The sequence below is a fragment of the Podarcis liolepis genome (assembly GCF_965112155.1).
Source record: "Podarcis liolepis genome assembly, chromosome: 16".
In the NCBI taxonomy this organism is placed as follows: Eukaryota; Metazoa; Chordata; class Lepidosauria; order Squamata; family Lacertidae; genus Podarcis; species Podarcis liolepis.
Genome location: NC_139567.1, coordinates 23,224,005 through 23,500,782, shown reverse-complemented (window position 1 = coordinate 23,500,782; position 276,778 = coordinate 23,224,005). Strand labels below are relative to the sequence as shown.

General features: G+C 45.5%; 4 protein-coding genes across 10 annotated transcripts; 1 reads left to right on the top strand and 3 right to left on the bottom strand.

Moving 5' to 3' along the window:
• Positions 1-46,602: 46,602 nt before the first annotated feature.
• On the top strand, positions 46,603-52,782 carry BSX (brain specific homeobox; the record flags this gene model as incomplete). Its single annotated transcript, XM_083479128.1, has 3 exons — positions 46,603-46,920; positions 50,532-50,728; positions 52,498-52,782. The coding sequence occupies exons 1-3, from the start codon at positions 46,653-46,655 to the stop codon at positions 52,780-52,782; spliced, it is 750 nt and encodes a 249-aa protein (XP_083335254.1). The 5' UTR covers positions 46,603-46,652.
• A 14,377-nt stretch (positions 52,783-67,159) lies between these two features.
• JHY (junctional cadherin complex regulator) lies at positions 67,160-104,106 on the bottom strand. Of its 3 annotated transcripts, none has more exons than XM_083480975.1 (8): positions 103,988-104,106; positions 101,303-101,713; positions 95,608-96,112; positions 79,331-80,001; positions 76,815-77,103; positions 71,636-71,716; positions 68,527-68,652; positions 67,160-67,611 (listed from the first exon to the last, which is right to left on the bottom strand). In XM_083480975.1, the coding sequence occupies exons 2-8, from the start codon at positions 101,650-101,652 to the stop codon at positions 67,408-67,410; spliced, it is 2,226 nt and encodes a 741-aa protein (XP_083337101.1). In that variant the 5' UTR covers positions 101,653-101,713; positions 103,988-104,106; the 3' UTR covers positions 67,160-67,407. The 3 variants fall into 3 exon arrangements, with proteins under 3 accessions (XP_083337101.1, XP_083337100.1, XP_083337099.1); XM_083480974.1 differs by lacking the exon at positions 103,988-104,106 and adding an exon at positions 103,797-103,913; XM_083480973.1 differs by lacking the exon at positions 103,988-104,106 and adding an exon at positions 103,606-103,912.
• Positions 104,107-105,105: 999 nt separating this feature from the next.
• On the bottom strand, positions 105,106-120,472 carry CRTAM (cytotoxic and regulatory T cell molecule). Of its 4 annotated transcripts, none has more exons than XM_083481095.1 (12): positions 120,072-120,472; positions 115,524-115,676; positions 114,604-114,756; positions 113,567-113,710; positions 112,025-112,180; positions 110,957-111,031; positions 108,770-108,868; positions 108,034-108,132; positions 107,759-107,857; positions 107,182-107,325; positions 106,495-106,578; positions 105,106-105,457 (listed from the first exon to the last, which is right to left on the bottom strand). In XM_083481095.1, the coding sequence occupies exons 1-12, from the start codon at positions 120,124-120,126 to the stop codon at positions 105,324-105,326; spliced, it is 1,395 nt and encodes a 464-aa protein (XP_083337221.1). In that variant the 5' UTR covers positions 120,127-120,472; the 3' UTR covers positions 105,106-105,323. The 4 variants fall into 4 exon arrangements, with proteins under 4 accessions (XP_083337221.1, XP_083337222.1, XP_083337219.1 ...); XM_083481096.1 differs by having other exon boundaries at positions 115,524-115,673; positions 120,072-120,471; XM_083481093.1 differs by having other exon boundaries at positions 107,759-107,860; positions 120,072-120,470.
• A 2,201-nt stretch (positions 120,473-122,673) lies between these two features.
• Positions 122,674-196,665, bottom strand: UBASH3B (ubiquitin associated and SH3 domain containing B). Of its 2 annotated transcripts, XR_014520377.1 has the most exons (15): positions 195,983-196,665; positions 147,828-147,881; positions 145,384-145,570; positions 144,211-144,409; positions 141,572-141,741; positions 140,853-141,061; positions 139,987-140,122; positions 139,750-139,870; positions 138,762-138,884; positions 133,350-133,442; positions 132,622-132,766; positions 131,029-131,135; positions 129,074-129,183; positions 125,634-128,285; positions 122,674-125,508 (listed from the first exon to the last, which is right to left on the bottom strand). XR_014520377.1 is itself a non-coding variant. In XM_083481021.1 (14 exons), exons 1-14 carry the CDS (start codon positions 196,144-196,146, stop codon positions 128,148-128,150), a joined length of 1,956 nt encoding a protein of 651 aa, XP_083337147.1. In that variant the 5' UTR covers positions 196,147-196,665; the 3' UTR covers positions 122,674-128,147. The 2 variants fall into 2 exon arrangements, 1 of the variants encoding a protein (XP_083337147.1); XM_083481021.1 differs by having other exon boundaries at positions 122,674-128,285.
• Positions 196,666-276,778: the final 80,113 nt, after the last annotated feature.

Below are 276,778 nucleotides of genomic sequence, written 5' to 3'. Positions count from 1 at the left end.
CAGCTTCAGTTCCTGCCTGATTAAAAGAAGGCAGGAAGCTAATTCCTTGCTTATTGGAGGGTCGAGAAGCTATCTCATCACATCTGACTGGAAAGTCTCATAGATTTTAACTCCTGTCTCTGCCATCTCTGCATTGGTTCCCCTTTCAGGAGGATAATTCCCAGCCAGGCGCCTCAAGGACCGAGCCGCCTGTTTGATCTGAAGCTATTTAGGCCCCTTTAGTTGCGTCATAATCTTCACGAAACTTGGAACAATGCGCAAACTGAGCCTGGCTCCTTCCCTTTTGTGTTTTGCAACCACTTTGGAGCAGCCGCTAGATCTCTCTCTCTCCACCCCCCTTCCTCCCATCCCTATATTAGGATTATGGCCATTAATTTTAGATTACGGGCGCAACAGCATCCAACTGGAGAGGACAAAAGGCAAGAGGAAAATAACATCTTAGATTGGGCTGACTGGTGACTAATTAATGTGCATGGGCAGTCATCACATATGCTAAAAGCAACCTCCTTCGCCATTGCTGATCCTTCTGCAGTCAAAACACCACCAACCATACAAACTTTGGGGGGCGGGGAATTTGCAGAAGTGCAAAAGAACTTTTGAGGGGGAAACCCTCAGTTGAGGGAAACGCCCAATAAACTGAGAAGGTTGCATTGATGGAATTGCAGAATTGCAAGGTACCCAAACAGTCATCTAGACCAAACCCCTATAATGCAGGAATTTGTTGAGCAGAGGGTGAAATATAAAATCCCAGAGAAGGACATGGCTGGATGAAACCTTAAACAGAGCAATCTGAACTGCAGTTTTATTGCAGGTTGCCTTGTACAGGCAAGAAGACCCAGCAATGTAAGGAGAGCACATCTGGATCTGGCCAAAGGCCCATCTAGTCTTGCATCCAGTCCTCACAATTGTGGGGAGTCCACAAGCAAGATTTGAGGGCAACAGCGCTCTCCCCACTTGTGATTCTCTGCAACACGTATTCAGAGATATATGGCTTCCACAACAGAGGCACAACATCGCCATTGCGGCTTCTAGCCATTGATAGCCCTGTCTCCCCCATCCATTTGTCTAATCCTCTTTCAAAGTCATCCAAGTTGGTAGTCATCTTGCAGCAGTGAATTCCATAGGTTAACTCTGCACTATGTAAATAAATCCTAGGGACGCAGGTGGCGCTGCGGTCTAAACCGCAGCCTAGGGCTTGCCGATCAGAAGGTCGGCGGTTCGAATCCCCATGACGGGGTGAGTCCCGTTACTCGGTCCCTGCTCCTGCCCTCCTGGCAGTTCGAAAGCACATCAAAGTGCAAGTAGACAAATAGGTACCGCTCCGGCGGGAAGGTAAACGGTGTTTCCATGTGCTGCTCTGGTTCGCCAGAAGCGGCTTAGTCATGCTGGCCACATGACCCAGAAGCTGTCTGTGGACAAATGCCGGCTCCCTCGGCCTATAGAGCGAGATGAGCGCGCTACCCCAAAGTCGTCTGCAACTGGACCTAATGGTCAGGGGTACCTTTACCTTTACCTGTGTAAATAAATACTTTTTAAAATAACTTTTTTTGTCCTGTCTCTTCTAACATTCAGCTTCATTAGCTGTCCCCGAATTTTAGGAGGAAAACTTTTTCTATCCACTTCCTCCAACCCATGTATACTTTTATACACCTCTGTTAGGTCACCTCTTAGTCACCTTTTCTCTAACCTAAAAGGCCACAAAAGTTGCAACTTTTCCTCAGAGCTGAGTTGCTCCGTCCCCTGGGTATCTCAGTTGTGCCAATACAGTGACCTTGCTTCCCTTCCCTTCCCTCCTCTGCTATGTTGCCAGGTGTCAGTTAACAGAGGGAAGAGCCTGGCTTCCCAGCTGGGTAGGTGATGGTTTTGTGTTGCTTCTCTTCCACCCTGTTTTGCAGCCCTGGTGTAATGGCTGCTAGCGGGAGACATTTGGGAGGATATAAATGACACGGCGAATAATCATGTACCCTGCCTTGAGCTCCTTAGAAGAAAGATGAATTAAATAAAATGGACTGTCCATGATGCCTAGGGACAAATGCAAAATATGTCCCTTGGGAGCTTTCTCGTACAATTTCTAATTACAGCCCCTACCCTTCCGCTGCTCATTTATCGGGGAATGAATTAGATGCTTAATGCAGTCAATACCTAGCCTGTTGCCCCATCAGATCAGAAGAAAAATCCTTGCTATGTATTGCTTTTTTCCCTTTTACTGATATGAGATGAGCAGGGTAGGCAGCACAGGTAAATATTTTTTCTACTGTGATTCCTAAACTCTGGAACTCCCTGCCCTTGGAGATCCACCAAGCTATTTCTCGATTGCCTTCACCGGCAGGGAAAACATCCTAACCAATGGGCTATTGCCATTGCTGCATTTCTCCACCAGCATCTCAAAGGACTTCCCCATTTCACTTCAATGGAAGGAAGAGCTGTTATTTGTTCCTGCGTCATGAGATGCAACTAGTCTGCTGAAGTGCACTAGTCTTGAGCGCACTCGAGTACACTTTGAGTTCTGAAAGGTAGTGTGTGCGCGCACAAATTTGAACTCAGACATCTCCAACATTCTGACCACCATGACCCCACACTTCCTCTGGCTTCTGGTCCCGATTGTTAATGCACCTTTGTCCTGATAACCACGACATCACATGGGCTTTGTTCAGATGAAGTGTGTGTGTTTCTACAAAGAAGAAAATGCAGCATACAAACCAGAAAATTAAAAGAATATGTAAGTACTCCTTAAGGAGGGCCTGTTGAGGGAAAAGTTATGACGAGCCACTCGCTGTGAGTGGAAGTCAGACAACGCAAAACACAACACACACATATACACATATTCAGTAAGGTTGACTCTGCTTTGCTGGTTCCCAAAATACAGGTCTCTGTGAAATGGTGCAAGAACCACAAGGCCTGCTGGGATCATTTCCCATGCACAGTGAAATTCTTTCCTTTCCCTTTTTTCTCCATCCAGTATAAATGAGGTCCTCTGGGATGTGGACTGCCTTGCTGGAAAGGGAGAAGGTTTACCTGTGGAAGAATGGATGCTTCAGAGCTCCCCATCCATGGCCAAGAGGCAACCTATTTCTTGAAAGCAAAACAGCCGATGGGAGAATGCATATAAACGTACTGTATATAAAGTAATTGATTCTAAAATGAAACTGAACACCTGTAAGAAAAACCCTGAGATACCCAGGCAAATTGCTCGCTAGCTGTTCGCGTTGAGATGTTTGTACTAACTGTATTTCCCTCCTTGCTTTAAAGGGTGGAAAAAAGACCCTGACAGATCAACTTTTCCCTACTCTTGAGAGAGGGAAGAGGTTGCTTTCGAATTTCTGCTGCTTAAGTATGATTTATTAATAATAAGCCCTTTAATTAGCAGACAAATGGGTTCTAAGAAGGCAAAGGGGGGCGGAATATGTTCCTCGCTTTCCTTGTCCGCGCTTTTTCCTGATTGATTTCCCAACAATACCTAATTCTATTATTCAAAGTGATTTCCCCGCGGGCGGCAGTTTATTTCTGTCATCAAATATCTGATGAAATCTTTAGGCATGAAATATTACGCCTAGTAGCAACAAATCGCATATCGTGCTAACAAGTCACAAGCTACCCGGAGTTGGCGTTAGAGTGTAATTTGAAAGCGAGTGAAGTGATAATGCCATGTGCACTGCTTTTGTGAGCATGCATTAATGTGTCTTTGACTCGGCTGCCCATTGACAGCAAATTGACTTCTGCTAATAGAGTGCAGGAGGGGACAAGGCACTTGGAGGGGGGGGGGGAGCTGGAGCTGGGGTGGATTGATGCAGCAAATAAAGAATATTGACCGGCAAACCGCAGTGCCTTGGTAGCCTTTAATCTACGATTGCCCTTGATGGGAATGTTTTAATGCAACTTTAGCATCAATTGCATTTGCAGGCCGATGGCCTGCCTGCTGGGTAGCGCTGGGCAAACGGCAGAGCTCAGAGTGTGTGGCCGCTTCAGAGCTCATGGCTATCGATCGCTCGGGGCTCAGGAGCCTGAGTTATAATTATTTCATTAAGCTGCTTAATGGTTATCAAATATGAACCCTTCCATAGCTCTGCTGAGGAAACGTAGGGAGTTGAGGCTTCCTCACTAATTCAGGGGGATCTCGTTTTAGGAAACTGTCAGATGCTTGCATTTTATTTTGTTTATAAATATTTATTAAAGTTTTCACAGTATTACATAATGAAAAAGAAAAAAATACAAAATAAAAAACAGTTAAAAATAATTCCATCTTTTCGTCACTTATCTTTCATTTACTTGTTTCCCGGACCTCCTCATACCTCCCTTTTTTGTATTCCAGTTCAATTTATTACTTCAGCAATTCCTTTCCCTCCTTATTTTATCCTAATATTTAATCTTAATATATTATAGCATTAAATCTTTACCTATTAAAAATCCAATTTTTCCATATTCTTTTATACCATTACAGCTAGAAACCACTTAACTTCAATCGAACATCATTCTAACATTCATTAATTTTGCAATATTTCTGTAAATAGTCTTTAAATTTCTTCCAATCTTCTTCCACCGACTCTTCTCCCTGGTCTCGGATTCTGCCAGTCATTTCCGCCAACTCCATGTAGTCCATGATTTTCATCTGCCATTCTTCCATAGTGGGTAAGTCTTGTGTCTTCCAATACTTTGCAATAAGTATTCTTGCTGCTGTTGTAGCATACATAAAGAAAGTTCTGTCCTTCTTTAACACCGATTGGCCGACTATGCCCAGGAGAAAGGCCTCTGGTTTCTTCAAGAAGGTATATTTAAATACCCTTTTCAATTCATTATATATCATCTCCCAGAAAGCCTTAATCCTTGGGCACGTCCACCAATGGTGAAAGAATGTACCTTCAGTTTCTTTACATTTCCAACATTTGTTATCGGGCAAATGGTAGATTTTTGCTAGCTTGACTGGGGTTATGTACCACCTGTATATCATTTTCATAATATTCTCTCTTAAGGCATTGCATGCCGTAAACTTCATACCTGTGGTCCATAACTGTTCCCAGTCAGCCATCATTATGTTATGTCCAACGTCTTGTGCCCATTTAATCATCGCAGATTTCACCGTTTCATCCTGAGTATTCCATTTCAACAGCAAGTTATACATCTTTGACAAAGTCTTGGTTTTGGGTTCTAACAATTCTGTTTCTAGTTTTGATTTTTCCACCTGGAAGCCAATTTTCTTATCCCCAATTGTATGCCTCCATTATCTGATAATAATGAAGCCAATCACGCACTGTCAGATGCTTGCAGAGCATCTTGTTCCCTCCTAAAAAAGTAGGAAAAAAAATAATATTTTGCAGGGATCAGCCCAAAGCAAAACCAAAAGTGCTGTATTCTCTTCCCATCACACCCAATAACATGCTGGAATCATCATGCCAGTCTGTTTCCCCATCATCAGTGTATCAGTGTAAAATTCTGGCCTATAAAAAGTACAACCAATAGAGAGTCAGTGGGAGCCTTCTGCACGCTCCCTGTGGAACAGCCCTCCCTTCAGATGTCAAGGAGATAAAGAACTACAGTACATAACTTTTAGAAGACGTCTGAAGGCAGCCCTGTATCAGGAACTTTTTAATGTTTGATGTTTTACTATGTTTTTATATATGCTGTAAGCCGGTCAGAGTGGCGGGGCCAGATGGATGGGGTATAAATATAATAATAATAATAATAATAATAATAATAATAATATGCTTGCGGAAAACTTTTCTATAATGGTTAATTGATGCCTGTTCTTAATTTTTAAATGGTTTATATTGTATGCTTTTATTGCGACCAATCAGCCTTCTGCCCATACCCAGCAAACTATATGCCAAACATCTTTATATTAAGTTAACCAGCTGGCTGGAAACTGAAGCAATTTTAGCGGAAGAGCAGGCGGGTTTCAGGCAAGGCAGATCCACCATAGACCATTGCTTCACCCTAGCCTACCTAATTGACAAATATGCCAAAAAATCCCGTGGGGTGCTATACGCAGCCTTTATCGATCTAAAGGCTGCCTTCGATTCAATTCCACGTGCAAGACTCTGGGACAAATTGAGCGCATCAAGTATAGACAAAAGACTATTATTTTTGATCAGCTGTTTATATAAAGACACGGTGTTGTATGTAAGAACTTCGTTAAATGGCCATCTTATAGGACCAGTTCCTGTCAGCAAGGGGGTCAAGCAAGGTTGCATCCTGGCCCCAGTTCTATTCAACTTTTACATCAATGATATGGTTAACTGCTTGTCATCTCCGGACTTCCATGCCCCCAAACTGGCTGACAAACCAATATCCATGCTTTTGTATGCTGATGATGCGATACTCCTATCTCGAACAAGAATAGGCTTAAATAGGCTCATAGGTGAATTTTCAGCATACTGTAGGAGAGAGCAACTGGTAATAAACTATCAGAAGACCAAAATCATGGTTTTTGGAAGGAAATGCAGACAGTATAGCTGGAGGATGGATAACCAGACAATCGAACAGGTTAAAGCCTTTAAATATCTGGGTATCGTCTTCCAGTCGACCGGGTCCTGGGATGTCCATCAAAAATATGCCAAAGAAAAAGCAGCTCAAAGTATTAAGATGCTGTCGCGCTTCTTTTACACGAAGGGGGGCAGATATATTCCAGCAGCCTTTGAAGTCTTTCAGGCAAAACCTCTGGCGCAGTTACTGTATGGGGCACAAATCTGGACGGGGAACCACTGCTCAAGTCTTGAAACTGTTCAGTCTAAATTCCTAAGGCAGATATTCGGTGTCCCCTCCTGTGTCCCAAACGCAGCTTTACGACTCGAGGCCTGCCTCCCATCTGTAGAAACTCAAACCTGGCAAAGAACACTCAACTATTGGCTTCGCCTTAATCTAAATCCACCCGGTCTACTGCCTCTAGTAATGCAAGACCCTCATAAAAGCATGTGGTTCAAAACTGTGCATCAAAAACTCCTTACATGCGGTCTGCATTCGCAATCCCTACTATCAATGGGCCTTATTAAAGCAAAGAGCCTAATAGGCCAGCGCCTGAAAGACATTGAACGGCAAAACAACCTGACTATTTTAAAGAAAATGTGTCCATGGTATACTTACTTTCCCCCTGCCCACTTTGACTTCCCAGCTTCATATTTGTCTAAATTAACCATCCCAAAATACAGACGCGCCTTTACATTGGCTAGATGGGATGTTCTTCCCTCCGCCGTACTCGAAGGTCGTTACCAAAAGACTCCATTTGAAAAACGACTCTGCCCATGTAGAGATGGTAACACGGAAACAGTGTCCCACGTCCTCCTATCCTGCCCCCTTTATAAAGACCTAAGGAATGAGATTATTACTCCACTCATTCTCCCCAACCCCGGCCGTCCACAAGACATTATACTGTTCTTTCTCTTATCTGATACGGACAGTCAGACAACAGAGAAGGTCGCAAGGTACATCGAGAGAGCTGTGAAATTGAGGGCCACCATCTGAGTCACAGATGTGTTCATCTGACGGACCTCCTTTTGTTTGTTTTTATCCCCTTTTTATGTTTATTTTATTTTATTTTTAATTCTTGTATAGCTGTGGCCTGTTGGCTTTGCTAATAAAGTTCTGATTGATGCTGATGCTTTTATTGCTGAAAACCACCTTGAGATATATATATTAGGACACAGCAGTATACAAATATTTTTATAAATAAAATATTCATTTAGGACTCAGTTGAGCCAAGGGTTTTTTCTCCCACTATCAGGTGTTAAAATTGCAGCTGCAATGCCAGAAAGAGATCTGTTTATTACCATTTTTGAGAATCGCCACAGTGCTTCTCTCGTTTATGTTCTGAGTTTCCCGCTGAAGTGCTACATACTGTACCTTTTGTATCTTATGGCTTTTGGGTCCCATTGTTTACTTTCATTTATGTCTATGTGTCTGTATTGCACGTGAACCCACTGAGACTAGCACTGCACGCATTCGATGAAATGGTTCTAGTCCGGTGGTTCCCAAACCTTTTCTCCCACAGACCCCTCAAAAACTACTGACAGTATTGGTGGTCCACCTAACAATTTCTCTGCCCGTTGTGCTGATTGCAATGCACTGTGCTAGATGTTGTGTGATTTTTAATTGTATTTATGCAGGCACATTGTGAACCACCACCTGAACAAAGCTCATGGACCACAGTTTGGGAATCCTTTGTTATTTAGTCGTTTAGTCGTGTCCGACTCTTCATGACCCCATGGACCAGAGCACACCAGGCACTTCTGTCTTCCACTGCCTCCCGCGGTTTGGTCAAACTCATGCTGGTAGCTTCGAGAACACTGTCCAACCATCTTGTCCTCCGTTGTCCCCTTCTCCTTGTGCCCTCAATCTTTCCCAGCATCAGGGTCTTTTCCAGGGAGTCTTGTCTTCTCATGGGCATCCTTACTTTACTCCAATTATCTTTGACCTTTTCACACCTAGGACCTACTTTTAACCCAAACATGCATCGGGGGGACCCAAGATCTCTTAATCCTCTACCATACATCTGCATGGCAGTAGTGCTCCTATTGCAACCCAGTTTGGATCAGGCCATGACATTATCATCATCATCAGCCTTCCATCTGACTGCGTGCCCCACTCATTCTTGGCGGCTCCCAACAAAATATTAAAAGCACAGTAAGGCATCAAACATCAAAAACTTCCCTGGACAGGGCTGCCTTCAGATGTCTTCTAAAAGTCAAGGAGTTGCTTATCTGTTTGACATCTGATAGGAGGGTGTTCCAAAGGGCGGGTGCCACTACCAAGAAGGCCCTCTGCCTGGTTCCCTGTAGCTTCACATCTCATAGTGAGGGAACCGCCAGAAGGCCCTCGGCGCTGGACCTCAGTGCCCAGGCTGAACGATGGGGGTGGTGATGCTCCTTCATGTCCTGACCCACCAGCTGAAGACCAGCACATCTACTCCATGGAAACCTATGCACAGAAATGTTGTTGCACCAGCCCAACACAGTTGTCTCTCTGGAAGGTCTGGCTTCCAAAGCTCTCCTGCCTGACCATTCACTTTTTGCCACCACACACCTGCCCCTTGGACCTGCTTCCAAACACAGCCTCATTCCTTTCCTGTTCTTTTTGTTGTTGTTGTTGTGGGCCACAGCCTGTCTCATGTTACCTCCCATGTCACCCACCTTATCCTCACGTCCCTGTGTCTCTCAGCTCTCTGCCTGCTTTGTCCCTTCTCTTTCTCCTCAGGTTCTCTGCCTGCAGTCTGAGAGCCCCTTAAGATGTACAACAGGGAAATCAACTCCCTTTCAAAACAAACAAGCAAACACACACCTGCCAGGACTTTAGTACAAACTACCTGCCGAGTCCTAGAAGCTGTTTGTCATGAAACCAGTCAGGGCCAGTCCAAGACATTATTCCGCCTGAGGCAAAGGACAAAATGGTGTCTTTCCATTCCATGCACTGAAGCAGACCAGGTCTTCCTTTAGGGCTGAAGATGGTATTGCATCTTCCACCACTCCTAAGGGCAGCAAGCTGGGTTAGAAGGATATAGGGGGCACACCCAGTGTTGCCCTTCAACGCTTCACTGCCATTCCCCACTTCCTACATATACTGCTCAAGGCAATTGCCTCATTCTGCCTAATAGCAGGGCCAGCCCTGCAGCCTGTAAATGTAGTCAGCCTTATTTATATTAATTTCCCAGTCAAAACAGAGCTTCATGGCTTCCTTATCACAAACAGCAGATGAGGGGACAAACATGTCCCTGGGCTCTATGCAGTGAAGGCTGTTTTCATTGGGGCAAGAGGGGCACTGCCCTGCTAACCTCTCTCTGCCTTCAGCTAGCTCCCACCTACATGCCTGTCTTCTTACAACCAGGGGGATAATCCTGCCTCTCAGTTTCTTCCTCCTCAGTCTCAGATTTGCCCTTGCAGAACTCTGCAGGGAGGCAGGTGGGGACAAAACAATGCTTTATTTATTTTCTGCATCACTTACAGTTGGCCTCTACCTATTCATCATCATCATCATCATCATCATCATTATTATTATTATTATTATTATTAATTTACCTGTCCTTTACCTTTATGTCCCAGGCCAGGTTACAACAGCAACAGGGTGGGTTACAAGAACCTACCACTTTTGATTACGGGGTGGCTCTCAAATTTAGTTTTATTTGCATATAGGATCTGGAGAGCTACTAGGCCTTAGGAAATAGCTTGGTTTGTTTCCAAGGCAGCCCTTGGATGGAGCCAAAGAAGCAATCCGTATACACAATAATGATGTATGATGAACACGTTTACATCCTGGACTAAGTCTTCATTCCCCCTCCCCCAAGTGAATCCAGAAAACTTTCCATGTCCACAAACACCCAGGTTATATCACATCAACACTGCACAGCATCCCATGTTCAGATGGCGCGGGCGGCATTTGTATTCAAGCTTTGTTTGGAAGCCAATGTATTCATTTTCACCTTTATGTTTTTAAAACCCCGGACACTTCAGGAAGGCTCAGCCCCTAATTTTAACAACCTGATTCCTAGTTTTTTCCCCTGGCTAGGTAATGCAGCTCAGTAGACTCCTTTATCAGTATTCTCAACTGCCTTCCAACAGATGCTCAATTTCTGTTGCCTCAACCCACGCTGACCTCATTTTCTGTCGCAGAGCAGCCAAGGAGATGGTCAAAATTAGTTATATTAGTGGCTCCTGATACACTCCGTTTATTTGTGAGGCGACAAATATTTCAGCCATTAGGATCTTTCCGTCTCTTATCAGCTTAAATGCACTCACTTATATTCCAAATCACTTCCTAATTTAAAAGCCTATTTGTCGAGATTGTCAAAGGCGTAGGAAAAGGAGGGGGGAGGGGGGGGGAAGGAATAAATAAATAAATAAATAAAACCCCGCAGAAACCCGCCAAGCACTTACACTCTGATAGGGCTGTACTCTTACGCGCAAAGTCCTAATCACTTAGTGTGCAGCAGAAGCATGTCACAATCCCAGAGATGGAAATGTGATCCCCTTGCTGAATATGCAGCCTCAGAGGTCCTGGTTTTGGGAGGGGAGGGGGGAGGCGGCTTGCTGTGCCTCCCATCTGAGCAACGAGGGTAAAGGCCAAAGTCTGCACATGCTCCTGTTTTGATGCTTTAGCATTAATCCCAAAGTGTGGAAAGTCTACCTTTCTGGAGGGGGGAGGGACTGTGGCTCAGTGGGAAAGCACATACACAATGCAGTTGTTACAGAGTCTTCTCGGGTTTTCTCAGTTTCCTCTTGAATCCCCTCACCTCATCAAACCCCCCCCCCCCCTTTTCAGATGGTTGCCGCTAAGGTCACATTCACAACATACATTTAAAGCACTGCGGTGCCACTTTAAACAGTCATAGATTCCCCCAAAGAATGCGGGGAGCTGGAGTTTATTAAGGGTCCTTTGAGTTGTGAGGAGGCCCCCATTCCCTTCACTGTGCTACAAGAAGAAGAAGAAGAAGAAGAAGAAGAAGAAGAAGAAGAAGAAGAAGAAGAAGAAGAAGAGGAGGAGGAGTAGTAGTAGTAGTAGTAGTAGTTTGGATTTGATATCCCGCTTTATCACTACCCGAAGGAGTCTCAAAGCGGCTAAGAATCTCCTTTTCCTTCCTCTCCCACAACAAACACCCTGTAAGGTGAGTGGGGCTGAGAGACTTCAAAGAAGTGTGACTAGCCCAAGGTCACCCAGCAGCTGCATGTGGAGGAGTGGAGACGTGAACCCGGTTCACCAGATTATGAGTCTACCGTTGTTAACCACTACACCACACTGGCTCTCCCAGAGTTCCCTGGGAAGAGGGATTGATTGTTAAACCACTCTGAGAATTGTAGCTCTGGGGAATGAGGGATGGGGGTTTCCTCAGAACTCTCATCACCATTCACAAACTACCCTACCAGGCAGCAGCGGATGAAGCTGCTCAGGCACCTGGGGTGGGGTGAGCCACCTATAGGGGTGGGGCGAGGGCGGGGCGAGTCGCCCATGGGGCAGGGTGCACCGCAGGGCCTCTGGAGTCTGCCTGCCTCCTCCCACTCAGCTGCCCTACAGCTGGGAGGGGGGGAGCAGCGGGTGGACCGTTTGGCAGCATAGACCCTACATGCACCCAAACCACCGTGTCTCTCCCAGGAGAGACGTGTGGCTCGGGCGCACTGCAGGCCCCGTGGTGAGTGCCGCCCCTGCTCCCAGGATTATTTGGGTGAAGCCATGAATGTCTAATGTGGCATCATAGTGCTTTAAATGCATGTTGTGAATGTGCACTGCGTCTGTTTACACACTCTCTCTCTCTCTCTCTCTCTCTCTCTCTCTCTCTCTCTCTCTCTCTCTCTCTCTTAGTGTATATAAATGTGCAGCTTATAAAGTCATAGAATGGTAGAATTGGAAGGGACCCTGAGGATCATTTAGTCCAACCCTCTGCAATGAGGATCGAACCTGCAACCTTGGCATTATCAGCACCATGCTCTAACCAACTGAGCTGCAAGCTTTAACCCAGCGGGAGGCATCTGCAAACCATAGCTTAGACACTGGGGGGGTGTGCTCTGCCCTCCTCCACTCCCTTCTCCCACATAACTTCTGTCTCCATGCCCACTTCCCTGTGATACCACCAGGGCTGCCCCTGAGTCTCAGGCTTGCACCCTGAAATATCAGAGTCCGGGATGCTCTTGACCTGGCAACTTTGGTTTCGCAACCTGTTTTTAAGGTGCATCAGACTAAAATGTGACGCAGGCTCTTAACTTAGACCTGCAGTTTTAAGCAAGTAAGAGATGTGATTTGTAAGAGACAAAAGGCAAGAGAAGCTTTTGTTTAAACAAAAATCAAATTCTGTCTCCTTCTTTTTGTATGTGTGTGCTGTATTTTGTTTTCTTGTGTCACCATTTTTAAAAATTTTAGGTAAAGGTAAAGGTACCCCTGCCCGTACGGGCCAGTCTTGACAGACTCTAGGGTTGTGCGCTCATCTCACTCTAGAGCAGTGTTTCCCAACCACTGTTCCGCGGCACACTAGTGTGCCGCGAAATGTTGCCTGGTGTGCCGCGGGAAAAATTAAAAAATTCGAAAGATAGCTTCATATCCGGAGAGGCGGCCTTCAGGCGAGTTTTAATTTTAATTTTCCTTCTCCCACTTAATGCCCCACGCTCGCCCGAGCAGCTTGCAGTCCTCGGTAACCACGGCGACCCGAGGGAGGGGAGGGAACAGGGAAGTCGAGGGCGGCGGCGAGCCGCGATGACGTCAGTGGGCCGCGCCGCCTCGCCCTGGCATGGTGTGAGAGCCCCGGCTAGTGGCGCGAGCTTCGGAATAAGTGGGATCCGCGTGCGTGAGACCGAGATCGCGGGTAAGGAGCTCAGCCCTGGGCAGGAGGAAGCGGGGCCGCGCGTGCGGGCCACATCCCCACAGAGAGCAAGCCTCCCCCGGCCCACCACTCCGGGCAGGTCCACTCGCATGAGGGGGCGGCGATGGTGACGGCCGGCAGCTTGCCTGCAATGCCATCCCTCGAGCAGGCGAGGAGCCCGGAGGCTACCAGATGCGAGTCCTCTTTCCCACCCTGCTCGGGAGTCCAGAGCACTTGGTCGCATTAAGGATCTAGAGTGGGGAAGCGGGGCTTGTGTCTGGGCTGGACACATTGGGCTGCCTGTGCCGCTCGACCTGCGGGGAGAAATCAGGGTGGGAGTCACGACCGTGAGGCAGGGCTGCCAAGTGTGGCAGAAGAGGACATGGCCGTCGCACCTGTCCTTAGGTAGGAGCTTCTTCCGTGTCAACCTGCTGCCCTAAAGTCTTGGCTTTTTGGCGGTTGGCACAGAAGGAAGGCAAGGGGGAGGGGAAAAAATTGAAACTTACACTTTCGTGCGTCCCTCCCGGCGTGACGCTGCACGCTGACGTCACGGGGCTGTAATGGTGGTGTGCCTCGAGATTTTTTTCATGAAACAAGTGTGCCTTTGCCCAAAAAAGGTTGGGAAACACTGCTCTAGAGGCCGGGAGCCAGCGCTGTCCACAGACACTTCCGGGTCATGTGGCCAGCGTGACGAAGCTACTCTGGCGAGCCAGAGCCGCACACGGAAACGCCGTTTACCTTCCCGCTGGTAAGCGGTCCCTATTTATCTACTTGCATCCGGGGGTGCTTTCGAACTGTTAGGTTGGCAGCCGCTGGGACTGAGCAGCGGGAGCGCACCCCACCGCGGGGATTCGAACCGCCGACCATGCGATCGGCAAGTCCTAGGCGCTGAGGTTTTACCCACAGCGCCACCTGCGTCCCTTTTGGCTAGGGACCTCTAATTTTGGGACCTCTAATTTTGGCTAGGGACCTCTAAAGTTGGAACTAGCCTGGGCCTGTCTTGACCTCTGAGAGGGCCTGTGGGAACTCAAGAAAATGTTAATATTTGATGCGACATAAAGACAGATGACCAGAGATCGAATTTACTGGGGATTTATTGAGAGGGAGCTGTGCTGAATGAACCAGATGAATGCTACAATCCTCATCTCAAGGTACGTGTCATTTTAAAGCCCTCAGCGGAGCCTAACAGGGTTCCCCCTCCCTGAGCAGTCTTGAGGCCTGGGAACATGCTCTTAAAAAGAAAAAGATTAGGACCTCAAGATTCTGCACAAGTGTTGGGATTCAGTGATGATACCAGCATAGGTTCCCAGACCCTTTGTTCATGTTGCTTAAATGAAGTGATAACGAATAAATGCTCGAGGCTGATCAATCCTGTTAAACAACTGGGCAAGTGGCTCTATGCATAAAATCAATAAGAGGGCAGTTCCCCTCCAGTGTTATCACTATCGACCAAAGGCAAGGCCCACCTAGACATTTAGCCAGTTACTGGAGACCAGCACAGAGGTCAAGATCATAATTTGGTAGCTATGGAATTACTGAAGGCTTATTTTTATGACTGACGTTATAAGAAGTGCACTGAAGGCTCCCATGATGTGGCAAAATGACTCGCTCTCGAGGCTCTCATATAACTTCCAGATAACAAGGACCGATGCTGCTGAGGAGGTCAGAGGCCATCCTGGTTGTGAGTCCTGGAAGACCTCCTTCCTGCCTTGCTGGCCTTTTCCCACCTGGCCTGACTGACTTCAGCTACAAAAGTTGAGGCAGCTGAACCTACTCTTGGTATGGGATGTAAGATATGCCAGGGATTGAGAGAGGGAAGAGAGGAGATGGATTGAGCAAGGAGGGATTTGCTGTGGGGGTGGGATGCGTCCGGGGAGATAGGGGCATTTGGCAGCCCCCAGCTGGCTCCGGCCACCGGCCGGCAGCTGGGCGAACTTCGGTTCCCGGAACAGCATCAATCAGCGACACGAGCCTCTGAAACGTTCAGAAGCTGTGCACACTCTTATCAGCAGAGTGAATAAATCCTCACAACAGAAGGGGCGGACAGAATCATGTGTAAGCATTATTTACAGGCGTTTATTCAGCATAGTTCAGGAACAAAGGAAAAACATGTCTGCTTCCCTTCGTGTCCAGCAAAACAGCAATATTTCAAAAGCAATATACAAACGGAAGTTCCCAGCAAGCCTGTGCTGGAAGTAAACAGGCATGTGACATACAACAGTCATGCCTGTTCCTTTTAAGGTGGAACTGAGCTATATCCTAAGAGCAGGCAGGGAAAGGGGCACATGGCACAGGCCATTAGTGACTGTGTCATGTGCCAGGCCCTCCTCCAACTGGGGGGATTGCAGCTGTCCTATCAGCCAGCCCCCAGGTCTGTGGCTGCTGTTGCTAAATGCCAGGTTGGCTCTGAGTAACACCTTCCTCATCCATGATCTGTTTATGGATGAGGAGGCTGATTGGGTTTGCATTACTGAGTCTTGAGTGGGGAAGCATGACAGAGTTGGTCTCTAGCTGTGCCCATCTGGGTACTCAGTAAAGCATCAGGGCAGACGAGGGTCCAGGTGTCAGGCAGCAGAGGATCCAACCCCCACGGCAGGGAACCAGGAATGGATATGACAAGGAAAAGTTCTTACCAACTGTTCTTTATTCAATATTCATAGAGAGAGGCTTGGAAATGGTTGCCTTTGGAATTAGGGCGAGTGAGTCTCATGTATAACAGCTACAGGCGCTGAAAAGTGCCTTTGAGCGCTTTGCTCTCCTACTTTCAATGCTTGCCGGGTTCTGGGAGAGGGGGTCTGGAATGCTTTCTAAAGACACTGTGTCTGTCAACTGTTTTTCCCCTAGTGCTTCTTCTTCTTCTTTCTCCTCCTTCTCCTCACCTATTATTTCCCATTATTTTCCCCTCATCTGCCTCTGAGCTGTGATCTCCCTCAAACCCCTGTTGTAATTCTGAACTGTCTCTTTCTTCTCTGGAAGGGTCAGGCTGGGAAGGCATTTTCCACCATTCCTCCTCTGCCCAGTCCCTGACACTGGGAGAAGAAGTTGCTGTGGTCTATAGAAGAAGAAAAAAATTCCCTCCCTTCCTCCCCTCTCTATCCCAGGCCAGTTGAGTGAGTGTGTATTCCTGGCATTGGGCAATCGGGACAAATCAGGGATTCTGCTGGCTTACTGCCTACCTCACTGCCCAGCCGTTTCATTGCCTGAGCTGACAGAGCTGGTCTTGGAGGCTGTGTTGAGGACTCCCAGACTGCAAGCTTTGGGAGACTTCAACATCCATATCCTCCCACACTTCTCCGATGAAAATAGGGACATCCCATTCTATAATGCTAATTTTACTATTTATACCCCACACATCTTACTGGGTTGCCCAGCCACTCTGGGCGGCTACCAATATTTATAAAAAACATAATAAAACCTTAAGCATGAAAAAAAACCTTCCCTATACGGGATTGCCTTCAAATGGCCCGGGGGTCAGATAACTCCATACCCTCCAACATTTCTCCAATGAAAAAAGGGACGTCCTAAGGAAAAGTGGGCCATTCTGGGATCAAATCAGAAACTGGGATGGCTTCTCTAAATCAGGGACACCTCTGGAAAATAGGGGCACTTGGAGGGTCTGCAACATCCATGCCAAGGCTGTGGTGTGGTTCAGGACTTCATGGCTGCCATGATGACTATAGGGCTGCCCAGTATGTTATCCACCCAATGCACGTTGCACACTAGCTGCCAGTTAGTTTCTGGGCCCAATTCTAAGTGCTGGTTTTGACCTATAAAGCCTTAAGCAACTCAGGGCTGCAGTACCTCAAGGCCCGCCTCTCCACATATGAACCGATGCGGACCCTGCAATCATCACCTGAAGCCCTTATTTGTGTGCCACCTCCATGAGAGTTTCAGTGGGAGGCAACACAAGAATGGCTCTCCATTTGTGGCATGGCTGTCCCTAGAGAAGCTTGCCTAGTGCCTGCATTGCATTGCCTGCATTTAGGGCCATCTTATCCATAGGCACTAGGGGTGCAGGGAACCTGGGCGCTGGACTCTCAGGGGTGCAAGGCCAAGAGTCCGGGGCCCAAAAGTTGAGTCTGGGGAAGAGCCCGACTATCGGTTGGAGTGCTGCGGCAGGCTCTTCTGCTGAGGGTGGCTCTGTGCCATGAGTTTGGGGGTGACCGAGCCAGCGAGACGCTGAGGCTGCCAGCCGGCTCCGCCCTCCTACGTGCCTGGGACTGGGCAACCTGGGGGGGGGCGCGCCAGGTGGAACTTTGCACCCCAGCACCACATATACTTAAGACAGCCCTGCCTGCATTGCATATCTTTAGGTGCCAGGTGAAAACATTTCTCTATAACCAGGCCTTTTAAATGTGCTTGTGGGAGAGGAAGTTATTGGTTTGTTTTTGTTTCATATGTATTTTTTGTTCTCATTTTGTGTTTTTATGTTGTGAACTGCCCTGTCATCTTCAGATGAAGGGCGGCATGCAAGTTTACAACAACAACAACAACAATTTGCTAGCTGAAGGTGATTGCTTAATGGCATCCAGTGGCTGGTGGCTACTAGCCATCTAATTAGTTTGGTGATTTGAATGTAGGCAGTGAAGCAGGTAGAAGCCTCAGTTTTGCTGCTGCCTTGGGAAAAAGAACTTTGGGCTTTTTGGAGCCACTGATGACTAACAAAGACCCCAGTCAAAAGTCCACTAGTCTTCAAAGTCAGTCTATCTCTCTTTCTCTCTGTCTCTGTCTCTGAAACTTGCTCAGTATTCAAACTGCTTAAGGGACCTTTCTGGGATCTACCATTCTCGCATCAATTATATTTAATGACTTACCATGTCACCCAAAAAATTAAACATAAAATGGAGCACGCTTCATAGTATTTGTCAAGTTTCAGCATTTGGCTCGTGAAAACGCTGGGAGTTCAGCTGCTGATGGAAATGTATTGATTTTTGTCCCCATATTGAATGTTTCAGAAAGAAAGGAAGACGAGGGGGGAAAATGCAACTCCCCTGGTTCCAATTAAAATCACCTGTTAACTTTAAAAAGTCCCTTTTAAAAAGGGTTTAAAAGATTTTCATTTAATTGATTCCCATGTAAAATGCCCTTTACAATTACCACCACAAACTAGTTGGTACCTGCTGGGTAAAATCCTATTTGAGATGTTGATCAAGACTTCCACACTTACCACTTTTCATACTGAGTTTTAAATTCCTTATTGATAGCTTGCATCTGTCAGCAACAGATATTTTTAGTGAGTTGCAAAGAAAAAAGAAAAGAAAAAGGAGAAAGAAAAGCTTTTAAAAGATTGGAATGGCTTTATTTTGATTGTGGTTGCAAGTGTTAGCTAAGCTGTGAAAGGCCTGAGACATACAGACCGCTGGGCACACACCTTAAACTACAGGGGTGAAATGGTTTGATTCTCTTGCACCCTCATCCAGCCCCCCCAAGTTCTCCTCTGATGACGTTTCCATCTCAGTGAATGCTACAGTACAATTGTGCACGGTGGAGCCAAACATGTACCACATCCATGATTTCAAAGCATTTCTGCTATTTTGAGCTGTGTGCACATAACTCCCATGTTGGCTAAAGAAAACTTGAATCTGTGGCTGAAAGTCAAGGGTCCTGCATCCTTTTCCAGGACACTCCATTTACCCCTCCCAACTGGTTTCCTATCCATCTCCCAACAGACACTCAGCTTTTTCCAGCATCCTTAGGAAAAACACTGGGCTGTTGGGAGGGAAGCGTTTACCCCTATATTTCCCCTGTTTTCTGCTCTCTCTCTCTCTCTCTCTCTCTCTCTCTCTCTCTCTCTCTGCTTCTGGAAACCTGAGATTGCTGAGATCTGCCTCTTCTTTCTAAATAGCCCCATTTTGACTATGCAAACATCATCACCCAGTACCAGAGTTCAATATTTGTATGTTGAATGTGCTTGCAATCAGGTAACCTTTGAGAGTCTGCTTCAGACCCTGGTCACTTCCAGCCACCTATCGCTAACCTAAATTGTGGAAACTTAGGCTAGGGACCCTTTCAGTGTAGGATCTTTCCCCACCCAACCCAAGAATCGAAGGTGGCGATACAGTTATTATTGCCTGTAGAGTAATGTATATACAGTGGTACCTCAGGTTACATACACTTCAGGTTACATACGCTTCAGGTTACAGACTCTGCTAACCCAGAAATATTACCTCGGGTTAAGAACTTTGCTTCAGGATGAGAACAGAAATTGTGCTCCAGCGGCGCAGCAGCAGCGGGAAGCCCCGTTAGCTAAAGTGGTGCTTCAGGTTAAGAACAGTTTCAGGTTAAGAACAGACCTCCAGAACGAATTAAGTTCTTAACCCGAGGTACGACTGTAGTCAGAATTTTGGGTTGGTTTTTTTTAATCCTTATGCTTCCTATCTGTAGTTAAACAGCTTTCATAGCCCATCATAAACCTGCAAGAGCTGTTTGTGTGGAAGGAAAGTGGAAGGAAATTTCCTGCCCTTTTGATCTCCTTAAAACAAAGCTTAAAAAAACCATATGTTTGTATGTATGTATGTATGTATGTATGTATGTCTTTTTTTACCCACAAGGCACACTGCAGAGCACCATGGCTATGAGATCCCAGTCTCCCTCCAGCTGAATTTGTCCAGAGACATCAATACATATAAATTAGCATATGCAAATGTCATGCTGATTTTCTTCACAGGCCTATGTCCCTGAGTCCTTCAAGTGCCTAGCAACCTCCTGGCTGTGATAAACCCCTCCACATCAGCATTTGTTCCTAGTATTTGCAAAAGAAACGAGAAAAGTTGCTTAATTTGAGTTTAGTGGCAACCAACTGTTGCTGACGTGAAGCAGTCACGTTTCTGGACAATGACATTTTTGAGCTTTCTTTCTTTCTTTCTTTCTTTCTTTCTTTCTTTCTTTCTTTCTTTCTTTCTTTCAAAAAATCCTCACGGATTAGACTGCTCATTTGCTAAGGTTGAAAACATTTGGCCTGCATGGAAACGGCAACAGACAAGACCCTCTGATCCTCTTCTTTCTTGTTCATTTAGGGGTGAAAAATTACCAGCAAGAACTCAATTAACCTCATATTCTGCTTAGCCTGGTTTGAACCACGAGCCACCTAAGCCAATACTTTTGCTCCATTGTTCTGACAATAGTGGCATCTGTTTTATTATGAGTGCCTAATTAATTCAAACATTGGCACTTTTAATAGGTTAACATTGCCTGTTGGGGTGAATTCCATCAAAAAGGGGGAAAGAGGGTGTCTCTCAATACTCTCTTTATTTGGGGCATATTCCCACAGTTTGTCCTCACTCCAATGAGATTCCGTAGTAACAAGCAGACTGCAAATGTGGGGTTTTTAAATAACAAAAAATGACTTTCTCTCAGAAATACAAGTAATACTCCACACACAAAATTATCACATGTCATATCCAATGTCTGTCCTACTCAGAACAAATTTATTGAAATTGATTGGCGTGATTAATTTGGGATATGTTATTTTCAGTGGCTCTACTCTAAATAGAACTCAGTTGGATGCAACCTAAATTATACAAAATACATATTTCAGTGGTTAATAAATAGATTCCTACCATAGGGTTGCCATATTTCAAAAGGTAAAAAACCAGGACACTCCAAAATTGTTGAGCTTTTTTTAAGGAAACCACCACCACCGAAGATTGTTTTTAGACAAACTCAAAAGTTGCTAAACTACTTTTTACAAGAAAGATCCAGGACAAAGCTCTGCTATTCGGAAATTCCCCCCGGAATACATCATGCTTCTATTCTATTCTCCTTTTCTTCTCATATTTAGGGAAGCTTCTAACGTTTAATAGGTTATTGTATTTTAGTGTTTTGTTGGAAGCCGCCCAGAGTGGCTGGGGAAACCCAGCCAGATGGGTGGGGTATAAATAATAAATTATTATTATTATTATTATTATTATTATTATTATTATTATTATTATTATTATTTTGATCCACTAGTCACATATTGACCATTTCTTTTCCTTTATAATGTTTCCATGATCTGTCTGTTTCAGTAAGACGCCCGCATAATTTGGCTCTGTATTTGTTATATAGGAAGATAACACTAGCTAGCTCTGTTCCTCCACATGCAAAAATGGGTAGAGATCACCCCAGATGATGATTTAATAAGCATTGGTTTTAGAAATCTATTATTATTTAAAATAATAATAATAATAATAATAATAATAATAATAATAATAATCCACAGTCTTTCTGACTCCAAATGCAAATATCTTCTGCTATCCAACAAGGAAGAAATAATAAAATATTTTTATTAAGCAATTTCAACATAAGAAATTATCAAATCATATAATCACATACATTATTTCTCCCCCCTTTTCCCCGCCCCCTTCCATCCCTCCCTCCTCCCCCAACCAGGGACTTCCCTCAGCTCCTCTTTCTGATTTCTCTGCACATATTATTCTCTGTGTGTTATAAAATTATACATATCCTTGCATCTATCATGTTATCAACCAATAAATTTGTGTATGTTTATTCAAAACCTGCCAAGGAGTCCAGTTCAATTTGTTGTCTTTTTAGATAATTTGTAAAAAGTTCCCTTTCTTCCTTAAAGTCACAGTTGTCCTTGTCCTCCAGTTTGTATGTCAATTTAGCCAGTTCTGCATAACTCATTAATTTTTCTTGCCACTGTTCTTTCGTTGGGGTTTCCTCATTCTTCCATCCTTGTGCTATCAAGACTCTTGCGGCTGTTGTAGCATACATAAATAAATTCTTTGTTTATCTTGGTAGGTCTTGTCCTACAACCCCTAACAAAAATGCTTCTGGGTTGTTGTTTTTACAAATGTCATTTTAAACATTTTTTCAATTCATTATATATCATTTCCCAGAATTTTTAAACTTCTCTACATTCAGGAAGAAATAAACTTTAAAAACGCAAGAAAGCCCTGAGTTAGAAACTCTCTTCAGAATGAGTTTCAGAATGAAGAAGAAGAAGAGTTTGGATTTGATATCCTGCTTTATCACTACCCGAAGGAGTCTCAAAGCGGCTAACATTCTCCTTTCCCTTCCTCCCCCACAACAAACACTCTGTGAGGTGAGTGGGGCTGAGAGACTTCAAAGAAGTGTGACTGGCCCAAGGTCACCCAGCAGCTGCATGTGAAGAAGGGTGCATTCCCTTCTCCACATGCAGGGTGCATTCCCTTCTAGGTAACCTTCTGAGGACCACTTGCCAGTGGTGGCAGTGGTCAGAGACAAAAGTAGGTAGAACAGCAAATGTGAAATGTATCTTAGTACAGTAGGCTGCCTTCTATGCACACTAGCACACTCCTCTGTATCACCTTCCTAGGCAAGCAGGAGGCATCTTGAGAGTTCAGGGGCACATTCCAAAAACATTTGTGGGATGTATTCCACTGGGAGCAGTCAAGTACAACATTCCTTGTAATGCTAGAGAAGACATGCGAGGGAATGTTTGGTCCAGCCAGTCAAAAGCTCCTGTTCCTCCTGGTTGGAGCATCCTTCCTTTTGCATGTCCAGGTTACAAAAGGACGAGTTACGCAGCACCCCTCTCTCTTTTTTGCTTCCTTCTTTGTTTGACCAGCTTCCAGCTAGGACTGCTCTGCTAGCTCTCAGATAGCAGAAGCACTGGGATTATTCCCCCATATGGGGTAGATCCACATGTACATATCTGTAACGAAGTCTGCCTTCAGTGGTCCAACTGTGAACTGATGTAAGTAAAGTTATTTTATTGACTTTGAATAAGATTGTGGCGTCTTTATTATTTTAAGAGGGATTCAAGGGAACTTACCAGGAATGTACAATTCAATCTGAGACAGACGAATAGTCAGAGGCTCACACGAGCCTGCAATCAATTATCTGCTGTGCATGTAAAAAGGGGAATGTAAACTCTGCTAAGTAAAGAAACTTGCTAGCGCAAGTTAGGAAGGATATTAATAAACAATATATCATCTCCTCCCACCCTGAACATTCCAACATTTTTGAAGCAGAGCCAGTGAGGGGGGTGACCTGGGGAGATAGAAAGGCTTGGACAGCTGCATTTCGTCCCCAGTCCTAAGGTTCTCCATTCCTAACTTAGAGGCATCCTGTCTCTGCAGAGATATTTGTTTTCAGTAATAGACGTTAATATCCTCCATTGACTGTATTTCATACTGTTCAGAAAGCCTTATAAATTGTTGCTGGGTCTTGTGACAGTGAGTTCCGTGAGTCAATTGTGCAAGTTCAGATTAGCTCTTGGATGCACTGAACAGACTGCAGTATTTACATTTCAGTTAAACATATCTCAGGGATTTGAAAAATATTGTTTAATTTGCATGAAGAAGCTGGTCAAAATGTTTTGTAAAAAAAAGGTTGTATAAACTTAGCAAAATATTTGCTTCTAGTTTGAAAAATCATATGTTTTCTTTTTAAAAGAGTGAAAGTGTGACTCAGCATTTCAATTTTCTAGACTGGATGCAGGAATGTTAATAGGGCAATTAAGGAGATGATTTTCTGTATTGCTTAGTTGCCAAATATTTGCATGCCTGGAATATGGATCGATCAATCACCTTGCTTAGTTATTAAGCCATTTTATAATATTGCATTATTTAGAGCTGTATTCTGCATTTCTGACTGGAATTCATTCATTGCAGTGATATATTTTCATTTAGCATTATTTGTGACTCAGAAATAGTGCACTTAATTTTTGTTTTTATGTTTTTAATCAAATCCAAGATAGAGGAGAAAGAAAATAATTCCCTGACTTTGCTGATTACTAATAGAAAGTGAAGCAGTACAATCACCCCTTACTGTGCTTCCATATCTTCACACACACACACACACACACACACACACACACACACACACCCCTATCACTGCACAACCCCCATTGGTGGATCTTCAGTGCCTCCTCACAATCTTGGATTTGCATGGAGTCAGGGTGGGGAAAGGGCACAAAAGAGAAGACGTTTGAATAAAAGAAACTAAGAGGAGGAAAGTGGTCAGGGGCGGGCTTTGGTCTTTCAAAATTCAGCAGTGCCCTGTGAGAGGCCAAAATTTGGCACCCGTCCCATCTCTTGTCTTCTGTTCTGCTCAAGTCTCTATGCCATAGTTGCAATAGTAATAGTAATAATAATAATAATAATAATAATAATAATAATAATAATAATAATAATAATAATATTTATACCCCGCCCATCTGGCTGGGCTTCCCCACCCACTCTGGGTGGCTTCCAACAAAATACTACAGTAATCCATCAAACATTAAAAGCTTCCCTAAACAGGGCTGCCTTCAGATGTCTTCTAAAGGTCTGGTAGTTGTTGTTCTCTTTGACATCTGGTGGGAGGGCGTTCCACAGAGTGGGTGCCACTACCGAGAAGGCCCTCTGTCTGTCTCCCTGTAACCTCACTTCTCGCAGTGAGGGAACCGCCAGAAGGCCTTTGGCACTGGACCTCAGTGTCCGGGCTGAATGATGGGGGTGGAGACGCTCCTTTATATATATATATATATATATATATATATATATATGCTTTCGTAGATTTTCACGGGTACAGGAATGCAGGTTTTGGTGTCTTCGGGTGTCTTCCCGTGTAAGAGTTGGGGTGTCTAGGCGACGTTTCGACGAGGTCTCACTCGTCATCTTCAGGCTGGTGCTTTCGGCTTCTTGTTACTGGCTCTGTTCCAGTAACAAGAAGCCGAAAGCACCAGCCTGAAGATGACGAGTGAGACCTCGTCGAAACGTCGCCTAGACACCCCAACTCTTACACGGGAAGACACCCGAAGACACCAAAACCTGCATATATATATATATATATATTAAAATTTCAAAGAAAAGATTACATAAATAAAAAGAGAAAAAAAGAAAAGAAAGAAAAAAAATTAAAATACAAAATACAGAAAAAAGATAATAAACATTTAAAAAAAACACATCAATCTTTCCGTACCTTACATTTCATTTCCTTACTTCCCTGACCTCCTCACACCTCCCTTTTTTGTATTCTAGTTCTATTAATTAATTCAGCAATTCCTTTCCCTCTTTGTTTTTATCTTAATCCTTTAACTTAATAAATTATGACTTTGGATTTTCATCTGTTAACAATCCATTTTTACATACACCTTAATAACATTGCTGCTAAAACCACTTAACTTCATTCAGACATCATTCTAACATTCATTAATTTTGCAATATTTCTGTAAATAGTCTTTAAATTTCTTCCAATCTTCTTCCACCGACTCTTCTCCCTGGTCTCGGATTCTGCCAGTCATTTCCGCCAATTCCATATAGTCCATCACCTTCATCTGCCATTCTTCCAGAGTGGGTAAATCTTGTGTCTTCCAATACTTTGCAATAAGTATTCTTGCTGCTGTTGTAGCATACATAAAAAAAGTTCTGCCCTTCTTTGGCACCTATTGGCCGACCATGCCCAGGAGAAAGGCCACTGGTTTCTTCAGGAAGGTATATTTATATGTACCTTTTTCATTTCATTATAGATCATCTCCCAGAAAGCCTTAATCCCTGGGCATGTCCACCAAAGGTGAAAGAATGTACCTTCAGTTTCTTTACATTTCCAACATTTATTATCTGGCAAATGATAGATTTTTGCAAGCTTGACTGGTGTCATGTACCACCTGTATATCATTTTCATAATATTCTCTCTTAAGGCATTACATGCCGTAAACTTCATACCTGTGGTCCATAACTGTTCCCAGTCAGCCATCATTATGTTATGTCCAACATCTTGTGCCTGCCCATTTAGTCATAGCAGATTTCACCGTTTCATCCTGAGTAGTCCATTTCAACAGCAAGTTATACATCTTTGACAAAATCTTAGTTTTGGGTTCTAGCAGTTCTGTTTCTAATTTTGATTTTTCCACCTGGAAGCCAATTTTCTTGTCCAAATTGTATGCCTCCATTATCTGATAATAATGAAGCCAGTCTCGCACTTTATTTTTTAGTTTCTCAAAACTCTGCAGTTTCAGTCTATCTCCCTCTTGTTCCAGAATTTCCCAATATTTCGGCCATTTGGCCTCCATATTGAGCTTTTTCTGAGCTTTCACTTCCATCGGTGACAGCCACCTTGGGGTTTTGTTTTCCAATAGATCCTTATATCTTATCCAGACATTAAACAATACTTTCCTGACAATATGATTTTTAAATGCTTTGTGTGCTTTGACCTTATCATACCACAAATATGCATGCCATCCAAATACATTATTAAAACCTTCTAAATCCAAAATGTCTGTGTTTTCAAGAAGCAGCCATTCTTTCAGCCAGCAAAAAGCTGCTGATTCATAATAAAGTTTAAGGTCTGGCAGGGCAAATCCACCTCTTTCCTTTGCGTCAGTTAGTATTTTAAATTTTATTCTAGGCTTCTTGCCCTGCCAGACAAATCTAGAGATATCTCTCTGCCACTTCTTGAAGCAATCCATTTTGTCCAAAATTTGCAATGTTTGAAACAGAAACAACATTCTAGGCAATACATTCATTTTTATCGCAGCAATACGGCCTAGCAGTGAAAGCTTCAAATTTGACCAAATTTCTAAATCTTTTTTCACTTCAGCCCAGCATTTTTCATAATTGTCTTTGAATAGATTCCCTGGAGACGCTCCTTCAGGTATACTGGGAAGATGAAACAAGATAAGACTTGGAAGGACAATATGGTTAAAAGTGCTGTAGAAATGGTGAATAATAATAATAGACTTCAGTGAAACCATAAATATCAACACAATTGATTTGTGGGTTTGGGTTTAAACAGAAAAATGAACTGCCCACCAGGGTGAGGACTACTGGGGAGGGAACAAGGTCCTCTCAGAAGAGCCTTTAAGTCTGATATGTGTGTTGTGGGCGAAGCAGAGTAGATTGAAAAGTGTCAGAAGAAAGTGCCACATGCAACTCTTAATGCTAGAAGGAAACATTTGTGTTCCACAGTCCATTACTGGAAATGCATATTGACGTTTTGTTTTGATGCACTCAAAAGGGTCTTTTCATTCTGCCAGAGGTCAGTTATTTGGAGGTGTTATTAAAAAGTTGTTACCCTGATTGGAATAAATACTTAAATATGAAATAAATAAAAACAGAACGAAGGCTGTGGGCCTTAATGGACAGATGCAAGGAAGGGCTGAACAGCGCGTAAGTAAACTCAGGCGTCCTCTCTTGTCTACTGCATTAGATAGTCACAGCGATCGCCCCCCCCTGCACTTTCCAATCACAACAGCTAAATTAGAAAAGATGGTCGCCCTTAATTCCCCCAAACAATCACTTAATGGGAGCCGCATTATTCCATGAAATAGGCGAATGGCGTACTGATCCATTTTATGGGCCATCAATAAGCGAAACCTTGCCTGCTTTTAAGATTAAGCCAAAAAGAGACATGGGTAAAGTGTGTGTTGCCGGGGGTGGGGATGGGGGGAGGAGATGGAAGGAAAGTGGAAAGCAGGGAGGGGGAAGGGAAGGAGTATTTATCTTTACACAAAATTTGTGCGCCAGCAAAGTGCAGGCAGTGAGAGGAATTTCAATTATTTAATCAGAAGGAAAATGGAAGCGCCTTTAAGTGTTGTGATTGGAGCCAGAGAAATCTAATGTGGGCTGACACTGAATATGAGGGAAATGGGAAAGAAATTAAAGCTGCTCCTACTTAAATCATGGGGCTACAAATGATAAATTAGTTTCTCGATGCTTTCATTTAAGTGTTTAAGTGGAAGGTTTTATTCTTAATGTAGTGTTGTCACACGAAATAAAGCCCTTATCCGCCTCTGGGGCTGGCTGCTTTTCTCTCTCCCTCCTTCTCTCTCTCTCTCTCTCTCTCTCCACACACACACACACACACACACACACACACACTTTCCCCTCTGTGTTTGCTTGATTTGGAAGCCGGTGGGGAGCTGGGGTGGGGGGCGCAGTTGAAGAGCCACAGTAACATTTAGTATTCTTTTGTCGAAGCAACCCCTGCAATATGCTTTCACCACACGCTCATTAAGGTAATAGATGAATAATGACTATTAAAATGCACTAGGCTAAATGAATTTAATGTGCGGGTTGGGAAGGAGGGGGGGGAGTTATTGAGGGGCACATGGGCAAAGCTCATTTGGAGACGATACGATATGCATTTCTAAATCAGAGCTGTGTTTTTGGGAGGTGCGCGTGCAGAAAAATAAAATCCAGGCAAGGTGGGCCTGTATGTTCAACCTGGTAGGGGAAACGTGTTCCAGTGTGTGAATTAAATCCAAGATCAGTTTTGTGTGAAAAATCCTTTGGTACACATGTTTCGCAGGTTCTACTTTTTACACTCGCTCAGCCAATCGATCAATCAATCACCCATCTTTGTTTAGTTACAGGGCTGAACCGACTTACTTGAACAAGTGGCACACCTCTAGCGAAACAGTCTGTGCATTTGACATACAAGCAGTAAAAGGGCTTTTAATTTAGTATTCCAATAGAGTTTTTAGGGGGGGGGGAAACCACATTGAGTTAAATGATCTGACTCATTATAGGGCAACTTCCAATGTCCCGTGAATAACTATGGAAGGACCATAGTTCAGTGGTAGAGCATGTTCCTTGCTTGCAGAAGGCTCGTGATTCAACCCCTGGCATCTTCAGTTAGGACTGGATGAGACCGCAGCCTGACTCCTTAGAGACCCATGCCAGTCAGGGTAGATGACACTGAACTAGGACCAATGACCTGACCAATAAGGCAGCTTTCATCTGGGGGTTGATCTGCTGGTGTCAGAGGAGAACCATTAGTGGTTTTTTTTTGGGGGGGGCACTTTCTCGACCTGACCCTGGCATTAAGTAGAACCTTTGAGAGGATGCCATTTCAATCTGGGGAAATTTTGGAGGGGAAAGTGTTAACTCAAAGACACTTCCCTATTCAAGGTGTGAATTCCCACCTGTGGCTGCTTTAGTGATGCATCTCCTGGGTCAAACATGGGTCACTGCCCCAAATCAAGACAAGCAACAGTTCCCTCCCCCTTTTCTTTTACAACTCTCTTAAAAAAACGCTTCAATCTCATTGTTTGCTGAGACTTGGGCAGAGAGAGTCTCTCAGTTTAACATATGGAGTATGTTGAAGTGATATTGGCTTAGATCAGAGGCCATTTTTTAAAATGTCATGCAAGGTAATATTCCCGCCTTCCTCCCCATCTGGAGTACCTCCTCTTTGGAAATGTACAAAATGGCATTTGCCAAATGTAATCTCCAGTTTAAAAGCAGCATTTGAAGATCCATTTACCTGATGCAGAGGAGAAACCTGCCTTTCCACCCCGAAGACCTGTCATCCACTTCTGGAGTGCTTAAAACTGAGTGCCCAGATATGGAGCAAGTTGAAACAGTCAAGAAGCAATCTGAAACAAAAACAAAAACAAAAAGCCATGTGGGTAATGCAGGTTACTTAGATCTTTCTAAAATACATGCCTCCTGTAGCCTGCCCCCCCCCCCCATTTCATTCTGAAGGTCATGGTACAGAAAAGTCCAGCTAATGGAACCTATATTTTGCTTTGATCCTCAAAATAAAGCTCACTCTTTTTCTTTTTAAAAGTAGCCTTGGTGCAGCCTAGATGGAGAAAACCAGATACCAAAGTGAGCTTTAATTGTTTGTTTGCTGATAAAAGAGCATCCCTTTCCCATTTTGGTGGGGAATAAATTGGTTAAAATTGCATAAAGCCTTGACCAGTTCTTTGTGACTGTGCATTATGATGGATAGATTGCAAAACAGTTTAATGCCCTTGAAAAACCACATAAAGGAGAGGAGAGCCATGATCCAAAGGGTCTGGGCATGCCCAGTAGGAGTTCTGCCTCCTCTGTCTTGAACAGCCAGCCATCATGCCATAGAATAAACTGTTTTTTGAAAGTCTCCTATGTGGGAAAAGATGCTAATGGCACAGTCTTAGTCCACAGTTCAGCCCATGCCAGTTGAGTAGGCAGGATGAAGCAGTTGTTTATGGGTTTTTATTTATGCATTTTCACAGACTTAATATATACACCTTGCAGTTTCTTTTGCTAATCTCGTGTCAAAAGACTTCCACATTCACCCCATCATGGTTCCTTATTTATTTGGGTTTGTTTGCTGCATAGCCTTTTAGTACCATTTAGATAAATAGGTACCACTCTGGTGGGAAGGTAAATAGCATTTCTGTGCGCTGCTCTGGTTCACCAGAAGCAGCTTAGTCATGCTGGCCACATGACCCGGAAGCTGTCTGCTGACAAACGCTGGCTCCCTCAGCCAGTAAAGCGAGATGAGCGCCGCAACCCCAGAGTCGTCCGCGACTGGACCTAATGGTCAGGGGTCCCTTTACCTTTTTGTGGGTTTTTAAAACTGCATTTCTTCCAAGGAGCTCAACATGGCTTATGTGCTTCTCTTCCTCCCCATTTTATCCTCACAACAACCTGTGAGGTAGGTTGGACTGAGAGACTGTGGCTGGCCCAGGGTCACCCAGGGAGATTCATGGCTGTGTGGGGATCTGAACCCTGGTCTCCCAGGTCTTAGTCCAAAACACTAACCATTACACCACCCTGGCTTTCAGATGTTCCATTGGCTTATCTGTTGCATAACTGCAACCCAGGGTAAATGTGACAGAAGGGATAGTCTGTCCCAACTTTGATATAACTGTGCACGGATATCTAATGTGTGCATAGAATTACAGTGGTACCTCAGGTTAAGTACTTAATTCATTCCAGAGGTCCATGCTTAACCTGAAACTGTTCTTAACCTGAAGCACCACTTTAGCTAATGGGGCCTCCTGCTGCCGCCGCGCCGCCAGAGCACGATTTCTGTTCTCATCCTGAAGCAAAGTTCTTAACCTAAGGTACTATTTCTGGGTTAGCAAAGTCTGTAACCTGAAGCATATGTAACCCGAGGTACCACTGTATGGGTAACTGTTTTGTTGTTCCACTCATCAAAATACTTGGAATTTAAGTCATTCAGAGATAACATTCTGAATCCCTTTTTTTAGCAAGAGATGGGATTGTGGATTTTTTCTTATATTTTAAAAGAAACTGGACCTTTTTGGTGTTGTTTGGGCAGTGGATGGAGAAGAGAGAGCATGTCCTCTCTAGTTCTAACATCACACCCAGAAACTTCGGTAATAGAGCAAATACTTGGCTGTTGGTGAACTTGGTCAAACCACTTGAACTCTCTGTGTGCTTTCATTTCTTCCATTATATGAGGGAGGAGGATAATTCAATTTCTTCCTCTCATTTGAAAAGCATTTTGAGATCTTGAGTGCATTGATTTATTACATCACCCTGTTTGTGGACAACGTCTAATGTTTCTTTTACTCAGAGTACAAATTGAGCAGCAGTGACGGGGGAAGATATGTGGAAATGTAAGAAGACCTGAATTATTGTGTTGACACGAAGGTTGAAAGCGATCGCTCTTTCACACATTGCATATTACTAAGCCTGAGTTTGCTTCTGCACACAAACTAGAACCTCATGAGTGCTCTGAGTGCTCATGCGATGCTCATAATGAGTGCCTGAAGAAGTGAATTGGAATGATTAGGAAATGTGTTTTATGTGAGTTACATTTGCACATTACATGTTGTGGATATGGCTGAAATGCCTTGAGAATGTTCCCCCAACCTGCAACATGTGAATGTAAAATGTCGGCTAGATTCACAGAGGCTTATTAATTACTGTATTTTTTGCTCTATAAGACTCACTTTTTCCCTCCTAAAAAGTAAGGGGAAATGTGTGTGCGTCTTATGGAGCGAATGCAGGCTGCGCAGCTATCCCAGAAGCCAGAACAGCAAGAGGGATTGCTGCTTTCACTGCGCAGCGATCCCTCTTGCTGTTCTGGCTTCTGAAATTCAGAATATTTGTTTTCTTGCTTTCCTCCTCCAAAAACTAGGTGCATCTTGTGGTCTGGTGCATCTTATAGAGCGAGAAATACGGTACTTACTGGGTTCCTGAGCCTGAAAGGCATTGCAGTCCCCAGCAGCAACCTATGAAGATAGCCAGGTCCAATATGGCTAATCACTTGAGGGAAGTGCAGAGGAACTTGTTGTGCAAAGTAGATTAAAGATTTGGCAATGCTCTGATACAGAAAAATGTCAGAAAGAAAAGAAAGGATTTTTGTCCCCCACTCTTTGCATTGAGGATTAGAAAGGAATCAATTGGCTTATAATGCACTTCTAGAGCTTCTGATGTCATGTCCTGACCACAAGTGGAACTGGTAAGGGAAGATTTTTAAAGTTTTGTTTTGATTATTATTACATTTCAACCTCACCTTTCTCCAAGGACCTCAGGGTGGTGTGCATGGTTCTCCCCCTCCCTTTCATCCTCACAACAACCCTGTGAGGTCGGTCAGGCTGTAAGACTGTGACTGGCCCAAGCATCGCCCAGCAAACTTCCTGGCAAGTGGGAATTTGGACCTTGGTCTCCCAGGTCCTAGTCCAACTTCTACAGCAGTACTACTTAAACTATCTGATGTGGTGAATTGGCAAGTCTCCCCCCAAACAGTGTGCCATTGTCCAATATCATATTTGGTCTCTGAAGTGTGGGAATGTTGAGGATAGTAGGAGAAAGATATATTGATTAAATATTATCCTTCCTCACTCACGCTAGTGAGGTAGTAGCAGAGCACATTCCCTTGTACATTGTTGGAAGCTAGTGGATGGATTCGTTAGAATCATTTCAATTAAGCAGTCTAGTCTGGCTTGTCCAGATTGGATTGTTCCTGGTAAATCCCCTTTAGTTCCCTCTTGAAAACAATAATGACACAACAGTCTTCTTTTAAAAGGAATGATAAGTTTTACTTACATTCAGTTCACAGTATGCTCCTGAAGGCAGGCTTTAGCTTGTAGTTACAGTTACAGAGAAAAGTGTGGGTTCATCCTCTGTGAGGGATGAGCCCATGTGCTGCTGGCTGAGAGCCAACAGACAGCAAAAGAGAGGAAGATGGCTGCCTAACTAGCCCCTTTATAGGGTCTGCTATAGGGTGTGCCTATCTACCTGGTCACACAAAGTGGGAGGATGCTCCAGACCAGGTGTGACAGGAAGTCCTCCTGGCTGGAGCAACATTCCCCTGTGTGTCCACTCTGGGCAAACAGGAAATGTTGTATTTGACTGTTTCAGTGATGTTACATCCCACATGAAGCATCCCACCCAATCTGGGTTGTGGTGGAGTTGCCGTGGACCAGTCATATAGGACCAAGCAGAGACCCAAAGGCTAACATCTTGCTCCAGCAAGTTCCAAAATCCAGCTGAGCCTATCAGATTCTCCTTCCATCTATCCACCTTTGAGGTGCAGAGAACTTTAAAAAAAGGGAGCAATCTCTCCTGGTCACTTGCACCTTATCACCCTCCTGGTGTTTCCAGATGGGTTCATTGGCATCTTTGATGAGCACAGACAGGAGATCGCAGGACTCTTTGCGGAAGCTGCAGTACTGTAGTTCCTCAGGAGGTTCAGATGTTTGGATTCTAGTTGTTGGGTTGGGGGGAGTCTGTCTACTATGCCCTGGGTCAGTACCATGGCCAGCTCCACTGCAGTCACAGAGGACTGCTAGGTAATGCTGGCTTGAAGGTATATAAAGTATCTTGTGGTTGCATTATTTAACCTTTCGCTCTTTTTTTCTGCTCCTGGTATCTTACTGTTAGATCTCTTTATGATGAACTGTTGAATGAATCACTTAATTTAGTCTCCATTTTATATTGACAACAATCCTGTAAGGGAGGCTAAACTGAGGGATAGTTACTGACTTAGGGTCACCCAGGCAGAGATTAGAAAATGGAGGGTCAATGACTCTGGCACAGACAAAACGTCAGATACTCCTTCCCAAGAAACAGACATCTTATCAAAACCTGGGCTAATGTTCAATTCCTTAAGGACTTGAGGCTCAAGACCACAGCACAAATTTGCATAGCATTTGCATATGCTAATAAATGCATAGTTGGGTCTCTGAGCAAATTAGGACAGTGGGTTTTTAGTGCCTCACAGTTCCTGTGATTTGCAGCTCTGTAAGATAAATAAAACTTGGTTTTAATAATGGGTGAGGAGATCTGGAGCCAGTGCAAAAGACTTCAGGTTCAAACTTCCAAGGTCACCCTCTAATATAGCCTCTATACCCCAAACTCCTCATTTTGGCTCATTTAAAGCACCATGCTATTACTTTAAATAGTCATGGCTTCCCCCAAAGAATTCTGGGAGCTGTAGTTTGTTAAGGGTGCTGAAAGTTGCTAGGAGACCCCAGTTCCCCTTCAAGAGCTCCCATTTTCAGAGTTCCTCATGATGAAGGATTGATTGTTAAACCGCTCTTGGAGGGGAGGAAACAGGGTCTCCTAAAAACTCTCTTTGAAGCGGTGTCATTGTGCTTTAAACATATGGTGTGCATGAGGCCTGGAAGAGCGACATGGGACACTAGGGGGCTATCGAGTGCTGTCAGAGTGTGCAGCTGGAAGGCAGAGAGAAGATCCCTGCAGCTAGCAGCTGTGAATGAGGTTAGAGGTGTTGTTAGTGACCAGGTGTTGTTAGTGACCACAGCAGTCTCTGTGCCACAGGTGCCAATGTGCCCATCTGGTACTTCTCATGGCACCCACAAAAGGTCTCAGAAAACATTCCTTCCAAAGTAGAAACCAAAGAGTCAAAAGAAAACACACCTGTCTAAGATGTAATGGGAGGGAAGATTCGAAAGGGCAGGTGCCACAACACTAAAGACCCAAATCCTATATTGTGTGTAACAGACCTCCTGATAAGGCAGTATCTCCATCTGGTATGCAGGCTGAGACCCTACCTGCCTGCAGACTGTCTCACCAGTGTGGTGCATGCTCTAGTTATCTCCCACTTGGACTACTGAAATGCGCTCTACGTGAGGCTACCTTTGAAGGTGATCTGGAAACTACAACTAATCCAGAATGTGGCAGCCAGACTGGTGACTGGAAGTGGCCGCCAACATCATATTACACCGGTCCTTTAAGACCTACATTGGCTCCCAGTACGTTTCCAAGCACAATTCAAAGTGTTGGTGATGACCTTTAAAGCCCTAAATGGCCTCTGTCCTGTATACCTGAAGGAGTGTCTCCACCCCCATCGTTCTGCCTGGACACTGAGGTCCAGCGCTGAGGGCCTTCTGGCAGTTCCCTCACTGTGAGAAGCAAAGGTACAGGGAACCAGGCAGAGGACCTTCTCGGTGGCGGCACCCACCCTGGGGAACGCCCTCCCATCAGATGTCAAAGAGATAAACAACTACCTGACATTTAGAAGACATCTGAAGACAGCCCTGTCCAGGGAAGTTTTTTAATGTTTGAAGTTTCATTCTGTTTTTAGTTTTCTGTCATCATCATCTGCAGGAGGAACTCACCTGCAGAGCGCAGTGATCAACTGGGTATATTTGGGCTGGGAAAATCTTTCAGGTATTCTGGTCCCAGCTTCCAAGAGACTGTGATCTACTCCCACTATAATTAAACTGGCAGTGATCTACCCATTGGATTGACCGGAGTTGTTGAGCTAGGACACAATCAGCCAAAGTGGGGGGGGGGGCAGAGCATCAGGCTCCCATGATCAGGGCCTTGCAGAGCCAGGCAGAGGCCTGGGCCAGGTAGATAATATGCCCCCCTTTTTTTACCCTGGGGATAACTGAAGTCTTATAAAGTAAATGTGTGTGTGTGTATGCCCCCCCCCCCCCCGTCTGGGCCTGTCCACGATTGATGAGGATCGACCAGGAACATCCATTGATTGACAGGTAGATTGCAACTGACCTGTTGGACACCCCTGTTCTAAAGTATGAATGAGGATCCTGTGGTCCCATCAGTCCCAGACATGTTCAATTGTTAGAGATTGTACTCCAAAACCTTTTGGAGGACCACAGGTTCCCCATCCCTATTCTAAAGAAAGTGCAGGTAGATATCCACTGGTTTAGACCTTTGGAGTTGCAATGAATGACTTTTAAAAATATATATATCTTTCATTGCACCAGCATGTAACCCATCTCAGCACAGATGCAGGGCACAATGCCAAATGAAGGCAGAGAACAAAAGCTGGAGAAAACCTGGAGAAGAGTTGCAATCAGCTACCGAAGTTGTGAACAATGACATGATTCTGTACGTCATTGAATGGAAGCTGGGAGGGTGCAAACAAAAAGCCCCGAGATGTGAATGAAGATGCGGGATGATGGCAAGATGACCTGAATGAAGGAAAATTAACCAAGTTAATGGGCTATGGCAACAATAGAATGGATCTATAAGAGAAGGGGGGATTAACCAGGATCTCAGCGCACACAGATGGGGTTTGGTTTAATAATTACATTGGTCTCCAGGGTACAACTGAGACCCACATGCATACCATGGTTGCTCCTGGATAATTAGTATGTGACCAAGTGAAGAAGAAACTTAATTGAAAAACAGGATTCCAGGGAAACATCTGAGCTTCCCAATTCTGCCTCGACCAGCATCCTGTCTGGGGTGAACAATGGGGCACGTGTGACACAGTGAGTGCAGCCAGGTGATCTTGCCGCAACAGCAAGCATTTGGTATGGACAGTTCCCTTTCTTAGAAAGCCTTGAAAGAGCTCTGCCTTCCTCGCCATCTTTATTTTCCGTGAAGCACCACCAGACAGTATTCCTGATAATGTGGACATTAGCCCCCCTCCCAGGAAAGGTAAAGTATAATTAAGGATTGGCCAAGTGGCATCAATGGCAAAGGACAATTAGTGTAGTTGAGCAGGAAAGGCAAGTGCCACCACTTATTTCACTGATCCTGACTTTTAGTTATTTATTAACTTGTTGATTCCACTTATATCCAATTTTTATTCCAAGAAGCTCAAGGTGGTATCAGTGGTTCTCCACCTCCTCAATATATCTCCACAACAACCCTGTGACGTAAGTTAGGCTGAGAGTAAGAGGTCAGCTCAAAGTGCGCTTCATGACCCAGTGGGGATTTGAACCCTGATCTCTCAGATCCTAGTCCAAGCATAGGCAAACTAGGCAAACTAGGCAAACAGTCCTAGTCTAGGCATAGGCAAACCCTCCAGATGTTTTGAGACTACAGTTCCCATCATCCCTGAAGACCGGTCCTGCTAGCTAGGGATCATGGGAGTTGTAGGCGAAAAACATCTGGAGGGCAGAGTTTGAGGAAGCCTGATTTAGAGCATTTGTACTCCACTTTTCAGCTAAAAAAATCTCCCATGGCATGCAATCAAGTAAAACAAGGCAGTTCCTTCCCAAAGGCTAACAATCTTAAAAAGAAAAAAGGCCATGACACGCAAGGGGAAAGAGACAGGGAGGGAAGAGAGGAAAAACAAACTCAGGCATTGGTTCTTGAACAGCTGTTTTTATAATAACCAGCTGTCGCAGTTCAAAAGCAGGAGGTGGCTGGTGGAGCTGATCTTTTGGCCAAGCTGGTAGAATGAGCTATGCATGAGCGTGAGTGGCAAAAAGTTAAGGAACCACTTCAATTTGAAAAATCCCAGCTTCTTTATTACAGGAGTGGGGAACCTCAGGTTTAAGGCTGGTATGCAGAACCTGATGTATGGAAGTGAGAGCTGGACCATAAAGAAGGCTGATCGCCGAAGAATTGATGCTTTTGAATTATGGTGCTGGAGGAGACTCTTGAGAGTCCCATGGACTGCAAGAAGATCAAACCTCTCCATTCTGAAGGAAATCAGCCCTGAGTGCTCACTGGAAGGACAGATCCTGAAGCTGAGGCTCCAATACTTTGGCCACCTCATGAGAAGAGAAGACTCCCTGGAAAAGACCCTGATGTTGGGAAAGATTGAGGGCACAAGAAGAAGGGGATGACAGAGGGCGAGATGGTTGGACAGTGTTCTCGAAGCTACAAACATGAGTCTGACCAAACTGTGGGAGGCAGTGGAAGACAGGAGTGCTTGGCATGCTCTGGTCCATGGGGTCACGAAGAGTCAGACACGACTAAACGACTAAACAACAACATGCAGAACCTCAAGTCTGGGTGACCTTATTTGGCCCTTAGGATTCTTCCCTGGCTTCCCTTCCCCACACTAGCCACACCCCCTTGGCCCAGGACACGCCCCTTTCCACCCCTGCTTTGCTGAGTGCTTTTGCCTGGGAGAAATGTGTCCTTGAAGTCTCTGATACTTCTTGCTTTCTTGCCTGGGTGGAGGATCTACAGAGCAGTGTGCGAGTGTTTTATAATCTGAAAAAAGAAGTTCTGAGCATCTCCAGACATATTATTGTTGTCTTCTTGAACTAATCTTCACAAGGAGGACCAGAAACATGATTCTTATTTAAAGGGAAAGTGTGATTCTCAGGTGGGAGGGGGATATTGACACAACAGTGCTACAAAGGCTTACTTTAAAAATCAACAGGCCTGTGATACAAGCTCTTTCCTGTTCTCCCAGTGCCTTCTCTTTTCTGCTTCCCAGGCTACAAAAAAGGAAGCTCTTCCTTTCCTTTCCCCCTTTTCTGGACAGGGGATTGATCTTTGAGCACTCTGCCTTGTTCCTTTTAACCTTAGTCCTTCTGCTGTACATGCTTTCTCCTGCCCCACCCCCACCCCTCCCCTCCCCTCCAGCCTCTCTCCCGCAACCCTCTAGGATTTGCTGAAGTCCCATTTCTTTAATCTTCGAATCTTCTTTGAAAAAGAAATATCGCTGATAGCTAAAAGAGGAGCTCCCTCCCTCCCTGAGAAGTAATTGCATTAGATGAAATGGGGAGGCAAGCCGCTTAGCTCTCTCTCCCTACCATGGCTGGCTCCATTAATAAGTTGGGTTTGTAAGCCTGTTCCATCACTATTAATTCATTTGCCTCCCCCGTTTGCTCCTAAGAGAACACTTGTTAGCCTGTTGGCTTTCTAACACATTGAGCCCAAATCCTAAAGTGATGGAGGAGCTAGTTTTTCAAGGAAGGGGCAAAGCATGGAAGAACTCCTCTCCTATTTGTTATGTGAGCACAGATGCCTATAGAATTCCACCCCAAATGAGACCAACTCTCTATGCATGGCTGGGTGGATAAAATACTTAACCATTTGTAATATTCAAAATATTGGTGCCTTCATCCTATTGTACTGCAATGTATTTGCTTTTGGATTTTATGGGCTTAGATACTGTGATGGTACCCAAGTTGTTTGCTGGTGTTTGTTGTTTTCTGAAAAATAAGGGGGGGATTCATACGGGGTCTTTTTTATAGCCATTATCCATTATAGTTTGTGCGTCTGGTTTATCGGTGGCACTTTTCACTGCAGAATTTGCTCAGAAGTAGACCCATAATGTATGGCTGTATCCAACACTCTCTGTCCACTAGTGCAGCGACTCTTTCACTAGTAGGTGAGTGGGTTTTAATGTGCAGTTTGTGGAATCCAGTGCAACAGCGTCTCCACTCCCATTGTTCAGCCAGGACACTGAGGTCCCCCTCTGAGGACCTTCTGGCAGTTCCCTCATTGTGAGAAGTGAGGTTACAGGGAACCAGGCAGAGCGCCTTCTCAGTAGTGGCACCTGCCCTGTGGAAGGCTCTCGCATCAGATGTCAAGGAAATAAACAACTATCTAACTTTTAGAAGACATCTGAAGGCAACTCTGTTTTAATGTTTGATATTTCATTCTGTTTTATCGTGTTTTTAATATTCTTTTGGGAGCTGCCCAGAGTGGCTGGGGAAACCCAGCCAGATGGGCAGGATATAAATTGTTGTTGTGGTTGTTGTTGTTACAGTATGCAGAATCAATTGCACAAGTTACCAGTAACCTGCTTATTCATCGCTTGCATAATAATGTTTGATTGGCACAAAACATTTCACCAGCAGAGAAAGTATGCTGCTAAGTGATGTTAGCTTAGCTCTATACTTGATAGAACCCATAATCTGTCTAGGACACTGTCATCTGCACACTACTAAACCATGTCCCCAGATTTCAGCTACTTACCATTTGTAATTTCCTTTCAGTACACTTAAAGCACCTGTGACCAAAAATCCCTAAGAAATCTATTGATTTTTGCCCCAATCAATGTTAATATATTGGGGTGGGGGGGAAATCCCATGTGGTTTGTCAAACAAGCAAAAAATGAATCGGAGAAGCAAACATATGTGGCCTTATTTGGACACAACACACATGTCATTTGGGACATTTTACTACTCCAAGATGCATTGGATTTGCCTTAGGACAGTAAAATGTACCCCCCCAAAAAAAAAATTCTATGTCAGCTTCTTTGTTCCCAAGAAGGGTTAACTAAATGTAATTGTATCCAATTGCAAGTGTTGTGCTCGATTAAATAATATTAAGTCAAAGTGAGTTCTTATATCTCAGGAGGAGATATCACCCATAGTCATAAAACTCACTGATACATGGAGTCATATAATACCAGAGCAGGAAGGGAACCTTAAGAGTTCATCTCATTCAACCTCTGCTCAGTACAACCACCACACCTGTCAAAGATGGCTGTCCATTGTCTCCTGAAATGCCTCCATTGGAGGTCCTTCATCTCCTGACGTAGTCTGCTCCACTGACAAACAGTGAGGGAGGGTTGGAGCTTCCCCATTGGGTGGAAGAGCATCTGCTTTGCATGCAGAAGGTCCCAGGTAAGGTCCAACCTCATCATCTCCAAGTAGGGCTGGAAGAAAACTCTGCCTGAAATCCTGGACAGCTCCTTCCAGTCCATGCAGAGGACAGTGGACCAATGGTCTGGCTCAGTTTAAGGCAGCTTTCTATGTATGTAAACAGCTGTTACCATTAGGAGGGTCTTCTTATCGTTTAGCCAACATTTGCTTCCTCACAATATCTGCTCATTAGTTCTAGAGAAACAGAGAACAAGTTTGCTCACTTTTCTGTTAGTCAGCCCTTCAGATACTTGAAGGTTGTCATCGTGTCTCCCCTTAAACTTCTCTTTGCCAGGTGAAACATGTACACTCCCCCCCCCATCCTTTTTCATGGGACTTGGTTTCCTGACCCCTCACCAGCCTGGCTGTTCTCTGTACGTGCTCCAGTTTGTAAACACCCTTCTCAAAAGGTGGTCTGAGAACTGGACAGATTGTTCCAGGTCTGTATATGTGTACAGAGGAAGCCATTGCCCCAATAATAAACATGGAAGAGGCAACTACTATTAAAACCAAGGGGAGTATTACAACTAGGTCTGACCAGGGCAGACACCCCTAAACCTGGCCCTCCAGATGTTTTGGGACTACAATTCCCATCACCCCTGACCACTGGTCCTGTTAGCTGCGGATGATGGGAGTTGTAGTCCCAAAGCTGAGTTTGGGGATGCCTTGACTAGGGGAACTGTTCACCCTCCATATGTTACTGAACCAGAAATCCCATCAACCCCAGCAAGCATGGCCAATGGCTGGGGATGATGGGAGCTGTAGTTAAGCAGCATCTGGTGTACCAAAGTTCCCACACACTTGGCCTGGAGACTAGGACCAATATATCTTCTGGAGCTGAAATCCAAAAAGAGCTACTTTAGGTGTCTCCAAAGGGTGTGTTTTGTTGTATTTATTTTACAGATAGATATCAAGTCCTTCCTCCAAAATGACTTGAGCATGCCCAGTGGGGTTTTCTTCACCTGCTGAACAGCAGACAAACCTATATGCAACCCCTTTCAGTGGAGGGTAGTCCATTAGGACAAATGGGGTACTGCCCCACCAACCTCAGCCTGCCCTCAGCCACCCCCCATCTGCCTGTCTTCTGACTTACAACCAGTTCAAGGAGTAGCCAAGCCTAACAGGTTCCTCCTCTTTGGCCTCAAGTGTTTCCTCTTGTGGAACTCAGCAGGGAGCGGGTGGGTGTGTAACAGGAATTTGTCAGCTCTGCTCTGTCTCTCCCTCGTGTTGGGCTCCCTGGTTGTGCTCTACCTGTTCCAGTGGGCACCAACCACCAGTGAACCCATCTACAATGAAAAGATGCACCTAGCCAGTTCGGTGGAGCTGTGATGAGCATCCTAGGAAGGACACACAAAACCAGATGATTTTCTACTGCATCATCTTCCACAAACAGCAGCTCTCACTTGTTGGACCAGGGGAGACTGGCTTCCGCACAAGCTTCTGGGCCCTCTTGTTTTTCTTTAGTTTTCGTTGCAGCAAAAGGAACATTAACAATCCAATAAAGCAGAGTGATGAAGTGATCTCTGGAACACCGAGACATGCTGTGGCCGTTATCTTCCTGAGGCCATTTTCATTATCCAGCAGACAAACATGTGGGAGTTAGGGTAACATTAACTCATGTTCTCTGAGTTGCAGGTTCATTAAACTATCATGATTGCCGTTTCTATTATTTTCGGGGTTTTGCCATTTATTTACCATTTACAAGCTCATCCATATGTATGGCATGGTTTACACTTCCTGGAGAACTGTACTTTTCAGCCTAATTGATTCTGGTAATTAATTTGTTCTACCTGCTAGATCAGATGGAGCTGCTGTCTGTGCGCCCAAGGATTACCACTTGTCTTTCTAACATCCCTCCTAATTATCTAATAGCATGGGTTGCGAGAATTCTGGCTCTATTAAAACATTTTGACTATTAACAGCCCCTGACTGGAATTGTGATGACAACTCGATTTTGACAAATTAGAGCTTAAAATCAGGAGATGAAGGAGGAGTGCCTTCTTTTAATTTCCCCGAATTTAACATCAATAATTAGAGCAATTTTCTGAGATGCGAGCCGAAATTATCTCGGCTATGATGTGGTGTATCACCCTAATTTTAGCAAATTGACTCTGGGGAAATGAATGTTACGGATAAGGAGGGGGTAAAAAAACAACATAACAAGCAGAGGGAGAGGCGAGGAAAAGCAGGGGAAGGTAATAAGGGGTGAGACATAAGATTAGAAGGCAAATGAGCTGGAGGAAAATCCCAACAGGATAATGTCTGGGAGGGGCAGAAGGAAGAAGTCAGAAAGAAAGATGTGATGGGAAAAAAATTGGTGGCCCTGCAATAATTCAACTTTGCGGGGAAGGAGAAGAGGGGAGGGAAGCTTCAGCTACAAGTTCCTTGTTTTGCTCTGAACATTTTTGGCTTAAAAAACACCTATTGCTCACAACCATTGTTAGAACACATCAGGGCAGTAGAACTAATGGAGCACAGCAGAGTAGTCATCAAAGTTTACCTCCCTGCTGCCCCCAAGCAAATTATATTGGTCTTGCCTACCTCACAGAGCTGCTGTGCAAAGAGATTTAAATTATGGTGGTTATCAGAATCACCACTGATTGACTGACTGACTGACTGACTGACTGACTGACTGACTTCTAAATCACAATCTCAGGGTGATTTATACACAAGAGAATTAAAAACAGTTAAAAACAGCAAATAGCGTACTTTTCCATGTATAAGACCAGGTTTTTTTTTTACTCAAAAATAATGTTTAAAAACATGGCTCATCTTATACACAGATAGTGAATGAAGGGGGGGGGATTTGGGAATTTGAGTCCCCCGAAATACACGGGGGCGTCTTATACATGGAAAATTATGGTACATTTAAAACAAGACTAAAATGTGAACATGGGGGTACTCGTGGTAAAGACCCATTTATCCAGCTGGGAAATCCTGTCAGAACAAAAAGAAAACTTCAGTTGTTTCTAGAAAGTGTAGGTAGCTTGTCGGATCTTGACAGAAATGGTTTCCTACAGAACAGGGGCAGCCGTCCTTAAAGCCCTGCTCTGAGTGACTGTAGAGCGGACTTCTGAGATCTTTGGAACTCATAGGAGAAACTATCCCACAGACCACAGTGATCTATTGGGTTTATAAGGGGCAAGGCAGTCTCTCAAGTAAGCATCTCCAAAATATGACCGTCAGGTCTCTGCTTGAAAACCTTCAGCAAGGGAGCATGGGTGTAGCCACAAGGGGGGCAGCTGACCCCACAATCAAGCAAATAAATAAAACATATTTAACTAAAAGTAGAAATAATCAGAATATTTGAAACTGAAATGCTCAAAAGCTATCAATGGACTATGCTTATTGAGTATGCAGGAAAAAAGTGCATCCAGCAAATCCAGGAAAACTTGTTTTAGCTTAGATTTTTTAAAAAAATAAGATGGGAAAAGGTGTGTTTTTTATAATTTTGCAAAAATTGTTCTTTATAATTTTGCAAAATAAACTTGTTAACCACATGAAAGGTACTCCCTGATGCTTTCTAAAAAATTATCTTCCTAGCTTTCAAACAACTGAAGATTTTGACTTTGAGTCAAAAGAAAGTGATTTAAAACAACTGTTCTTGAGACATTTCATTCTGAATCTGGTAGACAGAGCCAGACAGAGGATGATGAGAGGTGGGTGTCCCACCTCCCCAACGTAAATCCTGGCTACGCCCATGCAAGGGAGAGCTCAGCCCCACCCCCCTCCAAGGGAATTGATTCCATTGTCAATTGTCAAATTCTTCTTACCATCAAGAAGATTCTACTAAGGTTCCATCATGGAGGAGATAGGGCTATGTCAGTGGCTTCTAACCTTGATAGCTATGTTCTACCTCCACCGTCACAGGCAAGATGCTTCGGAATACCAGTTAATGGAAACCACAGGAGGGGAGAGTGCTCTCTTGTGCTCATGATGTCCTGCTTGCAGGCTTCCCGCAGAGATCTGTTAGGTCACTGGGAGAACAGGATGCTGAACTTGATGTGCCATTGGCCTGATCCAGCAGGTCCTTCTTATGTTCTTAAAATTTACTGACTTAGAACTTAAGCCCAATAGATTGAGTCCTTCCCACTAGGGCATCAGAGAATCAATCTTTGCCCTCTTCTGTGTGGCAGCCCTTCAGGTGTTCTGAGAGTGCTGTCATGTCCCCACATGATATCATCTTCTCTTTGCTAAACACACCCAGTTCCTTCAACCTTTCCTTCTAGGTTCCCTCCCCACTCACTATCCCCAATATCCCTGAGCATTTTCGATGCTTTCCTTTGACCCATTCTCAGTTTCTCTACATTTTGGAACCTGGAACTGGATACAGTGTTCCAGATGAGCCCTGACTAGTGCAGAATAATGTGGAGAAACAAAGTTAAGACTGAAAGACCTCCTAAATGTGCATGCAGTCAAAGGTTGTTTGAACATCATTAGCTGAAAGCCACTCCTTTAAACTCATTTCCAGTTTCCATCAGATGCCATTTGGACATTTCTGTTGTTAGATACATCACCACTTGTATGACTTCTTGTTTTTTTCTGGGAGATTAAGGTCCAGTTAGGTTACTCCTGTTGAAACCAGTGGAACATAGAACCTGATTCTGGGTAAGTGAAGTCAGAAGTGATCCCCACTGGATTTAGCAAGGTTTGCTCCTGAGGAACTATGCATGGGATCACAGTTTTAGGCCTTAGGAATATTTGACTTTGGCCAAACAGGTCTCTTCTGCTGCTACCAACACTTCTTAAGCATCCTTAGTAGGAAGCAAGTCCTATTGCATTCATGGGCAAATGTGCATAGGATTGGGCTGTTAGTGGCTTGGGACATTGTCCTAACCTAAACCATCATATAATCCCTCTCTGTGCCAATGCAAACATGCAACTGTATCTCAGACAACCTGCACTTCTTTTTCACACATAAGGATTCTCTCAGTTGTGATTTCTGATCATTTCTACCACACTTTATTTGTTTCAAGCATCTATATACTGCTTCGTGCCATACTTTCCAAGGCTCACTTTTAAAATGTACAAAGCATATTGCGGTCCTCAACTTGTTGGTTCTGGCTCTTACAGATGGAGAACTGAGACTGGGAGATTGTAGGGCCACCCCCCTCAGGCTCTGCAGCTGAGCTATCATTCCACCTCCTATTTTCCCAAGCCATCCCTCTAAACCACAGAGCCACGCGGTCGCCCAGGAATGCACAAATAACCACTTTGAATTTGACACTGAAAGTACTTCTGTGTCTGAGAAAAAGAGTATGTGTTGTCTTGCATGATGATCACACATGCCTCGATTGCAGTGCATGTGCTCATGATGTGGCCACAGCAGGGGGCAGCTATGGCCAATTGTGGCTTCTTGTTGCACCCAGGAAGAAAACATTCCTGGCAGTCTAGAAAGTACACCGTGCCTGCATTTTCCATGGGAAGGTGTGGTGGCGCAGGTGGTAGGAGGGGCCTATCCCTCTGTATCCCCTGTCCCAAAGTGGACACCAATCCCTTCCCACGCCATCCCTTGGCGCTCCTGCTCACTGCCCCGAAAGCAGCTTCGCCTGCGCTCTTTTCAGCACCACGGACAGCGTCTCCCTCCGTCGCCTACATTCGCCACTCCTGTGGGTGACATCGGGCAAAGCCGGTTTTTCCCTCCGCCCTGCTAACCCGCGATTGGTTCGCTGGAGATCCCCCTTCGGAGCGGCCCTCAAAGGCGCAAATCCTCTCCCCCACCCCCACCCCCAGCTTCCGAAAGCCCTTGAAGGATCCACCTTGCTCTTCTCTCTTGGCTCCCTCCAAACCGTGAAGGGAGGAGGAGGAAGAAGAAGAAGAAGAGGGCGACTGAGAGAGAATCCTACTCCTGGTTGGCTTCAAAAGCAACAAAAAGACCCGGAGAGACAGAGGACAAGAGCCAGGCAATTCCTTCGGCGCCCCCCAGCCCGGATCCGCGTCTCCAGAAGCGGGGAGATGAACCTCAATTTCACCTCGCACGCGGTGGCCCACTCGGTGTCTTCCCACAGGCCAACTTCCTTCTTCATCGAGGACATCCTGCTCCACAAGCCCAAGCCCCTTCGGGAAGTGGCCCCCGAGCACTTCCACAGCCCCCTGGCCTCTCGGGTCCCTCTGCTGGACTATGGGTACCCCCTGATGCCCCCGCCGACCATCCTGGCGCCTCACCCGCACCACCCGCTCCATAAGCCGGATCACCACCACCCTTATTTCTTGACCACTTCGGGTAAGCGCTCCTTCGCCGTCGCCTCTCTGCCTTTGGCTTGAGGAACCGCGCGAGTCTCTGTCGTGTGCGTTGCCTGGTACCCAAACTATTGCCGGTGTGTGTCCGGTGCCACAGGTTGGCTATTGTTGGTGGGTGGGCTTTTTTCGGGGAGGGGAGGCTTTAAAAAGGAGAGGAAGCTGCCCGCTTTGCTGTCCAAGAAAAGGCAGAGCAAAAGTCCAGTCAAGTCTAGCCGCGCTGCTGATGCGAACGGTTTAGTCGAGAACTCCCCAAATCCGATTTCATCCAGGTGGTTGCCAAACTTTCTTCTTTACGCACAAAACGACAAGACGCGGGTTGAGGCTTTAAAAAAATTCAGAGCAGCGAGGGCATCTTCCGTCCCTGCTCTCTTTGATGAAAGAGAGGAGAGGTTTAATCAAAGAAGCGGGGAAAGGGCGCTGAAAGTTTGGGAATCAGCCCCTTGACGCAGAGATCCTCCGCTTGCGTCGCGGGCACGAAAATCCCTCGGTCTATATGAGTTTCAGTTCGTCCTTAAAATAATCGGAAGCCCTTGGAAGTAAAGTCCTCTTGGTCTCTAACTTCCAAGGTTTCTGACTTCCGATGCTCAAAAATAAATCAAGCCAAACCTTAATAACTTTTCAGCAATGTCACGATTGAATCTGAAATTATAAAATAAAACGCGGTATGGAACTTCTTTCTCACTGAATACAAATAAATAAATGAACTCACGCGGTTGCTGTTTTCCTTCAGGCTTTTAAAGGGGCTTCTCTTGAAGAGGAAGAGAAGACAGATTAATATTTTGTGGAGCGACCAGTGGTTGAAATTATAATTTAACCATGAATCATTCTCAGTTTATAAACGAAAACGAATATTGGATTTATCTTCGAACCGAATTCATCCCACAATTTAGACTCCAGTATTTAGAATCTGTTAAAAACAGGACGCTAATTGATTTAAAATAGAGACGGAACCGTCTTTTTGACAAAAAAAGCATAAACCCGTTACCTTTTAGAATGTATAAGACTTACATATTTACAAAGGGATAGAAAAGGAAAGGGAAGAAAAGGCAAAATGTCAGACGAAAACTTAAAATTTATTTCCTTCAAATTTATTTAATTAGAAATTATAAGTAATATAAGGGAACGTTGCTTGAAATAGCACAGGATTGCAACCCAAAAGACTGGGAAGCTTTTCAAGAGTTGCCAAGCCCACAATAATGTTTCCTTGATATGGTTTTATTCAATCCCGTTTTTCCAGTCATGAAAATGCAAAATCAAACAAATTTTTTTTTTAAGTCGATAAAGGAAAACATCTTAGAAATACGAAAACAGTAGTCGTGAAAGGAAACACACGAACCTTGCAGCTTGCCTATGCAGAATGTAAACGACACTTAACGGTTATACGATTTAAAACGGGGAAGGTAACCCGTATAGAGTATCGCATATAGAAATAAGGAGCCGCAGTGAGCGCGTGTTTTTAAAGGCTGCAATGTAATCAGATGCATAGGTGTCGACTCCCTGCGGCCCTGGGTGCCCGAGCACCCACAAAATTCCCCATGAAGGGGCCGCGCACCAACAAATTTTGGCGCCAGGGCCATGCACGCTGCAGGGCACCGACGACCCCGGGCACCCACGGTCGCGGCCAAGCTGGCATTCCTGATCAGATGTGAAGTCAGGCTGGCGGGTGCAGAAGGTCGCTCTTCCACATTCTGCTCCCACCCGCAGATCCACCTGATAGGTGATCAAATAAAATCCTCCTTAGGACTCAGCAAGATGATAGGGAAATAACCCTGTTTTGCCGGCCACCAGGGTGAACTGACACCCGGTAAAAAGAGTCGTCCGCAATGCATCCACTCTGGGACGTGGAATTACAGTCGCACGCCCAGAGGGTTTCTTTTTAAATGACGAACTTTTGCAGAGTCTCAAAAGCCAGAAAGCAAAGGAGAAAAACGAGGATGGAAGCGGAAAGGGGCAATAGCTGCGGAGTTGGTCACAAATACTTAATGACCCATTTGGAGTCACATTTGCATTTGGGAGATTAGGTGGAGGGTAGATCAACTCTAGGAAACCTTAGCAATGAAAGATGTCAGAGGAAGCGATTGATGCTGCCCTTAATGGCCTCCGGACTTGCAGGCTCCCTTTATTTTTCTAGGAAGGCAGAAATTCAGCAGGAAAAGCTCTCCCCGCCGCTGTGTTGGGGGTGCGGAAAGGTTCACCGTCAGATTTTCTGCCTGTTACGCAGGAAAGTCACAGGAGCTCTGCCATGGCTAAAGAAAAGTCCTCCTGAAATCCTCTCCCCCCACCCCAACTGATGTAGTCGCTGACAGCGAAGAAGTCCTGAGTTCAAATTCTAGCTTGCGGGGTGAGGGTTAGGACTGCTGGCAGGATCCTCGCAGGGACACGCATGCAATTTGCTTCTAACGCAACCTTCTGCTTGTCCACTCAGAAGTCGGTCCTATTGACTTCAATCTACGAAAGCGTGTAAATGTGTGAGATTGTAGTCTTTTAGCTCTGCCTCTGAAGCCACCGCTACACTGAGCTGTTTTGTCGGTAGACTTTTAGCAGAGACTGTTCGTTCCTTTACCCTGGAAGAAAGGGGAGGGGAGCTTTTTGTCTTCCAGGGAACTGGGGGAAGGGGGGGGGCTGGAAGAAGAACGTCCCACTTCTGTCACGATCGACGGGGGAGATTTTGGACCGGGACGCAGGAACTGGCTCAGGTGCTGAGCTAAGAACAAACCACCTCCCAGTTCCTTGAAAAAGCGCCCCGCAGCGTCCGCACTCCAAGCACTCCAGACCACGGAATGAGGTGCTCCGAGGCTCTTCAACCACCGTTTGTGTCTCTTGGAAACCCGCCCCAATTCTGAACTGTGCTCACTCACGTGCGTAAAAGAAGGGTTTGGGAACAGAAAAGCAGACCTCGCGTTTAATCCGTTTTAATTAACCCGGGCCAAACGGCAGAGGATTTTTTTACCCTTTCGGGTGGCTGCCTCATGATCTGAATTCAAAGAAAGTGGAGCGCGGGGGTGGGAGGGAGATGAGGCCCAGGACTGGGTGGGAAATGACACGTATTAAAACGAACTTTAGTGAATAGGGGAAATAATAGGTAAATAGCCCCTGTCCATAGATTAAGCGGGGAATATAGAATTCGGGAGCTCAGTGCTACTCCTAAGGGGCAGTGTGGTGGTGCTAGGTGTTGGGAATGGCAAAACAACAACAACAACAACAACAACAACAACAACAACAACCCTACTCTGGCGGTTGCAATGCTACCTTTGTGGCGGCGGCTTCCCCATCCCCGGCTGCGTTCACATAAAGGAGGCCGCACGGTGGTTTGCAGTCGATTTACTGTTGAGACCTCTCGGCGAATAGGCGCTGCGATGGCTACATGGAGCTTCCGCGGGCAGGGGCAGTCTACCTCTGTTTGGCGGAGACCATGGCGCCTCCACTCCCAGTGCCTGGACCTCTTAGAGGGCATTAGCCTGGGACTCCACGGACCTTTATCTCCCCCCTCCCACCAAGAATCCATATATATCGATCTCTCCTAAAGGTGGGCTGTGGGTTGTCGGTGGGGCGCCTGGCAGGCCCGCCACGGATCCGCTCGTGTCTTCCTTGCAGGGATGCCGGTGCCCGCTCTCTTCCAGCCTCACCCGCACGCCGAGCTGCCGGGCAAGCACTGCCGCCGTCGGAAGGCCCGCACCGTCTTCTCGGACTCGCAGCTCTCCGGCCTGGAGAAGCGCTTCGAGATCCAGCGCTACCTTTCCACTCCTGAGCGCGTCGAACTGGCCACAGCGCTCAGCCTCTCGGAGACCCAGGTAGGGCCGGGCTGGAAGGATGCGGAGGAACGAAGCGCGGTGGGTGGGTGGGTGGGTGATTGGGTGCAGTCAGGCACCCCACAAAAGACCCCGGCCCCCAATGGGGGGGAGGAGAAAGCAGCTGTCTTAAAGGGGAGTGAGCCCCGGAACGTTTTCCTCCCTCCCTCGAGAGCCTTGGGATGCCGGGTGACCGAGGCTGCGGTCCTCCTGCCTACGGCCTTACTCGAGAGTCGGTCCCATGGAGGACACGGGGGGCTTACTTCTCAGGAAACATGCGCAGGATGTTGCTTGCAGCTGTCATAAGTCCTGGCTCAGTGTGTTGAGAGCCTTTCTGTGTGGTGGAGGCGAAAGGAGGAATTCAGGCGGCACAGAACGAATTTAAACAGTAACAGTAAAGCAAAATGGTCGTGTCGAATTACTTTTAATTGATTTGAGTTCTCGTCCTTTGAGTAACAGCCCCGGCCCACGGGGCAGTTTATGATATTTCAGTAAAACCAGAACAGTAAAATAGTAGTAGTGGTGGTAGTAGTAGAAGAAATAATAATAATAATAATAATAATAATAATAATAATAATAATAATAATAAATTGTAGAGTTGGAAGGGATCCAGAGGGTCATCTAGTCCAACCTCCTACAATGCAGGAATAATAATAATAATATGATGCAATTGGGACAGAATTTAAAATCATAAATCAGCCCTCCCATAAGTTCACCAGAGAGATGTCGGTTCTCAAATCTGCCACTCCGAGGAGCAAATGGAGCTTAGTCTGTGGTGAAGTGAAGTGACCCAGAATTAACACAGAAGCTCAAAAGACCTGCCCTGAGGACCCTACAGTTTGCATGCCAATAATGGGAGGGCAACGGTGAAGCTAGTGGGGCATGGAGATGAGCCGATGAAGTTTTGCTACAAAGTCGTGCAATGAAGCTAGCTTGTGCATGTTTACTCGGAAGTAAGCCTTAAGAATCCCAGTAGGGTTTACTAGCAAATTAAGCCTACGTAGGATTGCAGCCTTAGGTTTCCTTTCCCTTGCGCAACTCCATGCACGCTTTACCTGGGAGTAAAACCCCGCTGAATTTATTTGCGAATAAAGAATGAGGCATGTGGCTTGAACCCAATCTGAAACCTACGGTGAGTGGGGAGGGCAGTTTTTCTCTCCCCATTGCGAAATCGCGCGCGCGCCCGCGCGCCCGTGTGTATGTCTCTCTCTGTCTGTGTGTGCAAGGGTAAGAGAAGGATGAGCTGACATTGCGGGGTGTTGAACAAGCCCCCCTTACACAAACTCAGTTTCCCACCTGTCTAAGGCGCCCGCTTCTTCTCGGGAGTTATGGGCAGAACACTTTGCAAGCTTCCGTGAACCTTGGAGCGGCCACATGCTGTGTTTAATGGCAGGTGTGCGCTAGGATCCCCGTGAAACAGTCTAAGAAACCCAAAGAAAACTGGGCTCCTAAATAGTTGTCCAACGTGTTCACAATGCAGATGTGGACACACGGAGGCATTTCAAGTCCTCCCCGGACTTTCCACTTGCCCTAGAAAATGTAAACCGGTTCCGAATCCGGATCATCATTTCCCCGCTTTCCTTTTCTTTCAAACAAGGGAACTTTTGTTTGTCCACTTGGCAAATGTGCCTTTCCCATTCGGTCCCCTCCCTTCCACCCTTTTCCAGTGCCATCCCACCCACTCCGCAGGGATGGCGTTTGGGAGGAAGGAGTTCCGAATATCTCTCCCTTCTGACTTGCGCCCGAGCCAACCTCGCCGCTTCTCCTTGCAGGTGAAAACGTGGTTCCAGAACCGTCGGATGAAGCACAAAAAGCAGCTGAGGAAGAGCCAGGACGACCCCAAGGCCCCCGGCGCGGAGGACAGCGCGGAGCAGGGGGCCAGCAGCGAGCCGGAGCAGGCGCAGCCAGACCAAACGGCGCCCGGCGCTTCTTCGGCCTCCTCCTCGGCCGAGCCCCGCAAGGGCGGCCACCCGCCGCCCTTCCTGCTAGAGGAGACCGAGGACGAGGTGGACATAATCGAAGGGGCGGAGCTGTGCGGTCCCCAGCACCTCATCTAGGGCGAGCTCGGACTCCGGGACTCAGCCAAGATGGGTTGGGGTGGGACTGGCCTGACGCGGGGAGGAGTGGGATGGGCGGTCCGCTGCTAAAAGACTCCTGGGTCCACTTGAGGACAGGTGGCCGATGGATCTGACCCCAGACTCTGATCCGAGAAGACCAAACCCCGGACAGATGTGAGAGAACCCCTCTGACCCATTCATCCATCCTCCTCCTCCCTGCTCCTTTTTAGGACTGGGAATCTCCGCCAACATTTTCCCGCCCCGTCGAGTTAGGCAAAGGTTGTGGGAACAGGGCGGAGGAAACTGAGCGAGGCTCAGAATCCGGATCAGATCCATGCAGGTGATCTCAGCTGGAGGAGGGATTTGGACCATGGCATTTTTAAACAGCTGTATTTTTGCGCGCGGGGCTGAGTGGATTCCATCCCCCGCCCCCACCCTCACCCCCAATTCCTACGGTAAATGCAGAAATTAAATTGAAGTCGGGGGAATGAATGGCAGTTTCTCTGAATGCAAATATAAACCATGAACTCTTCGATCTCTGTTACGTGGAAGACGCAAAGAAGGTAACGTCAGTAAGGCCATTTAATAATACGCGTGAAAAAATCATTTCTAGGAAATTTAATTCTCAGAATGCTTGAGATTCTATCCCCAAACAGCCCGATCCTATGGCGCCTGTTTGCTCAGAAGTAAACCTCTCCGCCTTCACTAAGACTTGCTCCCGAGTGAGCGCACACAGGGTTGCAAACTTAGTAAGACCGTTGCAAGTAAAGGCCACGATCCAAGCAAAGTTAGAAGCACTTTGCAGTCCCATTAGTTTCAAAATGGGAGTTAAAGCGCGCGCTTAGATCTTTCTCCTTGGGATAAATGGACTCTTAGGGTGCTTAATTATAAAGGGATTGTGTCTGAAATTTATACCACGCTGTACATAGGATTTTTTTAAAAAGTCATTTTCTCTAGAAAGTTGGGCGTCTGCTCTCAAAAAGATTGCTATAATACAAATATAGCTATGGATTTTTAAAAAAATGTGGACAAATTTAGCACTGGAAATTTTAAGAGACAAAAGTCAGAATTAGGCATTTGCCTTCAAACGCTGTACTGAAAGGCGTGGAGAGGGGGAAAGTTACCTCTACAGAAAGGTAAGGCGTTCTACCCTCTCGCCTTCTGCTGTTGCAAAACAACAGTCTGACGGGTCTTTAAAGACTGCAGTGCTATGCCCACTTCCTTGGGACACTGTTACTTGGGAGGAAGCGCCGTTGAGTTCAACGGGAGGGACTTCTGAGCAAACACGCACAGGACGGCCGGGAGATGCCTGTCCTTAAAAGAGCAGACAGTCGTGGGTATGTCTACTCAGAAGTCCTACTGATTTCAGGCCAGCCTGCACAGAATCGCGCAATTCGGTGCGTGCTCATCGTCCAGAAGTAAGGCCGGTGGCATCCCATGTTACCCACCCAATAAGGGAGCGCAGGACTGAAGCCACAAACCCTGTTGTTCTTTGTAAAGTGCCTGAGAGCCCTCTCAGAAGAATCTCACCTCTTGAAGAAGAAAAAACTCACCCTGTGTAACGCAAAAGCTCTCAAGCGCATGACATTGTTGTTTTCCTGTCCTTATTAAACGCCCCCCCCCCCAATAAACAGCTTTTAGGGTGGTTAGAAAAGAAGCCTGGTTGCAAGGACAGAGCAGAGCGCAGCGCCTTCCAAGAAAACTTTTTTTGGGGGCGCGCGTAATTGACCAATTGGCAATTGGCAAGAGTAAGGAAGTATGTGAGAGAGAGACAGAGAGACACTCCTTCTCTTAATTTCATCTTGCTATCCCCTATAACCGTGTCCAAATTCCAGTTAATTTCCTGCTTATTCTCTTCCACTAAGCTTTCTCCCACCGCCATTTGAGCAAGCCACACATTCCTCATACCATGTTAGAAAAGAAAACCTCCCTAGAATTGAACCCTTAAAAAAGACCCTGGTGATGGATGTCTGCTGCCTGCAAGGAAAGGATTTTCACGTTCAATTACACTGTAGGACTAAAATTCCCTTCGGGTCTAGTTTACTTAGATCTTGCCTAAGCCTTCTGCAGAACGGGAGCATTTCGGGGTGCGTTTGGAAGAGAGACACAGCCCTTGTCTACTTTGCTGTGTGGAAGGACCCCTAAAGCCAAACTTCCCGCCCCTCGGAGCCTGTGGCCAGATTACAGCTTTGATCCTGTGCTTCGCTCGCCACTGTTTCCATGTCCCTTTGGCCTTTCGAGGTCCCGATTTTTCATCCCCACGGTCTGATCCTTTCTCGAGTTTTCCCCAGCCAACATCGGACTTGTTCACTCATGTATACAAAAGTCAAATGCTTGAAATAATGTATGTTTCCCCCGTTTTTGTGGGTTTGGAGAATATTAGCGAAAATATACTACTACTAAAAATATAATTTTTACAAATCGCACGTAGGGAAACAAAATAAACATTCGAAGAATGGGTGATTGTCATCTTGCGACTCTCTTGCGGTAACGAAACCAACTCAGACAAAAGATTCAGCCATGCATATTTACTCCGAAGTAAGACCCTCGTGCTACATTCGAGGAGACAGTCTTACTCCCAAGTAAGTGGTTGCAACAGCCTTAATGGGTTTATGTGTAAGGAAGGATGGGGTTTATTTTCCCTATCCCTCCGTCCTCTTCAGAGTTAGCTCCCCGCCAGGATCTTGCAGAACTGTTCCCGCTACAGCAAAACGGGCCATTTCCTCTTACTTCACCCCATAGAGTGAAATGGGAGCAAATGCACAGGCTCCTTCTGCTCTGAGGCTGCCGTCGAATCATGCAAGACTTGACTGAATGCCCCACTGAAATCACTGGGTCTTGCTTCTGGGCAAAGGATCAGTTTGCAGATGTGGCATTCAGAAAAGAAAGGGTTTTGTTTTTTAATTAAAAGAAAAGTGGGGTAGTGTTTCTCAAATTATAAAATATTTGTATCACGTCAAAAGGAGTGGTGTAACCACTTGCAAGACCTAATAGGCAGCCTGCCTTTGCTGATTCGTGCTGCTGATTCAAATCAGCCTTTTAAAAAACCTATAGTTAGATAGTTCCAGAGAAATAACCCTGCTCTTTTGGAAGGAAGGACAAGAGAAAAGTTGGAAGGAAGGAAGGAAGGAAGGAAGGAAGGAAGGAAGGAAGGAAGGAAGGAAGGAAGGAAGGAAACATCTCAGTCATTTTAACAGCTATGCTAATCTTATGACAAAGTCAGTAATTCAACCGGGCATTCCCCTTTCCTCATTTAAGGACTGCAACCCAATCAATTGATTACAAACATTCACCGTGTAATCCTATATATGTCTACAGTATTCAGAACTAAATCTCACAGAGTTCAAAGGGACCCACTCTCTTGTAAAGGGGCACAGAAGTACAACCTTACTTGACTAAAATGGGGACCTGATATATTGACCAGATTTATTTATTTTTTAAATGTATTTTAATACCAATACATGGGGAAAGAGAGGATAGTCAGCACCGTCTTGGCAGAGGCACCAGCCACTTCTCACACCCATGATGGGAATATTTCCTTTATGGGGGACCTGTGGCTTGCTGTATGTTCTTAGACTACAACCACCATCAACTCTGCCCATTGGCCATGCTGGCTGAGGCTGATGGGAGCTAGAGTCCTATGTGCCTGCAGCAATACAGATGTGTACCATCTGAAAACAAGCAAAGTACAGTGGTGCCTCGGGTTACATACGCTTCAGGTTACAGACTCCGCTAACCCAGAAATAGTGCCTCAGGTTAAGAACTTTGCTTCAGGATGAGAACAGAAATCGTGGTCCGGCGGCGCAGCAGCAGGAGGAGGCCCCATTAGCTAAAGTGGTGCTTCAGGTAAAGTACAGTTTCAGGTTAAGAACGGACCTCCGGAACACATTAAGTACTTAACCCAAGGTACCACTGTATGTTTCTTGATTCAGAACTACTGTGTTTACTCATATGAAAGTGTAAGCAAATGTAATCAGCAGCTTGATCAACTAATCAAATTAAACCCACATGATTACCTATAATCGACGGACATAACTTGAAGTGGCAGCGAGGGAGGGGGCTGCCCTACTTCAGTCAAAGGAACATAGGGATGCATAGATAGATGGATATTTGTGGAGGTAGAGGGATTAAAATCACACACTCTGAATGAATCAGAGTGGAATGTCCCCAAAGCACTATGTATTTATTTATTTTCCAAAATTTATATGCCGCTGACTCTAGAACAGCAGTCTAAAATAGTCATTAAAATTCCAATAAAAAGGCAAAACATTAGAAACAAGTTACGTAAGCATTTGAAAACATGAGATGAAATCAGTACGACAATTTTAAAACACTTACACTTCTTAAAACCATGTTGACAAAATTACGTGCCAAAATTCTGTGGCTAGAACGAAGTGTTTTGCAGAGACCAAAACCAATACACTGAAGGCACCTGGTTAAGGCAAATCTTAAAAAATGTAGTATAAACACCAACAATTGGGAAACACTGGCCTGCGAGCACTCCAAGTGGAGAACAGCCTAAATCAAAGGTGTCATGGGCTTTGAAGACACTTGAATTCAGGACGCTAGGGAGAAATGTGCTAAGAGGAAGGCACTCTTGGCAAACCCTCACCATGATCAGCTCCTGCCCAGAAAACTTTGTCCCCACTGTGGAAGGATGTGTGGATCCAGAATTGGCCTCCACAGTCACTTACGGACTCACTGTTATGACCATGTTTGTGGAAGACAATCTTACTCAGCTACGAGTGATCGCCCAAGAAGATGTTAAACATACAACATCTTAGGGATTTCTAAAATGACCCTGTAAGGTAGGCCAGTACGTTTGTCCCCATATTACAGGTGGTGTATGTTTGTGTGCACTTATTTTGCAAGTATTGCGTAAACAGCAGGGCTGGGCTTTGCGTCAGAGACTTCTGCTTAATAGTGCTGTGCCACTGACAGCTCCTTTTAGTGGGTCCACTTGTGGGAATGTTCAGTGTCACAGGAGAGGATATATTGTTTATTAATATCCTTCCTAACTTGCGCTAGCAAGTTTCTTTACTTAGCAGAGTTTACATTCCCCTTTTACATGCACAACAGATAGCTGGTTGCAGGCTCGTGTGAGCTTTTCACTATTATACAATTCAGTCTGTCTCAGATTGAATTGTGTGTTCCTGGTAAGTTCCCTTGAATCCCTCTTAAAAGAATAAAGACACATCAATCTTATTCAAAGTTAATAAAAGAAGTTTACTTACATTAGTTCACAGTTGGAATCCTGAAGGCAGACTTAGTTTCAAATATGTACATGTGGATCTACCCCATATGGAGGAATAATCCCAGTGTTTCTGCTAGCTGAGAGCTAGCAGACCAGTCCTAGCTAGAAGCTGGTCAGACGAAGGAGGAGGTCAAAAAGGGAGGTGTGCTGTGAGACTCGTCCTTTTGTTACCTGGACAGGTTTTGTCACACCCACCTTCTACCACACGCAAAAGGAAGGATGCACCAGCCAAGAGGAACAGGAAGTTTTGACTGGCTGGACCAAACATTCCCTTGCATGTCTTCTCTAGAATTATAAAGAATGTTGTACTTGACTGCCTCTCATGGATCACATCTCATACCACTAAGATGGGTTGAGGGTAGGCCCCACTTCTCCAAATCACTTCACCCCTGAGCACAGTTCTTGATTTGTACCTATTGAAATGGGCTCAAGGCTGACACTGTTAGATGCAACCAAATGCTGAAAGACCGGGGGCTCCGGCTGTGTGGTGAAGTGATCACACATTGGCTACCCCTTTTCTCTCTGAGGAGAAACAACCCACCCCCTCGACAGAAATCCAGTTTTCATTTGAGCCTCATTTCAACTCCCTTGTAAATGGGCTGATGAACTTGCTATAAAGATACAGTAAATGATGGTGGATTTCAAGCTTTCTGTCGTCATGGAACAAACTCAGTTTGCACAGGGACACCCCCCCCCCCGGTCACATGCTGCAGGAACACTGCTGATAGCCTAGTGCACACACTCAGTTCATAAACAGTTCTGGCCAAAACTCTGTTTGAACTGAGGCTACATAGAAATGACCCACAAATTAGAACTGTGGGTTCGTTCCAGTCTTAGTCATCCTTTGGCTCATTTAGATCAATGGAACCCTAACAAGTACAGTATGGCTAGGGCTGTACCCATAACCGTGTCTGCTCAGAAAACAAGCCCTATCTAATTCAATGAGGCTTACTCCCAGGTAAGCAGAGTTAGGATCGCAGCCTAAAGCTTCATATATATAATGCATTTAGGGCACTTGGGTTTGCCTAAAGAATCCTGGGAACTCTAGTTTGCCCTTCACAGGGGTACAATTCCCAGCACCCTTCAACTACAACTCCCAGGATTCTTTGGGGGAAGTCAGGTGGTTTGGATGTATGATGTGCACACAACCAGTGTCTTGATTCAACTCTATGGTTTCCCCCACTTCTGAGTCTGGATCTCCCCCCCCCCCCCACATCTTTGCCCTATATATGACAGATGTACTGGCCAGCCATTTGAATGTAGATCTTGTCCATCTGATCTGCACTTGTCCCTGTGCTTCAGACAAACTGCCTGCCTTTAAAGAAATATTTCCAAGGACTGAATGCATCTGTATCCAATCAAACATGCACGGGTCTCTTAATCCTTAATAAGAGTACAACAATGTTGTCTAAAAGCTGAAAAACTGCTTGTTGGTACAAAAAAAAGTCACACTGATATGAACGTTCAAAAAGGGCTTGCGGTGAGTTCACTGCATCACTGGTTCTAGCCAACTGATGCTGTGTACAGACAGGTTCTGCTGAAAACATGCATAAATGTCTCTCCTCAAGCTTGATCCACAAGAGGACTGGTGATTGTACATTTGAACACACAGCACTGGGTGCATTTCCACATTGACTCCATCCGTCAAGTGCTGTACATAATGTAGAACATGATGTGCATTTCTCTGCAGCTATTCCATTGGTCTGACATGGTCGCTTGTGTGCTGTGATGGATAATTTCACTGAGTTACTCAAGATCTGTTTCTGAGGAACCCCTCAAGGTTCTCTGGAGCACAGTTTGAAAAACAACGTCTGCTGATTAATGCAAGCTTGAAGGTTAAACCATAAAGACTGTGCCTTTTAACCAAGGGAAACTCCTTTTCCTGACTGCACAGAAAGAAAATATTGTTGATCTGGAAGTTTAAAAGGGCAGTCTGACCTGTTCTTTTGGATAACAAGCTAAATTGCGCGCCCTCCACATTTCATTCTAATGATAGGATAGCAAAAAGCTATCATTCCGAAACGGGGGATCATGTTGTCTAGGATATAATATAAACACAGTCATTAAACATGGTTAGGAAGGTAAAATATTTGTATTCCAGAGTAGTCTACCTCTTGACACAAAGACAACACTTTATTTCTAATTTTACAACCCTCTTTAAAAATCAAAATCCTCAAAGTGGTTGACAACCTAAGTAAAAACATATCCCCTTACTTGTTAGCATTTCCATTAAATCACTTCTGCTTGTCCTCTTCTTGCGACCATCTACTTATTAATTTTATTTTTCTCATGCCAGCCTGGCTAATATTCCTGTAAGACAGGGATCAGTGCTGTGACCTTCTACTTATTAATTTTGTTTTTCTCATGCCAGTCTGACTAATATTCCTGTAATACAGGGATCAGTGGGGAACCTTTGGCCCTCCAGATGTTGCCATACTCCAACTCCCATCAGCCCCAGACAGCACAGCCAATGGTCAGTGATGACGTGAGCTGGCATCCAGAAACATCTGGAAGACCACAGACTCCCTACCCTTGCTCTAATGCAGTGTTTCCCAACCGGTGTTCCGCGGCACACTACTGTGCCGTGAGACATTGGCTGGTGTGCCGTGGGAGGGAGGCGGGCGAGTCGGGCGGTGAGAGGCGGCGGCGGCGAGGATCCGCGTCGAGCCGGGGGCGGCTCCGCGGTGGTGGTGCCGAGCGGCGGGGCAGCGCGTGCAAAAGGGAGGAGCGCGAGACAGCGGAGGAGGAGGAGGCCGGCATGTCCGGGCAGCAGCAGCAACAACAGCAGCAGCAACTCCCGGCGACGGCTCCTCAAGCCCCACCGCCGCCCCCTCCTCTGCCCGCTATCGCCGCCACCACCACAACAGCTGCCGCCGCGTCAGTTGCCGCCATCCCTCAGTCCCTCGCTCTGCTGCCTCCTCCCACCCCCAAAGCTTGGAGGTTCCCCGGCAAGGGGGAGGGAAAAAACTTTCACTTTCGTGCGTCCCTCCCGGTGTGACGCTGCACGCTGACGTCACAGGGCGGGGCTTTAATGGTGGTGTGCCACGAGATTTTTTTCAGTAAACAGGTGTGCCGTTGCCCAAAAAAGTTTGGGAAACACTGCTCTAATGCACTGTTTCCCAAACTTGGGTCTCCAGCTGTTGTTGGAACACAACTCCTATCATCCCTAGCTTAGCAGGACCAGTGGTCCGGGATGCTGGGAACTGTAGTCCAAAAACATCTGGAGACCCAAGTTTGAGAAACCCTGGAGGCTTAGAGCCCAAGCATGCTTACTAGAGAGTAAGCCCCATTGATCACCATGGGACTTACATGCACTGGTCATCTTTCTCAAGCTGGGAGCATGGTTACTTCCCAAGAACTCCTGGAATTTCAAAGCAGCCCCATACAAGGAAGACATTACAAAGCAAAGGTATTGCAAGGCCTCCCTGTCTTTTAATCACTGCTGTAAATAAAAAAAAGCAACAGCCTCTAAATGTCTGGCCTCAAAGGATTAAAAAAAGAGAAGTCAGCACTTTCAATGACCCTTTGGTAAGTTTTAGCCACTCAACCTTTAGAGGACATTCACAACAATGAAACTACCACCAAGTCAGACCACCTGGGTCCATACAGCTCAGTAGGTCAACACTGACTGGCAGCAGCTCTCCAGGGTTTCAGACAGCTCTACCTAGAGACACAGACACTATTTGCATAGACTACTCTATGCTCCACCACCCAGCAATGGCTCTCTCCCCTTTTCCAACTATCTCAGCCAACAACAATTGAAATACCACTCTGCAAAGAGAATAAGCTAAATGTCCTAAGACTGAGATGGAGTTCTTCAAGGAATTGAAAATGAAAGTATATCTTCATTGATTGCCCAAGTTCACTGTTAAAAGAAGCGACAGGGCATTGTTAAAAGTTAAAGTGCTGTGCGTGTGTTTAGGGGATTAATGGGTACAATTTAGGGGTTTAATGGGTACAATTTGAATGTCCCTAAAAGCTGAGGTTGTACCTGCCTTTTTCAATGGCGTCCTCATTTCCAGGTGATGTGGAAGATGTAAGGAAGGCACAGACAGTACAGAAGGTGATCAATTAAGACATTAAGCATTTCCTAACACATGGCCTCATTTGCATTTTATCCTAATAACAAGGCCATCAGCTCATTTTCAAGGGAGCACGGGCTACTTCAGCTAAATCCTTGGATCAAAGCAAAAATGCCCGCTTGCATTTTCTAATCGGAAAAGGGAATGCTAATTTAGAGCCCTTAATGTGTGGTGGTAAGAGACTCCTTCAATTAACCAAATTCTATGGGCTCAGGAAAAAATAATAATACTAATAAAAAATAGATACAAAGAGAGTCAGACTGGAAAGGCAGAAATGCTTATTAAATCAAAGAGGTCCAGCATTCATTACCTCCAGCATCTGGGGCCAAACACTAGGCGTGCAGCTCATCAAAGCAGTGTGTGTGTGTAATGGGTTAAATTGAGAATATAATCTAATTAAAATATTAGATGCGAGTAAATAGTTCTTTGATATCCCTCTGAAGCTTTCATTAAAAAATAGGTTCTCAAGCTTTGTATTTAGGGGGATTATCACATCTAATCAGAGAAACAAGTTTTGGGCCCTACTAAGAGATGCTTCAAAGTGTTACCATTTTGGGGTGGGATGATTATTATCTGTAGATAAGCAGTTCTTATGCAGTATGGAAATGTTACTCTGTTGCAGCATTGCAGGCAATATTTTGAAGACCTAAGGCAGGGCCAGCGCTATAATGAGGCTTGCTGAGGCAGCTGCCTCAGTGGCACTCTGGGGGAGAGCTGAACCAGGCAGAGGGCCTTCTCAGTAGTGGCGCCTGCCCTGTGGAACGCCCTCCCACCAGATGTCAAGGAAATAAACAACTATCTGACTTTAGAAGACATCTGAAAGCAGCCCTGTTCAGGGAAGTTTTTTATGTCTGATCTTTTATCGTGTTTTTAATGTTCTGTTGGGAGTGGCTGGGGAAACCCAGCCCGATGGGCGGGGTATAAATAATAAATTATTATTATTATAGCAAATTTGGACATGGGTGCTCATGCATCTCCCTGTCACCTAAGTGAATGTAAAGGAGGGGAGCTGGGAGACAGGGCCTAAACTGGAGTAGACCCAGAAAGAAAGAGAACTCCACCACTGAGTGTGGGCCACTTCAGCATGGTGCAATGCCACATTGTCACAGCAAGTGTGTGACTGCACATGTGGGCAAGGCTGATCACGTGGTTTTTTTTTTTTTTTTCTGGTGAAGGCAATTCTTTGAGAAAGGCCCACCTCACATGCACACCATTGCAATGTGGCTTTGTGCCCTGCAGGGAATATAGGGGAAGAAGATGTACCGTATTTTTCGCTCCATAAGATGCACTTTTTTCCTCCTAAAAAGTAAGGGGAAATGTCTGTGCGTCTTATGGAGTGAATGTGTGGTCGATCGCTGGCTCCCTTTCTGGACCTACCCCCTTGCCCAGGCCTCCATTGTTGAATGTTCTGCAGACAGAGGCTGTTTCCCCAGCGACATGTGACTGGCTGATTAGATTATCTGTTTGGAAACTGTAGAAATGGCTCCCTTTGCTTTCCTAAAGAAGCTGCAGAACTGTGAGTTGAACCCCATAAAAACAGGATTTCCCCCCTTTGCAAAGTAAGCTCAACAACGTTGAGCTGATCCTCAAAAAAAGGGGCTTTTCCCCTTTGCAAAAGAAGGTGCACAACTGTGAGCTGATCCCCTCCCCAAAACGGGGCTTTCCTCCTTTCCTCCTCTAAAAACTAGGTGCATCTTATGGTCAGGTGCGTCTTATGGAGCAAAAAATATGGTAGCTCAGGAGCAGAGTATTTGTTCTGCATGAAGGTCCCAGTTTTAATCCTTGATGGAATCTCCAGGGTGGGACTGGGAGAGAACCGTCTCTGAAATCCTGGAGAGCTTCTGCTAGTTAGTGTATACTGAGGTAGATCGACCAATGATCTAACTCTATACAGTGGTACCTCGGGTTATAGATGCTTCAGGTTACAGACGCTTCAGATTACAGACTCCGCTAACCCAGAAATAGTACCTCAGGTTAAGAACTTTGCTTCAGTATGAGAACAGAAATTGCGCAGCGGCAGCGGGAGGCCCCATTAGCTAAAGTGGTACCTCAGGTTAAGAACAGTTTCAGGTTAAGAACGGACCTCCAGAACGAATTTAGTTCTTAACCAGAGGTACCACTGTATAAGGCAACTTCCTAGGTGTGAAGGGGTCCAGAAACTGAGCCGCTTTCAATATATGGGCCTGCTAAATGCTTTCTAGTTTGGCATTCCAAAGGAGCAGTGGAGCCACATTCTTGGGTCGTGCAAGGTTCCACACTTTGCGCAAGGTATGTAAGATTATTTATTATATTATTTGTTAAAAAAGGCCACTTCTGCATCTCAGCTTCACAAAAAGAAGATCAAAGCTGTTTACAACAATTGCACAGTGAAGACCACATGCAAATTTACAGATCACCCGCTGGCTGTTACAGGAAAAATGTGGTCTGGGTAAGTCTGGCAGCACAGAAAGGTTTTCAGTAAACATTTAAAGGTTAATGTAGAAGATGCCTGCTGGATCTCCTTAGGAAGAGCATTCCACAGGACTGGTCCAATGACACTGTTCACTATGCACCAGACCCCTGGAATTTGCTATGGCTTCTGAGTATTCACTTGAGGTTGTGTCAGACAGCCTTTGCATTGTGCATTCATGATGATTTGTGCTCAGGATGGTATCGGGGTGGTTATATTCATTTCCACTTTCAATTCTATTTGTGCCTGCAAGCATTTTGGGGTGGATATGCTGCTTCATTTCCAAACAGTGCATGTCCTGTAGCTTCCCACTGAAATCCTGTAAATTTTCCTACTGGGATTTCCTCCTTGATTTTTCTTTTGTTGTGCTATCATGCAAGAGTTACCCCACCAGACAGCAATATTGTGGATAAGCTTGGGGAAGTTTATGCTGCAGAGTATTTCTTCCTTCCTTCCATATCTTGGTATACAGTACTGCTTAACTCTAAGGCATTCTGTAAGTCATTTTCAAAATAAAAAGCACAGTATGGATATATATATATATATATATATATATATATATATGAATGAAACTGGAAAAACGTTGATTTGGGAATCATTTCACACTGTGTAGAGTAAGGGCTAGGGAAGCCATATTGCTCACTTTGATTCCTCAATACAATTTGTGGAGTCCTAGAAGGCACAGAAGGGTGACTTTTCCATGCCACTGTTTCTGCAGAATGAACGCCCAAGTAACTGAAACCATGATTTAGTTCAGTACAGACAGCCACCCGTTTACGTGCATTCAATATGTGCACATATGTGTCGTGCTGAACCCGGAAGTGACCTGGAAATGTCATAAAGATGTCACTGAAACCTCAATAAAAGGGTAAAATGGGGTGTTTGCAGGCTTTTTCATGGGTTTCAATTATACGTGATTTCACCAACACGTGAGCAGGGCTGGATTTAGGTTTGATGAGGCCCTAAGCTACTGAAGGTAATGGGGCCCTTTATATGTCCAGCTGTCCTTTGTCAACAACAAATTGTCACTGTTTTTTGTGCTGAATATATGCTATATGGTAATTCATGGACCTCATAGGTATCTAAAGCCACTTGCACATAACAAATAGGAGCCTACACAACACAAAACACTGTTGCTGTATGTAGGTTTTATTTGTTTTTTATCTTATATTTTGGAAATGTACATCCAGTTTTTCCCCTTTAGATTTTTTTGGGGCCCCCTAGAGAGTGGGGCCCTAAGCCAGTGTTTCCCAACCTTTTTTGGGCAAAGGCACACTTGTTTCATGAAAAAAATCTCGAGGCACACCACCTTGCCAGATGGGGAAAGGTCACTTTTTACTTATGTAAAAAAAAATAAAAAAATAGTAACAGCATAGAAGGTAATGGTTAGGCTAGCATCCCTCTTCCAAATATGCTAGGTTTTTATTTGCAGGGACTGTTCTACATGGGAAAGCATTCAGCACTGTCATTCTCCCATCTGCCATCTGAATTGGTACTATTCTGGGTCAACTTACTCTGCTGCATGTGTAGATGAAAATGGCACCAAGTGTGGGGAAGGGAGCAGAACAGGTTTCAGATACAGGATATTAAGCATACACGTACTTCAGATTGAACTGGTTGCTTGCTTTGCAAGTTTTCATTTCCCAAATGACTGCCTTGGCAAGCGCAATACCTACCAGGCTCAACGCCGGTCTCGCGCTGCCGCTTCCCGCGCTCTCAAGGACTCGGGAGGAGGAAGGCGTGAAGGGAATCCCGAAGGCGCGAAAACCTCGCGCATGCGCAGGCCTTCCGCCTGCGACAGCCCAGTAGGCCGGCCGAAGTGAGCGGCGATGGGATGTGGGAGGGAGCTCGCTCGCCGCCCCGCGTGTGCCTATGTGGGGCACGTTACAGCCCCGTGACGTCAGCGCCACGCAGGCAGCCAGGCAGGCAGACGGCGAGAGCCCCGCACTGGGTGGCCTCTCCTCGCCGCCGCCGCCCCGCCTCTCGCCGCCCGACTCGCCCGCCTCCCTCCCACAGCACACCAGGCAACGTCTCGCGGCACACTAGTGTGCCGCGGAACACCGCTTGGGAAACACTGCCCTAAGCTATAGCTTGTTTAGCTTACATGTAAATCCGGCACTGCACGTGAGGTGCCTTGGGATGTAACCCCCACATAAACAGGGCTGGGCTGGGTGGGCTGCCAGTAGTTCACTAAGCTTTTAGTAGTTCAAATTCCCGATCAAGTGTCATCTGTGACCCTTGGGGAAGGCCCCAAAATTACACCTTGGCATAACTGTTGCTTTGCAGTTTTTCTTCAAAACAAACCACCCCAGAGCATTTCCAATGGTATTTCAAGTCAGCTTGAGCATTTGACAGCATTTCAACACTCATCATTAGCATAAAATCATATATTTACTTTAGCTGACATGGCTGACTTCTGCCTGACTGGAAAATAACAGAGTTCATACCACCCACCCACCCCCCAAAACCACAACCCCTCACCAACCTGGAGTGGCCCTAGGTGTAATATGACATTGGCCCAGCGAAGGATTTGGCAAGGAAATAATAAAAGGGAGAAAGATGGTGTAAATAAATTAAGACCATTCTAGACCATTACCTATCCAACTCTTTAATTAGCAACAATAAAATCTGACATAAAAATAAAATAAAAACAAGGGAGGGAGGGTGAATAAGGAGAGAAAAATACTTCACATCTTCAGAGTTCATTTTGAGATAGCAGAAACTCATAATTCAATGCCAGTCCTTGGGCATTCAGGGCGACCATCAAAAGAGCAGAGCAAAACGGTCCAGTTCTCTGCTGCCTCGGAAGGCCTGCAGTCCCTGTGACTTTGGGCTCAGTCTCATACAATATGAAGGGTTTTGAAAGCTGCAACGACTTGCTTTTCCTTTTCGTGCCTGTTCTGCAGGGATTCGAGAGATGAAATGGGAGGAAGATTCTCTCCGTTTAAGGTGCGCGCCAGGTTCTTTTCGTCCTTGGGCTCTTGTTCCGACGGCCTCGACACATATAGCTTGGGCTTGGGGATGGTCTTGGCGTACTCTAGGGCCTGAAGGAAGCAAATGAAAAAATCAATGAACACAGCAGGGGGAACACTGCGCTTTCCAGGAAAGGTCACAGTTACACATCCAGCATCTACTTCACGTCTGGAAGTGCTGGTGGCTGGGTTCAGTTTTCAAGTGGGAAGCCATAGGCTGGAGGAGGGGTGCTTAACCTTCCCCCTGGCTTCTGTTTCCACACAACGACCCCCCACTCACATCCCTTACACACTGTCCCTCCTCCCCAGCTGGGATTCCACATGCAAGTTTGGAGAAAAGTAACTAGGGTTGGGGAAATCTAAAAAATTGAGAAGTGGGTGGTGGACGGGTTAAGGATGCTTTACCATGCCTGCCATCTTCCCAGCCACTGGTCTGCTGAAATCACCTTCATGCTGCTTTAAGGGAGAAGCAGCAGGTGAACAGAGATAACCATTCATTAAGTGGTAATTTACCGCGTGAACTGCATGTTTTACAGCACAGAGAGCCTCTGTGGGCACGTCCAAGTGGCAGTTTATCGACTCGGTGTTCCTCATGCGTAAAAGCTTTGCTTAGTGCCTGCACCACACCGTCTTTTCATCAAAAGGCCACCTCAAACCGTCTCCCCGCTTAATCTGGATTCAAAGTTTCCAGTGGAAAATCCATTATGTAAATAAAATCCTAGAGAAATGGAAAAAGTGGATTGAGCTGAGGTGTGAGGATGAGAAGTAGGATGGCCTTTTGATGAGAATGGTGTTGCATGGATGATGCAAAAAAAAAAAAAAAAAAAAAAACCCCCAAAAAAAGAACAACACTTGCATGTGATGCATGAGCAATAAACTGCCGCATGGAAGCATCCTATGTGCTGTTGACTCAAGGAAAAGGGCTGAGCCATCCAGTGCCTCTTATCCCTCTACTTGCTGAGTTTCTCTTTCTGGGAGCTGACTCACCTTCTGCCTGGACAGGGCCGATTTGTTGTCGTGCCTCGGCTGCGGTTTCCGAGCGCTCGAGATGTTCTTCATGTTGTGTTCCTTAACCTGCTTGGCATATTCCTTCTGTTGCTTCATCTTTTCGGACTGTCAGGAGACAAATGGCAGTAGTGGAAGGACTGTTTAACAAGTCTGGGGCGGATACTGTAAGGATGCGGTGTGATGGTCGGTGATAAATTTAGAGACGAGAGCAGGGACGAGAGCAGGGACTCCCAACTCCCCCGCCAAGCATGGCCAATGGTCTGGGATGATGGGAGCTGTGGTTCAGAAATATCTGGAGGGCACTGTGTCAGCTGCTTCTGGAAGAGGATAGAGTGCTGGACTTCTTAATCCCAGGAGTACAAAGATCAGTGGGTGGTATTTGCCAAAGCATGGTCTCTCGCCCTAGCCTACATCACAGGAATGTTGTGGAGATGAAATGGGGTTTATGCCACCATAAACATCTTGAGGAACACACAGGATACAAACATGACTAATGACTTAAATTATCTTCTATTCTCTTTTGTGTTTCTGATTGCGTGGTCAGCTCACCCAGCTTACTTTGAGGGTGTGGATAGGACACTTAAAGAGAAATCACTGAGAGTTTAGCTCACTTTTGGCTTCATAAATGACATGACATGGATATTCTATCAAGTTGAACAGGACTATCAGCGACCATTCCTGCCCCTCCTCTCATGTTCCAGGCAGGTTGTTCATCTTTTATGTTTTCAAAACAACAGAAACAGTTATACAGTGGTACCTCCGGTTATGAACTTAATCCATTCTGGAGATCCATTTGTAACCCAAAACCACTCATAACATGAGGCGTGCTTTCGCTAATGCTGCCTCTCGCTGCTGCCATGCTGCTGGCGCGCGACTTCCGCTCGCATCCCAGGGAAAAGGTCGCAACTGGGAGCATCTACTTCCGGGTTAGCGGAGCTCATAACCCGCAGCGTTCGCAAGGGGGAAGGTACTTAACACGAGGTTCCACTGTATATCCATCTGCCTTATTTCAACAATGGAGACATGTTCAAACTCAAGTTTATTTATGCATTAAATTTTTATAGCTACCCATCAATAAATAGCCCCTGGGTGGCTTACAAGCAATACAATATTAAAAATTTCAATATTTAACTACTGAAATTTATAGTAAGTGGGTGGGAATTTCCTTAGAAATGATTTTTCGTCTTAGACGCCACTCGTGCCATTCCAGTCATATGTGGCGATGGATTAACCACTGGTCTGGAGAAGCAAGTGCTTAAATCTTTAAATCTTTATTTTATGGTTTAATATTTTTTTTTATTTAAAAAATCATATTGGGGCGGGCATATAACCTTTTCAGTGCTCAGGGCTAATAACAACAACAACAATAACAACAACCACCACAACATAAAATATTAAAAACACATTAAAACATCATTGTGGCCCTAGTCATACCAGAATGGCACGTTATGCTTGACACATAATTTTATGGAGAAACAAAACCTCACGGTTTCACAAAGGCTGTATGTGTAGCTATGGATCTCTGCATTTATTCCCATTTCAGCTGTCCAATCTGCTTCATTTCACACACAAGGCCAAAGGAATCAAAGCAGCTTTTAAAGTACTCTGGACTGGTGCTGTCTGCTGAATTATTTCCCCCACTGCAACACCCCGCGGTGCTCTCCTAGACTGCAAATGCTATATGACTGTTGTCTTATCAGTAGGGTGGAAGGGCAGCCAGGATTATGTTCTCCCATCTATCTGCTCAGAGCATCTTGCAAAATCATCCACGGTAAAGGGGGAGAAAAGAGGCTTCTTTCAGGCCCTTTCTTGGATGATTGGCTCCATCTTCTTCTTTGGTCCAGCAGCACCTGATGTTTCTTAACAGGGCCTAATGTGCATTCAGCTACTCTACGGCTGCATTTGCTCTGCTGTGTTTACTTTCATTTTCCTCCCTTCTGCAATAAAGCCAGGCCATCTGAATTCGCAAGGGCAGCTCAATTGCATTAAAGTAATGCACACTTGAACCAGCCGGAAGAGAATAAACTTGGGTGTACTTATCTGCAATTGGAATTCTCCGCAGGTGAGTATCGACTAATGGATACCTTTGCCAAAGGGCAAAGAAAACGGCAGATTGAAAATATGATCTATTTTGAATGCGCCTGGGTTTGGAGGACGCAGTGTCTGGCCCTGCCCCCACCTCTGTTTCTTTGGGTCAGGAAGAACAAACAGAACCACAGGGATGGATGGGAGCAGATCATCTAGTCTAGATTCCCTCAGGCCGCCCCCACCAAGATGTTTTGGGGACTCCAGTCCGCATCAGCCCCAGACATAATTGCCATTGATGAGGGGTTGACGGGAGTCCAAGTCTCCACACCATTCCCGACTTAAAAAACCTCCACTGCCCCCAATTTCAAATTCATTGTCCCTTAGGGATGCTGCTACATAACACAAAGAATTCATTTGGGGAACAGCCCCACACCACAAATTTGTGTACCATTTGCAGGTGCTAATTTAAAGGTATAGATGCCTCCAGGAAAATGAAGACAGTGGGGGTGGCTGGGGTCTCACAAGGACTGTGCTTCCTTGGGGGGGGGGGAGGGAAAGGGACAGCAGGCTCAGGCACCTTAGGCTACCTCCATCCCAATTTTTCTGATTGTAAGTTGATTTCACTGATTTTAATACTGCGTTTTTACATTGTTGTGACTTGCCCTAGGAGCTAGTGGTGAAGGGCAGGTAACAAATCTAATAAATTAACAAATCAATTAAAAATATAGTAGTAGTATAAGTATCAGTAACAACAACAACCACAGCCTGTATCCAAAGTAGCACTGGTGGAGTTCTGCTGGCCCAGTAGCGTTTGTGTTTCCTTTCGTCCCTCCAGAGCCGATTTTGGAAGCACACCAGAGGCTTCAGGGGAGAGGAGAGGTCCATTCTGATAGTGTACATCACTTGTTCTAGTGGAAGGGGAGCATTGGATACCGCCCAATATTAAATATATTAATATTAACAACAATAATATTGCACCTGTTGTTGTGCCCACTGCAGGGCAGTTGCAAGATGTGCAAACTATTTTTTAATTTCTTTTATTGCCATGCATGCTGCTTACTTTCTCTTTGATGGTTTCATAGTCAGGTCCAAGGCCTCCAAGCTTGAGGTCCATCTTCATGTAGCCTTTTGTCCTGGAACCCTAAGCAGAGAGTTGGGATGTTGGGATGAAGTTTTGCTTTCTGAGCAAAAGACAAAGACCTCCACCATTCATTATTAGAAGACTTATTTAACCAGGACTGCAAGGATCAATAATGACCACAGGAAGAGCAGGAAAAACAACAACAGCAACTGGAGAGGGGCCTTGAAGATATTCCTCATGACATTCAAACTCGTGAAACTGTGGTTGGTTCAAACTCAAGTTAGTGAACAAGTGAGCACCTGAAACTTTGCTTTGATCCTGGTTTGCTTTCACTAACTAGAGCATAAACAAGCCGCAGTTCCTTGAGTTTGGGAACATCAAGAGAAACTGTGATTTGTTCAGGACTGGAATAAAGCTTTTGATTTCCTCTGGCATGCACAAGAGGAGGACAAGGTATGACACATGAGCTCCTTGCGATAACTTGCTCCTGTATGGGAAACAGTGGCTTCCTGTGACAACTCAGCTGAGCCAAAGACAACCCAAGCGTTGACAGGAAGGCTCTGAATTTGCTGCACAGGCCCAATTGCAAACTCAGGAACTGCAATAGGAATGGGGATCTTACTTTTAGGTTTTCCGGCGAGCGTGTCTGAGCTCTCACTTGCCCCACACAGCTTTAACTGCGAGATACAAATTTCTGTTTGCTCTGAAGCATCCAGCAAAATAGCCCCAGCGAATTTGGCTGTGAGAGTCCCACCCACAGGCTGGGGGAAAAGGAAGACTTGGGCCAGAAGCTTGATAAGGAAAACTAGAATTAGAAACTGATATCCCTTTCTGTCAAGGATCATTTTCACAACTTGGTGTTGTTGTGGCTGTCTTTGAGAAAAATGTAAACATTTCCAGCAAGCAAGCAAAGAGAACTTCTCAAAAGTTGGGGGCCAGGTTGTATTATAAATGGCAACCCTCTGTGAAATTCTTCAGAAGCCTGTGTGCCTGTGTGTTAAGACCGTTATCCAAAAAAGGGAACAAAAGATGATAGTCTGGATATGGAGGAAGAGAAAGGGAAGGAAATCTGCCCTGCAGTTATGGTTCTAATCCAGCTAACCCCCTTCTTAGGGGCAGTGAAGCAGCAATCCACAAAGAGCCATCTGAGTCATCACTCATGGACAATTATTTCAGCTTAGCCCGTCTGCTCTGGGGCCAGAAGCCTGCTTCTTAAACATTACAATTTGTCATGGGTGCACGAGGATATTTTTCAAAATCGTCCTGTCCCAGTTTCAGGATGTAATTGTTACTGCATGGAGTCTGGACATGTTGTTGAAAAAAGGAACCACAAAATCAAAGCTGTAGTGAACTGGGACCCTGGTTAAGTTTGTTGTGAGAATATTTGAGCTTCAGGAATCCTGTAGCATCCGGTTCATTTTCCTTGGGAAGTGGGCAGGGTATATTGAGGAGCAAAATGGGCATGGCAAGGGTAATGGTTCCCTCTCGGACTTGCAGCCTGGCTTCCTGCTGATGTATATAAATGGCTGTGTTTGAAACTGTTTTATGGATGCAACAGCTTAAAGGTGAAACAGTGCCCCCTGCATCCTTCCATATGACAGATCTCATAATGCGGCGGCAGGGAAGATGTAGCAAATGGATTGGTTAGCACAGATACTAGGAATTAAATACTAGCAAATGAATTATTATTTATTAAACTCTCCTTTCTCAATAAGCTTTTGATTCTGTTGCTCCTGGTCATGTCGCTCGTGAGTGCTGCTCCTTTTGTTCTTAATACTGCTGCTTTGAGTTTGCTAATTTGTGCTTTAGTGAGGAGATAATTGTTGTTTATTTAAAAATAATTGCTTAACACTCAATATCCCAGCAAGTTTGGAAAACTCAGCAGTGGCCAGAGGATTGGAGAAGATCAGTCTACATCTCAATCCCAAAGAAGGGCAGTGCTAAAGAATGTTCCAACTACTGCACAATTGCACTCATTTCACACGCTAGCAAGGTTATACTTAAAATTCTACAAGGCAAGCTTAAGCAGTATCTGGACCGAGAACTCCCAGAAGTGCAAGCTGGATTTCGAAGGGGCAGAGGAACCAGAGACCAAATTGCAAACATGCGCTGAATTATGGAGAAAGCTAGAGAGTCCCAGAAAAACATCTACTTCTGTTTCATTGACTACACAAAAGCATTTGACTGTGTCGACCACAGCAAACTATGGCAAGTTCTTAAAGAAATGGGAGTGCCTGATCACCTTATCTGTCTCCTGAGAAATCTCTATGTGGGACAAGAAGCTACAGTTAGAACTGGATATGGAACAACTGATTGGTTAAAAATTGGGAAAGGCTGTATATTGTCTCCCTGCTTATCTAACTTATATGCAGAATTCATCATGCGAAAGGCTGGACTGAATGAATCCCAAACCGGAATTAAGATTGCCGGAAGGAATATCAACCACCTCAGATATGCAGATGACACAACCTTGATGGCAGAAAGTGAGGAGGAATTAAAGAACCTTTTAATGAAGGTGAAAGAGGAGAGTGCAAAATATGGTCTGAAGCTCAACATCAAAAAAACCGAAGATCATGGCCACTGGTCCCATCACCTCCTGGCAAATAGAAGGGGAAGAAACGGAGGCAGTGAGAGATTTTACTTTCTTGGGTTCCATGATCACTGCAGATGGTGACAGCAGTCACGAAATTAAAAGATGCCTGCTTCTTGGGAGAAAAGCAATGACAACCCTAGACAGCATCTGAAAAAGCAGAGACATCACCTTGCCAACAAAGGTCCGTATAGTTAAAGCTATGGTTTTCCCAGTAGTGATGTATGGAAGTGAGAGTTGGACCATAAAGAAGGCTGATCGCCGAAGAATTGATGCTTTTGAATTATGGTGCTGGAGGAGACCCTTGAGAGTCCCATGGACTGCAAGAAGATCAAACCTCTCTATTCTGAAGGAAATCAGCCCTGAGTGCTCACTGGAAGGACAGATCCTGAAGCTGAGGCTCCAATACTTTGGCCACCTCATGGGAAGAGAAGACTCCCTGGAAAAGACCCTGATGTTGGGAAAGATGGAGGGCACAAGGAGAAGGGGACGACAGAGGACGAGATGGTTGGACAGTGTTCTCAAAGCTACCAGCATGAGTTTGACCAAACTGCGGGAGGCAGTGGAAGACAGGAGTGCCTGGCATGCTCTGGTCCATGGGGTCACAAAGAGTCGGACACGACTAAACAACAACAACAAATTGCTTTTATACTGGGAAACTGCTTTGAGCAAGTTCTTTGGGGAGTGGGAAAGAGAAGGATAATTTTTTTTGAAAAACAAAATACCCCTCTCTGGCATTTGCAGTTAAATACACCCTTCCGTTGCCATTGTCACCATTTGCTTATGTTATTCATTTGTTATGGGACCTTAATTGCAACACTTTGGTGCTTTCCAAAATTACATTTCTCATTGCGGGGTTGGCGCTTTGTACAATGGATTAATTCCCCAATTAATTTGCTAATGGACAGCCAATTGGGCAGATTTTCTTTCCTTATGAAACTAGTACTTACAAAGAATGTGGGTGGCAAACATAATCTTAAAAGGCACCACTCCATTCCTCACTGGACAACAACTCGCATCACTCCTGACCACTGGCCATGCTTCCTGGGGGGATGGGAGTTGGAACCCATCAACATCTGGAAGGGCCACAAACTCCCCATCCCTGAGTTAGGGTGCTGAGAGTTCCCTGGGAATAAAGGCTGGCTGCTCAACCACACCTTAACAAACTACATCTCCCAGGATTCTTTGGGAGAAGCTGTGAATGTTTAAAGTGTTGTGATACTGCTTTCAATGCACAGGGCAGATGGGGCCTCAAAATGCTAATGAAGTTGAATTGCTCCCCTTTCACGAGTTCCATCACACACACAAAAACACACCTGATTCCCCCCACCCACGCCCCGAAATACCTTCTACATCTCATCAGCCTAAGGTGGGTATTTTTTAAAAACAACAACAACAAAACAACAACAACTAATCAGTATATTAATTTTAGGAAATAAATAAATAAATAAATAATTTGTTACAGTGGTTTCCAAAGTTTGTTTGGCCACTGTCCCTTTGTGTCCATAAACTCCTCCTCAGTGCTTTCCACCAGTGGCGTAGCGTGGGGGGTGCCAGGGGTGCCGGCCGCACCGGGCGCAACATTTTGGGGGGGCGCGTTTGGCCGGCCCTCCTCGAGGAAGCTTCAACTGCGTCCGACAGCCGGCTCGAGGCTCCTTCCGGCCGGGTCTCCCGACGGGGCGCTGCGGGCGGAGGCTCCGGCACCAAGCGCCACGCCGCCCAGGCTCTGGTCGCTGTCTGGACGCGCGCAGCCCGCCAAACGCGCCATCGGCGGCGCTCTAGTGCCTGCGCGCCAAGACTGCCCACCCGCCCCGACGGCCCCCCCCCCACCCGCGCCGGAGGCCGGTCGACGCACTGGCCCCAGAGCCGCCCCCTCCCCGCGCCAGAAAGAAGCCCCCTCCCCGCGCCAGAAAGAAGCCGCGTGGGGACTAGCCGGCCCGGGGTTAGGGGGCGCAAATTACTTGCCTTGCCCCGGGTGAGGGGGCGCAAATTACTTGCCTTGCCCCGGGTGCTGATAACTCACGCTACGCCGCTGCTTTCCACTAAGGAAGATACTAACTCAAAATTCAAAACAGTAATAATTTATTCAAAATCCAATTAAAACTATTTAGCTTTATTAATTAAACAAAGAAACAAACAAACAACTGGTGTACTTGCTCTGGTAAAACCAGCTTCTCAAAGCCTGATAGTCATTTATACATCCTGTGCTCCACTAGGTAACTTCCTGCCCCCACCCCAGGGGTGCTACCACCTACTTAGGGAACCACTGATTAATTTATTTTTGGTAAGATTTTATTAAAGCTTTTTTTTTTTTTTGGTAATGCAATAAGACAAAAGAAAGTAATCTAAATTAAAACAAAAACAGAGAAACAAAGAGAAAAGGAAACACAGAGTCCTCTCTTAAAGGTGGGAACCACTGATTTAGAAGGAGGTGATAGGGATCTTTTTCATTGTTGCTCAAGGAACTGAGAGCCAGATCTATCACAGATCTATCACAAAACACCAGGGGACCACAGGCCTCCTTCCACCCACCCACCCCTGCTCTTCTTGGTGCTCTTCCCAGCTTACCTTCCTGTTCTCCTTCCTCTCCTTCTGTTTTTCCATCTGAATCAAGTAGCCTTCGGAATTGCTGCGGCTCAGAATGGGCTGGCGGGTCTGTTCACAGCTCTCCATGTTGAGTTGCGAGTCGCTCTCTCCCCTCTGTATAATGGGAGGAAACATGGCCGTGAACTGGCTCACAGCGAGGTGATCATCTGCCAGCTGAGAGATTTCTCGGTGATGCCGCTCTGCCGCCTGGATGAGCCGGGTGGCTGGGGAAAGGGCTCTTACAGGGGTGTGAGCAGGTGGTTGGGACGGCCTCAAGGAAGAAGAGCAGGAAAAGGGAAGCAAAAGGAAACAAAGTAAAAAGGAAGACCATGGAAAGGAGCAGCAGCAGCGGGGTGAGAATCATTTTTAGACCTATCTAGGTAGTCATATAGGGACGCGGGTGGCGCTGTGGTCTAAACCACAGAGCCTAGGGCTTGCTGATCAGAAGGTCGGCGGTTCGAATCCCTGCGACGGGGTGAGCTCCCGTTGCTCAGTCCCTGCTCCTGCCAACCTAGCAGTTCAAAAGCACATCAAAGTGCAAGTAGATAAATAGGTACTGCTCTGGCGGGAAGGTAAACGGTGTTTCCGTGCGCTGCTCTGGTTCGCTAGAAGCGGCTTAGTCACATGACCCAGAAGCTGTCTGTGGACAAACGCCAGCTTCCTCGGCCTATAGGGCAAGATGAGCGCCGCAACCCCAGAGTCGTCCGCAACTGGACCTAATGATCAGGGGTACCTTTACCTTTACCTAGGTAGTCATATGAGTTGGGAGTTGGGTAAGGTATAGCAACAGTACCACTCTATTCTGCCTTTGTCAGACTCCACGCAGAGTACCTTGTCTAGTTCTGGGCACCACAGATTAAGAAGGATATTGATTAGATGGAACGTGGGCAGAGGAGGGCAATGAAGATGACCAAGGGTCTGGAAACCAAGCCTTATGAGGAACAGTTGAGGGACTTGGGTATGTTTCACCTGGAAAAGAGGAGACTAAGAGAAGATATGATAGCCATCTTCAACTGTTTAAAGGCCTGTCACATGGAAGATGGAGTAAGTTTGTTTTCTGCTGCTCCAGAGGGTAGAATCTGAACCGATGGCTTCAATTGCAAGAAAAGAGATTCCGATAGAACTTCCTGACAGTAAGAGCTGTTTGACAGTGAAACAGACTTCTTTAGAAGGCGGTGGACTCTCCTTCAATGCAGATTTTAAAACAGAGGTTGGATGGCCACCTGTCATGGATGCTTTAGTTAAGATTCCTGCACTGAAGGAGGTTGGACAAGGTGACCTCTGGGGTCCCTTCCAACTCTAGGATTCTATGATTCCATGATATATATTGCAGTGGAGTGTGGAAATAAGCAGTCTGTTAAGACAACTGCTGGTTGGAAAAACAAACAAACTGCTATGAGTTGGGAGGTCAGTCTGGATGGAATCCCTTTCAGAACCTGCAATCCTGTATTTGGAGGGGTAGAATGTATAAGAGCAAGCTTGCCAAACCAGTTCCTTTGTCAAGGTGACGGCTTTGGCTGGCTAGTTAAGTACCATGAGATAGCATAACCAAATAAGTTTCTCTGTACCCTAAAACAAATGAGTGAGCCTTCCTCGCTACCCCACTCACCTGGCTGCTAAGTGGGATAACAAAGCCTGTGTGTGTGTGTGTGTGTGTGTGAAAGAGAGATGAAGATGCATGATGAATGCTAGAAGCAGCACAACAATTATTATTTTTTAAAAAAAGCTGTTACAGTGGATGAGAGGTATTGCAAGACAATAGTATAGGTAAAAACACGGGCAATACTGCGGAAAAGTTAGTATCTGTTATGTGCTAATTGGGGACCACAGTCCGTATTCATGGCAATTTCAGGCCCAAATCAAGAGAAAACGAGCAAGTACTAGCTATATATCCAGAGCCATCTTTCCCATTGGTGTTAGTGGTTCATTGCACCAGGGCGCCAGCCTCTCAGGGGTGCCCTAGCGAGTGGGGGAGCTGTGCAGCTTTACCGGCAGCCTCCCCTTTCCCTGTATGCCCTCCAGCTGCGCCCTGCCAACTATATGACTGGCGGGCATGCAGCTTCCTTCCCAAGCCTCCGCAGGAGGAGAGCAACCCCTGTAGGCTTAGGATGGAAGCTGTATGCAGCTTCCCTCCCAAGCCTCTGCATCTGCTAAAGACTGCCCTGCTCCCTGTTGTGGTCTTTCTCCTGCTTCCTGGCAAAAGGTGGCACACAGCCTTCCCGGGCTGCCTTCTTGGGTGTCCCAACGCCAGAGAGCATGTCTGCCAGCACATTTTCCTGCTTAATCGCCGCTGCCATGGCAGGGATCGGGGCGGTGGGGGAGGCAGAGGACATTTTCTACCACCCCGTCCCTTGTTTTGGAGTTGCCGGGGGGGGGGGGGCGCCAGAGGGATCTTTTCACCATGGCACCGGATATGCTTAAGACAGCCCTGTATATATCTACAATGCTCCCCTGATTCTCTGACTCTTTTAATAATATTGATTATCCTGCATCCTTACTCTGAGTTACCAGAAACATAGCTGCCGAGGGTCTTCTTTGTATAAATCTGTCTGGGGTTCCAAGACAAAACTTCTCCGTTTACAGGCTGTTGAAGATTAGCATTGTAGGTATCCGAAAAGCTCTTGTGCCCTACGAGGTTCCAACACTTGCCATGTCTGGCGGTAGACCGAGGCTCTGAAACTGTATGCCTATAGGGATACTGGTGGTGGGACCCAGAAGCGTTTTCAGGATCACATCGGTATTTCTTCTTTTCACCAGTACATGGTGAAGGAAAACTTGTGAAGTTTTGGTAGGAGCTTGGCTGAAGAGGATTCCTAGCAAAGGTCAAGTTCATGGAATTTTGCTTGCCATCCTGATGAACAACATAGGCCGAGTCTGGAGAAAACGGGCTGTCCTGACCAGACCTTCTGGCAGCTAAAGGAGCGGCAAATGGCTTTGGATGCAACCTGTGATGCAACGGATGCCTGGCGTCCTGCTCCGAATCAGGTGCTTCTCTATAAGAGCTGGAATCTGCACAAGCGTTCTCAAATTCTAACAGATTGTGACATCTACCATACTGGCTTCTTAGTTCTACTTGGGCTCCCAATGGATGCTGGAGAGAGCTTTCTTTTGGGGGTGCAGCTTGGCTTGGGTCTGTTCTGCCTGTCTTGGGCCATTGGTATGGGTGAGCCTAAAACAAGCAAACAAAGTTATCGTGAAACTCAAGATATCTTGCATTCATGAAGAATCATGTTTTGAAAATGCGGGCAAGCAACACAAGTGACGCTTCTTTAATATGACATCTTTATCCCAGCCTCTCCAAGGGAGGGATTGCGATGTGGGTTAGGCTTAGAGACATGACTGACCCTGTGAAAACGCCACAGCATAGTGGGGATTTGGAACCCAGTGCTAGTCCAACACACTAACTGCTATACCATGCAGGCTACCACACTATATGCAACAGCTGCCCTAAACCTGGATGGTGATGGGTCCTTTTTGTGCATGTACCTATCAAATAAAATTTGGTACCAATGTGTTGTAGTGGAGAGAGTTTTGGAAGTGAGTCAGGGAGACCCGGGTCCAAATCTCTGGTCAGCCGAGAGGCTAGTTGGATGGCTTTAGGACAATCTACCATCTCTCAGGTTGTAGTGATGAAATGGGAGAAGCTCTTGATGAGGATAAGTGAATAAAAAGAAATAGAATACAAATAGACAAACACCTATATAAAATCATGCCTACCCGCTGGGATGGGACGCAGGTGGCACTGTGGGTTAAACCACAGAGCCTAGGACTTGCCGATCAGAAGGTCAGTGGTTCGAATCCCCGCGACGGGGTGAGCTCCCATTGCTCGGTCCCAGCTCCTGCCCTCCTAGCAGTTTGAAAGCACGTTAAAGTGCAAGTAGATAAATAGGTACCACTCCAGCGGGAAGGTAAACAGCGTTTCCGTGCGCTGCTCTGGTTCGCCAGAAGCGGCTTAGTCATGCTGGCCACATGACCCGGAAGCTGTACACCGTCTCCCTCGGCCAATAAAGAGAAATGAGCGGCGCAACCCCAGAGTCAGTCACGACTGGACCTAATGGTCAGGGGTCCCTTTACCTTTACCCGCTGGGATATGGGCAAAGTGGCTGTAGTTGAATCCAAACAGGAATGAGGGGAAGACTCATAGACCTTGTGACTGAGATAAGATAGGGAGAGTGGAACTCTATGACCTTAAACAAAGTTGAGGTGCCCAAGGACTCATTGCTTTGAAACATCAGGTCATGAGCAAGCTTGGCCAACTTTACTACTGCCTGTTAAAATTTGGAATTGTGATAATACTGATGAACCCTCTCACCCTAATATTCCTCTATGCCTCAATCTTCAAAAGAGTTAGCAACATAGCTTGTCAAGAATGCATGCTTTGCTCATGACCTTGGCTGCATTCGATCCAGAGTCAAAATGAAGGCATCCGCCTTCCCTCCCAGTACCATGTAAACAAGCTTTAACCACTGTGTGTACCTCAAGTATTACACAAGTAGTAAGCAATCAATGCATGGCATTTTTGCATCTAATGGTTCTGCACAGGAACATTTGCAAGGTTATCAGCTCATGCGAACTACATATGTTACAAGCAGAAAACGATTACTTCATGAAAAAGAAGCAAATTGGATTTTGTTTGACCAGGACAAATTACAGTAAGTGTATGTGTGGTAAGCGGTCATCTTAAAGGTCAGGGACTGCTCCCTTCCTGCCTGCCTTCCAGCACAGTGCTTGCAGGCTCAGGAAAAAAAATGTGAAATTGGAAAATAATAATAATTCAATTTCAGAAGAGTTTTACATTTTTTCTGCATCAGTCAATTGTGCTCTACTTCATCCTAAAATAAACAAGGCAGCAATGTCTTGGTACAATCTTCCGTAGAAACAAACACCCTCCTCCCTAAGGAGGCCTGACACTAAAATGAAGAAGACTCGGGGATAATTGTAAGTGCAAAAACACCAGTGTTAAAAAAATGAAGTCTTGGGGCACCCTGAAAAGTAACAAATCTATTATGCCAAAATTACCAAACAGCAACATTAGACCAAACAACGTTAGACTAATAAACTATTTTACTTCTTTCAAACTTAATTAATTAATCAGTCAGCAGATTCTTAATCCCCCTTTTTAGTAAATAATAATAATAATAATAATAATAATAATAATAATAATAATAATAATATTTTATTTGTATCCCGCCATCCCCAGCCAAAGCCAGGCTCAGAGCAGCTAACAACAATAAAAATAGCAGAGTTTACATAAAATCACAGTCAATTAATTGAAATACATTCTAAAATCAATTCATTCTAAAATCAATTCAGAATCAAATTAATGGCAACCATTGGGCTAGAGTTCTATGAGGATTACAGAAGAAGGGGGTCAGACTGTGCCTTGGCCAAAGACCTGGTGGAACAGCTCTGTCTTGCAGGCCCTGTGGAAAGATGTTAAGTCCTGCAGGGCCCTAGTCTCTTGTGACAGAGCGTTCCACCAGATCGGGGCCACGGCCGAAAAAGCCCTGGCTCTGGTTGAGGCCAGTCTAATCTCCCTGGAGTCTGGGATCTCCAAGATGTTTTTATTTGAAGACCGCAAGATCCTCTGTGGGACATACCAGGAGAGGCGATCCAGTAGGTATGAGGGTCCTAGGCTGTATAGGGCTTTAAAGGTTAAAACCAGCACCTTAAACCTGATCCTGTACTCCACCGGGAGCCAGTGCAGCTGGTATAGCACCGGATGAATGTGCTTCCATGGCAAGGACCCCATGAAGAGTCTCACTGCGGCATTCTGCACCTGCTGGAGTTTCTGGGTCAGTCTCAAGGGCAGCCCCACGTAGAGTGAGTTACAATAATCAAGCCTGGAGGTGACCGTCGTGTGGATCACAGTGGTTAGGTCAGGGTGACCTAGCAGTTGTAAAACTGACAGATGGTGCCATGTTAAAAGGCAAATCTTTTTTTCTCGGAGATTTTTATTAAAGTTTTTCATCATACAATAAAATAGGAGCTACAAAAAATGCAAATAGAAAAAGTAAAGTACAGACTCCTCTTAGTAATTCTTAGCCCTTACCATCCACAGAGGGATAGCAGCTCCTCCCAGCTCTCAGCTGGGACCTTTCCTTTCCCTTCCCAGCCTCTCACCCTGGAAGATGTACTTTCCCCTGTCTTCTACCCAGGGCCCTCCATTAACCATCTAACACCCCCAGGAGTACGCAATCCCTGGACCTTAATAGAGGCTCCAGATAGAGGACTCCAAAGAAAAAGAAAAAGAGGGAAATTCTTCATATTCATCCATAAAAGAGAACATGCCTCTTTGAAGATGATGCTTACTAAATGACACATATGTGATCATCTAAAAATAAAGAAGGAAGCTGCTTCAGAACTCTTCATTTTGCCCATGTGCAAATTTAATCAGAGGAACATAGGAATCTGCCTTATAGTGAGTGAGACCAGTGGTCCACGCAGCTCAATATTGTTCACACTGACTGGCAGCCTTTCCCTGCCCTACCCTGAGATCCCACTGGTTGAATCTGGGACTTTCTGCATACAAGCGAATACCTTACCACTGAGCTACAACCTGCCCTGGTATAACTGATGAGCCAAAGTTCCTTTAATTCTCCAACAGCCCAACCAAAAAGATGCTGTGTTGTTTAGAAAAGGCAACAAGATGAAGCAAATCGAGGACTGGCCTGAGGCATCGGAAGGAGGGCCTGCTGCTTCTGCCACTGTGCCATGAAAATTAACGTGTGCTCTGTGTCTTCATGCAAACGTCCATATTGGAAGAGTCTGAATCATACCTGCATTGTGCCTCCTCTGTCAAAGGCAGGATGCCTCTGAATATCAGCTGCTGCACTTATGCCCAGTTTTCAGGTTCCCCACAGGCATCTGATTGGCCACCAAGAGGACAGGATGCTGGCCTAGATGGGCCATTGGCCTGATCCCGCAAGCTCACATTGTGTTCCTATCTTAAGCTCACCTTTCCCCCCCTAGGGGTAGAACTGCCTGATTTGGCCTTTTGGAGAATGGGCTTCTGTTCTGTGCCTACATTGCTTTAGGTTCACGGTGATGAGGGCAAAAGATCAATCGGCTGCTTCTAGGGCTTGTCCAAGGTGTTTTACTCCTCCATGCAAAGGAGAGGATGGTACCTTCCCCCGTTTCCATGTACAAAAGCCAACCAGGCTGATTGGCAGATGAAGATGATGGACTTTTCGGAGCTAGCTGACCTGACTGGAAGAATCCGTGACCAGAAAGAAGAGGAGTTCCAAGAGGACTGGAGGAAATTTAAGGACTGTTTGAATAAATATTGTAACATAAAAAATTAGAAATTACTTGAAAGAAAACAAATAGGCCTAGGATTAAATCAAGTTATAATAAAATAAATGGGATTTAGAATGTTAAGAAAAGTGAATAAGATGGACTATAATTGGAAATTGTTTTAGTTTAATAATGATATTGGAAAGCTGTTACTTTTAACTACAAGGAAACTCAGAAGGGAGGGACTTGGGGAAGTCAACTAAGATGCTTAAAAGGTTGGATTTGTGAAGAATTAAGTTTGTTGTTATTGTTTATCTGTTTTTTTTCTGTTTTTGTGTACCACTCTGCTTTGTGGTTTTTGCTATCATTGTGGAAAATCTAATATATATATATATATATATATGAGAGAAGCCAACCAGGCTGGCAGGTGAATCTGACTTTGACAGTGGCAATAAAAGAGGGCCTCATTCAAGGGCAACAGGCAAGCGAAGGTAGACCGCAGGCAGGCTATGTAGCACACAAACAGCTCTCTTCACTCACAGCCCCCTCTGCAACTGCCACCTGAGGCGCCTGACTCACTTTGCCTAATGGCAGCGCTGACCCTGGCTGAGTCAATGTCTGAATAGGAGCTAAGAGGTCTCCCTCGCCATTTTAAAGAACCATCAAACTCAAAATGGATTGCGGGGGGAAAAGTTAAAGCTTCATCAAGTTCCAGTTAAGGCCTCAGGTGCCACTCCTCATGAGGTGAGACGCTGGACTCCCCAGAGGTAACACACAAAGCCCTTCTCAATCCATTTAATCTTTGTCCGCACTGAACTCCTCCATTTCATCCTCCAGCCTCCCCAGGGTTCCTTTGTATCCAACACTTGCATTGGAGACAGAGTGTATGCACTCAGAATAACTGCTTAATGGTAGGTATTAAGTCACATATAGAGCAGAATGTTTTAGTGAAAGCTTTAGCACTAGGGAATCCCAGCTCCCGGTGACAAGACGATAACCTGTTAGCCAGACCTTTTCTCTAGTGATTAGTGTTTATATGCAGAGCCAAATCTTGCTTATAGCCCTACAGTCTCGGCGTGAGACAGAGGCAAGCGGTGAGCTGGCCATCGCTTTCCTGCTTGGGTGCCTTGAGCGGTGTTGTAAAAAGAAAAAAGGGGGGGAAATTAAAAATTCACTTTTCAGCAAAGAAAAACTTGCATCGCTTTACTGTCGCAGCATAACATTCCTCTTTGGCTTGTCTCCTAAAGAGTGGGCAGCTGGAAACTCAAAACAGTATGTTCAAGAGGTTAGACCATAATCTCAAGCACACAATCCAACTAAAAAAAAAGAAAGAGAGAGAAATGGCCTTTCTCAAAGCCATCATATGGGGAGAGTCTTTGCTAGATACAGCTATACGTACAAGGGCTCTTGAAATACCGTTTTAAAAAATGTGGACAGATTAGGGGCAGAGCTCCCCTATACAATACCACTTGCCCCTATTGTATACATCAGAACACTCACAGACCCTCCAAGTGTCCCTATTTTCCAGGGGCAAAACAACAACAACAACAACAACAGCAGCAGCAGCAGCAACAACAAAACAACAACATGTCCCTATTTTCATTGGAGAAATGTTGGAGGGTATGCACTCTGAAGAGACTTTCATGGGTGAAACTGACCCAGCTGAAAAGTACTGATCCAAGAATGTTGATCCAAGAGTCAACAATTGCATGACCGCCTCTTCCCATATGAACCTTCCCGGTCCCTGAGATCATTTTCTGAGGCCCTCCTCCTCGAGAGGTCCAGAGGGTGGCAAAACGAGAATGGGCCCTCCAGTGGCGTAGCGTGGGTTGTCAGCACCCGGGGCAAGGCAAGTAATTTGCGCCCCCTAACCCATGGATTTGCGCCCCCTAACCCGTGGATTTGCGCCCACTAACCCTAACCCCCAGATGTTGCACCCAGTGCGGCCGGCCCCCCTGCACCCCCCACGCTACACCACTGGGGCCTTCCCTGCAGTGGTTCCCCATCTATGGAATGCTCTCCCCAGGGAAGTTCAACTGGCACCTACATTACACACCTTTAGGCGGTGGGCAAAAAAGTTCCTTTTTAACCAGGCCTTTGGTTGATCTTATTGACATCCAATACCTGTTTAAAACGTGGGGTTTTTTTTGGGGGGGTGTTATTGGGTTATTGCTTTTGATTTGATATGTTGTGGTCTTGTTGTGAACTGCCCTGAGACCTCCGGGTATAGGGCGGGATATACTGTGAGTTGAATTAATAATAATAATATCCATAGAATCATAGAGTTGGAAGGAATCCTGAGAACCATCTAGTCCAATTCCTTCCAATTCAGGCATAACAACAACAACAAGAATATTATTTGTACCCCGCCCATCTGGCTGGGTTTCCCCAGCCCCTCTGGGCAGCTTCCAACAAAGACCAAAAATACACAAAAATGTCACATATTAAAAACTTCCCTGAACATCTCAACTAAAGCATCCATGACAGATGACCAATCCTGCTCTCCTTCACACATTCAACATTTGCCCAAATATATGCATTTTTATACACGTTGTTTGGTTGGAGAACAGTGTTACAAAATTCGGTGAAGGGCGAATTGCGGAGGATAGCAGAGTTTCAGTCTGGGTACGGCTTCAGAAAGCGAGAATGATGCGGGTTTACCTCTGAAAGAGAACTGAACTGAATTTCTCCTCCACCTCTGATCTTAACTCCCTGCTTCCAAGGCTCTGTGCTGCATCTGCAAAATGGCCGCTTAACAGTGGTATGGATGGAGTCTGGGGCAGGCAGATGGATCCTGATCCCTGTGCCATCTCCATGCTGGCACAGTGCAGAGATGGATTCAGGGGAGCACGAATGGGGTGGCACCCTGTACGAAGCTAAAATTCAGTGCCCCGCTGCCACTGAATTTTAGCTTCGTACAGGGTGCCACTGAAATTTGAGACCCCCAAGGTCCACCGCTGCATAGTGATCAGGCCCGGTGTAATGGGAATTGTAGTTGCTTGTGTGTAAGTCACTGACTTCTCTGAACTGCTTGTTTGGTTAAACCTTTCCCTAACTGAAGCGCTCTCCTGTGCGTCTGCTTCAGTCGCTGGCAGAATCCGTTAGTGGGTGTTTCCTAATTTTTTTCCAACATAAGAATTCTTTGACAGCCAGTCTCCTCCTAGCCTCTCTGCGCGGAAGCCTTCTGCACAGAGTAGGCGTGCCCAGAGGTGGTCCGGCACTCTCCCCGCTGATCTCACTGGAAGGGTCCCTGAGCCTTCCCTCCAAAGCGCTCTCCTCCTCCCCTTTCTTCTTGGTGTCACTTTGATTTCCTTCCCCCTCGGAACCTCTCTCTCTCTCCTTGCTGGTTCCCTCTCCTGCACTATCGGGGCGACTTCTCTCTCTGCTGGTCTCCGATGTCAGTTCCCTGACACCCGGACTGTGTCTGATGCTGGCCAGTGCCAGTTGCAAGACCAGCTCAGGACCCATCAGATTCTGAGCTGGTGCAGTCCCATGCTAAGAACCCTCCATTTCTGGGCCTTCTGCCAGACTCCGCTGGCAGAGGTACTGCGAGCATGCTTCCTGCCCGTTCAAAAGCCAGCTGAGCTGGCAGAAGCAAGGGAAAGAATACTATAAGGGGAAAGGCTTTAGCTGAGTGGTATAGCATCTGCTTTGCATGTAGAAACTCATAGGCAGAAGTTATACATGCTTCATTTATTTTTCTCTACCGCTGATTTCAATCATATTTTGAAAATTTCCCAAACCGTTTTTTTAAAAAAAGAACTTTTACCAATAATTTTTAATGTTTTCTTTTATATTGTTGCAAACTGCTTAGAGGTTTGTTTGCTTTTTACAATCAGGCAATATATACATTATGTTAAAAATAAAATAAACAGATTCAATCCCTGGCCTCACCGGGTAGGTCTGGGAGAGACTCCTATCTGAAACCCTAGAAAGCAGCTGCCAGCCAGTGTAGACAATACTGAGCTGAAGAGCCAATGGGGTTGGCGCAGTATAAAGGAGCTTCCTATTTTCCTGTGCTGCCTCACAGCCCAGAATAAGGGGGTGGGGTGGATTTCAACCTAAGAAGCAGCATTTGTTTGCCCCCTTCTCCCTCCCAAGTCGCTTTTCCTTTTATGTCATGATTTTTAGGTTGTAAGCCTGAGGGCCGAGACCATTTCGTCAGTGACATCTGTAAGCCTTTTTTTTGGCTGAAGAACAGGATGAAGATGCTTTAAACAAACAAACAACGAATGGGGAACAGACATTTGCCCCTTCTCTCCCCCCCCTTGTGAGGTGGTTTGGGCCACAATCTGTTTATCTACAGCATGAGTTGGCTGCTCCTTTAAACATGCCCCTAATTATTAATCTTGCAAATCCTTACTCCTCTTTCAATTGCAAGCATTACCACTGCATTTCTCTTTTATTTTAAGAGCACGAGACCAAATGAGCCCTTTAAGCCTCGTATTGTTCCAATCCCTTTTTGCATTACACTCTAAGGAGGAGGCTAAATTAATTACAGTCCCCTGCCCCCCCCACCTCTCATTTAGGTCCTGCCTGAACTGTAGCTGTACAGTAATTAACGTGTTTGTGTCTGGATAAATAAGGAAGCAAAATGCCCTTCCATGGTGCTGTCCTGGGAGACGTTCCATCCTCCAGATGTTGTCGGACTACAACTGCTGTTGACCCCTGACCCCTGGCCAGGTTGGCTGGGGGTTGATGGGAGGTGCAGTTTGGCAATATCTGGAGGGTGCCCTGTTGGCTATCCCTGATATAAAGCATGCTCAGTGAGGTCCTGCTATGGGTAGAAATAATGTGCTGAGCATCATAGCATGCAGCTGAGAATGACCCAAAAGGAGCAATGGTGCAGGCATTGGTGGCCTGACCCCATTTGCCTTTGCTGCTCCAGGAAGGCAGACAGCACTTTGCAGCTGGGTAGCCATATCAAACCAAGGGAAATTCAGAACCATAACTTTCAGGGGTCTTCAGCTCATGTAATTAATCCTCTCGCTGAGTCACATTGATCCAAGTACTAATTAATGGCTGAGCCTATCAGCCCTCACAGCACCACAGGGCAGTTTAGAAATATTGAGAAGCCACCCGAGAGCTCAGCTCTTCCAGAACAAACGGAGACAGACAGATTTTTGCTGCTGGGAGAAAAAATGTTTTGGTAGCGCCACAAGCCGCACAGTGCGCCGGGCAGGTAAGAGCATGCGTCTGCATTATCTCTTTGAAAGAAGAACAGGACAGAACTTCGACCCACTCTCCTTCCTTCCTTCTTCTTCTTCTTTTTTTTTTGGAAGCGAACTGTTCTATTAATGCCAATCAAATTGAGAAAATGATCAAATGAAATTGCATTTTGAGCATCATAAGCTGTGTAATGTCTATTCTGTTAAATTGAGGCCCGTAATTGCTTCTCTGCTGAAAAGATACAACAAAGGCAGCAATCATGAGATGTCATTATCCCGGACTAGAAAACCGGCCTTTGCAGGGAGGACTTCAAAGGCTTGTGGTTCTCGAATTGCATTTGGCTGCTATTGTTGGAGCGCAGGCAATCTTGATTAGGTGTTTACACGGAGGTAAGGCACAGTGCACAGAGAGTCTGAGTGCCTTGGTCTAGAGCCATTAAAAAATCGTACATTATGTTCCTCGCTTTGAAGTAAGGGGTTTACAGGGAGGAAAAGAAACTCAGTATGAGCACAGCTCAGCTAGATAGGCCCCGCTACTTCGCTCTCGTGCTCAAAGAAACTCATCATCGGGTTCTTAGGGAATCAGGCAGCACTGCAAAAGAAGTTGATGCTTTAGAAAATACGATCTGAACGAGGGAAACATTCACTTCAGCCCAGATTTGTACAGCCTGGCGCAGATGTATACCCATTTAACAACAACGGGAGTAGCAACAATAATTATAATTAGCATTTATATAGCTTTCCTCGCTAACTGTTCCAAGATAACCTAATCTTAAGGCTGCTTTGCACATTACATTCTTTTAGATGTGCATCTTTCAGGTGGACACTCAAAGTCAAATTACATGTGGTTTAATGTTGTGTATATCTGCCCCCTCCCCGATGTAAATAGCAGCTGATGAAAGCCCAGATTTGGAGCAGAAGGTCCAAAAGCAAGCAAGAAAACAAAAAACCCTGCCCCCGCTCTGCAGCTGCAATTAACAAATTAAATAAGTTCCCATGAGTGTCGCCTTGGAAATAAGCCCCCAAAGGGTAGGATTTAATGTTGCACCATGACAAACATTCCACCTGTGCAAGCATTTTGGTTTGCCAGTTAGGACAATTCCACCTTCTTCTCCCTGTGTGCTGCTCCGGACACTCTCCAGACTCCCCCTAAAGCCAATTTTGGGGGTGCATAGGCAGAGGAAAGCCCGATTGCACAAGCGGAAGTCCTTGCATAGGGCCTCTGCTTGATGGGGCTTGTTAGGAGAATCCTGCCCACCCCACCCCCCCCCCAAAAAAATTGGTTCTAGTCTGCTAAGAGGCTAAATAGCCTGAGTTTTCAGCCTGGATGCAGAGGAGAGGGTGTGCAGGCTATTAACTTCTTAGAAGGCTAGTAAAATAAATTAATGATAGCCTTTTACCAACTTGGCTGAGGAGGGACCAAGCAATTTATATGTTCTCTGCTAGCTATGCTCACTTTTCCATACGGAATTCCAGGAGAGTGGTTAGAAGCAAAGATGTGTTAGTGCTATTGGAAGTCTCCCTCCCAATGCAAATGGTAGGAGCCAAAGGCGGGTGGAGTTGTCTACTATTTACAGTGGTACCTCTGAGTGTGAACGGGATCCATTCTGGAGCCCCGTTCACATCCAGAAGCGAATGCAACCCGCGTCCACGCAGGTCGCGATTCGACGCTTCTGCGCATGACGTCATTTTTACCATCTGCGCATGCACGAGCGGTGAAACCAGGAAGTAACACGCTCCGTTACTTCCGGGTCGCCGCAGCGCACAACCCGAAAATTCTTATCCCGAAGCTACTTCAACCCGAGGTGTGACTGTATTGGGTTCACAAAGGCAAGACCACAGACAACATCCATGGGACCCATAAATACTGAAAGAGGGAGTCAGTGCTGTTAATAGAAAGATCAGTGCAAAATACAGTGGTGCCCCGCAAGACGAACGCCTTGCAAGACGAAAAACTCGCTAGACGAAAGGGTTTTGTGGTTTTTGAGCTGCTTCGCAAGACGAATTTCCCTATGGGCTTGCTTCGCAAGACGAAAATGTCTTGCGTTTTTTGCAAGTTTGTTTCCTTTTTCTTAACACTGTTAATACAGTTGCGACTTGACTTCGAGGAGCAACTCATAGAACGCGGTGTGGTAGCCTTTTTTGAGTTTTTTGGCAATTTTTGAAGCTTTTCCAAAACTTTTCTGACACCGTGCTTCGCAAGATGAAAAATTCGCTAGACGAAAAAACTCGCGGAACGAATTACTTTCGTCTTGCGAGGCACCACTGTATTTCAGCAAAATAGTACATAAAAATGCACCTGAAACTGAGTCGGGAAGAAACATGTGTGAAATAGACCCATATTGTAGCCAGATTACCATGAAAGAGGTTGAAAATACAAAATCCCCTTGTGAAGCTAATCTAAGATTTTATTTTAATTTGTATTTATATTGTTTCATAAGCTAATACTTTTCTTAAAGGACACATAATCTGCCAAACATGAGAAGTCCCTTATTTTTAGTTGGCTTTGACAAACCGGTGAATCAAGATACAATCTGGAGATCTCGTCAACTGCTCTGCAGTAAATTCTTCTTAGATTCAGCTGTTTATGGGCTCCGCTGACTTTGTCTGTGGTTTGAGTACTGCACAGAAACATGCCAAAGGAAAGCTCGTTCTTTTAACTGCTACCTTTAACAAGCAAACAACGAATGTATTTCCTTAGAGTAGGTTTTGCTGAAACTGTGCGCCAATTAAGGTGGTATTACGTTATGCCAAGGTTTAACTTCCAGAGGCTAACAGCATAATAATATAATAATAATAATAATTTATTATTTATACCCCGCCCATCTGGCTGGGTTTCCCCAGCCACTCTGGGCGGCTTCCAAAAGAATATTAAAATACTATGATACATCAAACATTAAAAGCTTCCCTAAACAGGGCTGCCTTCAGATGTCTTCTAAAAGTCTGGTAGTTGTTGTTCTCTTTGACATCTGGTGGGAGGGCGTTCCACAGGGAGGGCGCCACTACCGAGAAGGCCCTCAGCCTGGTTCCCTGTAACTTGGCTTCTCGCAGTGAGGGAACCGCCAGAAGGCCCTCGGTGCTGGACCTCAGTGTCCGGGTAGAACGATGGAGGTGGAGACGCTCCTTCAGGTATACTGGACCGAGGCCGTTTAGGGCTTTAAAGGTCAGCACCAACACTTTGAATTGTGCTCGGAAACGTACTGGGAGCCAATGTAGGTCTTTCAAGACCGGTGTTATATGGTCTCGGCGGCCGTTCCCAGTCACCAGTCTGGCTGCTGCATTCTGGATTAGTTGTAGTTTCCGGGTCACCTTCAAAGGTAGCCCCACGTAGAGCGCATTGCAGTAGTCCAAGCGGGAGATAACCAGAGCATGCACCACTCTGGCGAGGCAGTCCGCGGGCAGATAGGGTCTCAACCTACGTACCAGATGGAGCTGGTACACAGCTGCCCTGGACACGGATTTAACCTGTGCCTCCATGGACAGCTGTGAGTCCAAAATGACTCCCAGGCTGCGCACCTGGTCCTTCAGGGGCACGGTTACCCCATTCAGGACCAGGGAATCCCCCACACCTGCCCGCCTCCTGTCCCCCAGAAACAGTACTTCTGTCTTGTCAGGATTCAACCTCAATCTGTTTGCCGCCATCCATCCTCCAACCGCCTCCAGACACTCACACAGGACCTTCACCGCCTTCACTGGTTCTGATTTAAAGGAGAGGTAGAGCTGGGTGTCATCTGCATACTGATGAACACCCAGTCCAAACCCCCTGATGATCTCTCCCAGCGGCTTCATATAGATATTAAAAAGCATGGGGGAGAGGACAGAACCCTGAGGCACCCCACAAGTGAGGGCCCAAGGGTCTGAACACTCATCCCCCACCACCACTTTCTGAACATGGCCCAGGAGGAAGGAGCGGAACCACTGTATGACAGTGCCCCCAGCTCCCAGCCCCTCAAGACGGTCCAGAAGGATGTTATGGTCGATGGTATCAAACGCCGCTGAGAGATCCAGCAGAACTAGGAAACAGCTCTCACCTTTGTCCCTAGCCCGCCGGAGATCATCAACCAGTGCGACCAAGGCAGTTTCAGTCCCGTGATGAGGCCTGAATCCCGATTGGAAGGGATCCAAAGCATTAATCGCTTTGACATGCCAAGAAACATAGCTCCATTGAGATGATTGCTAAATACGTACAAACCACAAAGAATTCAAGTGAAATCTGTTGGTGGGTAATTTCTCTCTCCCCACACCAATGCTTATCATCATTCCACATTGCCAGTTCTTTACTTCTGGGTGCTTCTCCCTCTGCATTAGATCAATATTAACCCAGAAGAATTCAATCTACTCCTGCGTTTAAACCTCTGGAAGTATTCTAACCAAGAACTATTGAGAACGGATGTAGGATTATTATTATTATTAGTATTATTAATTACAAATAGTTATAACGCAAAAGGAAGTGGGAAAGGAAGAAAGAAACCATAGCAATTTCACACCCTAATTCAATGATGGAGAACCTGTGGCCCTCCAGATAGAGGGACAACAACTCCCTTCAGCCTCAGCCAACAAGGCTAGTGGCCCGGGATCATGGGAGCTGTAGTCCAGAATCACCCACCCTGTCCTAATGCTTCATAAGCATAAAGAAACATTTGCACACTTACTTGGCAGTATGGCTTACTGAATTCTGTGAGACTTACCGTATTTTACGCTCTATAAGACGCACCTTTTCCCCTCCAAAAATTAAGGGGAAATGTGTGTGCGTCTTATGGAGCGAATGCAGGCTCTATGGCTTCAGCGAAAGCAACGCGAAGCCTCCGGAGTGCAGTGGGAGCAGTCCTGCTGAGCTCCGGAGGCTTCGCGTTGCTTTCGCTGAAGCCAGGAGACAAAGAGGGATCGGTGCGCACCAATCCCTCTTGCTCTCCTGGCTTCACTTTGCTGGAGAGGCACTGCGCAGAGAGGGGGAGAATTTTTTTTCTTTCTTGTTCTCCCCCTCTAAAACTAGGTGCGTCTTATGGTCAGATGCGTCCTATAGAGCAAAAAATACGATATTTTCAAGTAAGCATGAATAGGATGGGCCATGAAAGTCCAAATTACAAATGAGGTGGTCCCCGGGTTTGAATCTTGCCTCTGTCGTGAATTCACTAGGTGCCCTCAGGCAAGTCATTTTCTCAGTCTCAGCTTCTCCCATCTGCAAAATGTCAATATTAGTAATGGCCTACTAGGAGGTGCACCAATGAGAGCAAAAATTGTGGTGTTCCAAATGTGGGTCCTTCTTGCTATGGGAGATTATTCAGAAAAAGTGTTTTGTACATTTGAAATTTGCTGTATAATTGCCATAGCTGCAGCCCTAAACAGACTGAACCATATATCATTATAATCACTTTTCACATTTCAGAAATAAAGACCTGCTATACTGGAAACAGTGGCACATTCTTAAAGGAAAGATGGTGCTTAAGGGTAAAATCTACAGGGTGGCATGACTCTAGGCTACACCACACATATTCCCAATTCTGCAGCAGTGGCAAATATAGAAAAATCAACACATCAACACATCCTTTATCTTCCTTCATTCGAAGTGAGCAGTATTTGCCCCAGATGAATTCCATATGCAAAATCTGCATTTCCAAATAATGCTGTCAGGGAAAGAAATTGCCAGGACTCCAACTAACATTAAAGCATTCATTCAGTGCCCCCTAGCGTGTGAAAAAGTTTATGTCAAGTTCTAGAGATTAGGACTGAAGTAATGTAGAGCATCCTTCAAGGAAATGTCTGATTTGGGAGTAGGTAGGGTGGAAGCATCGTCTGTGAAAAGGATTTCATTTTGTCTAGATTGTAGCTTGATTTGTCAAATCCTTTTCACAGTCAATGCATATTTTTTATATCTACGTCATCTGCCGCATAAATCAATACTGTGCCATCCTATACACATCTACTCAAGAGCAAGTCCCAATGAGTTCAACCGGATTTACTCCCAGGTAACCCCCGTCTCAAAAATATGTTCATAACCCTGCACCCCATCTGGTGGAAGTCCTGGTGCTCCCAAGCTGGGACTCCAGGAGGCTTACAACATTCTAAAAACATTGTTTGAAACCCAGCCAGATGGGCAGGGTACAAATAAACTATTATTATTATTATTATTATTATTATTATTATTATTATTATTATTATTATTAAATACAAAGTGATAAAAATAAGCTGCTTAATGGGGCAACTTCATGGAATGCAAACCCTCGTTTTATTGGATGGTTTGCAAATATTGCTTTGCACACAGTACAAATTAAAGAAAATAAAATCTGAGACATGAAGGGTTTTGAACACATTGACATGTAAATAATTGCTAAGTGCTGTCAGAACGTTCTGAGCAGAGGTCATTCACCTACCTCTTCTTCATGGTCTTCCCTTTGCTTTTTACCATGGCGCTGAAGATAAGAATTGTTCTCTTGGATCGCTAGTCCCAAAGTGAGCTTGTTCTTTTCGACAAAGTCCTTCTCAGGCCTTGGTTTAAACTCTTTCATCTGAGTAGAAGAACTGTCGCTGTGTATACTAGAACAGCTGTTATAATGGCAAAGTACTACTACTTCCTGTTCCTTGTTATACAAACCACAAGATCCATTGCTGACCTTTGCAGGCTGATCGCAAGAGTTAAAGAGCTCCCTGTCAAACACAGGTGGTCTGTTTTGTGGTCTTTTCTGGTGCTGCCGATGCCTGTATATGAATCTGAACTGGGAAGGGCTGCCATTTGAATCGATGGAGAGAACAGGCAAGTCTTCGTCTTCCTCTGGGGGACAGCCATCTAATTCGACAAAGCCTACTGCCTTTTTATTATTCTTCCAGTTGGGATTATATCTCAGCTCTGAATACCTGTCCACTGTTTCCTTTTCGTTACTAAAAGGAACAAACGAAAAGGAAGTTTTGATCAAGAAAAGCATTATTTTCAAAGGCTTCTTATTTTACAATCCCAGTCATGGGCCCTAACTATTATAAGAATTTTAAGGTTCAGATGCAAGGAATATACCTGGGTGTTTTAGTGCTTACAATGGCAGGTTATGGTTTTTGTGACAACCAGAAAGCAACTTATCTACAGTCACTTGAAACAATTGTTCCATTTTTGTTAAACAGCAGACGGTGACCACCAGACGCTAAAAATTCACTTGTTAGAAGGCACTGGTGGTCTGCGCGCATCTCTAATCAAGGTCTCCGGCAGCTAGTCTCCAGCACCTTATGTCCTGTACAGCTAGTACTGCTTTGAAGTTTTTAGGAAAGGAGACAGAAACCTAAGAATATAGCATAAGGAAAGCTCTTCTGGATCAAGCCAACCGTTGATGTAGAGCACAACCACCCTGGCTAGCAGCCTTTGATTTCCTTCCAAGTTGGTGACCATCACTACCTCTTGTGGAGAGAATTCCAAAGTTTAATCATGTTTAATCATGTGCATACAGTGGTACCTCGGGTTACAGACGCTTCAGGTTACAGACTCCACTAACCCAGAAATAGTATCTCGGGTTAAGAACTTTGCTTCAGGATGAGAACAGAAATCGTGCAGTGGCGGTGCAGCAGCAGCAGCAGCAGCAGCAGCAGCAGCAGCGGGAGGCCCCATTAGCTAAAGTGGTACCTCAAGTTAAGAACAGTTTCAGGTTAAGAACGGACTTCCAGAACTAATTAAGTTCTCAACCCAAGGTACCACTGTACTTTCTTTTGACTGTTCTGAAACTTAAAATACAAATAAAAAAATCCATATTACTGAGCGAGGGTGAGAAAAGGCTTGTGTGAGGTCGCACAAGTTCATGGCAGAGGTAAAATTTGAACCAGGAGCTTTCAATGTCTGTTACTCAGGGATGTAGCCAGAGTTGGTCATACTCAGAGCAGACTCTCTGACACCAATCAACATGACTAATTTAGGTCTGTTCATTTCTAAGGGCCTACTCTGAGGAGTTGGGTACAACCCTCTGTTTCTCAGCCACTACTGAAGCCTTTTGTTTCCTCACTCACTTTCTCTTGAGGGTAGTTGTTTTCAAGGAATGTATGTGGCACTGGCTTTCCAATCAGGACTATGAAAAATAACAACCTGGGGTGGTGGATGCGAGGCAATTTTCCAAACTGAAATGGGAGCTGGATGTCTTTCAGGAGGGAGTCAAATCAAAGCTACTTTGGCCACTGTCTATACAGGCCAAAAGCTTAACCCTAGGATCAATTGAAATCAGGGCTGGTGCCAAGGATTGGCATGGATGGGCCTCCGTCAAGGGTCCACATCTCAACAGGTGGCCCATGACAGAAGCCTCCCCTGGGTCTGCTCCTCTTTTTCACCATTACAACCTGAACGCCATTCAGGTCATTCGACCTCTTGCTCTGGTGACCACTAGGAGGAGGAGCTGCCACTTCCTGCTTGCTCAGTGGCTCCCCCTTCCTGGGAAGCAAGTAGGTGACAATGGGAGTGAGGAAGTAAACTCACTAAGGGTGGGTGGCCCATGGAGTGTGTCTTGCTTGGCCAGGAGCCCTCGAAAGCCTGGAGACACCAACCATGTACAGTGGTACCTCAGGTTAAGTACTTAATTCATTCCGGAGGTCCGAACTTAACCTGAAACTGTTCTTAACCTGAAGCACCACTTTAGCTAATGGGGCCTCTTGCTGCTGCCGCACCGCTGGAGCCTGATTTCTGTTCTTATCCTGAAGCAAAGTTCTTAACCTGAAGCACTATTTCTAGGTTAGCAGAGTGTGTAACCTGAAGCTTATGTAACCTGAAGCGTATGTAACCCAAGGTACCACCGTAAATTATCCAGTGAACTTCAGCCATAGGAGCCAACTCCATACAATATTTGAGAGGGATGGGCCCCTCCAAAGTTGATGGTGATTGCCATTCAAATTGTGTGTGCACTGTCATGTGATCAATTATTCGGGGCGGGGCTTACCTGCCCCCCCAATATTTTATTCAAGTTGGCACCCCTGACTTCATCTAATGCCTGCAGCTGGCTAGGCTAGGGACCGGAACACATCATTAATGTCCCTGCAGGTTTATCTGGAGGGTGGTCCAAAACCAGCCATGATTATTCATGAATGCAAATGATATGCACGCAGGAGAGCTTTTCTGAAGTGGCACAAGCCCAGAAATATGTCACACTGGGCTTAAAACAATGGAAATGCTTCTAACAACAGAGTGTGATCCTTGCCAAGGCTCATTGTACTGAAATCCAAGAGCATGAGCTCTGCTGCGCTGTGCTGTCTAGGGTCAACCTGGTGAATCCAAACGGAGGTGAATAGATTCATCTTCAAAACAAGACAAAAAGAGGGTCTCTGTCTCTGTCGCTCTCTCTCTGTAATCCTGTGCCCCGCTTTCTCTGCTGAATAAGGGTTATATGGACTCTCTCTGGAACAACAGATGTAGGGGTTCCACTTCAAATTCCGAGCTCAGAATAGAGGCAGACAGGAAGCATCACAGGCACAGGGAATGATATTTGTCTCCATTAATGGACTCCATCTGAGCACGTACTGTGATAATTTGGAAGAACATAACATCAAATTTCCATTGAATGAAGAGCTTTGTGCTCTGTCAGAATCCCCCTCCCCACAAAGGCTGGAGCATGTTTCCTACACAATTAACATCCTTTCCCACTTGCAATAAAATGTTCAATAACTAGCCACTTTGCCCATTGAGGAGGTGCATGAAAGCGCACCGTTAATAATTTAACCCTCTTTCCTTTTTGCCATGTTTGTTTCTAAGCGGAGCATGAAAATGGATTGTGTTTATCGTTTTTTGATTCATGCTTAATTTAATCCTTTTAAACAACAATTATTTTGCATTTAGGCCGCATTAAGCCTTCAGTGCACGCAACAAATCCAATTTCTATTTGCACAGAATGGGGAAGTTAATGCACCTCTCAAAGTAAGCAGGGAAAACAAATAACCACTCCGGAATTTTTTAATTTGGCATTTATGCAGTTATTGAATAAAAAAGGCAACTATTTCATTGGCACATCCTCAAAAGTCCTTTAAAATTTTAGAGCCTTCTAGCATAAGCAGATACATTTAAAAATGTGATTGAAGGACTGTATACACACTTGAAACCAATAGAATTTATGCCCATTTTACAGCTGATAACTTGTCAGTGAGTGCAAGTAGTCTTGTAAGCAGTCTGTTTGCATTGCCCAGCCAAGAGATGTCCAGAATGTTATTTAAAAATATAAAGGAGGGCAGCACCAGTCTTCAGGCCAGAGAAATGAATTAAGAATGTTGCTTGTTGGTCATTGACCATATTAAAGATATTTGATTTGAATTAAGAATGTTGTATGTATTTGCAGAACAAGTTTCCAATACAGCAGGGTCTTTGTCAAGCACAGCTAAAAATCAATTCAGTACATCATGCAAACAAATGTATTACGGGAAAGAAACTCGGGATCCTCCTTGTGTTGTTGAAATTCAACTCAACTCCCATCAGCCCTAGACAGAATGGCTAAGAGTCAGGGATGATGGGAGTTGTAGTCCAACAACATCTGAAGGGCCACAGGTTAGGGACCCCTGTGATAAAGATTGTGACACACTGTGGTGTTTAGGCTACAATCCTCTACATGCTTACCTGGGAGGAAGACTTATCATTGACTTCAATAAACTTAATTCTTATGTCATAGGACTGCACTGTGAAAAGCATTGTTTTGAAGATACCACTGTGATGTTAAAGTTAACAAATATGTAGAACAATATTCTTAAAAAAATATTTAAATCTCACTGTTCTATTAGTATTTACAGTTACTGGATTATGATAAAAGAAATAAGTGTGTCAACTCTGTTTCTATTACAGTTGTACCTTGGATCCTGAACGCCTTGGTACTCGGACGTTTTGGCTCCCGAACACAGCAAACTGTTCCCGTTTGCAAATGTTATTTGAAACTCAAACATCTGACAGGGCTTCCGCAGCTTCTGATTGGTTGCAGGAGCTTTGTGCAGCCAATTGGAAGACGCGCTTTGGTTTCCGCACGTTTTGGAAGTTGAACGGACTTCCGGAATGGATTCTGTTCAACTTGCAAGGTATGACTATATTTGATAACACAAGAGAATGTTCTACTTAGAACATATTGGTCACTAGAAGAAAGTGGAATGCTTTTGCAAAGAAATACAGCAATTTTCTTCAGCACTTTTAATTTACTGGAAGTATTTGTATACCACTGTTCAGGTTCCTAGGCTGATCCCCCTTAAAATAAAATGGGAATAAAATAAACAAAAAATCAAGCTCATATGTAAAACAAAGGACCAGGTAAATGAAAACTGGCAGATTAAAGGTAATCAAAACTTTGAGGTTCATCTCTATGGGTGCTTTTAGACCATCACTATTTTTGTGTGGGATTTAGTCACATGCCAGCAAAATTCAGGTTGTGCAATTAAAGCTGATTTGGAGCTCTTGCGCAACAAATTCTCTTTCCCCTCCCCAAATTGGACCTTTTATGAAGAAGAGAAGTGACAGAAAAATATACTGGAAAGTATAGCATAACATTTGCTTGACTGCATTGCCTAACTTTGATCCTGCAAAGAAATCAAGATCAATGCACAATAAATAGAAGATATAATCTAACTTCCCCGCAAATTTTGAGCAAACAAACCAGGCTAAATGTTCAACGAACAGTAATCAAGAAGCCATCTTTGATTTTTCACTTCTGCATGTAAACAGAATTGCATGCAAGCAGTAGAATGATCTCCACCACTTAGCAAGACAACAACAACCTGCTTACCAAGAAATCACATGTATATCATGATAACTTATTACTTGGTAAATGACCGTCTTGTTATTCACTCTTCTCAGTATATGTGATTAAATCAGGCTGAGACAAATAAAGGAGAATAGGTCTCTGCAGCCACTAGCCATGAAAGCTAAATGGAACGTCCACATAAAAACAGAGTATACCTCAGGAGACAGGAGGGTTGCTACCTTCATGGTCTGCTTGTAGTCAATACCATATACAGGTCTCTGGACTAGACAGATCTTTGCCTGATCCAGTAGGGCACATTTAGGTTTGTCCTTATATTTTTAACATGTCCTGACCGAAAACAGAAGTGCAGGAATGCCTGTATATTAAAATGCAAATGCTTTACCTTGCATGGCTGCAGTTTTCCTTTCCAGAACCGCTTCTGCTTGGAACTTGTGTTTCTTCTCCATCAGAGACTTCTTCTCCTCCTCCACTTAGACATTTTTCCTCCAGGCTGTCTTCATCTAAGCTGTTTTCGTCTAAGCTGTCTTCTTCCAGCTCATCACTAGACTGGCCCACCAGCTCTTCACTTTTGTGTATCCGCTTCTGAAGTTCAAGCTGATACTGAATCTCCTGAGCAAGGCTTTCAGAATCAGAGTCACTCTGTGACAATCCTTCAGATGCCGTTTCCAAAAAGGAGTAATGGACGTGCGGCCGAACTAAACCATTTTGGGATAATGGGCTCTTTGCGTTCATGGTGCAGGGGGGGGGGGAGTTCAGAATGAGCAGAAAAATCCACTTCACGTGTGTGACCCTTCTGTAAAACAAAGTAAGCAATATCCTAATTATTGCTGCCTGCTCTGTTTCTGAGATGGCTTGCAATTATATGCAAAAGAGGTGTGTGTGTGGACCATATGATCCCCAAAGACCATTTCAGCTCTTCAAATTTCCAATGAAAGAAAAGCCAGCATTTAAAGTAAGTTTAGCGTTTTCAATATTTTACTTTGAAAGCTCAGAACCCCCTGGAATCCTCAAAGTTAAAAACACACACTCAAGAATAGCCATTCTTTAATTTTTAAAAATATTTTCAAGCTGAAATTTGGAAGGTCTGAAAATCTGAAAGTTGCTTGAAAAATGATCAAGCCTTCTAATGCAACTTGCAGTAACAATTAAATAATTGTGTATATTCAAGTCATGTAAACACTGCATGTAAAAAATGGCATTACAGTCTTGATCTGTGTTTTATGTTTGAAACAATGGGCCTGTTTTTGTAGGCAAAGACTCCTCAGCAATCCCAATGGCCTTAAGCACAAGTGATCAAATGTTACTATTGCTTTATCTAAGGCTGTGTATAACCTCCTCTGCATCCATTACACGTTCCCTCACTGGTTTTGGAAGCATCATACACGGCAGGGGTGCCATCTCACCCTCAGGATTGTGGGTGCTCACCACCATATGTGCAGGTGTGTGCGAGTGATGTCTCATGTCCACGGTGTTGTAGCGACGGTGGCTTCTCTCCCTCCTCCTCCTCTCTACAGCCACAGAGGCACCCTTTTCTGCGGGGAGGGACTTGGGCTCAGAAAAGGGTGCCTTGCTTGCTGGCCGTAGAGGGCGGAGCTGGACCGCTTCTGTCTCGGAGGCAGCGCCACTGCTGCCTGCCAGCTTTTTCCATTGACTTTGTGGGTGCCTGGCCCCCACAATTATATGATTGTGGGTGCCCAAGCACCCATGGCCCCCTGGAATTGGCTCCTACTGTACACGTCTTAGCCACAATCCATATCAATCCCGCATCTATCCTGTTGTTCCTTGTGAAATTCTGCCTTCTGATGCATCTCCCCTAAAACCAGCTTCAATTTGAATTGAGAAAAGAATGACCTAGCTGCACTTTAAGCTAGTAATGTGCAAACAGCCTAAGGCTGGCACACCTAGGCCTATGTATGTAATCCCCATTCTGCAACATAGGAGTTAGTATTCCTGCATAATGACCACTCTGTACTTTCTGGAGTGTAAACAAAAGGAAAGCAGTATGTGGTTCTGACCACATTCCTCTCTTTTTCGATGAGGGGCGGGGGAGCAATACCATTAGATCAGAAGCAGCCGTGTAAATTGATCATCCTAAGGCAGGAGTAGGCAACCTAAGGCCTGTGGGCTGGATGTGGCCCAATTGCTTTCTCAATCCGGCCCACTGATGGTCCAGGAACCAGCGTGTTTTTACATGAGTAGAATGTGGGCTTTTATTTAAAATGCATCTTTGGGTTATTTATGGGGCATAGGAATTCGTTCATCCTCCCCCCCCCAAAAAAATATAGTCCAACCCACCACATGCTCTGAGAGACGGTGGACCGGATCACGGCTGAAAAAGGTTGCTGACCCCTGTCATAAGGTCTCCTTGCCTGGAAAAAGGATCCTAAAGATATATTTGGTCTCAGGGCACAACATAAATGGAATAAAGAAGACATTACATATGTGGGGTCAGGATGAGAGGGGGTAGTCTATAGCCAAGCCTTTGATTCTTGCAATCATTTAGGCAGCTGGTATCATAAGTTCTAACAACACATTTAAATATACTGATATCTATTTATTACTATTAACTGCGTGCCTTAAGCACACCTGTCTTCCAGGGCAGCTAACTCAACAAGGCAAAACAGCAACAGCCCAATACAAGCCACCACTGCAAAACCATAAGCACAGACAAACTTTTAAACACACACCTTTCTCCCTGCGGATCTGTGATCAACCCTTTGAGTCAAACTGGCCCCTCCAAACTTGGAGGGGTGGATGTCCTCTGAGCCGCTCATCGCCCTCCTCCCACCTCTAGATTCATTTAATAGCTGCATGACTGGCAGAAATTCAACCGGGGAAGCGTTTTCCGCCACTGCATCCAGGAGAAGCTGCTGCACCTGTTGGACTCTCTGCACCTCCAGCAGCTGGCCAAAGGGAGCAGGATTTCGGAAGAGGTGAAGTTCTTGTTTCTCATTGACATCATGCTGGAAAATGCCCACCCCCTTTCCTTCCTGTCTCCTCTCGAGTGATACCTGCCTGCTTCCCCCCACCCCACCCGAACCCTTTTCCCTTTCTGCTCCCCAACTACCTTTCAGCAGCAACGCCGCAGGCTATTCACAGAGCTACTCTCCGCAGCTCCCGCTGCGCCACTAGCGCCACGTCTCCATAGCAACGGTACACAGATACACAGACCTTCGCCGCCCCGCCCTCTCCGCAGCTACCAATCCTCCGTAACGGGGGGGGGGGGTTGAGAGACCAACGCGGTCGGGGCAGAATGGTACCTTCCGCCCAAGATTGCGGAGGACGCTGAGGATGCTCAGCTGACTATTGGGCGACTTTTGTCTCCGCGGATCAAGATAAACTTGTGGCAGCGGAGAATTTTAAACATCTGGCAACTGAAAATTGAAATAAGCAGCCACGATGATGCATTCTATGTTTTAAGTTGCATAGTTTTTAATTTCCGTCTGCTTGTGTTTATATATGTATGCGTTTTGTGCACAAACCCTTATAGTTGGCAGCGGATACAGATATTTGTCTTGCCAGAAATGGAAATGGCAGGAGCAGTTCCCTTTCCTCTCTCACAATAGGGAAAAGCCTCGTTTAAAGCCCGCGTGGTGCAGGGCATACTGGGCTAGTCCAATATATTTTGCTGTCTGAGGCACAACAGCAAACGGCGCTCCTTTTCCAAGTCAAGGGGTGCTCCCACCCAGATTATTTTAGCACCTGAAAACAGAAAACCCTGCAAGTGTCTCTCGATGGGGTTAAAAGGAAAATAGCAATACATTAAATAGCTTAGCAGTTTTTGCCCTTTAATGACACCCAATGTCAGCTACCTTTGTCACCCACCTCATTCTGCCTAACAATAGTGCTGGCCCCAAAGGCAATGAACAGCTTTTGTAGTGGGCTGTGTTCCCACCACAACCCATTGGGCTCGGAGGGGGAGTGACTGGCCCAAGGTCACCCAGGGCTTCCAACAAGTTCAAACCACAGTCAGACACCAGATAAGTCACTTCAGGTCAACTCTCTAGGTAGTTTCAGTCTTCCCATCTGCAATATGGGGATAATTATTCTGACCTGTACTGCATTGTTGGGAGGGTTTACTGGGGAAATGTGTGAACTGCTTTGTATGCTCCAAAGTGCTAAGTATTGTATTTATTGAGATGCTGCCTTCATCATAACATATACAAGTTGCAGATTCTCAACACCTTTTGCAGTATGGTTGTCTTTTTATTTACAACACAATTAGCCCAGCTTGAACCCCGCGTTTATGAATCAGTTGTTTCCGCTGGTTTGAAATCCTGTTGAAAATGTTGGTTCTGAAGTTTTTTTTCACAGAAAGGTGAATATTTAGCCACAGGCTAAATAAAGTGAATGCCGTCCTACGCCATTGTACATAGTCCAATATTATCAGTAGGGAGTGATGCTCACAGGTCAGTTTCCTTAACAGAAGGCAAATGTTTTTCAAAGACTGATGAATCTTGACTCCCCTCTGAATTCTTCATTGTCCTCGTGCACGATCCTCCAATTACATATTTCTTACTGATCTTCCAAGGGATAACTGGATAAAAAATAAAACAAATATATATTGCTCTTGCCCATCATACAGAGCGCTTATTTTGCTGTGTAATATGACATGAAGTTATCTCTGTCAGCCATTACTGAAATCAGAACCCATTCATGTATTTCGAAGCAACCTGGGACCTAAAATTGTATTTATTATTATTTCTTGCAGTTACATCCCACCCTTTTCTCTGAGCAGCTCAAGGTGGTGGACAAGGTTCTCTCCATCCTCATTTAATCCTTGCAACAACAACCCTGTAAGGTAGGTTAGACTGGCCCAAGGTCACCTAGTCAGTTTCATGGCTGTGTTGGGGATTCAAACCCTGGTCTCCCAGGTCCCAGTCCAACACTGTGACCACTACACTGACCTTGCCACATGGGTTGTCAGGTGCCAAGGACCTTTTCACATCAGGAAGATTCCCTCCCTTGAGAATGCCATTTCGTCCCCTCTCTCTTTCTGCCTTCAGATGAACCCTCCCCTTTTTTATTCTTTTAAACTTTTGTTGATTTTACTGATGGCTGTACTGATGCTGTTTTAAAAATACAGTCGTACGTTGGAAGTCAAACAGAATCCTTTCTGGAAGTCCGTTTGACTTCCAAAACTCCTGCAGCCAATCGGAAGCCACAGAAGCAGCACCGGATGTTCGGCTTCTGAAAATCGTTCAAAAACCGGAACATTCACTTCCAGGTTTTGATCGTTTGGGAGCCAATTTGTTTGGGAGCCAAGGCATTCAGGATCCAAGGTATGACTGTATTGGAATTTATTTCATCGTATCATTTATTCCATCTCCCTTTTTAAATTGTAACCCCTTTTTGTACACACTTTCTTTGTGTCCTTTCTGGACATAGGCCTTGAATTGTGGGGTTTGTGGTACAACTTTGTTTTCATGGATCCATTGCTATAAAACTGAGAACAAAAATACGATTAGACTTTAATCCCTAGTTGATCCATCAGCTATTACCTTGGTTGCATTTCTTAATTCAAATCATTCCCTCTGCCCCCATCCACACAAACACAAAAATTTCCATGCATACCATTTCTATTCTTCTCCTGCCCATGGTTGTCTTCATTTGGCCGAGATTTGTTACTTTCAAGCGTCTGATCCGAAACTTCAGTTTCTACATAGGTGACATTGGAAAGGAAAATAATGAGCAGCAGCACCAGCAGCTGTGTGTGTGTGTGTGTGTGTGTGTGTGTGTGTGACATTTCTTCACAAAGAGGCAGGGGTCAATTGCAATCTGAAGCCCCACTGAATTCATTGGGATTTACTCCCAGGTAAGTGTGCATAAAGGGACGCGGGTGGTGCTGTGGGTTAAACCACAGGGCCTAGGGCTTGCCGATCAGAAGGTCAGCGGTTCAAATCCCCGTGACGGGGTGAGCTCCTGTTGCTCAGTCCCTGCTCCTGCCAACCTAGCAGTTTGAAAGCATGAAGTGCAAGTTGATAAATAGGTGTGGCAGGAAGGAAAACGGTGTTTCTGTGTGCTGCTCTGGTTTCGCCAGAAGCAGCTTAGTCTTGCTGTACGCCGGCTCCCTCGGCTAATAAAGCGAGATGAGCGCCACAATCCTAGAGTCGTCTGCGACTGGACCTAATAGTTAGGGGTCCCTTTACTTTTACCTTAAGTGTGCATAATGACAGTCCTACCCCCTGCACTGCTTTTGGGAGGGGAGGGGTTGTCAAAGCATCCAGAATGCACACCCTTCATTTGTCTATCCTCTCTAACCTTTCTTCCATTCTCTGTGTGCCTTCCACAGTTTCACCACAAAAAGCAGGACAATGATGAAGAGAGCAGAAAGTAACACCGTCACAAGGATGGGAAGCAAAAGGCTCGCTCGTTTCACAATTCCTTCGTGTGTAAGATTTGTTCCTGTTAACAAAACAAAACAAAACAAACAAAAACAACAAAAACAAAAAATGTGAGTTTTCATGCTTTTGGTACATTGTCCTCTGAGTGTTGCGGATACATCATATTTCTGTAACAGCCATGGTTCCTTTAGGGGCAATGTCTGGTGGATCCCCACCAGTAAACGAGTTAACAACAGTGCATTGGGTTGGTTGCAAAGTTTCTCTTCAGCAGGTAGAATGAGTTTTTGGTCACTTGCAGATGACCCGTCTATTGAGTGTTTCCAAAAAGTTTAGATGTTTTTATTGAGCATTCATTCCAGATGTTGGACTACAACTCCCATAATTCCTGACCATTGGCCAAGCTGGATTGGGTGATGAGAACCCGAGTCCAAAACATATGTAGGGCACCACACTGGCTACCTGTACATCAGGATGTTAACATTTCACTAACTTACCAATTGTGCTCTGAGAATTCAAAGTTGCTGTGTCAGAACCTGGATACGGTGTTTGTGTACTAGAATTTCCTTCTGTCACATTGGATATTTTATCTGATCCTGCTGAATTGAAAAAAAAGAAGGTTTATTCCTTTCACATCCTGAGAGGAGTGAATATAGCAATGCTGACATTGCAGTGAATAGGTTGAAATAACCTGTATATTTAAGGATTAGCAGCAGAAGTTAATTCCATTTTTCCATTTGGAAACGATTATTTTAATATTATTTCAGCATACCTTTAGTGGCATAAGAATTCAGGATTGTTGCTCCTCCAGTTGGAGACAGAGTTGGTATACTAAGGTTTTCTTCTGTCGCATTTAATATTTTTTCTGAGCCTGAAGAAAATGAAAAGAGAAGTGTTGTTCCTTTAATTCCCAAGCAAAAATTTAAGAACTCATAAAGAATCCTACTAGCTCAGCCTCAGAGCAATGCTCCATCTAGGTCAGCATCCGGCTACCATGATGGCCACTGGATGCCTCTGGAAATAATAGAATTGTAGAGTTGGAAGGGACCACAAGAGTCACCTACTCCACCCCCCTGCAATGCAGGAAACTTTTGCGTAACATGGGGCTCAAACCCACAACCCTGAGATTAAGAGCCTCATGCCCACAAGCAGGTCATAAAGGCAAAGGCCCTCTCCTGCTGTTGCTTTGTGCTGGTATACTGCCTCTGAACTGGGAGGTTCTATTTAACTATCTGAACAAATAGGCACCAATAGCTTCAGCCTCCATGAATTTGCCTAATCCACTTTTCAAGACGTCTAGACTGGCAACTATCACCACATCTAAAAGCAATGAACTACCCAATGTTCTGCATCAAGCAAAAGAGTCATTTCTTTTGGTGACCCGAATGTAAAATGCTGCAATACTGATATTCCAAGAGATGAAGTAAGCTGCATGGGGTTGGGTTGTCATCGGAAATCAACTTCATTTTTTAACGTCAGGAAATAATTGTTAAACTGCTTCATCATACCGTTGGTAGCATTAGAATTCAGAGTTGCTGCTGCAGCACTTGTGTGTGGTGTTTGTGTTCCAGGGCTTCCTTCTGTAATATTTAATGCTTCGCCTGGCCCTGTTGAAATAATAAAAAAGAATTTTTAAAAAGTCTTCTTCCTCCTTTTCTTACCCCAGGACCACGGGGGGCTGGTGCCCATTGGGACTGGTTGGGCAGCAGGCTGGGAGGCTGACAGTAGGGGGAGCCAGAGCTAATGACAGTCACAGCAAACCCATTCTAGCTTTGTCCCAAACCTCCTCCTTACTGAGTTTTATATGGTCAGTAGTGAGACTAAGGGCTTCTCCACACTGCCTCTCGTCCCACTGCTTCCCCCCAGGGAACAGCGCTCTTTAGTGCTCAGTCAGAGCAAACAGCAATTCAGGTTTTCTCTGATTTAGCACTAAGGTGTGGGCTTTTCCTATGAAAGGAGGGAGGCAAGGGAAAAACCACTCAGACCTGTGCTTTCTAGACTTGGGACAAGCAGAAGAGTGGGTGAATCCTAAGGAGGAGGAAGTGGACGTCCAGTGCCACCCTCTAGACTGGTTGAATCATCTGAAGTCCTAATAACATCTCTGAAAGAGTTTTCAAAACAACAATTCACAGTGCGAAAATGACCCAGGGAGCCCTTTGCTGCAACCTGGTTTCATAAGGAATGCAGAGATCTCAAAGCACACATCCGGAATATCTTCCACCCACACCGTAAGGACGAAGCCACCGCCCTACCCCCAGAATATTTCAGGTCCCAAAACTTACTGCAGCACCTTATTTTTTAAAAAGACGGAGATCTGAACATACCAACAAACAATGGGAACAACTCCACTGCGTATGCCATAACCTCAAACAATGAAAGGAGATTCTGGCCCTTATATTCTGGGGCATTTAACACTAATGACTTATCCTCTCCACCTGTTTCGCCTAATGATTGGTACCACTACTTTTCAAGTGTCTTGCAATGAGGATCATTCCAGTGAGACAGCTTGTTATCATTCTATGCAAATCAATGCCCCCAAGTGGCCCCCAGTTTCATCAGATGAAATAAAAATGTTAATAGGCCAGCAAGGGAAAGCCACTGGCCCAGATGGCATGGGTCCCAATGTTCTTAAACTAGACCCTGACTGGTGGGCTCCCTTGCTGGCCAGCCTATTCACAAGGGTAGATAGGACTGGACTTTTTATGCCAGAGGCATGGACAGGCGCAATCATCATTCCAATATACAAAAAGGGAGAGCGCACATTACCATCCAACTATGGACCAATAATCCTCCTCTCCATAGTGGGGAAGCTATGTGCTAAACATCTTCTGGGAAAGCTTACCCAGGGGATGATTGATTGATTGATTTACTGGTTGCAAGGAAGAAGTTAGGTAGTTGGGGGCAGACTGAAGTTGGTGGGGCACCCTAATAGACCAGCCTCCACTGTATAGGATGAATGTCAGAAAAGCCCTGACAGATCAGATCAGAAGTTCCACCTAAGCTAACACCCTATTTTGCACAGTGACGCACTGGACCCTCCATGAGGACCACAGGCAAAGCTTGAAGAAGCAATGGCCTCCCCCTCCTCCTTTTGTTTCCCATTGGCTAATGCAGCCATTGACAGACCTATCCCCTTCAAGTTGCCCGATGCCCTTTGAAAGCCACCAGCTCCCTCTAATAATGAACACAAGTAGTGAGCACCTATGGGATTAGGGCTAAAATGGAGGAGTTGGCTGTATCAACATGCTCTGGAGAACCCTGATATTTGCAGAAGTATAAAAAGCAAAGTTTAAAAACCAACCTCTCGAAATAAAACAGCTCATTGCAGACTGAACAGATCGGATTGTCCATGTACAGTGGTACTTCAGTTCTCGAATGTAATCTGTTCCGGAAGACCGTTTGACTTCCGAAATGTTTGAAAACTGAGGCGCAAAGGGCTGGCTGCAAGTTCAATTGAGAAAATTGAAAAACATGCAGCGGAAGCCGTTCAACTTCAGAAGCTCGTTTGAAAATGGAAGCATTTACTTCTGGGTTTTCAGCGTTCGAAAACCGAAACATTCAGCTTCCAAGATGTTCGAAAACTGAGGTACCACTGTCTTGGATTTGGGGAGAAAGGCAGGAAAATCAGATAGCATTGGATGAGGAGAATGTAGTGAGTATATCACACCCTGCAAAATGGTGGTGGAATATTTTACCTTTATAATGGGGAAGGTTTTCTGGAGTTATCGTACTAACTGCAAGTGTTGTTGGGGTGAAGTCTGTGGTAGGCTCTGGAACACAGAAACATATTTGTTCAGAATTTTCCTCATTTCCTCCATGTATGGTTGTGGTGCATATATTGTCGGATTCCCAACTGCCACCAGCCTCTGCCAGCATGGTTGAGGATTAGAAGTCATGATGGGAGCTGCAGTCCAACAAAGTCTGGAGGGATACAGTTTTCGCATCCCTGATGCAAGGCATTGGAGCATCAACTGTACCCCCAATGGCGAAGGACACAGAACAAGGCCACCCCTCTTCTGCTCTCACATAATATTTGAACTCAGGGTCATTTATAGAACTCACTTTCACAAGAAATGGCAAGGGCAATTATTTTTGGTGGCTTTAAAAGAGGGTTAGCAGAGTTTAGGAATGGCAGAACCTTTGCTAGCTAGTATGCACAACAGCTAAATGGAGACTCCAGTTTCACTGGCAGTCTACCTCCATGCACCTAGGCTAGGAAGCAAAAAATGGAAGAAGGGCTATTTTCTTCACAACTTCCTTGAGGTATCCTGGAGGTTTCTGGTTGGCTACAGAAAGAAATAGAATGCTGGAAAAGTTGGGCCTTTGGTTTGAGATTCAGCTGAGCTATTATTACGCTCTTATGTCCTTCTGTTCTTAGTAAGCAATGAGGTTAGCATGGGGCCTGGCAAAATTCTGCCCTGGTTTTACTAATCTAGATTAATAGAACTGTAGAATTGGAAGGGATCCTGAGCACTGAGCTAGTCCAATAGCAGGAATATGCAGCTGTCCCGTATGGGGATCGAACCTGCAAGTTGGGCATTATCAGCACCCTGCTCTAACCAACTGAGCTAACTTGCTGCCATAATATGGCAGTCCCTCCTTTTTAAAGCAGACTGCCACAATCTGTGCTATTGATTTGCCATTGAATTTATTTTGATGTGAAGAAGACAGAATTTGTGCCTTCTCTCCTCTCGGTATTGCTCTGTCTTGAATGCTGATGGGACAGAGCCACCTCAGCCACACTGTGCACATTTGGCACTTACCATTGTGCCCAAGGTGTAAATTTGCTGTTAAATTTCCTCCTCGGAGAGCTCTGTGACGAATAACACAAGTAACGCCAGACTTCTGGGTGTAGGTGTGGACTGTGAGGGTGCTAGTTGAATTCCATTTCTTCTCTTCCAGCTGGTGTTTAGTATCACCTAAAATGCATTTGGGAATACAAGGAAGGAAATAATTCCTATGGATGGTTTTAAGAAAAGGAATAGCAAGCAATTAAAACTTTTGGAACTTTAGTTGACAGCTAGAGACCTGCCAATTCTCTGTTTTCCTTTCTCCCTCCAACTCCTTCCTGTTGCCTTTTCTCCCCCTCCTTCTTCTCTCAGAAATTTCCTGTCTCCAAGCTTGCTTTATTTGGACCCCTTTATAATTTGATCCCTCCTTTGCTGGGTTCTTCCTGCGTTGCCCTTTCTGAGAATCACCATAACGAAACCAATCACTGCCAGAAAGCCCTTTCAATTGGCCATTTTCTCTGTAACAGGCAGACAGGCAAGCCAGTCACTCTGAGAGTCTCTGGTCCTGATTGGACCGCCACAAAATCCCTTATAGTGCCTTCCCATATTGATCTATTCAGAATGAATGGGGCATTTGAAATTCTAAACCTGTATCAGGCATAGTATCTAGAACAGGGACGGGGAACATTTTTTCGCCCAAGGGTCACACTCCCTTGTGGGTATCCCTTCAGGGGCAGCATCACAGTAGTGTGTAGGGGCAGTGCCAAAAGTGGGGGAACCACCTGGTACACAGTAGGCTACATTCCGGCTGTGCAAAAGGTGGCATTATCCAGAGTTCAAGGACATATTCCATCCAGGCAGAAGCATCAGAAAAAAACAGGAAGAACTGTTTGACAGTGGAATGTTCTCCCTCAGAAGGTTGTGGACTCTCCTTCCTTGGAGGTTTTTAAGCAGAGGTTGGATGGCCAACAGTCATGGATGCTTTAGCTGAGATTTCTGCATTGCAGGGGGTGGGTGGGCAAGGTGATGCTTGAGGTCCCTTCCAACTCTACAATTCCACGATTCTATGATTCACTCAAGAGAGGGGTGGTGTGAAGTGTGCCCAGGGGACAGTGCATGGCCTGAGGGAGAGTGCTGAGGCCCAGACACAGATGCCTACACAACCACATTTGGCTCCAAATCCAGAGGGTCCTTATCCTTGATCTGGAGTGTTAATTTCAAAACAAACTCTACCAGCATTTGCTTCTAAAAAAATTATGAAGACCTGGGAGGAAAGTCTTTAAAAATGTATTTGGAAGAGAAAGGGAAACCAGAAAGGGGGGAAAGATTCCTGCATTGCAGGGGGTTGGATTAGATGACCCTCGTGGTCCCATCCAAATCTACAATTCTATGATTAGTGTATCTGAACGCAGTTATTAAAAGGTGATTTTATGGAATAAAATTTGGTTATTGTGCATGCAAATTTGCTTCAGTGAGACAAGGGCCAACCCATCATTCCTGACCAATGGTTCTAGAATGACTTTTAAAAGACAAAATACACTGCACAAAGAAAGCAAGTAGAAAGCAAGTTCATACCAAAGAGTTCCATCCCATTGTCCAGCAGCCACGTAATTTGAGGAGAGGGTTTAGCACCCCAGGTGGAGCACCTTAACACCATCTTTTCCTCTTGATCGTGAACTCTGACCCTTGTTGCTTCCAGCAGAGGTCTGGAAGGAGCAGCTGTAAGAAGACAGAATCAGATTTGGAGGTGACAGTCTCCCCACCACAACTTCATTACGACAAAGAATGAAGGGTTCGCTCAAAATTTTTCAACATCTGCAGATAAGAGATGTTCACCTAGTGAACAAGCCAAGGATCACAAGTCAACAACAATCCATGATTTCTGGCTGGCTGGCAATCCTGATTATGAGGCTGCAACAAACCATTATCCCCAGCAACAGAAAGCCAAGCTTAATTTCAGCTTCCTGGTTGGTTTCTTAATTGCCATTGTAAGAGAACTAGGGAGGTGTTCTGACACCTCTTTTTCTAGAAAAATAGCACTGCTTAGAGGTTTTCTGAAAACTATGTTATTTAGACAGGCCTTTGAAGTGCGAATTTTCTTTCAACCAAGCCAAATTTATGGGTTTTTATACTGATGTTTTCTTGATGCTTTTCATACCGTTGCAACTTGCATGTGCTGCCACACTGCCTTGTTGCATTTCTTATGAATGTGAGCTGTATAAACATTTAAACAAAGAAACAAATACATTTTAAACTTTTTGCTATTACTTTTAATTTGGCTGTTTTAACCTTTCTTTATCTCTTACTGTTAATTTCAATTAGCTTTTGATGTTTTCAGTTGGTTTTTAACGGATAATATCAATATTCCTTGTAAACTGGTTTCACTACAAACAAGTTAAATAAATGAAATGCTGCTCATGCAAAATGAACTGGGATCAGCCAGCGACTCTGGCATCTTTGGAAGTGCAAATGCAGCCTCTGGTTTTCAGCTCCTGTCTTTGATCCCGGGATAGACAAGGAGTTTGTGGCTCCTGCTCAGCAGCTGTTGGAGGTTCCACTCTGACATCACCCTTCCCATCACTGCGTCATCCACTGAAAGCCTGGAGGCTCACCTAAGACATTGACGTTCACCTGCTTCCTTCCGGTTGGCACCATGTAGTGGAGGCATGTATAGACTCCTTCATCGCGCACCGTGACGTTGGAGAGACGGACAGAGAAGTCAGCTGATGAATGATGGACAAGTGTATACCTTGGATCTCTTATGCCTGCAAGAGAGAGAAACAATGGGGGCAAGTCAGTAAAAGATTGCATAGCAGTGCATTAGGTTGCAGTGCATTTTGAAGGGGAGTAGTGGTCTGTGTTGCAGGGATAAGGGGGCAGAAGGAAGCATGCCTCCACTTTTAATCCAGGAAACCCTGTGCCCCAAGAATCAAAAGTATAGGCAAAACACTCCTGTAAAGTGGCATCTTTAAATACCTACCTATTGATTGATTGATTGATTGATTGATTCCATTTACCGTACAGCCCACCTTTTTCTCCAAGGTGCTCAAGGTGGTAGACATGGTTCTCCCTCTCCTCATTTAATCCTCAAAACAGCCCTGTAAGGTAGGCTAAGCCTGGAGGCAGTGACTGGCCCAAGGTGAGCTTCATGGCCAAGTGGGAATCTGAACCCTGGTCTCCCAGGTCCTAGTTCAGCACTCTAACCACTGCCCCACACTTGTGGCACATGTTAGAGCCCACCTGAACAAACCGATTGTTGGAAAGAGTGGTGGGCTTTCTTTCCGTTCCTTTTTCAAATGTAGGGGCGGCATAATAAACCCATTGGAAGGAATTGCTGTATTCACACATCCTAACCACTGCAAAGGGGGCCTTCATTGCATTGACTTCCTGCAGGAGTGTGGCTGTGAGTGAACCTGTCAAAACTGAGTGGTGTTGGTGTGTGTGACTCATATCGCTGTTCCGTGGGAAATCTTACTTGTTTCCTCTTTCCAGTGGAAATGTTATGGGGTCCCTGCCTTCCCCCAGCACCTACCTCGCTGGGTGTTCCTGAAGAAAATCACAAACCCACGTGGGTTCTTCCACTCCACGGCAGATCCGGTGTCCCCAGCAACAGCGCAGCGTAGATCCAGATTTCCCCCCTCCACTACAGTTACGTTTTCAACGGGAGCTTCTTGAAAAGACCCTGCTAAAGAAAATGGATTCGTGAAGGGTTGCTCCGAGCCGAAAGCTCACCTTGGAACAAGATAGAACAGCCCTCTCCTGTTTTAAAGAGCTGATATTTCACTTCAGTCACACACCTTTAAACATGTGTTTATTTTCCACATCTGTGCACACAGCACAATGGCGAACTCAGGTGGTGAGTGCCACCAGCATTATAGCCAAACTGGGCCAAATGATCGTGCTCAGGGTTAAGTGCAATGAAAAGAAAAAACACACACTCAAGAACCACCACCACAATTACAGTGCAGTAAGGGGAGAGAGCCTGTTCATTTGCCACAGAACAATGAGTTGCAGCTAGAAAACAAAAACCCCGAAATGAGTGGTGAGCCCTATGTTGCAATTCACCATTTCAATCCCTCTGTGACAAAGGTACACAACTTAGGTTGGGTTAGATAAAGGAGCATGCTTTATTTGCACTGAATTAGCCAGGCTGTCTCCTTACCAATGCAACCAGCGAGCATCAGTTCTGCACTGTCTGGGTTAAGTCTGATTCTCAGCCTGATTTATCTCACACGGTTGTGGTAACTACTAAAGGAGGCTGCCTTGAGGGATATGATTTCTGACAGAGAAACAAGTAGGACTGCAACAAAATGTTGCAGCGTTGAATGTTCCTGTTCAGAGTTCTAACCTTCTTTGCTCCTTCCAGAGGATACTCCTCCTGTCCTCTCCCTACCCCAGGCATTCACTGCATTTATGTGCCACCTCCAGGCAATTTTCATAGACAAGAAAATGCAAAATACAATTAAAATGCAAGCCCTTAAGACAATAAATAAACAAACAAACCACACAGCAGTAACTTAGCATGAAACTTAGCAGCTCAAACCATTAGCTAGTGTCCCATGAGCAGAGCAGACCACAAACCTTGTTCAATTCCTCACTGTGTGTGTGTGGGGGGGGGGTTCTTACCATTATTATGTTTTTTTCTTTCTCTAAAGATTGCTTGTGCTTCTGCAAACCTTGGTGCTTTCCCCAAGCCTGATGATACCTCCCCCGCTTTGTGAGGAAGGGACTGTTTTGGATGCATAAGGATTGCCACTCATATGATGAAATTGTTAGGGTACATGAGAACCTTCTGAAGCTCTGACTTTAAAGAAAAACATTGCAAACTTCACTGTATCAAGGCGGAGAAAGCTGTGCTTGTGGTTTTCTATGGGACCTTTCTATAACTTCACTGCTTCCTGCCACTAGCACCAGTGGGGGCAAAAATATCTCAGTTCAAAAGCTTGAAACTAAAAGAGAAAGGAAGCTTATGTGTGAGTGCGCACAGCCCAGATTCATTTGTGCAAAAACCCCCAAAACTTTCCCATGTGAGGCATTAGAAAATCCAGGGTTACGACAGGCAACCCTAAGTGCCGTGTATATGGCCTAGACCATCAGGGCACCATCAGTCTTCAGCTGGTGGGTTTGAAGGAACCTGCAGCTTGGTCGTAGCTTGATCTACAGTAGATCGCAGCAGTACTACCATACCAATGCATGGTAAAAAAACTTGAGAAGTGGGGCTCCCAAGGTTTGTTTGGGTTCAAGGCAGATCCTGGAACTGAAAAATTGAGGACTTCTGGTCTAGATGGTGGTTGCTGTGATGAGAGATGAGAGGTGGTTGCACATTCTCAGTCCAGAGTGCAGGGAATGCATGCTAAACCCACTTGAATGGCACCCAGCTGCACCTCAGCCTTGTACGCAACATCATTAAACACAGGCTAAATGCAGCACACCATCTTCAACAGTTGACTGACTGCCCCTCACAAAGCTTATCTATAAGTTCCAGTTAACACCCATGTACGGTAGTCATGTTTTTGTCTTTGTAGAAACACCAAGAAAAATGACAAACCTAGACAGCATCGTAAAAAGCAGAGACATCACCTTGCCAACAAAGGTCCGTATAGTTAAAGCTATGGTTTTCCCAGTAGTGATGTATGGAAGTGAGAGCTGGACCATAAAGAAGGCTGATTGCCGAAGAATTGATGCTTTTGAATTATGGTGCTGGAGGAGACTCTTGAGAATCCCATGGACTGCAAGAAGATCAAACCTATCCATTCTGAAGGAAATCAGCCCTGAGTGCTCACTGGAAGGACAGATCCTGAAGCTGAGGCTCCAATACTTTGGCCACCTCACGAGAAGAGAAGACTCCCTGGAAAAGACCCTGATGTTGGGAAAGATGGAGGGCACAAGGAGAAGGGGATGACAGAAGGCAAGATGGTTGGACAGTGTTCTCGAAGCTACCAACATGAGTTTGACCAAACTGCGGGAGGCAGTGGAAGACAGGAGTGCCTGGCGTGCTCTGGTCCATGGGGTCACAAAGAGTCAGACACGACTAAATGACTAAACAACAACAACAACAGAAACACCCAGAGCTGCTTCGCAGCCCATTCCCCACCCCAAACAGAGCTAGGTTCTGCATAGGCTTGGGAGAATAAGAGGTGGCTGTTGTCAGTTCGGCTCCCCAATTTGAAGCCTTTTGGTGATGCCTGGATCCTGTCCTCATACATCCAGCCATACCAGACCTACTGAAAAGACAATGCCTTCCCACCCCAGTTCCTGAAAGGAGTGTGGCTTGCCAAGCTTTTCTGCCTGGGGACCTAGTGTTTCCCAGTACAAGCTAATAGGAGGATAAAAAGGTAAAGGGACCCCTGACCATTAGGTCCAGTCGTGACCGACTCTGGAGTTGCGGCGCTCATCTCGCTTTATTGGCTGAGGGAGCTGGCGTACAGCTTCTGGGTCATGTGGCCAGAATGACAAAGCCGCTTCTGGTGAACCAGAGCAGCGCACGGAAATGCCATTTACCTTCCCGCCAGAGCGTTACCTATTTATCTACTTGCACTTTGACGTGCTTTCGAATTGCTAGGTTGGCAGGAGCAGGGACTGAGCAATGGGAGCTCACCCCGTCACGGGGATTCAAACTGCCAACCTTCTAATCGGCAAGTCCTAGGCTCTGTGGTTTAACCCACAGCGCCACCCGTGTCCCTTAACAGGAGGATAAAGCAAGGCTATTATGGGCATGGTAGAGATGGCTTCTAATGAGCAGTCCAGGCCCACAGTGAGGGAGGCAAGCGAGGGGCTATCCCAGCATAGCCTTGCCTGGTGCTCTCCTCTGCAGGTATCAGTGGGATATGCCTGGTAAGGGCCATGTCGGCTGACTGGGCTCCTCCCTGTGCGGGTGGGCAGGTGGTGCAGTGCAATCCTGTTTGGCTCCGATGAGGGCGGGCATGCTCCAGTGGCATCAACGGCTTGCCCGCCCTGGGTACCAGCAACCCACGCTATGCCACTACAGGCAGGTGAGGCCAGGCTGAGATTGGTGGGGCAGTGAGACTACACACGTGAAATGGATTTTATATTTAGAAGATGTAACAGAGGCGCTGTTTGTAAGGATGAAAAAAACAGTCAGCTGGAAGAACGGTTTAACGGCAAGTGAAGGACAACAAGTGGACACTAAATAAGAAATTATGCAGTTATGGGAGGAAATGATCATTGTTTGCAACAGGAGCGGGAAACCTGATTTGAAGAAATTGTATTGAATTGAAGTAATTCAGTTTCATTTGTAATCATTTGGAAAATTAATAAAAATAATAATTTGAGATTGGTGGGGCAGTGCACCATTTGCCCTGATGCACCAGACTCTGCTGCTCAAATTGTCTTTGGGTAAAGGTGGGTATAGGGACGCGGGTGGTGCTGTGGGTTAAACCACAGAGCCCAGGACTTGCCGATCAGAAGGTCGGCGGTTCGAATCCCCGCAACGGGGTGAGCTCCCGTTGCTCAGTCCCTGCTCCTGCCAACCTAGCAGTTCGAAAGCACATCTAAGTGAAGTAGATAAATAGGTACCGCTCTGGCGGGAAGGTAAATGGCATTTCTGTGTGCTGCTCTGGTTCACCAGAAGCGGCTTAGTCATGCTGGCCACATGACCTGGAAGCTGTACGCCGGCTCCCTCAGCCAATAAAGCCCAGAGTCGGCCACGACTGGACCTAATGGTCAGGGGTCCCTTTATCTTTTTTAAAGGTGTGCATAGGTCTGAAAAAGTTGAAGTGTGCCACCCTAGACCATTTCCCAGAATCTTCTGTGTGTCCCAGTGCAGGGATGGCTCTCCTTGAACTTGGCAAGTTTGAACATCACCCAAATGAGCTCAGAGAACCAGCGGTGGTGTAGTGGTTAGAGCACTGGACTAGGACTTGGGAGACCAGGGCTGAATCGCTCCTCAGCCATGAAGCTCACTGGATGACCGTAGGCCAGCCTCTCGCTCTCAGCCTACCTCACAGTGTTCATGTGAGGATAAAATGGGGAGAACTATGCACATCACTTGGAGCTGCCCAGAGGAAAAGTGGGATACAAATGCAGTAAATGATAATAATAAATAACTGTTGGGACCTACCTTGTAGCAGCTGCAGCAGCAATGCCAGCTCAAAGAGTGCCGAGACGAGGGACATGTTGAGATGGTGCCTGCTTCAACGGCAGCCCCCAAGTTGCTACCGAAGAAACTTCCTCTTTGCTTCTGAAGTCAGGGGCCTGCAGCTGGCTCCTCCTTTTCAACAGGCAACCAAGTGCATGTGCCATGACCTCAGCAGTGACAGGATCTGCCCCCTTTCCTTTCTCCCTTCACATCTTTCAGATGGGGGACACTTTCCTCTGCGGCTGAAGTCAAGAAAACTTGTAGCCACTTGTTAGCCTGCTCTAAAATTAACTTTCTATGTGGGCAGTGCTGACATCAGACACCTCTGCTGATTCCTCTCTGAAGCCCAACATGTACTTCATCTTTCCTTGCTGCTTCATATATGGAAAAGGCAAAACTATCTCACACAATTTCCAGTTCAGCTTGTTCATTAAGGTGGCTGTGCACACTTGTGTTTACAGTGGTACTTCAGGTTACACACGCTTCAGGTTACAGACTCCGCTAACCCAGAAATAGTGCTTCAGGTTAAGAACTTTGCTTCAGGACAAGAACAGAAATTGGGCTCCGGCGGTGCAGCAGCAGCAGGAGGCCCCATTAGCTAAAGTGGTGCTTCAGCTTAAGAACAGTTTCAGGTTAAGTACAGACCTCCGGAACGAATTAAGTACTTAACCCGAGGTACCACTGTATTTACCAAGCTGCATTGGCCCGTTGGGATTTCCCCCCCAAACTGCTTTATCAGAGCTCCATATGGTAGGGTATCCCACAGAAAAGGGATGGCGAGAAATTTGGTTTGGATTTTCACAGGAACCTCTCTCGTTTGCACTTCCTGAAATAACATGTGAATCGAAGAAAAAGCACCGTCCTTTGAAACCCACGCTTCTCCAAATTTTGTGGTGCAGTTCCTCAGCCAAAAAGGGTGAGCAAAAATGCATCTAGTAAGAGGAAGCATGCATAAAAATGCACATGTTCATGAAAACAACACACAAACAAAAACATCGTACAAAATGGCTTGTAAAATGTGTAGTAGACAAAAATGTGTACGAGAGGAAATGCATACTATCCCGATTACAAATTTTCATCATTTTTTTAAAAAAATGCATAATGCTGCAGAAATGTGACAAACAAGATGGGAGAAAAATGGAAACCAAGAGGAACGGAAAGGAATAGATGCATTTGGCCATCCCAAGTTATGTAATGGAATACACTGGAGAGACAGTGTGGTGTAGTGGTTAGCGTCAGACTAGGACCTGGCAGAACAGAGTTCCAATCTCCACCCAGCCATGAAACTCTCTTGGTGACTTTGGCCAGTCACCAACTCAGGGTTGTTGTGAGGATAAAAATGGGGAGGAACAGAACCATGGACACCACTTTGAGCTCCTTGGAGGAAAGGTAGGATATGAAACGTCATGTATAAATGACTAATGCCCTGCTTGTCTTGATCCTGCTACCAGTCAACACTATTGGCTGACTCACAGCAAAATCCTGAACATGTTTACACAGAAGTAAAGTCCTACAGAGCTCAAGGGGGCTTTACTTTCACCTTTCAAATTTCAAATCTGTTCTCAAAAATTGAATGTAACTGTTAAAAAACCCACCCTCCCCTCCCCCTTCTATTTTTCATGCTGAAAGCTTTGAAGTGTCCAAATAAAGGTATGGAGAACTGAGAAGGATGCACAATGGACAGAAGACGTACTTTCCCTGCCTCACTTTTCTTCCTCAACACAATTTCACATGTTTTGTTTAAAAAGGAGGGGCAGCAATTGAACATGAGAATGAGGTGTGGGGAACAGAAAAAGGAACCAAAATTGCCTTTAAAAAAGTTAAAACCTTCATTTAAAAATGCCCTAGAACTTTCAGATATGTATAATGTTAGGGTGCCCTCAACAGCTAGCGAAACACAGGTGGGGCAGATAAAAGGGGGCTTTACACTCCCCTATGCGCACTTAAGATTGCAACTCCAAAGTTATCCATAGATATTATGAGAGGGGTTGAAGAATGTGTCTGTGTCCTGCACTTCCATCTTTTCCACAAAAATTTATCAAGCCCCCCTTAGTTTTAAGAACATAAAAGAACGGCCCTCTTAGATCAGGACAAAGATAAATCTAGTCCAGCATCCTGTTCTTACAAGACTCAACCAGACCCCATATGGGAAGCCTGAAAGAAGTGCCTGAATGCAATAACACTCTCCCCACTTGTGATTCCCAGGCAAATGTCATTCCGAGGCACACTGCCTCCGACGTTTAAATTGGAAACCTTCCAATTTAGAGAAGTTTAGGGAAGTTTTTAATATTTAATGCTGTACTGTTTTTAACATTTGATTGGGAGCCGCCCAGAGTGGCTGGGGAAACTCAGCCAGATGGGTGGGGTATAAATAATAATAATAATAATAATAATAATAATAATAATAATAATAATTGCTCCAGTGCTTCTATTTTTCCTTGCAGAGAAGGTTCTGCTCCACCTTTTGTCAACACACTCACCCCCCTTTTCTGCAATCTTCCTGCCACCTGCTCAAAAAAAAAAAAATTGGTGGGAGAACACAACACTTTTGCAGAAGAAACAGCATGATTCAACACTTTCAAGCTTTGTGATTGTGAGAAACTCAGACGGAATACTTTTTATTATTATTGAAATCAAGAATTTTCTAGTGGCAAAAACATGGAAGATGAGCAGTAACACAAAACGTAAGCAGCAATTTTCCCTCTTCTTGTTGTTTTTTTTTAAAAGCATCCTAATGAAATCTTCTGGAGGAGGCAAAAGGTTTTCCCTTGGTATTGTAAAGCGCTTCTATAATTGGAAGTGTGTTGCCTTATTAGCACCAATTCCTCTAATGCAAAATCTTTCTCCACTCTAAAAATACTGGAAGTGCCAGTGGTATGGGTGTTATTTTTTTAGAAACCCAACATCTGAGAAGGAAAAGAAAAATCTTTAACATCCAAAAATATACTTTTGTACTGTACAATAGTCTTCCTCCCTCTTTGTCCATTTTCTGGAACAGAATTGGCTTTTTAAAATACACACTCTTCGGCGTGCTTTCCCCAGAAGTAAATCCTATGATTTTCAGAGGTGCTACTCCCAAGTTAAGTGTGCATAGGACTGCAACCTAAATAGCCAAGAGAGCAAAAATGTGCACTGATCCAATCATTCCACTGGGAATGGGTCTCGTTTGATGTTATCAATAACATTCCGACAAGACCAGGGAACAAAATGTTCCAATCGCGGCAGCATCTTGATGCATTTTTGATCCATTGTATGCTGTTCAAACATACTTTTGTACAGTACATAATTAAGAGTTAACGACTCGCAAGCTATCAGTGCAAAGAACAACAACTATCCCACCCTGGCAAGCTATCCCGCCCCCAGAATGAAATATACACCAGTAACCAACATTTTGGTCATGATTGTCATTCAGTTCATTAAAACTCTTCCTCAGAAAGCAGATCTGAAGAAGCCACAAAGCAATTCATCCTCAAAATGTCTGTACATAGCCAAAAATAGTTTAAATTACATATGCATATATAGATAGATATATATATGTATTCCCAAAAATACCAGCAGCTAATAACAACTGCAAACAACACAGTTTGCTTCACTGCTGTCGTGTAACTTTTATCTCCCCGACTTTTCACTATACATCCCTGGTAAAAAATAATGCATTTGAGAATGTCCTGTGGCATTTTACATGTTAAATGTACACGTTGCGAGTTAAGGAAATATACATATTGCACTCAAACAGCATTCTGCCAACTCTAGTTTCAGTTTAGCGCCTTCTGTTCACTCTTTGAAAAAGCTCCCTATGGGAGCGGATTCTGTCCTGTATGTAAGATCAAATGCGACTTGAATTAATCCCAGCTGAAGCTGGCTGTGTGGCAAAGCTGTTGGCTGATTGGTCTGCCACTCATTCAGATCACCCAATCAGTATACACGGGGGGGGGGTGTAATTTTTTTTAAAAAAGCAAGTATGCATGGGTGTCAAGCTGAGGGAATGAAAGAAAACAAACAGCTTGGTTAAAAAAGATCAGCAAATGTAGGGGGGACCTGTGGCCTTTCAGATGGGAGGTATGACTGACTATAGCTTCCATTGTTCCTGAGCACTGGCCGTGTTGGGCAGAGCTAATGAGAACTGTGGTCCAAGGTGACATCAGGTTGGGAAAGTCTGCTTTAAATTATCATAGGAATGGAGATCTTGGGGCTCAGGGATGAAGCAAGTTGCAGTCTAAAACTACCAGAGCCCTACAGGTTCTCCACCATTGCCTTGAGCCACCTGCATCAAAGAAGGTTTTCAATGACATTAGTGGTTCCTCAAAGAAATAATTTGGTCAACAAATCTCAATGACACATCTGTCACTTCAGGGTAATACTCCAGGTAGCATTTGACAAACAGAGCTTTCATTATCCGAATTTGTTACTCAGTTTTTTTTCCCTATGCACTTGGGGTTGTTTCCCAGGAGAACTTATGGTAATATTACCTCATGTAAACAGCAGGCCTATTTCACAGAGTTTCTGGTTCCCATAATGTTTTGGGTGCTCCTTAGAGATCACTGCATGTGGTAATCACATTGAGGTGTAGCTGCAGGCTTGTCAAGGCTCCAGGTTTGAGGGGATCCTTTAAGGCGCACTCTGGTAGGCCCCCTGCTGGGGTTACCTGGCAATGGCAGCAAATGAGGGCAGTGGCTGTAATGGTCCAATAGCTTTCTGGTAACATCTGGGTGTCTGGAAGCCACCATTTTAATTTCCCATAATGCCTTGGAATGTTTCTACAACGGGAGCATTGTGGAACATAAAAATGGTGGCCTGGAACTGGGCAAAAAAAGGTCTAATAGTTTCCCATGGCAGGTGTCAGTAGTGGGCCTTGTGGGGCACTGGGCCCCAGAAGCTTCCCAGGGGTGCCCAGTGGTGCCACTGGGCTTGACGACATGTACACAACAGCTCCCTCTTCCTCACTTGCCAGGGTACATCTGACGAAACCAATGACTAACTCAGATAAATGTGATTTGCTGACTTGACTAAAGCACCCCAGCGGTCCTTTTGAAGACAGAGCTCACTTGCCAAGAGTGTTTTCTTACACAGCAAGTTTGGGAGTGCAAACTTCACAAAAATATAGGCTACGGTAATGTGAGAGTGTGCCCTGAACAATAACAATAACAACAAACTCTCGGCTAATACTGGTCATTACTTTAAAAACTGGTTGTCTGCTAGGGTGGCCCTTTTTTCCTACTTTATGGAGTGTAGTCTTCTGTTTGAAGGGCTGTCTGGTCCAAATCCAGTTTAATGATAAAGAATGCTAAGAAGGGAGAGCAGCTGAGGGGCCTTGAAGTTCCCCATCTACTGATAGCACCAGGACAGGAGATGGAGGAGGCACCCAGATCCTCTGGTCACAGTCTTCCCCACCATGGTGAGATGTACTTAATTTCTATTTCTCAATGTGTGTCTATACATATAAATAAACAGATGCAAAGATTATGCAAATCAGTGCCCACTTTTGTCCTCTCTCCTTTTTTTGGGGGGGGGGGTGTCATGCATTTCTACTTTTTTTGGCTCTACGAGTCCGAAAGGTGGCTTCTCTGGAATGGCGTGGAATTTGGACTTGGGCCTGTTACAGAAAGGAATCGTCATATTGCAAGTAAAAAATGCAAATGGGTGAGAGGCATGCCCTTAACAGCCCTTGTCCAAGGGACTGGTCATCGTGCAAAAGATAAGGAAACATGGAAATAATATGTAAACATGGGAAGTTGTCAGACCCATTAGGGGGCCTGCCAACAGAGTTCGCACCACCAGCCTTGGCCGGCACTGCTGAGCATATGCATGTTTCTCGCAAGAGACACTTTGCCTGTGTGAGAAAGCCATCCAGGTTCAAACACCAGAGATGAAACTTCCATATGACCTCTAAACACGATGCTCAAAACAGAAGGCCACCTTGTTGAGAGTTACTGGGAGACCAAAGTGATGTGTGAATGAGCCCTTCCTCATAACAATTGTGTCCCCACCAAGATCCCCTGGGCTCATTTCAAAGATCTCTGAAATATTTACAATGCTCCAATGGTGGCAGTAAACTAGCTATGCTATTTTTTTTTATTAAAAAAAACAGATCCTCCGATTGCACAAATTCCCCGTCAGACACCCCATGTTAAAAAAGCGAGCACAACGGATGCTTGGCTCCTTGCGCTCACTCTGTATCAGTGGTGGTTTCTCCACACAGGTTTCTGAATCTATTCTGATATTTTCAGGTCTGCTGAACTCTCAACAGATCTACTGAAATGTATACTGATCTAGAGATTGTCAGAAAAAACACACACCTTCAAACAAGACATGTCTACTGGTGTTTGGGCTTTGAACATGAATTCCACAATGGAGAATCCATAAACCCTGCAGAAGTTGCTCCTTCAAGCCAGGCAACTCAGTGGATTAAAAGCAGAGTCAAATTGGCAGCTGTGTTTAGCAAACGGCAGGATGGTCCACTAGACCCCCTCTGCCAGAATAATTTGTATTGTCTGCAGAATCAAGTTGCTAGCCAACAAAGCTTTTTCCGAGGGTTTCTGGATGGTCCGTTTCAGACTCAGTCCAGTCCTTTGACTGGTCTGGCCAATCTGAAAGACCTGATTAGGAGATGGAGGGGTTTAGTGAGCCGAGCCAAAAGCAATCAATAAGTTAGTAGTTCTCTGGACTGGCTCAGTAAGTGGATCTCCTCAGCTTCTCACACCCATCTGAAGTTCTCTCTCTGTCTCTTGTGTTGGGGGTGGGGTGGGGGAAGGGAAATTATATGTAGCTTTCCTCCAAGAAAGCAAAAAGCAAAACTATTTTCGCCGATTCGATATTGGGCATTAAGTGTGTGGACAGCATGCTCTCCAAGGCTTTGAGGGACAAGGTCAAATTCTCTGCAGGGTCGCCAAATTACAAGAGAGCTGCTCCGATCCTTGCCTGCCAGATCTCATAATGCCAATGTTGAGGGGCTTGTACGTGCAAGTGCAATGCTCAAAAGGAAAAGCAGGGCCTGGCCATCTGTGGAAACAGAAAACTTATACTTACATTCATTATAATAAGCCACCGTTGGCTGAGTGGGACACCAGACTAGCTATTTTGCATTAGGTGCAGAAGAAGGAACATAGGGTGCGAGACAGGCCTAAGGTGCAAAACCAGGAATACCTTAAGGGCATTTACCTGCCTGAAGATGAAGTAGAGGAGCTTCTGGCCCAAATGATGAAAATGTAATGTGGTTTGGGCAGTTTAAGAACAGAAACTGAGCACATTCTACCCTTAAGTAATTTGTGCGCACACACTTTCCTTGACAGCGCCTGTCATTCAAATGCTTAAGAAACACATACACCTAATGTGTCCCGCTTTCACCCCATTTTCCAAGTACACATCATCAGCTTTCCAACTACACATTTTTCATTCAACTGCATGTTTTTTTTAAACACACACAAAAAAACCAAACCCCTGAGGCACAAAATTCTACACTAGTTCTGATTGGGGGAGCCATTCCACTTCCTTCTGTCACATGTTTTGGGGGGAATCTTGTGGAATGTAGATGTGGCACATAGAATAACTTAGCAAAATACGGTGTGGGGTGTACTTTACCCGAAATGGCTCGGAATGAAACGGCAAAGGTCAATCCTGTGAAAAATTAAAAATCTAACAAACAACAAAACAGAGAAGTCCACAATTTAGAACACAGTCCTAATTGTCACTAACGTTATACAGAAGGCAGTGAAAACTGGTTCTCCTCCCTGGAACTTAATTCATTTTTTTTAAAAAAAGTATATATTAAAGCTCAGTAGCTTACGTCACAAAGACATTTCTGCTGGACAGAAGCCTGAAGAGAGAACGAGGGAGTGTTTGAGTACACATATATTGTTCCACAATCCAAGCATACGTCTATATTGAGCTATTTTTCTAGACGCACGAATGCCACTCTGTGGAAGATATGCTAGAGTGTTATTTTTTAAAATCCATCTAAAAGGTTATGAGTAATTTTCTCCATCATCAGTAATTAGAAGGGGGAGAGGGGGAAGAGTTCCAATACATGAGACATTCTCCAGTCTTTTGAAAGGCCAGCTCTTATTCTTGTAGCAAAGTTTCTCTCCAGTTAAAGCCGCCGGTTGGTCCATGAGTGAGAGGGAGGATGGGTGGGTCAGTAAGTTGCCAGAGACCCGTCTCTCCAAGTTCTTCACAGCAACAGAAACCCAAGTATGGAATCTGTGGTTCATAAAAGAGATGGATTAAAAACCAGAAGGAGTGGGAGAGAGGAGAGGGAAACTACAGCAGAATAATTATTATAGTGCAGCATTTCTCAACCTGTGGGTCCCCAGATGTTGTTGAACTACAACTCCCATCACCCCTAGCTAGCAAGGCCAGAGCTCAAGGATGATGGGAGTTGTAGTCCAACAACATCTGGGGACCCACAGGTTGAGAACCACTGTATGCAGCACGGAATTAGCACTCAATTCCATATTATTCGCAAACAGATTCTTTTTCTGGAAGCAAATAACTCAGAAATGAGCATTAAACTTGCAGAAGTGTCTTTTATGCCATGCAAAAAGCTCAAATATACATATATAGCTAGGGGAAAAATCACAAAAATGGAACATAACCATTAATTCTCCAGCCTTCTGGAGCTCAGACAATGGGATGCGATGATCTTTGTACAGTCGGACCTTGGATCTCAAATGCCTTGGCTCCCGAACAGATTGGCTCCCGAATGATCAAAACCTGGAAGTGAGTGTTCCGGTTTTCAAACATTCTTTTGGAAGCCGGAAGTCCGACAGGGATTCCGCAGCTTTTGATTGGCTGCAGGAGCTTCCTTCAGCCAATTGGAAGCTGCACTTTGGTTTCTGAACGCTTTGGAAGTCAAACGAACTTCCGGAACGGATTCCGTTCGACTTCCAGAGTACAACTGAACTTGGAAGATTTTTCACTTGGGGGCAACAGAGGGCCCCCTTGCTATACATCAAAAGATCTTTCCATTAGTGGTGGGTTCCCGTTACCTTTCTGACCATCTGTACAAAGTCCTTGGAATTCTGAGGAGACAGTCCTTGCAGTTGGCAAGTACAAGCTTCCAGGGAGGATGCATGGGCCACTATCAAAATGTTATTCCCTGCAGGGAGAGAACATAAAGAAATTGACACATCACAGCCACCTGTTTGTGATGAAGTTTATAATGCAAAACCAACCGCAGGAGCCTGTGATTTCGAATGGGGAAGTGGCGGGAAGGGTAGAGTGCTTAACCCTCCCCCCTTCCGACTATTTTCACTCCTTGAAATCACCTTCTAAATGGGGTTCCGAATTGGACAAGGAGCTCCCGTGAGCCAAGGGGGCTTCCTGCTTTCAGAGGTTGACCCTCTCACTCGTGGAGAGTTGTAAGTAAAGGGGGGGTCATGTATTTGAGGGCGCACACCTCCTCACATGACCTCCACTCAGTTATGTGCTTCTACAGTGATGTGCCGCCAACTTGGGTGGCCATCGTGTCTAGTAGGCAAATTCATGGAGGAGAAAGCTCTCGATGGCTACTAGGCACAATGGCTATGCTCTGCCTCCACGTTCAGAGTTCTAGTTACAGGTAGCTAGCCATGTTGGTCTGCTGTAGTCGAAACAAAATAAAAAAAATCCTTCCAGTAGCACCTTAGGTAAAGGTAAAGGGACCCCTGACCATTAGGTCCAGTCATGGCCGACTCTGGGGTTGCGGCGCTCATCTCGCTTTATTGGCCGAGGGAGCCAGCTTACAGCTTCCGGGTCATGTGGCCAGCATGACTAAGCCGCTTCTGGCGAACCAGAGCAGTGCACAGAAACACTGTTTACTTTCCCGCTGGAGCGGTACCTATTTATCTACTTGCACTTTGACATGCTTTCGAACTGCTAGGTTGGCAGGAGCAGGGACCGAGCAACGGGAGCTCACCCCATCGCAGGGATTCAAACCGCCAACCTTCTGATTGGCAAGTCCTAGGCTCTGTGGTTTAACCCACAGTGGCATCCGTGTCCCATTTCGTGCATGCACACGAAAGCTCATACCAATAACAAACTTAGTTGGTCTCTAAGGTGCTACTGGAAGGGTTTTTTTTTTAATTTTGTTTCGTCCACATTCAGAGGCAGGAATGCTTCCGAATACCAGTTGCTGGACGACATAGGAGGAGAGGGTGCTCTTGTGCTTGGGTCCTGAGTGTATATGGCAAGCATCCGGTTGGCCATAGTGAGAACTGGACGCGGGACGAGATGAGTCACTGGCCTGATCCAGCACGACTCTTCTGTTCTTAAATGTGTGAAGGGCAAAAAGGCCTTAGCAGGGCTAGCAAAAAGGCCAATTTACACATGCACACTCATCATTAGGTAGCTGCAAAAATGCTCTTGGGATTACTTTTAATACAGACAATTGGGGCCCTCAACAAAATGCTGCTGCGATTCCATTCCATTCCATTCCCTGCCCCTTTTCAATTTCCCCAGTACGCCAGTCAAGGAGCATTCCATACTCACTGAGCATGCTCAGACATTACTGCAAGGAGCATTCCATGCTCACTGAGCATGTTCAGACATTACTGCAAGGAGCATTCCATGCTCACTGAGCATGCTCAGCCATTACTGGGCTGGCTTTTTTTGGGTCCCTTTGAATTTTTCTTAGGATATATATATATATAGGTACTACTACAAATCTTGCAGTTCACCAAAAGCAGCTTATACCTCCCCTGTTGTGCATGAATGCTGCAATTTGGTTCCATGAGCAATGATGCTCTGACCATTGGAATTAGAGAGAATGAATCTCTCACTCCACCTTGGGGACACTCCCTGCTGCTTTCTGTGGTTTAGCTGTATGATCCTTTCAACCTCCCTTAGATGTATACGTGACGCCACAAAGCGACTTCTTGAGGATGCAATTCTGTACACCCCTGGCTTGGGAGTTAGCCCAACTGAACTGAGCAAATCCTGGACTGCAAGGTGGGGTTTTACTTGCCTTTGGCTTTGCATTCACTTAGGATCTCTTTTGTTACTTGGTAGCTTCTGCTGATGTATGTATCGTATGACTCTGAAACGCCTAATTTGCTCACCGGTATATGAGGTCTGTGGACAGAAAAAGATAAGTGTAGAAGAAAAGCAGGAGTGGGAGAGGAGAAGCAGAAGAGGATGAGGTGGCCTGTCCACCTGTAATAATGCCTTGTGGGGTTGGGGGAGGCCAGGATCCAACCTTCCACCTCCGCATGAATTCAAGAAACCCAGCAACAATCCCAGGGATCCTCCCACTCAGCCTCCACTTCTTCAAATGCAAGATGGTTGGGATGAGAAGAAAAAGCTAGAAGGAAGCCGAACTCTTTGCCAGAATAACAATGGCTAGGCTTCTACCATGTGTTCATGGAGCGCAAAAACACCCAAACACCCAAACATACACACACACACACACACACACACACACACAGGAATGGTCTCCCTCAGAAGGTGGTGGACTCTCCTTCCTTGGAGGTTTTTAAGCAGAGGTTGGATGGCCATCTGTCATGGGTGCTTTGGCTGAGATTCCTACATTGCAGGGGGTTGGACTAGATGACCGGGGGTCCCCTTCCACATGTATCTGTGGTCTAAAACATTTTACATAAACATATCTAGCATTCTATAGTTCAACATGGCTACTAGCCACAGCGGCTATGCCCTTCCATCACAGATGGATACCAGTTATCAATGCCAGTTATCAATTAATACCAGTTATCATCTGAAGGCAGCCCTGTTTAGGGAAGTTTTTAATGTTTGATCGCCTTCTTCTTCTTCTTCTTCTTCTTCTTCTTCTTCTTCTTCTTCTTCTTCTTCTTCTTCTTTTCCTTTCCTCCAAATGGCCACAAACTTACAGCTCATAACTCATTTGGCTCCTAACACGAGGAGCTTGCTCTCTGCCTTTTACTTTAGGCATCATGCCTCCCCCCTCCTCTTGTAAAACATCTGTCTGGCTCCCTAACCCATATTCATTCTCCAGATGCAGAGATGCTTACAGAGCATCACCTTCCAGGCTTCAGTTCAGCTCCCTGGCAGTCGCCTCTTTCCTGCCGTAAATCCCATTGGCCTGAGTAGGCTGCTGATTAAATGCACCACGGATGAGCTGGTTGGGCTTTTCAGTGTGCAGAACCATTACCCTCAACCTGTTGCCCTCCTCCAGAAGTTTTGAACTACAGAGGAAACTGCCCTATACTCCGACAAATTATTGGCTGACCATGCCAGCACTATGTCTACCCTGACTGGTAGTGGCTTGTCAGGATTTCAGATGGGAGCTTGTCCATCCCTACTTGGGAGATGGCCAGGATTGAACTGTGGATCTTCTTCATTCAAAGCATGCACTCTACTACCACTGAGCCACGGTCCTTTCCCACCAAAAAGGGGAGAAATTCCACTGATCACCTCTCATCAACCCCCGCCAGAATGGGCCATGGTCTGGGATGATGGGAGTCCAAAACATTTGGAAGGCATTAGTCTGGGTAAGGCTGGGGTAGAGGAACACAAGCTCCCTGTGTTCCAGCTTCACAAGGTCCCAAACAAACAAAAAATGCACCACATTGGCTTCTCTTACCTATAAGTTGTATCCACACTCAAACTGGCTGCCGCTAAGTCCACTGGAGGTATCCAGGCAGGCAGGGAGCTCCCAGCGACCCATTTCGTCCACTCGAATAAGCCCGGCTCTACACGAATCTTCAGATTATTTTCCTGCTGCAAGCCTGGGAGTTGAACAATAAAAAATAGGGCGCTCTGAATAAGAAACACATTACAAGTCCAGGACAGGGACATAAATAAGGCATTTTCTCATTCCTGATTTTGCAAATATTTTGGGAGCCCTTAACTAAAAATCCACTATATTTCATCCCCTTTGGGGGATGGAGCCTCAGAAGCTGCAGGTATGCAAAGTAGCTGTAGGTTTTGTCCAGCTATGGGGTTTTTTTTTTGGGGGGGGATTTTCACTCCAGGGCATCTGTGCCTCCCCTTGCATATAAATTCATTCCCCCCCCCTAGTTATGGCTATCAAAATGAGACATCACCCATTTGCAGAACGAACCACTGGAGTTTCAAAGGAAGGAAGGAAGGAAGGAAGGAAGGAAGGAAGGAAGGAAGGAAGGAAATATGAACAAAGCATGAAGGCAGCCCTGTATCAGGAAGTTTTTAATGTCTGATGTTTTAGTATGCTCTTATATATATGCCCGGAGTGGCTGGGGACACCCAACCGGATGAGTGGGGTATAAATAATAAAAAATAATAAAAATATGATTATTATTTAATCCAGCTACCTTGCTGCCATCTTCTTACCTTTCAAAATATAGTGTGCAGTCTGTACGCAGCGCAGTGACGGGGAACAGTAGATGTGGTGGATGACTGTGTTACTTTCAAGGAGGGCCTCACCTGTTTGAAGACACATGCTCAAAATAAGAGTGCATTCAGACCTGGAGAATATTGCATCAGTTTTCCTGATTATAATGCTACAGATTCTTTCTTTCTAACTATCCCACCTTCTTCCTCCCAAACTCAAGGTGGTGTACATAGTTTTCTTCCTTCCCATTTTACCCTCACAACAACCCTGTGGAGTAGGTTAGGTCGAGAGGTCATGCAGTGAGCTTCATGGCAAGAGTGGGGATTTGAACCTTGTTCTCCCAGCTCCTACTCCAGCTCTCTAACCACTACACCATACTGTCCCGGCTCCTGCTTGCTGGTTTCCTATGGCCATCTGGCTGGCCACTGTGAGAACAGGAGGCTGGATGAGATGGGCCATCAGCTTGACCCAGCAGGCTCGTCTTTTCTTCATCTATTCTTAGCCAGCTATTATTATTATTGCTCTGGGTCAGTTTGCTCCTGATCAATAGTCGTTTCCTGTTTAAAGCAGGGCTTTTGCTGCTGGGGCCACAGCAGTTCCTTCGATATCTGGCAGATAACCATTTCAGTCTTGAAACAAAAACAGCAGTTTGGTGGCGAAGCAAGACTCATTTCCCACCTGCAGGGGGCAGCCGCACTGCACTTTCCAACTCTTAGGATTCTGGTAGAAAAAACTGGCAGATTTCACTGTGACTTCCCATCTGCTTTAAGTAAAGAATCTTGCACTCTGTATGAATACAGGGCAGATATTATTTGAGCATCTCAGTTGATCTGTTCTGCTGTAAGCTGGGAACACTTCTGGCTGCAATTGTCCTCTTCAGGCAGCCCACTGAAACTAACAAAACAATGGGGTGGGCTTCAGGGAGACTATCCGTTCATCATTTTAAGGGATGCTTGTGTTTAGAGAATGCTTAATAAAATAGGAAAATAGTTTGTCCGTATATTGCTGTTGTTGCAATCAGTTATTTCTCTTATAAGAAAGAAAGATTGTAGCTCATCCTTTGCACACAGAAGGTCCAAAGTTGAATTCCCAGCACTGACAGTTAAAAAATATTAGGTAGAGGGTTAGAATAATGGAGCTGGAAGGGTCCCCCGGGACATCTAGTCCAACCCGCTGCAATGTATGAACCTCAGCTAAAACATCCATGACAGATGGCCATCCAACCCCTGCTTAAAAACCTCCAAGGAAGGAGAGCTTCTTTGGAGGCCCTTGAAAACATTTGATGCCCCCTGCAGCCCTTGCCCTGCCTTCCCAAAGCCAGGTAAGGGAGGTGCTGGGCTTTGGGAAGGAGGTGTGAGGGTTCTGACATGGTTCTAGAGTCCTCCTACCTCCTTCCCAAAGCCTAGTTTGCACTTTCCCAGCTTCGGGAAGGAGGTGGGAGGGCTCTAGGACCCTGCCAGAGCCTCACACCTTCATCCCAAAGCCTGGTGCCTCTGCTTAGCTGCCTTTGGGAACATGGGAAGGGGGTGCTAAATCTTGGACTTGCGCCTCATCCTGTGCGACAAGGCAGTGCGTGGCCCTCTTGGTATGAAAAGTAGGACCGTCCTGATCCAAGCCATAAGGATTCCTAACTGGTGCCAAATCTAATGCCTTGATTCCCCCCCCCCCCAAAAAAAACCTTCTGATTGCTAACCCACAGATAAAGGAGAGGTCCTCTAGCAACATGAAGACTCCCTAGCAGGCCAGTTTAGAGGGGCATGGTTGGAGCCTGCCCCTTTCCTACTTTCTCAAGAGACTCCCTCCTGAACACACACCCTCCTATTGCAAATGCAGCACAACTTATATCAACATCATGCCACTTAAATCAAACATTTCTAGACAGGAACATTTATTTCTGCATCTAATTATTGCCCTGACCTTTGACACCTGAGATGCACATTTTCAGGGTATCACCCTCTTCCTGAAACTGTAATCGGTTTTAACTGTTTTATAAGACTGAATTTTAAATGGTCGTAACCTGATGGTGAAAGGCGGAACAATGAATTTAATAATAATGATACCAGAGCAAGAATTCTATTGTGCTCACAATAAGATCCTGAGGCTTCTACACACAGAGATGGGTAACTGGACTGCCCACAGTTTGCTGGGTGAGAAAGCAGGCAACTCTCAGGATTGTGAGTAATAGTCACAGCCAACAATTCCACACGTGCTAAAATAATGCTTTGTCCCCTGCTGTATGACTAGGTGTCGAATGTCTTGCTTCCCCAAGATATTTTGCATGGAAGAAGCAAGGAGCCGGCCTTTTCACGCAGTGCTTGGAGAATCTCAGCATTGGGAAGCTTCCCCAGTGACTCGTTCCGTTTCTCAAACAGGCACTCAAATCGATGTGTCACTACAGCAGCTCATGGATTTGCAGCCAAATGTGTTTTCGCTGCTGAGCTGACAGTTATGTGCAAATAGAGATCACAGCTTAAGTCGTCACCTCCAAAGTCACCCCGACAATGGCTGCTGCTCGTCTCGCACAGGAACTGGCACAAATGGCAGCACAGAAGGGCAGCAGGGCCACCAGGCAAGTCTTGGAAACTGCTGCGCTCATGCAGAATGTAGAAAAATTGCAACAGCTCTCTGTCTAAACCATCCTTCGCCAATCTGGTGCCCTCTAAATATGCTTGACTATGTGCTGGCTGGGACTGATGGGATTCGAAGCCCAAAACCTCTTTAGAGCACCGGGGTTGCAAAGCCTGGCTTAAACCAACCAACCAAAGATACTTACAACAATTCTAGGCTCAAGGTCCATTCAGGGGCGTAGCTAGCTGCTCCGGCACCTGGAGCAGCGGGGGCAGGGTGATCTGCCCACAGGGATGGGGCAATTCACCCATGGGGCTGCAGCAGCGATTCACGCATGGGGGCGCCATGGCGATCCGCCCAGGGGGTGCCGTGGTGAGCTGCCCACAGAATCCGCCTGGCAGATGCAAGCCCCACGCTGCCGTTTTGGGCAGCGTGGGGCCTTGAGCCACCATGTCACTCCCAGGCCCCACAGTAAGTGCCGCCCCCCATGGTGTGCCATTTTGTCACCCCCTCAAGGATGACACCCAGGGCGGGCTGCACACCTCGCACATTCCCTTCCTACGCCCCTGGGTCCAGTCTCCCAATGGCTGCCGCTGCTGAATAAGATTAACCTTTGGCAAGAATAGCCGTGTTTTTCCACCTCTTTCTCTTCTCTCCCCTTCACCACACTTGGAGTATTTGGTTCAGAGCCAATACAAAATTGGTTCCCTGCCAGTTAATGACTTACAACAATAGACAGGGTGCCCAAGTGCAAACGATGTCAGTGTAAAGGAAATAATTTCTCTGAACATAAGAGCATGTGGAGAGCCTCATCTAGTTCTTACAGCGGCCAACCAGACGCCTGTGGAAAACCTGCAAAAAGGACCAAAGCACAAGAGCCCTCTCCCCTCCTGTGGTTTCCACAACCTGCTTTTTCAGAACCATTACTGCCTCTGACAGCAGAGGCAGAGCATAGCCATTGTGGCTCATAGCCATTGATAGCCCTTCTCCTCCATGACTTTGCCCAGTCCTCTTTTAAATCCATCCACATTATTGGCCATCACTGCTTCCTGTGGCAGTGAATTCCACAGTTTAACTATACGTTGTGTAAAGAACTTCAGCTTGTATAGCAAGCTGCATCAGCTGAAATCCCAGCTTCCGCTGCTAGTGTGTCTAGATGCAAAAACAAAGGGCAGGTCACCTGCACGTTTAATAGAAGAGGACATTTCGCCAAATGTAGTTTGTCATCTAAGCTGAAATCATCTTTTTAAAAAAGTCTTATATCTTCTCTTGGTATTTCTTCACCTATTAAACCTAAAAGAAAGACTTTTTATGTATGGAACGGCGCCGGTGCCAAGAATGCAACTAGCCCAAAAATGGAAAGAAGAACCACCAACAACAAAGGAAGACTGGCAGACGAAATTGATGGAATATGCAGAAATGGCAAAACTGATGGGGAAGATCAGAAACCAAGAGGATCAAGTATTTGCTAGAGACTGGAGTAAATTTGTAGTTTATTAAAAAACCCCACTGTAAACAGTTAAAATCATTGGTAGTGTAATGACATTTGTAATGTGAAATTGATTATGATAATCAGAGATATAGAATAGCTGGACAAAGCATAAGATGCAGAAAACTTAACCTTTTAATATAACAACCAATGGGACGCCGGGGAGGAAGTCTGAAGGATCAAAGAACCTTGTAATCTAATGTTTGAATTGGTTAGAGATAAAATGTATAAAAATGTGAAAATCTAATTAAAAAATTATTTTTTTAAAAATGAAATTCTCTTTTTTTTACAAAGCTATTAAAAGTGCAAGAGCACTTGCAGCCTTGCACCCAGGCACACTAGCAGTCAAGCACAGCTAACGGGGTGGCCCTCCAGATCTTCTTGGGTCTCCACTCCCAGTTGGTATGGCCGACAAGCCAGGGATAATGGGAGTCATAGTGCAGCACCACCTGCAAGGTGCCACACTGGCTACCCCAGGAGTAGAGGATCATGGGAAGAGGTGAGCAGGAGGGACACAGCGAGGAATGGGGATTTTCTTTCACTGAGAACGACATCTGAGCCAGAAGAAGAATTGGGAAGTTGTAATTTGAGGTGAGCATGACCAGCCCCTGAGGCTCATATTTCTTAACCTATAAAATCTAGACTCTGAGCCATCTCTGATTTCCAGCTCATAACGGCTTCTTTGCAGTGGGTCTCATGCACTTTAATTCAAGGTGATGGCAAGTAGGAAAAGCCACCCCACAGTTGGTACCTCTCCTCCTCTAATACCCAAGAGCCAGAGTAGTTTTGGATGAGTTGCAAGACAGGGCAAGCAGGCCTGATTTTATTATTATTACTATAGTGGTCAATGTGCTACAACTGCTCATGTTGTGGCTGGATATTTGACAGACAAGGATCCGTTAAGAGAGCAAGAGAGACTAGAACCCAAAACTCTCAAGGAGACAAGTTATGAGTAAAGGTAAAGGACCCCTGACAGTTAAGTCCAGTTGCAGACGACTCTGGGTTTGCAGCGCTCATCTCGCTTTACAAGCTGAGGGAGCCAACGTTTGTCCGCAGACAGTTTTTCCGGGTAATGTGGGCAGCATGACTAAGCCGCTTCTGTCAAAAACAGAGCAGTGCACAGAAACACTGTTTACCTTCCTGCCGGAGTGGTACCTATTTATTTACTTGCACTGGTGTGCTTTCGAACTGCTAGGTTGGCAGGAGCTGGGACTGAGCAACAGGAGCTCACCCTGTCGTGGGGATTCGAACCGCCGACCTTCTGATCGGCAAGCCCAAGAGGCTCAGTGGTTTAGACCACAGCGCCACCTCTAATAGAAAAAGAAAAACACTGTTCCCCAAGTGGGGAGCTTACCCACAAGCCGTGCTTGAGTGCAGCCAAACACGGTGATGGGGGCATCCTTTTCATAATCCCTGAAACCACCACTCCGTTGAGGTAGGCTGTGAGGCATATTCAGGTTTGTCCGCATGTACCTTCCTGTCAGGAGACACAGAGAGCAAGGAGGCAAAAGTTTAGGTGATTCCCCCTAGTGCATGTCCTTCAGGTAGCAGTTCTCAAATTGTAATGTGAGTTCCCCCAGCCACCCAAGAGAGGCAACAAAATATTTGGAAGATTGTGTGATGTTCCAGAGAGGGAGAAGATCCTGCAGAAGGGAGTCCCAAGGTGTTTACTTGAGGGCAGCTAGATCCCCACCCCAATACAGTTCCTCCTGAGAGTGAGAGAATGTCAATATGTCTTGTTGTTCCCAAGCAGAGCTGCTCTCTATGCATTCGAAGTGTGTAGAGGTCAAAAGCCCTATGCATTAGCCACTTGGGTTGGGGGGGGGCAACTGAAAAGCAAACACCCTACTCTACAACTTTAAAAGAAAAAAAATATGGGTGTGGGGAATGGAGGCAGTGTGCATCCCTTGAACTTGTAATGGAATCTACCAGATGGTAGATTCTGAAGACGAAGATTGGTCTGACTGGATCTGTGGAGTCCACTTTGAAATTTCAGTAGTGGAGGAGGAGTTTGGATTTGATATCCTGCTTTATCACTACCCTGAGGAGTTTCAAAGTGGCTAACAATCTCCTTTCCCTTCCTCCCCCACAACAAACACTCTGTGAGGTGAGTGGGGCTGAGAGACTTCAAAGAAGTGTGACTAGCCCAAGGTCACCCAGCAGCTGCATGTGGAGGAGTGGGGAAGCGAACCCAGTTCACCAGATTATGAATCCACCACTCTTAACCACTACACCACGCTGTGCAGATTCCTCCTCTATTCCCAGTTAACTAATGTCTGCTCTGATGGCATTGGATGTCTCCCAATAAAAAAAGTAAAACACTGTGATAGAAACAAACTCACCTTTGGCATCAAAACACTGTGAGAGCCAGTATTTCCCAAACACAACGTCCATCCTTTCGCCATGTCGGCAAACGAAAAGGCACCTCTTCTGTGGCCCAGGTGAGTTGGCAATCCTTAAGGGCTGAGGATGAGGTTAAAAAAGCAACACCTTAGTATGATAAATAACCAGCCTTCCTTTCCCCCCTTCTGGTGTTTCAGCCTGCCTTGGAGGCAGGTAAAGGTGCAGATGAACCTTACCTGCATGCTCTGGCAGAAGATTGTGAGGGGCCCAGTATCCCCTGGTCCTTGGTCTTCCTGCAACCTTCGATCCATCACTCCGTCAGTGAACATCAGGAGGGAGGGGGACGAAGTGGCGTTCAGAATGGAATATGACCTGCCAAAACAGGCACAGGTGGTTTGTGGATGCTGACATGCATTTCATCTATTTAATGATGTACAACCCACTTTCCCCCATAATAAAGTATGTATAAGGCATCTTACAAAAGGACTGGGCAGGCTCTGAGTGAGATGATCAGCCAGGATTTCTGGGTTGCAGTTTACTAATTCTTTTTTTCCTTTTGGAAATAATTTTTATTAAATATTTTCTTGAATTACAAAAGAACGTGCAATGTCTCTTTCTCTCTCTCTTTTTGAGATCATAGAGTCTCTGAGTTATGTTCAACGTTAGACAGTTCTGTATCTAGTACATGATTGAAGGGGAAGAGAGGTGGGAGGAGAGAGTGGCTGGTAAATTCACATATTATTTTTCCTTTTTTCAAAATTGGTTTATGTGTGAGGTTTTTGTGGCAGCGTCACTTGAGCAGGTTCTCTTTCTATTCGTTCGCTGGTTTACATTGGCAATGATAGAAGACCCATTTAAATGAATGAACCATCGTTAGATAGGTGCATGAATGTCAAAGGACTGAATCTGACTAGGGAGATATAAATAAATATAGTAATCATAATCATAGTCAATAATTGATGCCCGAACCGAAAATGACTTGTTTCTCCCTCATCCGTGAGTCAGCTTGAGCTTCCCTACCACCACGCTGTGACCTTCTAGTGGCAGACTCATCCACAATAAAAGCCCTTGCCACCCATGCAAGCAGGATCAGACCTCTTACCCATGGAACACCCATGTGCCGCACTCATCTGCTTTGGTGATGTAATTCTCAGGCAGAAGCCCAGAGCACCCTGTTGCCAGCGAAGTGCCGTAAATCCAGCCTTCGCTGGTGGTGACTTGCTCCACGGGAGACATGAAGATGAAGTCCCCCGGGACCAGCTCCAGCTCATCATCGTTCTGTGGGGTGTATGGGTAGATCACCTGGAGGGTCTGCAAGGGGTGGAGAAGGAGAAAGCCTTAAGCCAACGGTGAATGAGCAGAAGAACATCAGAAACTGCCTTGTTGCAAGTCATTGGTCTATCCAGCTCAGATTGCCCACAATGCCTAGAAGTGGACCTCCAGATTTTCAGAAAGGGGACATCTGCAGCCCGACCTGGAGATGTTCGGGACTGAACTAGGAGACCTTGTTTATGAAGAGCACATGCTAAGCAATGGCTCCTCCCCAACCAACCAACCAAAAATAAATCTCTTTCCCCAGTAGCAACTGCCCTCCCTACCCTAGTGCTCCTACATCTTATGTGGATAGGCACTGGGTTGAGACAGAACAGACCTCGTGATCTGGATTAAACCCTTGGAGCCACAACTTGCCTGTGCCTACTTTATATTAAAGCAGACATGGATTCTCCTGCAAGAACAACTCCCACCCTCGCTGTGTGTTGGGAATCAAACGCAGCAACCGCCTTCATTTCCCCTAAGGGGAACAAGGAGTCCCACGCTTACCTCATGATTGGCAAATCTAATATCCCGGGAGAATATTGCAGCCACCCAGTCGCAGCCCAGCTTGACGTCTATGCTCTGAGCTAACTTCTCGAGCGTCGGCAAGTGGCTGGCTTGGAAGTGATAGGCCAAGGTGACGTGGAGCTGCTTCTTATGGGGTTCCACGTGGACATCTGCAAATTGGAAATCTGTGGTCAGTTGGGAGCCACTGAGACGACTGGATATCAGCCAGGTTAGCCTAGCTCAGATCTGGTGAGTCAGGTGCTTCTGGGATGTTTTTGTTGTCTTTTCAACCCCTATTGAAGACATTCCTTATTTTTTTATATAAAAAATAAGGCTTGTAAGAGATTATTAAGGCCCCATCTGCACTATGCATTTAGCACAATATCATGCCCCCTCAAACAGTCATGGCTACCCCACAAGGAATCCTGGGAAGTGTTATCTGCTGGGAGTTTTCTGGAAACTTCCATTCCCCTGACAGACCTGAGAGGCCAGATTCCTACTCGGCCATGAAGCTCAGGGGGTGACTTTGGGCTAGTGACCACTTCTCAGTCTACCCCCACCTAACAGAGTTGTTGTGGGGATTTGATAGATAAATAAAAATCTCTCTACAAAGGGGACTCTGGGAATGGTAATTCTGTGTGCAATTCACCAGCATTTTAGCACAATCCTCTCCTAATGTACACATTTGCACATCCCACTCCCCCCCCCACAGCATACACATTTTGCAAAGCAATTTTCCCTAATAGTGAATATGAAATACAAAAATGCATTCATATCTATATGCATTTTAATGTATATTTTAGCCTGTGCATTTCTGGATGCATGGCTTGACTGAAGAGCTGCGTTGCAAAATTTCAGAGATGTGCAAGTTCCAAAGCACGGCTGAGTTTCGGTCTGCCTGTTGTTTCCGAAGGTGCAAATGAGAGAACTTTGCCTTTTAATGCAAACTGGACGGCCCTTCTCCCCCATCTCTTGCCCATCAACGAAAAGGTTTTGTTTACAGGCATCTTGAGACACCGAGAGGATGCAGGAAGCACCAGCATTGCAAGCACAGAACAAACACGCATCTGTCAGAAAGGTTAAAGAACTGCCGAAATGTCAGCTTCCTTCTCAGGAGATAATGAATCAGAGGAAGTATAGATTCTGTTTTTCTTTTGAAGCAATGAGAGTGGGAGGGCTGAGGCAGAACACAGTGGGGCACCTCTCTCTTAGCTCAAGAACGAAAGTTCAGATCTCCAGGAGCTCAAAAAAAGAAAAGGAAAAAAGGGTCTGTTCTCTCGGGACTGACTCTTGATATTTTGCATCGCAAAGTGTTGGAAAATAGAAGGAGCCACACAGGACACGTCCAGAGACTGGAAGCCCCATTGTACAATCTGTTTATTTTTTGGATTGTGAATTTTATTTATTTTTGTGTAGCTGAAGCAATTACAGAAATGGAAAAAAACCCGCCAAAAAAATACAGTGCACAAAACAGAAAATATATATATTAAACAGTTAAAATATCTTGTGCTCCTACATAATCTCAGCACATGCAGAATCTTCTCTGCATGTAAACCACCCTAGGCAATCTACAGAGCAAATGAACTGTGAGAAGTGGAGGAAGTGGGGGAGTGGATCTAGCAGAGGGCTCCAGCAAGTGAGCCAAACTGCATATTGAAAACATGGTGAAGGTGGGAATAATGGCAAACTGGTCATATGTCAGGAAGATAAAAAGCCCTTTACTTGTGTTACGAAGGGCATATAATACAGCATGGAGTCTGGAGCCTCTGTAACTAAAAGACTGCCACCCACTACAAGAAGCTGCCCTCCACCAGGTGTCCTTGCACCTTCAGAAAGTTAGGCAAGCACTTCCAAAGACAGGGCCTTTTTTGTGGTGGCATCCTGGTGGTCAGACTTTATTCCAATACCTCACCTGGCACCATGGATCTCTCGGCACCAGCGTTGCTACAGTGTTCTAGGACAGCATGAGGACAGCAGCAAAGTCAGGACAGTGTAGTAGACATACCATTGAGAGCACTGGTATATTGCTGTCAGGAGGCCGGGTCTGCAGTTCTGCCCCTCCCTACCAGCCACTCTTGCAACAAACTGAGTTTAAAGACCTGGATATGTAAAACATTTCAGCCTAGTGCAGAAAGATCATAAGTGTGAGCAACCAGCTTACAGAACTAAGAATGTTCTTTGAGTGGGTGCCAACACAGAAAAGGCCCCACTCTCTGTTCACTAATCATCTGCTCTTAACAGATGGGTGGACCCAGTAGAGACGTCTCACCGACTGATCTTAGAAGCAGGTGGTGGGAAACTTTAGTCTTCCAGATGTTGCTGAACTACAACTCCCATCAGCCCCAGCAAACTATGTTCAATGGCCAGGGGTGATGGGAACTGTAGTTCATCAACTTCTGGAGGGTTAAAAGTGCCCCACACCAGTCTTAAGAGCATGGAGAGGTTCATATGGGAGCAAGCAGTCCTTGAGATACCTTGGCCCCAAACTTTACAGGGGCTTTCCCAACTTTGTAAACTACCCTGGGAGGCTTTTTAAAATCATAAATGCAAAGAAGTCTAAAAGGTGGAACAGAAACATCTTGCATTAAAGAAATAAAATATAAAAGTTAAAGAAGTTGCATCCTGCCCTGAGCACCCACCGGCTTTAGAAGTGGCTTCCATAGCAAAGTCTGCGGCAAATTTCTTTAGGACCTCTGCGCTGTCCTCCTTGACAAAGAGCCCAATGAAGTTGGACGAGGTGTAGAGCTCCAGGGGCAAAGGGACGGGGAACTTGCACCGCCACCGGGTCACAGTAGCATGGAGAGCTTCACAGAGTGCCTCGACTTTGCTGTCTTCGCACTGCCAAGAGACTGTGGTCAGTTTAGAGGCCATGATCCGATGCACCATGAGCACTGGAAACGTGTACCTTTTAAACCCCCAAATCAGTTGGATTGTCCCAAGATTCTGCAGCCCAAGGGTAGCCAACACAGTTTCCTCCAGATGTTGTTGGACTAGGGCTCCTGTTACACTTGCCTTATTTCCCCACATGTCTTTCAGTTAGCAACCCACTCACTGCATCGCCACGGCATGCAAACCAAAATGCAGTGGTCTACCAGGTGAAGTTTCCATAGCTGTTACTTTCATACCGACACCCAGACGTGCATGAGTACAAAATCAAAAAAAAGTATAAAGTTCAGAGAACTTTATCTAGGTTGGGTTTTTCAATATTTCCTGTAGGTGGAAGATAATTAAGAGATGCACAGAGAAGCCAGTCTTACTAGCCCAGCCCATTTCTTATAGAGATGAAAAGTGTCATTTCTTGGTGGAAAGTCAGGGAAACCTATTCAGATGGCAGCTCAGTGTGGACACTCCATGGACTAACCAATTGCTGTCGCAAGCAACTGGAGTCTTCAAAAGCTGAATGTTCCACTTTGGCCAAGATCTTCCAGCTACTTTGTAAACTGGACAGTAACATCGTCTCAGAAAGCCTGCCTTAAGCAGTTTGGTACAACTTATTGTAGCTTTAAGAACATAAAGGAGAGTCTGCTTGATCAGGCCAATGGCCCATGTAGTCCACTTCTCACAGTGGCCAAGCAGATGCCTGCAAGAAACCCTCAAGAAGACGCAGGCACACCCTGCAAAGAAACCAGGAGGAATACTCATTGTTGTATAACCTCCTTGGGAAGATCAAAGGCTCAGTGAAGACCAGGCATGGTCTAACCTCCTCAGAAGCTTTGTGTAAGTCAGTGAGGACGAGTGCTCCACAAACAGGACATCTGGAAGCACTTTGGCCAACAGATCAATGCAGGCTGAAGGGGAAAGGACCAACTCACCATAAAGAACTGGCAGAGCGTGATGTGGGGGAAGATATTGTGAGCTTTGTTCTTCCCGCACAGTTGCTTCGACTGCTGCCAGAAGTCGGAGAGCTTCTGCGCTAAGGGGCCGGTGGGACGCAGGTAGAGGACGTACTCCCGAGGCAGGGGGTCATCGAGAAAGGGGTCGCATACGTGTGAAAACAGCCTGTAAGGGAAAACAGGGGGAAATGAACAGCCGTTGCAAGAGAGGAGAAGGGAAGAAACAAGTTTGGCAAATGAATGCAGTCAGAAAAGATGACCAATACAGAGGCCAGGATGCAAAAAATATCAGTCTGGAGCGAGAAAGAAACAGTCAAGAATCTAAGAGTCTTGCATGCATTCCTGGGAAGAAAGGAGGATGCTTTATGCAAGGTCAGACTAAGGATCCATTTAAAGGGAAAGCTGTCTGCGGACAAACACTGGCTTCCTTGGCCTGAAAAGCGAGAGGAGCACCACAACCCCACAGTCGCCTTTGACTGGACTTCACCGTCCAGGGGTTCCTTACCTTTAAAAAAATAATAATATATGGATCCATTTACTTTAGTTTTGGCCACACTGGCTTGCTGCAATGACTCTCCAGGATGTCAGTCATGTAAGTTAGCAAAAGCTTTATGGGAAATGATGTATAATGAGTTGAAAAAAATGCTGAAGATAACTTTTGTGATAAAACCAAAAGCTTTTCTTCTAGGTATAACCGGTGGAGAGGTACCCAATGAACAGAAAAAAACTGTTTATGTACACTACCACAGCTGTCTGAATGATTTATGCCCAAAGATGGAAAGAACAAACAGTTCCAACGAAAGAGGATTGACAACTAAAATTGATGGAGTACATAGAAATGATAAAGCTTACTGGAAGAATAAGAAATCAAGATGAGAGACTTTTTAAAAGCAGAATGTGGAAAATTTATTGATTATTTGAAGATATATTGTAAACAAATTAAAACGTTAGCAGGGTTGATATAAACACGTGCATTAAGAGATAATTAAAGGGGAAGACTAAGGAAAATTAGTAAATAGGTTTGAATTGGATATGCAGTAATAAAAAGATATAAATTAAATAACCACAGAAAGGAGGGGAGGGAAGTTGTGGGAAATGCAAATTAAATTTGTAAAGGTTCTGTTTTTCTCGTTAAACGCGGTAAAATGTGAAAATGAAAAATAAAATTATTTTTTTGAAAGGATTTCAGGCAGGGAATTAAACCTGGGACCTTCAGCCTGCAAAGGAAATGCTCAACCACTGAGCTCCAGCTCTTCATAGAGCACCAGAGCTCTCCAGATTCTTTGTCCTGAGGACAGCTCTTGCTGATATTTCAGAAGTTCTCCTTGCCAGCTTTCTAGAACAGATTTCAGGGGGTGCAGTGGGAAATGTGGTGGTGGTTCAGGAGCTCTGGGTTGTGGGTGAAAATCTCCCATACCCAGATGGAAGCTCTGCCCACGGCTGTTTGGCTGCAGCTCTTGATGTGGGGGCAGGCTATGCGCCTCCATGTATGGAAACAGCATTCCAATCGCCACAACTGACAGCGCTGCAGTGCAATGGCACCACACCATATGCTCTCCAGTGTCCCTGTTTACAAGGGACAGGACTGCCCACAGCCCCAGTTTCTGGAACATGTCCCTAGGAAAACGCCATCTCCTAGTCTGTTCCTCCTTTTTGCCCTTGTGAAATGCCTTCTGAAAACCTGGTTACAGTGAGATCTAGGCTGCATCAACAGAAGTATACTGTCCAGATCGAGGGAAGTAATGGGACTACTCTATTCTGCCTTGGTCAGGACCCACACCTGGAGGGCTGTGTCCAGTTCTGGGCACCACAAATTAAGAAGGATATTGACAAGCTGGAACGTGTGCAGGGGAGGGTGACCAAGTTTGCACCGGGAGCTCCTGTAGTTCAGCAGCAGAGCATGCAGGCACTCCAGGATCAACCCCCAGCATCGCCAGGCAGGATGAAGCCCACAGTCTGATACAAGGCATCTTAAAGGTAAAGGTAAAGGGACCCCTGACCATTAGGTCCAGTAATGGCTGACTCTGGGGTTGTGGCACTCATCTCGCTTGATCGGCCAAGGGAGCCGGCGTACAGCTTCCGGGTCATGTGGCCAGCATGACTAAGCCGCTTCTGGTGAACCAGAGCAGTGCACGGAAATGCCATTTACCTTCCCGCCAGAGCGGTACCTATTTATCTACTTGCACTTTGACGTGCTTTCGAACTGCTAGGTGGGCAGGAGCAGGGACCGAGCAACGGGAGCTCACCCCTTCGCAGGGATTTGAACCGCCGACCTTCTGATCGGCAAGCCCTAGGCTCTGTGGTTTAACCCACAGCGCCAGCCACGTCCCTTGATGTGCACTCCTATTCCAAGTTCTTTCTCCTGATACAGATATCAAAAATTTGATTTTTCAAGAGTGTAGAAGGTCATAATTCATACCAACCAGTCACAAGCCGCCTGGACGCTTCGGCCTCCTGTAGACGCCAGAGCTTTCTGCCTGCAGAAAAGGAAGGGAGGGAATAAAGAAAGACCCACTGTCAGCACTCTCAGCTAGCACTAGATGGCAATCGCAGGGTGAAGTTGCTGCCGTTCCTTTGAACAAGTTAGCAACAGCTAGGGGCGAAAGTTTGCCACCCTGATCCATTTCTTGCACCAGGATTCTCCCTCGGTTTATTTAAAATTTACCACCTTCAATCTATTTTCATTCCCTGATAAAGCAGAAGGGGGAAAAAAAAACATTTATGCTGCTTTCAACGAAATGTCCCCTCTCCCTTGGAAACTTTCGCTTGCGCTGAGATTCCTGACTGATTACCTGGGGAAGGCGAGTCCAGAAAGACTGAGAAACAGCTCATGCAGAAGTCTGCAGCTGCAGTTTAATGGCAGCACAGAGTTTTCGCTGGCTGCACTATCACAACACCAGTAACTCTTACCGGGGGGGGGGGGGGTAGGGGTCAAGAGGCAGCAGCGGGCGGCATGTGGAGAACTCTGAGACCAATTTCCAGCTTCCCAATTATTTTCCAGCTGCTGACTTTCTCTAAAAACAAAAACGGCCTTTGTTTTTGTTTTTTGTTTTGTTTTTGCAGTCAACACCGCAGGCTGTTTCAGAACTATTTTGCTGGCTGGTAATAGCAGCCACTTACTCTTTTATAGAGTCTCGCCTGAAGCCTGAACTACTGCGGTTGATTTATAAGCCCACCTTTCCTTGAAGGAGCTCAAGGTGGTGTGCATTGTCATATTCCAACCACCGCCCCTGCAATTTGTATCCTTGCAAGAGTGAAACAAATATCTCAAATCTAGGATGTCACATAGAGGAGGGAGAAAGGTTGTTTTCTGCTGCTCCAGAGAAGCGGACACGGAGCAATGGATCCAAACTACAAGAAAGAAGATTCCACCTAAACATTAGGAAGAACTTCCTGACAGTAAGAGCTGTTCGACAGTGGAATTTGCTGCCAAGGAGTGTGGTGGAGTCTCCTACTTTGGAGGTCTTTAAGCAGAGGCTTGACAACCATATGTCAGGAGTGCTCTGATGGTGTTTCCTGCTTGGCAGGGGGTTGGACTCGATGGCCCTTGTGGTCTCTTCCAACTCTATGATTCTATGATTCTATGATTCTTCTATGATTCTATGAAATTCCTGCTCAGCCATAGGTGGCCTTAGGACCAACACTCTCTCAGCCTAAGCTAGATCACATGGTTGTTGTGAAGTTAAAATGAGACAAAGGCAATAACTACACATACTGCCTCAGCACTGAGCTCCTTGGAGGAACAGGAGAATAGAAAAAGTATAACAACAAAGAAGCAAACAGCCCCAAACACTTGCAGCTGTGTGTATGTGTATTTCAGTCAAGAATGAAAACGGAAAGGGATTAATCTTCCTTTGCTCTCTTTATCACAGTCCTGATCTAAATCTAATTCAAACCCCCAGCTTCTATTTAATTTAAGGAAGAAAAAACTGCAGATGATCACGGACTGAATTCAAGTAGGTTCTACTCAGAGTAGGCTCACTGAAATTAATGAACCCACCACACAAGGTACTTCTAGTTGGGTCCTCAGTGACAGCACCGTGGTGCGAACACAAAGGCCACATTCACACCACACATTTAAAGTGCTATGACGCCACTTTAAACAGGTATGGCTTCCCCCAACAAATCCTGAGAAGTGTAGTTTGTTCAGGGTCCTGACAGCTGTTAGGAGATCCCTCCCCATTCCCCCACCCCACCCCACTCCAGAGCTGCAATTCTTCAAGTGGTTTAAGAGTCAAATCCCTCTTCCCAGGGAACTCTGGGAGTTGTAGCTCTGTGATGGTAGCAGGGGTCTCCTAAGAACTTTCAGCACCCTTAACACAACTACAGCTCCCTGGGTGATTTGGGGGAAGCTGTTACTGTTCAAAGTGTTATCATACTGCTTGAAATTTATGGTGAGAAGGTGGGCAATCTCTCTTTCTCTCCAAAGAGAGATGCAGCACACCCCCTCTAAGATTTGCAAGATATAGGCCTCTTCTTAGCCTCCACACTGACATCCTTTGCATTTATTTATTCATAAGATCTTTCCATATCTCCACACACACACCCTTTTTTATAGCTTACACATATGTAAGGCAAACCCCACCCACTCTCTCCAGCAAACAATGTTCCCTCTCTCTCAAGTTATCTGTGGCATCAAGCATCTATTTGCATTAAAAAGTTATTTCCGCCAAAGACCTTCCTGGCTTTAGCATATGCCAGTAATAGCATCACTAGGAGCAAAATAAGGGGAGTCAGGTAGGAGTTGGCTGGTTATTCTTTTTGACAGCCACCAGCCACTAACTGGCTCCCTCCAGTCTCCCAGCACTGAGTGGTACATGACAGAGCAGGAAAGACCTGCCACCTCAACCCACCCACAGTTTTTGCTGACTCACTCCATTGAAAAAGAGAAAATTCCTTAGGGAAACCCTGCCTTGCGCTCCCTGCTTTCCAGAGCAGTGGGAACATGCAATGGGTAGCAGTTTACTAAGCCTGCTTTCTTGCCAGGAAACACTATGGGAGCTAGGTAGCGCCTATTATTATTGTTTATTAAATTTATATTGCACTCTTCCTCCGAGGATCACAGGGCGGTTCACTGTACGAAACCACAAAAATACATAACAATACAAACAAACCAATAATCCCCACCCCTCACGGAAACTACACAAAGTTTAAAAGGCCATAAATTGTTTAAGTAACCAAAGGTCTGGGAGAAGAGGATTTTTTTTCTTTTTGCCTGGCACCTAAAGATATGTAATGATATCTTTTCCAATACCTGCGTCGTTATCAGATACCCAAACTCTTGTTTAGGCTTTTTTTGCCTTCAAAATAGTAGACACACACACAAAAAACAGCAGATACACGAAGATACAGTCATGGTTCCCCTCCCTTCCCCATAATTCTGGGAGCTGTTGTTTTGTTGGGGGGCTGAGAGTTGCTAGGAGACTCTTGCCCCCCCAGAGTGGTTTTGACATTCAATCCTTCTTACAGGGAGCTCTGGAAGGGGAATTGGGGGGGGGGGTCTCCTAAAAGCTCTCAGTGCCCTTAACTACAACTCCCAAACTCTTTGCAGGAAACCATGGCTGTTTAAAGTAACAACATAGTTCTTTAAATGCAGGATGTGAAAGTGGCTGCTCTCTGTTTCTAATTTTCTTCATATTGAATATATCAGACCATTTCATACACCAGGTTTGCTTTTGCCGGTTTGGAATAATTTGTTTTATTTTCACCTTAATCTTTCCCCTCATCACTTCTTTGGTATGTTGGGAGTTAAGGGATACAGGAAACACTGACTCCTTGCTCAACAAAAGCTGTAATGCAGTTCGCATCATTGATATGAGAGAGAGAGAGAGAGAGAGAGAGAGAGAGAGAGAGAGAGAGAAATATGGCTTCACTTGAGGCTTCTTGGCCCTAACCAATACTTGGGTGGGAGGCAACCTGCATAATCTGATCTCCCTGGAGAAAAGGGAAAGGCACACCCACAAACCCTCTGGCATTGGGCACCCCCCATTCCTTGCAAACCCACTTGCTCCTAAGGCAGGTGCCAGACGCTTCCAGCTCTCTGCATAAACCTCCAATGGAAAAAGCACATCCCCCTCGCACTATGTAATGTTCACGGCCACATAAAGGTTTTAGCTTCCCATACAGTCCATTACGGAGAGTAAGCAGTAACCGCAAAGGATGTCCATTCAATACAGAGGTGCATGTCAATAAATGTGAAGGTATAATGGCGACATTTCCATTTACTTGAGAGGAAGCTATTGCAATAGGAAATGAGGCATTAGCTCTTAAGAAAAGCAACCAGATTGAATAGCTTCTCTGAATAAGTGGCATGACTCTTTACTGGAATGGTTATTAGTCTATTAGAATAACATGAATGAATGTGAGTGTGTATACACATAGAGACATGCACACATACATAAGTACGCAAAGTTGTAGAATTTCTCATGTTATTTCCCCTAATGGATGCACACTTTCCCTTTTATATATGCATTATTATATACATATTTTGTTTGGAGAACTGCATTTCCAAATCTGGAGAAGTAGCACATTTTGAAGGATAACTTCTTTTTGGGCTATATATTGCTTGGGTTGCCAGTGGCCATGCTGACTGGGTCTGATAGAAGTTGGAGTCCAAAATATCTGGAAGGCACCAGGTTGGGGAAAGCCAGAGGAGACTAACTTAGTTAATAACCAAAGCAATAAAAACATAAGAAGAGCCCTGCTGGATAAAGCAAATTAAGTAGTTAACTAGATGCCTTTGGAAGCAGTGAGCAAAAGAGCCCTCTTCCCTCCTGTGTTTTCCAGCAACTGGTATTGAGAAGAATTACTCCATCTGCCTCCATCTGTGGTGGAAAAGCATAGCTATTGTGACTGGAGAACCCACTCACGGTTTTTATCTCCATGGATTTGTCTAATCAACTTAAGTTTCAGCAGGTCTAGTCTAAGCACGACTGAATCTGGATCCACCCTGCTATGTGTTTTCAAATATCCATAAAGAAAACAACAACCAACTCTCCCACCCGCCCTGACAGAAGCACTGAGTTTCAGCACATCAATCATTTCAAGTCATTCCATGAAATAAAACTACTGTTCCACAAGTCACCATGTGCCGCTGGAGGCTTATAAGAACATAAGCAGAGCCTGCTGGATCAGGCCAATGGCCCATCTACTTCTGCATCCTGTTCTCACTGTGGCCAAGCGGATGCATTTGGAAAATGCACAAGCACGATTCAAGCACAAGAGCTCTTTCCCCTCCTACAGTTTCCAGCAACTGGTATTAAGAAACATTGCTTCCTCCGACCACGGAGGCAGAGTATAGCCCGCATGACTAGCAGCCACTGATAGCTTTCTCCTCCATGAGTTTGTCTAATCCTCTTTTAAAGCCACCCAGTTTGGTGTTGCTCACTGGTTCCTGCAGGAGTGAATTCCATAGTTTAACTATCTTCTTGTTTCTGTCCTGAATTTGCCGACGTTAAGCTTCATTGGGTGTATTCTATCATGTCACCTTTTACTCACCTCTTTTCTGAAAGAAAAAGTCCCAGATGTGACCAGATTTCCTCATAAGGGAGTCATTCCAGCCCCTTGATCACTTTGGTTGCCCTTTGCTGAACATTTTCAAATTCTATGGTAGCCTATAGTCATGTTCTATTGATGCTACATATAAAATAAAGTTATGCCGAGCTGAATGAGAAGCATTAGATCTCTTGCCCAGTTCTCAGGAACATGCGTCGTCAACTTGTCCCCTGATATTAAATCCCACAGTTGTGAAATACAGACTTCAAATAGATCTGGATGTAAAGTCCTCCAAAGTCTTGCACTGGTAAGCCTTGCCACAGTCATTAGTTAAGCAATAAGATCTTTACGAGAAAGGTCTTGAGCAATAGCTGTGTGGTACAATAAAAGTTTGGGGCCTGAGTGTGCTCTGCAGGCACTCACCCCAGCATATCAAAAACCCTTGTCCATGGTTCTGTAGATGCTGTCAGCCTGCACGAAACTGGCTTGTACATGAGGCACTGTAAACATCACATGCCATGCTGGAGGCAGTAAGGAGGATTGCCCCAAAGGCATTCCTATGCATCTCTGGACCATGTCCAAACATAGCAGCCAGTGTGGTGTAGTGGTTAGAGTGTTGGACTAGGATCCAGGAGACCAGGGTTCAAATCCCTGCTTGGCCATGAAGCTCACTGGGTGACCTTGACAATTCCTTCCAGTAGCACCTTAAGGAAGGAATTTTTTTATTTTGACTATGGCAGACCAACACGGCTACCTATCTGTAACTGGGTGACCTTGAGTCAGTCAATGCCAATCAGCCTAACCTACAACACAGGGTTGTTGTGGGGATAAAACAAGGAGGGGGAGAACCGTATATGCCCCCTTGAGCTCCTTGGAGGAAAAGGTGGGATATAAATACAACAAAGAAATCAATAAACAAACAAGCTGTGAAAGGCTGAATTTTACACACTCTAGAAAAGGCTGAATTTTACACACTCTAGAACAGCGGTTCTCAACCTGTGGGTCCCCAGATGTTGTTGGACTACAACTCCCATCATCCCTGAGCTCTGGCCTTGCTAACTAGGGGTGATGGGAGTTGTAGTTCAACAACATCTGGGGACCCACAGGTTGAGAAAGGCTGCTCTAGAAACTGCATTTAATGGTGTTGTGGTTTGCCTTATGATGGAAGGTACTTGAGTTCCCTACTCAGCCATGAAAGCAATTGGGTGACCTGGGGTAGTTTCCCTCTCTCCCCCTCTCTTTCAGCCTAGCTGAGGATCTACTGAAGGGTAGAAAAACAGCCACATACACTGCCTTGGAGGAAAAGCACAATAAATTAGGCTTTGTTCCCAGGATATGGTCTGAAGACGCACAGGGTGTATTGCACAAGGATTTCTGTTTGCACAATGGGACCATCTCCTCCCCCTGTGCGCAATCTGTATCCTCCCCTACAACTGTTCCAGAGGGTTGGGGGAATTCATGGAACAGATTTAGAGGGCGCATGGAAGGAGGAAGAGGGGGAGAATGTTCCATTGTGCAAGCAGAACTCCTTATGCTGACAGAACAGTCATGTGCCACTACAATGCCTGCAATCCATGATGTCACAACTTTGCTGCAGTTAAGCTGGTCTGGGGTTTAGTAGGTGCCTGGGTGGGAGACCATGTGGTGCTGCTTTGAAGATAGGTGGGACAGACCATGAAAGTGGAACGGGGAAGTGTTTCCTCTTGCAGCTTTCAGAGGCTACTGCCCTCTTTCTATCTTTTTTAAAAAATATTTTTTAAAACAAGATTGGCAAATACAGCAAACAAAAAAAATCACACTAAAATACATAATAAGAATGCCACAGATGCAAGAAGAGTAAAAAATGCAAGATAAAAAAGAAGCTAAAGAAAGAATGAATAGTGTAAGACATATCCCATGGTGGGATACAAAGTTCGTATTTATACAAAATATATCAAGTATTCATAAACACTGCCATGAAAAAAACCCATATTTAATAGGAATGCACCAACCATGAGATTGTAAATCACAAACAGTCCCCAAACAGATGCAAAATCTGAGAGGTCTGCATGGCAGCACGTATATTATGGATCAGTTTTTCAGAGATTCTCAAGAGCCGTGTGCCATGTGGTGTGGGCGTATGCACCTGGTGGGCGATGAATCTGGAAATTCTCCCATCTGCTTTGCACTCACACACAGCTTATGGGATTCTGCCCCACTTTATGGCTGGTTAGTTGGTTTTTACCGTACTTTGTTCCTTTATTTGCAGTGGTCACTTGTGATGATGGACAAAGTGAAAGCCCTAAGAGGATCCAAGATGGCGTCGTTAGTGGTAGCTCTATTTTGTGCTCCGTGTTGATATATAGATTGCAATAAACCACAGAATGCGCCCCTTTCATTCCTGAGCAATCACAAAATGACTGGCGATGAGCAGATATATCATTAATCGTTGACAAATAAGATCAGCATTAGCACCCACCACAAATGGGTAGAAGTCGTAACTTGGGGTCTAACGTGACCTATTTCAAGAGGCATAAACCCACACGCAATACAAGAAAGAGAAACAAACAAACAAACAAACACGGAGCTCTCTTCTTTGCCAAAGATGCTCCAGCAGCAATGCACAAGCTGGAGAAGCAATGGAAAGAGAGAGAGAGAGAGAGAGAGAGAGATGTTGGGGGAGGGCTATAGGATACGTTGATTCTGCTGGGCGCTCAATATTTCAGTTACGTAACCTCTTGCAGGCTGAAGATCGCTGTGTCTGCTGCAGAGGCTCCCTGTCTCCTCCGCACATGTGTGCCAGCCTTTAATCTCCTGCTTGGCTGGCTCCTTAAATCAAAAGCGTGGATGGGAAGCACAGCGGTCTCATTTAAAGGAGGAAAAAATGCAGTGGGAAAGATAACCAGAAAAATGTGCTGTCTTGGTTTGCCCCGCCGCCCGCCCCCCTCTCAAAGGGGTCTGTTGCTGCTGCCTGACATGAGATCATTAACCCACATGGCCTTGAGGAAAAGGCAGGGGACATTCTAAGAATACAGATAATCAGAAGTTTGGATAAAACTAGAAGGCTGCTTTGAGAGCTTCAAGGACATGGAATTACAGGGGCAGGGGAAATGCGCCATCAATTAGCACAGAGATGGATAAACTCACTCCCCTTCCCCCAGCTCAGGTCTCAGAAGTGCCGATTTGCTACAGACCACATGGAATCCATGTGGGTCATGGCACAGGGGCTGTTCCAAGGGGGACAAAAGCCATTCGGGCTCCCTGTGTGAGGCACATGCTGACTTCTTTAAAATGATCTCAGCGTGTTTTTTTAAACCAACATTAATATTGCATATATATATTATATATATATTTGAATTCACAGATTGCATTGTTAGGAGCACACTTCTAAACAGAAGACAGAATATGCTGAGGGGCTCCTCACTTCCATTGCAGGGATGTAAGGCAAAGAAGGGGCAACTGGGAAGGCGCTGTTTTTGTAATTAAAATAAAAAGAAAGGAAAATAAAGAAAGGAGAGAGTGGGAATGCAGTTGGAGGTTTCAAATACACTTGCAAACGCACCATCTGGAGCTGCAGTGATAGCCAGGAAAGGAAATGGCTGTCGTGTTGATTTGAAATAAATAAGTTTCTCTCCCTATGTTGGAAGACAAATAGGATACGCACACGCCCTGCTCCCCTCCTGTTTTCTATGTAAAAGCGGGAGGGAGGCTGGAATCAAACCCCCTCTTTCTGTTCTCTGAAGCCACAAATGGTGGGAAGTTCTCAAAAAAAATTCTCAATAAGGTCTCTTTTGGGTCACATGTAGTGAAGGGGTACTTGCTCACTCCTGAGTAAGACGAACAATGGATCAACCATCCACCATAAGAGGAACCCCGCTGGATGAGGCCAGTGCCCCACCTAGTCCAACCTCCTGTTCTCAAAGTGGCCCACCATATGCCTGTGGGAAACCTGTAAGCAGGATCTGGGCAGAAGAGCACTCTACCCTTCTGTGGCTTCCTGCAGCTGATACTCAGAAGCGACTATGGAGGAGACCATGACAGATCAGGCTCCTCCCAGACCAACTCCTGCCACATTCCCTCTTTAACTGGGTACATAAGAAGAGCCCAGCTGGACAAGACCAAGGGCACACCTTATACAACACCCTGTTTTCACAGTGGCCAATAGGAAGCTCCAAAGCAGGACCGTTTCAGTTCTGTTTCTGATATCTCCAGTCAAGATTGTTATTTCTTTTCTCTTTTAAAAAACTTCTTCAATACAAACACATCACATCAACCCAACAAGGGACACGTTTTGTCCTAAAAATGGGGGTATTAAGATTTTCTCCCCTCTCATGGTTTTAAAAATGGATGTCTGGGGGCTGGTACTGGTTGCCCAACAAGCCAGAGACCTGCTGTTCTGGGGAACTTGGTTGCACGGCTCTCTCTGGGTCATTCCCCCAAATTATAAACAGATATCTTGACACGCTGTATGGCTGCACTAAGCAGCAGCCCTGTGGCTTCAGTGAGGTCTGAACCATCCTGCCCAACACGTTTCTGAGACTCTACTTTCAGTTCATACAAGGAGGAAGAGGCTCCCGTGGCTTAAAGGGGAAGGTGCTGGTGGTGATAAAAAGTGACAGCTCACATTTCATCTACACATCACTTTAAACAGGCCCACCCAACTCCCAAGAGATTACCTATTGTCACTGAGGATTGACCGGAGTTGTTGAGCTTTTTTTGGGGGGGGGGAATTGAGCAAAGTTGTTTAGCTTTTTTTAAGGGGGATGGACATAAAGCACTCACCTAAAACTTCACCACTAACGAACATACACAGTGCTAAAGCCAACCATCATTTTCCCAATCGCCAACATGAAACGCCAAACACCACCCACTTGATAAGGATCCCATGATTGACCAGGATCACCCAGGGATCTACCTGTCAAATGTGGTCAACCGGTTGAACATGTCTGCTTTAAACCTTAGGTAAGGCAAACCATGGTTTAAATGCAGCAGGATGGTGCATGCGGCTGAAACTATGAAGCCTGGCTCCACCCTTGCTATCAGCCACAGTGAACCTCAGAAAACCAGTTGCTGGGAACTGCAGCAGGGCAGCGTGTTGGTTGTGCTCATGTCCTGCTTGGGGTCTCCCCACAGGGATCTGGTTAGCCAATCTGAGAACAGGAAGCTGGACGAGATGGGCCACTGGCCTGATCCTGCAGCCTCTTATTTATTTACGATCTAAGCCATGGTTTGGTTTAGTGCAGGGGTCCCATGGACCCCCGCCGCCTGCTCGGCCAGCTCCCATGGGCCGCGGCTAAACCAGTGCAAAGCAAAGCGGGGACCGCCTTCTGCGACACTGGCCAGCTTCCCATTGGCTGCAGGAGGCTCCTGCAGCCAATGGGAAGCTGCACACGCCTCCTCCGCACCGGAAGGAGTGCCGGAAATAACATTTGCGCATGCGTGCATGTGCACGCACGCACTCCGGCCCACCGCGGCGTCTGCAGGACCGTAAACCAGCCCAAGCCACAAAAACTTTGCTGACCCCTGGTTTAGTGCAATGTCCAAACCTGGGCTTGTAGTTTGTTTCTCTCTCTAAAAAACAAAAAATGAAACATCACAAGCTGTAACCAAGGTTCATTCTTGGTTTCCTGCTCATGGTTGGCATGGAAAAAAACAAACCACGAGCCTAGGTTCAGGTGTAATGCTAAGCTCATCAATGGCTAAGCTCCAGCAGCAGGAGCAGCGGAGGAGCGCAATGCCCACAATTTCAGCTGGGTGCACAACCACGCACCTTTAAACCATTGTTTGGTTTAGTTATTGTTTAAAGTGCCATGCGAACAAGGCCTTTAAATGTCTTGGCACTATGGACTGTGAATGGCAGGTGTGAGTGCTTAAGCAGAGGCCCATTCATTCCAGAACATGCATATCCTGCCTCCCCAACCATTTGATGCCATTTACAAAACACTCTTAACATTCATAAAAGTAAAAGAGGCGCAGTGGAAGCTGGGTGGGAAAAGGCATATTTGAGAGTCGGGTTATAAAGACAGCTCAGATTGCAACAGCTTGCCTAAACAAAGAGCCAAACTGCAAGGGTGCAGAAAGGGGGTGTGGGGAAGAGATCTCTATTTTTTCCTCTTACACCACAAATGTGGGGGTGGAGTGATTTTGAAAGGGAAAATCCCAAGCTTCCGCCATTCCTCTTTGCAGCCTCCAGTGGCTGTTTATTCAGTACGTGCCTTTTTGTATCGCCATCATATTATATTGAGTTGTATCCTGCCTCTTCCCCAGACAAGGTCTCAAGGCAGCTTACACAAATTAAAACAACACAGATGAAAACGCAAGATAGCTAAAAACATAAAAAGACAATAGTTTAAAAGTAATCAAACTATAATAGAATTAAAACAATACAGTGGTGCCTTGGGTTAAGAACTTAATTCATTCCGGAGGTCTGTTCTTGACCTAAAACTGTTCTTAACCTGAAGCACCACTTTAGCTAATGGGGCCTCCCGCTGCCGCTGCGCTGCCGCCGCACGATTTCTGTTCTCATCCTGAAGCAAAGTTTTTAACCTGAGGTCCTATTTCTGGGTTAGCGGAATCTGTAACCTGAAGAGTCTGTAACTGAAGCGTCTTGTAACCCGAGGTACCACCGTATAAGAAACAGATCTATTAATATACAGGTAGTAAAAACAGCACAGCACTATTTAAAAGCCCATTTAAAAGCAAAAACAAACAAACCAGTCCCCAAAGTCCTGTTGGAATAAAATAGGCGTCACCTACCAGAAGAAGGACAATGAGGAGGAAGCCAGTTCAGTTTCTCTACAGAGAGAATTTCAAAGTCTGGGAGCAGCCACCAAGAAGTGAGCCTTTCAATTTATTGTTTAAAGGGGGGGGGGTTTAAGCTGCCACATCTCTTCTGGAATCTGAATCTACAGTCCTGGGGGTGCTATGGAAGAGACCCTGTTTCTTCACACCATCATCCTGATCTTCCTGGATGATGGAGTTCTGAACATCTACCTGATGTCTTCATTAGATACAGTGGGGTGTTCAAGCAAAGAGCAGCAGCATCTAGTCACATCAGCTGGTCATGTAAACTCATGCACACCATACACAGTTGGTGCATATGATTCTCTCACTGCTTAAACTGAGATACGGTTTTTTACCATGTTTATAGCAAAGCATGGAGTTTCAGCTGGAGATATAAAACCGGAGGATTAAAAACAAAGGATCAGTGCACTCTGCCTGGAAGCAGAAGACCAGAGTGGAATTTGGGTGAGAGAAGCCTCTGCTGATGAGCCACTCCCAACAGATGGTAGAGGGAGAAGGACCATGCCCACAGGCCCTGATCCCAACACCTCTGCCCCACTGGATATGCGGTATTGCAGACCGCATGGAAGCCCCCATCCCAGAGGTGCCATCTTTTTAAGGGGATTGAGGGGGCCCATGTGGGCCAAAACTGCCTCAGCCCCTAGGAGATGGTGCACCTGCCCCATCCACAGAGGCTCCCTTCAGCAAACATGCAGATGTGGTACCCAATAGATTAAAGAGACATAAGAAGACCTCATCTACACAGCCCCCAAGAGATTACAGAACTCATCTTAATCAAAAGAATTCCAGTCAAAATCCTTGACACTGATGTGCAGTCAGATTGAGTCTAGGGTGACCACATTTGGTAAAAATGTCCAAGAGGGAAGTTAGAGATCGGCTGCTGAAAAGGCAAAGCTGAGAGACTGGGTGGGTGGGAAAGGGAAGTGTTCACACAGCAAGAAGGAAGTAGAAGATCTGAGGAATGAGGAAGGAAGGTAATTGTACAAATGTTGCTATGTCCAAGGGTAATACATGGTTTGTCCTGGTGGAACCTTTCAGTTTCATGGTGCTTTTGGTTCCCCCAGATCTCCTATTCATGAAGCTGTCATCTGCGCATGCCTGTCCATCTAAGCATGTGCAACGACTGAACAGCACCATTTGAATTGACATGGACTGTGGCTAATGTGGTATTGAACGTGGCTTTGAAAAGTAGAAGTGGGAGAACGCTGGATGCAGAGGAAGCAGTAATGGGAACAAACCCTGACTTAGGACGATCTTGGGTGACCTTGCGGAAGAAGCCACCTTAATGCCAAGGCAGCCCACCTGTTCATATGGTTCAGGAATGGGGAACCTGTGGTCCTCCAGTTGGTGGTGGACTCCAACTCCCATCAGCCCTGGCTAGCATGACCAAGAGTCAGGAACTTGTACAGTGGTACCTCGCAAGACGAATGCCTCGCAAGACAAAAAACGCGCAAGGCGAAAGATTTTTCCATTTTTTGAGTCGTTCCGCAAAACGAATTTCCCTATGGGCTTGCTTTGCAAGACGAAACTTCTTGCGAGTTCTTGTGAGTTTGTTTCCTTTTTCTTAAAGCCGCTAAGCCGTTAATAGCCGCTAAGCCGCTAATAGCCGCTAAGCCGCTAATAGCCATGCTTCGCAAGACGAAAAAACCGCAAGACGAAGAGACTCGCGGAATGGATTAATTTCGTCTTGCGAGGCACCACTGTAGTCCAATGCCACCAGGAGAGCCACAAGTCCTCCATCTCTGATCCAGTTGCTCCTGGAAGCAGGCCTCTGGGGTCTCTGGTAGATGTCCTGTTAGCCAAGACCACTGTAGCTGGAGATGACAAAGAGTGGTCCCATGGTCACACACACCACCACACCAGCACCGCAGACCCTCCCCAGGAGAGACTTTCTCAGACTGTGCAAGCTAACAGCAGGCCAGCCAGGCCGACATATGGAACAGAGCACTTTGAAGCAATGGTGGTGCAGGAAGTGGTCTGGGGATGATTCAGTGTCGAGCCTAATTCTTACCCTGACTCACAGCTGAATCGTTTGCCCCTGTTATAAAGATTCAAGGTGGGGGGCAGAATCAGGAACTATCTTGCTAGGAGGAAGTTCTGTTCTCTGGAAGAGTCACAAAAGCAAGGCCAAAATGATTACACATCATGCTTTTCTGGAACTTATTTAAAGGACTTGGCATCACAGCAGGGATGGGGAGCCTGTGGTCCTCCAGATACTGCTGTGAAATGAGGCACATGGTCACCCTAACAGTCAGCCAGCCAAGATCCAAAGGATGGAGAAGGAGAAGGAGAAGGAGAAGGAGAAGAAGAAGAGGAGGAGGAGGAGGAGGAGTTTGGATTTGATATCCCGCTTTACAGACCCGAAGGAGTCTCAAAGCAGCTAACATTCTCCTTTCCCTTCCTCCCCCACAACAAACACTCTGCGAGGTGAGTGAGGCTGAGAGACTTCAGAGAAGTGTGACTAGCCCAAGGTCACCCAGCAGCTGCATGTGGAGGAGCAGAGATGCAAACCCGGTTCACCAGATTACGAGTCTACCGCTCTTAACCACTACACCACACTGGCTCTCCACACCACACTGGAGGTACAGACTAAGGTCTGCATGGTTGTCGCCCAGCAGATGAGTTGCTCAGGACTGAAGATCCAACACTGAGGGTTGGGTGTTTATATGACTTAAGCTATGTACGAATTCCTGTTTTCATCTGGCGCACTGCCACCACTGGTTTGGGAAACAATGAACACAAAACATTAGCCACAATCCATATTGAACCTACCATTTCTCATGAAATACAGTATCTTGGTGTGTTTTCCTCACCCAAACCAGCTTCGATCTGAATTGGTGTCACCTCTGATCCTGTAATCAGCTGATGGAGTGCTATAGGTCAGATGGGACCAGATGCCTTTTGTACAATCAGCATTTGTGCGGGTGACTTTTCAAAAGGAAATTGCAGGGACGCACTCCCCCTTCCAATCAGGAATGCAGTGGGGAGAAAGTGATGGCACAATCCTAAACCTGGGACTTACTCACAGGTAAGTGTGCACAGGTTAAACAACCTCAATGCAAAGACAGAAGTCTTTTGACAAGAGGGCACTTGCTTGCTAGGCTTAAGCACACATGGGATTGCTTTTTGAAATTAGAAGTGAAAGGGAGCAGAGATGCTCATAAAACTAAATTGTGTTCCCAGTGCCATAGAAACTTTCACAGAGCTACAGCATAGACTCAACCCCACCAGGCACATGGTAGTTAGTGGAACAGCCATGCTTAAGCCATTCAGACCAGACTGAATTCTAAGTGTGTCTTTATCACAAGAAGGGATGTGAGGAGAAGTCACTCATTTTGCATTTTAATGCAAACCATCCTAAATCCACACTTCCCGAATCATTTCACAAATTGAAAGGCAGCTATCCTTCGAAACTTCGCACTCATCTGAATTTTGCAATGCAGTTCCCTAAGCAAAATGAGGGGAAAGACTGCAGAAAATAGAGGCACTGTACATTATTGGAAACAAATAAAAGCAAAAGAATGATGTTAGGGAAAACTGGGGGGGGGTGTATTAAAGGAGAAATGCACACAAAACTATGCAGGAATTGTCATGTATTTTTTTTTTTAAAGATGCAAACTATGCAGAAATGGGGATGAACTGAATTAAACATTGGAAAAATGAGGAACTGAAATTGACCTCCATCCATCTCAAATTGCAAGATGAGTGTGGACACTCAGTCCTTAGCTGTACTAGGCAGATCAACTGGCCAGAGTTGCAAACAGCTCAAACTTGCAGACAATAAGGGAGGGCAGACCTGCACCATATATTTAAATTCAGGTAGGTAGCCGTGTTGGTCTGATGCATATATATTGGCCAGGAGCACTTTAGAGACCAACTAAGTTAGTTCTTGGTATAAGCTTTCGTGTGCATGCACACATCTTCAGATACCATGAACACGAAAGCTTATACCAAGAACAAACTTAGTTGGTCTTTAAGGTGATACTGGACTATATATATATATATATATATATATATATATATATATATATATATATATATTCGACCATATATTTAAAGTACATTCAGTGCATATCTAAAGCACATGATTTCCCCAAAGATTGCTGTGAACTGTAGTTCCCCCCTCACAGAGCCCCAGTTCCTAGCACAGGTAACAAACTACACTTCCCAGAATAAGGACTGAGCTTCTGCACTCATCTGTTATTAACATTCCATATAGTTTTAATTGTATGGTTTTATGTACTGTCATTGTAAACAGCTTTGGGGGGTTCTCCCCCCCCCCACGAAAAGTGGCAGATAGACATTTTTTATAAATAAATAAATAAATAAATAAAAGGAATAAGAATCTTTCAATGAGAGATGGGTGACTGTCAATTTCAGTTCCTCATCCCTCTCCCCCAATCATAAATTGATATGCAGATCAGGCTTCCTGCAGAAAACCAGAGATTTCCCAAACATACTGCATGCCACTTAATTCACAGTTCTGCGGCTGCATTCTATAGTCCTCCTACTTGGGCCCTATTTATACAAGTCCTTTCACAAACACTGTAAAGACACACTTAATATGATTTCACTTCCCACCAATAATGCTGCAAATGAATTATATATTTTAGGAAAGAAAGCTGTGGGGGAATCTAAAAGGAAAGGAAAGAAAGGAGAACAGGAGGTGAACCTTGAAAAACACTGAGATGGAGCAAAGATTGCCATAAGAAAGGTCATTGAGCGATGCATTCTCAGCCAAGTGCTTTTCTGGTCTCATTAAAACCAGGAGGCGAGACTTAAACTGGGAAGGATGTGCTAATTGCTTACTCACGTGTCATCTTGTTGATATGAGAAGGGATGACTCACCCAGTAGTAAGGACTGTTCCAGGAGTCAGCAAAAAGCAGACAAAGTCAAGCTCTGATTCAGAAGTAGGTTCTTCATTCACCAATAGCATGGGTAGGCAAACTAAGGCCCAGGGCCTGGATCCGGCCCAATCACCTTCTAAATCAGGCCCACGGACGGTCCAGGAACCAGTGTGTTTTTACATGAGTAGAATGTGTCCTTTTATTTAAAATGCATCTCTGGGGTATTTGTGGGGCATAGGAATTTGTTCACCCCCCCAAATAGTCCCCCCCCAAGTTCTGAGGGACAGTGGACCGGCCCCCTGTTGAAAACGTTTGCTCACCCCTGACCAAGAGGGCTTGGATGAAATAATGGACAACAGAGCCTCGTCCATATAAATGTGAAGGCTTTAAGGAGGGCAAATCCAGAAGCAACTCACCCTCTGGGTCAGAACCACACTGCTAGCCTCCTGGTGTGCATGCGCCGAACTGATCTCCCCACCACCTTACCCCCCCTTCCCAATAAGCAACAGTGACCCACCTGCTGGGATGCTAGCTAGCAGCTTCACCCCATCCAGAGAGCATCTTCTTGCACCATCCTAACTGCAAGGGGATGCGGGTGGCGCTGTGGTCTAAACCACTGTGCCGCTTGGGCTTGCCAATCGGAAGGTCGGCGGTTCAAATCCCCGCGATGGGGTGAGCTCTCGTTGCTCGGTCCCAGCTCCTGCCAACCTAGCAGTTTGAAAGCACGTCAAAGTGCAAGTAGATAAATAGGTACCGCTCCAGTGGGAAGGTAAACGGCGTTTCCATGCACTGCTCTGGTTTCGCCAGAAGCAGCTTAAGTCAGGCTGGCCACATGACCCGGAAAAACTATCTGCGGACAAACGTCGGCTCCCTTGGCCTGTAAAGTGAGATGAGCGCCGCAAGCCCAGAGTCATTTGTAACTGGACTTAACTGTCAGGGGTCTTTTACCTTTACCTTTTTAACTGCATCCACAGAAGGGGGTGGAGCAGACAAATGGCTGTGCCAGCCTGGAGCTGGCAGAGTGATCAGGCCCAGTGCTGTCACATTGACAGTGGTGGTGCTGATATTGGATGCAATGGATCCAGGGCCAGTCCAGCCCCTCAGCTCGCTGCCCTGTAATGCTCAGTTTTGGAGCATCTGCCACCCACACATTCAGCAGCCAGAAAGGAGAGCTTTATACCAGCAGGGTGATACTGGCATCATTCCACAGGTGTAAAGTAACTCATTATTGTTAACTATACAGCCTCGGTCCTGTATACCTGAAGGAGTGTCTCCACCCCCATCGTTCAGCCCGGACACTGAGATCCAGCGCCAAGGGCCTTCTGGCGGTTCCCTCATTGCGTAAAGTGAGGTTGCAGGGAACCAGACACAGGGCCTTCTCGGTGGTGGCACCCACCCTGTGGAATACCCTCCCTTCAGATGTGAAGGAAATAAGCAGCTATCCTATCTTTAAAAGACATCTGAAGGCAGCCCTGTTCAGGGAAGTTTTTAATATTTAACGCTGTACTGTTTTTAACATTTGATTGGGAGACGTCCAGAGTGGCTGGGGAAACTCTGCCAGATGGGTAGGGTATAAATAATAAATTATTATTATTATAACTAAATGAGACGCCTGAAACAGTTAAAATAAGTTACAGTCCAAAGAACTGAGTGGGTCTTAAAATATTTCTCTCTCTCAGGTGTTTCTCAGCATACCATGCAAGCTACAAAATGAAGGTGCCAGACACAGCTCCGTGGGGTGGAAATTCCACAGCCTGGGGGGCTGTCCTAATAATGCGTTGAAAAGAAGTATTTGATTCCTTCAATTCATTTCCTAATTTCAATAGATTTGTATCCTACTTTGCTATACAAAGCAGCTCATTGAAATTAGAAGTAGTAAAATGCAACACACCCACTCACCCCCATGATATCCAAACACAGAAACAAACACAGCATTGATAGATTATTATTTTAAAAATCCAGCTACAGAGGCCAAATGCTTGCTGTAAAAAGCAGGTCGTAACTGCCTGCCTGCCTGCCTGCCTGCCAGCCAACCATCCATCCCTCCAACCATCCAAGAAGGAACCTGGGAGGCATCTCCACATGCTCTGTGGCCACCACAAAAAAGGCCCTGTCCGTTTGCACCCATCTAACGCAGCTTTTTCCAACCGAGTGCCCTCAGGGTATTTTGGACCACAACTGCCAACAGCCCCATAAAGGGTTCTAATGTGGATCTTAATGCTCAGGCATGTTCAGATAAGACATTTCTTAAGGTCCTTTGCACCTATCCATTTTTAGTAACTTATTTATTGCTTTTTGCAGCTCACTGCAGGATTGAGCTACAAATTTGTATTTGGCAAATAAACCTTGGGCATTACTGGGGGCTATGCAATTGCCACACATCCCCTCTCTTTTTCGGAATAAAATATGTGAATCAACGAAGCAGTGTGCATGCTGCAGGAGCGAAGCAATTAATGCAGACATTTCCACAGAAATAGATTCATTTTTATTTTTTTTTAAGGAAAGAGAGATAAGCCCTCAAACGGCAGGGTATGCAATAATGCATTCTGAATCAGGCATGTTTTTTTAAAAATAAAAAGCAGTACCTTTAGGGATACAGGCAGAGGGAGATGTAATTTGGTTGCCATAGTACACTTCCTTTTTGCTCTGGAACAGAGGATGATGGCAGAAAGGTTTTTCTGTCTAAAATTATTCATGATGCAGACAGCTTTATGGCGCAAATCAGAACTTGTTTGCATGTAGCCTTGAGATGTCACCACCTACAGCTCTCTAAGAAGTGTAATTTCTTCCTTGTGTGGAAATGCAGGCTCTGAGGAAATACACACAAAGAGTCCTGTGCTATGCCTACTCATTTCCTGTACACGCAAACCAAAGTTTCTAATCTATAGGTATTTGGATCAGATAAGTACAGGTATTTTGGCTCAGTTTACACACAGTTCTAAGTCAAACCATGGCTCAGTGTGAAGCAGGAAATAAACCAACCATGGTTTAGTGCAGGCAAGGAAATGTCTGGGCTCCTGAAGAAGAGATCACAGCTGCATTGCTCCTCTCTAGTTATTTTGCTGCAGGGCTGTGCTGAGATAAACCATGCCTAGCTTAGTCTGTCATCTGAACCTTGGCTCATGATTTAGCTCTCTCAAACAAACCAGGAGTTGAGAACCATAGATGAAACCTTGGTTTGTCTGGTTTGTCTGAAGAGAACATGGACTATGAGCCTAGTAGCTTAGTTCAGTGTGACACAGCAGCAGAACGACCAGGGAGGAGAAAAGTGGCCTTGAGAAAACTCCAGCAGAACAAACTTTTGCTTGTGCACACTAAACAATGGTTTGGTTTCATGTGGGTAAGAATCAATTAGAAGGAGAGAGATCATGAATATCTTAGCATAGCCAATCCTCAGGTTATGAGTGCTGTGAGTTGTTAGGAGACTCTTCCAGAGCTACAATTCCCAGCACCCTTAGCAAACTATAGTTCCCGTGACTCTTCAGGGGAAGCCACAACTGTGATGTAAGAGCATTTTACATGTATGGTGTGCATGTGCCCAATATCCTCTGAAACCATCTCAAGGGCCAAAATATTTAAGTCAACGAACAGTAGTAAACACATGCAAACTGAATCAACAAAAAAGTTTCTCCTCCTACCAAATAGGCTTTTAAAAGTTATGATTATTTAAAGTTTGCTTCTTCTTTTTTAAAATGCAAACTAGAGAAGCCAACTCAACAGGGTCAAAAGCTGGAGAAGGAGGAGAAGGAAGCATTTGCATTGTATGCACGGAAACTTGTTGCTTTGGAGAAACTTGTGTGGTGGAGATAAGAATGCTTGCTTGACGCGATAAATCTGGAGGACTGTCTCAAATTTGGCATGAAGCAGCAGGAAGGCAGCGCTGGTGGAGAGGAGAAAACAAGAGCCCCATTCAGGGTGCCACTCAACACCATATCCTTAAACAAGATTCATGCCCTTCCCAAACGTTCTGCCAACAAACGCACCTCTTCTTCCCTGGCGGTAAATCTGTTTGGAGTGCCCAGGTGGCAGACAGTAAGCGCTGGTGATGTTAACCCAACTAATTACTGCCAACATTATTTCATCGGCACTTTGAGCCCAGCCTTGAACATGCAAGTGCATGACATTCAGCAGGGCTGCTGGGCCAGTGGAATTTTGAATTTGCAAGGCGTTATCAGTGAGGATGAACTTTAAGAATGGGGCCATCAGCAGTTCCATATTTAAAGAGGTGGCGGCAGCAGGAATCTAGTCTATTCGAGGATACTTTGGAGTTAACGTCGAAGCGCTGGATCTGAAAGCGGAGTCTGGGAGGTAGATGGCGAAGAAACCTCCCTATAGCCAAGCAGGTTCAAGTCCAGTCAATGCCTGAAGGAGACTCCACCAAGAAATCCTATGCAAGTGAACCTTTGATTCGTGCCAGGAAATCCTAAATACTAACCTTCCCTAACCTGGGGCTCTCTGGATGTTTTAGGGAACAACTCCCGCCACCCCCAAACAGCAGGGCCAATGGTTAAGTGTGATGGGAGATGTCCAAAACATCTGGAAGGATCCAGGTTCGGAAAAGCTATTCTATACCAAGGAAGATTTATTCTCGAAGTACGGATCCTCATGTAGCCCCTTAGAACATTATCCTGGAATGCGAGGAGTGTGTTCAGCCTCATTTGCAGAAATGCAAAATCCCCGCAACCCTAAACATCTCCACGAAGGCTGGGCATGCTTAGCGGGCACAATGAGCATTTGAAATTTGCCAGGCACATTTTGCACTGGGGGTCCTTGGATCTTGACTGTTTTCACAGACCATCAACACATTCTGTAGAATTCTTCCTGTTATATTCTATCTGCACAAGCAGAACGAATTTCAGGAACCAAAAAAACTGTGCCGAAAAATAGGACTTTAGAGCTGTCTGGCCCCCAAACGGCAACAAGGCATTCTGTTTTGGCAACTGAAACCATGGCTCCTTAAACCAGGGTTACAGTTGCCAAAATGGTGTGAAAGCTATATTTTTCAGTACGGCATTTTGGTTCCTGAAATTCATTCCAATTGTGCAGATAGACTACCAAAGGCAGAATTCTACAGGATGTGTTGAAAGCAGTCAAGATCCAAGGATCCCCAGGCAAGCAGCTCCAGATGGTGGAAGCGTCAGGTGCCATCCTGGCTCCTGAGCATCTTCACTTGGTCGCAAGTGACTGATAGACAGGTGCAAAATGTGCCTGGCACCTGGTGAATTTTGAATGCTGCTCCCAGCGGTTCATCCCACACGTGAGCTTTGCAGTCAGGGACACTGCAATGTGGGGCACCTGATCACATGATCCCAAGCTGCCTGCCAATTCAGTTAAACAGTTGAGAAAAGGTTCGGTACAAGACAAGGTTTAGACTGGTGCAAGTCACTTCATGGCTGCATCTTTCTTAGGACTGAGGATCCTGCACTCGCAGTGTGAGATTCCAAAATTTGCACCACTGAAGAAACAATCCATTTCCTCTCATCTAAGTCCACATTCGACATTCAGCAATGGAAATAAACATGTCTCAAGGAAAGGAAGGGGGGGGGCCAAAGGAAAAACAAGCTTCTGTTAAATTTCATCACTTCCGTAATAAACAAAACATTATTCTCTTTCAGTCTTTGCTTGGGCGCCAAGTTCTGCTTTTGCAACACAATAGCTACATTGTTCTTCTAAACCGGCAGCCTGGTATGTATTTTGGTTACGGCAGCTCTTTGTCGTGCCATTCTCCAGTGACAATTATTTTAGTGTATCGTTAACTCATTACGAGAGCTGCTTTGCCCGGGTACAATACCTCTGGATAGGAACATAGGGCTGTATCTGATGTTCTCTGTCTGCTAGCACAAGAGCGGGTGAGTTTGAAAGTAGCACAACAGAGGAGTCCAGTGCAACAGATGTGCTTGTGGAAACTCGCTGCACAACAGATCGTGCAATCTACTGCACAACAGAGTTACCAGCGAACTGCTTATGCATTCTCTCCTGCAACAACGTCCTCTTGGCGCAAAACCATTTTGCCAGTGAAATAAGCATAACCCTAAGTGACTTTCACTCGGTGCTGCATTGGATCTTAATGGAGCTACAACGGATATTGTGTACTTTAATATGCAGTTCAGTTCATAATGCATATTTTCAAGTGCTGAGTTTAGTAATATTTTGAATTCCTTTTAAGCCAATTCGTTTTTAACAACCAAGAGGTTTTTGTTAACCCTCTGCCTTTGTCTCCCTGCTTACTTAGCAGTGGCTGGTGCCTGTTGGGGGGAAAGGCAGGGAGGCCAACAGTAGGTGGCGCCAGAGCTAATGACAGGCAGAAGAGCCAACTAACTCTACTTTTGTCCTCATCCATCCTCATCCACTTCCTCCCTGCTGAGTTCTATAAGGACAACACTGAGACAGATAGGACTCAGATAACAAGTGCTGCATGCTGGACTGGAGGTAAGTAAGAATATGGGCTGGTTGATGGAAGACTGACATTGGTTGGGGCAGGGCCCCATTTACCCTTAATGGACTATCTATAGAAGAAATGTTTCTCTCTCTTTCTGTGTGTGAGAATGTGAGTGAGTGAGAGAGAGACTGAGTGCACGTGTGAGAGATCCCCCCCCCCAACAATAAAAAAGCTGTAACAAAAAACCAAACCAAACAAATGACAAAGCAAAGGCCTCTCTGTAAGCAGCAACTTTGGCTCCCGTCCACCTCCCACACACAGCTGGAAATAACTTAGTTTCAGTAATTTACTCAAATACATGTATATTGCAATTAAGCACTGAACAGACTAAGAAGGGGCAGCGCTCCAAAACCTGGGGCAGCTTGTCAACTGGTTTTCTTTCTTTCTTTTCTTTTTCTTTTAATTCCTCCAGGTTCATAGCAACTGTGAAGGCTTCATCTTTGTTGGCGCCTCTCAATCATCCCACAGACTGGACTGAGTTCAGAAGAGCAAGACGGACACAGCCCAAAGACTGAGTGGTGGGAGAGGCTGCCAGCAGCTACAACTCCCATCATCACTGGCCATCCTTGCTGGGGGATGATGGGAGCAACATCTGAAGGGCCACATGTTCTCCACCTCTACAAACGGGAATTATTGGAAAGTGGTAGATCACACATGTTTTGCATGCAGGACGACACAAGTTCAGTCCTTGATATATCCAGGGTTTATATTATTTAAAGGCTCAGGTAGCAAATATTGCAAAATGATTCTGTCCCAGATCCTGGATAATTGATGCCAGTTCAGGGTAGACAAATTTTGAGCTAGATGGACAATATAAGGCATTTTTTTACGTCCCTTTACACGTTTTAGCTACTTACTTCTAAGGCAGGATACAGCCAAATGTTCTCTAGGGTCCCTTTTGGTGTGGACAATGATGGATGCCGTCAGAATGGCTCAGTGGTAGAGCATCTCCTTCTCCTGGAGAAGATGAAGTGGGAGGATCACAGTTATTGATCCCCAGCCCTCTACCAATTGCAGCTTCCCTGTGATAAGGAAGCGGCCCTAGGAACCTGGAAGAGTGTGTGTTTTGTTTCCATTCTGGATGGCTTTTGGAGCCTATAAAGACCTAGGCAAGCACTGAGGAGTGGGACCCCAAGGGTGATGATGCCAGGTGGACACAGCCAGAGGACCCTGCTACTTGGGCAAGCCTCTTTGGCAAATAGTAAGGCTGTGAGGAAGGGTGGTTTTGCTGACATCGTTCTTCACTGTGACCACTTATGGCAGTGAACCTTCATTTAAATTCAGCACCTATGAATATCAATCCATACTGAACTGGTTTGCATCTCCTAAACCAGGGGTCTGCAACCCGCGGCTCTGGAGCCGCATGTGGCTCTTTTACATCTTTCCTGCGGCTCCGGGGCGGATACTAGCGAGGGGAGGAGGCACACTGTGCGCCCTGACACTCCTCACTGTGGCGGGCGCTGTACTGGCTGTGACGTCGCATGGGGGCGGTGCGTGCGTTAGTCACGCACCGTCCCGACGTCACCTTCCCGCCTGCTGTCAGATCGTGGCTCCGGAGATATATTTGTTTGAAATGTCGCAATGGTTTTGCGGCTTCCAGTTGTTGTTTTTTCTTCGGAAACGGGTCCAAGTGGCTCTTTTTGTCTTAAAGGTTGCAGACCCCTGTCCTAAACCAACAGGTAGGCCTTCCTTTGGAATGTGGACATCTCAGAATTTTGCAATACAGCTAAAAAGATTATCGAAGTGTGTTAAAAAAATATTTTTTAAAGATAACATGCATTTAAGAATCCGTGCACTGAGATAAAAATGCTTACAGTTGTACCTCTGGTTACATACTTAATTCGTTCCGGAGGTCCGTTCTTAACCTGAAACTGTTCTTTACCTGAAGCACCACTTTAGCTAATGGGGCTTCCCAATGCAGCTGTGATTTCTGTTCTCATCCTGAAGCAAAGTTCTTAACCCAAGGTACTATTTCTAGGTTAGCAGAGTCTTGAAGCGTATGTAACCCGAGGTACCACTGTATTTAAATTTGTTTTCTGTGACAAAATACATTATCCACATGTGAATTTTTATTTTTTATTTATTGCATTGATATCCCACCTCTTTCTCCAAAGGAGCTCAAGGTGCCCTACATGGTTCTCCCCCTCATATAATCCTCACAATAACCCTGTGAGGTAGGTTAAGCTGAGAGAGTTCACTCAGTGAGCTTCATGGCTGAGTGAGGATTTGAACCCTGGTCTCCTAGTTCCTAGTCTGATACTCTTAAACGCTACACCCCACTGGCTCACTTGGGGAAAAGAGACAGAATGGATTTAGGACCGAACACGTACAAAATGCATGTGGGCCAGAGACTGACTGATTTGCCCATTCCAAGCATAGGTACAGTCCAGCCTTACCTCTTTCCCAGTTCATACAAACCAGACCCATCACAGAAGGTCCTCAGGGGGAGGTTTGCTAAAGCACGCGCCATCTGCTCCTGCAATTTAGTGAACAACAAAAGCCACCCAATCTTTTAAAGACCATTTTCCCTCTTTGATAAACACACATGCTAATTATAGCCTCCTTCCCTTGAGGCTGACAATTACCAATGACACAAAATAACCCCCAATGACAGGCAACTGCTGCTGCTCATTATCAAGGGGTTCTAAGCCACATTTCCTTTTTTCCTTTGACGGCTTCGCTGGCCAAAAAAAATACACAGGCACTGCCACACTGAATCAATTCATTTCTGGGGCGAACCAATCTTGTTATGGGTGGTATGGAGAAACCATCCCCAACAAATTCTCAAATAGCACTAGAGCTTAAGGTAAAGGTAAAGGTACCCCTGCCCGTATGGGCCAGTCTTGCCAGACTCTAGGGTTGTGCGCTCATCTCACTCTATAGGCCGGGAGCCAGCGCTGTCGGCAGACACTTTCGGGTCACGTGGCCAGCGTGACAAGCTGCATCTGGCGAGCCAGCGCAGCACACGGAACGCCGTTTACCTTCCCGCTGGTAAGCGGTCCCTATTTATCTACTTGCCCCCGGAGGTGCTTTCGAACTGCTAGGTTGGCAGGCGCTGGGACCGAATGACGGGAGCGCACCCCGCTGTGGGGATTCGAACCTCCGACCATGCGATCGGCAAGTCCTAGATGCTGAGGTTTTACCCACAGCGCCACCCGCGTCCCTCTAGAGCTTAGGATCTTCCTATTAAACTGGTTGGCAGGTACGGTGCCTATTCACCCTTCTTTATAGAGGACATTCCTCTGTTTGAATGGTCATCTGGTCTATGTTAAGTCTAATAATAAGATGGAAGAAATGGAGAGGTTTAGAAATTGCCCATTGATGGCCATCACCTGAATAGAGGAATGAGGAGACCTGCAGGTCAACTGTTCCTAGTACTCGCCATTATGGGGAGAATGGACACAAGAACAGCAGTCCTGTTGGGTCAGGTCAATGGCCCATCTAGTCCAGCATCCTGTTCTCACAGTTGCCAACCAGATGCCCCTAACAGGAAACCCTCCAGCAGGATCTGACCACAAGAGAACTCTTCCCTCCAGCGGTCACTAGGAACTGGTTTTCAGAAGCATTCCTGACTCCATTAGTGGAGGCGTAGCAGAACTTTCACGGCTAGCAGCCAATGAGAGCCTTCTTCTCCATGGCAATAGCCTTTTCCTCCAGGTATTAGATCTCTATTTGAATAGCTATTTCTAAAGTTGTATCTATGAGTCCAAATTAACACTGGGAGGAAGGGTCGTCGCGAAGGCTTGGAGCATCTGCTGTGGCTGCACATTCAATCCCTGGCACCTCCAGGTAGGGCTGGGAGAGAAACTTCTCTGAAATCCTGGAGCACCACTGCCAACCAGTGTAGACAGAGCTGAGCTAGATGAACCAACGGTCTGACTTATTTTAAGGCAACATCTTATGTTCAAATGTAAAGGTAAAGGGACCCCTGACCATTAGGTCCAGTCTTGACTGACTCTGGGGTTGTGGCGCTCATCTCGCTTTATTGGCCGAGGGAGTCAGCGTACAGCTTCCGGGTCGTGGCCAGCATGACTAAGCCGCTTCTGGCAAACCAGAGCAGCGCATGGAAACGCCGTTTACCTTCCCGCCGGAGTGGTACCTATTTATCTACTTGCACTTTGATGTGCTTTTGAACTGCTAGGTTGGCAGGAGCAGGGACCAAGCAACGGGAGCTCACCCCGTTGCGGGGATTCGAACTGCCAACCTTCTGAGTGGCAAGCCCTAGGCTCTGTAGTTTAACCCACAGTGCCACCTGCATCCCTTCAATGTTCAAATGTAACTGATGCCAATCTTACACAAATCTGTGTCCCCTTTGTTTGGTGACGTGCAAACGGCCATGAGGACAGCACACAATTTACCTATGCATGTTGCTGCCACGCGATGTGGGCATGGACACTGAGAGCTTTAAAAGATAATTAGGCAAGTTCATGGAGGGGGAAAATTCCCTATAGCTCCTCCTCCCCCCAATGATGTCTGCATGCACTGCTATGGGTTTGGGGGCAGCATGACACTGACTGCTACTTGCTGGAGAGTCAGGGCAGGTGAGGGATCATTATGCCCAGCTTGTGGGCATCCCAGAAACATCTGGTTGGCCACTGTAGGAACAGGATGCTGGACCCGATAGGCCTTTGCTTGGATCCAGCAAGGTCCTTCTTACTAGGGGCATGCAGTCAGTGGACTAGCGGGACTAGGCTATTCCCCTACATGTCCCCAGTAAATCAGAGTATTAAAGTATTAAAGCCTGATGCCTCCTTCCCAAAGCTTGGGAAGCTTCTGCTCGGCTTAGGATGCTCACATGCCCCCCACATTGCCCTCGCAAGCTGGCACCTCTGGCCCTTACTGTTCCCCTATGAAAAATTTCACCGCACGCCACTGACTTCTTATGTTTTTATGTCAACCTCCAAGATGGTTGTATGAATGGAAAGATACTTTTAAATGTAGGTGCTTTTTGAACATTTTAAAATCTACTTGCTTTTAGAACATTGTAACTGTTTTAGAGTGTTTTTGCTTTGTTTTTAAATAGTATCTATGCTTGTCCCCTTGGGCTGCTTAGAGATGAAGGGTAGGATATAAATTCAGTAATTATTATTATTAATAATAATAATAAATGGGTTCACACCTCTGCTGCAAATTGCTGGGAAAGAGCATGGATCAACCATGTCTCTGTAGCAACATCAACCTTTCAGCTCCTTATTTTACTCCCTGCACCACATAAACAACCCTGGGCCTCTACGCAGAAGTGTTTGGCTGCAAGGCAAGCCAGCCAGGATATTAATGCTGATTCTGAATAATCTGCACATTAAATGCAGGGATCTGGGCACACCCCACTGGAAAACACTCGGATGGGTGGGGGAAGGAGCCTAAAGCTCTAATTAGCAAGCCCAGAAAGCTCTAATTAACAACCCCAGATGTAAACCTATCTGGCTAGAAGATAAGGTTGTGTACACTTCCTGCGAATTCAAGGAGCCACAAAGCGCATAACAAATATTTATTGGTGTAATTAATCTTTGAAAAAAATGAGAATGGGGTTATCAAAGACATGGAAATCACTCCCTGCACTGTGTTGGCTTCTTTTGCGCAGCAACCATATTTGCACATGCAGTGATCAAGATTCGGCAAATCTTTTGGATGCAGAAGGTCCCAGGTTCAATCCTCTGCGTCTCTTAGTAGGGATTGGAATAGAGATGGGGGAGGAACCTGCCAAAATCACATTCCGGAATAAGCAGAATCACATGATTTAATCCAGGCAGATTGCTACCCAGATTGAGTCATGGGACCAGTGCAGTACATACAGCCCTGGGGATTCCTTTGGGAGAGGGTCTGAAGACTGCAGCAGCACTGCCTCCATTTCTTGGAAATACATTTTCTTTGAACACACATTTGTTTTCAGGATTTCCCATTAAAAATCCTTGCAGGGATGGGATGGGGCAGATTTAATCCTGCCTCCTTGCAGAACTGGGATGGATTGGACAGATAAAATTAGCTACCCTGTCTTGGTATAGCTCAACTTCCTATGCTGCTATCTGGCCTGCCAAGCAATTCAAACATTACATTATCTGCCTTTTACATGGTAAGGTTTAGATGTGCATATCAGTGAAACCTGAAAAAGGATGCCCTTTGAACACTGAAAAAAAGCCCAAGTAGCTTACAATTAAAATGGAAGGAAAGCTCACCTTAAATATGTTCATTTTGCCTGCCATTATAAAGGCACACCAGAACACCTCCCCTACACAAATGCACCCAAAACTAATTTATATTGCTGCCATGGATTAATCAGCAACATCTTAGTACATTATTCTACCAGTTTAAATGTTTGTGGTCTTCCTGAGCCAGGCTGGGGTTGTGGGTGGATCTCCATCTTTGACTTGCTCAGATGAAGGCAAGAAATCCTTTGCACCAGAATTCTTCCTCCCTCAAATGTCAACTGAAATATGGGCCAGTCGCTTTCAGGAGAACTTCGCTGAAAAGGGCAAAAGAGGAAGCGGGGCAGACAGTCAGCGCTGACTACTGCTCTCCTAACCAGGAAAGAGAGTGTCGCACCAAAAAACAGGTGAGTCGAAACCTACACATGGAGGAGTGGTCTACCTCTGACATGGAAGGCCCTCCCTTGTCTCCATTATCACCCATCTGTGGTCCTCTGAAGGCCATCTATCTGGTAACTCGCGGGCAGGGAAGACTACTGAAGTAGATGGGGTCCTGGCCCAACCCAGGCATCTCCTTGTGCTCTTTTAAGCACCATCTCTGCTCAATTAGGCACAGAAGGGTCCAGAGAACAAGTTCCACCTGTGGAACCAGAGTAGGAGCTGACACAGCCAGACACCAGTGGGAAACCTGCAAGCAAAACCCAAGGACAAGAGCCCTCTTCCTCCTGCAATTTCTAGAAACTGGTAAAGGTAAAGGGACACCTGACAATTAAGTCCAGTCATGAACGACTCTGGGGTTGCGGCGCTCATCTCGCTTTAAAGGCCGAGGGAGCTGGTGTTTGTCCGCTTCCACAGACAGTTTTTCCGGGTCATGTGGCCAGCATGACGAAGCCGCTTCTGGCAAAACTAGAGCAGCACACAGAAACGCTATTTACCTTCCCGCCAGAGCAGTACCTATCTATCTACTTGCACTTTGATGTGCTTTCGAACTGCTAGGTTGGCAGGAGCTGGGACCGAGCAACAGGAGCTCACTCCATTGTGGGGATTTGAACTGCCAACCTTTCGATTGGCAAGCCCAAGCGGCACAGTGGTAATCAAAAACATTACTGCCTCTGACCATGGAGACTGAGCATAGCCCTTGTAGCTAGTAGCGATTTGCAGACTTCTCCACAAATTTGTCCAATCCTCTTTTAAAGTCATCCAAGTTGGTGGCCACCACTGCCTTTTGGGGCGAGCAAGTTTGCAGTGTCAATGAGTACTACTACTACTACTAATAATAATAATAATTTATTATTTATACCCCACCCATCTGGTTGGGTTTCCCCAGCCACTCTGGGTAGCTTTCAACAGAATATTAAAATACAATCGTGTATTAAACATTAAAAGCTTCCCTAAACAGGGCTGCCTTCATATGTCTTCTAAAAGTGTGGTAGTTGTTTTTCTCTTTGACGTCTGTTGGGAGAGCATTCCACAGGGCGGGTGCCACTACCGAGAAGGCCCTCTCCCTGGTTCGCTGTAACTTGGCTTCTCACAGCAAGGGAACCGCCAGAAGGCCCTCAACACTGGACCTCAGTGTCCGGGCAGAACGATGGGGGTGGAGACGTTCCTTCAACTACTTTCTTGTATCTGTCCCAAACCTTTCAACATTTTGCTTCATTGGATGTCCATAGGCTTCCTGTGTTGTGAGAGAGGGAGATAAACTTCTCCAGATCCACTTTCACCATGCCAAGCTTATTTTTTTATATATAAACTTCTTTTGTGTCACCTTTTATTTGCCTTTTCTCTGAACTAAGAAGTCCCAAATGCTGCAACCTTTCCTCATTGGGGAGTCACTCCATTTCTTTGATCGTTTTGGTTTCTCCTCTTTGAACATTAATGCAGATCTAAATTATCTTGGACAGAGTTAGATGCCAAGTAGTTTGTAGGTATTAACCAGTCCTATTGGGACAAAGAGACGGCAATAGCTGCTCCCCTATGAACTTAATTCATTTTAAAGAAAATGTGTATATTCCATCCCACAGTTCCAAAATAAAAATATAATAAATATAATAATAAACAAACAAACCTTAGTAAAGGAGCTGGCAGCTAATGAACTGTTTGTGATGATAATGAAAAATGAATGCTGCACTATCAATTTTCCAAAAGTCACAAGAGTCAGCAATGATGGACCTTAGCAAATGACCTTCAGTAAGAATTTGCTCTTTTCAAATCTATACTGACAAACCAGCCAAGGTCCATCACAGTTTCCGCTGGCCTACTCACATCCATTGTACGAGAGGCTAAATTTGGATCTCTGGTGGATTCAAGACTCGTTTCGTTTCCTCCCCTCATTTCTGCTCGACAAGGGACTGCTTTGGTATGCACCCTGCATCCTGTTCTTTAGAAAAATCTCCCCAATTTCTGTTATTTGTTTGCTGTACTATTTACAGTAGCAATCATCTGCTCAGTAGCAACTCCCTTTTGCTGGGGTGCAGGCAGTGACCCTACAGATATTGTGGAACTCCCAACTTCCATCAGTCCTGGCCAGCAAGGCCCATAGCCAGGGATAATGAGAGGCATCTAGAGGTCTCTCCATCCGAGTTTCTCAGGCCAAGTTGGGGAAGCCAGTGAGTAAAATGGTCTCTCATCACATGGACAAGGAAGCATGCAGCTGGAAGCTGGCAGGTTAAGTTAGGCTCAATAAATTTATGCATTGCTTCTCACAAAAAAGTGATTTATAATGAGAGTAGAGTGCAATTAAAAATACTGTACATAAACTATAAACATAGTTAGAATAAAAGCATGCCCAGAAAACAAATGTCTGGGGCTGCCTGACACCGTAGTGATGACAAAGGCCTCATCCACACTGTATATTAAAGCAGTAACAGCTGTTACCTGCATTAATAAACTCCAGTTCCCAGGATTCTTTGGGGGAAGCCCTGACTGCTTAAAGTGGTAGGATACTGCCAAAGTTGGTGCCCAGTGGGAGAATATTCCTCAGACAAGGAGCTATTACAGAAAGTACTACTTGAAATGTGCAATGCCTTGAGATATTTCTCAAAGCCCTGTAGAGGAGATTCTGCCCACCATTAGTGGATTTCAGACACACTTCCTTTGACGTCACATTCCCCCACTACTCACAAGGCAGGCTGATGGGGGGAAACATGGAATCATGCACTGGAATACATAGAGCTGGGCTGCGTTTGTGCCGGGGGCCCATCACTGGGTGGAGACTAGCTTCCTGGAAGGCAGATCCCTCTTCCTTAGTGGGAGGGAGATGAGGAGGGGTAAGACAGCAGGGAGGTCGATGAAGTTCAAATGCACTGGCAGGAGTGCCAAACTGGCTCCACAACAACCTCCACACCACCTCGTCCTTCCCCAGTGGTGCGTAAGCTTGGGGTTGGAGACCAGTTTTGGCAGCAAGGTGCCTGTCTCCAGCATCCTAGAGTCGCCCAATCAGAAGGAAAGAAGAGCTTTTGAACCACTGCGAAGAAGTATTTTCACCTGTTTCTGCTGACAGCAGCCAATCAGAGTGAAAAGAGGCGAGTCAGCCAACGAGGATCACTCTGGAGAAGGCACTTGGGAAGCATACCAAGTTGTCCTGTATTCTCCAAAGCTAAGTTTTGGGAGACATTGAAAACACAAGGCGCTCCAGTTTCAAGAGAATGGTGCATATGCTTTGTTACATACAACAGCACTGCACAGACAACATAACCTACGACGATACCAGGTCCCTCCAAAACACCCACCCATCTACGTGCACAGAAAACAGCAGGTGAAAGGCAACACATGGAGATCTGCATAGATCATTGCAATACATCCCCAGTTGTGATGATGATGATGATATAATCATACAATGACTGCATTATTAGAATGCGGTATAAACTTAGAAGGGGGCATGGCTGAGAGGGTGTGTGGCTGCGACTGTCATGAAGGGGCCCTGCACTTCTGAATTTGCCGCTACACTACTGTGCCCTCCTGATACACAATGGCGATCCAACTGCCAGGAAGCCAGCACAGTGGCTCCATCCCAGCTGGCAAGCTGCTTCTGGACCAGAGAGCCATGAAAGGGCAGAAGGGACACACCTGGCCCACAGCCAGACAACATTCACTCAGAGGTACAGCATCTAAGATCTAGCACCTCTCTGCCCATGGCTGTACACAGTCGGCATGGTGGAACTGTATTATTTACAACAAATCGTTGCCTAATAAACCTAGTCCTCTAGGCAATGCAACACAGAAATCTAATAATACAATAAAACATCAAAAGTTAACACCTGCACACAAAGGCCTCTGTCAACGCACAAAGAGGGCGACATTAATCCTGCAAGGATAAAAATAAAATGCTTCTTTCAAGCTTCTGAGATTCTGCAAATGAGTTATATAATTTGGGGCAGTTGCCGAGAAACAGAGATAAATGAATAAATCACACTTATTTATTTAGCATTGCTGTCCTGCCTTTCTGCCGCCAGAACACCACTTGAAGCTGTGTGTACAAGCTACAAACAAAATAAAAACATATTTTTTAACGTTTAGAAACACACACACACACACACACACACACACACACACACACACGAGTAAAGCTCAAAATGCAGCGGGGGTGAAGGCGGTGCTAACTGATGGAATCCACAGTCACAGGATGTGGTGATGGCAACTAGTCTCAATGGCTGGGCAAATCAATGGAAGAGGCAGAGATGCTCATCAGCAGCTGTTAGTCACAGCGGCTATGTAGGACCCCTAAATATAAAACGTCAGGAAACAACTTTGAGGCAGGACAATGGTGTCCAAACCTTGCCTCTCAGAAGCATCTGGCTTGGCCACTGGGAAGCGGAATGCTGGATGAGAAGATGGACCCTTTCCATCTAGGTCCAGCAGGGCTTTTCCTATCTTCTTAAAACACCATTTGCACCATATTGCAGTCAATAACTGAGATCATCTGGGGGAGCACTGTTAGTGGTCTGCCATGATTCAGATTAATCAATGAGAAGTTGTGTCTTCAGTGCTTTGGGCCCAACTCTGTGGACCTCCCAGACACCAGAAGTCAGACAGGCACTGTGCCTGCTAAATTTCAGATGCCTGGTTTAAAACTGTTTTATTTCAGAAGGCTTTTGCATCATGAATGCTTCCCCTGTAAATGTTCCAGTGCTCTATGTTTACATTTCTGAGGTTTCATTTAGGTTCTAAATTTTGTATAGCATAGACTTTTGACTGTTGCCAGCTGCTTTGAGACCTATACGGCTAAAAGTGGGATTTACATTTCAATCAATCCATCAGCGTGAAACCAAATCAAGGAACCTTCCGTCAGCACTAAATTCCCTCTTCCTCTGGCTGCTAAAAACCAAAGAGAGATAACTTATGGTAATTTGGGCAGCGTGAGCATCACCACATAGCTACATCCCTATGCATTTAATAGAGGTGATCACTAAAGACAAGGATCCCTGTGGTTGAGCAGAAAGGCAGCAAATGGAGGTCAGGGAGGGAGGGTAATGGAGATGGGAAGGTTTCTCTCTCTTAAGCAGTCTACTTCACCTGTCTTAATGGCTCGCTGCCTCTTCCTTTACTAATGCAATTAAGTGCAACCTAATCAACCAGTTTTACAGGAGGAAAAACCCAACAACAATCACTCAAACATTTTTTAGAAAACCATTTTAAAGGAAATAGATTGCACGAGAAGCACAATATTCAGCACAAGCTCCCAATTTTCATTATCTATTCCAATGTGAATAGCCCATGCAACGCGTCACTCTCCATAGACAAACAAAAAAGCACTGCTACTTCTGGACTTCAGTAAAACTTTGGGTCATTTTTATTTCTTCAAGCTGCAGATGCTTCCTGCAATCTGCAGTTCAGAGCTCAGGGAACAAAATCACTGATCAAGAACCTGTTTTCTCCACCAAGTTGTCACAAAAGCAACAGAGGCTTGCAGAACCTGAAATGCTGAAGGTCACGAGACTCTTTTGTCCACTTTGGTACAACAGACCAGCAGCACAACTTACGATGTTACGAGTTCTTACAAATTCTCAGTTATCACAACGGTAGCCTCTTGCTTGAACAAAGATCTCCAGCTTCACAAAGGACAGCACTTCCATCTCATTGTTTATGAAACAAGGAAATGCTACTGATGTTTTCATTTTAGAGGACACAGGACAAAAGGCAGCGTGCTGTCCAGGACAAAGTGGGTGGATATTTACATCATGGGCCTGGCTACCTGCTTGATTATTGGGATGCCCAGGTACAGAAAAGGAACTTTCAGCAAATGCTAGGGCTGGGCGATACATCTGCCAAAACTGGTTTGAAGTCCATACCATGATATTGGTTTCCTAATTTTTGACCTGGCAAAAATGTGTGCGTGTGACCTGTGACCTGTGTGTGTGCTATGCAAAAATCACAATGTGGGAAAAACCGTGAAGCCAGACAATGCCTCTCTCGATTCCTGCAGCCCCTGATAACTTTGCCTGCTCAGTTCTCGCCTGCCTCATGCAAGGGGCAGCAAATCACAATAGAAGGCACCAGCAAAAATCATGATGAAGGGAAAAACCATGAAGCCAGCCAATGCTTCTACATAGCTCCATTCTTATTTCAGACATTGTGATATATCAGTATATCACAATGTTTAACTGGCGATATATCATGATGTTGAAAACCAGGTATCACCCAGCCCTAGCAAACGCTGTAGTCAGATGCACTAGATGGCATTGTAAGTGGGAATGCAGAAGATGAGATCAGGAGGGTGAGTTTTCAGGAACAACCCAGAGGCAGCAACAGAAAAGGAAGTCATCAGTCAGTTTCAAAACTTGGCATGCTCCTAACTTGTGAAAAGGGCTGGGTGAACCTGTCAATTTCAGTTTCTCTCCATTTCTCATTTCCCCCAGTCTTAAGTTCAGTCGGCCACATTCCATATTAGTTTCCTTTTCTATTTTAAGTCCTCATTAAAGTTCACCAGCACTTTAATGCAAACTTTCCCTGACACACTCTTTTTGGTAGGCAATTTCCCTTAACACGCGTTATCTTTTCTTGCAAAGCATATTTTCCCAATTGTAATGCCTTTGATATTGTTATTTTCACTTGCATGTGCATTTCTATGCAAGCTTTACCCTAACAGATGCATTTTTGTGCGCATTACTTGACTGGAGAACTGCACTGCAAAATTCGGGAGATGTGCAAATTTCAAAAGATGCGTTTCAGGTTACGTATTGTTTCGGAAAGTGTGAATTAGGTAGGTTTGCCTTTAAATGTGAGCCAAACGGAGTTCCTCCCACTTGAATGAAATCCAGAAAGCCTGGATTCTGGTACCCAAAGGGGCTTCTTCGCTGGAAAATAAGGAGTGTATCCAATGCAGCGCTGGGGAGCACATTCCTTTAGCTCAAGGATTTGTGCTTGAGCAATGGAACCTCCCCCTGCATGCCCCTAAAACCTGTTTTGGCAGCTTCTCCAGAACAGATTTGCGAAGGGTGCAAGGCATGCAGAGGGGAAGTTCTGTTGTGCAAACAAAAATCCACACACTATTGTAACTAGTGCATCGAGTACCTTCCTGAAGTTTGGCAAGTCAACCGAAGCAAACCTCCCACTCCATGCTGAGGGTTAAGAAGGCCTGATGCAGTCGGAGAATCGCTGACAAAGGGAGCTAGAGGGGAGGGGTGTGTGCCCCTGGTTGTATCCTGGGCTGCCAAACCCGGAAAAGAGGCTGTGACTAAGACCTGTGAGGTGTAGCAACATCCTCTGCCAACCCTTTTCTCCTACCCTTGCTATGTCACTCTGCATCCCAGAGGTGGCTGTGCTGCGCACGGAGTCTGTAATTTGTAAATCATTCTGGTCTGAAGCACCCTCTAATACACAAGATATTCTTGGAAACACTCCCTTACCCTGTAATCTGTGGTCAGGAGGACACATTAGAGGTCAGCCCAAGCCTGCAATGTTGTAAGACAAATTGGGCTTGTAAAACCAGAACCTTCCCACACATTACTTCAGTTGTATCAATCACTAAATACCACTTAGGGTCACCCTTAATGTACCGTTCCAAAAGAGAAAATGCATCATCATCATTTTAAGAAAAAGAAAAAGAGGATCCAGATTTGTATATGTGAAATTTATATGTAATAGATGCAAATTTAGAAATAATGACTGTAATTTCAAAGGGAAACGCAATGTAACTCACCAAAGGGGTGAAGACAGTCCAACTGTGTCTGCTTGGGAAAATGCGTATTTTAGGTAAAATGACACATAGGAGTGTGTCTGTTAGGAGAGATGAACACTAAACTGCTGACCAATTTAATAAATAAATAAAATGAATTTGAAAATGTGGTGAGTTGAGCTTCAGATTGCAAAAATGAGAAATGAAAACTGACCAAGTCATCGACCTCTGCCCCCTGAACACCCCCCACTCACAAAGCGAAGGGCCCCTTTTGCTGGTAAATAATCACACAGATTGCTATCTCTTGTGCAGCTGACTAGGAATCCTTTAACACTCTCCAGCTCAGAGACATCTGGCCACGTTTCTTGGAGATTCATGCGATGTGACACTCGTTAGAAGGTCAGTGGAAAAAAACTGTCAGACAGGAAGTCAGCCTGTCAGTGTCAGCACACCAGGCGCTGTGTGAGAAGCAATGGGAGCATGCTGCAAGCCCTGGTCTCAAACCACCAGGCATTTGCCAATCAGGACTATGTGATGCCAAAGGACAAAACTCGCAATGCAAAAAACACATGCTCCTGAAATATTCTTCAGCTGGACCTTTTATTGCAGCAGGGGTCTCCTTCCTTGCCAAGAAAAAAACCCACAAGGCTTATCAAACGGGCAAAGAAGGCATCGCTGCCACACAGAAACAGCAGGCAATGCTCAGTCTTGCTGGAGTATGATGTTTTCATTTCATGCATCCGTATCTCTCATCTGTGTGGCTGAGTCTACAGTTCCTGCAGGACATGAGAAAAGCCCTGCTGTATCAGACCAAAAGCCCATCTGGGCAAAGGTCCTGTTTCCCACAGTGGCCATCAGAATCCCTCTGGGGAAACCCACAGCCAGAACATGAGTGCAACAGAACTCTCCCATTGTTGCACTCCAGCAAATGACAGTCAGTGACACATTGGCTCTGAACCTGAAGGTCCCATCTATCTGTCGTCTCATCTATCTAAACCTCTCATGGTCTTCCACCACCATTTTGTCCTAATCTCTCTTAAAGCCATCTCAGCTGGTTTCCATCACCACAGCTTGGGGCAATGAGTCCCACAGATTAAGGTGTTGCATGAAGAATACATCCTTTCGCCTGTCCTGAATCTCTTGCTAGTTGGCTCTACTGGGTGGCCCAGACTCTTTGAATGAGGGACCACTATCTCCACACTGTGCATGGTTTTATAAACTGTAATCATCCCCTCCCCTTCCTTTAATCAGCCAAGCAACAAATTGTTAAGCAAATTCATGGCAGAGAAAGCTATCAGTGGCTACCAGTCACAATGGCCACGTTCTTCCTCCATAGTCAAGAGGCAGGATGCTGCTGAATGCAAGTTGCTGGGAATCACAGATGGGAAGGGATCTGCTCCTGCACTCAGACCTTGCCTTCAGACTTTCTGCAGGCATCTGGTCCACCACTGTGAGAACAGCATCCCTTGGACCAATCTGGTAGGCTCTACTTTACATCCTTGCATAGAGGGCAAGACTAGATTTCATAGGGTAGATCTTGGTTGCACATTAGGACAAACTTTTAAAAGGAACTTTTTGACAATGGAACCAATTGCCGGGGGTGGGGGTGAATTTGCTTTTGCTGAATGGCTTCAGAGAGGAAAGCAGGCAGCTGTCTGCTGAGGTTGTTCCATCTCTGGGTTTGCCATCTCAAGCAGAAGCTTGCTCCAGGTGACCTACAAAGCCCCTTCCCCCATTGCAAGGCTGCCTCCTCTGTCCTTAGAGGGCGCTCAGATGGGGGTCACATGGCAGCTTAGCCAAATGCAGAAAGTGGTCCCTGAAGCATCCGGAAACTCCTATGCAGGCAGAGAGTCGTCTCTAGACTAAAAGAGCAGTTGTAAAAAAATGTCTAGGTTGACATAATGTATGTGACACACAGCGAGCGTGTGTGTTCCATGCCTTCCTATTAAGCACATTTGAAAGACAGCTAATTTCCGGAGGATGGGTCAATTACAGTTCCCTATGTGGAACGACACCTTCTCAGCCCCCGAATGAATGACTCCAAATGGTAACTTCCCTTGCCAGTGTTTTTCCCCCCATACAGCTGCTATTGCAATTGCTGAATCTTTGTTCGATTGCAACATTTGATTCTCCCAGCCCTTCAGCTCTCCCCCTCTTTGGGCTCATTTCCAAACCAGATGCGCAGCACTCCTCAGCCTCTGCCACAGAAGAGGGATAGAGAAAAAGGCTGATCTCAGATCCTGCTCTCCAGGCCAGTACCTACAGCAACCAGACAGGTAATGATGCCAGTCTAGAAGTGATGGGCAAAAGGGAAAAGGCTGCTTTTGCAACAAAACAGACCTGACAGCCTTGCTTAAGGAGTGGGCAGGAAAAGTGGCACAGTGACATTTACAACTCCTTTTGCAATCCGGTCCTAAAAAGAATTTCCTACTGAGTTAACTGGAAAAGTTCTTTCAGGTGTACAAAGTAATATAAAATCACAATAATTATACGTGTTTGTAATGTTCAAAGCACTTGGCTCTTTTGCGTATGCTAGCACTATAAAGGAGGACAGCGTTATTACCCCTATTCTGCAGGTAAGGTATCAAGGCTAAGAAGAACAGCTTGAATAAAGGCCACTTTTAATAATGCCATTAGTCCTTCCTTTGAGGCAAAGGGTGAACAGGATTAAAACTGTGACCCCACCACAGTTCTGATCTGAATCAGAGGGGCCCACACCTTGTGTGACTTTATTTTGGAGTAAGTTGCACTGCAAAGAGTGCACAGGGTTGCAATGACAGCAGTTCAAGTTGTTATTTCAAGTTCACACATTTTTACACATGATTGTTCCTAATTGCAGAACAGAGGAGAGAGTGTGCACGCATGTGGGGAAGATACTTTAAAACAGAAAACCAAGAGAGCTGGCAGAGGGGACAGATTTGTTTTTCTTTTCTTTTGTTTTTAAAGAAACAAGGAGCGCAGTCTCTCAAATATTTATTGCAAGCTACTTAGGAGACCAAATATGACTCACTTGTCTTTGGATAATAAATGGCACAGAGAGTCATTCTAGACCCCCAAGCCCAATTCCTCTTTAATGCTAAGTTTAATTTCGGCCGTCTTGTTTGCAGAAGGCTCCGGAGGCTTTTGCAGAACAACAGGACTTTGTGTTTGTGTCTATTCCTCCCAAGATCACCCCAATCTCCTAGGAGAACACCTGACAAAAGGCATGTTTGGCCTCCCACCCAGCTGCCCGCTTTCTCCTTTCACGCCAGACATTCTCAACATTTTCTTACTGAGGAAGAAAAGGCGCCCTGTTGCCTTCAAGGCTTCTGTCGGTTTGTGGATTTTGCAGAACAAGCAACTGCCGATGTTTGGCACACCAATACCTTGATGGTGACGATGATTCATGAAACTTGAATCCCTCCCTTCCTCCCAAAAGTAGTACAGGGCTGCAGGCACCTCAGGGATAAAACAATACAATTAAAAATAAAAACGTATTTAAACCAATTAGGGGTGTAGTCAATCCTACTTAAGAGTAGACCCGTTGACATTAATGGAGATGACTAACCTAGGTCCATTAATTTAAATAGGCCTGTAGAACAGAACTTAGCTGGGTACAACCCTTAAAAACAATCACAAACTCTCAAAGTTAATAAGTGTCAAGGTCACTGGGGCAGTATTTTGAAGCCATCAAATAATTGGGTGGAATCATAGAATTGCAGAGTTGGAAGAGAACCCCAAGGATCTAGTCCAAGGTTACTTCATCACTGTACTCTCATAGATTCCCAGATATTCTACATTTACTCATCTGCTGAAACAGAGGCAAAAAGGCAAATTGAAGGAACTCAAAATGCAGGATCCAGGTCCAGTAGTAGAGCTAAAAGCCCCTCTCAGCAACATTTTTCTCTGCCAGTACTAGGGCAACACAAGCCCATTCTCTTGCCCATGATATTTCTGGATGGTACATAAGATTCTTTTTAAAAGTTAATGCACATTACTTTTTAAAGAATGAAATAGTTGTATGGTCCTAGTCCTCACGTTGGCAGGAGGAAGTGGAATATGGTCAACATGTATTGAAGACCTAGGAGGAAAATGGAAGAAACCCCTCTGCTCTCTGGCAGCGGTGTGACTTGCCCACAGAAGGGCCACTTGGATTTTGCTGCCTGAGGCAGCTACCTCAGTCTGCCTCATGGACAGGCCGGTCACATAGTCCAATAACATCTAAAGGGTCACAGGTTTCTGATCCCTGCCATAGGGCACTGACCAGTCATCAGATTAGGTCCTCATCTTGCATGAGGTCTTCAGAGATGATTTTGGGCACCGGTGCTAGACTTCAGAGGTGCCACCACTGGGCAATTCCAAGATGGCAGCCAAGTGGTTTTCAGAGGACTAGCCTGTGAGACTTTCTTATCACCACCACAAACAAACTACCCCTTGCTTCCTTTAAAAGAAAAACACACCCAGAAAATCATAAAATGAGTGAAACTTCATAGCTGAGTACAAGCCAGACTCTTGCTGGCATAGAAGTGGGAGATCAATAGAAAGTCTTTTTTCAGAATTACACAGAGGCGGTGAGAGAGTCAAAGCTTAGAGGTGAATGAGGAATTAAAGACAGCTCTGGAGAAGTTCAGAACTTAAAACTGTGGAGGTGGAAGGAAGTTAAAAGCCACTGGATCCAAGCCCAGCTCTGACACAGGACTACTATAAGACTGAGCAGCCGGTTATCATTTAAGGGGAGGCGGGAGATCAGGGCCAAGGAATGGAGTGAAGAACACATCACAGCATACTTAATCCAGGTAGAATAGTGTCCAGGCAAAAAGCCCAAACAGGATGCTTTTTTTTAAACAGCCTTTCTGGTCTAGGTCACTGCTGTCCAGTTATTATATGGAGCAGCAAAAGGAGATCAAATCACTTTTGGACAATGCACCGCCTGCCCATGAGCTACCAGGCCCAATTCAGACAATAGCAGAGGGGTTGGCAACACGGCACCCATGGGTGTAATGTTGCCCTTGAGTATTTCCCTAGCGTCTGTGAACCCCACCCACTGCCACCTACTCACTGCCTTTTGGGCCATGAGTTAGTGAACGTAGCTACCTTTCTCTTTCCTTGAGAAGTTCATATTGCTAAAGGAGGAAGTTATTAGTTATTTAGTTAGTTAGTTAATAGTATTTATAACCCGCCCTTCACCTGAAGGTCCCTGGGCGGGATGACACTCTTTCCCACTTCCTCTGTCAGCTCAGTGTGCTTTTCAAGGATCAAATTAAATTGTACTGGCTCCGATTCCCACCCCATCCCCAATCGCTTGAGAAAGCTGGTATGTGTGTGTGCACACTTCTGTGTCTTGTGGTAAACAGGGACTGATCTGTGGGAGGAGGAAGCCAGAGGGATGTGGAAAGAACAACCCTTGCTCAAAAATCCAAATGTGCCCATAGGCCTACAAAAGGCTGGTGGCCTCCTGAGTTATGGCTTGGGAGTCAAGGGCTAAAAGGAGCACCTCCACCTGTATCTTTCAACCTCTCATCTAGGAGGTCCTGCTGGTAGTCCCATCTGTAGGAATAGTATGAAGAACAGGGACTTCTTGGTGGCAGCACCTTGGTTATGGCATATCCTCCTGAGGGAAATCAAGCAGTCCATCTTTTCACCTACAGCCAGTAAGCACACAATGACTGCAAAATTTATTTATCCAGGCGCTTGGTCAAGAGTTTTAGGACTTCTTACACTTCTGGATTTGACCTTCTGTCTGTAGTATGTTGCAGTGCAGCTGTATATAAAAAGATGATTCATGCAGGTCATTCTAGGCTCCCTTTGGGAGTAAGGGGGAGTTATAAAACATAAATAAATAACAATAAAATAACATAGGAGGCCCCAGTGGCCAGTTTAGGTGGGCAAGGCCAATCCAGTGCTTGCGATTACATCACTGCTCTGTCCTGCAGTACTCTGACTCGCCAGATGGATGGATCTGTACACAAAAGCAAAGGTTCCTGGAAACTCCACATTTCACCCCACAAGTCCCACCACATATCAGCTTACCTAGTCCAGATCATAGTGTGATATAGACAGAGAACATGGTATAGGAGCTCAAAACAACCCAAGCAAGGCAGCCAAACAACAAGCAGGATAGGAAAAAGCATCCTGGGATCACTGAATAGCCTGGAACATTCCTCCCCAGGTTCAAGACTGAGCCAAACCTCTTTAACAGAGGCCCAATTCACACATTGCGTGATTTCTCCACTTTCCACAACCAACAAGTGAGCACCGAGAATGTAAGAGAAGCCCTGCTGTTGGATCAGCCCCAAAACCCATCTAGACCAATACCTGGCTTTCATAGTGGCTACCCAAATGCCCACAACTGCAGTTTCCCCACCTGAAAGCCCCAGAAACTAACATTTACTGAAGATGGAACATAAATCACTGTGGCAAAGCTATTGATACTGGCTCTATTGCAAAGCATTGCCTTTGAGGATGATGAAAGACAATGTGAATATTCTACCTGTTGTGTCTGTGCTAGTGAGAACATTTTGCTCATGCTAGTAGGTTGAAGATATGCCTCAAAACACATGGGAAACATTGGCTGAGATCAGGAGTCAAAAAGGGTAGGCTGAACGAGATTTGCAGAAGTTATAGAAGCACCTTCGTGCCCTTCCCCTCTCCCTCTCACAGCTAGCAAAACCATAATCATGCAAGAAGCATGCTTAAGTTATGCAAGTCACAAAAAACGAGTATCCCGTCCCCCCCACAATAGGCTTTTGGGTTGCCATGGAGCTCAGTGTAGTACACACAGTCTTGGTTCCATCCAAGAGGCACAGAAATGCGATGGGAGTCAACTTTTGATGACGGGTGGGAAAGGAAGAGCTGGGATTCACAACTGTAAGAGATGCTACAATTAAAAAAAAAAAAAGAGTCCTCTATAAAGTCATAGGGCCATACCCCTTTCACAAACACACAACAGCAGCAGCACAACAGACTGAAGCGCAAGACACTTGCACACCTCTGTGACAATGTCTGGAGGGTGCGGGGAGGATTGGGAAACCTTGCTTGGGTACACAGAGGTAATCCTCTCTGAACCCAACAAGCTGAGAAAAAATATTACATCCAATTGTTCTCTCCGTATAGACCAGCTCTAGGAAAAGCATATTGCAGTTTACTTTAATTGTTCATATCTAAATAACATCTGGGTAGGGAAACGAGCCTCCCTTAACCTAGGGGTGTTTGGAGGCCTGCTAAATCTCCTTGGCTGTCCCCTCCTGCAAAAAAGCAACTCACATTTAGCTTCTAATTATAAATGCCTTTGCTTCATTAGTTTTCTGCAGTCTCATCAGCACATTAATTAACTTCTTCCCCAATGTGACCTCATTGGAACACCTTCTATTGTGAAAAGCAGTATTTTAAGGTGAGAGATGGGACACTTATTTGTAGTTGTGACAACCCAATTGGCTTCCGTTTCAGATCTTCAAACACCAAGGCATAGAAGCAGATATAGCTGCGCACTCTCAGTTGAAATTTGAATCCAGATATAGCCAGGGTGTTCAAATATGGATAAGTACCAGCCATGCAAATTGTAATCCCACTTCTCTGCAGTGAGCAGTGGCAGGCCGCTGTATTCCCATCTGAGCCCATAGTCCTTCCTTTCTCAGCCAAAACAATTTGCAAGTGCTGCATTTCAGCAGTAGATCTCAGCATCTATATCTGGCTCTTCATCATTGACATACATAAAGATAAGGAAGTAGGGCAGTGGGTGGGGTGAGGTTGCTGAAACACATCTCACAACCATAGGGATACAAAGGAGGGGGTGTTGCTGGGGCGAGGGGTGTCCATGGGGCACAGACTCTGAACCTTTCCCCCTGGTATCTCTGGATAGGTAATGAATTCAGGAGGTATTGAATTTAGAGAGTGGGTAGGTGCGATTGGGACATTACTTTATGGAAATCAATTACTATAAGATGACCTTATCTAGAGATGATTTGAGGGGATAATGAATGAGGGCGTAATTAAAGAGGAATTGAGCCAAATCATCTGTTGGGAAATTAATTGGGGGTAAAGTGAACTAAAGAGGAACTAGTTTGGAGTGATCTGGGGGTGGGGGGCAATTTGCAAATGCATTGATTTGAGATTATTTGGATGGGAAATCAGCTGGCCTGTGACATTCAAATTCTAAAGCACACCTATGCATATAAAATATAGTATATGAGAACATCACACATTTTCATTTATGTAAGAGGTGCAGAATCATTTAAATACCCAGCAATGCAACACCATTCCCCCTCCCACCGCCCCATCCAAAGGCCATTCAGTAGTGCTGCATAGCCAGGGGCCAGGGAAGAAGAAATTTTGGCTGCGACAAAACTAGCCAAGTACTGAGAGATGCTTGATATTTTGTTATGCCTTCCATAGGGCTGAGTCTGGGGAAAAAAATGATAGCACTTGGGGGGGGGATCCAAGCCTGCACTGAGCCATGGTGTTCCATTGATGATTTAAAAATAGACCCACATTTAATATGCTGGTTAGAAAAAGTGAAGCCTGTGTGTGTGTTAGTTCACGATAGATTGACTATAGAAGGAAAAGCTAAGCAGATCAAAACTGCCATGACCGACCTTGCCCTACACCTTCCTAGTTCATCCTAAATCTAATAATCCCACATATCAGACATACTGTCCAACACATATATGGAGAGAGATAGAGATCGCTTAAGGAAAGCACAAGCTCTAGGATTACAAAGCTTTATGTTTCTGAATAATCTAGTTTGAACGACTTCCGACACACATGACACTCATTGCTTCCCCAGTTATTAAAGTCGCTGGAACAACGGCACATGTGATAATGATTTCAAGGCCATCAAGTTGGTCATTTCTTTAAGAATGCTTTTTGCTGTGCTCCTGTGCTTTCAACAGCAGCCCTAGCATGCAAATAGCAAAGCAAAGCTTTGATTGATACGCAGGCGAGTGTTGCAGAAAGCTTTAACTGCTTGCATTTCTGTGTGTCCGTCTGCTGGTTAAAGGTGCTGGATTATTACATAGTTGTAGCCAACATCCATGTAGGAAGCTGCCACTAGTAGCCACAATGGTTGTGTTTTACCTCGACTGCCAGAGGAAGTATGCTACTGAATACCAATTGCTGGGAATCTCAGAGGGATGTTGCCCTCACATTTGGGCATCTGACTGCCCCCTGTGAGAAGATGCTGGCCTTGATAGACTCTTGGCCTGATCCAGCAGGCTCTCATTACATTCTTATGCCTTGTCAGAGCATTGGTCCACCTAGCTTAGGAAAGAATCACAGAATTCTAGAGTGGGAAGGGTTATCTAGTCCAACATTCTGCAGCGCAGTGATGACAGCATGGTCTACTGGGGTGGCAGACATGGTGCCCTCCATCTGTGTGTTGTTGGACTCCAACTCCCAACAGCCCCAGGCCTCACAGCCAAAGGCAAGGATGATAGGATCTGTGCTCTGACTTGGGTACCAGGCAGCTTCCTTTGTGGACTGTGTCTCTCCCCACCAATGATCATTTTCTGAGTATGGGTGGGGGGCTACATCTGTTAGCCAGGCAGCATCCACCAGAGTCATGGGCCTGCTGTCTCCAAGAACAGCCTGCAGCTCTCAGTGGGAGAGCATCTGCATTGAACACAGAAGGGCCCAGTGCCAATCCTCAGCATCGGAACTGAGAGACACCCTTGTGATGGCCTGAGACTGGTGGCAGTTGCACAAGGTCCTCGGTCCTGAAAGTGGTGAATCAGTGGGTCCGACTGCGTGCATAAAGAAAGCTTCCTATGTTCCTGTTGGGACTCTTTCCTCCATTCCTGAGAAGATGAAGAAGCCAGAGTCTGGAAGATGCCCTATCTGCCTGCTTCCCAGATGCCAAGCTCTGCCAGGTACCCTGGAGAACAATGGCTTTACTACAAGGAGGCCTTGCAAGGAGGAGGCTGGATGCGGCCACCTTCCTGGAACTAGCAGCCTTCGCAAGCTGCTATTTAAAAGCCAAGGGCTCCACCAGAAAAATAAGAGGAAGGCAGGGACTCAAGCCTCCGCTGGGCGATTCCGTTCCTCCTTTAAACCGGGAGAGGAGGGAGGAGGCAGCACTCTCGCCACCGTCTGCATCGCCGCTGAAGGTGCTGGCTAGCGCCTTCGGAAGAAACGTGCCGTCTATCTCTCTGCACCGGCCCCACCAATAAATGCACATGACACTGCAGTGCGTGTGTATGTGTGTATGTATGCGAGGGTGCGCGCGCCAGGCGGATCGGCCTCCCTGCCTACTCGCTGCAGAGCAGGATCGAGGAGCCCGATGCACAAATGCAAACGCGCGAGCGAGAGAGCGCGCAGCACCCGCTTTAACCCCCCCCCCCTGGACGCGCGTCCCACAGGACAGCTCCGGCAAGATGTCAGCGGCGCTCCTGCACGCGCGGTAGCGCGGACACGCCGTCCCGGAGCGGCCTCGCTTCTCCCGCCATCTCATCGGCGCACACGCTGGGGCAACAAACCACACAGGCTGCCAAATCGCTGCCATTCATCCTCCTCCTCTTTTCCTCTGCATTCCTCTCCGGGTGGAAATGCAGATCCGATTTTGGAAACCAATCAATCCATTAATTAATTAATTAGCGTGGCTCCGCCTTCTCGGTTCTCTCGGAGGGAAAGGGATGACTCAACCACTCTTTCCCCCAGACGCACAAAACAACAGATCGGGATTTTTTCTTAAAACATTAAATAATGGGGTGGTACCGTGTGGCGCCCCCTTCCTCCCCTCCAACCCACCCGCCGCTGGGTTTTTATTATTATTCCGGCCTAACTCACGCTCTGGCTTTGGGGAAACCCATGGAGAGGAGGATATCCAGGGAAGAGCCGTGCTTGATGGTCCCCGTGCGCGGCTGCCTGTTCCTCCGGGGGGTGACTTTGCTGTACAGGTCTTCCTTCGCGGCCATGGTGCGCGGCGTGGCGGGCTGGTGCCGAGCGATCATCCGGCCATCGCGAACACACACAGGGCAGGCGGACTGGTGGATTCAGCTGCAATAGCAATAGCAATAGCAGCAGCAGCAGCAGCAGCAGCAGCTCCTCCTCAAAGAGGCTCCACGCGAGGAGTGGCGCGCTTGGCGCTGCGCGTAAAAGAAAAGGCTTCTCGGCTCCCGGGGCGGCGGCGGCGGCGACTTCCTGGGTTGCAGTTGAGCTTTCTTCCCGAAGTCACTCGGCCGCCTCTCGCCGCTCCGGCTGCTTTTGCAAAGGTGCTGCGCGCCGCTGACGCCTCCCGCCCTGCCCACCCCTCCCCTCGGCCGCACGTGCGCCCCAAACGAGAGCCATCCAATCGGCGCGCGGCCTCCGCCGCCTTCCGGAAGAGGCTGGCCCCCTCCCCTTTTGTTTTCCTTTCGCAATCAGGAATTTCTGAATGGATCAAAGAGGAGCACCAAAATAATAATCCGGGCATGGGCAAGCGCGAGCGAGCGCGCGCTCTCCCCGCCGCTCTCTCTCGTCTTCTCCCTCCCCCGCATCTCTTGCCAACAAAGCCCCGCCCCCTCTTTTAAAGAGGCAGCCGCAGCCCCTGTCACAGAAACAGGCGCGTCCAAGAGCATGGGAAGTCTTGCTGAGACTGACCTTCCGCTTTCTGCAAGAGGGGAACTGGACCTCCCGAGATCCGGAACCTCTTGCTGATACTAGTATCCCGCCCGCATCCATAATACGTGGAGGAAAGAGGCACGATTGGCAATATTCATTCATTTGGGAGTCTGGTCCTTCTTATCAGCCCCAGCTCCCCATCTGTCAGAGAGACCAGGGTTCTGGGGGGGGGGGGAACTAGTGCTTTGCCCCATAGTTGGACCCATTAAGAACCAAGGCACCCCCTTTTCGCATAGCCCTGTCCTGAGTGAATGCCTTTAAATGCCCTTGGGTCAGGGTTTTTTAAAACCGATCAGCGTCCACGCCGAGAGAGGAGTTGCTTTTCGAACTTTCCGTGGTTTTTGTGTTATATGTGAGAACAGCTAAAGCCAATTCTGAGGTCGCCCCCGCCCCGTTGTACGTATGTGGTGGTCAGTGGCGTAGCGTGGGTTGTCAGCACACGGGGCAAGGCAAGTAATTTGCGCCCCCTAACTCGTGGATTTGCGCCCCCTAACCCTAACCCCCAGATGTTGCGCCCGGTGCAGCCGGCCCCCCTTGCACCCCCCACGCTACGCCACTGGTGGTGGTGGCTGAACACACCACGCACACATGCATTTAAGCGTCTCCATCCTACGCGGTAGGAAAGTCGAGACACTTTCACAGATGCTGAGCTCCTTCTCTGCGATCTAACGAAAATGACCAGGCTGGAATAAAGCTCAACGCACATGGAGAGCCTTCTCAGTTTCAGCAATGCCGACTCCTACCCACCCCCACCATCAATGAACACGGAGGAGAGCCGTGTGAATTTCAGCAATGCTGACTCTTCATGGTATTTTTCTCCCCAGAGTTTGTCAGGTTCACTGGAGAGCAAAGTGGAAGCTGCGAAGGAAATGGGAGGTTGTTGGCCCTGGAGGTTGCCGGTGGGTTTCACCTCAGGCCAAGAACTTGGGGCAGACACATAGGAAGGAGCAGTTTGCAGGGGGTTTTCTCCCACACTGTTGGGGAAAAGGTAAATTTGGGGTGTAATTGCGATCATGAACATTCACTGAAGTGCCTTTCCGGTACTGAATTAGAATGCTTTCAAAAAGGGGTGGGGAATCTGTGGCCTGCCAGATGTTTGTTTGTCTGTTGATGAATTTCCCATCTGTGCTTTCATGAAAATAAAGCAAGGTAAGAGTACAGTGGTACCTCGGGTTAAGTACTTAATAAGTTCCGGAAGTCCGTACTTAACCTGAAACTGTTCTTAACCTGAAGCACCACTTTATCTAATGGTGCCTCCCGCTGCCGCCGCACCGCCGGAGCACGTTTTCTGTTCTCATCCTGAAGCAAAGTTCTTAACCTGAAGCATTATTTCTGGGTTAGCAGAGTCTGTAACCTGAAGCGTATGTAACCTGAGGCGTATGTAACCCGAGGTACCACTGTACAAGTTTTAAGGATAAAATCAACAAAAGGTCCATGAAAAATCATTAAAAGCATCAGTAAATACCAACCGTTTTTTAAAAAAAGAGAAAGAGAGAAAGAATCATGCTGTAAATGCATGTCTAAATAAATAAAATAAATCAAAAGATGTCAGATAGAATGGAGATATGGTTCCTGATGAACTTCTACTGGCAGGGAGTTCCACAGGGCAGGGCGTGCCACACTAAAGGCTCAGTCTCCAAGGCCAGCTGACCCTCAGGGTGTGAGGAACCACCAGAAGTGCCCCTTCTGAGAATTCCTGCAATTGAGGTGGTGCACCAGGAATCAGGGAGTCCCTGAGGTATTGGAGGCCCAATTTGTTTAGGTCCTTGCTCATTAACTCAACTACCTTTAACCTGGCCCAGTTGATGGAGAACTGCTCCCATCATCCCTGACCATTGGCCAAGCTGGCTGAGGCTGATGGGAGTCCAACAACAGCTGGAGGGCCACTCGTAGCCACCTCTGCTTTAACCAGTGCACCTCTGCTTCAACCAATGCACCTATGATTTCAGTCTTAAGTGTTCAGCTACCTAGCACTGTTTTCCTGCTATGGTGGAGCCTACACAGAATTTTCTTCTCCAGGCCAGAGATGAGGGCTAAAGTGATTATTTGTTCCTGTATCTGGAGTTCCCAGTTCCTTCTTTGGTTTGAAGGTGATGATGCAACCTAAATATGGAATTGGGAGGATGAAGCCCTCAACTTACACAGGGGTTACACAGGCTTCATTGGGAGGATGAAGCCCTCAACTTACACAGGGGTTACACAGGCGTTACGCTCCAGGGATTGCAGAGTCAAAACCCATTGGATTCATTGGCAGGTGGGATTGCGAAAGTCATTTCCCCTGGAATCCGCCCCCTCCCCCATATATTACCACACACCTAAATCTGAATGTGCATAAGTTAAATGCAGGCTTACTGTGTTCTCCACCACCAAACCAGCTTTGTTCATGCACAGTCATGTGTTCAACACCACTAGGAGAGGATCTGGCCCAAGAGGTTGCTTTAGCACATCGTTTTCCAGCAAAGTGGCCCCAGGAATCCCACTGATTTCTTTTTATATATATACATTTCCAATAATAAAGGATTTGAATATGTCTCTGCTGCAAAATAAACTTTGGACGACCACAAGCCATATTTCCATATCACGTCACAACCAGGTCTGTAAGATGCTGTTAAACCACAAGCCCCCAACACTATCTAGCCACGCTTGACTGCTAAATCTTATCTTTACGGCAATTACACTGTGCCCGCCCCAGTAAGGAGGTGGAGAATAACTGTTATCAATGGAAGGAGTGATTCATACATCACCAGATCCACTGATCTGATGAAGTCTGATTAGTTGGATTCCACTTTTGAGATGCCTTGCTTACTCACTTGGTATATACCGTATTTTTCGCTCTATAACACGCACCTGACCATAACACGCACATCATTTTTAGAGGAGGAAAACAAGGGAAAAAACATTCTGAATGAAATAGTGGATGTATCATTTTTGTGCTTCATGCTGTGGCCACAGACATGTGATCTGATGGTGAATTTGCGGTGACCCAATGCAAAAATCCTGAGAATTCCTGTGGATCCATGCTTTGTAACCACGTTTTTGCACCATTGCAGCCCCAGGCAACAGTGGGTGCGTGATTTTTTTGGTGCAGGCTGTAGCCATGGACATGCTATGTGATCTGATGGTGACTATGTGATCTGATGGTGAATTTGGGGTGACCCAATGCAAAGATCCTGAGAATCCCTGTGGATCCATGCTTTGTAACCACATTTTTGCACCATTGCAGCCCCAGGCAACAGTGGGTGCGTGATTTTTTTTGGTGCAGGCTGTAGCCATGGACATGCTATGTGATCTGATGGTGAATTTGGGGTGACCCAATGCAAAGAGTCTGAGGATCCATATGGATCTATGCTTTGTAACCACATTTTAAGTGAGGAGCGAAGGAAAAACAAAGAAGGGACATGAGGGGGTGTGCAGAGAAGCAGGTGGCTAAGAATGCAGGAGAGGGATTTAACGGGAGGGAGGAAAGAAAGGCAAAAGTTTCTCCCCACACAAGCCAGCCATCTCTCTCTCTCTCTCTCTCTCCCTCCCCCTCTCTCTCCCTCCCGCCCCCTGTCTCTCTCCCCCTCCCCCTCTCTCTCTCCCTCTCCCCCAGCAGCACCGGAGCACAGAGAGGAATTAGAAGGAATGACACTCTGCTTTCCCCTCTGCTTGCCTGGAGGGGAGGGGCTTTCCCTGCTCTTTGTTCCGTTTCAGCAAGCACAGCAACGAAACAGAGGAGGGTGGGCAGTAAGACCCTGAGGCAGAATGCAGGAAAGCAGCCGCTTCCTCTTTTCAGGTTTCCCTTCTCCGTGAAGCGCGATTTGATTTTTGCCTGATTTTTCGGCTCCAGGGACCACACATTCACTCAATAACACGCACAGACATTTCCCCTTCCTTTTTAGGAGAAAAAATATGCGTGTTATAGAGGGGGAAATACGGTAATGCCTCGGCTCACTCATCCCCCCACACCGCAAACTTGAGTGGGCTGAAACCATGAGCCCATCCCAATTATTGAGGGAGACCTGTTATGCTGAAACTTCCCTGTGCTGTAGTTTTGATGGGACTTATTTGCTTGGCTAACACAGGAAACCTGCATACAAAACATAAGAAGAGCTTGTTGGATCAGGCCCAAGGCCCATCTAGTCCCATATTGTGTTCTCACAGTTGTCAACTAGATGCCTATGGGAAACCTGCAAGCAGGATTTGAACACAAGGGCACTCACCCCTCCTGCAGGTTCCAGCAGCTGGTATCCAGAAGCATCACTGCCCCTGAGCATGGAAGCAGAGCATAGGCATTGTGGCTAGTAGCTATTGATGGCCTTCCCCTCCATGAATTTGTCCAATCGTCTTTTAAAACCATCCAAGCTGATGACCGTCACTGCCTCCTGTATGCATGAGTTCCATAGATTAACTATGAACTGTGTAAAGGAGCACTCCTTTTTGTTTGTCCTGAATCTTCCAACGTTCTGCTTCATTGAATGCCCATGAGCTGGCTTCACACACACACACATTTTCAGGCTCTGGCTCTGTGCTGAGTCAGTATGTATGGGCTTTGACTTTGCAATTCCAAGTTCTCAGACTGCTCCTGCCTGGAACGCGTTGTCCAAAGCAACACCTGTGTGTTCCACAGTTTAACTGCATGAATAAGCACCGTATTTTTCGCTCTATAATGCGCACCAGACCATAAGACGCACCTAGTTTTTGGAGGAGGAAAACAATAAAATAATATTCTGAATCTCAGAAGCCCTCTTGCTGTTGTGGCTTCTGGGATAGCTGCACAGCCTGTATCCGCTCCATAAGACGCACACACATTTCCCCTTACTTTTGGGGAGGGAAAAAGTGAGTCTTATTGAGCAAAAAATACGGTACTTTATTTTATCTGTCCTGAATTTTCAGATGGGTAGGAGTTGGGGTGTGTGAGAGAGAGGCAGGCACAAGGAAACAAACAGGGTAATGTGCATCAGTCAAAGATATTCCTCTCTGTGGTGTGTACAGGAACCTAAAAATGCAACTTAAAACACAGCAGAGGAAAACAACTTTACTGCCTCGTCTTTTAAGCTACATGTGGGAACTGAACATGCCGTGTGATGACATGCTGTGTGATGCCTGCTCTTAGCTTTTCTGAATATTTGCAAGAGCAAGAGACAGGCTCATGGTAGCTCTCCCCCACCCCAAACTTAATTCTGCTTCCTTTTGCCCCATATGAAGCCTTCTATAGGCTAACAATAGCAATAGCATTGTGAAATAAGAACAAAGAGGAGGAAATGCAAAGGGTTTCCGTGGCTCAGCTCTGGGTTGCTACCCGCAGAAAAGGACTCCAGTGTTTCCAGGAAATGCTCTTGCAAGAGTTTACTTGTTTCAAACCATGTTGCAAAATTGAACAACGGTGGCCAGGATCCAAAAAGCTACTTGAAAGCACTTGCTTTTGCAAGTCTGCTTTCAGAAGTCAGCCTCATTATTCAGGCTGTGATCCTACTTGAACTCTAGAACTCTCTTCTAAGAAGAAATGTCTAGGACTGGGTTGCATGTTAACTTTTTTTATTGTTTCTTATCTCCCTTGCATAAGCACTTATCTCAGCAGAGCAAATCCTGCCACTCAAGCAGGCTATCAAAAGCTGTCCGGCGACATTCCTGGAACTGACATCAACATACCTTTGCTTACTTCTCGGGAACATCTGGGATGTTGCAAAGATACCAGAGTAATATGTGTTGTCATGGCTCATGAAGATAGCTTGCTTTCTCATAATGTGTCCATGTGACCACAGCCGGTCCACCTGTGAGGCAAGTTGAGGCATCTGCTTCAGTCTTCAGGATCCACAGGGGCAGCAGATCCTGATGTAGGTCTTTATTACCTCCTTTGTTACTGATGCAGATCTTCACTCACCCCTTCCTGGGTTGGCCCTGTTTGTGTCAACAAGGACACCAAATGTTTAGAAGGTAAAAGATAAAGGACCACTGGACGGTTAAGTCTCATCTAATTCAAATATGGGGTGTGGCGCTTATCTCCACTTTCAGGCCAAGGGAGCCAGCATTTGTTCACAGACAGCTTTCCGGGTCATGTGGCCAGCATGACTAAACTGCTTTTGATGCAATGGAACACTGTGATGGAAGCCAGAGTGCACGGAAACGCTGTTTATCTTCTCGCCACAGCAGTACCTATTTATCTACTCGCACTGGTATGCTTTTGAACAGCTAGGTTGGCAGGTGCTGGGACAGAGCAACAGGAGCTTACCGCATTGTACGGATTCAAACTGCCGACATTGCGATTGGCAAGCCCAAGAGGCTCGGTGGCTGAGACCGCAGCGCCACCCGCTGTGTTCAGAACGCAATATTGGCTAAGGGTTTTCATGTGGTGCATGGTGAAAATGCACCAATTTATTCTGAAGAGAAAGCAATTTCATGTTCTTAAAAAAATCTGAGGACCACTCCACACACAATACCTTCCCCTCCCCAGATATGTGTACCTGAGATAAGTGTGTACCTAAAAAGGTGAATGTGGGAAGCACGCGTTTCCAATCTCACACAAGGTAAATATATTGGCGACCAGGGTGGGCTGGATGTACAGTGGTGCCCCGCAAGACGAATGCCTCGCAAGACGGAAAACTCGCTAGACGAAAGAGTTTTCCGTTTTGGAGGTGCTTCGCAAAACGAATCTCCTATGGGCTTGCTTTGCAAGACGAAAATGTCTTGCGGGTTCCTGCGGGGTTTTTTCCTCCCCCCCTTTTTCTAAGCCGCTAAGACGCTTATCCGCTTATCTGCTAAGCCGATCAGCCGCTAAAAGCCGCTAAAAGCCGCTAATAGCGCTAATCCGCTAATCCGTCAATGGGCTTGCTTCGCAAGACGAAAAAACCGCTAGACGAAGAAACTCACAGAACAGATTCTTTTCGTCTTGCGAGGCACCACTGTATCATAGAATCATAGCACTGTAGGGTTGTAAAGGACCCAAACCCCCTTCAAGGCAGGGGTCATAACTAAAGAATCCCTGATAGATAGCCACTCCATCTCTGTTTACAAATCTCCAATGAAGGAGAGTCCACCACCTTCTGTCTGGAGGCACCCACAGTACTGCTCTGATTCAAGGTTATAATTTCAGAGTTGCTGTAGGGTTTCTCCACCCCCAGAGATGCATTTGTCATGGGCAAAAGTCTTCTTCTGTGGCCTCCTCTTGCTGCTGCTGCTGCTGTTATACTGAGGTTGTCTTCCTCCCCCTTTCTTTGATCTGCTGGCTTTTGGCGTCTTGAGGAGGGGGAGACTTAACTATGCAGCTGTTTTTGTTTTTACTACTGTTTGCTTTTTATCCTGCGGTTTTGATGGGGACCAGAGCTTACTGCTGCAATATGATTTCATTTTGCTGCTCTAAGCTCCTCTGGTTTCTTCTTTTGAAGAAAAGTAGGCTATTTGCATTTCTTACGATAAACAATTACTCGGAGCTACTAACAACCAAGTCTGCACACATCCAAGGAATTCTGGGACGCTGCAGTCATATCCCCTTTCTGATGCTCACTTAATCGTTCCCAGATCACCAGTGTCTTTATGAGCCGCACCCATGACCTTCAGTGCTGCTGTGTAGTTATCTCATCCCACCTTTCCCCACACTCCCTTGTCTGTGTGAGCCAGAGATCATCATCTTGTGAGCCAGAGGCTGGTAGTGGGAAATCGGGTATTTTTCTGTAATAACTCCCAGATCCATGGAATGTTCTCTCCAGGGAGACCCTCCTGGTGCCAGCTTTGCCATTGTTTCGGTGCCAGGCAAAGCCCTTTTTGTTTTTCTGGGCATTTGGACATTATCAACTGGATGTTTTTAATTTGACTATGTTTTTTTAACATGCATTTTTAGTATTGCACATTTAGTCTAGCTCAGGGGTCAGCAAGGCTTACTGGGCATGGGCTGGATCCTCCCATGGGCCGGACTGGCGCAGCGTGACACCAGAAATCGCATCTGCACATGCCCAGACACCGAAAATTGTGCCTGTGGAGAAGCAATTTTCAGCACCACAGACATGTGCAGAAACAATATCCGGCACCTGGGCATGTGCAGAAACGATTTCTGGAGCTATGGAAGAGAGTTCCCGCGCTGTGCTGCACTGGTTTAGCGCAGTGCCTGGGGACTTGCCTAGTGGGTGGCTTGGCTTGGGGGCAGCTCATGGGCCGGTTAAACAGCCTCCATGGGCTGCTTCTAGCCCCTGGGCCTTAGGTTGCCAACCCCTGCTCCAGCTGTAAATAACTTCAGAATTTCTTCATAGTAAAAATAGTAATACAATAAACTAGGGTGTACTCCTGTAACTCACTAGAAAGCATTTGCTTAGCATGCAGAATGTCCTAGGTTCAGTCCCCAGCATGTGCAGAAAATTTGGAGAGCTGCTGCCAGTCAGTGCAGACACTACTGAGCTAGATGGACCAGTGACCTGACTCAATATAAGGCAGCTTCCTATGTTACCTAACCTATAATAGCCTAACCTAACCTAAGAGCATCTCCATCTCCATCATTTAGCCTAGACACTGAGATTCAACTCTGAGGGTCTTCTGGCTGTTCCCTCACTGTGAGAAGTGAAGTTACATGGAACCAGGCTTAGGTCCTCCTTGGTCAGTTGCTATTTCCCCTTCAATGAATTGCTGTGTGTTGAGGTTATTTTTTCCTGTGTGCATTCTGCTCTTCCTTTAAGCAGCATACAGGAAAGTTCCCAGTGGTCCATCTCAGACATGGAACACAAAACCAGGTTAGCAGCTGCGATGGAGCCACATTGGACCAGCCCAGCCAAATCTCTATGTTTACATTCTTGTTGGTTAGCTAAGTTTGGGCTGGGAAGCTGGCTGTTCTTCAAAATAGTGAGATGATCTTTCAGGTGATTATCAGGAGGAATCTTGAGGCTATCCTAATGTTGCCATATTTCAAAAAACTTCCCTAAGATCCAGGACAAAGCACCACCTTTCAAAATTTCCCCCCGGACATCAATTCTGCCTTTGAAATCCCAGTAATGTCTGGGAAAACCTGGACGTATGGCAGCCCTAGGCTATCAAGGCATAATAACAATATTTCCTCTTCAGGTCCTGGAGTTTGCTCTGGTGTTCAATAAAGACATTACCTGTTTTTAATAATAATAAAATGTCTGAGGATTTGCTATGTACATATAAAGTGACATCTTCCCGCAACCAATTTCCACTCTTATAAGTGAATGAGCTGGGGGGGAAATGTGACTTGTGCAAGGACGCTTGGGATGAGACAATGGATGAACCAAACTTTGAAACTCAGGCAACCAAACACACAACTGAGCATAAAACAGCTCCTAAAACAGTTCCACTGTCTACTTAGCTGTTTCAGAGTGCTGGTTATGACCTACTAAGTCCTGTGCAACTTGGACCCCAGCTATCTGTAGGACTGTTTCTCCTGATATGAGCCTGCCTGGACTTTCAGATCTTTGTGGGAGATCTTCTCTTATTCCTGCCCCCCTTGCAGCATGTTTTTTTGGGGGGGAGGGGACAAGGAAGAGGGCTTTCTCAGTGGCTTCTCCCAAACCCACTTCCTAGTGAAGCTAGACTGGCTTCTTTTTCATTGTCCTTCCACTGTTGCATTCCACCTTCATTTTATAGTAAGCTACTTTGTGTATTTTTAATAGAAAATGTGGGGGTGATATGTTCCAGTATGCTGTAGTGTTAGAGCAGGCATCCTCAAACTCGGCCCTCCAGATGTTTTGAGACTACAGTTCCCATCATCCCTGACCACTGGTCCTGTTAGCAAGGGATGATGGGAGTTGTAGCCCCAAAACATCTGGAGGGCCTACATAAAATGTCTACACACCATACATTTTAAGGCACATCCAATGCATATTTAAAGCAAATAACTTTCCTAAAGAATCATGGGAACTGTTGTTTGAGCAAACTCGTGTGCTTTTGATATGCACTGGACTGTGCTTTAAATGCATGTTGAGATAGAATTTCTCTGCCATCTTGTGGAGAGGAGAGTTGGTGCACTCAGCATCGCTAGAACATGAAGCAAAAGGAAGAATTCTCAGTGATAGGCATTGCTGACATTTGATACAGGGGAGCAGGTTTGTTAGACAGGGGTCAGCAAAGTTTTTCAGCAGGGGGCTGGTCCACTGTCCCTCAAACCTCATGGGGGGCCTGACTATACTTTGGTAAAAAAAATGAACGAATTCCTATGCCCCACAAATAACCCAGAGATGCATGTTTAATAAAAGGACACATTCTACTCATGTAAAAACACGCTGATTCCCAGACCGTCTGTGGGCCAAATTTAGAAGGTAATTGGGCCGGATCCTGCCCCCGGGCCTTAAGTTTGCCTACCCCTGTGCTAGAAAGTACACAGATTATATAAATCAGGAGACTCAAGCTTGATTTCTAAAGCTGGAGAAATAACTGCTGCTGTTTCGGGTTATGTGTTTTTTTAAGGCTTCAGGAAAAATACAAAACTGGTTTAGGATGTCATTGATGCTACATTTATTCCACTTTCATCCCACCCTCCTCTAAGGAGCTCATGATGCCTCTAACCTTTTTAACCTAATGACAGCCTCCTCACATGCCTGTGAGTCTGATCTTGAGGGCAGCAGCATTCCCAGGTGGGACCTTTTTTTCATTTTGCACACTGAGCCAGACTCTCTTAACTTTTCTGCCATTTGCTTAATGACAGTGAACCTGCCAATTGTTTAATTTTCAAAGGCCGGGATCATCAGCAACTAACAAAAGCATCTCCCTGGGGAAGGAGACCCACGTTCTTGGGGCCATTACCAAGAAGACCCTCTTGCAAGCCCTATCCCCCCACCCCAAAGTCAGGAAGAGCTTTGTATCCAAGTAAGAAGCCCTTAAAAATAGATGGATTTACTGCTTTTCTGAGTGACCAATTGCAGAGGCCCCTCATCATATGGTGCAGTCCTAATCCATCTTGGACCTTCTTGCATCTTCCACTTATCTTTTAAAAGAAGCAGCAGCATATTTGCAATTTTCAGGGATGGGTTCACCATCTAGTTTGTCCCAGAAGTTCTCTTTGAAACCAGGCAGGGAGAAATAAGCATAGGAACCCACTTTTTGTGTGAACAGAACAGTAGCAATTTCAAGTTCACATTTTAGGAGTGGCCCTATTGGAGCAGTTGGAAGGCAGGGGAACTCAATGGGATAAAGGAAGGAACATCCAGTGGCGGTGCTGAGCCCCATCAACGGCATTAAGCATTCGTATCCATGGTGCTGGATGAATCTCTAGAGCCTGTGCCTCAGACGATCGACATGGGAAACATAAGGCCAGCCTGATAAAGGGCCTATTGTGAGCTCCAAATTCTTGCGCCCCCAAAGAAAAAAGAAAACAAGATGTTTTAGTCATCCCCTGGGGAGAGCAACCGTCTGACGGGATGAAGGCCATACAGTCACTTCCCCAGGGGGTCCCATGAAAGGCGTTTGTGTTCATACAATGGGGTAACTTCTATTGGTTTGCTAAACCCCCCCACTAAAACTTTACTTGCAGTGGTTTTTATTTTCCTGCACAGAGAGAACTAGATCCTGGAAGGGAAAAGAAGCTCCAACTTTGGGTGCAATGCACCTGCATTTGGGGGGGGGGGCATAAAACATTTCTGTGCTGTTTTCCCAAAATGCTTTACACGGATTGGATGGGGGGAACTGGGGGGAAGCTGCCAAAGTATGAAAAATACCGGTACTTAATTCGTTCCGGAGGTCCGTACTTAACCTGAAACAGTTCTTAACCTGAAGCACCACTTTAGCTAATGGGGCCTCCTGCTGCCAGCGCGCCACTGAGCCTGATTTCTGTTCTTATCCTGAAGCAAAGTTCTTAACCTGAAGCACTATTTCTAGGTTAGCGGAGTGTGTAACCTGAAGCATATTTTCACTGCACAGCGATCCCGCTTGCTGTTCTGGCTTCTGAGATTCAGAATTATTTTTTTCTTGTTTTCCTCCACTAAAAACTAGGTGTGTCTTGTGGTCTGGTGCATCTTATAGAGCGAAAAATACGGTAACCTCCAAATGTTTTGCTGGTTTTCAACAGCTAGAAACACCACCAGCCCACCGAGATGACCCAAATGAGACAGGGAAGGCTTGCAGATCTTAACTAAAAAAGTGGAAAAGAAGAGAATCTTCTAACGCAGGGGTTGGGTGGGTCTATGGCTCTCTCCAGCTGTTGCTGAACTACAACTCCTATCATTGCTGACCATTGGCCATGGGGCTGATGGGAACTGGAGTCCAACCACATTCAAAAGGCACCAGGTTTTCCCTCCCCTGCTTTAGGGCATCAACAGGCCCACCAGCTGAACCAATCTGGCTTCCTCCAAAGAACCTTTGGAATAGGAGTTTGGTGATCATGCCGCGATTTTAGTCTCTTCAATCTCTAGCTTTTCTTACAGATTTGCAGACCTCTTTGGGGCTAATTAGCCCCTTCCCTCAATGCCCTCTTTATTGTGAACTCATGATGATGGGGCAGTTATACATGATCCCTCTTTTAATACCCTTTGCACCCACAAATGTCCTGTTTCCACCTGCTTCATTTCCAATTGGTGCATGTCTCATGACTTCCTTCTGAAATCGTGTAACTTTTCATACCACAAAGGTTCCACGTTGTACTAGAACACAAGAGAGCCCCTCCAGGTGGCAATGATGTGATAGCACTGGAGAAGAATTTCAGAACAATTAATAAAGTTGAATGGTCCTGTATAAACCCACCACTAATGCACTATTATTGTGCTAATGACAGATTGCACTCCAGAAATGTATGTATCCCCAGTTGTATATCCTAATCTGATTTCCTGAGGTCAATGGTCTGAGACGAATGGAAGATACAGTGGTACCTCGGGTTAAGTACTTAATTCGTTCCGGAGGTCTGTTCTTAACCTGAAACTGTTCTTAACCTGAAGCACCACTTTAGCTAATGGGACCTCCCACCACCGCCAAGCGATTTCTGTTCTCATCATGAAGCAAAGTTCTTAACCTGAAGCACTATTTCTGGGTTAGCGGAGTCTGTAACCTGAAGCGTATGTAACCTGAGGTACCACTATATAGGGAAAGTCCAGCAAGGTTACTTGGCCAGAGAAGAGACTGGCAACTCATTTGGGAACTCCAAGAGCCAGGCCAAAATGCAATGGGAGAACATTTGTTTTGTATGCAGAAGGTCCCTGGTGCAGTCTCTGGCATCTCCACGTAGGGCTGGAGAAGACCTTGCCTGAAACCTTGGAAATCTGCTGCCAGTCTATGTAGACAATACTAAGCAAGATGGACCAGTGGTCTATGTACTGAAGCTCTTGTGGTTTGGGAAGAAGAAGAGGCATCAGTGGGGTATAGCTCACCTTACTAACTCACACAGCTGATGTGGGAACCTGTTTATGGTGATGTCCCAGATGGAAAAGTTTGTTGAAGTTAAAAGTTTAACATGCATTAAATGTAATGTTTGCATGCACTGAAGTCAAAACTTACGTAGAAGTTTGCATTTGCAGAGCTGATAGGTTTACATTAAGGGTGGAGCTACACAGATAAAAAAACGTTATAAATAAACTAGGAATTAAATCATGGTAACGAAAGAAAAAAAGCTATGGAAAATAGCAAAGAATTTTTTTTGCTCTCCATCGCCATCTGGTGTTGCATGTTTATAACGCATTCGAAATGCTGTTTTTTGACTAATGTAGCTGAGAGGTTCCACTGTAGGTGAAAGCGGAAGCCTGGTGTTTCTCCTTTTCATAGGGTTTAGGCTACCTGATGACTCACTGCTGGAAACCTGAGCTGCAGATCTTTCGCAGCAGGAAAGGAGAAGTCAGGGGTGGCTAGTTTTAAGTCAGTACATTTTGAAACTAAATATTGGGATGGAAAGCTCATTTATTTCTACCCAAGGTCCAGATGAGAGATTCCACTGAATAACTCTAACAAGGTAGCAAGTTTCCCTCTTGCCATTTTCAGGAGCTTCTGGCTCTGTGCACAGCTCCCCTGGGTGGTGAACCTTTGAACTGAAGGTGGTCCCTTCTCTACGAAGTACAGTGGTGCCTCGCAAGACGAAATTAATCCGTCCCGCGAGTCTCTTCGTCTAGCGTTTTTTTCGTCTTGCGAAGCAACCCTATTAGCGGCTTAGCGGATTAGCGCTATTAGCGGTTTAGCGGCTATTAAAGGCTTAGCGGCTATTAAAGGCTTAGCGGATTAGTGGCTAAAAGGCTATTAGCGGCTTAGCGGCTTAGAAAAAGGGGGGGGGAGCGAAAAAAAATCGGAACACTCGCAAGACGTTTTCGTCTTGCAAAGCAAGCCCATAGGGAAAATCGTCTTGTGAAGCAGCTCAAAAACGGAAAACCCTTTCGTCTAGCGGGTTTTCCGTCTTGCGAGGCATTCGTCTTGTGGGGCACCACTGTACTTCCAAGTTCTGGACTGATTCTGCGCACCCAGGTTGGTCATTGGATCTTCCTGGGCAGTAAGGGGTATTAAAGCCTTCTTGTTTCAGTCGAGTCTTGCTGGAGCAACATAGGTTTGGTGCATTCCTGTATCACAGTCTGCCCTTCAGTCTTGACTCCTGCCTTGATCATAAGAAAACCTCCAAGCAGCTTACAAAAAATATAACATAAAGCAATGGAAGTACAGTGGTACCTCTGGATGCGAACGGGATCTGTTCCGGAGCCCCGTTCGCCTCCAGAAGCAAATGCAACCCGCATCTGCGCGTCTGGGCATGCGCGGGTCACGATTCACCACTTCCGTGCATGCGCATGATATCATTTTGACCACTTGCGCATGCGCGAGCAGCAAAACTCAGAAGTATCATGCTCCATTACTTCCAGGTCGCCGCAGCGCGCAACCCAAAAATACTAATCCTGAAGCTACTTCAACCCAAGGTATGACTGTATAGATTTAAGAAGCAGTTAAATGCAGGCATTTTAAAAATATTGGAAAGATTATTAAAACCAACAGTAGCTAAAAAGAAACAAATGTCTGGATAGGCTTGCCTAAACAACAACAACAAAACCGTGAAAGCAGCTGCCTGGTGTCAATAGTCAGGGAGTTCCAACCTGTAGGTGGGCAAGCACTAAAAAAATGAGTATGAGAATTATATGGCAACTGTAACAAAGCTAGTTCCACCGGTCTATCAGACATATATGGGAAAAAGTGATTCTGCAGGCAAACTGGTTCCAAGCTATTAAGGGTCTTATATACTAATAGCAGAGGGACGCAGGTGGCGCTGTGGGTTAAACCACAAACCTAGGACTTACCAATCAGAAGGTCGGCAGTTCGAATCCCTGCGATGGGGTGAGCTCCCGTTGCTCGGTCCCTGCTCCTGCCAACCTAGCAGTTCGAAAGCACGTCAAAGTGCAAGTAGGTACCGCTCCGGCGGGAAGGTAAACGGTGTTTCCGTGTGCTGCTCTGGTTTGCCAGAAGCAGCTTAGTCATGCTGGCTGCATGACCCGGAAGCTGTACGCTGGCTCCCTTGGCCTGTAAAGTGAGATGAGCGCTGCAACCCCAGAGTCGGTCATGACTGGACCTAATAGTCAGGAGTCCCTTTACCTTTATACTAATAGCAACACCTGGAAACCAGTGTAGATCTGTGAGCAGGCGTGTTATATGCTGACAGGGCTTCACTCCTCTTAGCAACCATGCTGCAGCATTCTGCGCCCCCTGCAGCTTCCGGATCAAGTGCAAGGGATGCCCCACAAACAGTGCATTGCAGTAATCCAGCCTTGACCGAAATGCCCCTCCCTAGCCTTGTGAGCAAGAAAGAAGCAAGACACCTCCCAGCCAGTGTGTCAGTCAAGAGACAGGTGGAGGTGCATGCCTGATCTGTCACAGCACTCTTTCTGCTCCCTCCCTCATCACCTTCTCTTCCTTTTTTCCTGCTTGCAAAGAAACAAACAAAGAGGAAGTGTTTGACATGGTATTTAAAAACAAGGCCTGCCTCCTGGGCGTTGCTGACAGCTGTGGTAGGAATATGGGAGAGAAATTATGATTCCTTAATTATAGTGTGCTGTATTTCTTCATTTCTTAGCTGTCTTTCAGCACACCCCTTTCCCATCACTAATGCCTGTGTTTTGGCGGCTGTGCAATGATGCTTACTTTGGTGGTCTGAGCATCACCGGCATTAAGATTTTAGCCAGTGGTGATGAGATGCAAAGCAGACTTCTCACTGGCCAATCAAATTGGAGGTTTTACATGCCCCTTGATAGACACCCAGGTTTGATGCAGCAACCATCGAGACGCCAAGTGCATTATTATTCTCTGCAACAACTTGCAGTGCAATCCTAACCATGTCTACTCAGAAGTAAATCCTAGCGAATTTAATGGACTTTACTCCCGGCTAAGTGAGGTTAGGATTGCAGCCTAAGAGCTGCTTGCAAATTAAAGGAGAAATTCAGGATGTAGGCTAAGCGGCTCTTACGAAACCCACTGCATTTTCAGTGAATCTACGCATGTGACCTGACACACATGCCCTCAGATCACTGGACTGAACACACATGCCCATAACTCAGTGCCTCCAGCATGAAAGAGCCTTGCAGTCTATCACCTCTGCTTATTCTTCATAGGTCCTTTGGATCTCTTCAACCTTACAATCATTTCAATATCTTCTCTGTTGAGCTCCATAGGCTTGGGGGATTTCCCCACCATCAAGTGGATCATGCTGGGGTCCTGCTTGTGGGTTTCCCACAGGAACATGGCAGGCGGTGCTGGATTTCCAAATAGGCAAAGTAGGCACTGGCCTATGGGTCCCATGCCTTTTAGGGGCTACATGCCTTTTAGGGGCCCTGCAACAAGGGATCAAAATAATATTGATTTGATCTTGAAAGAAAATTCCTGACTTCTGTAGAATGAAAGTACAGTGGACACTTGGGTTGCGAATGTGATTCATGTGGGAGGCACGTTCACAACCTGCAGCATCTGCAACCCACAGTGCCGCGTCTTCACACGCATGGGTTGCAATCTGGTGCTTCTGCGCATTCGCGAGCACTGAAACCTGGAAGTAACCCATTCTGGTACTTCCAGGTTTCGGTGCGTCCATATCCCGAAAACGCACAACCTGAAGCGTCTGTAACCCAAGGTATGACTCTATTAATTTTACTGCATGCAGTGCCCTTAAAGCAAATGTGATGAAAATGATGTATAGGTGGTATTTAACACTAACTAAACTTGCTAAAATGTATAGGACAAGAGCTAAGGAGTGCTGGAAATGTAAAGGAAAAGAAGGGAGTTTTTCTCATATGTGGTGGACTTGTAAAGAGGTAAAAGCTTACTGGGCAATTATATATAATGAGTTTTTAAAAAGTATAAAAATACTTTTGTCAAAAAAAGGAAGCATTTTTACTGGGCATTGTTGGGGAAGAGATACCAAAGGGAGAAAAAACAAAAAAACAAAACAAAAACCCACCTATTTATGTATGCAACAACTGCACTAAGAATTATTTCAGCCCCAAAATGGAAACAACAAGAAATACCAAAGCAAGAAGAGTGGCAGATGAAGATGATGGAGTTTGCAGAACTGGCAAAGCTGATGGAGAAAATCTGAAACTAGTGTGATCAAGCATTCCAAAAAGACTGGAGTAAATTTATACAATATTTGAAGGACCATTGTAAGCAATTAACTAGCAGGGTTGTAAGAAGACTTGTAATGATAACTGTTCTTACCTTTTTACATTTACTTAAAAATGGTGATATTTTGAATGAGCGAAATGTAAACTGGAAAATGTATAAATGCTATGATTAACTCTGGAAACCAAGAGGCAGGAGGGAGGGAAGTCGATAAGCTCATAAGAGCAAAAGAAGTTAAGTGGATAACGAGAATGTGTATAAATAGTGTAAAATGGAAACGCAATAAAAATTATTATAAAAAAAGAAAATTTTACTAGAATGTATTAGGAGATCATTTGCGAGGGCCCCACCCTGAGATTTTGACTGCCTAGGGGCCTCCACAGGCTTTGATCTGGCCCTGCTGAGTGGCCACTGTGAGAACAGGATGCTGGACTACATGGGCCTGATCCGTCAGATCTCTTATGTTCTAATGATGCAGCCGACTCCTTTGCTTTTTCGTTGCCCTTTTCCATTGCAGTCCTTCTTGTTTTTCCCTGACTGACATTCACTTGGCACATTATTTCCCTTCTTTCAGTGTCTCTCCAGAGAGCCAGTCTGGTGCAGTGGTTAAGAGCGGTAGATTCATAATCTGGGGAACCGGGTTCGCGTCTCCGCTCCTCCACATGCAGCTGCTTGGTGACCTTGGGCCAGTCACACTTCTCTGAAGTCTCTCAGCCCCACTCACCTCACAGAGTGTTTGTTGTGGGGGAGGAAGGGAAAGGAGATTCTTAGCCGCTTTGAGACTCCTTCGGGTAGTGATAGAGTGGGATATCAAATCCAAACTCTTCTTCTTCTTCTCCCCCCTTTCATTTTGCTAGACTTGCACGCCTTTTTTGTACAGTGATGGATAAATTAGTGATGGGTGTGGCATAAATAATAGAAGATGAAGGTGGTTTGTGTGTCACAGACAGAACTGTCATATTGTCTCAAAACAACAACAACAACAACAACAACAACAACAACAACAACAACAACAACCCCCTGCTTTCTGCAGTGTCTATTCACATCTTCAGCTGCCTCAGTCCTCTAAAGTATAACATCTACGTAGCAACAATAAGGCACCTTGGGGAAATTTCGTAGATCAATGACAGGCTTTGCATGCAGAAGGTCCCAGGCTCAATCCCTAGCATGTCCAGGTGCAGCTGGGAAGGACTCGCATTCAAAACCCAGGAGAACCTCTGCTAGTCAGTGCAGACAGTACTGGCAGCTGGATGGACCAAGTGCTTTGATGCAATAGAAGCATCTTTGATGCAATAGAAGCATCAATAGAACCTGTGTACCTAAGACCATTTAGTTATAAATAGCAAAGTTGCTGGGGGAACTTTATCACTTCAGATCCCTGGTGTGCAATCCCGGGAACTATAGTTTGCTACAGGTGCTGAGAGCTGCTAGAAGACTCCTACCCCCCCCAACCCCCCCCCCTAAAATCCCTAGAGTTTCCTCAGAGGAGGGATTGCATGTCAAACCACTCTGTAAATTGTAGCTCAGTGTGGGGAACAGTGGCCTGGAAACAATTCTCAGAAGCATTTATAAACTACAGCTCCTAGGATTCTGTGGAGCAACCAAAGCTGTTTTAAGTGGTATGATTCTGGATAGGGAAAACAAAAAGAATCAAAGCTCCAATTTCATCCTCTGGGCTGCTGTCTTAGAACTCTGGCCACTAGGTGCCACTATTGCATTGCACTTGTGGGTTGTGCTGCACGGGATTTCCACACTAGAACATTGCCGAGGCTTCGGAAGGATGTGAAGGGCTCCTAACTCTGCAAACAGGTAAACAAACAAACAAACAAACAAATCTGCAGCTGTTCAGAGTTTTTGGTGGTACTTGTTAGGGGTCTTTCTTTTCTTCATGGCGTGATCCCAGCCAATCAGGGATCACAGACTGAAAGCGATGATGTCATGGCATGATGCAGCCAAGCAAATTTTGGTTTTCTGTTGACATCGCCGAGGGAAAATAAAGCCTTCTGTTGCCCTCATTCTGAATGTGAAGAAGATGGAAGACATTGCAACTGCCAAGGCTATCAGACCAAGGCTTTTTGTCTTGTATACCTGAATGAATGTCTCCACCGCCATCATCCAGCCCGAACACTGAGGTCTGGCGCCGAGGGTCTTCTGGCTGTTCCCTCGCTGCGAGAAATGAGGTTACAGGGAACCAGGCAGAGGGCTTTCTCGGTAGTGGCGCCTGCCCTGTGGAACGCCCTCCCAGCAGATGTCAAGGCAATAAACAACTATTTTACTTTTAAAAGACAAATGATGATGATGATGATGATGATGATTATTGCTGCAATGTGCTAGTGGTGGCTCCCAGCACAATGACCAGCAAAACACCGGCCCTGTAGCAAGTAGGTATGCATGAATAGATGTGGTGGCCCATTTTTGCTCCACCAGTTTCCATGAAATTCACATGCAATCAGGTGCCTTTGCCTACTCTAACTTGCTTGTTCTGCGCAAGCGGATTAGGGCAAGAGAGTGTTGCCCAGTTGTGTTGGCAATGGGACCACATTCCCTCTTTCTCCCCAGCTAGTTGACACCTTGTGAACACTTCCATATCATTTTGTAACAGGACAAGAAACAGGACAATGGGAGTTGCTTCTTGAAGGACTGGCAAGGGACTGTTCATGACAGGCAACCCGTTGCATAGAATCCCTCTTTGGTTCAGGACTTCTTCTCACATTTAATTCACTATTATCCCACTTGGACAAGCATAGCTTCCTCCAAAGGATCAAGAGAACTGTAGTTTGTCGAGGGTGCTGGGAACAGTAGCACTATGAGGAGTCTCCCAGCTACTCCAAGCACTTTTAGCAAGCTACAGTTCCCAGAATTCTTTAAGGGAAAGTAATGACTGTTATATCACAGGGCTTCAGATATGTGGTGTGGATGCTACCAAAATTTTTTTTTTTACCTTGCAGTGAGAACAAGGAGTTGCCCTAATTTTAATACAGGACTATACAGTGATACCTTGGGTTACAGATGCTTCAGGTTACAGACGCTTCAGGTTACAGCCTCCACTAACCCAGAAATAGTACCTCGGGTTAAGCACTGAAGAAACCCCAACTAAAGAATCATGGCAAGAAAAACTGATGGACTATGCAGAACTGGCAAAACTGACATATAAGCTACAGGACAAGGATAACTGTGACTTTAAAGATGAATGGGAACCCTTTACAATATTTGAAGACACAACAAAGTGAACTGGACTCCTTGGCTGGCTTTGAATAAACATTCACAAACTTTTTATTGATAATAATCAGCTAAATAGTTTCAGGATCTATACAACTGTGTAACATGCAGAAAACAGCACTCTCAGAGAAATCAAGACTGGAACGGAGGGAAGCCGGGGGATGGGGTGGGGTTTGTGTGGGAGGGTGGGGGGAGGGAGGGAGGACAAATGGGGGAAAACATAAGGATGATATGTTCCTGGATAATATGTTTTGTTTTAATTTTGAATATTTTTTTTAAAAAAATAACTTTGCTTCAGGATGGGAACAGAAATCATGTGGTGGCAGCGGGAGGCCCCATTAGCTAAAGTGATACCTCAGATTAAAAACAGTTTCAGGTTAAGAACGGAACTCCAGAATGAATTAAGTTCTTAACCGGAGGTACCACTGTATATCCTATTTTCCCGGAGAAAATAGCTCTTGTTCCATTATCATTAGCAGGGCTTTTTTTCCAGCTGGAACTCACCAGAACTCAGTTCTGGTGCCTCCTTTTCTAAAAAAAACAGCACTGATCACTAGGCTTCATGGCTGCACAGCATCCTTCCCCAGATCTGCTCCAGAAGGTTGAAGGAACCCCCAGATCAGATTTAGGGAGGGGAAAGTTCTGTTGTGCAAGCAGAAATCCTTGGAGTAATGGAATGAGTTGTTGTTGTTGTTTAGTCGTTTAGTCGTGTCTGACTCTTCGTGACCCCATGGACCAGAGAACGCCAGGCACTTCTGTCTTCCACTGCCTCCCGCAGTTTGGTCAAACTTATGCTGGTAGCTTCGAGAACACTATCGAACCATGTCGTCAAAATGGAATGAGTTACTTGAGCACAAATCTCTAGTTTTCTTTTTAAAACTTTAAACATTAATATAATAATATGGTGAAATGCAAAGAGAGGAATAGACTCAACGGAGCTCAGTGTCGCCAGAGATGCTAACAGAGAACTTCCTTACTTGTTTCTGAAAGTGAGATTATAGCTATGAGGTGGCATTAAGTCTGAAAATGTGAATACAAACTAGATCTCACCAACAAGCTGGTTAAGAATGCAAGAAGGGCACTGCCTGATCTGAGGGCCCGTCTAGTCCAGCACCTTGCTCCCATTAGCCCCAAACAGATTTCCTACAGGAAGTCCACAAGGAGTACATGAGGGCAGCAGCGACACTCTCCCTACATGTGCTCTCTGGCAACCAGTATTCAGAGACTTACCTTCTCCATCAGTGGCGGTAGAACCTAGCCCCCATGACAAGTAGCTACTGATAACACGATCCTTCATAAAATTGTCTACTCCTCCTCTGAAGCCACCCAAGTTGGTGGCCATCACTGCTTCCTTTGGGAGCAGGGTCCATAGCTTGGTATGTGATGCATGAAGAATTCCTTCCTGTGGTCCTACCTGAATCTTCCTACACTAAGCTTTGTTGTGTGTCCCTGAGTATTATGAGAGAAGGTGAGAAACACCTCTCTTTCCACTTTCTCCACACCATGTATATTTTATACACATCAATCGCGTCTTTTTGTAAAGTTGCCATTTCTCCCCCCCAAAAAAAATATATATGAAAAAGCCCCTAATGTTGTAGCCAGTCCTTGTCGGGGAGTTGCTCCAGCTCCTTGATCATTTGGGCTGCCCTTTGCAGCACCTTTTCGGTATGGTTTCCATACTGGATGTCTTGGGAAGAAATGAGCTCTTCCTCTCAGTTCCGGCTTTGTCTGGTTGTACTTCAGACAGAGTTAATTTGTACCAGCGGGCAGCCCCCGGCATCTGTTTCCAATGCCAGGACCGGGGATTGGAATGTATGACATAAGACTAGCTGAATGCTCCTAAGCAGGTGCAGGGTGGGCTTCCCCTCACCTCTGAGGAACAACAGAAAACCCCCACATATCTGAGTTCATAGGGAAGAGCTCTTTCATTAGAGCATGGCTTCCTCTTCCTCTAGAAACACACCTTCTGTCCCAAGAGCTGTGCATTATTATTATATTTATTATCTCTATCCCACAATTCCTCCAAGGATCTCAAGGTGGTATACATGGTTCTCCCACTCCCCATTTTACCTTCACAACAACCCTGCTAGGTAGGTTAGGCAGAGAGATGATGACTGGCCCAAGGTTGCCCTGTGAGTGCATCTCCTTCTCCCCACCAGACCTGCTCCCTCCTTCTATGCAACCCAGATAACTCCAGGTGGTATAGGAGCCAACTCCTAGGGGCCGAGGTCCCTTCAGGCCCCCCAAAGTTCATAGGCATTGCCATTCAACTGGTGTGTATGCACTGCATCTTGTGATCGATTATGCGGGGTGGGGTTTACCTGTCCTCCCCCCAAATTTCATTCAAGTTGGCACCCTTGCTGAGTGGACCCTGTCCTATCCAGGGTGTTCTGGGGCTGCCTCAGTCCAGTCCAGCCCAATTCCAGGTTCACCCAAGCTGGCCCAGTTTGGTTTGGGCTCTGGCCAGGTCCTGCGCATAGCCCTTCTTTAAGCTGCTTAGAGAATTCTTTGATGAAGCAGTATACAATTTATGATACTTACATCAATAAATAAATGGGCAATGTTACTGCCTTCAGGTGCATCTCAGGCAGCATCTGAAATTCCAAAGGGAATGTGATATTTGATGAAATTCTGAAGCAGGGAGTCTTGACATAAGAATTTAGTGTACTTGGTATACAGTCGTACCTAGGAAGTTGAATGGAATCCATTCCGGAAGTCCGTTTGACTTCCAAAACATTCAGAAACCTAGGTGCGGCTTTTGATTGGCTGCAGGAAGCTCCTGCAGCCAATCAGAAGCTGCGTCGGACGTTCAGGTTCCAAACCCAACGCTCACTTCCAGCGTTCGGGAACCAAAACATTCGACTCGCAAGGCATTTGGGATCCAAGGTACAACTGTACTTGAACCGATTGCAACATGTTAGACAGTCTTCAGACTTGAGGGTGTCTCTGCATTTCTCCTCATTTTATCCCACGGTGAATCGCAGGTGCATTTGCCCTCTAGGTACGTGGACCTCCAGACTTTAGAAAGACCTTTCTTGAAATGGAGGCGCAACTGACATGCTGACCCTTTCCGGATCACCCGGGGCATGTGCCATGATTAGTAAGAGTGTGGGAGTTTAAAAATAACCTGTGGAGGAGGCGCTTTAATGAGCAATTATCATTCCTTTCCATTGACTTCTGTGGCATGGATCTCTGTGTGCCTTGTCTTCCTCAAAAGAGAGAAAGAGAAACCTCGCCAGATGTTAGACTAAGCGACTCGTTAGGTTCCGGAATATTCTTCCTACTGGTGCACTGAACCATTGTCGACTATTAAAATAATTGGGCTCTGAATATTCTGACCTGATAATGTGCGAGAATCTTGGCAGGCTTTGCTGCGGACTGCGATTGTGGAAGAGGAGGAGGGGCTGGGAGCCTTTGCGGGAACAAAGAAACACAACATTCTGTATGCAAAAGCTCACCTCCAACTTAATCCTAAGGGGGGGGGATCATGTGGCCTGAGAAATTGGGCCTCAAAGGAAGGAGAGGAGGGGGAGAGAACCCCTGACTTTTGCATTTCAACATCCTGAACTGTTCCTCTTTAAGGAAGCATTCCCCACCCCCTTCACACACAGGCAATGTTCTTCTCCCAAAAGAAGTAGCATTTTAGAAATCATTGGCAACGAGGCTGAAGGTGACCACCACACCAAGAGATGAGAAGTGTAAGGAGTTCTCTAGCACACATTCTGGAAATGGGGGTGGGGCACTCTCCCCTCCTGCTCAGCCCAGGATGAAGTGGATTGAAGAAGAAAAAACCCCACAAAGCACTACACTGGGAAATTAGGTGGCAAGGATACGCTCCTTGTGGGTGGCTCTCCCCCGTTTTGTCACATTGATCAAACTCAATGAATTGCATCGCCTCTGTTTTCCTTTCGTCTTTTGGTGTCCCTCGGTTGGAGCTCATTAAGCTCCGAGGGGCTGCACTGGGGGACTAGCACGTCTAGGAGTTTTGACTTTGATCTGAAGAAGCCGGAGAAGAAAAGGACGGAAATTGTAGCGGACTGTGTGGAGTGGCTTGATTAGAAGGCCCAAACTGATATGTATATATAATTCCACCTGGTTTGCAGGGAACGGGCTCTTTGGAAGAAGCTCTGTAACAAAACAGCTTTGTAGCTGTGTGTTCCCATTGCCCCTCATTATTGTCTTGCTCTTGGATGGCTAAAATGAACCTTGAACTCCAAGGGTCCTTTGAGGGGGAGATACATGGGCTCCAAGAAGTCAACAAATAATTTCCCAGGCAGTCCATTTCTCTAATACGACCCTTTTAAGCTGATGTGTTTCAGCGTAAGCTTTTGGTGTTTTGCTGCTGGCCGTGGGGGAACATGGAAAAGAATCCACTCAATACGCCTCTGGGGCAACCCTATGGCAAAATCTGTCAGGATCAGCACCTTAGGAGGCAGCAGATCTCCAGCTCAGCTTGCTGATTCCTGGGCTGAACCAAAGATGCCCTGGCATAACTTGCTTATCCTGGCTCAGCTCGAGTGCAGCCAGCTCAACCTAAGCTGGGCTGAGCCAAGGTCAGTGCAAGTCTCTAAAGGGGTATTTTGGGGGTATGGCAGGGCCAAACCAAAGGGGGCGGGGCTGAGACGGGATCCTAAGCCCAGTCAGCTTGTTCATGTGCCTGGCATAGAACACTACAGTGGTACCTCGGGTTACATACGCTTCAGGTTACAGACTCCGCTAACCCAGAAATAGTACCTCGGGTTAAGAACTTTGCTTCAGGATGAGAACAGAAATCGTGCTCCTGCGGTGCGGCGGCAGTGGGAGGCCTCATTAGCTAAAGTGATGCTTCAGGTTAAGAACAGTTTCAGGTTAAGAACGGACCTCTGGAACGAATTAAGTACTTAACCCGAGGTACCACTGTATTTAAAAAACTCGATTTCCCTCTGCCAGGCTTATGCTGTGCAACAAGAGCAACTGAATATGGTTTGGACCTGGGGTAACTTTATACAGTGGTAACTCGGGTTAAGTACTTACTTCGTTCCAGAGGTCCATACTTAACCTGAAACTGTTCTTAACCTGAAGCACCACTTTAGCTAATGGGGCCTCCTGCTGCTGCCACGCTGCCAGAGTACGATTTCTGTTCTAATCCTGAAGCAAAGTTCTTAACCTGAAGCACTATTTCTGGGTTAGCAGAGTCTGTAACCTCAAGCATATGTAATCTGAAGCATATGTAACCCGAGGTACCACTGTACTGACTTAACGCACACCAGCTTATTCAATGCCAGCTTCTTGTGCATAGGATTGCTCGCTAAACCTGACACATCCTAAAACTCTGCAGCTAAAACATGAAAACTTCATTGAACACACCAAGGGAGGGGGGAGGAGAGGCAGGACTTGGTATGAAAACTAAAGCATCCAATAGATTGTAATTAACAGGTTTTTGAAGAACAGGAAGGCATTCACTTGGTGCCCAAAAAATCATGGCGTAAGTGCCAGGTGAGCCTTTTTTCTTTTGGTAAGTCGCTTTGTTTAGGGTTTTAAACACCAATGTAAATGACTAGGTACTGTAGGTGACTGCCTGGGAGTCACGTGTTGCTGCCTTAGGCTTCATGATGGAAGGAAGGCAGGATATAAATATAAGCGAATAAATGAATTAGATGGCTTTAGATAGGCTGAAAAAGAAGGGCACCCCACCCGTACTCTGGCATTTATGAACCACTGTAACAAATTGACTCTCGGTCATTTGTCCCGCCTGTGAGTCTGAACACACAAAAACAATCACAATAGGGTTATTCCCCTTTTCAATGAAGTCACTTCATCAAATTCTTCCAACTCTTCTCATTTCTCTCTCTCTCCCTGTCTCTCTCCTGCACCAATATTCTTTCTCTGGTAAACTCCTTTGCTAGAGTATCACACATTGTTGTTTGTAGTTGCGGGGGTTTCTTGTGATAGGGAGTGATTTTTTTATTTTTATTTTTTGCAATAAGAAACACATGACATGGTCCCAAATCAATGGTGCTGCGCACATTTGCTTTTCAGGAAGTCGCCTGTATTATGTTTTGATGAAGCAGACCCCCTGGAAGGGAGAGGGGAATCTTTGAAAAGGAGTGAATGTGCACAAAGCATATTCACTGTTTGTCAGATGCAGTTGTTAAAACAAGGTTACTTCTGCAACTTGAACAGGAAGGTTGCAATTGGGATTGCACAGGAAATTCCCAGGATTTAGGGGAAGCTATAGGGGAAGATTGTGTATTTTCAAGAGATATAGTTTCATTTTCATTGTGATGTGGTCACTTGTACACTGCTTAGAAGCAATTGTAATTCAGTGGTGTATAAGTTGTTGAAACAAATACTAAATCTACTATCCGTTTTGGAAAGTGGTCTGTTTGTCTGTCTTGTATAGGTTCGGCATCTTGAGATATCATTAGGCAAGAGGGTTCACAAGATGAGTGCAGCAGTTTTCACTGATGTTGGGACACCAGTCGCCATTTTGAATCAAGATGGCGAATGGAAATGCCAGTGGCCCAAAGTCACCCCAGTGGTGGCGTGAGGATTTGAACCCTGGTCTCCCAGGCCTTGGTCCAACACCCTAACTCCTATACCACACTGAGAAATAGGGAGCTGCCTCACAAACTCCAGTGTGCCCTCAGCCAGCCTCCATCTTCCTGCTTTCTCACTTACAACAAGTCCAAGGGGTGGCACTGCATGACAGCTCCTTCCTGCTCCTTACTCTGTTGCCCTTGTAGAGTTCAGCAAGGAGGAGGATGGAGAAGAAGACTAGTATTTGGTCGGCTCCCTCTGTTACTGGCTTGGGCTCCATTCACTGCGGGCCTCCCTGCCTTACATCCTACCAGCCTCAATGGGCACCAGCTGCTCCTGTAGAGTGGGTGTGCATATCCTAGATATCAAGGCAGAGATGAGCTTATTCCAAAAGGAACTGCCAGTTTTTTATTCACTGTGCTATGCCAGCAACAGTTCCTCCTACTCAAAAGCCCCTCTTCTTTTGCTGTTTTTCACTGCCCAGTTTCCCAATTACTAGCTTTTTAATCTACCCCCATCCTCCCCTTTCTTTCACACACACCTGCGTTTCCTTTACTCCTTTGCAATTAGATAAGTTTTAAACTCACTCCCCTCTCTTTTGCACAGATACACTGTACTCTACAGCCATTGCAAAGAAAATGGATGGTCTTGCTGGCTTTTGGAAAATGCTTCGTGATTCCATCACACTCGGACACATGGGCATAGCCAGGATTTTTTTCCGGGTGTGTGTGTGTGTGTGTGAGGTTTTTTGTTGGGGGGCAGGCCTTTCATTGGGAGGGGACAGAAGCTCAGCTAGGTACAGTCATACCTCGTGCTGCGTTAGGTTCATGTTGCGTCCTTTCGGCTTGCGAACGTGGCAAACCCGGAAGTGTATACTTTCGGGTTTCGCTGTGCGTGTGTGCACAGAAGCATTCTGTGCACGTTGCGCATGCACAGAAGCTCTCTATTGTGCACAGAAGCAGCGCTTTAGTTACAGACTTTTCGGAGTGCAAATGGCATCCCAGAATGGATCGAGTCCATAACTAGAGGTACCACTGTATTTATATTTAGGGGGGCAGCTGCCCCTCCTTGCCCCTGGCTCCGCCCATGCCTGGACAATGCTCAGACCCTTCTGAAAAGAGATGCCCAGGTGTACAGCCCTAAAACAGACCTTGCCTTGCCACCACGAGGACAGGGTATGGCGTGCCAATCTCCCTTATCTCCATCACCGTGCTCCAGACCAAAAAGCTTTGTTGAACCAGATTTTGTCCCACTTCTTAAGAAATTGAATGATCCCGGCAGCTATATATAGTGAGGGGGAGGGATCAGGGCATTGTGGAACTGTGAAAGTAGGCCAGTGGGCGTCAGGAAACAAGGACAATAAAAACAGGAGCATGTCATGATGCAGGGGCTCCACAAGGAGGATATCCAAGCCCAGGAATACTCTTCTCGCAGAACAGCAGTGGATTAGAATGAATAGGGTCAGGCATGAGTTCAGTCTTCCCTGTAGAGCAATGCCACACGAAAGGCTGGCTGGTAACATGCTCCCATGGGTTCAGGGTTCTGGGGAAAAGGCTGTAGAGCAGTGGAAGGGCTTCTGCTTTCAGGCAAGGGGGTCTTTCCCAGCCCTACCTGGAGATGCCAGGGATCAAACCTGAGACTTTTTACATGCAAAGCCAATGCTCTTCCATTGAGCCACAGTCCCACTTAATTTAAGAGAGGTGACAAAGCAGAGTGGATGGCAGAGTATTAGACCTGAATCTGAAAACCTGGATTCAAACCCCACTCAGGAAGAAAGCTTGAGTTCCTTTGGCAGGAGGGCGGGGCAGAGGACACTGGCAAAGGAAAGGGGGTGCGGTGGGTGCGGTATACCCCTGGTGTCATCCCTGAGGGTGGTGACATCACCACGTTGCCCCCCTGGATGCTCTATGTGGGCAATGCCCCCCTGGGATGCTCACCCTGCCCAAAGGGCAGCTTGCCCCACCCCTGGGTACACAGGATGTGCATCGCTCTGGGTGCCAAGAGCAGCTAGCTCTGCCTCTGCCAGAGGACAGTAAAGGTAAAGGTAAAGGTAAAGGTAAAGGGACCCCTGACCATTAGGTCCAGTCGTGGCCGACTCTGGGGTTGCGGTGCTCATCTCGCTTTATTGGCCGAGGGAGCTGGCGTACAGCTTCCGGGTCATGTGGCCAGCATGACTAAGCCGCTTCTGGAGAACCAGAACACGGAAACGCCATTTACCTTCCCGCCGGAGTGGTACCTATTTATCTACTTGCACTTTGACGTGCTTTCGAACTGCTAGGTTAGCAGGAGCAGGGACCGAGCAATGGGAGCTCACCCCGTTGTGGGGATTCGAACCACCGACCTTCTGATCATCAAGTCCTAGGCTCTGTGGTTCAACCCACACCGCCACCCGCGTACGTAATTTTATTTGCATGAGGTTTCAAATCAGTTTTCCTTGACAAGACCCATCTGCCCCGCACTTCCCTCTACAGCACACAAAGAAATCACCCTCTTAGCAGTAGGACCAACTATTGGTCTCATCCGCTCAATCTGCCAGAGCCTGTCTTCGAATGCAGGGCATGTTCCTAACTCACCAAGAGTCTGAGACCCATTGGCTACCCTCACCTGCTTTAGCTGGCTGGTCAAACTCTGTTGTCACATGCCGACAGCTTCTAAAAGCCACAGGTGAGAGCTGAGTGCAGCAGAGGGGGATCAATGGTCGATTAACTACCCAGAAGGAACATGATGTGTCCTCTATCAGTGGTATTGCCCCTCCCCTAACACTCCGTAACAAAATTAGTCATAAAAATATGTATAAAACAGTAAAAAATACAGAGCCAAACAGAACAATTCCCACATAAATCACAAGAAGATCTGAAATAATACCAATCATCCTCTTCCTCATCAGCAAAAACTTCCCCTGCTAACAAAACACACCAGCCCCAAAGTCTGATCAGCAGCCTCAGCTTTTGTAGATTAATTCAATCAGGGTTCCCACCCTCTCAGGCCAGGTGCAAAACACTTGCAAAGCAGGGAGTGGTTCTTCCAGGACTCACAGCCAAGATGGTCAATAAGGTAGGAAATAAATTTTTAAAAATAAAAATAGCACAAAGTGGCTTTGGATCAGTTGCCACCTCTCAGGGGTTAACTTTGTGTGTGTGTGTTTAATTCAGCTGTAGCCAAATCCTGTTAAAACCATTGTGTTTATGTGGTGGGAAGGGGGGGGGTATAGTTTTGTAGATCTGTCTTCATGTTTCGTTTGTTCCGCAAGCATAATCTACCTCACAGGGTGGTTGTGAAAATAAAATGAGATATATTCCTGGTACCCCACACATAATAAATAACACCAAGAAACTAACTGGGTTCAGACAATTGTCTACAAGTGCATAAATATTAGAAGACCAAGCCTGCTTAATTACTTAATTTCTATTTTGTTTGGCTGTAAATCTTAATTTTTTATGTGAGTTCACTCTCTCCATTAAACAAGATACTAGGAGCAGAAGGGAAAGTTTAAATAAATTAGTTGTTTTCTTTTTCTTTTTTGATGTTTTCTGTCCCCCCACCCCCTTTGTTGAGCTTTCGGTGCAAGTTACGCAACATGAGAGTTTATGTTGAGTTAACTTTGCTAATAGAATCTTTGAAAAAAAATACTGCATATCCTAACTAGACATTTAATAAAGAGTTTTATAATACCAGGGAAACTCTTGCTATCCCAGCAATGCTAACACCTTGTGAATATATTGCAGATATTATGATCTAGAACAGGGTTGACAAATGGGTGGTTCTGGACTTCAACAGTTACAGGTTCCTCACTTCTGATCTACACCACTCTTTCCCAACCTGATGCTCTCTAATTGGTTAGGACTTCAGTTCCCTTTAGCCCTTTCTGGCATGTGCAATGTTAAGGGATGATGGGAACTGTAGTTCAACAACACCTGGAGGGCACCGGATTGGGGGAAGGCTGATCTGGACTCTGCCAGAGTTAACACATGTTCCATTTAGGCTTGACATAATAACAATAACAATAATGTGTAATTCTTTATCTCCTTGACATCTGAAGGGAGGGCGTTCCACAGGGAGGGCACCACTACCAAGAAGGTCCTCTGCCTGGTTCCCTGTAACTTCGCTTCTCACAGTGAGGGAACCAGCAGAAGACCCTCAGAGGAGGACCTCAGTGTCCGAGCTGAACGATGGGCGTGGAGACGCTCCTTCAAGTATATTGGGCCGAGGCTGTTTAGGACTTTAAAGGCCAGCACCAACACTTGGAATTGTGCTCAGAAATGTACTGGGAGCCAGTGAAGATCCTTTAGGACCAGTGTTATATAGTACCGGTGGCCACTCCCAATCACCAGTCTAGCTGCTGCATTCTGGATTAGTTGCAGTTTCTGAATCATCTTCACAGGTAGTCCCACATAGAACGCATTGCTGTAGTCCATGCAGGAGATAACCAGGGCATGCACCACTCTGTTGAGACAGTCAGCGGGCAGGTAGGGTCTCAGCCTGCATAGCAAATGGAGCTGGTAGACATCTGTGAGTCCAAAATGACTCCCAGGCTGTGCACCTGGTCTTTCAGGGGCACGGTTAACCCGCTCAGGACCAGCGAGTCCCTCACACCCACCTGACCCCTGCCCCCCCCCAAGAACAGTACTGCTGTCTTGTCAGGATTCACCCTTAATCTGTTAGCCACCATCGATCTGCCAACTGTCTTTAGATGCTCAAACAGGACCTTGACTGCCCTCACTGGTTCTGATTTGAAGGAGAGGTAGAGCTGGGCATCATCTGCATACTGGTAGACACCCAGCCCAAACTTCCTGATGATCTCTCCCAGCGGCTTCATGTAGATGTTAAAAAGAATGGGGGAGAGGACGGAGCCATGAGGCACCCCACAAGTGAGAGCCCAACACCACTTTCTGGACATGGCTCAGGAGGAAGGAGCAGATCCACTGCATAATAGTGCCCCCAGCTCCCATGAAAATAACTGTTTCATTCTGTAATGTAAATCAATAACAACAGCAGGTTTTTTAAAAAATCAAGACAGTTGCTCAATGTTGAATTAACAGCCATTCTAAATAAATGTTCTTGGGTTTTTTTATTATAGTTTCACTGACTACAATAGGTTTCCACTAGCTTGCTTTTCTTAACTTTCTTATATCAATATTGGGAATTAGCTAGGTTCCATGACATCATGATTTTGGTGTCTAAAACCAGGCGTAGGCAAACTCCGCCCCTCCAGATGTTTGGGACTACAATTCCCATCATCCCTGACAACTGGTCCTGTTAGCTGGGGATGATGGGAATTATAGAACCAAACATCTGGAGGGCCAGAGTTTGCCCATGCCTGTCTAAAACAGTCTCCCTCTCCTGTGCTTAATGTTGTGCTGCTGTAACCTGCACAATCAGCATCTCACCTGCACTTTTAAATCACAGTTCCTGCAACAAACAAGAGCTCGTCATTCTCCCAAGGGCTCTCATTGGCTATTGGAGCAGCTGAGGGTATGGGAGCAGAAGAGGTTTACAGACAGCTGATTGGCTTACAGAAACCCTGTCTGGAGGGCTGTAGATCTGAAAGAATGGCAAGCAGGTAATTTTAACAAGCCCCTCTCTGCTTAATAATAATAATAATATATTTATACTCCGCCCATCTGGCTGGGTTTCCCAAGCCACTCTGGGCGGCTTCCAACAAAATATTAAAATACAATACACTATTAAACATTAATAGCTTCCCTTAACAGGGCTGCCTTCAGATGTCTTCTAAAAGTCTGGTAGTTGTTTTTCTCTTTGACCTCTAGTGGGAGGGCGTTCCACAGAGTGGGTGCCACTACTGAGAAGGCCCTCTGCGTGTTTCCCTGTAACTTGGCTTCTCACAGCGAGGGAACCGCCAGCAGGCCCTTGGCAGTGGACCGCAGTGTCCGGGCAGAACGATGGGGGTGGAGATGCTCTTTCAGATATACTGGACCGAGGCCGTTTAGGACTTTAAAGGTCAGCACCAACACTTTGAATTGTGCTCAGAAACGTACTGGGAGCCAATGTAGGTCTTTCAAGACCCTTATGTGGTCTCAGCTGCTGCTCCCAGTTACCAGTCTAGCTGCCACATTCTGGATTAGTTGTAGTTTCCAGGTCACCTTCAAAGGTAGCCCCACATAGAGCACATTGCAGTAGTCCAAGTGAGAGATAACTAGAGCATGCACCACTCTGGCGAGACAGTCTGCGGGCAGGTAGGGTCTCAGCCTGCGTACCAGACAAAATAACGCTCTCTCTCTCTGCTGCTAACAAAGAAAACTGAGACTCACTCATAATCTCTTATGAAACAGATTTGAATGGCAACATTAGGTTTGAGCACACGCATAAGGGTCAGACAAAGAGGGGAGACTTTTGCTTCAAGAATCCAAGGCATAACTTTGCTTGCTAGGATAAGTATCCCCCAAATGGTTTAGTATGCAGCCCTTTCTCATAGAATCATGTTTACACATAAGGAAACAAGCACATCTGAAAGCATTCAGAGGCTCAGAAATTGGAAGATTGTATCTAGGGTCCAACTGATATTTTATTTGAGGACTGGGCTGGATATGAAGAAGTGGCTTAGGAAGCTCACTCATTTTGGATGGGTATTGGATTTCTGAATTAATTCACTAACAAAATCCAGGCCCCAAAGAACTGTGCAGCTAGGTCATTGTGGCCTTCCAGATGTTGGAGGGCCTTCAGTTTTCTCGTCCCTGACCTAGGTCCAACATGCCCTCAATGAGGCTTTGTGGCTGACTTTGGGCATATCTAATATAAGGTGAGAGATTTTACTTTCTTGGGCTCCATGATCACTGCAGATGGTGACAGCAGTCACGAAATTAAAAGACGCTTGCTCCTTGGGAGAAAGGCGATGGCAAACCTAGACAGCATCTTGAAAAGCAGAGACATCACCTTGCCAACAAAGATCTGTATAGTTAAAGCCATGGTTTTCCCAGTAGTGATGTATGGAAGTGAGAGCTGGACCATAAAGAAGGCTGATCGCCGAAGAATAGATGCTTTTGAATTATGGTGCTGGAGGAGACTCTTGAGAGTCCCATGGACTGCAAGAAGATCAAACGCATCCATTCTTAAGGAAATCAGCCCTGAGTGGTCACTGGAAGGACAGATCATGAGGCTCCAATACTTTGGCCACCTCATGAGAAGAGAAGACTCCCTGGAAAAGACCCTGATGTTGGGAAAGATTGAGGGCACAAGGAGAAGTGGACAACAGAGGACGAGATGGTTGGACAGTGTTCTCGAAGCCACAAACATGAGTCTGACCAAACTGCGGGAGGCAGTAGAAGATAGGAGTGCCTGGCGTGCTCTGGTTCATGGGGTCACAAAGAGTCGGACACGACTAAACGACTAAACAACAATATAAGGTTACCAGATTTTTTTTCAATGAATCCGGCGACACTTTTCAACTTCCTACAAAATAGATGGATTTCGTCAGGGGAATGATTTGTAAATCCGGGGACTGTCCCCGGAAAACGGGAACATCTGGTAACCTTAATCTAATAGTCCTTCAGATTCTGTTCAACATCTCTACCCCTTCTCAGTTGCAACATTATCCTCTCTCCCATGGAATAATGACAACACTTTGTGGGAGGTTGTCTACACAACTTCAGTTTGGGCAATGGAGGCAGTCCAAAAGTGACTTTCCTACAAGCACTGGAGTGGTTCGCACAGTGTGCTTGAATTATAGAGGGAAAACTGGGTGGGCGGCCTAAAAGAAATATGTGAACTCAGTTCATTCCCCTCAGTGTCAGCCAAATCACACCCACCCACCCACAGCCTTCTAAAGAAGAGCAGCTAAAAGGGCCATCACAAAACACAAGGCAGGTGTGTCTAACCTGCAAGGCCACAGCTTAGCCACTATTTACATAAAATGTTGGGCCCAGTAGCATAGTGGCAAAATACAGAGGGCCTTCATGAAAATTACAGCCACTCCCCTTCTAAGATTATATAATAATCTTATATTTCTTTAATAGTAATAGTAATAATAGTAGTAATAATAATAATGGATGCATTGCAATGATCAGTGCTGATCTCCATGTGTTGACTTTCAGCTAGATCTACTGTTTTCTATGCACATACATAGCCCTATGATTTGGAGTGCTCCAGTCTCTTAAGCTGTGCTTTCCTTGAAGTTTCATTGTATGTAACTTGCACACCATTCTCTTGAAAAGGAAGCACCTTCTGTTTTCAGTGTTCCTCAGTGCTTAGCTCTGGAGCATAAAGAACAGCTCCTCAGTGTTCTACCCATGTTTCTTCTTCAGAGTGACCCTAGGAGCCAGTCCTCAGTGGCTGACTCGCCTCCTTTCATTCTGATTGGCTCTGATCAGCACAATGGATGAGAAGACTTTTCAGTGACTGATCATTTGGCTCTAGGATGCAGGAGACAGGGACCCTGCAGCAGAAATAGGAACGGCTCTTCAACCCTCCCCATGACTCTGGACCATTCTGCCTTTAGTTAGGCCTTCAGCAATTTCCATGCTGGACCCATGACAGGGCAGGGATTTCAATTCATTCCGTGCTTGATATACAATTTCTTGACTGCACAGGGTCCTGGGTTAGTCTGCTTATTGCTAGATTTCTACTCTGCCTTTATAGCCCTAAATGTTCTCTGTGCCCTTTGTATTGGCAGTAAAGGAGGACATTAAAAAGCTAGACACTATCCACTTGTAAAAGGTACATTTAAACACTATCTAGTCTTACTGATCATTAGGACTGGATGAGGAACTTTAGGACCTCCAGATAATGGAGGACTCCAACTCCCATCAGCCCTTGCCAGCATGGCCAATGTTCAAGAAATATGGGAGCTGTAGACCAGCAATATCTGGCAGGCCACAGATAGTCCCCATCCTTGCTTTTTGATGAGTCTAGAACCGAGGATGTAGCAGTTAGTTGCTCCGGAATAACGAGGCATCAATCTTGCATTTGTGTGTCTGTGTGGACACCCTGATGTCCTGCTAGCAGGGGTTCCTTTGCCCGATGAACTTCATCCAACAGTGTTGGGCTCACACACACACCCTGACTGAGGTTCACATTGCAGCAAGCTAGGGGCAGGAAAGGAGAACCTCACAAAGGTCTTTATGCTCCCACAAAGGGCTTCACAATGCAGAAGAGTGAAGGACCTCCCTCAAGGAACCTTCTGCTCCCATTGACAGTTTCATGGCAGCCGTGCCTGCTTTATACTGCCTCGTCTACCAGAATAAGGAGGGGAGGCGGGTGGAAGGAAGGAAAAGCACCAATTGCTTGTCCTACAAAAATGATTTGTTAGAGAAGTACAGCAAGAGCTGAGGGTTGGAGATGAAGCGCGCGCGCGCGTGTGTGTGTGTGTGTGTGTGTGGAGAAGCGAGCCTTGGAATGGATTCAAGAATGACTGATGAGCCTGGCTGGACATTTCACCCGCCTGGAGGAGGAGAGTGGGAGGTTAGCTTCTGCCGTGCCATTTATGCTTTTTTTAAAAAATTCCGTCCTTGAATGCAAAATCGATTGCCAATAGATAACGCGATAAAACGAATGGAGCGTGCATATCTTTCCCTCTGTCTCTCTTTCCTTTCCTCTTTTTTTTTGCACCCCAAACAAAGGATAGTGAGATTTATACAGGAAACAATGAATGGGCTTTACTCCCTCCCCACCCCCCTCTCATGCATTCATCCTTTATTAGAGGACTTAAGAAAGAAAGAAAGAAAAATCTGGGCAAAGGAGATGAATTAAAACGGTGACCTTGAACAGCGATAGCTGCCTCCCTTGAGTTGAGACGGATTCAAGTTCAGGCTCTTAGTCTGTGGGGGGAACGGGGAACAGACAGACAGACAGACAGACACTGGGATCCCAGAATTGTTCCTGCCTCCTTGCAAATAACATTGTGCATAATCCCGGGCGATGTCCTCCCTTCATCTCTTCTTTCTTCACCTTCATCCTTTTCCTTCACTACTTCTCTCCACATGCCCCTCCCATCCTCCTCCTCCTTCTTCTCTGCAGCTCAAGCTCCCTCCCCCCCCCCACATACTTTAGCCTTTCCTTTCATCTCTGGAATGACCTGGAATGACCTTTTGCCTGGCTTTAGACGTGACTCAACTGATAATAGTGAATACTTTGGGGCCCCCAAGTGATGGAAAGTCTGAGCACGTAGTGGAGGGGTGAGGAGGAGGAGACAATCTTCGTTTTCTTTTTTAATGCGCTTCTAAAGTTTTAAAAAAGAAAACACAAACTCAAACGTACACCACTAACCACTGACTGTTTCCTCCAAGGCTGCTATGAATGACACCTCATGGTACCTGGAGAAATGCTTCCGAAAGAATCCTCAGCTATTCGGTTTGTTTAGCTGTAGGAAGATACTTATTTCCAACAAAAGTCTGTGTGCGTTGGGAAGAAAATTCTACATGGCCTGTACATCAGGACTCTGCTCAAGCATTTTATTGTGCAAAACTATCAGATGCACTTTGAACATTGGATTCATTTAAATAAATCTGCATGTCACCCAATCCTTAGTTGAAGGGCCACTCTTCTTTTCCTGGAGATCATTTTTGTTTATAAAATTGGAAGGTGGGGTCTATTTCTGGAAGGAGAGACTGTACCTGATACTGTTCTTCTTCCATCTCCTATTCTGGTACAGTGGTACCTCGGGTTACATACGCTTTAGGTTACATACGCTTCAGGTTACAGACTCTGCAAACCCAGAAATAGTACCTCGGGTTAAGAACTTTGCTTCAGGATGAGAACAGAAATCGTGCTCCGGCAGCACAGCGGCAGCAGGAGGCCCCATTAGGTAATGTGGTGCTTCAGGTTAAGAACAGTTTCAGGTTAAGAACGGACCTCCGGAATGAATTAAGTACTTTACCCGTGGCACCACTGTAATGCCCTGGCAACAAGGATGCCCTAATTTTAAAGCCCTATAAATAATATTTCACCTCTGCTGTTAATAAATGACAGGGTTAGGCTGTGGTACTATACACACTTAGCTGGGGGTAAGTCCCACTGAAATTAACAGGCGACCATTCATTCATTCATATTTCACCTTCATTCATATTACCCCTCCTCATTGAATCCCAACAACAACCCTTCCAGGTAGGTTAGGTTGAGAAGCAGTGACTGGCCTAAGGTCACCCAGTGAGCTTCATGGGTGAGTGGGGATTTGAACCCTGACCTCCCAGCTTCTACTCTGGCACTCTAACCACTACACCACACTGGCTCTCTGAGTAAGACCCATGTAGGACTGATTCAATGTGTTAATTCAGACTATATGTTCAACCTACACTCAGGGTTTGCAACGTCGCCTTAGGTCCCATTCAAATGTCATTGTGATGGGATGATGGCTGCTTAAAAGCTTTCCTACGTGGCTGAGGTTCTAGAGCAGAGCTGTGATGTAACTGGGTGGCAGAGCACTTGCCTGGCATGCACAAGGTGCCAGGTTCAATCCTGGGCATCTCCAGGTAGGGTTGGGAGAAACCCCCTGTCAGAAACCCTGGAAAGAGGCTGCCAGTAAGTAAATGGTGCAGTCACTACTGAGCTAGATGGACTTAATGGTTGGCTCCCGTATAAGCAGTGGCAGATGCTGGGTTCTCAAGTTTCAGTAGCACAATGTGTGATGCTAAAAACATGCGCCCCTTGACTCTCATGCTCCGTTCCACAGCACTGTTTTGCTGTAGCCGCACTAGTCTCACTACCCTAAGACCGCCTCCAGTATAAGACAGCTTCCTGTGTCCTGGAAATGCTTTCCTGCTCAGCTCAGCAGAATCTCCTGAAGTGTCTCCACACACAAAGGTCTCAGGGAGGGAGGAGACCACCATGGGAATATCACATGGAGCGACAAGATTATCCGAAGCTTTTTGGATGGAAAGTAGATAGGGGTGGAAACCACCTCAGCAGCTAATGTAAAATGGTTAGACTGCACCTGCTATTGTGATCTTCATCATATGCAAAGAATCATAGAGCTGGAGAGGGGCTCGGAAGCCACTGAATCAGTGGTGGCTGATGTCCAAACCACAGGAGGGGAGAGTGCTCTTGTATTTGGGTCCTCCTTGAGGGTTTCCTGCAGGTATCTGGGTGGTCACTGTGAGAACAGGATGCTGGACTAGTTGGGCCATTGGCCTGATTCAGCAGGCTCATCTTATGTTTACATACATACATACATACATATATACATACATATAAATACATGATGCCTTTGTAATGTTTATCTTTTCTTCCTTATGATCTTTCAATCAACATGGTTAAATTTTCATTTGCCTTGCCATTTCTGTTGTTAATAATGCAAAAACTGCCACCTAACCCTTTGATGCACGAGCACAGGCTACCATCCTACCATAAATAGTGTGTTATGTCCAGTACCTTGAGAGAGAAACTGCCAGTCAAAGGGGACCAGGCACTGGAAATCTGTGGCCCTCTAAATGTTGCTGAACTAGTACTCCCATCACAAAACTAGGCTTTATTTCACCCAATTTGGCACCTCCCACACACATTTGCGTATACTGTGTGTGTGTGTGTGTGTGTGTGTGTGTGTGTGTGTGTGTGTGTACACACACACACACACACACACACACACACACAGGGTGGGAGCCTAATGGTGCCTCACCTGGGGCAAAACACTCGGCTAGCACACACATACCCAGCCACAGTCCTGTCTCTAACCCTGAAGTACACCAGGGCAGAACGTAAGACATCTTCATATGTTCTAGTGGTTGTCCATGGCCACAACTCAGCTTTTACCCAGTGAATGTTCAACACTGACCATAGGTCACATTCACTGGTCAATCTCCTTTTTTTTTTTTAACATTCTTTGGATGCATGCGGCATTCTCAGTGTTTCCATATTTTGGTTACAGAAGATGACATAACATTTATTAAGGGCATTCAGTAAATAAATGGTGCATTCTGCCATCATTTCTGGAATAACTTAAAATGCTTTCTTCCAAAGCCTTTGCAACACAGAGACATCTTGGATACATTTTTTTTTAAACCTTTTGAATAACAGTGTGCTAATACTCATGGAGCATTTCACCCCTGAAAAGAGGTTCAAGCTCTGCTCTTATTAATTACCTGGGTTTCCATCTCTTCTTTCTAGAAGACACTCACTAAACCGACTCAAGTGGATTAAAATTGCTGCAGTGGGTGAAGGACAAGGCACATCAGGGTTTATTGCCTGAAAGGCTGAAGTGATGATTGTATATTCCCAAGCTCGTTAAATTGTTCGCTGTCTGTATCCCTGCCACTAAATGGAAAGCGCTAGCTGGTGAGTCTTATTGAATATAGGACACCCACATATTTAGGCCTGCATACATGGTGCTGAATGCAGCTCACCATCCTTGCAGTGTGCCTTGCCCACTTCTCAGTGACCTCCCCCCCCCCAGTGCTTCAAGAGCGGCAAATATAAGCATTTTCTCAATCCCTTGATGGGCCACCACATGCCCCTTATTGTGCAGTATTTGGCTGGGAATGTGGCTCTCAGATGTGGCTCCTGTACACCTGATGGTGGACCTGATGGTGGTGGAGAGAGGTGAAGTAGCCTGCAAGAGCATTCTTCCCAGTTGCTCCAACCTTGGAGCAAGCTAGACTCAGGAGCTTGGATATGGGGTCACCTGCCAACTCTGCCCAAAGGAGAAAAGCAGTCACATAAATTGGGAGGCCAGTTTACACAAACCAGAGAACTCACATCATGCTTGGGGTGGAGGGTGGGGTGGGAGAATCCCAGAACAGCACTTCTGCTGATGGAACAATCATATTAGTGCCATGTTGAACCCCACGCCCAAAAAATTATCCAAGCCCTACTGAGAGTAGGCCCATTGAAATTAAAACGTCTAAGTTAGTCATGTCCATTTATTTTCAATGTGCCTGTTCTGACCCATTAGTTAGATACAACCTTAAATTCTGGCTTTTTCTGACAAGGCTTATTCTGATCTATGGCAGACCAGTAGAATTTTCTGGGTCCAGCGAATTGGAGTCTCCATCCCACCTGCAATGTATTGACAAGAACGGCAGATTATGTGCATGGTAAAACTAAGACAAGTCTTTGGCAGTGTCTAACATTAGTTCTCCACCACCTCCACCTCACTACAGAAGGACAAATCTGTCAGTGTTGGTTTCTTTCCATCTCTCATTTGTCCATTCTTAAGTTCACATTTTCATATTGGTGTGTGTGTGTTAAAAAAAATAAAAATCCAATACCTTTTTATTGCTATACATATCTTGGTATTCAACTTTCCCATAGCAAGCAATTTCTCCATATCTAATGCATATTGTACATTATAATATTATATATATTACACACACACACACACACACACACTTGTATGCACACATTTCCCCAATCCACGAGCACATTTTCTTTGTTGGAGAACTGCATTGTGAAATTTGCATCGAGTGAATTTCGAAGGGTAGTTGCGCTGCAGTTCAGTTTTGGTAGGGAAAGTGCAAAATTAGAGAGGTTCACATCGTTCAAATGTGAACAGAACTGAATGTCTCTCCCATCGCTAATCCACATACCACCCTTTCCCTCTCCACCCTGCTATTGCATGTTGCAAATTGCAATGGCTGGACCCTGGGGTCTGACCAGGAAGGTGCACTGCAGTAATCCAAGGCCCCCCATAATCAGAGTTTTAAGAACAATTTAATTTTCAAAAAGTGGGGAGAGGTGGGTGGATGTAAAGACAGACAAATCTGACAATTATGGTTTCTCTTCCCTCAATCTTAAGCTCAGTTCTCTACATTTCCATACCAATTTGTGATTATTATTTTTTAAAAATGTTCCCATGAAAATTCCCCAGCATTTTTGGGCTGAATTTCTTTCCATCCCTAGGCAGATATTATGGGGGCCCAGCATGACAGACCTGGGGCTCGGATCCTCTAGGCACCCCCTAACCAAGCCCTGCAAAAGAGAATTTTTGGGTGCTGCTATGAAACAGCCAGTGGCGTAGCGTGGGGGGTGCAGGGGGGGCCTGCCGCACCGGGCACAACATCTGGGGTTAGGGTTAAGGGGCGCAACATCTGGGGGTTAGGGGGCGCAAATTACTTGCCTTGCCCCGGGTGCTGACAACCCACGCTATGCCACTGGAAACAGCACCTTCCCTTGAAGATTTGCCCAGCTCTGAGCATGAACGGTTGAGGGAAGTGGGTATGTTTAGCCTGGAAAAGAAGAGACCGAGAAGAGATATGATAGCCACCTTCAAATATCTCAAGGGCTGTCTCATGTTTTCTCCTGCTCCAGAGGGTAGGATCCACATCAATAGCTTCAAGTTACAAGAAAGGAGATTCCGACTGAACACCAGGAAGAACTTTCGGACAGTAAGAGCTGTTAGACAATGGAATGGACTCTCTCAGGAGGTGGTGGACTTCCATTCATTGGAGGTTTTTAAGCAGTTGTTAAGTGGCCGTCTGTCGTGTAAGATTCCTGGATTGCAGGGGGTTGGGCTGGATGACCCTCTGGGCTGCTTCCAACTCTACAAGTCTATGCTTCTATAATTCTATGACTTCCCAGACTCACTTGCTTATAAGCAGACATTGGCCATCTGTCGTGTGTGATCTAGTTGAGATTCTGGCATTTCAGTGTGGTCAACTCAGTGACCCTTGGGATCCCTTCCAACTCTACAATTCTATCTTTTCTAGAAGTGTCAAACAATGTTTTCATTTGGGCTGGGATTTTAATGCTGGGGGTAACATGAGTTGGTTTGACTTCAGATTCTGTATTATTGGTTTTAAATAGGCATCTTGTAGTTTGCTTGTTTAATTAAGCCTTTAAAAGTCACCCTCTTGTGATGGGTCAGGTGGTCTATTTCCCCAGTCTCCTGGTGTGGTGAAGGGTCACACTGCGTAAGGAATGCTTCCTCAGACAGAAAACCCCATTCAACATCCTCACTTTTAATAATCTCTGGAGCATTTATTTGTTTGTTTGTTATGTATTTATTAGTTTTCTCGCTTACTTTCCCTCCAAGGAGCTCAAGGTGGCTGCACACATGGTTTCCCCCCTTCCTATTTTATCCTTACAACACTGTGAGGTAGGTTAGGCTAAGGGACAGTGATCGGCTTGAGCTTTATGACTGAGTGTGGATTTCAACTCTGGTGTCTCACGCCTCCTAGACCTTCTAAGTGTCCCTATTTTCTAGGAACAGTGCCAGATTTGCAGAAACCATCCCAGTTTCTGATTTGATCTTGGAATGTTCCGCTTTTCCTTAGGACATCCTTATTTCCATCGGATAAATGTTGAAGGGTATGGCCTCCTAGTCCTACACTCTAACCCAGGCTTCCTCAACCTCGGCCCTCCAGATATTTTTGGCCTACAACTCCCATGATCCCTAGCTAGCAGGACCAGTGGTCAGGGATGATGGGAATTGTAGTCTCAAAACATCTGGAGGGCCGAGGTTGAGGAAGCCTGCTTTAACCCTTATACCACATGGCACATATTACTGTCAGGCTTTGGTGACTCGGCTCCCCCCCCCCCTTGACTGTAGATAAGCAGGACAAAGCGAAAAGAGTCATTTACTATTTAAAGAGTCTTTAATGATCACAGCAAAAGAACAAAGCAGCCATTCTCGAAATGACGGTGTTCCCAATTAAGGTTTCCACCCACTTCCCCCCTAGTCACTTGCGCCTCTTGCAACCTGATCTCGCAACCACTGTGCTTTTTGTGTAGCCACCTTATCTGCTCTACGTGACCCTGGACTGATAGGCTGGACACTTTCTAGCAAGAGAGAGTCTGTTAGCTCTCTCTCTTCCAGTTCTTCTTCACTTTGCTGTTCACCTCCCAGTTCGCCCCAACTTTTGTCTTCAAAACTATGCCCCTCTGTAAACCACTGTTCCAAATCTATACCACTCAACTACTCCTGGGCAGCTTCAGGATCCTGGTCAGGAGCAAGGGGGAAGGAGGCTCCCACCATTCCTCATCAGAGCAGTACTCCTCAGCCTGGTCTCTGACATCTATGTAGGATGTGCACATAAACTGAAGTCAAAAGAATGGTGATGTTTAGCTTCACTTGTAGGAAGGAGAAAAGGTGAAGCATAGTTGCTGCCTGAATCATCACCCTTGCATCCTTGAGGGCTCCCAGATCTGAAACTGCATCATCACAAGGGGGCAGTGGCCTGTTGTGAAAAACAGATAGAATTAGAGTGCCAGTTCTGACTTCCCAGTGCTTTGAGGCCATGTGATGGCACCATATGGCAAGACTGGCATGTTTGATGGTGCCCTGCTGCTTGTCTGCGATGAGCAAAAAACACAAGGAAAACAGGTTTTATCTCGTCTGGGCAAAAACGATCCTGTCAAGGCTTTGGCAAAATCTCTGGGCAAAACAGTTCATTTCTACTGGGATCTGTTTAATTCACAAACTGAGCAAAGGGGTGGGGAGTCTAAGGAAAGGATGTGACGTTTGGGGCTTATCATAGAATCATAGAGTTGGAAGAGACCACAAGGGCCATCGAGTCCAACCCCCTGCCAAGCAGGAAACACCATCAGAGCACTCCTGACATAGTTTAGAGAAAAGGTGAATAAGAGGGGAAGTGATAGAAGCAGATAAAATTATGCATGGCATGAAGAAAATGGATCAAGAAACATTTTCTCCATTTCTCCTAAGACTAGATCTTGTGGCCATCCAATGAAGCTGAACACTGGGAGACAGATAAAAGAAAGTCCTTCACACAGCTCATGGTTAAACTATGGGACTCACTCCCACAGGAGGCAACGACGACGAGTGACTCGGATACCTTTAAAATAAAGACAGACAAATTCATAGAGGAGAAGGCTCTCAGTGGATACCAGTCAGGACGGCTATGCTGTGCATCCATGTTTGGAGACAGGAATGCTTCTGAATGTCCATTTCTGGAAACCACAAGAGAAAAGAGTGTTCTTGTATTTGGATCCTACTTGAGGATTTCCCACAGGCATTTGGGTGGCCACTGTGAGAACAAGATGAAGGACCAGATGGGCCATTGGCCACAGCCATCAGGCTGTTATGAATTGGAGAGACACATGGAAAGCAGAGAGAGTTTAGCATTCCTTCCTCACCACATACCATCACCTTGGTCTTATTAGAAAACTCCTGGCTTTATGTACCATATTTATCCATGTATAAGATGATGCTTTTTGCTAAAAAAAATAATAGACAAAAATTGGGTTTTGTCTTATACACGGATAGTGAATGCAGAGGGGGGACGTGTGATTAATGGCAGCAGCAAGCAGGAGATTGGCAACCACGATTGGGCGGCTGATTAGTGGCACTGGCAAGGCCTGCTGGCTATTGGCTGTGGCAATTGGGCAGGCGATTGGCAGCTGTAGCGAGGTGGGCAGGTGATTGGAGGCTGCGGCAAGTGGGCAGGTGGGCTGTTGGTGGCAGCAAGCGGGCAGACAATTGGTGGCTGCAGTGAGGTGTGTGATGGGCAGTGGCTGTGGAAAGTGATCGGCAGCGGCGGGCAGGCGGGTGAGCAATTGGTGGAAGTGACACCCCCCACCCCCCAAAAGCTAAACAACTTAATTTCTTAATTTTGGGTTTTTAAAAATAGGGGTCGTCTTATACATGGGGGTATCTTATACATGGAAAAATACAGTATGTTGGGGAAAACTGGATTGGATCTATTTCCTTCGGGTCTAGTTTTTCACCTTCAGGCTGTCCACAAGGTAGGCCAATGCGTGAGGCACACAAACTCACTTGCTGCTTTCATCTGGAGACCACATTTCCCATGATTCTCCTGGGTGGTCACGATCTCCCTTGGGCGTGATTTAAAATAACAATGAATCATAGAGCAAAGTTCCCTTTCCCACTCAATATCTTAAAGATATCAAAGTACCTTTTGGCTTGTTATAGCTTATATAGTGAAGCCGTTTTAAAACTTATTATTATTGATTTATTTATCAATGCATTACACAGCTTAGGTCATTTTTAAAAGTGTTTTAATGTGAGAAACGATAACCTGGGTGAAGCTTTTAAAAACGATCCTTCTGAAACAGTTTTGAATGAATTAACATAATTCATGCAAATGTTTTCTATTGCTTTTTGCTTTGCAACTTGCCTCCCCTAATACATAAAAAGCCCTCCCCCCCAAGCTCTTCCTTTCTTAACACGCAGAATAAAAAGTGGCGACACACATCCCAATCCTCTGGCTGTTCACGTAATGTTTATAGAGAAAATAAAAACTGAGGATCCCAAATGCGCTGGCCAGCTTGAACTGTTTCCCTTGTCCCCCACCCCCCTAAACACACACACATTGGAAGGCAGATGTACAATTATATCCGAGAGAAACTTTCCTCCAGATATTGTTAGGGAATGGAGTCGTTCCTTGGAGCACAATACACACTACAATGCTCTCCTGGCAGATGACTGCAAAGCAGAAAGGAAACTTTGCCAAGTGCAGCATGGAAGGGGGAAAGTATATTTAAAAAAAACACCCGTGTCCTTTTTGACAAACGGACTTGGAAGTTGCAATTTGCATTCCTTGACCCGGGAGTGTGTATGTGTGTGTGCATGCCGGGGGGGGCGTGTCTAGCTATTGATGGAGGGTTTTTTCTGGACTTTGGTTTCATCTGCATTCCTGGCTTCTGGAGGAGATGTGGAGGTGTAACTTCCCCTAGGAGTAACCACTGGGAAGGAGGCGATGCTCATTAAGTGTGTGATATGCAACCGGTTCAGAACTCTGCCTGTCCACTGAGAGAGCCTTTCACTGCTGCCTGGCAAGCCCGACATTTGAACTCGCTCAGGGGGGGAAAAAAGAGTGGATTTTACTTTTCAAAGTGGAAAGAATACCTTCGTCGGGGGCAGCTTTCCTTTCCGTAGCATCCAGGAGAAGTTGGGAACTGTACATAGCTAAGACGAAGACAATTTGCTGATTTCTTTTGTGCTGTTCTGATTGAACACAAATGCGTGTCTTTTGGGAGGGAGGGAGAAAAGGAGAAGAGTTTGCTACTGGTGGAATGCATACAGTGCAGGTCAGTATTATTAACACCATTGAACCAGGAGCGTTTTGCAAGTTTTATTTATTGATGTGAAGGACCCAAGCCTTTAACCGCTTCCCTATCAAACTTGATAAGAGACTAGGAGCAAACTCTTTAGCCATTTGCTGACCTAACCAAAACAGCTGCTTGCTTCTCCAGGCTATAATATTTTAAAGTGTGGGGGGGGGGGGACATTGGGAAAATGTTTCTTCTACTCTTTTTTTATGGCATAAAAAGATTTACTCTGCAAATGAGAGGGATTGCTGAGCTGGAAAAATTTCTTGTGGTTTCTGAGGAGTTTGTAAAGAAGGGCATTTATCTTTCGTGTTTTTAAAAAGAATCTTTTCCCCCTTCTCACAGCGAAGTATTGGGGTCTTCATTGATTGATAAACCCTGGAAAAGTTGCTGAACAAATTTAAATCTACTATAGTTTCTTGATAGGAATGCTAATGTTAGTGGACATTGGGGCTTTTCTGCTGTGCTTTTCATATTGCTTATTGTATTAACGGGAAGAAAGAGATTTCTTTATTCTCCCACCCCACACACAAGGATCACTTTAGATGTTATTTTCACTTTGATGTTACCAAAGTGCCTCAACATCCTATGTTCATATTTTAAAGTACATTTTGAAATTGGAAGAAAAGGAGTGTAGAGTTCATGTTGGGGGTGGGGACAGAGACTTTTCTTCTGAAATGGAGTTGTCCAAAAAGAGATTATTTGAGGAGAATGAAAGCCAAGGGGTTTCAGTTTGCAAAGGTCTGTCTAATTGTATTTCATGTCTCCTTTTTAAGAAGGAGAAACTTGGGACAATATATTCCAATGACAAAAATAGCCTTATTTGTAACCAGATTGTGTCTATAGTTCATGTCAAATACTTGTGATGAGAAACAAATGGATTCTGTGTGTGTGTGAGAGAGAGAATGTGTATCTACCTTCAGTTTTAGATAGTGAAGTCATCTAGAGGAATTCTCTATGTTTTGAAGGCCCTCACTGGATTTTTGTTTTTGTTTGTTTTTTTGCATTTGCTCCCCTGTTTGTGAGTCTCTAGAGTAGGGATGAGGTTCCTCCAGATGTGTTTGGACTCAACTCCCAACTTCTCTGACCATTGGCCATATTGGCTGGGGCTGATGGGAGTTGGAGTCCAACAACATCTGGGCATCTCTGAAGCCTAGGGACATCAGACTGGACACTGAGTGAAATGCTGGTTGAGAGATGGGTCCTTGGGTCCTTTTTACAAGGTGCTTTGTAGAAATCCAGTAGATGCAGCTGTTCTTTGCAGTGTGCAGAGTGATCAGGAGAGGCCAGCTGGCGCTGGGCCCTGCATTCTCTGTTGCAGCACTAGGCCTGGTGTATCTCTAGCATGTGCAATTGATTGTATTCCTTCCATTAAGATGGGTCTTATTCTTTTATGTGACTAGTTTGCTGGGAGTGCTTTGCTTGCAGTTTTTTCCCCTGGGGGTACTCAAGGATACGCAGTACTGGCACCCCAAGTGTTAACAACTTCATGGTGAATGTTGGAACCCCCTTTTCTAAAACAAAAAAAGGACCGTTTGCTTGTAACCTTCCTCCCCCAAACCCTGGCATGTAATCAAAAGCTAACACATGAAAGTAGGGATGGCATTCTGACACAAAGGGCATTCGAAAGCAAGCGCCTTCTTCTTCTTCTTTTTCTTCTTCTTCTTCTTCTTCTTCTTCTTCTTCTTCTTCTTCTTCTTCTTCTTTTTCTTCTTCCTCCTCCTCCTCCTCCTCCTCTTCGCCTTCTTCTTTGGCGATCACTCGTAGCCAGGTAAGATTGTCTTCCATAAACATGGTTTTAACAGTGAGTCCGTAAGTGACTGTGGAGGCCAATTCTGGATCCACACGTCCTTCCACAGTGGAGTTGTGGGCGGGAGTTGATCACGGTGTGGATTTGCCAAGCGTGCCTTCCTCTTAGCACGTTTCTCCCTTGTGTCCTGAGTTCCAGTGTCTTCAAAACCCATGACGCCTTTGGTAAAGGACCAAGCGGGGACCTACAACAAAACGTTGCAGCACAAAGCGCTGCAAGTGTGCCAGATTTACAAAGGACACACCTCCTCTGCTTGAAAGGCTTGGGCCACTGCTTCCAATGGTGTCTTCTCTCCATTTCCTCCCAAGTAGACACTAGTGAGCAAGCAGTCTGGCAGTCCGACTGGTGGCCTTCCACCAGGGCCACTGCTGCCTTCACTCCTGAGGACCAGGGAGCACAGGGTGGGGATGCGGGAGAATTGGGAGTGCTCAGGATGGGGTCAGAGGGGTTCTTTGGAGGCCCAGGGAAAACGTCCCTGAGATGAGGCTCATCTTCTGGTCACCCTTGGACATTCTTTCTGGTTGAAGCAGGATTGTCCACAGACTCTCTACAATCTGGGATGGATATAAGCTTTTGTCCCAAGACGTTCCACCTGCAAGGGTGGAGGTCTCCACACTCGTTGCCTGCATTCCTGGATGGCTCTCAAAAGCCTCACTTGTTCACTGCCCCGCCCCTCCTGGACCCTTGGACCACAAGAGCAGAGCTGATGGTGAACCAGGCAGAAGCCTCAGGGCCACAGATGAAGTGCCTGGTCAGCTACGTGGGATGAGGTAGAAAACTCATTGAAGCATCAGTGTGACTCAGCAAGGGGTGGAGCCTCCCTATATCATCTATTTTGCTGACTCACTATTGAATTAGCAGCTCCCAAATTTTCTGGAGCTGGGGGAATGGACAGAAACCCACTAGGAGGAGTGTTGGTAAGGTTAACCCCCCCCTCGGCTCCAATCCAGCCCCCCAAATTTGAAAGAAGGGCAGGCTTTCTCCCTCTTTTGTTCCCAAATCCTCCCTCCAGTTTGGCTGAGAGTTCTCTTTGGAAGAGTGTTTTCTTGCAGCATTACTTGAAAGCTGCTCAACAATAATAAGGTCTAGAAGCTTGGTGGCAGTGGTGATTTTTTTTAAAAAAATAATATTTATTACTTTCCCAACAATTTAAACACTACCAAAAAAAAGAACAATACGATACAATACAAAAACACTACATAACACTAACACATTAAACTAACAAAACAAAACAAAAGCAAACAAAAACAGTTTAAAACACATCAAACAATTTCAATATCTTATCTTTCATTCACTTATTTCAACGACCTCCTCACACCTCCCTTTTTGTATTCCCCTTCTGTTAATCGTTTCAGCAATTCCTTTCCATCTTCCTCTGTTTTCTATCCTATAATTATCTTAACACATTCTAACCTTATTTTTTCTTTTAATATTCTATTAATCTATTTATACTTGATTCCTTATAACATTTCTACTAAAGCCATATAACTTCATTCCAACATTCTTCTAACATTCATAAATTTTACAGTATTTCTGTAAGTAGTCTTTAAACTTTTTCCAGTCTTCTTCCACCGACTCTTCTCAGTGGTGATTTTTTTAAACGAAGGCTGAGATTCTTAGGAAGTTGTATTCTGTGCTCAAGTCTGGTGCTGTGCAGAATCAAAGCATGTGCCCAGCCTTGAAGAGGGTATGGGATTAAAAGCCATGTGCAGGGTTCAATGCTAGTCCTACTCAGAGTAGACCTATTGAAGTTAGCTACTAGTAGAACTTAAACTGAATGCATTTTCATTTGTGACTCATTAGGAAAAGGTGTTGAAGGCAAGGAATCTTTACGTTTGTACTGGAATTTTCTTGGTACTGTACTGTATTATATAATTGGAAGATGAATGTACAGTGATACCTCGGGTTAAGAACTTAATTCATTCTGGAGGTCTGTTCTTAACTTGAAACTGTTCTTAACCTGAAGCACCACTTTAGCTAATGGGGCCTCCCACTGCCACCATGTGATTTCTGTTCTCATCCTGATGCAAAGTTCTTAACCCGAGGTACTATTTCTGGGTTAGTGGAGTCTGTAACCTGAAGCGTCTGTAACCCAAGGTACCACTCTAATCGTCACTGAGCCTTGTCCACAACTAGCAGGAGGTTTATCTCTTTATCCAAACTGATCTTAAACACTCAGGGACATGTGTGTGTAAAAGTTACAGAACAGCAAGTTTCAGATCATGAGTCAATATGGCATGGTGGTTCACATGGTGGTTCAAGACCGCATTTTACCAGCTTCTTTACAAGAATATCATGGGGCACCTTGTCAAATGCCTTGATTTCAGCAAGGCATTTGACAAGGTGCCCCATGATATTCTTGTAAAGAAGCTGGTAAAATGCGGTCTTGACTATGCTACCACTCAGTGGATTTGTAACTGGCTGACTGACCGAACCCAAAGGGTGCTCATCAATGGTTCCTCTTCATCCTGGAGAAGAGTGACTAGTGGGGTGCCACAGGGTTCTGTCTTGGGCCCAGTCTTATTCAACATCTTTATCAACGACTTGGATGATGGACTCAAGGGCATCCTGATCAAATTTGCAGATGACACCAAACTGGGAGGGGTGGCTAACACCCCAGAGGACAGGATCACACTTCAAAACGACCTTGACAGATTAGAGAACTGGGCCAAAACAAACAAGATGAATTTTAACAGGGAGAAATGTAAAGTATTGCACTTGGGCAAAAAAAATGAGAGGCACAAATACAAGATGGGTGACACCTGGCTTGAGAGCAGTACATGTGAAAAGGATCTAGGAGTCTTGGTTGACCACAAACTTGACATGAGCCAACAGTGTGACGCGGCAGCTAAAAAAGCCAATGCAATTCTGGGCTGCATCAATAGGAGTATAGCATCTAGATCAAGGGAAGTAATCGTGCCACTGTATTCTGCTCTGGTCAGACCACACCTGGAGTACTGTGTCCAGTTCTGGGCACCACAATTCAAGAAGGACACTGACAAACTGGAACGTGTCCAGAGGAGGGCAACCAAAATGGTCAAAGGCCTGGAAACGATGCCTTATGAGGAACGGCTAAGGGAGCTGGGCATGTTTAGCCTGGAGAAGAGGAGGTTAAGGGGTGATATGATAGCCATGTTCAAATATATCAAAGGATGTCACATAGAGGAGGGAGAAAGGTTGTTTTCTGCTGCTCCAGAGAAGCGGACACGGAGCAATGGATCCAAACTACAAGAAAGAAGATTCCACCTAAACATTAGGAAGAACTTCCTGACAGTAAGAGCTGTTCGACAGTGGAATTTACTGCCAAGGAGTGTGGTGGAGTCTCCTACTTTGGAGGTCTTTAAGCAGAGGCTTGACAACCATATGTCAGGAGTGCTCTGATGGTGTTTCCTGCTTGGCAGGGGGTTGGACTCGATGGCCCTTGTGGTCTCTTCCAACTCTATGATTCTATGATTCTATGATTCTACATGCCAGACAAGGACCAGTAAGACCCATGTTCAAATCTGCACTTACAAAGCTCAGTGGGTATCCCTAGGTCAGCATAGCCTAACTTGCAGGGTTGTTCAGGAGACCCTTTAGATTTGTTAGCCACCTTGAAAGCATTTGTGCTGAAGGATGGGGTAAGAATTCCTAAAATAATGCAGATGAATGTTTCCCATTGCTGTCAGCCAGGGGCCAGCTTCAAACATCCTCGTTTTGAGACCATGGAAAAGGTGAGGTTCTGAAAGACTGTTGGCCCTTGTTGACTGATAATGATCTATCAGTGTTACAGTGTGCAAATCTCTTTCTCTTACCATTACTGAGCTATTGCTGTGATGCGCAGAGGTGAGGAAGTTGTGCAAGAAAGTGACACCAACTTGATGAGCACTCCAAAGTTTGTGGCTCTTTCAAGCAGCTCTTCAGTAGGAATGGGGGAGAAATTTGATTCAGTTCCCCTTGAAAGGTGAACCTTCCTGATTGGCCCCTCTCAAAAAAGTGCACAAACTGAAATGCAGCCATCCTTCAAAATTCACATTCCTCCGAATTTAGGAAGTAAGGTGTATAAAGATGCACGTGCTATAATAAAAATTCACGTATTAGTGAAACTAACATACAAAAATCCATTGCAAGGATGTGTATATTAGAGGAGATTGCATACAAGAACACACATATATGGAGAAATTTGCTTTAAAATGTTGGAGAATTTTAAAAGGGTTGGCAGTCTATGTCTGGACTGCACCACAGTAGGAAATCAAATCATTGAATGCTCCTCCATCCCTGTCCCTAGATCTCCTCCATAGAAAACTAGCTTGTCAGGGAGTAAGGTTATCCTTCTTGACTTGCTACTTGTCTAGGTGAAGGATTTTTTTAATTTTTAATTTTGTAACGGCATAGAAGAACATGTTTTCATGTGATGTGCGCGCAGCCTCCTACAATATGAAGCAGTAAAGTAGTCCTCCAGGAACAATTCTGCCATGCGACAATCATTTTTATCTCTAGAGTCTGTTATATTATGCCAACAATTATTTTGTCTGGGCTTGCATCAAGTCATCAGGGCAGCCACATTCCTCCTGCTTTCTCCAGGTTTCTGTTTTGACTGTTGGTTCTGCACTGAGAGCTTACTGCCCTCAAAGGTGTGACCTGTAGCTCTGGCTAATTTATTTCTGTCATGGTGGTACGGCTTGCAGCGGATGGTGGCGGTGAAGAAGGGGAGGAGAGGGCAACAAGTTCAAGATGTCGAGAATAATTCTGAGTGCTCAAGTAGAGATGGGGAAGACATTTACTTCAGTTTAAAGCCAAACCTACCCAATTTGCCCTTTTTGAAACAATAAGCAAACACAGCCATCTTTCAAAATTTGCATTTCTCTGAATTTTGCAATGAGCACGTGGTGGGGTAAAGTGTGCATAGAAATGCATATAATAAGTGGGAAATTATTTTATTTACTAAAATATTTATATACTGCTATTCATAAAAAATAGCAAAGCAGTTTACAACAATTACTAAAACCGTAATATAAAAAGTTAATATCAGTGAATTGTTATGGAAAGATGTGTTCTGAATTGCTTGCATAAACCTGACAGAATAGAAAACATTCCAGCAGGCATTTAAAAGATGAATCAGAACACGCCTGCTGGATTTGTATTGGCAGATACTGGGCTGATGATGGGCTCAGTTTTTTGTTGTCAAATGAAGCTTGCCAGCTTGGGAAATGACCAATGGCACTTCTGCAGATGAAATCAGTGACGAAGCAGGAATGTGAGGGTACTGTGGACCTAAGTTATTCAGGGCTTTATAATTTAATACAAGGACCCTGAACCTGGCTTGGAAGCAAGTGGAAGCAGATGTTTTAATGATGGTCTCACATGTTGTCGGCCAAATGCCCCCACCAACAGTCACTGCAGTCTGCGTCAGGTGGGCCTTCCGAACCAGACCCAAGGGATGCCCCACACAGAGCACATTTCAGTAATTTAACAACATACCAAAAGATGCATTATATAAAGGAAGACCACTTTGCAAAAAATTATAGACAAAAATGTGCATATTGGGAGAAATCTGCCCAGAATGCTAGTGAATTTTCATGAGGACATAAAAAAAAACCCTTGCAAATTTAAAATGTAAAGAACAGAAGTTAAGATTGGAATGACCAGGTTTGTCCTCTTTATACCCAAGTTTTACTAGACTTTTCAAAACATTGGTCTCTTTCTCTTTGGGCAAGCACGTGTAACAGTGCTATAAATAATATGCCAATGCAGCTAATTTTGGGGGGCAAATGTTGACTCAAAACGAGTTTGGATTCCAAACACTTTAAAAAAATCCAACCTAATTTGCTGCCTGCAACCAAATGTTTAGTTCTGAACAGCTCAAATTTAACCTCTTATCTAGCAATATTGTCTTGAGTCAGAAGTACAGTAGGCAGAACATAAACCCAGGTAATCTGACATTTTGAAATGATGATGCTTTGGTGGGTGGGCAAGAGGCCCAAATGGGTGGAACAATGGATGCAATTCTTACCTTGATCCTGTGGGCTACAAGTCTTCAGCCAGTGGCTTGGGACAAACAGGTGACTGACTGACAAGGCAACACCAGGTGGGCCTCACCAAAGCTGTTGCCACCATGCTGGATTCCAGCTTGGACTGACCCGGCCCAAGGAGCACTACATGCATGTCTGAACTAGGACACATTATTTTGATGAACTGCTTGTTTCATCAACTTCCAGGAGTGCTGCAATGTGGCAGATGAAAAGCACGAGCCATTTAAAAAACAAAACAACCCAATATGTGTATTCCCAGCTCATCAAATGCTCACGTCTTCCTCCTGCCATGCCGGAGGACAGGTCTTCGTTTAGTAGCAATGCTGAGCTAACACTATGTGTATTGCTCCATGAAGTGCCACTTTGGGTTTAAATCAAAAGGGAAAGTACCGTATTTTTCGCATTATAAGACGCAACAGACCACAAGACGCACATAGTTTTTGGAGGAGGAAAACAAGAAAAAAAATATTCTGAATCTCAGAAGCCAGAACAGCAAGAGGGATCGCTGCGCAGTGAAAGCAGCAATCCCTCTTGCTGTTCTGGCTTCTGGGATAGCTGCACAGAGCGCATTCACCCCATAAGACGCACACACACTTCCCCTTACTTTTTAGGAGGGAAAAAGTGAGTCTTATAGAGCAAAAAATACGGTAGGTCCCATGTTGTCAGAGTAGTGTGGACCAGGTAAAGGTAAAGGGACCCCTGACCATTAGGTCCAGTCATGGGGTTGCGGCGCTCATCTTGCTTTATTGGCCGAGGGAGCTGGCGTACAGCTTCCGGGTCATGTGGCCACCATGACTAAGCCGCTTCTGGCGAACCAGAGCAGCACACGGAAATGCCGTTTACCTTCCCGCCGGAGCGGTACCTATTGTTCTACTTGCCCTTTGATGTGCTTTCAAACTGCTAGGTTGGCAGGAGCAGGGACCGAGCAACGGGAGCTCACCCCATTGCGGGGAGTCAAACCACCGACCTTCTGATCTGCAAGTCCTAGGCTCTGTGGTTTAACCCACAGCGCCACCCACGTCCCTGTAGACCAGGTAGTGTAGACAATACTGAGCTAGATGGACCCAATGGTCTGGCTTGGCATAGGGCAGCTTCCTGTGTCCCCCCACCACCTTCCTTCCAGACAATCAAAGGGCATTATCACAGTCCAAGGTCACATTCCAGCCATTAAAAAGTGCTTGAGGTAGGGATGGGGCAGGACTGGTGAGGGGTGTGGCTTGGAGGGGCATGCATGTGGGGGCTCCAGGGAGTTGGACAGAGAGGTTTGGAGGGCCACCCCGGGCCCCTAGGCCTGAGGTTACTCACTCCTGGCTTATTGCACCATCCAGTCCTACACATGGGGCAGCAGCAATGTAGATGTGATTCTGGGTTCAGCCTCTGGATGGTTTATGAGCTCCACTCTCCAACGTGGCCTTGCTTCTTTTCAAGCGTTCTCTGAGTGGGTATGAATATGCAGTGCCTCCGATCCCGGGAACAATTGCTGTGATAAGTGCTTCGAAAGAGGAAGCCTGGTGATGAAAGGCACTCTTGGAAATGCAAATGCCAATTATTTAATATTTTATAAACCCTGAAATTTTAATTTCAGCAGATTTATTTGTCTAGAGCACTTCGATGGAAGTCTCTCTCTCTCTTTCTCTCTTGCACAGTCCTCAGACTCAGTCTGGGAAATGCTGTGTGACAATATATCTCTTATATGAGAAAATCCCCCTCATATGCTTCACAGATGTATAAATCCCTTCTGCCTGTACTGAAAGGTTGTGTAGGGAAAGCATGGATTTACGACTCGGAGCATTGTGGTGGTGCCGGGGGTGGGGGGTGGGGAATTGCCCCGGCCTCTAAATAGAAATGGGGAGGAGATTGTGGTTGGTGCACTCTTTCTTTGTTAATGCCATAAAGTTAATAATAATAATAAATCTGCAGTTGGTACATAGAATTCAAGGCCTCCTTGGTTCCAGCAGCTGTCACCCAATGCCCATTACTCATGATCTTCTCCATTCCCGAGAGCTGGCAGCAAATCGTCAGCATCTCTCGTTTCCAAAACGTGCTGGGCCAGAATCAGAGAGCCAAAGGTAGGGGTGAGATTTGAGGAAGTGACATCTGTTTGGCATTCAGAAAGTACCATGTTTGATCCCTGATAGCTCCAGAGAGATCTGAGAAAGACTAGACCCTCTTTTCCAGAGACGGTCCTGGATTTACAGAAACCATCCCAGTTTCATTATTTGACCCTGGAGTGTCCTGCTTTTAGTTAGGACGTCCCTGTTTTCATCGGCAAAATATTGGAGGGCATGGAGCCATGCAACCCTCGAGTCAAGGAGATAAGTAACTGTACAACCTTTAGAAGACAACTGAGGGCAGCCATGTATAGGGAAGTTTTTAAAATGTTTAACGTGTCATTATGTTTTAAGCGGGACGCGCTGTGGGTTAAACCACAGAGCCTAGGACTTGCCAATCAGAAGGTAGGCAGTTTGAATCCCCGTGACGGGATGAGCTCCCGTTGCTCGGTCCCTGCTCCTGCCAACCTAGCAGTTCGAAAGCACATTAAAGTGCAAGTAGATAAATAGGTACCAATCCGGCAGGAAGGTAAACGGCATTTCCGTGCGCTGCTCTGGTTTGCTAGAGCTGGCCACATGACCCGGAAGCTGTACGCCGGCTCCCTCGGCCAATAAAGTGAGATGAGCAATGCAACCCCAGAGTCGTCCGTGACTGGACCTAATGGTCAGGGGTCCCTTTACCTTTACCTTTATGTTTTTATATCTGTTGGAAGCTGCCTAAAGTGGTTGAGGCAAGCCAGTCAGATGGGCAGAGTACAAATAATAAAATAGTTGTTATTTTTATTGAATGGGATACCCCTATTTTAATTGTATAATTGTTGGAGGGTATGAAAGACGATGTCCCTGAAGCCCTGGAGAGCCATTGCCAGTTAGTGTAGACACTACCGAGAGAAATGGAGAAGACTCTGACTCAGTAGAAGGCAGCATGAATAACTTGCCTAGGGTCAAGCAAGCATGATTTACAAGACTACTCCTGGGAGTCTCCCACCAAATGCATTGCTTTGATGCCAAACATTTCTTCATTTGCCCTCCATATTTCTTTTAGACACTCAATCAAAGGCTACTAATTTTCCTGGCAGGAAGACCCAGTGAAGTGGAATACTTCACTGGTGAATGCAGTCCAAACACTGAGGGTTGCCAATTACACTGATATTTCAAAGCATCCTGTAAAACTTAACTTTGCTCTCATTCAGAGTAAGAGGGAAGCGGGTGCTGAGAAGGAGCTGGCCAGGCCCTTGCCAACTTCATTTCTGATGGCAAAAGAGCTTTATGCAATGGGCTAGTGCAGTGTGTTGGGTAAACTTAAGTTCTTGGGCCAAGCTAGATGTTGTTGTTTAGTTGTTTAGTCGTGTCCGACTCTTCTTGACCCCATGGACCAGAGCATGCCAGGCACTCCTGTCTTCCACTGCCTCCCGCAGCTTAGTCAAACTCATGCTGGTAGCTTCGAGAACACTATCTAACCATCTCGTCCTCTGTCGTCCCCTTCTCCTTGTGCCCTCCATCTTTCCCAACATCAGGGTCTTTTCCAGGGAGTCTTCTCTTCTCATGAGGTGGCCAAAGTATTGGAGCCTCAGCTTCACGATCTGTCCTTCCAGTGAGCACTCAGGGCTGATTACCTTCAGAATGGATAGGTTTGATCTTCTTGCAGTCCATGGGACTCTCAAGAGTCTCCTCCAGCACCATAATTCAAAAGCATCAATTCTTCCGTGATCAGCCTTCTTTATCGCCCAGCTCTCACGTCCATACATCACTACTGGGAAAACCACAGCTTTGACTATATATACGGACCTTTGTTGGCAAGGTGATGTCTCTGCTTTTTACGATGCTGTCTAGGTTTGTCATTGCTTTTCTCCCAAGAAGCAGCCATCTTTTAATTTCATGACTGCTGTCACAATCTGCAGTGATCATGGAGCCCAAGAAAGTAAAATCTCTCACTGCCTCCATTTCTTCCCCTTCTGTTTGCCAGGAGGTGATGGGACCAGTGGCTTTGATCTTAGTTTTTTTGATGTTGAGCTTCAGACCATATTTTGCACTCTCCTCTTTCACCCTCATTAAAAGGTTCTTTAATTCCTCCTCACTTTCTGCCATCAAGGTGGTGTCATCTGCATATCTGAGGTTGTTGATATTTCTTCCGGCAATCTTAATTCCGGCTAGGGATTCATCCAGCCCAGCCTTTTTCCTGATGAATTCTGCATATAAGTTAAATAAGCAGGGAGACAATATACAGCCTTGTTGTACTCCTTTCCCATTTTTGAACCAATCAGCTTATGCAACAGGCTAGTGCAGTGTGTTGGGTAAACTTCATCTTTCCCTAGAAAGATGTTAAGCTAGATGTTAAGTGTGTTAATACATCTGACGGTGGCTTTTAAATGATAACTACAGTGGGGCCCCTTATAGGACTGGGATTGCAATGAACGGGAGTGGGAGTTTGCTTCTTTCTCCTCATTATGATTCTGAACCCTGCCTGCCCCCCGTATTGGTGCAAATAGGACCTTTCTTTTCAATGCAAACATGGGGAGTAGGGTACTTTTTTTAAAAAAAGTTACATTTTATGAAATTTCAAAAAAACAACAATACACACATATACATTCAAATACATAATAATTTGTTCTTTTGTTTTGTCGACTTTCCACATCATTTTTCATGGTGTTTTGTATTTCTCCCATTTTCTGCAACCTATCTTCTCTCTCTCTCATACCATATCAATAATACAATAACCTCTCATTCCTTCTGCTGCTCGTGGTTCGAATTCTGCTCACAATTTCATCATACTGTAATATTTCTTTAGATAGCCCCCCAAAAGTCTTCCATTCTTCCACAAAACAATCCTCATTAGGTTCTCTTATTTTAGCTGATAGCTTTGCCAATTCCTCAAAGTCAATCACTTTCCTCATCCATTCTTCTTTGGTGGGAAATACTTCTTCCTTTCATTTTTGTGTGTAAAGAATCCTAGCTGCTTTCTTTACATACATAAGTGGGCTATCATTTTTATCAGCAGCATGGGAGAGTGAAGGATTAAATCCCCACCACATAGGTCCTTTTTGCTGCCCCCACCACCAATTTGGCTGCTTACAGTTTTAAAAAGTGCTCATTAAATCTAATAACACCTTTAACATCCTGTCTGCTTTGACCCTCACTGTCCCATACTGTTGATGATGCTTCCGAGATTCCTACACAGCTTTGGGGAATCCCAGCAAAAACACTTCGTTCCTCCTCTGTTCTGACATCTCTACCCATATATGGACCATGGGCCTTTCTGCCCCTCAATTTAATTTTTTATTTTTTTTAAAAAAAGAATGGGGATAGTCACGTGATACACTTTGGGCACATGCCCTACTGCAGAGCTTCATACGTTTGCTTTTAGGCAGAGATTATGGCTCCTTATAATTGAGTCCACATTTTACTGGGAAAAGAAAATGTGGTCAGTAAGGTTCCCATTAGCTTTAAAGGCAGGTTACATGCTGTAGTCGTTACTCCTTTGTTCACTGAATTAACCACACACCATCTGTTTCAGTGGATCAGCCCCATTCTGACTCACAAGTGGATTTTGGCTACTTCTTGCATGCTGCAAAAACAGGCTGCATTGGCACAATCCGGCTGATCACCACTCCACTCCCTCCCCAAAAGAACCTTTCTTTTTATTCATTTACTCTGGAGACTTGGCAACAGTGCAGTCGGTAAGGACTCGTGAACATGGGCCTAGGGCCAACCCAGTTTCATTACCAGCTATCAAAAACTCTTTCGGCTTGCCCTGAAATTTCTCAGTATGTTCTGCCCAAAAAGGAATCTCCAGATTTTGTGGTTATTTATTAAATTTTTATACCACCCTTTCCCCAAAGATCTCAGGGTGGTTTCTTAGTGTTTTCTTTTTCTTTGTGGGAAATCTGTCGTGACATTTAACAGGCCTGAAGTTTGCTGTGAGCATCTTCTGTTATTATTTATCCACCTTACAGGATCTTCTGCGACAATGTACCCTGTGGCAGGCCCTTTTGCCCATCCCAGTGACCCTCCCATTTCTGCCTACCCCTTTGCCCAGATGCAGGCAAACCCTGTGACTGCAAGTGAGTCTGGGAAGTCATAGAATTATAGAAGCATAGACTTGTAAAGTTGGAGGTGTCCCAAAGGGTCATCTAGCTCAAACCCCTAGAATGCAGGAATCTTACACGACAGATGGTCTAACATCTCCTTAAAATATGCTCTTAACATCTCCTTAAAAACCTCCAAGGAAGGACAGTGCACCACTTTTCATGGGAGTCTGTTTCACTGTCAAACAACTCTTGCTGTCAGAAAGTTCTTCCAGATGTTTAGTCAAAATCTCCTTCCTTGTGACTATCAGCCATTGATTTGGATCCTAGTCTCTGGAGCAGGAGAAAACAAGCCTTCATCTTCCATGTGACAGCACTTCAGATGGCTATCGTATCTCCTCTCGATTTCCTCTTTACCAGGCCAAACATACCCAATTCTTTCAACTGTTCCTCATAAGGCTTGGTTTCCAGACCTTTGATCATCTTGGTCACCCCACTTTGCACACATTCCAGCTTGTCAATATCCTTCTTAAATTGTGGTGCTCAGAATTGGACACAGTACTCCAGGTGTGGTCTGGCCAAGGCAGAACAGAGTGGGACTATTATTTCCCTTGATCAAGACATTATGCTTCTGTTGGTGTAGCCTAGAACAGCAATAGCTTTTTTGCTGCTGCATCACATTGTTGACTCACATTGTTAAGCTTGTGGTTTACTAAGAACCCTAGATCCTTTTCACACGTATTGCTGGCAATCCAAGTGTCCCCCATCTTATATTTCTGCAGCTGATTCTTTCTGCCTAAGTGTAAAACCTTATATTTTTTCCTATTGAAATTAATTTCGTTAGTTTTGGCCCAGTTCTCCAATCTGTTAAGGTCACATTGAATTCTGATTTTGTATTTAGTGGCATTGGCTACTCCTCCAAGGTTGGTGTCAAACTGGATGAGAATCCCCTCAGTACCTTCATCCAAATCATTTATAAATATGTTGAACAACAACGGGCCCAGGACAGAACCCTGGACACCTCACTTGTCACTTTTTTCGGGATGATGAGGAACTGTTAGTGAGCGCTCTTTGGGTTCACTCTGTCAACCATTTACAAATCTAGTTATCTTGTCTAGTCCACATTTTCCCAGCTTCTCTGCAAGAAGATCAGGGGGGACTTTGCCAAAAGCCTTAACTGAAACCAAGATACCCTACATCCACAGCATTCCCCTTATCTACCAAACTTGTATCTCTAGCAGAAAAAGAAATGAGATTCGTCTGGCATTACTTATTTTTGAGAAACGATTTTCTAATAATGCCATTGAGTTGACAATATGGCCACATTCAAACCATTCATTTAAAGCACTATGATACCACCTTAAACCGTCATGGCTTCTGCAAAGAATTCTGGGGGCTGTGGATTTGTAAAGGACACTGAGAATAGTTAAGAGGGCTCCATTCCATTCACAGACCTACAGTTCCCAGAGTTCCCCGTGAAGAAGGTTTAAACCACTCTGAGGATCTCTGTGAAGGGAACAGGAGATCTCCTAATGACTCAGCACTCTTAACAAACTACAGCTCCCAGAATGCTTTGGGGTAAGTCACGACCGTTGAAAGCAGTATCATAGTGAATTAAATGCATGGCGTGAATGCTGCCGATATATCTGCCACTCTATGAAGAATCAAAATTGCCACTTCCCAGCTGTTGCCACCAGACAAGTCTGCAGCTGGGAGCCAGGAAGGCAGATGTGAGCCCTGCCAGGTTTTTTGGATCCTGGCAGCTACATCAAGAGGCAAGAACTAGCCATGATGGCTATGTATCGCCTGCACTGTGGGTGGTAATATTCCTCTGAATATGAATGAGCTGCTGGGAATCACAAGTGGGGAGAGTACTGCTCATGAGCTTCCCATAGGCATCTGGCTGGTCTCTGAGAACAGGATGACAGACTAGATAAGGCATAGGCAAACTCGGCCCTCCAGATGTTTTGGGACTACAACTCCCATCATCCCTAGCTAACACAACCAGTGGTCAGGGATGATGGAATTGTAGTCTCAAAAACATCTGGAGGCCCAGGTTTGCCTATGCCTGGACTAGATGGCCAATGGCCTGATCCAGCAGGGCTCTTTTGAAGGTGCTGCTGTCAACTCTTCTCTTTGCATACTGTCCTTTGCTGGCCATATCGATTTGGTAGGATATGAACCTCTCAAGTACCATTTGACCAGATACTATATTGGCACTGGGCACAGCAGGATCATGCATATCATATGATGTGTGTATCACAGCATCTTTCAGTCTCTGCAAGTGTGCATGGGGAGTATTCCTTCTCTCTCTCCTTTTAGCCACTCTTAGTTCTTAAGAGGATGCTGAAGAGTAATATCTACGAAATGCATTGTGATAACTTGAAACCTGATTTGTGTCTTTCAGCTTTTGGAAGCTGAAGTTCACATCTTGAGGGAATTTGTTAAACCATTCGAAGTCTTCCTTGTATAATGTGCCCAACAGCAGGAAGACTGTATACATCAAGTAAGCAGTAAGCTGATTTATTCAGTGAAAACATGTTCAAATTATCCAGATAGATGAGGCATACATATTTAACCCGTGGCCTTGTGTGCTCCTCTAAAATGTTCCTGAGGAAATTAAGGTGTCAAATCTTAAAAAAATTAAGGTTTCTGCTCCCAATTATTTATTTATTTATTTATTTATTTATTTATTTAGATGCATATTCTGGAGTGTTGGAGGGAATTCTGCTTTAAAAAGCCACCAAACTAATTTAGGAGGATGGAGGAGCTGAATGGCACAAAAAGATTATGAATCCTACAAATCTGGGGCTTGCTGAAATGACAACTTACTTTAAATCAGTGAAAGGTTTGCCTAAATAGGGAAATTAATGTTTGCATCCAGTCTGTACTCAAAAAGTTCTAAGGAGCTGCTGTTGTAGATCTTCTTATGCTCCAAATATTTATCAGGAGCAATCCTTTTATTCTTTTACATCTGTCCTTGCTAAATTACTGGGCCAACTGAAGCCCTCGTTTTGCATTTTGCGGCTGTCTTGATTAATTCTTTTACTACTGGGAGAGTTGTAATTTGTTGTGGTTCAGCTCTTTTCCTGAGGAGTCTGTGTATGTAGATGTTTCTTGTCTCTAGTCTACACATATGTACATGTGTCTGCATTAATCCCAACAGCACAATCCTATACATGCCCATTTCACAGAAGAAAAGCTGGTGGTGCTGAACTAGGGATGTAAGAAGGTGTCGCTTCCAGTTCTTCCCAATATCGGGCACATGCAGTTTCTATTCCACCACTAGGGCTGAGCAATGTCTCGTTTTCAACGTTGTGATATATCACCAGCTAAACATTGTGATATACCAGTGTTTCCCAACCGGGGGCCATACACCCACTTGGGGGGGCAGGATATTCCAAGGGGGGCACAGGTGAAATCACATAAATGGGGGGGGGGCACAGCACAAGACTAGGGAGGCACCGAAGGAAGTGAGAAATGAAGGCAAAAAACCCATATTTTTTTTTTTTAAAAAAATCTAATTGGCTGGCTATCCACTTGCCCAGGTGAGGGGGCAGCCCACAAGGGCCTAGTGCTCCTTTTGGCCTCCTAGGTTTTCTTGAAGCAGTCCTGGTTTCCTTCTGGTGGGGGAGCTGAGGCTCCCGTATTGACCATTAGAGCCCATGGTCAGGTCAGGTAAATGCGGTGGTGGGGTGGCAATGGGTAGGGCTGGGCGAGCCGGAGATGCTTGTTGCTGTTGCCAGTGCCGGGCCAAGTGGCAGCCTGGGCTTGACTCTGCAAGGCGCAGGGTGCAACCCACCCCAGCGCCTAGTGGATCAGGGCCTTCGGATGTTGCAGAGGGGTGCAGGGCCCATTGGCAGTGTCAGCCCAGCTCTGCAAGGCGTGGGGTGAAATTGGGGTCGTCTGGTGCTGCTGATTTGCGTCTAATAAATAACTAAGTGTCTACTCAGAAGAAAACTGCACTGAGTTCAGTGGGCCTTACTCCCAGGTAAGGGTGTGGGGGCTATAGTGTTTTATCTACACAGCCAGGGCTCCTCCGGATGACAAGATCCTTTTGCACCCAGTCAGTGAGGACCACTTGCTTTTGAAAATGCTCCCATATATAAAGAACTCCCTGTGCATCTTATGGACTGTTTTTGTAGGTTTCCCCCCTCTGTGTCAAATAACTAGGGTCAAATAAGTGTTGTTTACTTTTTATAATACATGGAAGATGGGACCTCTCCCTTGGGAGGTTCTGGACTCTCCTTCCTTGGAGGTTTCTAAGCAGATGATACTTTAGCTGACTTTCCTACACCGCAGGGGGTTCCACCTCTATGATTCTATGTTTTTCTGCTTCAACAATACTTCATTATGTTCCTATCATTTTTTTGTAATTGTACAAGTTATAAAAAATGTAAATAAATCATGTTCTATTTCCAAACAAAACATTTAAATAGTTACCTTTCTACTGTTAGGATTGGGGGGGGCATGAACCTCAGATTTGTATTGATTTTTATTTATGGGGGGGCAGTTGCTCCTCTGTCTTTTCTTGGCTACACCCATGGGGGGCACAGGAAGGAAACAAAGTCAGAAGTGGGCCACAGTCAGAAAAAGGTTGGGAAACACTGGTGATATACCGCTGTAGCACGATGTCAGAAATGATGGAACTATGTACAGTGATACCTCGGGTTACAGACACTTCAGGTTACAGATGCTTCAGGTTACAGACTCTGCTAACCCAGAAATAGTACTAGTTACAGGTAGGTAGCCATGTTGGTCTGCCGTAGTCGAAACAAAATAAAAAAATTCCTTCCAGTAGCACCTTAGAGACCAACTAAGTTTGTTATTGGTATGAGCTTTCGTGTGCATGCACACTTCTTCAGAATAGTACCTTGGGTTAGGAACTTTGCTTCAGGATGAGAACAGAAATCGTGCTCTGGCGGCATGGCGGCAGCGGGAGGCCCCATTAGCTAAAGTGGTACCTCAGGTTAAGAACAGTTTCAGGTTAAGAACGGACCTCCAGAACGAATTAAGTTCTTAACCAGAGGTACCACTGTAGAGGCAAATAGGGTAATGTTCTGGCAACTGCTGCTACTTAGGGGTCTAAAACTGATACACTTTTACTTACCTGTAACATGTTGTTGCAACTGTTATTTTATAGTACAGAGCAACAGGGGTGGCTTGAATCATGAGAGAAGCGATGACCAGCTTTATGGTTCTTTTCCTACATAATGATTTTTTTATTTTATTTTTTATATAGCCCACACACCTCATGATTCACAATACACCGCTGTGTTGAATAATACGAAACTGTTACCACAATGTGGGCCTCAAAGCAATTTTGGACGGTGTATCAATACATTGCTCAGCCCAATCCTCCACAGTTTACTTTCTGCCAAAAACCACATTATTCATCTTGCTGCCTGCTGTTGTCAAAATTACATAACTTACACAGCTTACATAATTATTTGTTTAAATTATGTTAGTAATGCAAATTATGATGCAAATGGGGGGGGCATTATCAATATGTATGTATGTATGTAGGGACGCGGGTGGCATTGTGGGTTAAACCACAGTGCCTAGGACTTGAAGATCAGAAGGTCGGCGGTTCAAATCCCCACGACGGGGTGAGCTCCTGTTGCTCAGTCCCTGCTCCTGCCAACCTAGCAGTTCAAAAGCACGTCAAAGTGCAAGTAGATAAATAGGTACCGCTCTGGCAGGAAGGTAAACAGCGTTTCCGTGCGCTGCTGTGGTTCTCCAGAAGCGGCTTAGTCATGCTGGCCACATGACCTGGAAGCTGTATGCCAGTTCCCTTGGCTAGCGAGATGAGCGCCGCAACCCCAGAGTCGGCCACGACTGGACCTAATGGTCAGGGGTCCCTTTACCTTTACCTATGTATGTATGTATGTATATTCGTATGTTACATTTCTATCCCAACTTTCCTCTAAGGAGCTCAAGGTGGCATAAATACTTCTCCTTCTCCTTCTCCACCTCCTCCTCCCAATTTATCCCTACACCAGCCCTGTGAGGAAGGTTAGGCTGAGAGTGAGAGTGAAGCCCAAGGTCACCCTGTGAGCTTCATAGCTCAGTGGGGACTTGAACCCTTGTCTCCTGGGGCCTAGTCCAGCACTGTAACCGCTGCATCACACTGACTCTCAAGAAAGATATAGCTAGATATTATGTGTTGTTTGCAGGCAAAAAGCAACAAAAGCGAATCCTGATCATATTCACTGGATAGATTTTCCTTCTGGACACGGAACAAATAAGTGGAGGCCAGAAATATGTGCTCCTGTTTTCATTTTTGTCAGAATCCTTTGGATGGTTCTAGATTTGAGTCAGTTAATGTATCTGATAAATACTCTTTACTTCAGTTGTCGCTTATCTCAGGAGGTTGGGACCTTGGGACCAAACTGCCCCAGTTCCAGGAACAGACATATGCCTTGAGTCTCCAAACACCGTCAGTCTGACACCTTTCTTTCCCCCTAATTAATGATTATTAATTAAATACGCTGACTCTGAATGTAAAACGCAAACCTTCCAGAATGCACATGAAGCAAGGTTTTGAGAGCGGGGTGTTTTGTCTACGAATGTGTGTATCATTTGCGAGAAGCAAACGGAGTGTAAGACCGGAATACTGAATGTGTGTTGAGGGTGTCGAGGGAATGGTTTCCATAGGAACAAAAATATGGAGGATTTTGGGCCTCTCCTAAATCAGTTCAAAAAACTCGTATCGTTCTCTGAAATGGCGAATGTGGTGGGTGGGGAGGGAAGGAGAAAGCCAGAGGAGGGAAAGGGCTGAGCAGCTGGCCTAATTTTAGAAGCCTGTCTGCGTTTCTTTTTATTGCCTATGTATTTTAGAAATTGTATCACTGCCTATTCATACTCTCAGTCAATAAAAACAAAAACAAATTTGACACAGCCACACGGCTGAAATGGCAGAGGCAAGGAAAGAGAGCAATGAGAGAAGATGAGCAACACAAAAGTGGAGTAAAGCCGATTTGCCTTGCAAGTCTATTTTGGCCAAACGATGTCTACCTGGCCTACACCTGACCTGATATATGACATTGGGCAGGTGAAGACCCGTTTTCAGGTGGTTTTCAGGCACTGCCAGCCAGCTGATGGACCACACTTGTGGAGCCCCCATGCATTAGCTCACATCACACTGTGCAAAATATGGGTTGCCTGACACCTGCATGCCAACAAAGCTTAATCACATGTGGGGAAGAGGCATTTTGGCCTAACTCTACGATAAATACATCCCCTTGCTCTTAGTGTTTTGCTGCAGGTCCTGCTTGATTTTACGGGATTTGTTGGGATTACAGGCAATGGATTTAGCATAGCAGGGGAAGAAATAAAGTGGTATTAGAGTCTTCTCATATATCATGAGAGTACATACTACATAATCCTTGTGGAAGTAAGTGAGCCAATTAAAGCTTTCTGGCCTAGGCTGAAAACACGGCTTGTTTTGGCATCGCCTGTAGATTATTTCACCCGAATCCCATTTTGCATACTTCTCAATGCCAAGCATATCCCAAACCATTCCACCCAGTTGAGACCCCTGGCAGAAATGGATGCCCTAGCTGTGCCACAGAGGACACTTGCTCTTCCAGTGTGGCACCCACTGTTTGGCTCATTGGTAGATCCCTGTTCCTTTTGTATCTTAACCCCATCCCAATGCGTGGGACCAGTTGACTTGCGAGATTGCCCTAGAGTGAGCATGCCTACTCTACCTCTTCAATCTGCAAAAATGGCATTGTCACAGGTGCCACACAAAACTCAGGAATCAATCTTTCCTTGTGGCAGCACCCACTCTGTGGAACTCCCTGCCTATTGACATCAGGCAGGAGCTTTTGCTGTAATATTTTCAGTGCCTGCTAAAACATTTTTGTTTAGGGAAGTCTATCCAGGTGTATGGAATGCAGAAAGGTGTTTCAGTCTAGTTTTTAGCTTATCTTGGATTTTAATTATGTTTGAAGGTTTATAATGTATTTAGAGGGAAGGGTTTAATCGATAACGTCAGTGTTTTATTTTTGTTGTAATGCACTTTGAGGTTTGTTTGAGTTTTTGTTTTGTTTTGTTTTGTTTTTTTAAAAATACTTTCAAGCATAATAGAGATTTAATACACAGTGGTACCTCGGGTTACAGATGCTTCAGGTTATGGACTCTGCTAACCCAGAAATAGTACCTCGCGTTAAGACTTTGCTTCAGGATGAGAACAGAAATTGTGCTCCGGCGGTGCGGCGGCAGCAGTGGGAGGCTTCAGGTTAAGAACAGTTTCAAGTTAAGAACGGACCTCCGGAACAAATTAAATTATTAACCCGAGGTACCACTGTATTAATATTAATAAAAGCGCTACTGGCTCTACTCATCATACCTGGTTTGTTGGAATGAGGTCAGGTCTACACATGGAACTGTGTATGGCAGAATTGACTGTACCACTTCAGATTAGGAACCCAGGCAGATGTCTTACACCAGGTTGGACCATTGGTCCACAAAGCTCAATAATGTCTATACTGTCCATACTGACAGGCAGCAGCTCTCCAGGATTTCAGACCTTGGTCTCTCCCAGCCCTACCTGAAGAGACGCCAGGAATTGAATCTGTGTCCTTTTGCAGGCACTACGGTGCTACAGCCCTTTCCTAACAAGTAGGAAGATACCGCAGAAAGCTCTCCTACAATAGAGAACTATCACAAACAGCAGTGCTGGCCTTAATGATCTTACAGCCCCTTCCTAGATGGGAAAGCAGAGCTGGCTCCAGGTTTTTGTGGACTCTCTTTGGTCCTGCTCCTTCTGCAAGCACCTCAACAACAACTTGGCTTTGGAGGCCCTGATTTAGAGGGTCCCCATTAGACACCTGCCTCAAAGTCCTCCCCTGATAGCATCACTGAAGCAGGCTTCTCTTCCAGCCCTTTACACACTGAGGTGGTTTTCTATTTGCAATGTGGCTTTTAACACAGGGGAACATTCGACAATGTGGCTGCTCATCTGCAGCTGGAAATGGTGCAGTCCATGTTATCTCCTCTTTCTGCTGAATGTTTATGACAGGCCTTCACTCCTCTGCTATTCATCTGCAAGATGCAGGGCTCCTACCCTTTTGTAAAACTGATCTAGCTTTTAAATTTCATTTTGATGCACTAGATGCTGCACTTTCCTGATAAAAAAATATAATTAGTAATGTTTGCTGTACAAAAAAAGGATACATTGCACGTTCTTTTGTATTTTGTGAAAATCTTTAATATATATATTTTAAATAATAATGTTTGCCATGCTCACCTGTCTCCGTTTAATGCCAGCAAATCTAACTGATCATCCACTCCTACTTTTATGACTAATTTCCAAAACTGTTTCATTTGATTGTGTTGATGTTCTCCTTCTCCCTCTCTCTGTTGTATTAGTTTTAATTATGACTAGACTTCTCTCGCTCTCTCAAATCCATTGATAATGGTTTATTTAAACTCTTTCTCTGCTCTCTGATGGTTTTAATTCCAGACAGTACATCTGTGAAATTTTAAAGTGTGTGCTAGATGTGACACTGATGGATCAGCCGAGCGAGGAATATCTGACAATTCATGTATTCCTTTGCTTTGACCTGTGATATTTGAAATATAAGCCACTCGCAAGACATTTAACAGCCGGTGCATCTATAAACATTTCTCGCCGTGTTTAACTGATGCCTTGGGATCATTTAAATATGTGCAAACACACACACACCCCTCAGTTGGTGACAAACTCAGTCTCCGAATTAGCTCTGAGATATTCTGCTTCAAATTGCTCTAAACTTGTGCCAGAGCAGTTTATACAGCCTGGGTGGGACAGGGGCAACCTGTATATTCAACTCTGCAGCTAAACGCTCCGGAAAAGGATGAGCTGTATTTTGATGTGGTCCACTTAAAAAAAAACAAAATTGGGCCATAGCTCAGTGGTAGAGCATCTACTTTGCATGCAGAAGGCCCCAGATTCAATCTCCATCATCTTTGGAGAGAAACCCTGGAGTGCTACTGCCAGTCAGTGTAGACACTACTGAGCTAGATGGGCCCAATGGTCTGACTCAGTATATAGCAGCTTTTCACAGTCCAAGGCCATATTCCAGCCAAGCAAACTCACTGGAGGTGGGGATGTAGCAGGGCTAGTGAGGGGTGTGGCTTGGAGTCCACATGGGGAGTCCAAGGGGTTGGATAGAGAGGTTTGGAGGGCCACATTGGCAAACCCCTCAACTGCCCAGGGAAATCTGGAACATCCTGTTTTGGGGGCTGCATTCTTGCTCGGAAAAGTGCTTTTTTTCAGGGCCACAATCTCGTGCGAGTCACATGATCAGCCCAGGAGTGCAGCCCGGAAGACACGCATCCCGGTTTGGGGTCTGAACATGTTGGAGGGTATGCATTTGGGGCCCCAGACCTGAGATTCACATTTCCAGTCCTCCCTGGAGATACTGTGGATTGAACCTGGGAGCATTTGTGAACCAAGGGCTTATCCACAACTTCCTCTTGCCCCACTGCTTTCCCTTGGGGAATACTGCTCTCTGGCTCTTAATTGGTACAAACGACAATTTGGTTTCCCTCCAGATTGCTGTTTGCTCCGATTTAGCACTGAAGAGCAGGCTTTCCCTGGGAAAGGAGCAGGGCAAGGGGGAAATGACTCAGACCTGTGTTTCTAGGTACAGGACAAGTGGGAGTGTCTGCTCTGTCCTTAGTGTGGGCTCTGCCATTGAGCTACAACTCTTCCCTTCCACTCTTCACTATTATTTTTAATACTACTACTAAAAAAATATTGTATACTGAGATAATGGCTTTCCATAATTTGCTTTCTTATTCATGTGCATTACAAAATAAAGCCATCAAAATCAAGACACAAAACTATCCCTCTTTTTAGTAACTGTTTCTAAGTCAGTGATGGCTAAGCTACCTGGGAAAATATGGTTTTCCTGGTTAGACCAGTAGAACACTGGCTGCTTGACGCCTTTATGACATCACCTTCTGGGTCACTTCTAGGTTTGGTGTGGTGTGTGTATATATGGTCACACACATATTGAAGGCACATAAATGGGGGGGGGGGGCTGCCTGTATACCTCCTTGAGTTCCTTAGAGGAAATGTGGAAGTGTAAATGTAATCATAAATGCTACCTAAACCTGTGTCCATCACCACATCTGGTGATGATTTCCATACATTAATTACAGAGTTAATTTAGGGGCTTGACTCATCAGTTTGTGGGCCTTTCTGTCTTCAAGGTTGTAATGATTCATCACTTTGATTTTGAGTAAGATTTGGCTGATGGGATGGATGGATGGATGGATGGATGGAGTGCATGTGTATGCATTTTCTTCCTAATGTATATCTTTCTTATTCTTAAAGAGCAAGTTTGAATGATGAATAGGGATATCAAGCTGATTCAGCTATGCTGCCATGTCCATTTCAAGAGCTCACATGCCATTTCATGCCTGGCAGTAGGCCTTCATGAGACACCTGATGCTGTGTGATGCCATTTCGTATTTGCAGGAGCAAATATCTGAAAGCTCCCTCACATTGCACACTTCCTTGATACACATAAAAAAGTGCATTCGGAAGGTTTTAGCCCTCCCATGAACTACAATGGAGCCTAGAGATAGGATGAAGCAATGGAATGCTCTTCAGATAGTCTTTTAATATTTTAGGTTGTAGCCAACTAAGTTCTCTTCAGAGTAGAGCCATTAAAATGAATAAACCTAAATTAGTTGGGTTCGTTGATTTCAGTATGACTGCATCCCCATCTGCAGTATATAGTAGACGCTTGGGTTGCGAATGTGATCCATATGGGATGCACATTCGCAACCCGCATCTGCGCGTCTGCGCACGCGTGGGTTGCAATTCGGTGCTTCTGCACATGCACAAAGTGCGATTTAGCACTTCTGTGCATGTGCGACTGCCAAAACCCAGAAGTAACCAGTTCCAGTACTTCTGGGTTTCGGTGGTCTGTAACCCGAAAAAATGCAACCTGAAGCGTCTGTAACCCGAGGTATGACTGTACTTTTAGAATCATGGAATCATAGAGTTGGAAGAGACCACAAGGGCCATCGAGTCCAACCCCCTGCCAAGCAGGAAACACCATCAGAGCACTCCTGACATATGGTTGTCAAGCCTCTGCTTAAAGACCTCCAAAGTAGGAGACTCCACCACACTCCTTGGCAGCAAATTCCACTGTCGAACAGCTCTTACTGTCAGGAAGTTCTTCCTAATGTTTAGGTGGAATCTTCTTTCTTGTAGTTTGGATCCATTGCTCTGTGTCCGCTTCTCTGGAGCAGCAGAAAACAACCTTTCTCCCTCCTCTATATGACATCCTTTTATATATTTGAACATGGCTATCATATCACCCCTTAACCTCCTCTTCTCCAGGCTAAACATGCCCAGCTCCCTTAGCCGTTCCTCATAAGGCATCGTTTCCAGGCCTTTGACCATTTTGGTTGCCCTCCCCTGGACACGTTCCAGTTTGTCAGTGTCCTTCTTGAACTGTGGTGCCCAGAACTGGACACAGTACTCCAGGTGAGGTCTGACCAGAGCAGAATACAGTGGCACTATTACTTCCCTTGATCTAGATGCTATACTCCTATTGATGCAGCCCAGAATTGCATTGGCTTTTTTAGCTGCCGCGTCCTCTCATCACTTTAAACAGTCATGACTTTCCCTCCAAAGAACCCTGGGAGCTGTAGTTTGTTATGGGCACTGGGAGCTGCTAGGAGACTCCAATTTCTTTCGCAGAACTACAGTCCCCATTGTGGATTAACAGTAATCCCCTCTTCCCAGGGGACTCTTTTTAGCGGCACTTGTAGCAGCATCTGTATCACACTACAGTTCCCAGGATTCCAGACCCTCCAAGTGTCCCTATTTTCCAGGGATGTCCCTGATTTAGAGAAGCCATCCCAGTTTCTGATTTGATCCTGGAATATCCCGCTTTTCCTTAGGAAAAAAGTTGCAGAAATATTGGAGGGTATGGTAGGGTGTCCCTATTTTCCTTGGAGAAATGTTGGAGGGTATAGAGTTATCCAACCCCCGAGCTCTCTGAACGAAATCCTGTATAGGGTAGGTTTTTAATTTTTAAAAATGTTTTATTATGTTTTTATATATGTTGGAAGCTGCCCAGAGTCGCTGGGGCAGCCCAGTAAGATGTGTGGGGTGTGAATAGTAAAATTATATTTATGGAATGGGACATCCCTATTTTCATCAGATAAATGTGGGAGGGTGTGGGAGTCTTGGGGGGAAGCCATGACTATAAATAAATAATAAATATTGAGGGAGGTGGCAGGTATTGTTTTTGTTTGTTATTATGGTACGTATTTTGTGTTTTTATGTTGTAAGCATAAATACATCTTCAGATGAATGGCAGCATAGAAGTGTAACATGATACTGTTTTTATGTTATAGACCAGATGGTGCCTGACTTAGAATACAACCCTTAATTTTCTTCCAAAGCCTTTTCTTTTTTTGGGGGGGGGGGTAGAGTATTAGAGAAACAAACTCTCAGATTTCCCAATCATTGATGGTGATGTTAAGACAAAGTTTATAAGGGGCGAGTTAACAGGCATTAATTCCTAACTAGGATGCTACATTTGTGAAATATTTATTACACTGCAATATATTGCATGTTTACTCAAAAAGTAAGTTGCAGTGATTTGAGCAGGATTTACTTCCTAGGAAATGTGCACATGTGCATAGCCTTAGCTGTAATCTACAGATTCTAGGAGGTGTCTATAATGGCTTAAAGGAAGGTAATGTTAAGTGCTTAAGCAACAGAACCTTTTGGATTCTCTCTCCAAACTAAAAGCCTGTCCTAAAACACCCTCTCCTTTTTTTGCCTCTATTTTCCCAGAAGATTCTCCTCCTCCTCCTTTTGAGTTCTGAATTTTATCAGCGATTCTTATGCTAACAGGGGTCAGGAGATGAGAAGTTTCTCACGTTACAGATGAAGCTTCTCATGAATAATGGCCCATATCACCTCCATTGTCTGCCCCCAAACATAAGCAGCTAGACATAAGGCCAGAGGAGAATTTTAAAAGCAGTGAATGCACCAGAAAGGTTCGAGCCAAAGCCGAGTGAGTCCGGCAGGGAAACAAATGCAAGGTGGAGCAGATGGTTATTTGGGGAAGAAAAGGGCGATGAGTTGAGCAGATTAAACTGTTGAGCAGCTAGAGAATGAGACACATTCTCAGATTTAAAAGTACCTTGAAGTCTTCAGAACAGGATTAAAATAATTGCAAAGGGAGATCACTGTAGCCAGTATAAACTACAGATAGTTATTCCCCAGTGTTTTGTTTTTTTAATACAAAACCTAATTAAGTAGATAGCACTGGGCTTTTCATAGAAGTTTGATGGGAACAGGTGCATGCATGAGATGGACAATGCTTTGTGATGTTAGCTGTCGTGGTACAAACCACTCTGTGGGTTTGGAGCAGGGAAGATTCAAAAGCACTTGCTGTTATGGGGCTGCAGTGTTGAAGAATACTCTCCTCTTTAAGCAATTTTTGTGGCGATGCATGCCAAAAAAAAGTCTACCTGTTCTCTTAAATTGCCTTCTATTGTCTCTGAATTTACTTTGGTTGCTTTCGTTGTCACGTAGCCAAATCTGATTGGCTATGCAATGTTATGATCTAATTTTCTTCAGTATGTGATTCCTAGTTGGTTGAGATTGCCCAACCCAGGAGAGAGAAAAGTAGCAGTCTTTCTAATGGCATGAAAGCCACAACCGTGTTGCCAAACAGAATTGAAAACAGGTGAATCTTCTTAGAATCAAAATGTTCCTCAAGAAACATTATTAATTTCTCCCCTGAAATCATTGCTGGTCCAGAAAGGAAAAATATTCCCCATGGCCTTAATTGCAAAGACCCTCTCTTTTATTGCATCATTTCATCACAGCAGTTTTATGGATGTCCTTGCAGAAAATTCTACCTTATTCAGAGATGATATAGATATAAGTGGAAGGTGTGATTTTATTGATTTTGCTGGATGGGCAGAACTATTCAAATGGTTTTGGGTGTGTGTGTGCACATTCCATTGTGGTGAGGCAAGCAATAGTGGTGGTTTCGCATTTCCATCTATATTCTTTCATGGGAAGAAAATATAGTTTCCCTGTTGTTTGTGGTTGTGGGTCAGCCCTTCTAGAAGTGATCACTGACTTCTAGATTCTGACACCCTTTTAAAGTAAAGACCATCCACATTGTCTGCTTCTGCAGATCTGCAATCTTTGACATTTCTGCTTCTTAATGCAAGGCTAGAGCTGTCAACTGGGGCCATATTCTAGATTCTCAATGCCATCTGATATTTGACTCTTTGGGGACATGGTGATGCTGATGCTACCTCCAGTTGCATAATAGTGGTACCACTATTTGATCATGTTCTTGCCTCTAATGTTCATAGCATATGAACACTTTAGGCTGTGCCAGCACTAGTGGTATGCACCAGCCATAGTGGTATGTCAAAGCCCAATTCAGCACTTCAGGGGACTTTAAAAATGACAATATATATTTTTCCTTTTTAAAGAAGTGGATAAAATTTGCAGAAATTGTAACCTCTCTAGTATGAATGAAACTTGATAAATAAAAGACACAGATCCTAGGTTTTTGTGCTGGACAACTTTTAAAGTTGATTGATGGAGGAGGGAGACCTTAAAGGAATTCACTTTCCAAGTAATACCATTCCCTCTCATTCCAAGCTTGATGTTTTAGTCAAAACAGAGATCTTACAATCCAGCTTCTGGTTAAACACCTCTGGTGAAAAAGAGCCCACCACCTCCCAAGGCAGTCTGTTATACTATCAAGCAGTTCTTACTTTTAGGACGCTTCCCCAATCCCTTGCTCAAACGTGCATCCCTGAAATATCCACCCATTGATTCTCACCCTGCCCTCTGGAGTCACAGAGAACAAGTCTGATTCATCTGGATCTGCAACCCAACAACTATCCACCCCAGGTGTAAAGCTCCTGGCCGAGAAAGGAGTACGTATATTGGGAAACCACTTAGTCTTGCTCTTTACTTTCCTTGGATACTCAACAGACCTGACCCACTAGTAAGTCCATTGTTGGGAGCAACCAGCTACTCACCCTAGGAGCTTTCCAAGGTCCTGTAGACTTTTGTTATCTGCTTGGGGTCAAATTAGACATGTTGAGAAGTAGCTATCTTTGTTTAGTCATGCATCTGCTCTTTTATGGTGTGTGTGTGTGTGTGTGTGTGTGTGTGTGTTGGGGGGAGATTTTACTTTTTGCAACTAAAGGAGGACCTGGATCTTCCCCTTCTTTTCTCACTGCACTTTGTAACTTCATACACTTTCCCTTCCAAATTTAGCTCAATCCAGGTATTGGAGCCAGGTTAGGAGTAGAGATGGCTGGAGGAACAATCCTGTGAGCTAAAGTGGGTTTTGGAGCAGGAAATATCAGCTCTGCCTATATTTCATTGCAAAATGTAGGCATGACCACATCCCAGCAGAAGTGAGCAATATAGCCTGGGGCAGCAAAGAGTTAAGTTCTGAGGGCCCAGAGATTGCGCTCAGATATCCCAAGGCTCAGGGTCAGATTCTAAAAGATAGAAGAGTCAAGGCAATAGCAGTCTGGGCAGCAACTACTGTAGGTGATAATCTCTATAAAGATAGGAAGCTGCCTTATACCCAGTCAGTCCATTGACCCATCTAGCTCAATATTGTCTACACTGGCCTGCAGCAACTCTTCAGGGTTTCAGGCAGGGGACTGTTCCAGGCCTTCCTGGACATGTCAGGGATTAAACCTGGGACATGCAAAGCAGGGTCTCTGTTGACTGAGCTATGGCCCTTCCCTATAGCTCAGACTTCAGAGCCATGCCTGAGACACTAAGGACATTACTCAAGACCCATTCTTCCTTTGCATTAAAAATCCAGTGCTTTCGAATTTTGTGCCTTTTTGCTGTTGCTGCCATGCAGGGTGAAACAAACATATGCTCAGTTGAAAGTGTTCCAACTTTCTTATTCAAAGGAAGACGCGCTTCCAATTTTCCTTCATTTTAACTGCGGCTCGAAGATGTCTGCTATGGATATCATATATGTTATGATGTCAGGCACAGGAAAGGTAGGCATAGCTCACCCAAAATGGCCCGGTGGGCCAACTTCTAAGGCTCAGCAGAAGGCTATCAATGGCTACTAACCCTGATGGCTACATCCTGCCTCCACTGTTGGAGGCAGTAGGCCTCTGAATGCCAGTTGCTGGCAAGCACAAGTAGGAAGAAGGTGGTGTTGCGGCCATGTCCTGCTTGTGGGCTTTCCACAGGCATCTTGTTGACTATGGTGAGATCAGAATGCTGGAGCTGACCTGATCTGAAGGAACCTCTCCAACTCCATCATTCTACCTGGACACCAAGGTCCAGTGCCGAGGGCCTTCTGGCTGTTCCCTCACTGTGAGAAGCCAAGTTACAGGGAACCAGGCAGAGGGCCTTTTCGATAGTGACACCCGCCCTGTGGAACGCCCTCCCACAAGATGTCAAAGAGAACAACAACTACCAGACTTTTAGAAGACATCTGAATGCAGCCCTGTTTAGGGAAGCTTTTAATGTTTGATGCATTACTGTATTTTAATATTTTGTTGGAAGCTGCCCAGAGTGGCTGGGGAAGCCACTGGGGAAGTGGCTGGGGTATAAATATAATAATAATAATAATAATAATAATAATAATAATAATAATAATAATTAATAATTATTATTATTATTATTATTATTATTATTATTATCCAGCAGGGCTCTTCTTATGTTCTTATGAAATCAGAGATGCAGACTGGGAGTTCCTCACCCCTGCTATAAATCTGTGCCTCTCAGTTCTGATGATGTGAGTGAAACCCATGTTAAAATTTCCCATGAGTCCTAACTCGTGATGTCAACCCATTTGGAGGTCGCCTGCACTTCCACCCTGATGGGTGCCTGCATGAGTAGGTGTCTTCTCACTCACAACATGTCCTCGATGCTACATGGTTTACAATGCCGCGGCATTTTCTGTGATCTAGAAATGCTCAGAGGCCAGTTACGTGCCGTTCCCCCCGCCCCTCGCCACCAGCCCTGCGCAAATGCTTACACTCCACCAGGCCTAGAGAAAGGGGTTTGGAGAGTCCTGCTTGCTCACCCACAGTTCAGATGGCAGAATGATTCTGGCTAGCTGTGTAGCTAATGGGGGGTGACTGGTCCAAGTCAGGAAGAAAAATGGATTTCCCTCTGTCAACTTGCATGCACCTTAAACACACATTAACCACTCCCAAGATAAATAGCTTGCCGTGTGTGTGTGTGTGTGTGTGTGTGTGTGTGTGTGTGTGTGTGTGTCAGGGTGTCTAGTCAGGGTTGTGTTGTTCTTCTTCTGTTTTTAACCATTTTTGCCCAGGAAATTTAAATGCTGCACCAAGAAACACCGCGTTCTGCAACCTGTACGCATAATGCACGTCAGGCAGATTTCCACAATTTGTTCTGGTTTTGCTAGCCATTAGGAAGAGGTAAAAGACCCCAGTGGGGTGCTCAAAAAATTCCTTGCCCCCTAAGCTACTAGGAATCTTATTAGGCATCCCTTTTCTTATGATTTTCAGGTTTTATACTGGTGTTGCCCATACAGCTCGAAGCATACCTCTGTGATCATTAGGACTAAGAATTTACTTTTATATATATATAAAGAAAGCTGTTGTTCAGGCTTTCTCTTGTGCTTCAGCAGAATCCCAGCATGTGCAAGGCAGTTAGTGAGACTGACTCCCTCCCAGCTCCTATAAGCTGAAGATTTGGATAGAGATGAGCTGCAGAGATGGCGGGGGTGTGTGTGTGTTAGAGGGAGTCATTGAACTACTACTGGACCAAATCTCATGCTCCCCTCTCCCCGATTAAGGGGATATTTTGTCATTATCCCCCTTTCTGGTCACGTTTTAGCATTGGAGCCACTCAGCAAATTAATAGGTACAGAAATGCAATGCTCTGTTCTTATTACACGCTATCGATCTGATTGCAGTGTCATTAATTGAAAGACTCGGGAAAG

Excerpts from the sequence above, each read along its gene's own strand:
- JHY (XM_083480973.1), bottom strand. The coding sequence starts at position 103,733 with ATGCAGCTATTAAATGAATCTAGAGGTGGGAGGAGGGCGATGAGCGGC. Across the intron at positions 101,714-103,605 it reads AGATCCGCAGGGAGAAAGGT|AAGGGTCACACACGTGAAGT; the intron begins GTGTGTTTAAAA and ends TTTGTTTTACAG. Across the intron at positions 68,653-71,635 it reads ATGAAACCATCAAAGAGAAA|TCCGAAAAGATGAAGCAACA; the intron begins GTAAGCAGCATG and ends GTCTCCTGACAG.
- CRTAM (XM_083481093.1), bottom strand. The coding sequence starts at position 120,126 with ATGTCCCTCGTCTCGGCACTCTTTGAGCTGGCATTGCTGCTGCAGCTG. Across the intron at positions 115,677-120,071 it reads GCTGCTGCAGCTGCTACAAG|CAGGGTCTTTTCAAGAAGCT; the intron begins GTAGGTCCCAAC and ends CATTTTCTTTAG. Across the intron at positions 105,458-106,494 it reads GCAGGAGAAGAATAGAAATG|TTATCCCTTGGAAGATCAGT; the intron begins GTATGCATGGAA and ends TTTTTTATCCAG.
- UBASH3B (XM_083481021.1), bottom strand. The coding sequence starts at position 196,146 with ATGATCGCTCGGCACCAGCCCGCCACGCCGCGCACCATGGCCGCGAAG. Across the intron at positions 141,742-144,210 it reads GGAAGCCACTTCTAAAGCCG|ATGTCCACGTGGAACCCCAT; the intron begins GTGGGTGCTCAG and ends TCCAATTTGCAG. Across the intron at positions 141,062-141,571 it reads TTAGATTTGCCAATCATGAG|ACCCTCCAGGTGATCTACCC; the intron begins GTAAGCGTGGGA and ends CACCCCTTGCAG.